This window comes from Triturus cristatus, chromosome 7, assembly GCF_964204655.1.
Source record: "Triturus cristatus chromosome 7, aTriCri1.1, whole genome shotgun sequence".
Lineage (NCBI taxonomy): Eukaryota > Metazoa > Chordata > Amphibia > Caudata > Salamandridae > Triturus > Triturus cristatus.
Window position 1 is genome coordinate 1,011,103,251 of NC_140590.1, and position 288,358 is coordinate 1,011,391,608.

Consider the following 288,358-nt stretch of genomic DNA (forward strand, 5'->3'; position numbering starts at 1 on the left):
AGTTCATAGTAGAGCGAGACCACCGAATACCTGCCCGCAGACCCCCTCCTGGGGTGCGCCCTCGCCCCTTCCTGTTCAGAGTCATGAACTTCAGAGACTCTATTCTGAGGGAACTGGGCAAGCATCCCAGCCCTAAGGTGCAAAACTTATCCATTTCTCTCTTCCCTGATTACACAGCTCCGGTGCAGAGGGGGCGAGCCACCTTCACGGCAGTAAAACAGCTCCGGGACCTGGACCTCAGCTATTCCTTGCTCTTCCCAGCCCGCCTGCGAGTCATCAGAGAGGGCACTATGAAATACTTTGACTCCCCCACTGAGGCATGGGAATGGCTCGAGGAGCAGGGGTTGGCGACGGCACCTAAATCATCTGATGAGTCCCAGCCTTGTGAGCGCCCCACGGAGGTAGGCCTAGAGGGGGATAGGCCAGGAGTGTGAGACATGCAGTGACCATCCCCAGTCCCGACCAAATCAGATTGGAACATAAGGGGGCACTGCGGGCAACGGCGGCCTTCCGGCCCTCCAGATCTCCATCCCCAGCCGACTCTGTTGCCTCTCCGCTTGGGTCGGAGCCCCTGCAACCACGCCGGAATGGTCCTTGGATGCGGATTTTCCCCCGCTCCGGGGTGTCACCCCACAAACCGCAGATGGCATTATCTGATGTTAACTTTATATTCATGTTGGACTATCGCACTGCTTCAGGACTTGTTTGTTTCATTCTAGCGGCTGCGTGATTGCCCCCCCCGTTTTCCCACACGCTCCCTTGGGGCGTTTGGCAGGGGTAGGTCTTACATTGTTTATTTCGTCTTTCAGGCCATCTTTCCCCCCGAGACGCCGGCATTAGTTGTCTTGATCCTTCTATGCATGCTAGAACACCATGGTAACTCAGGACATGTTTCTTCTTGTCCCCCTTTTTTGAGATGCTCTACCTCCTGTTTTATTGGCAATAAATGAAGGGGAAGGTCTATACATTGTCTCCTCTTACTCGCTGGTCTACCTTCCCCCCCACAGTTGTACGATGATGATAGTTCCGTAACCATGTCTTGGAATGATAGTTTGGGCAGTTCCTCACGTTGAGGTTCCGCTCTCTTCCTCTTGCAAGGTTTCACATTACCCCACCTTCTTATTTTTCTTCCCCTGTACAAGTCGCCACCCCTGCAGACCTGCCGCCTTACCGTCCTCCCCGTCCAAGGGAGTCCTTCACACAGAGAGCCCTACAGTGCCCGGGTTGGGCAAATTGACCTTAATAACCCCGATGACCGACCTTAACGTCCTAACTTGGAAGGGCATCCAGACCTTCTAAGCGCTACGCCATTTATGCCTATTTACAGCGTCACAAGACGAGTGTAGCACTTCTACAGGAACCACACCTAACAGCCGCTGAAGCTACACGCTTGTGCTGGCGTGCCCAGATATATAGAGCACCAATTACTCGTCCATGGCTAGAGGGGTGATGATATAGGTTAAGGCTGGGGTCCCGTGGGAAGAAAAGGAAGTTCTGGCAGACCCAATGGGTAGGTACGTCCTGATAAGAGGCAGGCTGAACGGTCAACCGATTCTGCTAGGCTCCTTATACTCCCCCAACGTTGCTCATGGCACCTTTTTGAGTGATCTCTCGGAGTTATTGCTTCAATGGAGGGACGTCCCGTGGCTCCTGGGTGGGGATTTTAATGCAGTACTTGATGTTTCCCTTGACCGTTCCTTCCCCCCCTTACTAGTACTACGGCTTCCTCCAATGCTCACCTTTTAAATATATGGCTAGGACACTGGGCTCTTTCAGATTTTTGGTGGGAACGTCACCCTCGTTCCAGGGTATACTCCTTCTATTCCCCAGTCCATAAGCTACACGTACGCTGCGACCGAATACTCGTATCCGCAGCCCTCTTCTCCTTGATACAAGCGACGGATTATCTTGGTCGGACACACTCCGATCATAAACCCTTGCTGATGCACCTGGCTTTGGAGGCGTCGCCCCCGCCGGTTCCAACCTGGCACCCGCAGACTGCAGACCTGGAGGACCCCCTCTTCCGAAGCTAGCTGGAGGCAGCAATAGCTAACTATTTTACGGTTAATAACGGCTCTGCAGACTCGATGCACACTGAGTGGGAGGCCTCGTCACCAGCCGTCTGGACTACGGTAACGCCCTCTACGCCGGAACCACCGCCAAGCTCCAGAAGAGACTCCAGCGGATCCAGAACGCCTCAGCGAGACTCATCCTCGACATCCCCAGACACAGCCACATCTCCAGACACCTGAGAGACCTGCTCTGGCTCCCGGTCAACAAGAGAATTACCTTCCGGCTCCTCACCCACGCACACAAAGCCCTACACAACCAAGGCCCGAGTTACCTCAACAGCCGCCTCAACTTCTACGCTCCCAAACGCCATCTCCGATCGACCAGTCTCGCCCTCGCCGCCGTCCCCCGCATCCGAAGAGCGACAACAGGAGGAAGGTCCTTCTCCCACCTGGCCGCCAAGACCTGGAACTCCCTCCCTCCCGACCTACGCCTGACCCAAGACCACCTCTCCTTCAGGAAGAAGCTCAAGACCTGGCTGTTCGAGCAGTAGCGGACCCCCGCCCCAAGCGCCTTGAGACCCTCCGGGTGAGTAGTGCGCGTTATAAATGCCTTTGATTGATTGATTGATTGATTTAAGGTGGTGGTTAGGGGCCATTGTCTGGGACAGACTTGGAGTATTTGCAGACAGCTAGACACCTCATTGACCCACATTGAGGGACGGTTGCTCCTACTCGAGTCGCAAGTTGTCACCAACCCGGCAAGGCAGCGACATCTTGATGCTGCTCACGCCGAGCGTGCGGTGCTTCTAGACCGCCTGCGCTGCCATAACTATTTAGCACACTTGTTCCGCTCCCACTCGACCGTGGACAAAGCCAGGAGACTACTGGCCTATTTGATTAGACAGGAACTCCCCCAGTACCCCATACATTTTTTACTTGACGACCTTGGTCGGGAACGTAGCACCCAGGGAGACATTCACGCACTGATGACTGAGCACTACACTCGTCTGTATGACATTCTACTGACAGGTAACGCCCACGACATGGGATCCTTCCTGGATACAGTGGAGTTACCCGCTCTGACGGTGGATTAGTCCCTGGAGCTAGACTCCCCTATAGTGGAAGATGAAGAGCGGGACGCATTACGTGCCTTGTCCTCAAGTAAAACTCCAGGGCCGGATGGTCTTCCAACAGAATTTTTCAAAGCCTACGAGGAGAATCTGGTACCGCAGCTGCTTTCGATGTTTCTGGAGGAAATCTCAGAAGGGACCCTGCCCCCCACCATTCGTACCACTAATGTGGTGTCTTTGTTGAAACCTGGTAAGGACCCCACATCACCTGGTTCATACCGACAGATTGCTTTATTAAATTCGGATTATAAGATCTTGGCAAAGGACCTCGCCAATGGACTGGCTCCGTTAGTCCCTGATCTGGTACACTCTGACCAGAATGGCTTTGTTCCACAGCATAACACGGCCCTGAACCTACGCCGCTACTTTCGGGTGGCAGAATATGCCCCAACCGCCTGGCAGCGATCCGGTTGTATGGTATTAGATCTCGAGAAGGCCTTCGACTCTCTGGCCTGGAACTTTCTATTTGCTGCCCTGGTTCGTTTTGGAGTCGGCCCCTACTTCCTCAGCTTAGTCCAATTGTTATATTGTGAACCGTTGGTTCGGGTTCGGACGGGCCCATATATTTCCTATCCGATTCGAGTACGGCGTGGGACCCGGTAGGGGTGCCGTTATCCCCGCTACTCTTAGCGTTAGCGGTGAAGTCACTGGGGCTCATATCCACACGCATGTTGATATGGGAATAGAACTAGGCAATGGCATTCATACCATTTCGCTCTATGCCGATGACTTGTTAATATACGTCAGGGATCTTCATGATATCCCCCCTTCCCTTGATCGAGCTCTTAGCCACTTTGCGCGAGTATCCGGGCTGAGAGTCAACCTGGCAAAGTCCATACTCTCCCTGTTCCTGGGAGATACACCGGATCCAGGCTATACACTCTGGGGGACTCCAGTGGCCTGGTGCACCGATCCTTTTCGTTACTTAGGTGTTCAGGTTTATCGCGCCAAAGCCGACCTCTTTGACGGAAATGTTGTCCGAGCTACCACGGCGATCCGATCTCGGATGAGTTTCTGGAAGAATCTCCCGTTGACAATCTCTGGTAGAGTCACGCTGTTTAAAATGGTGGTCCTTCCCCACCTCCTTTATTATTTTGCCACACTACACCTCATTATCTCCCCCCCCCCTTCTTTAAGCAGTGGGAAAGAGTAGTATGGGATTTTATATAGGGGGCTTCATGCCATAGAGTGTCCATGGGAAAGCTTTATCTACCTGCCTAGCTGGGCAGACTCGCAGAGCCCAATTTTGAGCATTACAACCTGGCCTCCCAGCTGCAATGGGCCGCCAGGTGGATGTCCTCCCCTTATCTACCAGACACGTCCTCTCTGCGACCCCCGTTACTACTAAAAACCCTACATCAGATTTTCCATCACTGCTCCACATTTAGGCCTCCATTTACCTCCTTCCTGTAGCACACAAATGCTTTCGCAGGTGCATTTTCCTCACTAGAGCCACCTTTCCGTATGCATCTGCCATCCCTCTTTTGGGAACTCCAAGGGAGGACACTGTGAGAAGTTGGCCTGGTATATGCTGTCCACTAATTAAAGTGGGCACCTAGTAGCAGTCCAAACAACCCCTTATGGTGATAGGTTAAAGACGACCTTTATTGAAAGCTATCTTGGTGGTAGCTATGGAGAGCAGCCTTCAGGCTAAGTCTTGAAGGAATGTAAAGCAGCTTGTTTTACCAGTCTATAATCTCTTGAATGACCAAATGAAAGGGCAACCACACCAGGCATATATTCAAAATATATGTATTTAAGATAAAACATACCCCTCTAGTCTCTTTAAGAGGCTAGAGTTCGAAGTACTTAAGTTACAAGTCAGTATTCAACAGTAAAAGCACAAATACACGTTTGAGCCCTAGGGGCGTACCAAACCATATACCAATAAAGTGGTATAAGAACCACGACTGAGCTAGACACAAGGCCTAGAGCCTTTAGAAGTGCTTGGGACCCAAGGAACCACCCAAGGTAGTGGCGTAGGGGACCCACGGGGTACGCATGCAGTGTTAGAACACAGGCGCAAATCACTGTTTACTTCTACGGGCAAAGTCGCGGTTGGAAAATTACAAGTTAAGGACACTTAGAGGATGACTACAAGCAAACCCTTTTGGACTTAGAGGTGTCTAGGGCCAAAACCCACGGTTGTGCTGGAGTACTCATGTTACCTCTCACAGGGAAGCCGGGTGCAAAGGTGTCTTTTGTTGTCGGGTCGCGGCGTCGTTTTCAGTGGAAACTGGCATAGAAGTGCTGCTGCCGTGAAGAGGAGAAGTGTCCGAAGAGATCCAAGCTTGGATTGAAGATGGAAGGAACCTGAAAGCAGAGGGGACAGAATCTGGGTCACTAGCCAGTGACCAGGTGCACAATAGTCCAATGCCCACAGATGTCGGGTGCTTCAGGTGAGTTGACGGGTGTCTTGACGCTCCAGCCATGAGGTCCAGGAGGCGTCGACAATGACCAGGAGCCAGATTCGAGCTGCATCACGAAGTGTGTTGAGTGCTGCGGTGTTGGCGGCCAGAATGGACCCAACAAGCCTTGGCAACGGCAAGTCAAGTGGAAGCAGAAGAAATACGTCGGTGCAGACCAGCAAGGTCTGGGGGACTCACCCAGCAAGGATAAGTCAGGGCACATCTGGAGCAACCAGGGAAGCCCAAGCAAAAAAGGAGTTGCCTTTGTGGGGACCCACTAGCCAACGGGCTAGCGATCGCAAAGGAGCCTCGAGCGGTCGCACTGCAAACTGGCCCACAGGTGGAGGCCAGAGATCTTCGGTGCAGTCGGTGCTCAAGGCAAGGGATACTCGGAGCCCAAAGCACAATTTCGAGGGAGACCAGAAAGATGATGTACCTGCAAAAGTATGCGATGTCCAGGGGTCACGGTTCCACGTCACCCACGATAGCCACGGCCCTCAGCTTTGCTGTGGACTCAGGGTAGCCTCTGGGAAGCCTCTGGGAAGTCTGAAAATCCACCTCTGGTGATGCAAAGACTTCAGCATCCAGCGGGAGCTTCAGAGTTGCAGACCGGACAGTTGTTTCTTTGGTGCCTGCCAAGCAGGGAAGTCACTTCTTGACCCCAAGGGAGATTTCTTCAGTCTTCTAGTCGAAATAGAAAGTCGAAGGTCCAGGATATATGTTGCAGAGTTTCATCCAGGCTCATCTAAAGTCTCAAGGACTGGGTTCCCATACTTATACTAAGTTTGGGGGTTGGACATACTCTAGGGACCCACCTATGGGAGGGTTTGGAAAGAGGGGTGGTTACACCCATTTACTTTGTCCAGTTTCGCGCCAGAGCAGGGGCAGGTAGCCCCTGCAACCGGTTTGAACTGGACTATGCACAGGGACACCAAATGTGCCCCCAGTGCAGGACTTCAAAGCACCAGAGAGTACTCCCGCCCAGCCCCAATACACAGCTGCCTGTCTGGGGAGGTGGTTACACCTCCCTGTGACAGGAAACCTATTGTCCAGGCCTCCCCTGCCGGAGTTTTGGTCAGCAGCAGAAGGCCAGACCCGTGTCTGTGGCAGTGGCATCCATTTTGTGATGCCAGGGCTTTAGAAAGTCTTTACCGGGTAGACCATTGTGAACATGTCTCTCCCTCTAGAACGGTGGAATGCTACCCTTGCTGCCAGAACTGGTGGGGGTAGTATTCCAAGGTGTTTGACACCAAACACGCCATGTTTCTGTGCAGCCAGTCCAAAGTTAGCATTTACCGCGAGGTTATAATGTACTTAAGAGTATATGGTCAGGCTGCACCACAAACAGCATCAGAGTAGGTACTCCGAATGCTGCAGAGGGGCTCTGCTCATGCAGGGGCACCCTCTCACATGAAAACCAAGCCCTCTGCCTTCAGGATTAAGGCCAGCCATAGGAGTGACTTATAGGTTTCTATGTGTGTGCATTGGTAGTGATATAGGTAGCCTATACCACAGTATGGGGTGCATGCACCACCTTACCCAGGCTCCAGTAGCAGACCTGTGGTGTCATTTTGGAGGGCTGCCCAGGGGTGGGATACTACATGCTTCAGCCCCTGGTAGGCCTCTGGGGTACCTTTGCCCTGGGTACATAGTATACCATATACCAGGGACTTATAAGGGCACTCCAGCATCGACTCTGAGATGTATCTAAGGTACATGGAAACCATTTTAAGAAGAAGCAGATAGACTGGGGCCCTGAATAGCAGGATCCCAGTCCAACCAGAAAAACACCAGGAAAAAAGTGGGGGCAACCATATAGTCAGATTCCACCTTCCTACATAATCCTCCCAAACGAAAGGGTATAAGGCTAACCTCGGCCAGTTAAGCCTTTATTGACTAAGCGGCCATATAAGGAAGCACCTGCACTAGCATGGTTGCCCCCTGTTTTATGGTCCACTAAGCTGTCCCACACCCTAAGGGCATGAGAAGGTCTCCACCATGGGGAATTACTACCTGTGGTGTGTTTTGGTAAAGGAAAAGGCTGGTGAGGTGTCTGAATAATAAAGTTGGTCTCAGATCATTGGTCACCATGTATGCCTCTCTTTCCATGACTGAGTTGAACTTTGCTCTAAGGGTCAACCTTTGGCTGCCCACAGCTGGAGGTTGGATCCCTTTGGGTGGAACACTGGATGGACATGGCAGGTTTGGAACCTTTTGGTCCCAGGTTTGCCCTTGCCCAACAAAGTCCTTCTGGGGGAGGTCCTTACACAAAGGTATGGGAGATCCCTCAGTGTGTTGAGGAATTGTCACCTGGCTAGGGCTACTAGACTGGGTGCCCCTAATCTGCTGATGGTGGGGGGGGGGTTCCACTGGACATGGGGCCCTGTGGGGTCCGCTGACCTCTGCAGCCCTGGGCTGACTGAGGCAGGGTAGAGAGAGGCAGGTTACCTGCTCCAGACAGGGTACCACCTTGGAAGGGTCCCCTGCCATCAGAGGTGTTGCCAGGACAGGCCTGACTACCTCTGGGGCAGTTCCTTCACTAGGGGTAGGATCAGTTCCCTGAGGAGGCTGCCCCTTACCTAAAGTCTGGGGGGGATAAAGACTTTTCCTTAACCCCTGTGGTCTCTTGTGGAGGAGAATGGGCCATTCTTTCAGGCTTCACTCCAAAATTTCTCTGGGGTTGGGCTGTGGCCATCAAAGCCCCACTAACTCTTTCAGGGAAGCCCAACAGTCTTAGATGGGTTTGGTGTTCAACTTCAGCCCAGGCTGAAATTTCCAGTTCATTGCCCATCAGGCAATCTACAGGCACGTTTGGGGACACTGCCACTCTCTTTGGGCCTGTGACCCCTCCCTAGCTGAGATTGACTATGGCCATGGGGTGATCTGTTCTGACACCATCTATTTTGGTCACCTGGTATTTAAACTCAGGAGAAAGCTGCTGAGGGGGGACTAGTTTCCCTGTCACCATGGTGACACTAGCCCCTGTGTCCCTGAAGGCCACAGCTTTCTGATCATTAATCAGTGACTCCAATCTGTACCTGCCCAATGCATTGGGACCTATGGTAAAAATGGCCAATCCCATACCACCATCAGAGTCAGAGGAGTCAGGTAAGGAGGCCCTTCTTAAATTGGAGCCTACCTCTGTTCCACTTGCAAAAGCACCTAACTTTTTGGGTGCACTACTCCCAACTGGGGGATTACTACTGGTAGTACCAGGAGCGGAGGTAGTGTTAGTTGGTGGAACATTTTCTTTATTGCCGAGCCCTGGGGCAACTGGGATCTGTTTTCCAGTGTCCAGGCTTTTTACAGATATTTCAATAGGGTTTCTTTTCAGGAGAGGAAGGAGTTTGGGACCCACCCCCAGAAGAGGACTTTTGGGGCCCTGTAGTGGACTTTTTCTTAGATTTATCCCCACCTTTCTCTTGGGACTTGGTAGAATCTTTCTTCTGGTCACCACCCTGGTTCTTAGGCCTTACCCTGGTTCTGACCCATTTGTCTGCCTTCTTTCCCAATTCTTGGGGAGAGGTCTGATCAGAGTCCACCAGGTACTGGTGTAAAAGCTGTTTTTGACAATTATTAAGGATCTGCTCCCTCATAATCAAATTGTACAATCCTTGAAAGTCATGCACTTTGCTGCCATGTATCCAACCTTCCAGAAACTTAGCAGAACAGTCCACAAAGTCCACCTAGTCTTGATTTTGTGATTTTTGGATATCCCTGAACTTTAACCTGTATTGTTCAGTGGTTAGGCCTAACCCATCTATCAGTGCACTTTTCAAGACCTGGTAATCATCAGCATCCTCTTCTCTTACAGTGAGGAGCTTGTCTCTACCTTTGTCTGTAAAGGAGAGCGATAAGATTGCTGCCCACTGCCCTTTGGGGACCCTCTGTACTTTACAGGCCCTCTCCAAGGCAGTTATCCATTTGCGGATGTCATCCCCACTCTGGTAGGGAGGGACAATCTTACTCAGGTTTCTATGGTCATAAGACCTCTCCCTATCTCTAGGGAAGTTGCTGCCACCAAGGGACTCTAGTCCCTTCTTTTTGCTTGCTCTGTAGAGCTCTAGGGCTTCCTTATCTAGGACCAACCACTGCTTTCTGAGGTTAGACTGATCTTGCTCATACTTCAGCAGTCTCTCTTCCCTCCCTCTGTGAGAAGATATAGAGGTCCCTACAGATGAGGTAGAATGGACAGACTCCCTTGAGAGAGACCTATCCCTTCTAACCCTACTTTCAACTCTTCCTGGAGGGACAAAGAAAGGGCCATTGTGCTCCTCTTCCTCATCCTCATCCAGTGGAGCTGGGTTAACCAGATCCTGATCATTGTCATCAGTCTGGTTAGCAGCAGAGGTTGGGTCAGGGGAGTTTCCACTCCTGGGTCCACCCTCTACTGTTGCCCCACCCACTCTGCCTACCTCACCAGACCCACTAGGATCTGAGAGATCATCTAGCCTGAGTATCTCCAAGAGATGCTGGGTGGTTGGGCTTTTGCCTATCTTCAGCTTCCTAATAGAACATAAGGTCCTAAGCTGAGCAAAGGTGAGATCCTCATATTTATAGGGGAGAAGCCCAGTGGCTTCTTGCAGGGACACACTGGTTCCTGGCTGATTAGACATTACTAATGTGGTGTGGTGTATTGCACTACCTACACTAGTGTTACCTACTAAACTCTCTTGAGTTGTAGAAAGGGTGTGCTAGGCCCTTGACACACAACTCTAAGTTCAGTAGAACTTACTGTATACTAAGCTTGTATTATATGCACCTAGGGTACCTTTAGTGGTTTTCAGTTAGTTACACAATTGAGATTATCTGGTAAAACAATAGAAAGCTGGAATCCCACACGCTGCACACCAATGTGAGAAGTTTCAGTTCTTGAGGTGTGGACTACAAGTTAGCCCAAGCACGACTTCAAGAGATGTTGAGAAGTCAATGCACTTGCAGAAATGCACGGTGACCAGGAGTTCCGGTTCCACGCTACTCATGAGGGCTGCAGGTATCCGCTTTGCTGGGGACTCGGGTCGGCCTCTGAGATGTCTTGCAATCCTCTTCCTGGGCTACAAATACTCCGAAGTCCGGGGGGAGCTTCGATGATGCAGACCGGAAAAATGCCTTGTTGGTGCCTGCCAAGCAGGGGGGGTTACTCCTTGACCCCAAGGGAGATTTCTTCAGTCCTCTGGTCCTGAGCAGAGCGTCGAAGGTCCAGTATTCAGTTTCAGAGTTTTGTCCAGGGTAATCTAAAGTCCTAAGGACTGGGGACCCATAATATAACTAAGGTAGGGGGTTGGACATCCTCTGGGGACCCACCTATGGGAGGGTTTGGAAAGAGGGGTGGCTACACCCATTTCCTATGTCCAGTTTCGCACCAGAGCAGGGGCTGGAAGCCCCTGAACCGGTATGAGCTGGACTATGCACAGGGACACCAAATGTTCCCCCAGTGCATGAATTCAAAGCACTCAGAGTGCTCCCACCCAGCCCCAATACACATAATCCTGTCTGGGAGGTGGTTACACCTCCCTGTGACAGGAAACCTATTGTCCAGGCCACCCCTGCCAGAGTTTCGGTCAGCAGCAGGAGGCCAGACCCGTGTCTGTGGCTACAGCATCCATTTTGTGATGCCAGGGCTCTATTAAGTTTCTACCGGGTATACCAGTGCTGTCATGTCTCTCCCTCTAGAAGGGTGGGATCATACTCCCACACCAGTTACTGGTGTGGGGGTATGATTCCAAGGTGTTTCACACCAAACACAACATGTTTCTGTGCAGCCAGTCCAAAGTTAGCATTAACTGTTTAAGATATAATGCACTTAAGAGTATATGGTCAGGCTGCAATACTGACAACCCTGGAGAAGAGATTACGAAGGCTGAAGAGGGGCTCAGCTCATGCCTGGGCACCCCCTCACATATAACCAAGCACCCTGCCTTCAGGATTGATAAGGCCTGCCATAAGGGTGACTGATAGGTTTGTATGTGTAGTATATGGTGAGATATAGTGAACCTATATCTCAGTAAAGGGTGCATGCACCACCTTACCCAGGCTGCAGTAGCAGACCTGTTTTGTCATTTTGGGTCGCTTTCCAGGGATGACATAATACATGCTTCAGCCACTGGTAGGTCTCTGGGGTACCTATGCCCTGGGTATATAGTATACCATATAGTAGGGACTTATAGGGGCACCTCAGATCCAATCTGTAATGTACCTAAAGTACATGGAATCATTTTACAAGAGAAAGCAGATAGGCTGGAACTTGAATAGCAGGTTCACAGCCAAACTAAGTTAAAAACCATCAAAACACCAGGAAAAAAGTTGGGGCGACCATGCAGTCAGATTCCACCTTCCTACAATGGATGCCTTGCTTTCCATGACTGAGTTATAGCTAGCGCTAAGGGTCAACCTTTGGCTGCCTACAGCTGGGGGTTGGGTCCCTTTGGTTGGCACACTGGAGGGTCATGGCAGGTGTGGAACCATTGGGTCCCAGGTTTGCCCTTGCCCAACAGAGTCCTTCTAGGGGAGGTCCCTATACAGTGGTAATGGGGATCCCTCAGTGGGTTGAGGAATTTTCACCTGGCTAGGGCTACTAGACGTGATGCCCCTAATCTGCTGATGGGGCGGGGTTCCTCTGGACAGGGGGCCCTGTGAGGTCCACTGACCTCCCTGACCTCTGCAGCCCTGGGCTGACTGAGACAGTGTAGAGAGGGACAGGTTACCTGCTCCAGATTGGGTACCACCTTGGAAGGGTCCCCTGCCATCAGGGGTGCTGTCATGCCAGGCCTGACTACCTCTGGGGCAGTTCCTTCACAAGGGGTAGGATCAGTTCCCTGAGGAAGCTGACCCTTACCTATAGTCTGGGGGGAAGAAGACTTTTCTTCAACCCTTGTGCTCTCTTGTGGAGGAGAGTGGGCCATTATTTCAGGCTCCACCACTCCAAAAATATTCTGGGGTTGGACTGTGACCATCACAGCCCCACTAACCTTCTCAGGTATGCCCAGCATTCTCAGATGGGCTTGTTGTTCAACTTCAGCCCAGGCTGACATTTCCAAATCATTACCCATTAGACAATCTAAAGACACGTTTGGGGACACTACCACTCTCTTTGGGCATGTGATCCCTCCCCAGCTAAGATTGACTATGGCCATGGGGTGATCTGTGCTGACACCATCTATGTTGGTCACCTGGTAACTAAAATCAGGTAAACGCTGCTGAGGGGGGACTAGTTTCCCTGTCACCAAAGTGACACTAGCCCCTGTGTCCCAATAGGCCACAGCTTTCTGACCATTGATTATGGGCTCCAGCCTGTACCTGCCCGAAGCATTGGGACCTATGGAAAAAGTGGCATATCCTATGCCACCATCACAGACTACAGATCTGTCTAAACTAGGACCCACCTCTGTACCCCATGAGAATGCACCTAACTTTTTGGGTACATTACTACCATCTGGGGGATTACTACTAGTAGTACCAGGAGGAATGGTAGAATTTGTTGGAGGAACATTTTTTTTATTGCCTATCCTGGGGCAACTGGGATCAGTTTTCCAGTGGCCATGCTTTTTACAGACATGGTAATATGATTTCTTTTCAGGAGAGGAAGGAGTTTGGGATCCACCCCCAGAAGAGGACTTTTGGGGCCCTGTAGTGGACTTATCTTTAGATGTGTCCCCACCTTTCTCTTGGGGCTTGGTAGAATGTTTCTTCTGGTCATCTTTCTGAGTCTTAGGCCTTACCCTGGTTCTGACCCATTTGTCTGCCTTCTTTCCCATTTCCTGGGGAGAGGTCAGATCAGAGTCCACCAGGCACTGGTGTAACAGCTGATTGTGACAGTTATAAAGAATCTGTTCCCTCAGTATCAGATTGTACAATTCTTTGAAGTCACACACCTTACTGCCAATTACCAACCTTCCAGAGCCTTAGCAGAACAATCAACAAAGTCCACCCAGTCTTGATTTTGTGCCTTTTAGGTATCTCTGAACTTTATCCTTTATTGTTCAGTTGTTAGGTCAAACCCTTCAATCAATGCACTTTTCAAGACCTGGTAATCATCAGCATCTTCTTCTCTTACAGTGAGGAGCTTATCTATACCTTTGCTGCCCTCTGCTCCTGGGGGACCCTCTGTACTTTACAGGCCCTTTCCAGTGCAGTTATCCATTTGTGGATGTCATCTCCACTCTGGTAGGGAGGAACAATAATATTCAGGTTTCTATGGTCATGAGACCTCTCCCTATCTCTAGGGAAGTGGCTGCCACCATGGGACTCTAGTCCCATCTTTTTTCTAGCTCTGTAGAGCTCTAGGGCTTACTTATCTAGGGCTACCTGTTGCTTTCTGATATGAAGCTGGGCTTGCTCATACTTCAACAGTCTCTCCTTCCTCTCCTGAGAGGTTTCCCTCCCTCTTTGAGAAGAAACAGAGGTCCCTACAGATGAGGTAGAATGGGTAGACTCAGCTGAGTGAGATCTATCCCTTCTAAGCATACCACCAACTCTTCCTGGAGGGACAAAAAGGGGGCCATTATTGTCCCCCTCCTCATCATCCAGTGGAGCTGGGTTGTCCAGGTCCTGATCATTGTCATCAGTCTGGTCAGCAGCAGAGGTTGGGCCAAGGGGAGTTCCATCCATAGGGCCTACCTCAGCTGCTGTCCCACCCACTCTACCTACCCCTTCAGACCCTGTAGGTTCTTGGAGGTCATCCAGCCTGAGTATCTCTATGAGATGCTGGATGGTTGGACTTTTGCCTGTCTTCAGCTTCCTAATAGTACATAAGGCCCTAAGCTCTGCAAAAGGGAGATCCTCGTACTTAAAGGGAAGGAGCCCAGTGGCTTCTGGCAGGGACTCACTGGTTCCTGGCAGAAAAGACATTACTAGTGTGGTGTGGTGTATTGCACTACCTACACTAGTATGGCCTACTAAACTCTATTGAGTTGTAGAAAGGGTGTGCTAAGTCTTTAACACACAACTCTAAGTTCAGTAGAACTTACTGTATACTAAGCTTGTATTTATAGGTACCTAAGGTACCCTTAGTGGTTTTCAGTTGATCAATTCAATTGAGATTATCTGGTAAAACAATAGCAAGCTGGAATCCCACTGCTGCCACCAATGTAAGAAGTTGGCCTGGTATATGCTGTCTAACCCTGGGCGCACAACTACGCTACGCTCGCGTAGTTTGCGCTACTTCGCGCTACGTGAATTGCACGTAGTACAGTGCAAAAGCGTGTAGCGTAGTTGCCATTTTTTGCTCGCACGTGGTCCTCAATGTCAAGTTGGTGACCGCGAGCGAGCAAAATGACTTCCCGGTGAGACTTTTTCCTCGTTCGCGATCAGCAACATCAAGTTGCCGATCGCGAACGTGGAAAATAAACCACCCGGCGAGATTCTCAATGCGGGGAGGTCAGGTTTCTCATTGCGAGGGGTCGCCTATGCTCGCGACCGCTCGCGATGAGAAACTACCAGTCCGCGTTGAGAAAGCTGCCGCTCGAGTAAAAATCTACTCGAGCAGCAGAAAACGACAGCTTGCACTGTGCGAGATGCTGTTTGCAATGATTGCACAGTGCGGACAAGCATCTGGCACTGTGCAATCATTGCGAACAGCGCACTACGCAGTTTGCGTACCGCTACCCGTATCTCGCATAGTGCGAAGTGCACTTCGCGTAGCTACGCATAGCGCTACTACGCAAACGACACCCAGGGTTAAGGCTGTCCACTAATTATAGTGGGCATCCTGTACCAGTCCAAACAATCCCTTATTGATGATAGGTTAACCCCTTCGATGCTCATGACGGAGCGGTTCCGTCATGAGCATCGGTTGGGCTGTGCTTATGACGGAACCGCTCCGTCATGAGCACAGCCCCTGGGGCAAGCGCTGGCGCTCCCCCCCCCCCCCCTGGGGCATCGATCTTGCACCCCCGACCCCCCCCATGCTTCCCCATGACGTCGGCGTGCACAGCGCGCGCTGACGTCATCAGGAAGCGCTGAGACGCCTGGAAGCCATTTGCTTCCAGGCGTCCCAGCGAGGAGCAGGTGAGTTTTCTTCTCCGGTGGGGCCGCGGGGGCATTTTTGCAAGTATTGAGGCATCGGAGGAGAGGAAAGAGTATTTCCTCTCCCCTGATGTCTCAATGCTGGGCATTCCTGCTTCACGATCGCGCACAGCGTCGCGATCGTGGAGCAGGGATGCCCCACTAGACACCAGGGATGTCTTTTTCAGCAGTAAGGAAGCGACCCCTTTGGCAAGGGTCGCTTCCTGGGGGAAAAATAAATGTTAAGACTTTTCTGCCCCCCCTGGGGGCAGATCGGTCATGTTTGTATCTGTTTCTGCTCCCAGGGGGGGGCAGAAAAGCCCACTAGACACCAGGGATGTCGGTTTTAGCATTAGGAAGTGACCCCTTGGGCAAGGGTCGCTTCCTTGGGGGCAAAATTAATGTTAAGACTTTTCTGCCCCCCCTGGGGGCAGATCGGTCGTCTTTGTATCCGTTTCTGCTCCCAGGGGGGCAGAAAAGGCCACTAGACACCAGGGATGTCTGTTTTTTGCATTAAGGAAGCGACCCCTTGGGCAAGGGTCGCTTCCTGGGGGGCAAAATAAATATTAAGACTTTTCTGCCCCCCCTAGGGGCAGATCGGTCGTCTTTGTATCCGTTTCTGCTCGGGGGGGGGCAGAAAAGCCCACTAGACACCAGGGATGTCTGTTTTAGCATTAAGGAAGCGACCCCTTGGGCAAGGGTCGCTTCCTGGGGGCCCACATTTTTATTAAGACTTTTCTGCCCCCCCTGTGGGCAGATCGGTCTTTTGTGTAGCCGTTTCTGGTCCCAGGGGGGGCAGAAAAGCCCACTAGACACCAGGAAATTAGTTTAAATAAAAATGGAAGGGACCCCTTGGGCAAGGGTCGCTTCCAGGGGGCAATTTTTTATAATATGTATTTTGCCCCCCCGCCCCGGGACAGATTAGCCTGTTTTTTTTTTCCTGCTGTTTTTTGCCCCAACTGGCACACAACCCGATTTACCATTTGGGTAGTAACATAGCATGTTATAATGTTTATTGTTATATTTTTTGTGAATTGTAATTGTTTTTTTTTTACTTTTTTGTTCTAGGTGAAGGCTTTTGCTCTTTCCAGTTTGCGGTTTTGTTACTGGTGGTTCTGCTGTTTGTGTAGTTTGGTAAGAGACTTTTTTTTGTACAATGTAAATGTGTTTGATTTCTCTGCATGAATTTTTTTTGCAAATGGTGTAATAATAGCAGTATGTTTGGTTTTTGAGTGTCAAAAACTGTTTGCATTTGTGCTCGATGTGTATTTTGTTGTCTTGTGAGTAATTTGGTTTTTTTTCTTCTTTCTATTTGGATATCGTTGGTTTTTGCTGTGTCACTGCAGAGTAGGTTCTGGTGAGTGTAGCTGTCTCTTGTAATTGAATTCTATAGTTTTTGAGTACATTGATCTTTGTGATAAAGGTACACATTTCTTTACTTACTTGGTTTGCACATTGTTGGTTGTTGTTGACTTGTTTGTGCAGTCTTCTATCTTAGTAAGTATAATGGCTAGCCGCAGGATTACTGCTCAGCAGGTTGTTGGTTTGCTTTTTGAGTCTTCCTCAACCATGGTTCAGAGACTGACTCTGCATCTGAGGCAGAGGACGATTCTGGCAGTGAGTTTTCTCTCCATATGGAGTCATCGGATGATTAAGATACTCTTAGTGCGGATGAAGTGCCTGTGTTAGAGGAGGAGACTGATGTGGCGATAGTGTGGCAAGAGGCATCTGGGCTGCAGCCTGGGGCTGCAAGGTTTCCCGTTGGTGTAGTGCGGCAAGAGGCTTCTGGGCTGCAGCCTGCGGCTGCAAGGCTTCCCGTTGGTGTAGTGCGGCAAGAGGCATCTGGGCTGCAGGCTGGGGCTGCAAGGTTTCCTTTTGAAAGTGATGACCTCTGGGTTGCCCCTGGCATGGTGCAGCCGGCATTGCCAGACTTTACTGGTGTTCCAGGGTGTAGAGTGAATACTGAAATTTTTTTGCCGATACATTTTTTTCAGTTGTTTATGGACGATGTGTTTTTGGCAGAGATTGTTGAGCAGACTAATTTGTATGCCGAACAGTTTTTGAGGGACAACTGTGCCAGTCTTAAGCCACACTCTGGAGCTACCCGGTGGACTCCCTCAAATCTTGAAGAGATGAAGAAGTTCTTGGGTTTAACTTTTTTGATGGGCTTGCTAAGGAAGCCATCAATGTCTTTATATTGGTCTACTAGTCCCTTGATGGCAACTGCTATTTTTCCGGCAGTCATGAGTCGTGACAGGTATTTGCTTCTGCTTCGGATGATGCATTTTGTTGATAATGGTTTAGCGTTGCCACGAGATCACCCTGATTGTTACCGTCTTTTTAAGATTAGGCCCTGTCCTTGATCACTTTGTTGATTGATTTTCTGAGATCTATGCTCCTGGGAAAGAAATTGCAGTGGATGAGTCTTTGGTGTTGTTCAAGGGCCGCTTGGTTTTTAGGCAATACATTCCTAGTAAGAGGGCACGCTATGGAATTAAGCTGTATATGCTGTGTGACAGTAGGACTGGATATGTCTCTAATTTCAGGGTGTACACCGGTAAGGAATCCAGGATTAACCCCCCTGGTTGTCCATCCACTTTTGGAGTGACTGAGAAAATTGTTTGGGAACTTGGTAGAGGATTTTTTAACAAAGGCCACCATTTATATGTAGATAACTTCTACACTGGTGTGCGGTTGTTCAGGGAATTGGCCAAAGTGGACACTGTTGCTTGTGGCACAATCCGCTCTAACCGTAAAGGTTTCCCAAAAGGACTTGTTTGTCAAAAGCTTGTGCGGGGACAGTGCAGTGCGTTGCGTTGCGAGGAGCTTCTTGCTGTGAAGTTTTCAGACAGGAGAGATGTCTACATGCTGACTACCATCCATGATGAAAGCACTGCACCTGTGACTGTTTGGGGTCAGGTCGCTGAAGTGCGCAAACCTGTGTGCATTTTAGACTATAATAGGCACATGGGTGGTGTTGACAGAGTAGATCAGAGGTTGGAACCTTACGCTGCTCTTCGTAAGGCTTACATTTGGTACAAGAATTTGGCTATCCATCTTTTCCACTTGGCAATCTTTATTGCTTTTGTTGTGTTCCAGGATTCTTGCCCTGAGTCAAAGATGACTTTAGCTAAGTTTCAGGAGTCTGTAATAGGCAGCCTTGTTGTAGTGGAACAGGCAAGTGTTCCTAGAGTTGGAGTTGTGGAGGATGTTGCTAGATTGAGAGATCGCCACTTTCCTGATCACATTCCTCCCACACCCTCAAAAGGTTTTCCCAGTAGGAGATGTAGAGTCTGTTGGCGAAGAGGTACGTGGAAGGAGATTCGTATGTACTGCCCCGACTGTCCTTCTAAACCTGGGCTGTGTGTCCCTGCTTGTTTTAGAGCGTACCACACGCAAAATAATTTTTGGGAGCATTCATGAGTGGTAAAGTGAACTGCCTGGTCTGTATTCTTTTGAAAATTTGATTCTGTTTCAAGGTTGGCGTTAGTGCAATGTATTTAGTTGCTGATTTTGTGTTTGTAGATTTGTATCTATTTGCGATTTGTTTGTGTTTTTATTTTTGTCTAAAAAAATCCTAAATGTGATGGCGGTGTGTGTAGGCTGGCGCTTGGCTGTTGGTGTGTGTGGACTGGCACTTGGTTGGCGGTGTGCGTGGAATGGTGCTTGGATGGCGGTGTGTGTGGACTGGTACTTGGCTGGTGGTGTGCGTGGACTGGCGGTGTGCGTGGACTGGAGCTTGGCTGGCGGTGTGCGTGGAATGGGGCTTGGCTGGCGGTGTGCGTGGACTGGTACTTGGCTGGCGGTGTGTGTGGACTGGCGGTGTGCGTGGATTGGCGATTGGCTGCTGGTGTGCCTGGACTGGCGATTGGCTGCCGGTGTGCCTGGACTGGCGATTGGCTGGCGGTGTGCCTGGACTGGCGCTTGGCTAGCGGTGTGCGTGGACTGGTGTTTGGCTAGCGTTGTGCGTGGACTGGCGCTCTGCTAGCGGTGTGTGTGGACTGGCACTCGGCTGGCTGTGTGTGAGTAGTGACTTGCTGCTGGTCACTACACACACTGCTAGCTGAGTGCCACTCCACGCAATCCATCAGCTTGTGTAGTTGCTGTGTCAGGAATGTGGGCGTGTGAAAGTGATGGGCCCTTGAATGGCGCTGTGTGCGGGTGTGAGTTTTGTTATGTGATGGGCCCGCGGCTGGCGGTGTGAATGGTTTTGTATGTCTCACACATATGAAAGGTGTATGAATGGCCTGTAAAGAGGTTGGTGCCTTGTCGTAACTTTACAGCTCACGAGCTGTGAGTCAATGGTTCAGTTTCTTGCCCTTTCAATTATTAACAGTTGCTTTTTATTTTTGTGAAATCACTTGCTAATACAATTGTATATACTGAACCATCACTCACCCTCGTGCCAAATCCAACCAGTATGTGTGTGTGCTTGAGGATTAGATGGCTGTGCAGTAATATTTGTCTTTCTGAAGCAGGGTGTACCTTGTCTTTTTTTGTGAGTTTTGTAATGTGTTGCTTTTGTGCCTGGTGGTGCGAATGGTCTTGTTTGTATCACGTATGAAAGGTGTGTGAATGGCCTGTAAAGTGGTTGTTGCCCTGACGTGGCTTTACAGCTCACGAGCTGCGAGTCATTGGTTAGGTTTTTTGTGAATTTAATTATTGACAGTGCATTTCATTTTTGTGAAATCTCTTGTTAATAAAATGTAATACTCTGAACCATGACTCGCCCTCGTGCCAAATCCAACCAGTATGTGTGTGTGTTTGAGGAATAGATGGTTGTGCAGGAATCTTTGTCTTTAGTTTCTCTGCCAAGGTGTACTTTCTATGTAAGAATAACCCACCAACTGTAGATATTGTCGAAAACCCTTGGGAGTTCATGGTGATGTCTCTCTTGTGAATTCAAAAAGTTTTTTTATCCCCAATGTCCTGCAAACCTCAAAATGTCTGTCACATTTTCAATGCAATATTGTTCCAAAATTCTCACGCTGTAGAAACAAGCCAATAATTATGTCTAAACAAACTGGTTTTGCAAGGGGGGTCACTTGGGTTTTTGGCCCGGTGCTTGGTGGCCATCTAGGGAAACCTACCAAACCCATACATTTCTGAAAACTAGACACCCGGCGGCTTCCAGGGAGGTATGGCTTGCGTGGATCCCCCAACGTTTCCTTACCCAGAATCCTCTGGAAACCTCAATTTTAGCTGAAAAAATCACTTTTTTCACACATTATGGTGTTGGAAAGTTGTGGCATCACCGGGCTCACACAAATTTACCACCACCCAGCGTTCCCCCAGGTCTCCCGGTAAAAATGGTGCCTCACTTGTGTGGGAGGACCAAGTACCCGCGACAGGCAAGGGCCCAAAACGTAGTGAGGCGACATCAAAATGGCCTATCGCAAAACCACCTGGTTTTGCAAGGGGGGTCACTTGGGTTTCTGGCCCGGTGCTCGGCGGCCATCTAGGGAAACCTACCAAACCCATACATTTCTGAAAACTAGACACCCGGCGGCTTCCAGGGAGGTATGGCTTGCGTGGATCCCCCAACGTTTCCTTACCCAGAATCCCCTGCAAACCTCAATTTTTGCTGAAAAATCACTTTTTTCACTCATTTTGGTGTGGGAAAGTTGTGGCATCACCGGGCTCACACAAATTTACCACCACCCAGTGTTCCCCCAGGTCTCCCGGTAAAAATGGTGCCTCACTTGTGTGGGAGGCCCAAGTACCCGACACAGGCAAGGGCCCAAATGTTTTTTTGATAGGCAATGTTGATTTCGCCTCACAACGTTTTGAGCCCTTGTCTGCCGCTGGTACTTGGGCCTCCCACACAAGTGAGGCACCATTTTTACCGGGAGACCTGGGGGAACGCTGGGTGGTGGTAAATTTGTGTGAGCCCGGTGATGCCACAACTTTCCCACACCAAAATGTGTGAAAAAAGTGATTTATTCGGCAGAAATTGAGGTTTGCATTGGATTCTGGGTAAGGAAACGTTGGGGGATCCACACAAGCCATACCTCCCTGGAAGCCGCCGGGTGTCTAGTTTTCAGAAATGTATGGGTTTGGTAGGTTTCCCTAGATCGCCGCCGAGCACCGGGCCAAAAACCCAAGTGACCCCCCTTGCAAAACCAGGTGGTTTTGCGATAGGCCATTTGGATGCCGCCTCACTACGTTTTGGGCCCTTGCCTGCCGCGGGTCCTTGGGCCTCCCACACAAGTGAGGCACCATTTTTACCGGGAGACCTGGGGGAATGCTGGATGGTGGTAAATTTGTGTGAGCCCGGTGATGCCACAACTTTCCCACACCAAAATGTGTGAAAAAGGGATTTTTTCAGCAAAAATGGAGGTTTGCAGGGGATTCTGGGTAAGGAAACGTTGGGGGATCCACGCAAGCCATACCTCCCTGGAAGCCGCCGGGTGTCTAGTTTTCAGAAATGTATGGGTTTGGTGGGTTTCCCTAGATGGCCACCGAGCACCGGGCCAAAAACCCAAGTGGCCCCCCTTGCAAAACCAGGTGGTTTTGCGATAGGCCATTTTGATGTCGCCTCACTACGTTTTGGGCCCTTGCCTGTCGCGGGTACTTGGGCCTCCCACACAAGTGAGGCACCATTTTTACCGGGAGACCTGGGGGAACGCTGGGTGGTGGTAAATTTGTGTGAGCCCGGTGATGCCACAACTTTCCCACACCCAAATGTGTGAAAAAAGTGATTTTTTCAGCAAAAATAGAGGTTTGCAGGGGATTCTGGGTAAGGATACGTTGGGGGATCTACGCAAGCCATACCTCCCTGGAAGCCGCTGGGTGTCTAGTTTTCAGAAATGTATGGGTTTGGTAGGTTTCCTGTTAGAAATGGGTGGCTGGCTAAGGCTTGCGCCAAAGTCAGGCAGAAACCACCACTCTAGTCAGGGCAAGGAAGTTACACGCCAAAGATAACCCCTGCTCACCCCCTTGGTAGCTTGGCACGAGCAGACAGGCTTATCCCTGAGGCGATGTGTAAAGCGTTTGCGCGCGCACCCAGCAACAACACCCAAGGCCCACCACAAAGGAAACTCCACACAAGGTATTCTATAAAAATAGCCTTTGTATTATACACAACACATTAGATAAAAACACACACTCTACAATGTGCCAACAGGCACGGGCAGAATTTACAAGGGATTATATATACAGGGGACAGGGCCACATGGACCACTGTCAGGAATTAGCACTTTGTAGGAATAGCAATTAGAACGTAGGAATAATATTTTAGAACATAGCACATACAATCACTGTAGCACTAAATTACACCTAGCACACAACCAGTCACTACTGGTATCAGGTAAGTACCACCTACGCAACCCTAACCACCTTAGGAAAATATTGCGCAGGGAATCAGGACCTCACTAGCACCACCTGTACTAGGGAGAAAACAACCACCTAAGTATCACAATACCTGTAGGGGTCTAAGCACATAAACACATGATGCATAACATTCAGAGGTGTAAAGCAAAGCACATGACGCATAAACACATTCAGAGGTGCAGGAACGGAACACAATTGCGCAAGAACTCACATAAGCCACCACCTGTGGCAGTCCCTAGGCCAACTGGCCTTGTCGGGGCTAGGACGCCCTGTGTCCAGTAGAGACAGGGCAAGGCTGCGCAAGCTGCGCAAACCAAAACGCAGAGGCCACAACCTAAACGTTGCAGTTGCCCACTAAGTGCTGGGCAACTGGAGAGATGCTGGGGCACCACTGTGCCTTCCTAAACAAATATGGCAGGTGTTGGAGCCTCTCCTGGACTCTAAATACGCAACACTTGTGGCCCCCTGAGCCCCTCTGGGCTCTACAAGAAGGAAGTCTCCCAAAACGTTGGAGCGACCCTCTGCCAGGTGGGGCCGCTCTTCTCACCCAGAGAAATGCCCCCGTACGTTTAAAGCCTCCCTGGGCTCTTATAAAAACAATGTAGGCCTCGTTGGAGCCTCTCTGGACTATTAATCAATGATGCCCTCTACACAAGATGGGGGGGGAGCCTCTCTGGGCTCTTCAGACAACTGCCACCAAGCGTTGGAGCCTCACGGGGCTCCAGAAGACGAATGCCCCCAAACGCTGCCGCTACCCACTGTCAGGCGGGGCAGCGGGAAAATGAGGCTTGGTCCCGGGGGCAGCCCGCTGTCATCTGGGGCCGCTCTCATGCAAAGAATGCCCCCCAGAACGTTGCAGCTGCCCCCCGGGCAGTGCAGCTGAGGACCGACGCTGCCGAACTTAAGCCCCAACTCACCGGTTGCTGGATCCCCGGTGGCTCGTAACTTGCACACTCCGCCCCCTCACTCACCGGGACTCTGGAGGACTCCGTCAGACCTCCTCCGGTCGGGACGAGCTTGGATGCGGAGCCTACGGGCTCAACAGAGCACCTCACTGGGTGAACGCGCGGGTCCCGGGCGACGGCAGTGCACTCCTCAGGGCCCCGGGGCGCAGGGTAGGCTCCTGCCGGCTCCGGGGCTTCACTCCAGCGCGAGTTCTCGGTTGGAGGCGGGGTAGGCTCCCGCCCTCCTACTTCCGGATTCGATTGTCCCGGAAGCCCCGCCCCCGGCCTGCCTGTCTTCCTTCGAGCCCGGCCGCGGCGGTGACTTCTCTCGGCAATAAGAGGGGTAGGCTCCCTCGTTACAGTGGATGTACGGCGGGGTGGGCACCCGCCGTAAAATAAACAAATAAGCGGGGTGGGCACCCGCCAACGAGCACGGCAAGGTCCCTGGCAGGGTGGGCACCTGCCAGGGGATTTCAGGATTGGCACTGCACGGGGGAAATGCCGGGTGGGCACCGGCTTGCAGCAATAAAGCGCTCCTGGCGCTAGGACAAATAAAAGCGCTTCCAAGCGCTAAAGGAGAATAAAAGCGCTTCCAAGCGCTTAGGCCTAACAATCACCACAAAGTCCAGCAAAGTTCTTCCCTGCAGGCAGCAGGGCAGGGGTGAGGGGCAAGGCTGGACCCAGAGCCAGCTCACTGGGCCTCCAGGCAGGGAGGTAGTCCAAGTGGCGGTCCTCTGGTCCAGCAGCAGCAGCAGCCCCCCTCAGGTAAGATCCTGGCAGAGAACAGTTTCTGTGGGGACACAGCCCCATTTTTATACAGGCAAACCCTTTGTTCTGGGTTCAGGGTGAGGGGGAAAACCAGTCGCAGCTGGTTGGGGAGCACCCTTGATGTGCTCAGCCCCTCATTCTATTCACTGGAAGGGCTAGGGTCGTCAGTCGCACCACAGGGGGCGGGGCCAGCATTGTGTTTGGAAAACCCTGTCCTATTCAGGACCCAGGTGGACTCCTCCCACCCATCTAGCTGCTGATCTCCCCATTCACCACTGGGTGACTCATCCTGACTCTGGGGAATCCCTAGCCCGTCACATGACACGACCAGCCAATCACGCGACAGACACACTGCACACAGAAGTGCCCACTTCTAGAAGTGGCACTTCCACACTAGGTACATGCACGCCGCACACATCATCGCGCAGCATTCACTCCCACGAGTCCGCACATACCAAACTCGGGCCTGCACACCCCACGCATCAGGAACTACTAGGGACACATACATTCCCCATGCATTCCTATGGGAGGGCAGGCCTATCTCACCACATGCACTCAGAGCACGCACGCACTTTACCCTGGGACACAGGGAAAGTGCGCAGAGACCAAACAATCACCAATAAAAAGCCAAAAAGTCCAGGGGTGAACCTGCCAGAAGGGCCAAGTCCAACACAACCCCCTTCCAGCCAAAACGCAGGGCAGACCAATCACCACCGTGATGGACTTCCCTGCTTGGGGCGATAGAACACGGACGCGGGCCCGCAACTGCATGGACACCCTCCGGTTCTACGCCACGGTGAACCCATGGAATTCTTTTTAACACCACTGTCTGGACCAACTGGGCTACCCCACTGGTACTCTCAAGCTGTCCGCGGCCAAGACCAGGCCCTAGGCCACCCAGGTGCCACTGGTCTTTGCCTAACCACAGAGTGGGGGGTAGTAACCCCTGGCACATAGCGGCCATTCTCCACTCTTCCTCTCTGAAAGACAGGACTAGACTGCCACTGGTTCTCCAGCCTAGGGTCTACACCCTCAGGCGGACCAGGAGTCTCAGGGAAGGCTCTCCTCCCCCTACCTCTTCTCCTAGGGTTCCTCCTCCTCTGGCGAGGGGTACACCTAGAACGCCATCCCAACCCAGGGTTTAACCCCTCAGGTTGTACCGGGGGCAGAGGTGGGCTCTCCCACCCTCTGCACCCCCTTCCAGAGCCCTGCTCCCTACCAACTGGGGCGGTACCTCTGGAAGAAGAACTGGTCGGGACGCTGGTTACAGACGTCCCACCCTTCAGGTCAGGCTGATCCCGAACCTGGCCTTCCAACCTCCGGCCTAGAACCTTTGGTGGAATAATTGCCTGGCACTCCAGGACTTCTGGGGATTTCCACTCCATCCCCCTGAGGCTATCAAAGGACACATACGTCAAGCGACTGTCTGTCTGGCGCTGATCTCCCGTCCCCTGTCCACCTGACAGTGCGCGGAGATCCCCCAGAACAGAAGTGGTGCCACCCTGGTCACTACACGGGATCCTAGCCCAACTGGGTAGTCCCTGACCCACAGGCTCTTCCACTGGGAAACTCATCCCCCAATCACTCCTCACACTGGACTCCTGTACCCTCCCTACCGGAGCGGTACTGCCAGACTCTAGAACCACCGGAGCCCTGGTTACAGGTGCCCCAGGTCCTCTACTCACCAGGAGATCTCCCTCAAATGGGCTAACAGGACAGCCTAGGTCCCCAACTTGGTGTTCCCTCATGGAACCATCCAAGTCCTGAGGCAGGGTTTCGTACGTCAGGGGACCCTCGGTCACCCTCTCACTCCTGCTCCACTGAGCCAGGCAGTGAGCCCCTACACCCTCCTCGCTATCCTGGGACCTAGCTGGGCTACACTGAGCCTCTTCCACCACGCTGGGCTGGAAGATACCTGACCCACTACTTTTGGAGTCACTCCCTAATGACTCTAGAGAACCTCTAGCCCTTTCCCAGCGCTCTGCTTCCTCCGCCAGGTCAAATGGCTCAGACAATCCACACCCCAACAGGTGTTGGCGCAGCCCCGGCACACAACAACTGAGCAGGTGTTCTTTGAGAACCAGATTACACAGTATATCAAAATCACTTGCTGTGGAAATCCAATCAAACATTGCATCCTCACATCCATCCACAAACTCCTCCCAAGTCTGGTGAGACAGTTTCCTACTGCCCCTGAATTTCAACCTTAACTCCTCCTCCTGGGGAACAGGTACCAGACTGGGGGAACTGGGACTGGGATTTCCTACGCTGGAATCTACATCGCTACTACCACTGGATTCAACCCTCCCTGGGGAGCCCAGAAAATTAAAACTGCGCGCAGGGGATAGTCTACCCTCCAGAGCTACTTTGCCTCTGGTGGAGGCCCTCTCAGCCTCCTCTACCTTCTCCCGCGCCAAGACCCACTCAGTCTCTCGCTGTTGCTTCCTGGCCTCCAGCTGCGCCATAGCCTGAGCATGCTCTAACCTGAGCTTCTCTAACGCCAGCTGGTGCTCCCTTTCTTTCCTCCTATCTTCCCACTCCTCTGGGGACAGGGAAAGGGATGAGGCGCTGCCTCCTACGCTGGACCCAGCAAGGGACGCCCTACCTATGGGGTCCTCACTCTCTACTGGCGTCCAGGTATTGTCATCCTCTACCTCCTCTTCTGACTCTTCCTCTGTACAGTACCTTTCTAACTCCTGCCTCTGGCGCCAAGCTAGCTCATAGGGATCACAAGCAGGCTCCATTCTGGCGGACGTTATGGTAACAATTATACAGGGAACCTAGGGGTCTGAGTTTCAGACAGGAGCACACAATTCACAAAAGGATTCAGCAAGCTTTCTAACCCAGAGAACTCACACTCACTTGCCTAGTGCCACTCATCCACACACACAACCCTCCCCTCGGACTGGTAAGGCAGTTTCTACCACCCCTGATTCCTCAACCTGACCACCACGTGACACAGGTACCAACTCTGGGCGCAGGGCGGGGGACAAATGTACAGGACACTATTACGCTGCCACCACTGGATCCCACCCTCTGGTGAATCCAGAAACACAATGCACTAAGGGGGATGATCTACCCTCCCGAGCTAGGGACACCTAACTCACAGTGCACAAAACCACATTTCCAAAGAAATGACAATTAAAAACAATTTTAAAACAATAATCCCTATACCATGTGATTTATCTAAATGCAGAGTTTTGTAGTGCGGCCCGTTGCCGCTGCGGTACAGCGCAAACGCAAGTCCAAATCCCACCGCTGATCACCAATGTTAGAAATGGGATTTCTGGCTGGCTAAGGCTTGCGCCAAAGTCAGGCAGAAACCACCACTCTAGTCAGGGCAAGGAAGTTACACGCCAAAGATAACCCCTGCTCACCCCCTTGGTAGCTTGGCACGAGCAGACAGGCTTATCCCTGAGGCGATGTGTAAAGCGTTTGCGCGCGCACCCAGCAACAACACCCAAGGCCCACCACAAAGGAAACTCCACACAAGGTATTCTATAAAAATAGCCTTTGTATTATACACAACACATTAGATAAAAACACACACTCTACAATGTGCCAACAGGCACGGGCAGAATTTACAAGGGATTATATATACAGGGGACAGGGCCACATGGACCACTGTCAGGAATTAGCACTTTGTAGGAATAGCAATTAGAACGTAGGAATAATATTTTAGAACATAGCACATACAATCACTGTAGCACTAAATTACACCTAGCACACAACCAGTCACTACTGGTATCAGGTAAGTACCACCTACGCAACCCTAACCACCTTAGGAAAATATTGCGCAGGGAATCAGGACCTCACTAGCACCACCTGTACTAGGGAGAAAACAACCACCTAAGTATCACAATACCTGTAGGGGTCTAAGCACATAAACACATGATGCATAACATTCAGAGGTGTAAAGCAAAGCACATGACGCATAAACACATTCAGAGGTGCAGGAACGGAACACAATTGCGCAAGAACTCACATAAGCCACCACCTGTGGCAGTCCCTAGGCCAACTGGCCTTGTCGGGGCTAGGACGCCCTGTGTCCAGTAGAGACAGGGCAAGGCTGCGCAAGCTGCGCAAACCAAAACGCAGAGGCCACAACCTAAACGTTGCAGTTGCCCACTAAGTGCTGGGCAACTGGAGAGATGCTGGGGCACCACTGTGCCTTCCTAAACAAATATGGCAGGTGTTGGAGCCTCTCCTGGACTCTAAATACGCAACACTTGTGGCCCCCTGAGCCCCTCTGGGCTCTACAAGAAGGAAGTCTCCCAAAACGTTGGAGCGACCCTCTGCCAGGTGGGGCCGCTCTTCTCACCCAGAGAAATGCCCCCGTACGTTTAGAGCCTCCCTGGGCTCTTATAAAAACAATGTAGGCCTCGTTGGAGCCTCTCTGGACTATTAATCAATGATGCCCTCTACACAAGATGGGGGGGAGCCTCTCTGGGCTCTTCAGACAACTGCCACCAAGCGTTGGAGCCTCACGGGGCTCCAGAAGACGAATGCCCCCAAACGCTGCCGCTACCCACTGTCAGGCGGGGCAGCGGGAAAATGAGGCTTGGTCCCGGGGGCGGCCCGCTGTCATCTGGGGCCGCTCTCATGCAAAGAATGCCCCCCAGAACGTTGCAGCTGCCCCCCGGGCAGTGCAGCTGAGGACCGACGCTGCTGAACTTAAGCCCCAACTCACCGGTTGCTGGATCCCCGGTGGCTCGTAACTTGCACACTCCGCCCCCTCACTCACCGGGACTCTGGAGGACTCCGTCAGACCTCCTCCGGTCGGGACGAGCTTGGATGCGGAGCCTACGGGCTCAACAGAGCACCTCACTGGGTGAACGCGCGGGTCCCGGGCGACGGCAGTGCACTCCTCAGGGCCCCGGGGCGCAGGGTAGGCTCCTGCCGGCTCCGGGGCTTCACTCCAGCGCGAGTTCTCGGTTGGAGGCGGGGTAGGCTCCCGCCCTCCTACTTCCGGATTCGATTGTCCCGGAAGCCCCGCCCCCGGCCTGCCTGACTTCCTTCGAGCCCGGCCGCGGCGGTGACTTCTCTCGGCAATAAGAGGGGTAGGCTCCCTCGTTACAGTGGATGTACGGCGGGGTGGGCACCCGCCGTAAAATAAACAAATAAGCGGGGTGGGCACCCGCCAACGAGCACGGCAAGGTCCCTGGCAGGGTGGGCACCTGCCAGGGGATTTCAGGATTGGCACTGCACGGGGGAAATGCCGGGTGGGCACCGGCTTGCAGCAATAAAGCGCTCCTGGCGCTAGGACAAATAAAAGCGCTTCCAAGCGCTAAAGGAGAATAAAAGCGCTTCCAAGCGCTTAGGCCTAACAAGCACCACAAAGTCCAGCAAAGTTCTTCCCTGCAGGCAGCAGGGCAGGGGTGAGGGGCAAGGCTGGACCCAGAGCCAGCTCACTGGGCCTCCAGGCAGGGAGGTAGTCCAAGTGGCGGTCCTCTGGTCCAGCAGCAGCAGCAGCCCCCCTCAGGTAAGATCCTGGCAGAGAACAGTTTCTGTGGGGACACAGCCCCATTTTTATACAGGCAAACCCTTTGTTCTGGGTTCAGGGTGAGGGGGAAAACCAGTCGCAGCTGGTTGGGGAGCACCCTTGATGTGCTCAGCCCCTCATTCTATTCACTGGAAGGGCTAGGGTCGTCAGTCGCACCACAGGGGGCGGGGCCAGCATTGTGTTTGGAAAACCCTGTCCTATTCAGGACCCAGGTGGACTCCTCCCACCCATCTAGCTGCTGATCTCCCCATTCACCACTGGGTGACTCATCCTGACTCTGGGGAATCCCTAGCCCGTCACATGACACGACCAGCCAATCACGCGACAGACACACTGCACACAGAAGTGCCCACTTCTAGAAGTGGCACTTCCACACTAGGTACATGCACGCCGCACACATCATCGCGCAGCATTCACTCCCACGAGTCCGCACATACCAAACTCGGGCCTGCACACCCCACGCATCAGGAACTACTAGGGACACATACATTCCCCATGCATTCCTATGGGAGGGCAGGCCTATCTCACCACATGCACTCAGAGCACGCACGCACTTTACCCTGGGACACAGGGAAAGTGCGCAGAGACCAAACAATCACCAATAAAAAGCCAAAAAGTCCAGGGGTGAACCTGCCAGAAGGGCCAAGTCCAACATTTCCCTAGATGGCCGCCGAGCACCTGGCCAAAAACCCAAGTGACCCCCCTTGCAAAACCAGGTGGTTTTGCGATAGGCCATTTTGATGTCGCCTCACTACGTTTTGGGCCCTTGCCTGTCGCGGGTACTTGGGCCTCCCACACAAGTGAGGCACCATTGTTACCGGGAGACCTGGGGGAACGCTGGGTGGTGGTAAATTTGTGTGAGCCCAGTGATGCCACAACTTTCCCGCACCAAAATGTGTGAAAAAAGTGATTTTTTTCAGCAAAAATAGAGGTTTGCAGGGGATTCTGGGTAAGGATACGTTGGGGGATCCACGCAAGCCATACCTCCCTGGAAGCCTCCGGGTGTCTAGTTTTCAGAAATGTATGGGTTTGGTAGGTTTCCCTAGATGGCCGCCGAGCACCTGGCCAAAAACCCAAGTGACCCCCCTTGCAAAACCAGGTGCTTTTGCGATAGGCCATTTTGATGTTGCCTCACTACGTTTTGGGCCCTTGCCTGCCGCGGGTACTTGGGCCTCCCACACAAGTGAGGCACCATTTTTACCGGGAGACCTGGGGGAACGCTGGGTAGTGGTAAATTTGTGTGAGCCCGGTGATGCCACAACTTTCCCACACCAAAATGTGTGAAAAAAGTGATTTTTTTCAGCAAAAATTGCAGGGTATTCCGGGTAAGGAAACGTTGGGGGATCCACGCAAGCCATACCTCCCTGGAAGCCGCCGGGTGTCTAGTTTTCAGAAATGTATGTGTTTGGTAGGTTTCCCTATGTGCCGGCAGAACTAGGGTTCAAAAACTACAGCTAGTCACTTTGCCAAAAAAGGGTCATTTTTCACTGCAAAATTGAGGTTTGACCACGTTGCGTTTTGTGCCGTTTCCTTTCGCGGGCACTAGGCCGACCCACACAAGTGTGGTACCATTTTTCTCGTAGGACTTTGGGGAACGCGGGGTGGGTGGAAATTTGTGGATCCACGCAGATTCCAGAACTTTCCATCACAGAAATGTGGGGAAAATGTGTTTTTTTTTGTCAATTTTTTACGTTTGCAAGGGATTCTGGGTAACAGACCCTGATGGGAGGCACTCAAGTCACCCCATCCTGGATTCCCCTGTGTCTAGTTTTCAAAGATATATAGGTTTGCTAGGTTTCCCTAGGTGCCGGCAGAGCTAGGGTTCAAAAACTACAGCTAGGCACTTTGCCAAAAAAGGGTCAATTTTCACGGCAAAATTGAGGTGTGACCACGTTGCGTTTTCGCCGTTTCCTGTCACGGGCACTAGGCCGACCCGCACAAGTGAGGTACAATTTTTCTCGTAGGACTTTGGGGAACGCGGGGTGGGTGGAAGTTTTTGGATCCACGCAGATTCCAGAACTTTCCATCACAGAAATGTGGGGAAAATGTGTTTTTTTTGTAAATGTCACCCCATCCTGGATTCCCCTGGGTGTCTAGTTTTCAAAAATATATAGGTTTGCTAGGTTTCCCTAGGTGCCGGCAGGGCTAGGGTTAAAAAACTACAGCGAGGCACTTTGCCAAAAAAGGGGCATTTTTCCCAGCAAAATTGAGGTGTGACCACGTTGCGTTTTGTGCCGTTTCCTGTAGCGGGCACTAGGTCGACCCGCACAAGTGAGGTACCATTTTTCTTGTAGGACTTTGGGGAACGCGGGGTGGGTGGAAATTTGTGGATTCACGCAGATTCCAGAACTTTCCATCACAGAAATGTGGGGAAAATGTGTTTTTTTGTCCATTTTTTACGTTTGCAAGGGATTCTGGGTAACAGACCCTGGTGGGAGGCACTCAAGTCACCCCATCCTGGATTACTCTGGGTGTCTAGTTTTCAAAAATATATAGGTTTGCTAGGTTTCCCTAGGTGCCGGCAGAGCTAGGGTTCAAAAACTATAGCTTGGCACTTTGCCAAAAAAGGTTCAATTTTCACTGCAAAATTCAGGTGTGACCACGTTGCGTTTTGCGCCGTTTCCTGTCGCGGGCACTAGGCCGACCCATACAAGTGAGGTACCATTTTTCTCGTAGGACTTTGGGGAACGCGGGGTGGGTGGAAATTTGTGGATCCACGCAGATTCCAGAACTTTCCATCACAGAAATGTGGGGAAAATGTGGTTTTTTTGTCAATTTTTTACGTTTACAAGGAATTCTGGGTAACAGAACATGGTGGGAGGCACTCAAATCACCCCATCCTGGATTCCCCTGGGTGTCTAGTTTTCAAAAATATATAGGTTTGCTAGGTTTCCCTAGGTGCCGGCAGGGCTAGAATTCAAAAACTACAGCTAGGCACTTTGCCAAAAAAGGGTAATTTTTCACTGCAAAATTGAGGTGTGACCACGTTGCGTTTTGTGCCGGTTCCTGTCGCGGGCACTAGGCCGACCCGCACAAGTGAGGTACCATTTTTCTCGTAGGACTTTGGGGAACGCGGGGTGGGTGGAAAGTTGTGGATCCACGCAAATTCCAGACCTTTCCATCACAGAAATGTGGGGAAAATGTGTTTTTTTGTCAGTTTTTTACGTTTGCAAGGGATTCTGGGTAACAGACCCTGGTGGGAGGCACTCAAGTCACCCCATCCTGGATTCCCCTGGGTGTCTAGTTTTAAAAAATATATAGGTTTGCTAGGTTTCCTTAGGTGCCGGCAGAGCTAGGGTTAAAAAACTACAGCTAGGCACTTTGCCAAAAAAGGGTCATTTTTCACTGCAAAATTCAGGTGTGACCACGTTGCGTTTTGCGCCATTTCCTGTCGCGGGCACTAGGCCGACTCGCACAAGTGAGGTACCATTTTTCTCGTAGGACTTTGGGGAACGCGGGGTGGGTGGAAATTTGTGGATCCACGCAGATTCCAGAACTTTCCATCACAGAAATGTGGGGAAAATGTGTTTTTTTTGTCAATTTTTTTACGTTTGCAAGGGATTCTGGGTAACAGACCATGGTGGGAGGCACTCAAGTCACCCCATCCTGGATTCCCCTGGGTGTCTAGTTTTCAAAAGTATATAGGTTTGCTAGGTTTCCGTAGGTGCCGGCAGGGCTAGGGTTAAAATCTACAGCTAGGCACTTTGCCAAAAAAGGGTCATTTTTCACTGCAAAATTGAGGTGTGACCACATTGCGTTTTTTGCCGTTTCCTGTCGCGGGCACTAGGCCGACCCGCTCAAGTGAGGTACCATTTTTCTCGTAGGACTGTGGGGAACGCGGGGTGGGTGGAAATTTATGGATCCACGCAGATTCCAGAACTTTCCACCACAGAAATGTGGGGAAAAAGTGTTTTTTTGTCAATTTTTAGGTTTGCAAGGGATTCTGGGTAACAGATCATGGTGGGAGGCAGTCAAGTCACCCCATCCTGGATTCCCCTGGGTGTCTAGTTTTCAAAAATGTATAGGTTTGCTAGGTTTCCCTCGGTGCCGGCAGAGCTAGGGTTCAAAAACTAGATCTAGACTCTTCGCAAAAAATGTGTACATTTTCAGTGTGAAAATGTGGTGTGTTCACCATAGGGTTTGAGCCACTTCCTGTTGTGGGCACTATGCCTACCCACACAAGTGAGGTACCATTTTTATCGGGAGACTTAGGGTAGTTCATATTTGTAAAGCAACTGTTATTACCTATTGATTTTTGATGCATTTCTCCCTTCCAAATGAAAGACATTGTGTTAAAAAAAAGTCATTTTGAAAAATGACCAATAATTCTCATGCTAGTATGAGTATTCCCAATTTCGAAAATGTGCAAATATGCACTGTTTCTAAACTCTGTAATTTGTTCCCATTTCAGAAATACATAGGTGTCTTTCATACCAATTTATCCATGTATACATTTTCCCACAATAATTGCTATATACCCAGAACAAAAAAAAAACATTACAAAATGCTGCTTAGTTTTTTACTCTGGGTTCGTTGGGCTCTTGGTGAACCTACAAGTCCTATATATCCCCACAGCCAGGAAGGTCCAGCGGATGTAACGGTACATTGCTTTCAAAGAGATGTCATAATTAGAAGAAGTTACAGGTGAAAACGTTGACACAATAGGCTGCTTTTTTCAACTAATTTTTAATTTTTCCTATATTTAACTGTTAGTTTCTATAAAGAAAGATTGATGGATCTACACAAATGACCCCTTGCTGAATTCAGAATGTTGTCTACATTTCAAAAATGTATAGCTTTCCAGGATCCATTATTGCTTTTGTACCCATTTCTACCAATAACTGGAAGGAGGTTGAAAGCACAAAAAATAGCAAAAATAGGGTATGTCCCAGAAAAATGTCAAAACTGTGTAAAAAATGTTGGATTTCTGACAGAAATCTGTCATTCCCTAAAAGCTGGAGAAATGGTGATTTCAGCCCCACAAACCCTTTTTTGATATCATTTGCAGAGGAAAACCCAGACGCTTTCATTTGCAGCCAGTTTTTCCCATTTTTCACAAAAAAAACAAAATGTTGCTGTATTTTGACTAATTTCTGGGAACCCTCTAGGAGAATCCACAAACCCTGGGTACCTTTAGAATCCCCATGATGTTGGAAGAAAAGGATGCAAATTTGGCGTGGATACCTAATGTGGTCAAAAAGTTACAGGGGCCTAAGCGCGCACTACCCCAAATAGCCCAAAAAATGCTTAGCACAGGAGGGGAAAGGCCTAGCAGCGAAGGGGTTAAATAGAAGCAGCTGCCAGAAAAATTTAAAAAAGAAAGTCCCTCAGCAGAAAGCAATTCTGGTATTTTACTGACCTCTACTGGTCGTTTTCTATCAAGTCAGTTAAATAGAGGCAGCTGAACAGAGAGAAAAGTCCCTAATCGGAAGCAGACATGTCCTAGGGCTGATCTCCAGAGCCCACAAAGTACATACACATAGAAGTATATACTAAAGTATATACAAGAGGTCTCGAATGCTCGACCTAAAAACTTTATGTCTCAAACACCGATCAAAATAAATACAATGAGAGAGGCGCCAACTAGAAGTCTAACTAATTACCAAATGTGAAGAAAGGCCTAGTAACTCATTTGTGCTACAGATGTGGTAGTTATTTGCACATGGGTAATTCAAAGTTTTGTTTTGCTATTGACAAAGAGTGACGCCTTTGCGGAAGATAGGATCATTTTGCATGTGTCTGCAGAGCACCTAACAAAAGAATTTCAGTTCTGGAAGAGGCCTAGGATTGTGTGGATCGTAGAGTTTTGGTAATTGATGAACAAAAACATAGACTGGGAAACAGAAAGGTACGCCCTAAGGCTGATTTCAAAATTAATAATAGAGAAGTTATCTTGATGGTAGACTCAGGGTCCTTGTACACTGCAATTCCTTAACAAATGTTTGATGCAGTTTGGCCTAAGGAAAAGTTGAAGGCTCCTGATGTAATTTTAAAGGGATATCAGGGAGCTGATATTAGTGTGATAGGGTATTTCATTGTAGATATCAGATTTAAACAACGCATTACAAAAGGAAAAGTCTATGTGGCAGCTGATGGTCCTCCAATATTAGGTTGGTCCCACCAGTAGGACCTACACATAATTGTAAACCCTTGTGGTACAGATCATGTGTCTGTAATTGACGATGGAGAATTAGATGGATTGCTCAAAGAAACTTGTAAAGTTTTTGAAGATAGAATAGGAGAAGCAAAAAACTATCAACATAAAATAATCTTAAAATAAGATGCTATGCCAGTGACACGCACCGTAGGAAAAGTACTTTTGACGGCTCATAAGGAAGTGAAACCTATTCTGGATCAAATGATTAAGGATCAGATCATTGAACCAGTGGATCTGATGCAATGCTTGTCCCTGGCTGTGATCACAAAGAAAGCTGACAGTTCTCTTTACTTCTGTGTGGATCTGCACAGTTTAAACAACGCTGGGATTGTGATTGCTTTCCACTACCAAATATCAATGAACTTATTTTTCAATTGTCAAATTGTACGTTTTTTTTTCTAAATTGGATCTTAGAAGCCCATTCCATCAAGTGAAATTGCAACCAGATTCTAAACACTTAAGTTGTGTACATTACCACCGAGGGTAGTTATCAGTTCAATAGTCTACCATTTGGTCTCCCCTCTGAGGCCAGTGTTTTTCAAAGACTAATGACTAACATATTGGCAGATATAAATAATGTGGTTGTCTTCCAAAATGACATTTTAGTTTATAGAGAAAATGTAGAGGATCACAATGAGACACTGCGAAAGTTTTGAATCACATGGCTGAGGGTGGCATGACTTTACGAAAAGACAAGTGCACATTTTCTGTCACGGAAGTGGAGTATAAAGGTCATCTTATCACAGGAGAAGGAATAAAGCCTAAAATGCACAAATTCAGAATAACAAAGAGAAACTGAGTTAATTCATGGGGCTTTTGGAATACTATGCTAAATTCGTTAGAGACTTTGCAAACAAATCAGCTTCACTCAGAGATCTACTAAAGAAAGGAAGAACATTTGAATGGGGAGGAGTCTCAAAAAGAAGCCTTTGAAAATTTAAAAACAGATATTGAGCATGCAGAAATGTTGGTTCCTTTCATATTTGGCTTGAAAAAGATTCTCACAATTGATGCAAGTTCTATTGGAATAGGAGCAGTATTGACACAAATGCATGGAAGAGCGGTAACAACTTTAGCCTTTCTTTCTCACTCATTGTCTGATGCAGAAAATAACTATTCAGTCATTGAGCGAGAGGCATTGGCAGCTGCTTGGGCTACTAACTATTTCCGTGTCTTCATTTGGGGTGGAAGGTTTAATTTAAGAACCAATCATAAGACACTATTGCAAGTTTTAGACCTAAATGGGACAACCAAATGTTCATGTTGATTAGCTAGGTTGGCTATAAAAATTCAGGATTATTAAAAAATTCAGATAATTGAGATAGAATACCTACCCAGCTGGAAAAACAACATAGCAGATTGTTTATCGAGACAAAGCGTCAGATGATTCTATGTTTGATTAAGAAGAAGTGGTAGCTGATGTAGAAGATGAATCTGAAGTTTTGAAAGGCTGTTTGTCTATGGATGAGTGGATGGTTGCGATGAATGAAGATCTCACTTTGGGGGCTGTGAAGAAGATGTTTAGGAGAGAGGGTACTTTCGCTGAGGCCATTAGACAGTTTTATAATGTTCAAGGGGAGTTGTCGTTAGTTAGAAATGGCCTGGTCATGAGAGGAGAGAAGGTTGTACCTCCTGCAATGGTCAGAGAAAAACTCATACAATTAACCCACAAAAGTCATTTAGGGCAAACCCTCACCATCAAAACACTTAAAGAGAAATTCTGGTGGCCAAAATGGATGCACAAATCAAGGAGTGGGTTGAAAAGTGTGAAGTATGCAAGAACTCAGAGAAAAGACTGTGAGTCAGTCTAGGGGTAACAGAAATAATCAAATAATCACTGATGCAGAAACGGTATGGGAGTGCTATGTTTAGATTCAATAGGTCATTTTCTTTGTTGTCCTTAAAAAGAGAGATATGCAGCAGTGTTGGTTGATGTTAAGTCCAGTCCAAAACAACTATAGCTGTATTGGGAGTGAAATTTAGAAGGGAGGGTATACCTTCCAAGTTAATTACGTATAATGGTATTCAGCTTACTTCTTTTAAAATAAAGACATTTTTGTCTGATTTGTGAGTCAACCATGTTTGTACTTCTCTTTACAGCCCTCAGAGTAATGGGCAGGTTCCACGATTGAATCGTATTTTTTGAAGGGCACTATGGAACTGGCGCACAAAGCAGGCTTAGCTGTCCAGAAAGCAATCAAGGATATGTTATGGACACATCAAATTACATTGAATTCAAGTACTGGGAAAACACCTTTTGAATTGATTTGTGGCAGACAGTCAGGAACTAAGGGGCCGATTACAATGGCGGACAGACTGGAGTCTGTCCGTCATCGTGGTGGTGACCGGAACTGTCCGCAATACATGCTGCTGTTCTGCACACCAAATTAGGATGCATCCTGCATTTTAACATAGCAGCAGGTGCTGCTGACAGCAGCACCCACTGCGATGTTAAAAGTGCATGTTGTGCATTTCACTGCACTATGCGGCAGGCCTGCCACTCGGTACAGTGAAATGAAGGGGGGTACCATGGGGACCCCCATTGCACCCACATCTCCCCCAACACAAGGGGGGCCCGCAACGGGCCCCCAAAACCAATCTCCACCAGCCTTTCAATGGTGGTTTACCCGCCACAGAAAGGCTGGCTGTAGCCCGCATTGTAATTTGGCGGACGGTCCCTGCTAGGCACCACCACCAATTTACTCAATGTGGACCGTCCGCTAGGCAATTGGATCAATTGCCTGTGGTGGTTCTGTGGCGGATGGTCTTTGCGACCGCCATGGTCGCGGTCGGATTACCCCTGTCATCCTAATTTGGTGGGGGAAACATCGGGGTCCGATGGTGGTGGGCCGCCACCGCATGGCTGGCAGTGGCGGTCCTTCCGCCATTCTAATCAGCCCCTCAATTAGTTGCTTCTTGGTTGCGTGAAAGTGAGGTGAAATTATTGAAGGACGTTACTGACACTTCAAGAACTAAACAATTAATTGAAGTAGAGGATTGCGTGAGACCTGGTGTTGTGAGTAGTGGTCTTTCCAAATTTTGTGGACCTTATGAAGTCATCAAAGTTGGAGGGAGTTGGGTTAAGTTAGGGAATGGTCAGACATGGAATCTTAGAAGAGTGGTATTATTCCAAAAGAAAGGAAAAGGTGTGGTTAAACCACCTGAAATAAGTAGAGGATGAACAGGGTGCTTGTTGATGAAAGACAGCGAATTCAACAAATCTCAGGAGTATAATCATGGTGATGAGATTTGTGATGTTGCAGCTGGTACAGGTCAGAGCACTGGTTCCCATCCTGCTTGTGTGAGCAGACCAGCAGCATGGTGGGGAGAATATGTATGGGAATAGGTTTCATTGTTTATTGCTGTGTCACTATGTATGAAGATATAACTGCAAAATGTGTTTTTCAACTTAAACATGTGTGTTAGCAGTTAGATGCAATGTATGTAGTTCAGTCTTTGCTAAAGTTTGTTATGAATAATAATTTTTAAGACATTTATATTGATATAATGTTATAATTGCATATGATATTATGATTGCATTACATTCGTTTTTCTATTTCTTATTTCGGTATGTGAAAGGGAGAGGGTATGTTTATTAACTTTTAAAACTTTGATATATCTAAAATGTTGTGATTATTGATGACAGTATGTGTGTATTCCATTCCTTATTTTTCCCTTATTGTTGTTAAGTGAAAGGGAGGGGACGTGTTGTAATATGAACTTGTGCCATATTGTGGGCTTGGGCATTTCAGTTCTCACTTTTTAAAGAACGCTGTGCATGTCATCGATTGGATGTAAGTTCTATAGATGAGATCATCAGCTGTGGGGAGTTAGAATGATGGAGAGTTGACAGTTGCCTGGCGTGACAGACACAGGTATTATGTTCTACTAATAAACACAATTAAGGAGATCTACAAGTGTTGTGTTGCATTAACAACAAAGTTATGTTTTAACCACATTGTTATTGTGCAATAAAATTCTTGTTGTATGATTTTTAATTGCTTTGTTTGTGTTATCATTATAAAGAAGGAAGGTGTGTGGTGTTGGGTTACTTAGCAACGGTGTTAGCAACTTTGCATGCACTGTGAAATACGTTGACTCCACTATTGAACTAGGGGAGACTCCGTGTTGTGATGACCTGCTACTTGCTCTTCCCCTTGTAGTCAGAATAAACATGATTTAACAAACCTTGTCCTTGTTAGTACACACCTGATATCAGACTACTGGGATCTATCCACAGCCCTGCTACTGCAGTCCTACTAGCCGACTTCATTCACCACTTACAATCCTCCTGCTTTTAAGCACTGGGAACACAGCTCTAAAGATGCACTTCCTGGAGTATGAAATTACTCCATGTGACTAGGACTTCCTCTTTGACTCCTAGGCTATGAGGAACCATAACAGTGCACTGGGGAACGTGTATTCATAGTTTTGTTCAAATCAACAAATTATGTATACCACACTAGAAAGCATAGATTCTTAAAACGCAACTCCCCCACTGGAAGCATTGTGTCCTCGTGACTTGGAATCGTATGGTGACTATATGCTCCTCTATCCTAACAACCTGCAACCTTTGCTATTCTATAACTGCTACCTGCTCACGGATGTTTCAACACACCATAAGCCTGATATGTTACACTCCCTTATGTTCCATAATTAGAACATATTTCCTATTATGCAACTTTGTATCAGATGTATACAATTTACATACCTAAAAATCCCGTAAGTGAATATTAAAACCTTATAATACATTACAGCCTGCAATCCCTATATAAAAGTCCTTCTCTAAGAGTCGAGTGTGAGGTAACTGTGCACCGCTAATAAGTTGTTAAACTTGAGTTGTAACAAGGCCTCCTGCCAGATCCAGCAGCCAAGAAAAAGGAAGGACAAACATAAGTTCTTAACCTTATGCTTCCTGTGGACCCCCACTGAATCTTTCCTGGAATCCCGGGACCCCACTAAGTCATTATTGGGAGCTGGGATACTGACCTAAACAAATTTTATGATTTGAACCTCACAGCGATACTCAAAAATACAAAAGTAAGTATACACAATGCAAATTCTCAAATATTGAAATATTTGTTTAATTCACAATTAAATATCGAAAACCTTTTCACATTTTCAATTTGCTTCTTTATTTAAATACACATTATTAAGTTTAATTTATTGATTATAATATTTAATTTTGTAAAACAGTCATAGATCGCCTAAGTAGGTCTGGGCATTAAAAGGATATTCTCGGAGATTCAAGATCTTATAAAAGAACTCATTCCTCTATATGTTTCTGAAATACCTTAGTGACTTGCATTATCTTTATTATGCATGGCAGGAGCCACCTAATCTCAAATATGTTATGGACTAATCAAATTGACTACACCATAGAACTACTACTGTCCATATTACCTCTGTCACCTTCACCTATTCCACCCAGTTCACACTTGTGAAAACAGCTATTTTATGCCACTCAGAAATGAAAGACACAAGGTCCAGGAGTATGCTGCAATTCAAGGTGTGTCCATGTTTTTCTAGCTAGATTATAGGGTACCACACTGAAATATAAGCATAGAACAATGTAGGAATGGAAGTGCAAATGTCGGGGCTACTCATAAAGTTAGAGCTCTCTGGGTGATCTCTTTTAACACGAAATGGCCTTTTTACACTCCTATCCCAGTGATCGATAAAGGGGCATTGGTAACTCTGGGGCAGGTGAGGGGATGCTCCATTCCAAGGGGCAAATTTACAAGCCCCTTATGCCAGATCTGCGCCGCTGTTGCGTCACTTTTGTGACGCAGCGGCGGCGCAAAGCCAGCGCCATGCTGCGGGCCATTTACAACGTGACGCATCTAGGGAGATGTGTCACGCTGTAAAGCCTGCGCCACATGTGGGCGTACCTGCACAGGGGGGGCGTTCCGGTGCAGGAACGCCTCCGAAAAGGGGCTGAGTGAAATCTACAAGATTTCACTCAGTGACTTTTCCGGCCATGCTGCGTCAAAACCCTGCGCCTGCTTGAGGCAGGCGTGAGGATTGACGCAGCATGATGTTAGGGATAGTAGCACCCCGAGCCTTGCTGGAGCTGCGTCGCGCTTGCGACGCAACTCCAGCAATGCGCCACCTTTCCGACCGGGGATGCGTCACGCATCTGCCCATCTGAGCGCCACAGTGCGCCGCATTGTAAATGCGGCGCATCAGTGGTGGCGCACGGGTGGGCAGATGCGTCGCAACTCTTCTGGCGCATCTCTGCTGATTAGCAGAGATGCGCCAGAAGTCGTAAATCTGCCCTCAAGTTTTTGAGTAATAACATGCAGGAATCGTTTTTTCTGCACTGAGATTCACATCTGATTACATATTTTAAAAGCATGGAGAGTGTCTTTGAATGCAGCAGGTGCAGTTTCTGAGTGAAACACTCCAGAGTTAAGCAATCACCATGGACTTCATAATCCCGAAGGGGCTGGGAACTATTGCCTCGGGCTGTAGTTTCAAATACAACTCTAGTAAAATCTGCTCGCTTTTCAGGTTTTTCCACACTTGTATGTTGATATTTACACAGTAAAAATGTGCAGACCCCACCTTTGTGAATCCTGATCAGATTTTATGTGGATCATTTTTTACTTTTCCAAAAATTGGCGCTGAGGATTTTTTTTCAACTGAACTCAATTATAAAGCTCAGTTTGATTAGTTATGGGAGGAGCCACTGGAAGAATGCAGCTGGGAAGGACCAAATTATGCAGTAGAGGTAACTAAATTATGTGGAAAGAAAAAGCAAATTATGCGACGTAGTGCAAGACCTTTTGTGATAGTATTAATTCATAATTTTGTAATTTTTCCACGTTTACGCTGTTTGGGCGAAGGTTTCACCTCATTAGTACCACTTTAACACACAAATTCAGCAATAAACAAATGAAAAGTGACTAGTTAATCTCTGCATATGACCTTCCACTGCGCACCAACATTTGCCACCTCAATTTTAGTAACTTTTGATAGTTTTGAACTAGAAACAATCTTTTTCTTACAATCTGCAGACAATGCAGCAGATGATGGATTATGTGGCAAAGCGTTAAATGAATAATTATGTGGAAATCACCATGGCCGTCATCTTCCATAATTCCAGTGACACTGGTTATATGGGTAAAATAGTAATTGGATCGGAAACTTACATTCCTGCATCCTTCAGATGTCGGTTTCTTCTGAATCTTCTCCACAAGTTTTCTGACCCATTGCAAGCCGATGGGTGGGGATACCCCCTTTCGGTAACCTTCCCCCTTTCCTGGTTTTGGCCTTAATCTGTCTAGAGTGGACAAAGGCAGGCATGCCCTGGCATGAGCTGCATTTGCCAGTGATAGGACAGGCATCCTGGAAAGTCAGGAAGGGGCAGTGAAATAAGATGGAATAATTGGAAGTAGCCGAGGTGTAGCATATGAATAATGCTTTATTGATCAGATGATAAGTATCAAGGGGGACCCCACCAGGAGAAGCCCACTTGCTGCTCAGCCCGTCCTCAACTGCCTCTCCCACTCAGGCATTCCAACACTGCATTCTAACCATGCACCATCATTCCGCTCTGGCTGAGCAGCAAGACCTACAATACTAGTCTACTACAGGCAGGCACAGCCTTCAGGCTGCCCTTTGAAGCCCAGAAAGGGCTGAGTACAAACCCCCTGGTCATACTGCTCAGGAAAGGAACACCCAGGCGAACACTCAAGGCCCTTGTCCCCATGTTTGCAAGGAATGCACATCACACCACAGGAGAGACATTCACAAGCTGTGACTCTGGATATAAGTACAAAGGCACATTTGGTTTAGGCACAAAAATGGCAACTTTATAATAGTGTTATTTTCAGAATTGTAACTTAGTAGGCACCATTAAAGATTTCAAATTACAATTCAAATGAGTGGAAGAAGTATTTCTCTATCTGCTCTCAAACTGAAGTTATCACTTATTATGGGTACTAAAGTAACCCAGTGTTAGTCTATAAAAGAGTTAGCCTTGCTACAGTAAAATATTACCATAATAAACTCAAGTCTTACTGAACGGACGTTTTCCTAGAAGGCAACCATCATGCAAAGAGCTCTAAAATTACAAATGTATACAAAGTTACAGTTAGCAAACCAAAATACTATTTCTCCTAAGAGGGCTCAACAACGATTCTCACAGTGCAAATCTTCTATACCCATCGTTTGTTAGAAGGGGTAACTAACACCAAAATCCTTGTCTGCTATGGTAATCTGTAACATTCCATGTAACAATATACACATCTGTAGTCTTTTATACAGAGTAATAACGATCCAGCCTTTCAGAACTTTTCATACTAAACAGATCAGGCCGATAGCCTTGATTTCTGGTTTGCCCCATAACAGTGATGGCTGGTAATTTGAGTAGGTGGTAAACACGCACACACTCCCATTCACAGCACTTTATATATACATACACGCTTACACCAAACATGAAATTAAAACACTTCCCAGGCTGCAGCTGTGATCTCGGGTGGTGGGAAGGAAGTCTATGAGCTTCTTGGAGGGTTGGGACCGCTGCCTCCTCTCATTGGCTGGCCCTTGATCATCCAGTGAGAGGAGGTGGCAATCCTTTACTTGTCACAGTGTGGAATGTGGTCAGTGCGCCTTGCTGACACCACCTCATTCTGTTTTGAACGTCATTGATGGACAGTCAGCCTAGGACACTTCAGGTTTAAAACAGATGCTCCCAGTTCTGAGTCTATCTGTGACGTGACCCCTCACTCTGAAAGTGGTTTGCTAGACTGAGGAGGTCACGCCAAGAGGGCTGTAAAATCCTCAGCCTGGCAAAGTCCAGTTCAGACAGCCAGACTCCTGCACATTTAGCTTATGTATACTGCCTAGTTGCCTGACCTGAACACTTGCTCAGCCTGACAGACACTCTTTGTGTTTTCAAAAAGGTGGTGGGGCAGGGCTTCTCCGTCCTTAATGATGGGTGTGCCTTCACCATAATGAACTCAGTCCCTCTGTACTGACTATAAGCTTTACCACAAGCTAAGAAGTGCAATATATGGAATATTTGCACTCTTTTAGGTGGAAGCACACAACTTCGGCTCAATCAAATCTTTTACTCCGGGAAACCAACATCTGTGTGGAGTAAAAGCCTCTCACACACTCTAACAGTTCTATTTTGTTGATCACATAAAATCTGGTGACAGCTGAACTGTCAAGGCAGACCTAAAAATGCCTATGGATTACTGTAGCCCAGAGCCGATCATACTGCTCTGAAACCCACAACTGCAGTCCGAAGTCTAAAGTTTAAGATAAAATGGAAAGAGGATCTACTACTAGAGATAAACGACACTGCAAATTAACTATTTACCGAAGACACTTTAAGTGTGTCACATGCATACCCCTGAAAGTTCGAGCTCCATCCCATTGTAAATTTGATGGGAAATAGTCGGAGCACCGCGGTCTGAACCACGCATGTTCTGACTACGCAAGTTCTTCCATGCATGCCTTTGTGGTAAATAATTTAATTACCGGGACTTAATTTGATACAGAAAAATAATAAAAATAGCTCAGTAAAATAAGAGGCAAAATCCGTGATATTAGAGGTTCGGAATGGGCTTTATTCCAATGGACGATTCGAATCGTGGACTCCAAGTTCCATCACCACGGAGGTTCAGGAAGTGAAGTACATACTTTATTGATAAGTAATCACTTTTATACAATAGGCATTACAGTGAAGCAAATGCAGGAGGCGTAACAATTGATAGTAAAGATAAAACATACATGCGTAGCAAAAGTGGGCGTAACCGGGTGTAACTAAAGAACGTCATCAGGTATGATGTCATAATAGGGTGGTTCCATGAAAGAATTTTGCAATGTCAGCAGAAGTACTTGGCAGAAATGCGCGCGCAGCAGTATGACGTATGATTGACGTGCGACTAGGGGGTGAAGGGGATTTGACATTTAACTCTACATGTGGCGACAGATGTCTGGAGGGTCAAGTCAACCTAATCCCAAATCATATCTAACATCCTATGTTTAAAGAACTATGTTATCCAAAAGAGAGGTCTCTTAGAGTAGAATCTTATTCTATACTGACTATACTGACTGTTAGTGCGTGTACAAGCGTCTAAGTGTCTACACTAGATGCGAGGGCAGAAGTCTTCCATAATAATAGGGCTATGAATTACTTGCATAAAGACAGAGAAGCCGGGTCTTTGCTCGGTAGCTGGAAGAATGTTTACTTAAACTACTAGACAGGAATGCATTGGGCAGGGAGCGGAGCAGATAATTTCGAAGGTGAAATACAGTTTTTGGCAGGCAACAAGCTGATGTCAGGCACCGTTAGCTGCGCAGAGAATGAGGACAAAGTTCATGGATACAGATGCAGGCTCAGACTGGAGCTTTCAGAGGCAGAAGGCAGGAAAAGCTTGATGGCAGAATCAGGGCCTACTCGCCTGGACTGAAGAATGGGATAAATGAACCATATAAAGCCGGTGGCCTTTCATACTTAGAAATAGAATATCCGGCCCATTCATGGCGGATCTGAAAGAGGACATGTTGACGGTGGACGCACAAGTGTTTGCGTCTTCATAACTGGAACTGGAGGGAACATACATGTACTTGTGATTTATACATGAAACCGTTGGGGTCCAAGATAGGGGACATAACTGATCATAAAAATCCATATTTCCACATTCCCTCCTTGTCCCCTACTTGCCCGTTAAGAGATATCAATCTTCATCAATCCGTTGATCTGTTCATATAACATCATTTGTTCTTCTTTTTTCTTCTGGGATGAATGAAATCTTGGTGGTGGAATACACGATGTGGCACACAGACCACAGATCGCTGGTCCACATTGTAGACATAGACAGCAACTGAATAGTATGAGAAAGCCAATACCTAGGAAGGATAGGACCTTCCATCCAAAGGTAGATAATACACTCCAAAACCAACCGACCAAGTCCAGGTGCCTGGATTCTGATGTATCTGGCTTACAATCTTATGAAGGCGAGTTATGGCTTTATATACAGATGGCGAATTTTCTGGTATGAAAATGCAACAACTTGATCCGATGACCCTACAAGCTCCGCCCCTATCGGCCAGGATGACGTCAAGGACAAGACGATTTTGAAGCACAACAATCCGCATAGCAGACTGCTCTTCTGTTAAATACCCTAAGGCGGAAATAGTTTCGTTCACTACTGCTTCAAGGGTTCTAGTTAATCTACGTATCAGCTTACTATTAGTAACGGTACCTATATAGGGAAAGAGACCTTTATTGAAATCTGTGTATTTTTCCCATGCTGTTTCAGTGTAATCGACTATTGGGAGATCTCTCCTTTCTCTATTGTGTACTAAATGAGTATTTCTGTGATAATCAGGAGGAGCTAGGAAAACAGGTGGCAAAAGGAATCCGATGTAGCAGGTACCATCCCAATCTAGAGGCAGACGTATATATGCCGTCTGACCACATATAAAATAGGAATGGCGGGAAGCTCTAAATGTCGACTTGCCTTGATCACTAAATTCTATTACAGTGGTGCATCCACTATGGCCCATATGTATGGAACCATTCTTTCTTACACATAATTCACCTTCTACTGGAAATATTGACATAGCGGGCAAAATTGGAGTAGCTTCGGATTCGACATTTAGGATCATAAGATTAAGCGTAAAATTACCTAAACCATACACTTCGTTTTCTAGATCAGTTCCTGTTCTTTTGGGAAGTCCCTCCTTGTTAGGGTAGCAGACTTTAAGTAAAACTAAGTTCAAATTTCCCCATACCCAGTTGTCTTGATAAACTGCAGAATTCGAATCTAGGGAATTGATTAAACTAAACCATGCTCCACAGGAGCCGTTGTGTGTGAACGGGTATGGAAAGAGAGGTAGAATTCCTTTATAATTCTGATAGGGAGGGAGTCGGCCACATATCCAACAATTTGTAGCATTGCTAACCTGATGGGAATGATGTAACATACTAATAAACGTGTTATTGCGCAGCGCGAATCTATAGGACAACTCATGCAGAGGTAATTCACTAAAAGAATGTTCAGCAGTAACCTTATAAACATGTCTAGAAATAGGATAATATATGTGCAACAATATACTTGCAGTAATTATTAAAAGGCTTAAGAAAAACAGAATTAATAACGTCACTGTGCAATGACTACGCAGTGATTTACAGTACGCATGTCGTTTCAGCTTTATCCTTTTGTTTCTTTTTCTGTACAGGTCTAAGGGATACATGTCAGAGACAAATTCGACCGCTTCACCTTGGAGAGGACTTAAACAATCAAATTGCCTGACTGGTTAGACCTGAGTTTTAGTTTATATAGTTCACGACTATTCAATTCAACCAAAGGAAGTTTAGAGTCACTCGGGGAAGACACGCAAGGTGTGTCGTTTACATCTGATGGTAGTCCATGAAATTTCTTGATATGACTTGAATGTATCCAGCCTTTTCGACCCTCGATCTTCACGGCTGTCCTCGTTGTTAACAATACGAGCTGAGGTGACCTCCACCTAGAATCCAGCTGAGACTTCCGATCAAAGTTCCTCACTAAGACCAAATCTCCTGGAATTACGTCATGGGGTTTCACCTCAGTGTTGTCGGGAAAAGCTGCAGCTACCTGTGAACGACAAGATTGTAGTGCAGACATCAAGGAAGCCAAGTAATCTGTCAGCATATTACAGTCAATATCAGTTATTTTGCGTGGTATAGGCGTCCCCCACATATTTGGTGGTCTGCCAAAGATCACCTCATACGGGGATAGCCCTGTTCGAGAGTGTGCTACCATTCTCATGTAAAAGAGTGCAACTGGTAACGCTACTACCCAGTCGACACCTTTCTCTCTGCATATTTTGGACAATCTAATTTTCAGGGTCTGATTATGTCTTTCCACGAGACCTGCTGCCTCGGGGTGTCGGACACAGTGAAATTTCCACTGATAGCCTAACAAAAGTGAAACGTGTTTCATTAGTTCGGATGAAAACGGCTGGCCGTTATCTGAGTAGACAACACGTGGTAAACCGTACCGTGGGAAGAATTCTCGAACTAACTGTTTGGCAGTAGTCGGGGCAGTGTAATCTGAAACCGGGTATGCCTCTGTCCAACGGGAAAGAGCACAGACAACTACGAGAACATATTTGAATCCTCGACATCGTTCCATCTGGATATAATCCATCTGGAGGACTTCAAAAGGGTGATCAGGAGGCTGAAATCCACCCTGTTCTACGGGAATGCTTTTTCCTGGGTTAAACTGACAACAGATCATACAGGTACGGACTTTTTGTTTAGCTGCTGCTCGTAAATGTTTGTTGAACCAAATGTGTTGGATGCTGTCTAGCATAGCTTTTTCTCCTAGATGTGCTGGACTATGTACAGTGTTAATAACGACTTGGACCATTGAATCAGGAAGGAACCACACAGATTTTTCCTTCGTCATCCATCCTTGATCCGTTTGGATCCCTCCTAATTCAGTCCATTTCTTTATTTCATCTGGAGTAGCATGTGTCTGTATGTCAATTACGTCAAGAGCGGGATCCTTAACCATCATGCAATGTGTTGGTGTCGGGACTATTGTCTTTGTCATGTCGGATGTTTGAGTTTGAGCAGTCTGTTTAGCTGTTCTGTCAGCTAGATCATTGCCTTGAGAAATGATATCAGTAACTTTCGTATGAGCTTTACATTTCATAATTGATATTGCAGTGGGTAGATGTATTGCATCTAATAAGGCATGAATGAGGGGTCCGTGCTGAATGTGGGCACCGTGAGAAGTTAAATAACCTCTCTCTCGCCACAGCACGCCGAAGTCATGTACAACTCCGAATGCATAACGTGAATCAGTGTATATGTTGACTTTTTTATTTGTGGCTTGAATACAGGCTTGTGTCAGAGCGATGAGCTCTGCTGCTTGAGCGGACAAGGTATTTATACAATTTGTTTCAATGATTTCAGCGTCTGTTGTGACTGCATAAGCGGCCACTAACTCTCCTGTACCTGTTCTCATACATGAACCATCTACATACAACGTCAGGTCTGGGTCTGACAATGGAACGTCTGTCAAATCTTGTCTGGGTTTCGTCGTGATAGTGATAACTTCAGTACAATCATGTGCAAGTGGGTCTGTTCCATTTACAGGTAACAGTGTGGCAGGATTCAATGTACTACAACGTCTGATTTCTATATGTGGCTGAAACAATGTTAATTCGTAACCAGTGAGTCGTGCTATAGTCAAGTGTTGTGTTTGTGTGCGGTTCAAGAGAACCTCTACTGCATGTGGTACTTGTACTGTCAATGGATGTCCTAATACTATGGCATCGCTTTGTCTGATTGCTAAAGCTGTTGCTGCCACTGATTTTAGGCATGCAGGCAAAGCCTGAGCTACGGGATCTAATGTACTAGAAAAATAAGCACATGGTTTGTGTGATCCTGCTTGTTCCTGTGTGAGTACTGACAAGGCAGTACCTTCGCGTTCTGTAACAAAGAGTGTAAACTGTTTATTGTAACATGGTGTTGCTAAAACAGGTGCTTGGCATAAGGCTTTCTTTAGGCCTTCAAAAGCTTGTGCATGTTCCTGAGTCCAAGGGAGAACAGTCGATGTGGCTGCCTCCTGTGTTGTCAATTGAATGAGTGGTTTTGCTAGAAATGCATACTGAGGGATCCACTGCCTACAATATGAAGTGAGGCCTATGAAAGCCCGCACCTCCTTTTGTGTCTTGGGTATTGGCATGTTTGCAATTAGCTGGATGCGATCTGGTGTAAGCTGCCTTCCCTCCTTGGACAGCGAGTGACCAAGGTAAACAACTCGCTGGACACAGAATTGCAGCTTAGAAGGGGACACCTTGTGCCCCTTTTCGGCCAAAAATTGTAATACCGTCAGTGATGCTTTCTCACATTCAGGTTCGTTTCTAGCGGTGATCAGCAGATCATCGACATATTGAAGCAGGGCAGTGTTGACTGGCATGTGGATACTGTCGAGTTCTCGTTTCAGTGCTTGGCTATAGATGCTGGGGCTTTCTGTAAATCCTTGAGGTGCGCGTGTGAATTTAAAGCTACGTCCATTTAAACTAAATCCGAACAAGTATTGGCTTTCCGGATCTATTGGGACGCTGAAAAAGGCATTCTTGAGATCAATTACAGTAAAGAATGTTGCTTTGGAATCAATAGCTGTCAGTAATGACGAGATATCTGGGACCACAGGGAATTGTGGCACAATGCATTTGTTCAATTCGCGCAGATCAATAACCAATCGATATACTGGCGGGGCCTTTGGATCTGTTCGTTTAAGAATCGGAATTATCGGGGAATTACATACATTGGAGTCTGTTTCCACAACCACTCCTTGGACAATGAGCTCGTCAATAATTTGCAGTAAAGCCACTACAGCATCTGGTGGTAACTTGTATTGTCGCATTCGTGGTAGTACCACTCCTGCCTTTAGTGTAACTCGATATGGTGTAATATTCATGCAACCCACATCAGTAGGGCCTTGTGCCCATAAATGTGTAGGTAAAGTCTGCAGTCGGGGATCCATGTCTCGAGACACATAGTGACCTTTGAAATCACGTAAAAACAATCTTACTCCTTCCGGAGAACAACATATTATAGCTCCTAGAGCTTTCAGTGTTTTTATACCTAACAAGTTTTCTGGACATGATTTAGTAAGCAATAAATCTGTAGTTCGGGTCAAGGGTCCTATCGTAAGTGGAAGAGGCTGTGATACTTCATTAACAATAGGTTTTCCTGAAAAACCAAGGGAAATATTCTGTGAGCCTGAGAGGGGTGCCCCTGGAACTTCACTACGTTTTATAGTTGTTCGACTTGCCCCTGTATCAAGTAAAAATTTTCTATCTTGGCCTAATAGTTCACTATGTACATAAGGTCCTTCTTGGTCTACAGGGACCTCGATAAGGGGTAAGTCAACTTCCCTCTCTAGGCTGGTTCATGCGTATCGTTGATAATCAGGATAGTCATACTGTGCGGTCTGGTACAGCTGTCGTGTCGTGGTTTGTGTGGCAGCAACAGGCAGCGCTGGTGCAGCTGGCACAAACTGTATAGACTGTTGTGGAGCTGGCATGGACTGGGCATGCTGCGGTGCTCCTTGTTCATTCTGATCCTGTCTAGGTGGCCGTGGTCTTTCTTGTGTTTTACCTGTGGCGATATTACGCTTCAAGACTGGGCAATCATGTATGTAATGACCTGGTTGTTTACAATAGTTGCATGTCCCTTTTACAGGTCCTGCTGAATCACCGGACTGTGTCGTACCCTTTTTATGACCTTCAGCTGGAACTGTCTGGGAGACTAGCATTTTCATTTTTGTGTCTTTCATGCGTCTCTGTTCATGTTCTTGTTCCTCTCTAATTCTATTGTAATGGTACTGTAACATTTGTAACATTTGTGATGGGGTATTACCTTGCCAGGTACTCTCGAATTTTAATACTCTATTCTTCACCTGGGGCAAGGAATTTTCAACTAATTTTGTCACAAACAGATGTGGGTATGACTCGCTACTTGCTTTTATACCACTATTTATACCAAAACATTTTTCGAATCGGGCATAGAAATCACTAGTGTCTTCATCTTGCTTTTGTTTACAGGCTGAGATTGCACCCCAGTCTTCCTTTTTCGTGGTTAATAAACGTGGCAGTAACTGTACTAGTAAACCTGGTAGTGCTTTAGTTTTATCCCCAAGCCCTGCTCCTGCAGTTCGGGCCTTTTCTTCTGCTTCTAATGCTGTCCATTCTATCTTTTGGTCTCCCACCTCCCACTCTTTTTCCTTAAGTTTTTCATAAATGCCAGCAGGCATTAATACCTTTAATATTGTCATAATGTCGGGATAGGTATACTCTCCCATGAGTAACATGTCTTTAATTTCTCGGTGAAAACCCGCTGGGTCTTTGTCATGACTGGGTACCACTTTCTTCATTTCTAACAATTCTATTTTCGATATGGGCGTATATACATATACACGTTTAAACTGATTGTCCTCGCCCTTTATTGGGTGTACTTCTCGTAAGGGATTCTGTCTGTCCATGTAATACGTCGTTCTTTCCTTGATGGGCAGTGAGACATGTTCTGGGCATACAAAAAGAATGTACTGCTTTCTTGATTCTAGTATTTCTCTAATTAACTTAGTACCTGAACCTCTCCATCTATTCGTGAGTAATTCAGTCAATATATCAGGTAAAGGACCAGGATCGGAATGTTGGCTTTTATAAAGTATAAGAAGTTGTTGAATCATATAAATCCCAGCTAAACGCTGTTCATCTGGGGTGAGGTTCAAACATGTGTGTGCTACTGTATCATCACCATATTTTCCGGGACTGTCAACCCAATGAACGGCTGACCTGGCTAATTCTTGTTCATCCATAGAATCGAGTAAATGATAACCCCTTCGTTCTCGGAGTAATTTGTCAGCGGCTTGGAACGAATGCTCGGGGGACCTTATATTTATTATAGGTGTTTGGAAATTCCTGTTATTATCTGGACATATCGGACGTATCGGGTCAGTGAAACATCTAGTACTATTACAAGATCTTCCTCTACCTACATAGGCTATGGTTTCTGACTGTCCTGTGGGCAGTCCTGATCCTTCCTCCTCCTCATTTTGTTCAAACTGGTCTACCGCTAATCTCTCTTCGTGTAGGCGTTCTATTTCTTTACGGATCTTTCGGCACATGGCTATTATACATTTTTGCCTATCATGTCTCCCTTCTGATATATTCTGGCTCCATCTGGTAAGGGTTTGCATTATTTCCGGATCTACCCCCGGTCGGTCTTGATTTCTGATTACACAATTTATGAGGAAACGTAACAGTTCCCCCTGTATCTCCACTTTCTGGTATTCCATAGCTCTGTTAATACATTCAGAATCTCGCCCTGTTTGGACAAAATGATATATATTGTCTAGATGCATAGTCATTCCTGGTAGCTTTCCTAAATACACCGCAGCTCGTCTGATACGTAATGATGCCAGGATCATTTCGTCCTCTTTTCCGGGCACCGGGTCATATCTACAATCTACAAGAAGTTCCTTAAGCGTGCGGGAATTTATGAGTTTGGGGGTACGTGGATGTGCTGATTCTTGAAAAGTAAGTTTATTTATTCTGGGTGGCGTAGAAAAAATGTTGGTAGCACCTCCGGTAGCCCCGTCTGGGGTGTCGGGCGTGAAAGGATTCGTTGAACGCGATACAGCAACTATAGGTGTGGACACAGCTGTAGAAGCAGCTGTAGGAACAGATGTGGAAACAGATGTGCTTGCCGGAACTTGTGTCAGGATTTGATGCTGTAGGGATACAGATACAGGATCTTGGCGTTGAACCTCCCCGGCAGACGGTCTATGTGGGGCGGGGTTAGCATACTCGGGAGCTGCGTCATCTAAATATGAGGAAAGAAAAACATCTTCTGCTGTTCTAGGATGCCCCTTAGGATGCATTTTTATTGGGAACAATGGGGGTGGCAAGTCTTTTGGTATCTCCGGAGTAGCCTTAGGTAATCCCTCGGCCAGAAGGGGATACATACCATTCATAAGGGCATTTCTTTGTCTGTCTACTTGTTCTGATTTCACTCGTGTACCTTCTTCAATTAATAGATTTTCTCGGACTTTATTTGAATTTTCCTTACTCCTCTCTTCCTGTCTACGTGCTTTTTCTGTACGTCTATACGATTCTTTACGCCATAATTCAATGGCGTCTTTCTGTGATTGTCTAGCTTTCCTTTTCCATAATTCTTCCTCTACTTTCACGATGCAATCTGCATCCCAGGTCCCAGCTGCGGGCCACCTCTGACTTTCTGGTAATTCCTTAGTGTAGTCTACCCATAGATCAAGAAATAATATGGCGTCTAGGCCATGTTTATGATACATGAAGTACCCTGGAGTGTCCCTAGGAGGAATAGGAACAGCTTCTTCGAGTACCCCTTTTCTAGTTGTGATCTGTCTTAGTTTCGAAAAGAGCGGCATATTGAGAACTGATCTGATACTTGGTCTTGAACAAACTTAATACAATAAACACAATAATGAACAGTCATTCACACCACAATATGCAGGACGTATTAACACATTTAACATTTAACGTTTAAATGAGCAACAATGATGATGACGATCTAAGAAAACTTAATCACAAAACATAATCCTCGGCATTAACTGAATTATTCTGAATTTATATACTTGATATACTAGATATACTGCTAAACAGTACAGATACACTGCTAAAACAGTGCAGACCGGATTTGTGTACCCAAACCCGTCTGGACCGGCACAACTTATGTGCACGCCAGAACGCCTCCCCAGTAATGGTACTCACCGGGTAGCTCGGAACGGAAGGCCTCGGAACGGAACTGAACTGAACTGGACTGGACTCGACTCGAAAACTTCGGAAACTTCGGAACATCGGAAACCTCGGAACTTCGGAACTTCGGAACTTGGTGGGCCTCTGTATACCTCGGATCTTGCTCTCTCAGCTAGGCTCTGGTCGGGATACTTCGCACTTCTCACCGCCTCGTCTGGGTGTTGATCGCAGCCTCAGTCGCCCCCGCTTGACCGGAGGGAGATACAGGAAATCCTGCTGGTACGCGTTGTTGTCCGTCCAGCTGTGGCAGGAGACCGGGCCTGCAACGCACCGCCGGCGCGTGAGATGAGAAAGTGTCCCTGTTCGGGCGCCATTCATGTGGTAAATAATTTAATTACCGGGACTTAATTTGATACAGAAAAATAATAAAAATAGCTCAGTAAAATAAGAGGCAAAATCCGTGATATTAGAGGTTCGGAATGGGCTTTATTCCAATGGACGATTCGAATCGTGGACTCCAAGTTCCATCACCACGGAGGTTCAGGAAGTGAAGTACATACTTTATTGATAAGTAATCACTTTTATACAATAGGCATTACAGTGAAGCAAATGCAGGAGGCGTAACAATTGATAGTAAAGATAAAACATACATGCGTAGCAAAAGTGGGCGTAACCGGGTGTAACTAAAGAACGTCATCAGGTATGATGTCATAATAGGGTGGTTCCATGAAAGAATTTTGCAATGTCAGCAGAAGTACTTGGCAGAAATGCGCGCGCAGCAGTATGACGTATGATTGACGTGCGACTAGGGGGTGAAGGGGATTTGACATTTAACTCTACATGTGGCGACAGATGTCTGGAGGGTCAAGTCAACCTAATCCCAAATCATATCTAACATCCTATGTTTAAAGAACTATGTTATCCAAAAGAGAGGTCTCTTAGAGTAGAATCTTATTCTATACTGACTGTACTGACTGTTAGTGCGTGTACAAGCGTCTAAGTGTCTACACTAGATGCGAGGGCAGAAGTCTTCCATAATAATAGGGCTATGAATTACTTGCATAAAGACAGAGAAGCCGGGTCTTTGCTCGGTAGCTGGAAGAATGTTTACTTAAACTACTAGACAGGAATGCATTGGGCAGGGAGCGGAGCAGATAATTTCGAAGGTGAAATACAGTTTTTGGCAGGCAACAAGCTGATGTCAGGCACCGTTAGCTGCGCAGAGAATGAGGACAAAGTTCATGGATACAGATGCAGGCTCAGACTGGAGCTTTCAGAGGCAGAAGGCAGGAAAAGCTTGATGGCAGAATCAGGGCCTACTCGCCTGGACTGAAGAATGGGATAAATGAACCATATAAAGCCGGTGGCCTTTCATACTTAGAAATAGAATATCCGGCCCATTCATGGCGGATCTGAAAGAGGACATGTTGACGGTGGACGCACAAGTGTTTGCGTCTTCATAACTGGAACTGGAGGGAACATACATGTACTTGTGATTTATACATGAAACCGTTGGGGTCCAAGATAGGGGACATAACTGATCATAAAAATCCATATTTCCACACCTTAACCACGCATATGCCTTAACCACCATATGCCTGGTTATGGCAGTGTACGGTCTAGCTGCAGGAAGACAGAAGCAGGAAGACGGCACAGTGAGGTGAGTGGTGCTGGTTTTTTTTAAGGGCTGGGAGGGGTTTGGGTAGGTTTTAGGGCAGTGGAAGGATTTGGGGTGGTTTAAAGGACAGCGCAGGGGGGCTGGGTAATGTAAATTAGGGTGCAGGGTTTTAGGCCGTAGGGCAGAAGGAGAGGAATGGGTAGTTGGGTTAGTTTTTAGGGCAGGGGTCGGGGTAGGTTTTCAGGCAGTGGAAGAGGGTAGGGTAGTTTAAGGGACAGTGCAGGGCAGGGGTGCAGGGTAGTGTAGGGTTTTAGTCCTTAGGGCAGTGGGAGGGGAATAGGTAGTTGGAGTCGTTTTTAGGGCTGGGAGGGGGTCGTGGGTTTTAGGGCAGCGGAAGGGGTTGGGGCTGTTTAAGGGACAGAGAGGGGTGGGGGTTCGGGTAGTGTAAGTTAGGGTGCAAGGTTTTAAGCCTTATGGCAATAGCAGGGGAATAGGTTGTTGGGTTCGTTTTTAGGGCGGGGGTCAGGGTAGGTTATAGGGCTGTGGAATGGGTTGGGGTAGTTTAAAGGATGGCACAGTGCGGGGTAGTGTAGAGTTTTAGGCCTTAGGGCAGTGGGAGGGGAATGGGTATTTGTGTTTGGTTTTAGGGTCAGGGTAGGTTTTAGGAAAGCAGAAGGGGTTCGAGTAGTTTAAGGGACAGCGCAAGGGAGGCGGTCAGGGTAGTGAAACTTAGGGTGCAGGATTTTAGCCCTTAGGGCAGTGGGAGGTGAATGGGTAGTCGGGTTAGTTTTTAGGGCGAGGTAGGTTTTAGGGCAGTGGAAGGGGTTGGGGTAGTTTCAGGGATGGCAGGAGGGGGTAGGGGGGTTGGGGTAGTGTAGGGTTTTAGGCCTTAGGGCAGTGGAGGGGAATTGGTAGTTGGGGTAGTTTTTAGAGTTGGGGGTTGGGGTAGGTTTTAGGGCAGTGGAAGGGGTTAGGATAGTTAAAGGGACATCACAGGGCAGGGGTGGTGGGTGGTTGGGGAAGGCAAGGTAGTGGCAGCCTTAGCCACACATACCCCTTATTTTTCATGCATATTCCAAGACATTTCGTGGTATAGGCATGCGTGGTAAAGAAATCCGTGGTTAAGATGCATTCGTGGTTGGCTTCATGGTAGAGGCACGCGTGGTAAAACCATTCGTGTTTCTATCATACAACCAAATTTGATACTTTATGCTTGTTAGTTAGCCTTCTCTAAGTTGTCATACCACTGCTAGCTCAGGCAGGTGGCTAAACAAACAAAATAATCACTGCAGCGATATTCGGACGAAATATCAAGTAAAAATATTAAGATGCAGAAATATTGAGTTTTTAATATTGTGATCCACAAATATTATGATGCAGGAATATCGTTGACAGGAATATCGATTTTCTAAGGTAATTAATGTCGATGTCAAAAATATCTATCTTGTTAATATCATTTACAAATCTATCTATGTTGTTAATATCATTTACAAAAATATTGTTGTTATAATGTCATTTTTTATATATTTTTATGCATTTTAATATATATGCTTTACTTGCATATGTAATAAATTGCTTGCATAGTTATGGTTAACGTTTTTTAATATAGTTTGTAAATGTTTTGTGATTTTTTAAATTTAATTTAATTGTTTATTGACATTTTTTGCATTGTAGTGGGTTGTGGGTTTTGTAGGGGTATATGGTGGGAGGTAATTTAATTATAATTAATTCAACATTTTAAATTTTTAATTTTTTACTTGATAATTATGTAATACATTTTTTTTAGTTATGTTATAAGTGCGGCTTGTTGGATTTATAGAGATACACGGTGGGAAATACATTAATTATAGTTAATTAATAATTAAATTAATTTATTATTATTAATTATTTAATTGTTCATTTATTATGTAAATTGTATAATTAAGACTTTTTAAAGTTATATGTGAGGTGTGAGTTGTTTTGTTTTTAAGGATTACAGGGTGGGATGTTCATTTTAGAAATAACTTATTGATAATTAATGATTACTTTGTTAATTATTTAATTGATAATTATGTTAATTGTGAACTAATCATATTTATTAAGTTATATTTTAGGTGTGTGTTGTTTAGTTTGCAGAGGAATGGGGGACGTTATTTAAGTAATGACAAATAAAAAAAACATTCCTTTATTTAAAATACATTTGTTATTATCTAATATGTTAATTTTGTTATACTTGTTTATTTTTATTACATTTTAATTGTTGGCTGTTATGTTTATGGGATATAGTGTTTTTTATTATTTTACTAATATTTGTGTTAATTGCTTATAATTTTTAAATATTTTTATATCTGTTATTTTTTTAATTTTTGTCAAAACTAAGATATTAATTTTTCTATTTAGAATTTTATAGTTTTGGATATCTAATAGAGTTTTTAAAATATGGTATTTGTTTGAAATGAAGTGCTTTTTCTGTACTGTGCCAGTGAATGAAGTGGTAATAGTAAATTTTACCCCTTCTGAGCCTAATGCTTTCCTTACTGTTGCACCAACTGAAGTGGGAATACTACATTTTACCCATCCTGAGTCCAACACTTTCCCTACTGTTGCACTGTTGCACTGACTGGTGTGGGAATAGTTAATTTAACCTTTCCTGAGTCCAACGCTATCCCTACTGTTAATTTAATTTGAGTTTTGTAGAGCACAACATCTGCCCTGGGGCATCTTAGCCCTGCCTTTCCCAGGGAGACAATGAGTAACCAAAGAGGAAGAGTGACGAGCCAGGTCTTTAGTGATTTCCTGAAAGTGAGATGATTGGCTCGGTTCCTCAGATTCCAAGGCATGTGGTTCCATAACTTAGAGGTGTTATAAACCAGGTTTCTGCCCCCCAAGCACATTTTCCTGGTAGGTGGGACCCCTACCTTATTAGCCAAAGATGACCGCAATGCTTTATTTGGTGTGTACCAAGACATTTCCATTTTGAGAAGCTCCAATCTCTGATGATAGAGGGCTCTGTGTGTAAGATTGAGGGCTTTAAAAGCCAACCATTTTTAACAGCGAGACAGTGCATATTTTGCCTGGCTTTAGAGAGTAGATCAGACTTTTCAGTCTTAGTAAGAGCATGGACTGCGGCATTCTGCTGTCTCATTGGGACAACTTGCTGAGCTCCCACATACAGGGTGTTGCAATAGTTATCCTTGATAAGACCATTGCAACGACCACAGATATTTTTAGGGAGAACGTTCTTAAGAATTTTCAGGACCAGAAAACAGGATGATGTAAGGTGATTAGTCTGGTCCCTAAAATTAAGGGTGGTGTCAAAGTAGACACCAAAGTTCCTAACTTTTGGGACCGGGCATGGCAGGGGTCCTAAGGAATGCTTTCACCTGGACGAATTCCAGAAAGAGGAGTATCGCCAGAATAGAGCAGTAGTATGAGATAAGGTTCAATGTAATCTCCTATTTCTTGGAAAATTCTAGCAGGGCAGGGGCACCTGATTTGGTGCGACTCAGGAGACCAACCAAGCTATCTTTGGAGATCCTTGGGAATTCCTCAAGAACAGGGTGATCCACATCACAAGGAACTGGTTGTGGTGCCAAAGGGTAATTGTGTCTTATGTGAGTGGTGTCCTGGTAGATTGACTTCTTTGTTCCTGAAAATGTAGGCAAGGCATTCACACATCTCCTGGGTTGGAGAGATTGATAGTGGGGTTGGGGGAGGAACATTATGAACAGTTTGGAACAACTCTCTAGATGAATTAAGTGTGGCCCTGTTCTTGTCTGTACAGTATCTGGTCTTTTCTGCGGTTATTAGGGATTTATACTCCATCATCAGATCTTTATACTTCCTTTTCTCAGCTGGGTTGTATTCCGACCTCCAAATTGCACCCAATGGAGTAGGGATAGTAAATGTATCCCCTCCTGAGTCCATCCCTTTCCCTACTGTTGCAAACACTGGAGTGGGAATAGTAAAGTTTACCCATCCTGAGTCCAATGGTTTCTCTACTTTTGCACACAGTGGAGTGGTAATAGTAGATTTTACCCCTTTGGTGTCCAATGCTTTCACTACTTTTGTACATACTGGAGTGGCAATAGTAAACCTTACCCCTTCGATGTCCTACTGTTGCACATAGAGGAGTGGGAACAGTATATTTATTATTCTTGGAGTTCAATAGTTTTTTTTAGCTTTGTTTACATCTGTATCATTATTATGTGTTTATGTATTTAATTTGATATTTTTATACATATAAATATATGTAAATCTTAACATAGTTTTAATAAAAATATTTCATATATTGTTTACTATTTTCTGTCTAGTTAGACATATTTTACATTTTTTGCAGTTTTTTTACATTTATTATTTTTTATGAGTATGTAAACTTATATACATACATATATATTTGTTATATCAGTATAAAAAACACAAGAAAATTAAAATATAGATTACATTACTTGTTTAATTTAGTTTTGTATTATATGTGTATATAAAAATTCACACAAATATATGTGGGTGTTTGTTTAAATAGCTTTGTATTTATATTTGTTTAAATATTACTTAAACATATTTAATTTATATTATATACATTTTATGTTAAAATATTTAATATTTACAGTTTCTAACTAGATATCTAACTATCTATATAAATATATTCACTGAAAAAACCATAGGTTTCAGGCACATTATAGTTAGACATTAGCATTTAAAAAACCCTAGAACTTCACTGAAAGAACCATAGGTTTAAGGGGCGTTATAGTTAGTTGGACCTTTCACTCGTACAAAACCATTGAAATTCCCCCGTTATAGTTAGTTCAGCTAACTATAACTCGCGCGCCTGCAATGCACTGCTGATGATGTCATATATTACATCACTCATGACATGGTCAGTGACATCACTGATGACATCACTGATGACATCACTGATGACATCATCCTTGTGATAGAGTGGCAGACCTCCTCTCACCCTAATATAATCTCAGGATTGAAGGTGAATTATTTCCCCAACTTAAAACGCGCCACAGGGCGTGTTGGCACATGTCACCTCAGGCCCCGTCCCCTCCCTTCACCACTGTGTAAACATGCCCTGTGGCCGTTTTTAGTTGGGAGATTAAGTTCATTTGAATCCTGAGGGTCCCTAGAATTCAACTAGCCCACTAGGTACCTCCAGTAAGCGCCACAGAGCTGCGTTGCAGAGAGGTGTAAAAAGTGTCACAGCCTGGACCACCTCTCTGCAACGCAGCGCAGTGGTGCTTACTGGAAGCACCTGGTGGTCTAGTTAGCTCCCAGGGGCCCTCAGGATTGAAGGTGAATTATTTCCCAAACTTAAAACGTGCCATAGGGCGTGTTTGCACACGTCACCTCAGGCCCCGTCCCCTCCCTTCCCAACTGTGTACACACGCCCTGTGGCCGTTTTAAGTTGGGAGATTAAGTCCCCTTGAATCCTGAGGGTCCCCAGGGGCAAAATAGCCCACTAGGTATGTCCAGTAAGCACCATTGCAGAGAAGTGTAAAAAGGGGCGCGACCTGCACCACCTCTCTGCAACGCAGCGCAGTGGCTCTAACTGTAAGCACCTGGTGGGCTAGTTGGCCCCCAGGGTCCCTCAGGATTGAAAGGGAATTATTTCCCCAACTTAAAACGCGCCACAGGGCGTGTTTGCACATGTCACCTCAGGCCCCATCCCCTCCCTTCACCACTGTATAATCACGCCCTGTGGCCGTTCTAAGTTGAGAGATTAAGTCCCCTTGAATCCTAAGGGTTCCTAGGGTCAAACTAGCCCACTAGGTACCTCCAGTAAGCACCACAGAGCTGCCTTGCAGAGTGGTGTAAAAAGGGGCGTGGCCTCAGAACACCTGTCTGCAATGCAGCTCCCTGGCGCATACTGGAGATACATGTTGGGCTAGTTGACCCTCAGGGACCCTAGTATTGAAGGGGAATTAATTCCCCAACTTACAACTCGCCAGGGGGCACGTTTGCAGAGTGCTGCAAGGAGGGGGTGTGGCCTCCGGCGCGATGCCGGTCTTTTATTTATTTATTTTTTTAAGAAGGGGGGCTGTGTGGCCCCCATTCTTTTTCTAATTTATTGGCCCTGGGGACCCCATCCCCCAGGGCCTGCCCCCTAATTTTTTTTTAGAAAAATAAAATTTGGAGGGGGGTCGCGTGGCCCCCCTCCCGAGGTCTTAATCAGCCCCGGGGACCCCAACCCCCGGGGCATGGCCTTTTATTTTTTTTATTCTTTAGGAAGGGGGCTGCGCTGCCCCCCCCTCAGGCCACTTATGGCCCCGTGGACCCCATCCCCCGGGGCCGGACTTTGTTTTTTATTATTTAAAAAAATATATATATTTATAGAAACATCTAGGACATGCGTACCTATCACCATGACGATTTGCGTGATATTCATTAAAAGGCGACTATGCATACAATGAATCCACGTGGAATGTATTTACACCGCTAGTGAAGCTCTGACGTGTCTGACGCCCTACCGTGCCTAATCCCGGCGCCCCCGCCGTTGAATACTCTCCAACTAGACACCCTTGTCATTTATTTATTCAAACATGGGTACCTATTGACTGGCACATTTAATACACACACACACACACACACACCAAGGCATTCAAAGGGGATTCGACAAAAATTCGACCAAACTATGCAAGAAACCCCTCTCACGGTTAATAAAACACACATCCACCACCGGATGTGTAATACTTTATATTTTACTCTCTGAAAAGGAGACAAACTTCACTTGAGAGTCACAGCGTGCTCCTGGCTGAGCCCAATGCTGTGTTACACCCACCAGTGCCCGCCGAGTGCCACACACCTCTGTGTTGTATTCCACCAGCTAGAGCGTATGCTATGACACTCTCTAGCCCATGTGCACTGTAACACCACCCCGTGAATATGTCATGCCACACTTGCCTTCCCACGAGTTATATTGCCCCATCTAACGTGCCTTCCTTGATGCCTATGTTATACCGCACAGCGTATGCCATATATATTACAATCTGGGATCCATATCTTTGTCACAGTGCATATGTAATGTTACACTCAACAGCACATATTTTATATTACAACTTTAGAGACTAGTTAGGTTACACAACACTGCCCTGTGCATATTACACTCCAAGGTGCATATTGCATAGCACGCGCTAGTACCTGTGCTATCTCGCGCTCTCCAATGAATCTGTCATTGCGCACAATGTATTGTATATTATATTTCACGCCCCGGTTCATCTTATATCACACTTTTTGGTGCATAGTTTATACCATACACTATATCTAGTTTTCATTTTCAATCGTGCTCTCAGGACTATATTCTATATAACACTGCGTTCACATACCCTTTTCACGGGCATTACATTTTGCGATGGGGGGTGGAGGGTCAGGGGGTGTTTCTGCCAAGTGAGCCCGGAGTCACAGTCACAAACGTCCTCTTCTTCCTGAATAAAAGTGAGATTATGCTGCATACTTGTTCATATTTTAAGTAGATCGCACAGACACACATTTTAAAAACAATAAAGTTCCTAATACCCGCCTTCTCTGAACAGTTAGCTTGCTGCCCCATCCACCTAGGAATAGGAATTTCTACAACAGACTAAAATCAGTTGATGTTTGGTCTTTTTACTAGTATTGACACTCTGTAACCAGTTTTTTAACATTTTTAATCATACTTTGGCTCTCTGTACTCCCTACAGAGCGGGGCCTCAATATCCTGAGCCGTTGCCAGGCGAGGTGAGGTGCCTTCCTCAAAACACACGGGTAAGGCTGAATCTGTTATTACAGTTTATAGATGATAATGTTTATTTCACTATATAATTTAAAAGATTGTAAGGGTTTTTCTAGATATGTGACAGAAGATTATTTTTCTGTATTCACTTATGTCTTACAGATAGCAACAGTATTCGTGACACAGTTGATGATTCAATTACCTACAAATTCAGGTTTAAGGTTGAGTCTGTTCCATCTGTGTTTCAGATGTTTTTGATTGTATTATATACTTTTTTGCACCACACTTAGGGCACTTTTTTCGCAGTAGTATTTTATACAGTGTACGGTCCTGAAGAAAGCCGTGGACATACATAGTCCTGTAGGCAGAAGCATGTCGACCTTTAGACACAGACAGTTACTCTGTTAAAACTGTCACTGCACCATTTTTAACCTGACCCTCTAGGGATACTAAGTAAAACTTTTCTCCCGCAGGGGCCATTTTATATTTTCACTTTCACTAGTTCACACACTGCGCCGATCACTCCCTTAATATATAGACTCCTTCACATCTAGTGGATCAGATTACTCCTATGAAAACATCCATGTGCTCCCCCTCATAGCTGAGGGGTTGTAGCCCTTGGCGTCACTAGAGTGGCGCTAGGAGGAGACCCAGATGATGAAGCATGTTACTATTAGGTATGCCCGGACAACTGTTCTGGTCATCGGACATTTTGTGCTGTATATCTCGGTAAACCTTATTATTTTACAGACCCAAGGATATTGTTGTTGTTTAGATTATTTCTGGGGGAAAATATCCATGCTCGGTCTCTAAATGTTCCCTTAGACCCTTTTCTCCTCTCTGTTTGTATTCTTGTTCTGTTGAGCTGCCACTCCCCTCCCACCTGCCTAGCATTGTCAGATGACTGAAACCAGTCCCTGCCACCTCCACCCTGCCTGTCCACATTCCATGCCCCTATCCCCTTCCTCCTGTCCTCCATGCTCCATTTTACTGCCACACCCTTCTGCCCTCCCTGGTCTGTTGTGCTGCAACTGCTCCTCCTGCCTGCCCCACGTGGTCTGTTGTGAGGCCCCTTCCCCTGAACTCTCTTGTCTGTGCCCAGGTCCTGACCCTCCCTTCTATCCTCCATTGTCCTTTGTGCTTGCCCCTGCACCCTCCTTCTTGCCCATCATAGCCATTGTGCTGCCACTAACCCTCCCGCTTGCCATGCATGGTTTTCTGTGCTGCCATGGCCCCTCCCACCTTCCCAGTGTGGTCAGCTAGCTGCCCCTGACCCCTTCCCACCTTCCCTCCATGGTCTGTGTGTATGCCATCATAGTCTCACTGTTGCTCTCCCTGGTGTATCTTGCTTCTAGTGCCCATCCTGCCTGACCTCCATGGTCATCTTGCTGCTCCTGCCCTGCCCCCTTTCCCCCAGCCCTCTGTTTCCATGTGCGGACCCCTATTCCCTCCCTCCTGGCATGTCTGTTCCATTGTAATGCCCCTGATCCGTCCCTCCTGCCCTTTATGGTCTGTTATGCTGCAGCTTTCTCTCCTGTCTGTCCATTATGGTCAGCTAGCTACCATTGCCTCTTTCCCCTCTGTTCTCTGATGTCCATGTGCATGGTCCTGTCCCCTCCCTATTGCTGTCTATGGATTGTTGTGCTACACTCTCGTCCCGCATGCCCTGTGTGGTGTATTGTGCTGCTGCAAACCCTGATGCCCGAGTCCATGTCCCTACCCCTATTCCTCCTGCCTTCCATGATCCAATGTACCATACTTGCGAACATTTTGAACTTGGTAAGAGGGAGATTTTGAAACAAAACGGGGGTATTGATTTTCCCCTTTGAGTTACATTGAAAAAGAGGAGATTGTAGACAGGAGACAGATCAAATAAAACCCATTTGAGCTTAAAAACATTGGACGTTTCCTGGCTGGATCGGGTCTGTTGGCATGTATGGTTGTACTACCACTGCCTCCTCCTTCTGCCCACAATGGTCTATTAAATTGCCACAGCCTCTCTTGCCAGTCCTGTATTGTTGGTTTGTTGCCCCTTGCCCCCCTTTCCACTGCCCTCCATAGTCTGTTGTGCTGCCACTGCCCTTCCTGCCGTCCCAGTGTGGTCAAATTGTTGCCTCTGCACCCTCCTACCTGCCTTCAATTTTCAGAGTCCATGCCCCTGGCCTCTGCCTCTCAACAGTATCCCAATGAACAACTAGATTGCTAACATTCTATATTTATTACAAAAGTGTGGAATGCCTGACGTCATCTTGATGTAATCAAAACTGTAATACCTAGAGCATTTCCTTTAGAAATCACATATATGAGAGGGTCTTATTTGCATCAAAATTATGGTTAGTGCTCTAAAAAACTAAAATGAGGACATATTTTCTGAGTTTTCGAATAGCGACAAAGCACTTTTAAATTATTTGTTATCTGTATGTTTTTTATCCAGTTGACCACTTGATTAAATGTTGCACTTAGGGGAGAGGATGTGGTGTTACTTCCAGAGCTGCAGACTTTGCAACTGGGGAACCAGGTTGGAGTTTCTGCTTCAGCTCGACATTCTGTGATTCTGGTCAAATCACTTAATCTCCCCACGTCTACAACCAAAATGAATTTGTTCTTTTGTGATGTAACCAATGCTCATGTAAAGCACTCCAGTACCTGACAAGTCTGCACTATATAAAACTGCAAAAACACAAACAATAAAAAGTGTTTTGTACACTTTTGTCATTGGGCCACATGTGGGCTACATCTGGGTGATATTTGTGGTGCATTTGGGCTCTTTTGTCTCCGGTTGCCATCTTGGGAGATTTATTTGTTATGAAGTTTCCTAATTTCCTCATTTACTGCATTCTCCTCAGTAGGAAATACTTTCAGTTTTTTACTTTGGTTCCATCAATAAGGCATTCAGATGTGTCACACATTTGCCATCAATTCATATTTTAGCACTCTAGTTGCTCAATAGATCACTGTAGTAAAGCTACTGCTCACCAGGGAAGTCTGATGCTGGTATTCAAAGTGCATGTTTCAGTCTGCATGTCAGAATATTTTAATGAAATAGAAGAGGATTTGAGAAGTCAAAATGTGCCCTAATTTTTCTTTCTGCAGCACTAATCACACTTTCTATGGCAAAATGAACCCCCTCATTTTGTTCCTTCGCAAATTAAATGTTTTAAGAGGTACCACTTTATTCCAATCAAGAGGGCTTCAGGTGTGCAATACGTTTGTCATAAGTAGGACTGTTAGTGCTCTAGTTGTTCTTTAGAACACTCTGGAAAGCTGCAGTAGATCACAAAGGAATCAACTGACAGTCTCTGCCCTTGTTGGATGTATATGTTTTACTGAGAATGTCAGACTTCATTCCCAGAAAGATAATGTGAATTTACAGAAAATATGCTCTCAGTTTAGCTTATAGATCACTTTCCAAACCTCTGTGGGAAAAGCATGAGAAAATAGTTTTCTCTCAAACATGATTCATGATATCCCAGTAGAAGGCTTTTTCACATGGTAAAATCACCTTAGAACACACCACAATTCCTAAAATGAGTATGGTACCATCAACAAATAATTTATAATGTAACTAAAGTCTTAAAACCTTCTATTAACTGCAATGCTTTTCAATGAGGTGCTATCATGTATATTGGTCCCAAGATGGGTGCCAACACTTCTTGGATGAAGTTCTGACAGCCAATAAGATCTCACGATGAGATGTGTGGTTAGGCTCCGCCCAGATAAATATGTGATTTTACTTTTGATTTTCTCAAGAACTACTGAACGGATTTACACCATTTAACCAAAAGGCACGACTCTGAACCAAGGGCTACCGTTTTGCCAAATTTGGTGTAATTCCGTTCAGCAGTTCGGGCTGTAGCTGCGATTATAGGTTCATATGGAAAATTGCATGGGGAAAACACGTTTTGGGACCCCCCTTTTTTCTCAGCCCCTGCTTGACGAATCACCCCAAGACTTTTAGGATAGGAGCGGACCGGAGCGCCCCACCAGTTTTGAAAATTTAGCGAAGATTCATCAACCGGCGCCAAAGTTATTCCAAATAGAATGTTGCGGATTTCCTATGTATAATAGGTCCTAACTATAACTACCTACTGGCAACCGCCAATATGTAATATCTATATACATATATTAAAACACACAATTATTTTATATATTTTTTCAATATTAGTGTAAAACAATATTTATTTTTGCTATTTTTGTCCTTACTAATAAAAGTATAGAAAAACTACATTTTTTTTACTGATATTTGTAACATATTTCTGTATCACAATAATTTTTGTTTAGATACTGTGTCAGTGATCCTGTGCAGCATATTACATAGGTAGTATTTTATATTGGTGTGTGTGGAACAAAGAATTCCTAAGAGTAGTGTGTTTTCAACACGGTTACTAGTTTAGTATAAGTGTGTAAAACTTTTATTTTGTATTCATTATGTATTATAATTATTTATCTTGCATCATTATTATTTTATTGTTCATATAATGTCATTATTAATAAAGTTTATTGTAAACACTTCGGGCCTGATTACGATGGTGGGAAGACTTCCATCGACAGGCTGTCGGTGGCGGTCTCCCAGCCATCATAACCAAGTTTATCGCCTGCCACATTTGGATGGCGGGCGGCTCTGTGGTGGTCGTAAAGACTGACCACTACAAATCCACCATTGGAGGCAGGGTAATGCCCACAATGGTGTTGGTGCCTACCAGACACCTGCTGTAGGCATTACAATGTTCCTTTCCGCCAGCCCTTTCATGGCGGTGAACCTGCCATGAAAAGGCTGGAGGAAAGGGACATTGGGGGCCCCTAGAGATCCCCCCTTTCACCCTGTCACCCAGATACGGGTCCTGGAGGGCACCTATGGTGCCCCCCTACATATCCCTGCACAATGTGGCAGGCACCGCGTGGTGCCTCACATGTAGTGCAGGAATATGTGCAGTGTCCTTTTTTTGCATTGCGGCGGGTGCTGCAGCCAGCAGCACCCACCGCAATGCAAAATATAGGCATTGCAACCACCGTAGTGGCAGTCACATCAACATACCTACTGCGGTACTGCTGTCAGCTTGTCAGGTGGTCCCAATCCCCGATAGGGTCCACCCGCCATTGTAATCGGGCCCTTCATTATTATTTTATATTTATTGGTCGGGGCCGATTCTGATTCCGTACGCAAATCGTACTGACCAACACGGACCCGAAACGGATACCGGCCGACACGGATAGGCGCCGTACGACCTGTGCAGTACGATGCAACGCGTGGGAATTACAACCGACACGTACGGAATACAAGCCGTACGACCGAGCCGTAGGGAAAACAGTGATTTGCCCAGAAAACCGACGCGAGTTGCACCGACCGACACGTACCCGGAATGAACCCGACCGACACGTACCCGCGATGTCCGATCCGCGCAGTATGATGCAATGCATGTAAACCCAAACCGACTCGCATGGAGCCCAAGCCGCATGACCGAAACGCACAGAAAACAGGGATCCCAAGCAATAGAGATCTCCTCGCTCGACGCGTATGAAACACAGAAGAAAGTCACTGAGAAGCCCGCACGAGCCAACATCAGCGTCCGTCTCGGTCAGAAGAACGTCTCCTTCATGCCTAGAAAACCCAAAGGAAACAATACAAAAAAAGGACCAAACAAGCAATGACAAAGCCAATAAATATTTTTTTTAAAACCTGTAACAAAGACACACCCACAACTCCACCTATATAAACGACATCAATCACTACCATGATCCTTTGCAAATAGGACACAACAGTCAGCAGCCAACACAGACACACACAACTCACCCATCACACAACTCTTACACCATTAGCACCTCACCAAAAAGCACATACACATACAGCTAGCAAAACCAACACTAACCCACCCTTACATGCACCCTCACACACACATCACTCACCACCAACACCCATCACCATGCCCCCAAAGAAGAATCCAAAGTTCACAGATGATGAGTTAGAAGTGCTGGTAGACGAGATCATCAGAGTAGAGCCACATTTGTTTGGTACATTGGTCCAAAGGACCCCCATGGCACAGAAAACAAAGATGTGGGCGAGGATTGTGGACAAGGTGAACACACAAGCACCAACGTTGCGCAAAAAGGTCGATATCCAGAACAGGTGGTATGACGTGCGCAGGAGGTTCAAGAAACTCATCGAGAAAGATCACGTCTTGAGTCAGCGCATTGGCGGTGGCCCTTCTGCCAAACCAGTCTACTTCAGGACCTGGGAGGAGAAGGTGCGGGACATCCTATCACCAGAGAGCGTCCATGGTCTAGCAGACATACCAGAGCCTGGTGAGTACACAAACAACATACTCAATATTGTGTGGCAAGGGGACAGTGAAACCATGCACCGTCAGCAAAGCCACAGTAACCAATAGATAATCATCCCACGATGTGTATGCTAGTCAGATAAACACAATACCTGCCATCTCATAGTGACTTGGAACTGTGTCATGACATGTACCAACCTACCAACAAATAGAGCAAGGCAGTGGCACAAAGCCAAATAAACACTGTCAGACAGTTTGCCACCACAAACACACTACTTCACAGTGCAGCTGACTGACAGGAAGGAATAGTGGGTATGCAGATGAAGTGAGTGTAGCCAAAAGCATGATGGGGTTTGTAGTCACAGATAATGCTCCCCCTCAAAATTGGGCCATCAAGACCTCTCTGAACCATGCCCACATCACAGGGAGTGGAAAATGACTGACGAGATGGCTGACACTGGCTTCTGCTGTGGGGAGCACAAGGCCCTGGTAGGGCTTGTGCGCCAATCAGAAGCAGGACACCACTGACTGACATCCTGAAAGACAACTTGCACGCCCTCCAATGGAAGCACGTTTCATGGTGGGATGTTTGGCTGGGTGGGAAGGAGGACTGACAGCTCTGACCATACTTACCAGCATGTGGAGACACCCCCCCCCCCTCAACACAAACTCCACACAACTCACCGGGTAGAATGCATTGACTCACACCTCAGTAAAATATCAGCAAAAGATACACTATACTGGGTGCTGCTGTGTGAAGCACAGGGGCTCTCTTTGGACATGTAGCCAAACAAACACAAGGACTTCACAGTCAGCCATCTTGCCATTGCTGTCACGCCCCCTCACAGGGAAGCATGCTGGGAAGGGGATGTAGCCAAGAGCCTGATGGGAGTTGCAGTCACAGACAATCCCCAACCACCCACATGGCCCAGCAAGCTCACACTGAACCATGCTCTCCTCACAGGGAGTGGGAATGGACTGACAAGATGTCTGACACTGGGCCTGAGAAATGATGTGGCTGACAATCACACATATGCACTGGCCAAACAAAACCCGGTCGCACACACAGCCATTGCAACCATATGTTCAAAATCATTGTCTGGGGATGCAGTGTCCAGGGGTGCCCCCTGGTCAGGCTGGGGAGGTGTGTCTTGCTGATGACACGTGTGGAGAGCTATATATGGAACATTGCACAAAACACACAGGAACTCACATATACATCATTGACAGGGGACATCTGACAGTGAATGGAATGGACACACCAATATAGCCGACACCATAGCATGTTCGCATTCACACTCTGTGCTGTTGTGAGCTGCATTCCACTCCTACATTGTGCAGAAACATATGCATCCTTCACACAACACACCACTCACTGACATAAACACTGTAGACACAAGGTCTAACCTGGACTGCATTGGAGGAGACATGCTACTCACAGCAGCCAAACTGCATTACACACACCACCGGCCTTCACTGTCATGAGCATTGAAAAGCCAGAGTGCTACCTTGTCACCATGGAGAACATTGACAAGTCAAATCACATATGCACGTACAAAACTCAGCACCAGACTCATTAACGATGGTGACATCATCACTTGTATGAAATGAGATGAGAACTAGGAACACTGTTAAAAAACACTTCCTCCAAAGAGATCACAGGCATACCGGACTGTGACCATGTCATACCACTACACCACTGTGGCACACAAAGACTAGCAAACTCTGCTACCACACATGCCCCAATAGTACAACATATCCTCAGTGTAATATCACGTATGTCCTTGTTAAAGCTCACGTGTACAGGGATGACACACCTGTGTCAGCAACGTGATGATAGTAATGGTCATGTACAGACAAATCTATCCATGAGCTGGGCATGCACACACTTCGACATGCACATTGAAATGTTTCATTTTGGCTGGGCAATGTGCAACAACAATATCAATCTCTGTCCGTGACAGCCCTGGACAAAGCAGTGTACAGGCAGGCATCCGTTCGTACAGTAGAAAATGTCATGTTTGTGAACCATTGATGCCTGTAGAAACCTAACTTACATTGTGTATCTCTTCTAAACACAGGTGGTGCTGGGGACACAGCACCAAATGAAGAGGAGTCCCAGGCCCAGACTCTGGTGGACCCTCAGCTCTCTGGTTTGAATCTGTCTCTGTCCTCTTCGGATGACAACGAACAACCTGGCACCTCCGGTGTGAGTCATCATGCAGCACCAGCAGCACCAACATCTGCACCCCCTGTACCCACGCCTCCAGGATCTGGAAACAGACAGGGCACCCCCGCCAACACGGACAGACCAAGGCCACAGAACACCGACAGCACAGGGACACAGGACCCCCCGGAAGCTACAGACAACACCACCAGCAACACCACCCAAGAGGTCCCAGTGTCACCTGTGCATGCCGCCGCTGGTCCTACCCGTGTGGATAGGGGTGCTGGGAGGGATGGGAGGCAGAGGGCACGCCTTGCAGAGGCGTCTGGACTGCATGATGACCCCCAACTAGCACGCATCATAGATGCGTACCAGAATAGCACCGGAGGATTTGGAAAGGTAGTGGGGATCGTCAAGGACATACAACAGGAGCAGGCTGCCCACCATGCCCGCATGGAGGGAAAGTGGGATGCACTTACTGAGGTGCATCGGGACATACTCCAATGTCTCCGCCAGATCAGCACAAACATGTCCACACCTCCCTGTGTGGCCACAACATCTGTTACCACACCATCTGCCAGTGCCACAGGGAGGGAGGAGGACTTTTGCGGAGAGTCCCCTGCACCGCAGAGGCCTGCACCTGAGGATCCCCCACCCAAGAAGAAGAGAGATCGTCCGAAGAAGGACATGTGAGATGCAGATGTCCCTGCACATCCCCCAGGGCCTCTAAACCTGTTCTGGACAATGTTCTTTGTGTACAACCCGTTCACCTTGTCGTATCTGACACAACTCGCCTACATGACATGGAGGGTTCATGTTGGTCCAATGTAGCAGATGACTGTGGACTTTACTCTGGACATTTCATCTACCAACACTTCCAACTCTACTGTGAACTTTGGATTCAAAACCCAATGTACAGCACCCACCATCCTGTACACTATCCTCACACATGTTCGTAAATAAACTCTCCAGTACACCATACTTGCCTCTGTTGTGATTCCAACTTGTCATGTGTCATGGAGATGTTGATCTGCTAAACAACACAGTGCATGCCAAATACTACAACAATGTGACCACCGTTATGTGAGTCATGGTGATGTGACACATGTGAGGGAGACACCACAACACATACTCACCATGTCCATGTAACTCATCGCACACAATGATGTTGACCTGAAACACATTGGTATGCGCAGACACAACAACTATCCACAGTCAGTGGTAACAAGTCCACAGGTGAGGTAAGCAAATGTCAGTCAGATGTGGGAAGACAGACAACACACCTAACAAAGCATAGCACAGGTTCATTACACATCAGCAACATGTGTATTCCAAAATAGTTGCAAGGTAATTGTACGTTACAGTGGACACACGGTCACAAAGTGTCTGAGAATTGAAGTCCAGGGGTGTGTGACACATCACTTGTTGGATTCTGGGTGTTGGGGGGTCAGTGTTGACCAAACAACAGGCAAAGTACCCTGGGAAGGACAGACACAAGACACAGACAAAAGCACAGCAGAACAGGAGAGAAATGCAATACACATGCACAAAACATGTCACAAGAAACCTACACAGAAACAAGTTAGCAGTACTACACTATTGTGGAGTACAGACCACCTGCATAGACACATCACTGCACACATCCAGTCAAGTGTCACACAGACACACTCAGACAGCAACAGAGCAGCCACAACACATTTCAGGCTAACTCCATACATTGACATAACAACCCTGTAAACTTACATTCAGGTGAAGAAGTTGTTGATGAGTTGTGTGCGGACGTCACCCTCATCATCATCATCACTGGCATTGTGTCCCAGGCCTGAATTCTCCACAGGTGGCGGAGGTCGGTCATCGTCATCCTGGATGAGAGGCAACTTCTTCCACACTACCATGTTGTGTAGCATGCAGCATACAAGGATAATTTTGCACACCTTTGCAGGGTCTTGTCCATGCAGCAGAAGCAGCTTTTCAGGAGACCAAATGTCCGCTCAATCACCCTCCTGCTCTGATCATGTGCCTCATTGTAGCGCATCTCGGCTGGTGTCACAGGGTTCCGGAGGGGTGTCAGCAACCACGGCATGTTGGGGTATCCGGAGTCACCTACACACAAACAATTGCACAATTAGTAGAGTTTTGAAGGAGGGTGGAATACAACATTGCCAAACATACACAATGGTAAACAGTCAGTACACACCGACAAGCCAGGCACACTGGTCTGGCATCTATGACATCAGTGTTGCAATGCGAATACTCCTCATGATGTAGGTATCGTGCGCAGAACCGGGGAAATGTGCACATACATGTGTGATACACATGTCTGAAAGACATACCACCAGAGCATTGATGGAGTGGAAATATTTCCTGTTCCAGTATGCCTGCTCATGTGCCTGTGGTGGTATCAGGGCCGCATGTGTACCATCAATAGATCCAATGACGTTCGTCATCCTCACCAGTGTATAAAAGGCATCCTTTATTTCAGGGAGTTGACCTGGGCTAGGGAACTTAATGTACAGGTCAAGGAAATGCAACATCCCCTCCAAGACATCGTGTAGCACACGACTAAACATAGTTTGCGACATACCACCAGCAGTAGCCACAGTGTACAGGAAGATACCAGTAGCAAAGAAGTGCAGGGCTGCCATCACCTTCACCTCTGGGGTCAGTGCTGTAGGGTACGTCCGGCCAGGTAGCAGATGTGGCGCCAACTACTCCGACAACTCCTCAATCAGTGGCCTGGTGAAGCGGTACCATCGGATGCAGTTGTGTTCCTGCATGGTTTCAAGGTCTGGGAACGGTCTATGGACAGCTGGTGCCCTGCAGAACAGAGATGCACAAAGGACGATTGTCGGTTCATCCACCCATGTGGCTATGACCAAGCAAAATTTTAGATGATACATCATGACAATGCACAATGTACTGAGATGTGTGCTGTTGGGCATGGACACATATGTCACCTACATGGCCATCACCTCACATCTCAAGTCCACATGTCCACATAAGTCCTATGTAGTGCAATGGCCAATCATTGGGCTGTGTCACCCTACCTATGTACTGCTGTGACGTTACAAACACACACCACAGTGACAAGTGAGGCCTGATGTCTCCCAGGCATCACAGATCTTTGCCATGCAGAACGCCAGGGTCCCTGTATTGCAACATTGACACTAGCATGACATGGCGTATCATGTACACGCCACAAGGCAACCGTGAGTCCCACAGGTAGTGGCCACTGTTGTCTCTGCAGGCCCTACATTTACATCTCGTAGACACACACACAGGACTACTTTCATTTTGGTGCCCAGACATTTTTCCTGTCTCAATCCGGCCATGTTCAGGTATATTTATATACCTCTTTGTGGTTTCACTAATCGGGAGTTCGATTTTTCAGGCCCATTCACAAAGGCGTGCTATAACACATAAAAGAGTACTTATCTAGTACTGCTTCCCTTACTCATAAATTCTTTTTTGCAACTATAATTCAAATCCTCATGCTATTGGAGGTACACTGCAATGAGGCCAAATATGGTATTGGAGAATAGGAAGCAGTACTGATTGCCCTTGGTTGGTGACTGATAGTGTCTGAGATGAAGAGCTTGATGAGCTGCAGGATGTGTCTGGTTACCTGAGGAGTCTGTATTGATCATTGCTCTTCCCAATAACACTAATGTTGCCAGGCTAAAATTGGTTTGTTGTGCTGTTTGCTGGTTTAGTTAGATAGATGGCCATGCTATTTTCCTTTCCTTTGATGCAAATGCTTTGTTGTTTGCCTTTTATGTCTGTGTATAATTCTGCTGGGCTGTGTCCCACCTTAGATCTAGAAGTGCACAATGACTACACCTGGTGATGGTAGGTGTCAAACACATGCAGCATTTGAAGGCTATGGTCGAGGTTTGTAAACTCAGCTCTAGAAAGTACCCAGGACTCAACCCTTTGCTCTCAAGAAGCAGAGAGCCACCCCTAAATTAAGCTCTCTCAACACAACTTGTCATTAACTTCTTTATACCTTCATGCCCCCTTCCTTGTCCGGGCCAGAGTCCGAAGTGGGGGGAATCGGAAGGGCAGGATGTGCCCATACTTTTTAAATTTGAGGAAAACAGTTCCCCTACTTTCTGTGAAAAGATAATTGTCCTGGGACAGTTAATTCAGAGTATCCAAATGCTTCAGCTGCAGTGTAAGGGAGGGAGTTTCCTGTGCTGTGAAACCGAAGGCAGACAGACAGCTAAACAAGCCTTCTCACCAGCATGCCTGCTTGCCTGAATGAAATGTAAATCTGTACAACGGGTCAATCTGCAAATGTAAAGGGAGTTCGGAAGTCGGTGTGGGCTTTGACTTATGGAATCACTTGACACTTCCTGATGACACAGATGTATTTTTTGTCCTATTGGAAAGGAGTTACCAGTTCAGCTGTGCAGTGTGTTCTTTTTAAAGGAGTGTAACATAGTCCCATGTGCTTTGCAGGAACTGCAGGGGCCTCTGTTAGTCCCTAAGTAATGTCTCAAATTAGGTTGAATCCTGGGTAATTGGATCTGATGGAAAAAATGACAGACAATAGGAGTTTAGAGAGAACAATGGTGAGTTTTGGGATCATATAACTGACGGCCAAAATCGTATATGGAAATCAGTGAAAAGAAAATCTGAACGCTTGTTAAATAGTCAGCCTAGCCATACGTGCCTGAATGGGCTAAGTTTGCACGTGTAGATGACCAGGAAGGTCAACACCACGCAGCAAATCTGCTCAAGATACACACCGACATTACAGTATCTCATGTTAAAAATATCGCCACATTACTATCTATTGACGAGGATAATGACTCGACAATTAACGGTATACTAGCAGACTTAAACATCAGACAAGACTACTCATGTGACAGTGGTTTACACATTCGTAGTAAATTCACCCCACAGGGCACCCATCTCAACAGTATTGAGGTATTTCATGATTTAGTATCCCAAGACCTTTACTGCCTGGAAGACAAGTTGCTAATGCGTCCAAAAATACACAGAATTGATAATCTTACCAAGGAAGAAAGAATAGCGCTGCACAACCTTAGCGTTAATGACTCTATCATCATCAGGGAGGCGGACAAAGGGGGAAACGTAGTGTTTATGAACAGAGAAGACTATGAGGGAGAAGTACTTAGACAACTCACTGACACTACACATTACACTAGACTCTCTGCTAATCCATGTCCCCTAGCAACCACACGAATCAATGACCAGTTGCAACACTGGAAAGAGATTGGACTTCTATCTGACACTGAACACAAATTCCTCACTATCCAAAATCCCAGATACTCCTGTATATACCTACTACCAAAGGTACATAAAAAACAACCATTCCCTCCTGGTTGCCCTATAATCTCGGGCATTGGCTCCTATGACTGAAGCTATGGCCAAGTTTGTGGACACTTTCCTGCAGCCCCTGGTCATTAACTTACCATTCTACGTAAGAGATAGCACTGACATTCTCAACAAATTGGAAGACCTAGAGTGGGAGGATGGTATGTGGTTTGCCACATTGGACGTGATATCACTTTACACGTGCATTAAAAAAGATCTGGGCATAATGGCTGTTGACTTCTTTCCTGGAAAGAGGCTGTCAACCCTATTAGAACACAACACCATGCTCCTGTCCATGATTGACCTCATCCTGGACAACAACTTTTTTCTATTCAACCACACTTGGTACAAACAGGAGCAAGGTACTGCGATGGGTTCTAAATTTGCGCCTTCGTATGCGAACCTGTTCATGGGATGGGTAGAACATATACACGCCTGGTCACGAGCGGCTTCAGAATGGACTGGACACATTCAGTTCTGGGGTCATTATATAGATGATATCACCATCATATGGACAGGCACAGGACCACAGTTAAAAGAATATTTTAACTTTCTGAATCAGAACACATTCAACGTGGCCTTCACCTTAGAGATGTCTTTGATGTCTATACACTTCCTGGACCTTGAACTATATGTTCACAACAATAGAATACACAGTACGCTCCATAGGAAGGACACGGCAGTCAACAGTATCCTACACTACACCAGCTCTCACCCAGCATCTACCAAGAAGGCTATACCATATGGAAAAATGATATGCATTCGGAGAAATTGTAGTGAGGACGGCAATTTTGAAAACCATACCACACTTACCATGGACAGGCTACAAACGAGAGTATACGAAAACAACATTTTACAGCTGGCTAGAAATAGGGCCAAGAAGCTCAGAAGGGAAGATATACTCAAAAACACTAACAAGGATAGCCACAGATGCAAATAGACTTTCATTTACCACGACACACTCTACTCTCAATCATGAAGTGTTTAAGATACTAGACAGACACTGGTCAATCTTAAAGGGAGCACCTGGGGTTAACAGCATCATCTCACAAAAACCATCAATGACCTTCAGAAAAAGTAGAACTATTAGGGACAACCTATGCCCTAGCTATACGATACCTCAACCTCCCAAACAAGGTTGGTTACAAAAACCTTTAGGATTCTACACTTGTAGCTCCTGCAATATCTGCCACTTAGGATGTAACAAAACCACTAAGTTCAGGTATAACTCAGGCAAACAACACAAGATACACCACTTTATCAACTGCCTCACTAGCTGTGTGGTCTATGTCCTGATATGTGGGTGCAGCAAAATCTATGTAGGCAGTACCGTGAGACAACTTAAAACACGCATACAAGAACATCGCAGAGCAGCGGTACATGGCGATGCTACATATGCCATAGTCTCGCATACCTGCATAGAAGGTGTAGATAGATCTAAGTTTCGCTTCCACGGCATTGATGCAGTAATGCCTGCGAAAAGAGGTGGTAATAGAGAACTCACCCTGAGACAACTGGAGGCCAAATGGATCTGCACACTACGATCAGTTACACTGGGATTTAATAGCGATAATGAGATGCATCATTTCCTTTAATCATGTACACACATCTATGCTAGCATCATATGCTTCGCATTCCCAGATCACTGTAACCTTTCATCTGGGACTGTTTTTATGAAAATAAATTTACTTGTACTCATTCTCTCCAGAACATTGCATATTGACACTTGACGCCAATAACTGTGTATGTCACACTTATTCTGTAACTTGTACACAGTAATGGCAGTGTAACACACTATGTGCCATTTTCAATTGTACTATATGGTCCGTCTGCATCTTGTCTAAATCCTGCCAGGAATTACTGTTCAAACTCACCTTCTTGGACTATGCGCTACGAAATATGTTTTATACAATGTGACACTTTTAACGGGTCTAGCCTAAATGGCTGTTGCTTTCAGTCTTGTTCATAAATGTCTTTAATAGTTCGGACTGTTACTTTCAGTCTTGTCCTTAAAATGTCTCTAATACGTCATCCTATGTTAGCAGCATATTCAGCCAGTCATTCAAAACTTAATCCGCCTCAATGTCATAAATAATTATGCAACACTCTTTTTTTCTAAAGCTATAACAAATCTTTTGTTTCCAATACACATTTGGGTTATCTTTATCTCTGCTGTCCCCTTCTCTAGGTCTATTCAATTACAATTAGCTACTCATACCCAGGACACACCTGAATACTTTCATCATTCGCACACTATTGTGCGCACTGCTCCAGTTACACACGGAAGGATCGATTAACCCTTTTTCGCTCTCTTCCTCACACTTGGATGGAGTCTGAGTCGTATACTTTTTTCTTATCATTTTTAATATATACTTTTTCAATCCCTTCCATTTCTGAACACAGGTGCTTTTTTTCATCTTCTTTGACACTTTTGTACACATCACGTTAACTTCGTCTGGCCATATGTTTTTTTCTCTATGTAGGGCTTTTGAAAATTTACAGAACATAGTGGGTTTATTTGTTGCTGCATTTTAGTTTCTCGCCACACGCGACCCGGAAATAGTAAATTCACCCAGACACCGGAACTACTCCAATATGGAGTATTCACGGTGCCGTTGTGCTCTAGTATCCACGCTTGTTCACTTTCCCTGAAACAACCGGAAACCCAATACCGGCACGAACGTACATAAACGCGTGTATTCTGCTCACCCGTGCACCCGATCCACTACGACGGATACCACGGTACAGCAGGCTCCCCACGGAAGGACCTCGTATACGATACTCTAAGTAAATTCTAGATCGGCAGACTCAGGGATATTGTCTTAGTTCCCAATTCTATAGATTGTTTTAATTAATTTCAATTTCTTTTTCATTACTGTTTCCCCTGATTAGGGACCACCATGTGCCCTTCATAGCAACTTATTCAAACTTTTAGCCTTAATTAGGCCTGGGCGAAGCACTACGCTACGCTCGCGTAGTTTGCGAAGTTCGCGCTACTTCGCGCTACGCGAACTGCACGTAGCACAGTGCGAACACGCGTAGCGTAGTGTTGCGTAGTGCTGCGGTCATTTTTTGCTTGCTCGCGGTCCTCAACGTCAAGTTGGCGACCGCGAGCAAGCAAAATGACATCCTGGCGAGACTTTTTCCTTGTTCGCGATCGCGAGCATGGAAAATAAACCTCCCGGCGAGATTCCCAACGCGAGAAGGTCAGGTTTCTCATTGCGAGGGGTCGCGTATGCTCGCGACCGCTCGCGATGAGAAACTACCAGTTCGCGTTGAGAAAGCTGCAGCTCGAGTAAAAATCTACTCGAGCAGCAGAAAACTACAGCTCGCACTGTGCAAGATGCCATTTTCAATGATTGCACAGTGCCGGTTGCTTGTCCGCACTGTGCAATCATTGAAAACAACATCTTGCACAGTGCGAACAAGTTACTTCGCAGTTCGCGAAGTGCTACGCGTAGCTCGCGTAGTGCGAACTTCACTTTGCGTAGCTTCGCGAAGTGCTACTTCGCGAACTACGCCCACCCTTAGCCTTAATGTACTTGGAACGCTACACTAGCGCCAGCATTTGGATTTGACTCTCAACTGCTGCTTACAATGTTATTCCGTTTAAACACTTACAGACATAACATTACGTTCAGCCAACAACTGTAGACTTACCTGGAACGCTACATTAGCGCTCCATTGTTTTTACTTTATTGCTCTAACGTTATAACTTTTACCGCCACAACATACCTTACTGGCATCACACACCCTACACCTAACCTGACTCCGCGTTTATTTACAGAAGTCGCCATGAACCTTTCAGGGACTTCTTCACTTCGTCATTGCTTACCGCTCTCACTTTCTAGTTTTTGGTGTTACACACTCTGCGCCTAACCTTACACCGCGTTCCTTTACAGTAGTCACCACTTACCTTGCAGGGACTTCTTCACTTCCCCGTTTCTTACCACTTTTACTCTCTAGTACTTCCTCTTATCTTTACCCGCCTTCCTGGTCATCTACACGTGCAAACTTAGCCCATTCAGGCACGCATGGCTAGGCTGACTATTTAACCAGCGTTCAGATTTTCTTTTCACTGATTTCCATATACGATTTTGGCCGTCAGTTATACGATCCCAATACTCACCATTTTTCTCTCTAAACTCCTATTGTCTGTCATTTTTTCCATCAGATACAATTACCCAGGATTCAACCTAATTTGAGACATTACTAAGTGCCTGCAACCGCCCTCATTTTACTACAGTGCAATTGCACGGCGAGGTCAGTTGGGATCGCAGCTTTACATCAATAAAGTTATGCCTTGGCGCCAACTCCATCCTAGACGAGATTATTTACCGCCACCTCTTACTCTTCTTAGGTGTACTTTGCGTACAAGATACCCTTCAATAATATTCAGCGAAAATCCTCTGCGCTTCATTGGCTGACACTATTTGGTAAGCCACTTTATTCGCTATGCTCATCCCTCTTTTTCCTATGGGATCCTTTTCTTCATCATCACTGCCCCACTGAAACTTTGCTTTTCACAATGGATAGTTACTCAACTAGAACCCTTGATCTCCCCTTATGGACACTCTTTCCTAGCACTTTCCATGTCACTACTCCCAACTCTTGACCCCTAACACGTCTACAAGTAGGTCCTCAGTTAGTTTACATTCCGGCACATGTGCACCTTGATTCTCTCACTACTTCACTGAACACATTACCTTTTCTTTAATCACCTTCCTCATCCTTTTTCTTTAAAATACTGTTACTCATTTGTTTAAATCATAAATGCTACAACCATTACCCTTTGTATGATTACAAACAGCCCTGAAGAAGCCCAAACAGGATTCAATTCCTTTGCTCTCTAGTTATACACAAAGACCTCTGCAGTGCATTAACTAATAGAGGTTTCATGATGTACAATAGTGCATTTCTCACTGATTAACTTAACTTGCATTTATTTTACATTCAAGCTGTGTATTCGTGTTCAAAAAAGTTTTATTGGAATTCATTCAAGCTGTGTATTAACTATTATGCACATACCTGAAGATGAAAGACCTAAATAAGTTATTGAATATTTTTTTTTTTTTAGTCACGCCTGTGAGCCTAGCCCTATGCTTACTCGCCGGCCCCCATTGTGCACAGCATCACAGTTCCCTTACTTTTTTTAAATGCACTTCAACCGCTGGCCCTGGCACATACTTCCGTCTAGATGAGGACTTGTCTGCCTTCCCACTAGGAAATCTGGTGATAACGGCAGTCCAATTGCTGCTTTACCTACCCACTTCTGTTCACACTGTGACCCACCCTTGCCCATGATTCCAGCATACGGGAAAGATGCATGAGGCGTGCGCTCACCATGTTGGGAAGTTTTCAAAGACAGACATAGGTTTAGAACAAATATGACTGCTGGACTCCCTAATATCAAGGGCAAATTGGTAGCCACTGTGGACTACTGAATATTTCTCTTTTTTCAGCAAAAACAGCAGATGAACAGTGGAACTCAGATGTGCGTTTACATTTTCTTTTGCACAGGTTTTCAAATTACAAATGCCAATTGTCAGGCACACTTATGATCTATCCATACTTCCTACCACCACTGTTTGCACCATAAAAGCATGATCATCAGGAGGTCAGGAATGCCGACAGTGGGTTTACGGCAAGGGTCCTGGTCCCAAGAAACAAGTGCTGACATTTACCACTGGCACAAATTCAGCACTGAGGATGGGGATCAGCCCCTCGGCTCTATGAAGTGAAATTAATGTAGCTTGTACTTAATTGTGTCTGACTATCCACAAGGACCAAACCTATGTTTAAGAATATCTCACGCTCTCTCGTCTGGCACTTCAAAATTCAAGAGAATTCTTAGCCTCCTCTTTGAAGTCATTTATTAAATTGACCACCTTTAGGAGGCTTTAAAGCCGCTCTATTGAGGGTTTCCCTTAAAATATAGTTTTTTCCATACTCCTTTCCCACATTGCAAATTTGTCTTTATCCTCTCTCCCTTGCCTACTTCAACCAAAGTACTCTGTCTACCCTGTCCATAGCACTGTGAACCTGTGGTTCCATGGCAGGTAAAAGTGTACAAGTGTTAATGTTAATGTTACTGGGTACTTATAGAGCGAACGGCTTCTCCCAGGAGTGTCCCGGCGCTAGAAAAAAGGAACCAGTGACAGAACCGAAACAGGAAGCCCCGAAGCCGTGGAGCTATTATGCAAACAGCCAAGTTTTTAAACTGCGTCTGAAACTGAGAAGATCCTGCGCCTGACGCAGAACTAGAGGCAGGCTACTCCAGAGCCGAGAGGCCACCACCTGGAATGATCGTCCACCCAAGCAAGAGCGGGAGAACCTTGGGATCTGTGAGAGTAGCTGATTAGAGGACCTCAAACTTCTAGATGGAACATAGTGCTGACACCTATTTCTCAAATACAAGGCCCCAGTGTTATGGATGGCCTTGTAAGCCAGCACCAAGACCTTAAAGTTTACCCTCTTGCATACTGAAAGCCAGTGCAAGGACTTCAGGTGAAAAGTCATATGAGTCCTGAGGTCAACCCTAAGTATGGCTCTGGCCGCAGCATTTTGTACCACCTGAAGGCGGCCAATAAAATAATCCGGACGGCCGAGATAAAGAACGTTTACATAGTCAAGACGTGACAGGATCAGTGCTTGAACTACTATCTTCCTATGAGATACTGGGAGTAACGGAAGAAAATTACGCAGCATTTTCAGTAAGCCGAAACATGTACCTGCCGCAGCCTGAACCTGGGATTTCATGGACATATCCGTGTCCAATTTTACCCCAAGATTCTTGACCGTTGTGGCTGAGGTAGCGGGAGGAGACAAGTTCTGCGGCCACCATTCGCGCCACTCATCCCCAGGGTTGTGACCGAAGAAAATCATTTCTGATTTCTCCGAATTACATAGTAGTTGATTCTGTTTAAACCACTCAAATATTGCTGACAAGCAAAGATTTATCTCATTCCCATTGAGGGCCTCCTCCTTACCACACATGAACAACAGTTGTGTATCATCGGCGTAGGAGATGATTTTGGCGCCATAGTGTTCAGCCAATGGCGCCAATGGGGCCATAAACACATTAAACAGAGTGGGGCTTAAAATATATCCCTGAGGGACACCTACATTCAGAGGCGAGATGGGTGCCGCAAAAGGTGACCAAACTGTTTGCTGGCGATTCTCAAAGTAAGACCACTGCAGGACCATGCTCCCGATACCACATCCTTGGAGTCTACCCAAAAGGAGTTCATGGGGTACGGTATCGAAAGCTGCGGACAGGTCCAGCAGTATCAGAACTGCCTTCCCTCCTCTATCAAGTGTGGCCTTAATGGATTCAGATATTTCTAAGAGGGCTGTTTCTGTGCTAAAATTAGCTCGGAAGCCAGATTGACTTGGATGTAAAACACAGTTGGTTTCAACAAACTCCACAACAACCTTATTTACAAATTTCTCCAAGGCCTTGGAGAAAAAAGGCAGCAACGAAATTGGCCTATAGCTGCTGGCTACAGAAGGGTCGGCGGAGGATTTTCCCGCGCTTCCAACTATCGGGCATCACTCCTTCAACCAGAGAAAGGTTCAGAACCTTATTAACGGCCGGGTTTATCACCTCTGCAACAGATGCGAGAATTTTCGCTGGGCAGGGGTCTGAGGGCGAGCCCGATTTCAGCGAGCGCAATATCTTTAATGAGTCTTCCCAACGTGATTAAAGGAAAATGCAAAAGAAATCCACTGGCATAGGGTAAGACATGAGGGGTGATATCAAAATTGCCTACTGTGGCTGCGGATACTACCCCCAATGAAGCTTGTATGGTAGTGATTTTTGTATAAAAATAGTGTGCAATGCTAGCCGTTGTTAGAATCCGACAAGCAGGGACCCTTTCCTCTAAGTCAGGGCAAAGGATTACTCGTGAAAAATAACCCCTGCTCACCCTCTAGGTAACGTGGCGCGAGCAGTCAGGCTAGATTCCAGAGGGCATGAGGTTAAGCATTTAGGGTATCCCACAATAACCACCAACCTACCACACAGAGACACCAGACTGTATTTTATCAAAATAAAGCTCTTTATAGGTAGACTCTTCAAGCAGGCTTCAAAATACAGTGTTTCACTTGTCAAGAGGGTTCCAGTTACTTGTACTCAATGTTCTATGAGGCCACAGTTCTTAAAAAGGCAATTTTAGGCAATTTCCTCTGTTTTGGGGTCCGTGCGCACCGTAGCGCTGTTTGTACGCTTCGTACCGGCGTCGGTACGCGTCGTACACCACCTGTACGATTCCTCCTTTCTCTCACGCTTCCCGCGTGAGCAAGCGTATGGATGTTCAACCCGTACGGGCCGTACAGTCGCAAGTACGCGCCGTCCGGGCTTGGGACGAGTCTCGCTGAGCCTCACGCTTCCCGCGTGAGCAGCGTACCGGGACGGTAGCGCAGTACGGACCATACCAAGGAGAGTACGCGTCGTACCGGCTGGGGACGAGTCTCGTTAAGCCTCACACTTCCCCCGTGAGCAGCGTACCGGGACGGTAGCGCAGTACGGACCGTACCAAGGAGTGTACACGTCGTACAGGGGCGCTTGGAGAGCACGGTACCTTATTCTTTGGGGGAGAGTTCACGGCGGCCTCAGCAGTCCTCAGAAGGGTGTCCCGCGTCGCGTTGCAGTCCCACTTGGTCAGAGTATGGCGATGCTTCGTGGGGCGCCTCAGGATGTCACGGCACGCCTCTGGGTGGAAGGAGGGGCGACTCGGGGGTGATTTCAGCGGCGCAGCGCTGTCGGCTTCGTCCAGACGTGGCGAACTTGCGTGGCGTCGATCCTCACGGTGATCTCTATGGCTCAGGCCACAGAGGCTCGGGGCTTGGAATTCAACAGTCTCTCTTTGCGTTGCGCGCTCCGGCTCGAGGGGGCAGCAGTTCACGTTGCTTAGGCCAGGCGGGGCAGGCCGTCACGGTGCTCACAGCAGCACAGTCTGGCAGAGGTCACGTTGCTCGGCGAGATGGGGGCACACAGGTTCTCGGCGGTCAGCGTTAGCAAATCACCAGCAGCAGCTTCCTTTCTTCCAGGGAGGGGTAGCGCCCACTGTTCCTGGGGCGCATTTCAGGGGGCAAGTTCACCAGCAAGCCCTTGGAGATTGTTCACAAAGCACAAGTTGATGCAAAGTCTTTCTTAGTCTTTTCCTCTCCTTCTTGCAGCAAGGCACCCACCACAGGCCAGTCTCTCAGGCTTAGAGACAGTAGTCCTCCATGTAGCTTTCCCAGGTCCTCCTCTTCAGGCAGAGTTTCTTCTTGTCGCCAGGGGGCCTGTGCCTGGCTCAGTCTGGTTTTGGAGCACTTTGTTGTGGTGACTCTGCTCTTTCCTTTCAGTGCACAGGGCAGAGACATCAGCCGCTCCACAGGGGGCGGAGCCAGCATTGTGGTGGCAGAGCACAGGTCTATTCAGAGTCAAGGTGTGCTCCTCCCACCCATCCTGGTGTAATCTCTCTACCCACCACCTGGCAGCCAGCCTGTCTCCTGGAATTCCCCAGCCCTGCCCCTCACTGAAGCTAGGCAGCACACACACACAAGCAGAGGCGGACTGAAATGGCTAAGCAAGTAAATACTAACTTTCTAAAAGTAGTATTTACAAACACAGGATATTAAAATAAACTTTACTAAAAGAAGTATTTTATTATTCTGGGTTCAGGCATACTAAACTTGACTTTCTACCATGCTCTCTGAGTCCACTGGGATTATAGAGTGTAATAATTCCAGCAGCCCATTCTGGCCTATGGAGAGCAGGTAGCCTTCAATAGTGAAAAACGAAAATGGCTGTAATTCACTATTAGGACATGCCAAACACATCAGGGCATGTCCTACCTTATGCCTACAATGCACCCTGCCCTTGGGCCTACCATAGGGGTGACTAATATGCAGTTAAGGGAAGGTTTAGGGACTGGCAAGTAGGTGAACTTGCGCAGTCAGCATGACAGTACCAGACTGCACGCAGGTTCTGCAATGGCAGACCTTAGACACATTTTACTAGGCCGCTTCTGTGGGTGGCACAACCAGTGCTGCAAGCCCACCAGCCACCATCAGCATTTGTATTTACAAGCCCTGGCACTCCTGGTGCACTTTACTAGGGGCTGATAGTAAACCAAATAAGCCAAACATGGAAACCAATCAATGTCAACATTTTACCATAGGGAGAGCATATGCACCTTAGCACTGATCAGCAGTGGTAAGGTGCCCAGAGTCATAAAACAGCCAACAACAGGTCAGAAAAATACAGGAGGAAGGCAAAAAGTTTAGGGATGCCCCTGCAAAAAGGGCCAAGTCCAACACAACCCCCTTCCAGCCAAAACGCAGGGTAGACCAATCACCACCGTGGTGGTCTTCCCTGCTTGGGGCGATAGAACAAGGACCTGGCCCGCAACTGCAGGGGCAGACTCCAGTTCTACGCCAATCTGAACCTATTGGAATCCCTCTGTCCATACTCTCAGGACCCACCAAGCCAATCCATGGGGAACCCTTCTCCTCACCTGTGGACACCACCTGTGCAGCACCTAACCTTAACTGGCCCACAGGTGTGTCCCAACAGACAGACAGCAAAATGTTACAGTGGGCACTGACAGTAGTCGGGGATGAGACCCAGGCCGTATGCCTCTCAGGGCTCTCAGACCTCTGTGGCGCCAGGGAGCAGGGGGCAGTAGCCCCAGGTGCTTGGCACCCTTTGTCCATTCTTCCTCCTGTCAGGTCAGGTATGACATCCTGGCACTGACCCACCAGCCCCAGGCCTGTATCCGGCGGCTGGACCAAAGACTGGGGTGGCCTCTCCCACACCCGGTCCTCCTCCTTGGGGCTCTGTACCCTCCCACTTGGAGTGGTACCCCCTTCCAGAATTGCCAGGGCACCTGGGACAGGTGTCCTGCGCAATTCGCCCACCAATTCTGGGGTTCTATCCTGCAACTGGGCATCCAGGTCATGGGGGACACCCTGAACCTGGCCCTCCAACCTAGGGTCTAAACCCTTCAGTTGAGCCGGGGTCAGAGGCGAGGACTCCCTCCCTTTGCACCCCCTTCCAGATGGCTGTACCCTCCCACCTGGAGTGGTACACCAAGAAGCAACCTGGGTCAGGACACTGATTACAGTTGTCCCATCCTCCAGGTCAGACAACACATGACCCTGGCTTCCCAACCCTGGGACCAACCCATGCTGTTGAACGCTCGCCTGGCGCACCAGGTCTTCCCAGGGAGCACGCATGCCCCCCCTGAGGGTGACACATAACTCATGTGTTGTGTGACAGTCTGCCTGGTGCTGATCTCCCGACCCCTGTCCATCTGACAGTGCATGAAGATCCCCCAGGACAGAAGTGGTGTCACCATGGTCATTCACTGGTGAAGCAGCCCTTCTGGCTGGCCCCTGACCCACTGGTTTTTCCACTGGGGACTCTTTCCTCCTCTCACCCCTCAATCTGGACCTCTGCACCCTCCCAACTGGAGCGGTACTGCCAGACACCAGAACTGAGGGAGGCTTGCCTACAGACACTCCCCGTTCACCAGACACTAGGGGATCCCGCACAACAGGCAGCCCCTCAGGACAGACTAGGCTCCCCACCTGGTGTTCCCTTAAAGAACCATCCAAGCTCTGAGACTGAGGTTGGGCACTACCGGGACATAACCCATCCTCACTCCTTCCCCTTAAAGACAGGACGTGAGGCCCTACACCCCTCTCACTACTACAGGACCTTGTTGGGCTACTCTGAGCCACTTCCACCACACTGGGTTGGAAGATACATGAACCCCTCCTCTTGGGATCACTCCCCAATGCCTTTCCAGACCCTCTGGACTCCACCAAAAGGTCTGCCTCCAATGTGAGCTCCCTGCGGTCAGAGAACTCACTCTCCCACAGGTGTTGGCATAGCTCTGGAAAAGAGGGACTTACAATATGCTTTCCCACAATTGGATCACACAGCCCCCTAGCAGGGTTAACCAAACTATCCTTCACCTCACCATCCAGTGCCTCACACACGTACTCCACACCACTCTCCTGAGACTGGCAAGACAGTATCTGACTGTCTCTGTCACACAACCCACACTCTTCTGGGTGGTCTTCACACTCACATACCAGGACTTCAATTTTGGGGGAACCCCTCTCCCTGCACCTCTCATCTAGAGTCAGTAGAGTGTCTCTCCCACCACTAGGTCCATGAACCCCTGCGCCAGTTACCCTATTCCCTTCAGGGATACTGCGCACTACTGGAGCTACCTCATGTCCTTGAACCTCCTGGTGTATGTTAACCCCCTCCTTCAAGTCAGGCACCATATCTCTGGGTGTGCGTACTACTCTCTCAGCACTAGAAAATTCAATATTGCTGCCACCATCTGAGCTGGATTCCTCCTCCCACTCAGCAAAGCTCAATCTCTGAGCTACGCACATTTCTTGTTGCTGGGCTGAGACACTCATGGCCTCAAGCCTCTCGAGCCGCATATCATATTTCCTCATTATCAAGTCATGCTCCATTTACATTTTCTTTTCTTCCAGAGCCAGCTTTTTGCTTTCTACCTCCAATTGGCTTTTTACTTCCAGCTCTGCCAACTTCATTTCATGATCCCTGGTGGCCTGTCTGTCTGCCAGCTCCTCTGGCGACAGGCCTCTGCCAAAACTACGAACGCTCTCTGCTGGTTTCAATGGTGTAACTTTCTCAGTTGCACCCCTTGATTCAATCCAGGCTTTCAGCGCCTTGTAGAGATCTGATTTGTTCTTGCATCCTGCATGTGGAACCTTTAGCTTCCTGCAGAAGTGCTTGAGTTCAGTTTTCTTGTAGCTATCCAGTTTTGACTCATCCCATTCCATCTCTCCTACTTCAGAGGTTTCAGAGGTCGTTTTCTCAATGCTTTTTGGGCCAGGCATGACTCCAAACACAAGGGATCTTCTTTTTTGGCAAGCAAAATTAAATTAAAAGTTCTGTGGCTTAAGCTACTGGACTGTCCTCACTGTGCAATGGCTAGTAATCACTGCGCAGACACCAAAAATGAAAATCGGTAGATCCTCACCGCTGCCACCAATGTTAGAATCCGGGGTCTCTGGTTGGCGCAGGTATGCACTTGTGACAAGCAGGGACCCTTTCCTCTAAGTCAGGGCAAAGGATTACTTTTGAAAAATAACCCCTGCTCACCCTCTAGGTAACGTGGCGCGAGCAGTCAGGCTAGATTCCAGAGGGCATGAGGTTAAGCATTTAGGATATCCCACAATAACCACCAACCCACCACGCAGAGACACCAGACTGTATTTTATCAAAATAAAGCTCTTTATAGGTAGACTCTTCAAGCAGGCTTCAAAATACAGTGTTTCACTTTTCAAGAGGGTTCCAGTTACTTGTACTCAATGTTCTATGAGGCCACAGTTCTTAAAATGCAATTTTAGGCAATTTCCTCTGTTTTGGGGTCCGTGCGCACCGTAGCGCTGTTTGTACGCTTCGTACCGGCGTCGGTACGCATCGTCACCACCCGTACGATTCCTCCTTTCTCTCACGCTTCCAGCGTGAGCAAGCGTATGGCTGTTCAACCTGTACGGGCCATACAGTCGCAAGTACGCGCCGTCCAGGCTTGGGACGAGTCTCGCTGAGCCTCACGCTTCCCGCGTGAGCAGCGTACCAGGACGGTAGCGCAGTACGGACCGTACCAAGGATTGTACGCGTCATATAGGGGCGCTTGGAGAGCACAGTACCTTATTCTTTGGGGGAGAGTTCGCGGCGGCCTCGGCAGTCCTCAGAAGGGTGTCCCGCGTCGCGTTGCAGTCCCACTTGGTCAGAGGACGGCGATGCTTCGTGGGGCGCCTCAGGATGTCACGGCACGCCTCGAGGTGGAAGGAGGGGCGACACGGGGGTGATTTCAGCGGCGCAGCGCTGTCGGCTTCGTCCAAATGTGGCGAACTTGCGTGGCGTCGATCCTCACGGTGATCTCTACGGCTCGGGGCCACAGAGGCTCGGGGCTTGGAATTCAACAGTCTCTCTTTGCGTTGCGCGCTCCGCCTCGAGGGGGCAGCAGTTCACGTTGCTCGGCGAGATGGGGGGGCACACAGGTTTTCTGGGGTCAGCGTTAGCAAATCACCAGCAGCAGCTTCCTTTCTTCCAGGGAGGGGTAGCGCCCACTGTTCCTGGGGCGCAGTTCAGGGGGCAAGTTCACCAGCAAGCCCTTGGAGATTGTTCACAAAGCACAAGTTGATGCAAAGTCTTTCTTAGTCTTTTCCTCTCCTTCTTGCAGCAAGGCACCCACCACAGGCCAGTCTCTCAGGCTTAGAGACAGTAGTCCTCCATGAAGCTTTCCCAGGTCCTCCTCTTCAGGCAGAGTTTCTTCTTGGCGTAAACAGGATCTGATTTCTTAGGAGCAGGGCTCCTTCTGTTATACACAGTTTTTTTGTTCTTTGTCGCCAGGGGGCCTGTGCCTGGCTCAGTCTGGTTTTGGAGCACTTTGTTGTGGTGACTCTGCTCTTTCCTTTCAGTGCACAGGGCAGAGACATCAGCCGCTCCACAGGGGGCGGAGCCAGCATTGTGGTGGCAGAGCACAGGTCTATTCAGAGTCAAGGTGTGCTCCTCCCACCCATCCTGGTGTAATCTCTCTACCCACCACCTGGCAGCCAGCCTGTCTCCTGGAATTCCCCAGCCCTGCCCCTCACTGAAGCTAGGCAGCACACACACACAAGCAGAGGCGGACTGAAATGGCTAAGCAAGTAAATACTAACTTTCTAAAAGTAGTATTTACAAACACAGGATATTAAAATAAACTTTACTAAAAGAAGTATTTTATTATTCTGGGTTCAGGCATACTAAACTTGACTTTCTACCATGCTCTCTGAGTCCACTGGGATTATAGAGTGTAATAATTTCAGCAGCCCATTCTGGCCTATGGAGAGCAGGTAGCCTTCAATAGTGAAAAACGAAAATGGCTGTAATTCACTATTAGGACATGCCACACACATCAGGGCATGTCCTACCTTATGCTTACAATGCACCCTGCCCTTGGGCCTACCATAGGGGTGACTAATATGCAGTTAAGGGAAGGTTTAGGGACTGGCAAGTAGGTGAACTTGCGCAGTCAGCATGACAGTACCAGACTGCACGCAGGTTCTGCAATGGCAGACCTTAGACACATTTTACTAGGCCGCTTCTGTGGGTGGCACAACCAGTGCTACAAGCCCACCAGCAGCATTTGTATTTACAAGCCCTGGCACTCCTGGTGCACTTTACTAGGGGCTGATAGTAAACCAAATAAGCCAAACATGGAAACCAATCAATGTCAACATTTTACCATAGGGAGAGCATATGCACCTTAGCACTGATCAGCAGTGGTAAGGTGCCCAGAGTCATGAAACAGCCAACAACAAGTCAGAAAAAATACAGGAAGAAGGCAAAAAGTTTAGGGATGACCCTGCAAAAAGGGCCAAGTCCCACAGCCGTCCATTCATCAGTGGGAGTAAAAAGATTTTTTGTTGCACAAGGGGCAGAGAAATTTTTGACAATTTTAAAAGGTTCCTTGCTTTTATTGCCTGCTTTCTCTACTTTTAAGGTCAGGAAGTTCTTTTTTTCCAACCGAACTTTGGCGTAATGTGTTCTTAATGCCACTTTATAAGTTAACTCCTCCATGTTCTTTCCAAACGTTTGCAGAGACTTCTACTTTTCCTAAGAATCTCAGTAAACCAGGGGCTGAGGCCTCTGCCATCATTGGCAGCACGGAGCTTACGAGGAGCAAGCTCATTTGCACGAGATTCCAGCCAACTCTCTAAAGAAAGTACATCGTGCATTAGATTGTCCCTAAAACAGATAGGATGAGTTTTTAGTGCATTACCTAGTGCAGCCATAGTCATTTGATTAAAAGGTCTAAAACTTCTGGAGCGCTCCGTGCATTGTGTATGAGACTGAACCAATTTTTTATTAATTCTAAAAGTGAGTAGGCAATGGTCTGACCAAACAATAGGGTGGGGTGGGTCCATTACAATCTTGTCCGTTGAAAAAACCTGCTCGAGGATATGTCCCCTTTCATGCGTAGGGGTGGAGACATACGGAGTAAGATTTAATATACTAAAATATTCATATAGTTTCAAAGACTCAGGGTCCATACCATGGTCCATATGAATATTAAAATCCCCAAGTACCAGACATTGTTTGTATTTTGCAATTATAGGAGCAATAGCGTTGCCTAGCGACTCCAGAAAACATGTCGCCTGACCTGGAGGCCGGTATATTAAAGTACCTGCAATTGACTGGTGGGCAGATACCACTAATAAAAAACCAAGACTCTCGGCATCATCTAACTCGAGAGTAGGTAATGCAGTACAGCCAAGCTAACTTTTATAAATGATAGCAACTCCCCCACCTCAACCACCCCGTCGATCTTTCCTCATTATTAGGTAGCCCGGGGGGATAGCGTTCGCAATAGTCGGATTGGAGACTTCGTGAAGCCAGGTCTCCGTCAAAAACATAACATCAGGTTTAAGCTCAGAGAGCATATCAAAGATTTGAAACTCATGGTGCTTCAGAGAGCGTGTATTTAGAAGCATCATTATCAAATCATTGTTATCCCCCGAGTTCCACAACACCGAGGGACAAGGGAACTGCTTTCCAGGCTTTGCTCTGTTTCCTACAACAGGGGGGGGAAGAGGCACCCAGTTGCAGACACTACAATTAAGACCCTTCATGTTGACAACCGAAAAGGATTGTTGGCGGCAACTCGCACACTTACCAATTGCCAGAAGACTTTTCCCACTGTAGCATATGCGATTGACCCTTGAGCACCGGTCACTTGGCACCAGAGAACCAGCACAACCGCCTCCCGACGCCTCCGGGACGCTGACGGGCGCAGACAGGCTTGCCTTAGGCGCGCCTCCGGCGTCCCATTTTGAAGGCTCCGGGTGCATAAACAACTAGAGAGCGCCTGGGTTAAAATGGCGGGTCGTTGCAATTTCCCCACTTCCTTTTGGTCAGGGTTCGATTCCCACCGCCCACCACACGTCAAAAATTACCCAGAACAAAGTCAAGTGCAAATTAGGTATTAAAATTCAATCTAAAAGCACACAACAGCTTAAAAAATAGCAGCTTTCACAATTTCGGCGATGTGCAAAGAACAAAAGTCATCAGCAGCGAGGCAGTGCCAATAAATGAATAAATAAATAATAAAAAGCTTGAGGCAACTATGAAATATTCCCAACCACGAGGACGACCAGCTAGAGCTTGGCTAAACTGCGAAAGTGTTCTTTAAATCTTTTGTGTTATCTTCTCTGAATTTTGAATTTTATCTTTTCTAGACTTTTGCTTCACATTTTTAGATTTTTAGTTTTTGGCTTTATAATATTTATTATTGGGACTTGTCCTGGGTTTGTGTTTTTGAAATATTTATATTCTATCCCTCCCTTAAGTATGTCTGGGCTTTACCTATGAAAGTTAGAATGCTCATAGAAAACTAGCCTTAACAGGCAGACACAAGTTTGGTCTAGCACGAAAAAGCGGGATGAGGTTATAGTCTAAAAGCCCAGTATGCTTCGGACATCAAAGGATCCCATCTCAAACTCCTGACTCCCTTTATGATAACAAAGGCTTAAAGAATTCCCCTCCAACTTTTTAGTTCTATTTAAAATCTATTAGCGAAAAAAATCAAAACAATGAAAAGATCCAGTGAAGGGAACCAGAGATATGAACTTTCAAAGAATTAAATTGAGAAAGTACCAAGACAGATCAGGCACCCAGTGAAAGTTAATGGTCACAGTAGACATGGACCAAGGTGCAATTTCAGGCTGACAGTGATAGAGCCTGGGTTAGATACACCAAGTGGATTAGTCCTGGTGAAAGTCTTGAAGTGAATACGTTTACTTCAGAAAAGGACTTTGTCACTTTATTGAAGGGCAATGTTGACATTTCTTCTAATTTCTAATGTAGAACAAAACTTAGTCACATTTAGTCAGAATCATCCCCACACAGCACATTATGGAAACTGTAACTGCCGCCTTCAACTAAAGGATGGATACCTGAAGCAGGTTGGTCCGACTAGTTCTCTGGACCTTTTGAGGTTTCTTGGTGAAAATGTTCTAAGTTCTAACTCAGAATGCAGCTTTGTTGCGATGTTGAAATCACTGCGCAGGACAAAGCTAAAATCCGATATGACATTGTAGATTTGCTCGCCAGATACTTTATCCAGCAAACGCCATTGAAGTTGTGGTACTTTGGAGGAATAATTTTCAAAAGTTTCCAAACTTTCTCTTGTGCCCAAACAACCACAGGAGTACACTTCGAGGCCCCCTATGACAACAGAGGAAGGCCCTTGGATTTACTGAGGGTGCCAATCAGAGGCTAACCTTGAAGTCATGTCACTAGAATTCTTCACAGAAATGTCTTATTCAGCTTTTGTATGGTCCTGGAGCCACCCATGGTGTCAGTCTTTAATCCTTGGAGGTATTCTGCCTTCAGATTTGAAGTTGAAGGGGGCTCAACCTCCTTAGCTTCTCTACCAGGTCACAAGTGCCTCAGCTGCAATACCCCTGGCACCAAGCTGTTAATAGCAAGGTAATAACATTTGTCATAAATCCCCCAATGCTTCATGATTTATCATTCAAGAGCTTTAAGTATAGAATGGGAATAGTCGGGTTTTGAAAATACACACATTTTTATCTTAAATACTCACTTTTCAATTTTTAGCATCTAGTTTAGTAGGCTGGTGTCAGGTTAAGTATTTCTTTTCTTTGATTGCACAGGACCGGAGTGACGACCTTTCCCATCTCCCCTCCACGAGCCCACTGCCCTAGAGGAGGTTAACCCCTGCGCAGCTGTGCTCAAAGGGGGGAAAGGGGATGGGGATAGACAGAAGAGACTGCCCAAATCAGTGGTTCGCCTTGAAGGGTTCTTCTGTGCTTCCGGAATATGATTTCACTTGTCTCCTCCCTTCACTTATTTGGCGCTGCAAGAGAATGTTAAACATCTATTACCCTCCCTCAACCACTACACATATAATTTGCATTAGTATTTAATCTAGCTTTATTTACATACCCCCACTGCATCAGACCTTAGCTCGCCTACTATAATAATCACTGATGTTTTTTCTTCAAGCATAAGTGGAATGATTCTATTGCATAACAACATTTTTATTGCAATTAAATACGCTTAATGCTTTTCTTTATTCTTTAGAGCGGTACTTGCGTGAAGGGTGACAGTGTCATGTGTAGCAAGTGCAGTTGTGTTCTGAGAATGGATGGGTGAAGGTCCAGCTTTACAGGGTTCAAAAGCCTGTGGGCAAGGTACACCCTAAGACACTCTCATTTCCTTTTTAACTAGTGGAGTAAATGTTCCCAGGACTGCATACCTTTTTCAGTAGTTCCTGTTTCCCTACTGGAAGCAGGCCCAAAATGCAATATTTCAGAACAAACCCGAGATGCCAGTCATCAGCCACACTATTCTTTTTGGCCGTGAGTGCTAGGAGTATATAGGGGAGTTTAATATTGAAATTACTAGAGTCCTCCCACATCTAACCCAAAAATCCAGTTTGAAGCAGTTCCTGAATCCACAGCATAAAATGAGACTGACATCTAGTAAAACCAGTAACCAAACCGGGAATAAACAAGAATTGTGATCGGAGCCTAGTTGATCCCTTTCAAAGGAGCAAACCTTTTACATGTTCCTAGGGCAGGCCTGTCATACATGATTTGACACTGTTGAGCCAACAGGAGGGGCATCCACCCCTACAGCCCCAAACATTCAATTAGACCTGTCAATCAAACTGGTATATTGTGCAGCCCCTGGAAGGAATTTCATTACTGGGAGGGAAGAGCTAACCAGCAGCTGCAAACTAAGTCAAATTATCCCACAGTGACTCAGGCAAATAAGTCAAACTTTTTTTATTGTACTTTTTCCTAAATAGTTAGAAATGATCAGACTTTACCAATTAGTTGGATTTTTAAAGAAGCAAGACACGTTCTTGAACTTTTTCTGGAGCTCTTTCCTACTGGATCATGCAAAAGTAGTGATTACATTGGCTTTACTATGGAAACATCTAAACCAGGGGTCTCTGACCTATCCAGTAGTAAGAGCTACCTCTTTTCAAGGAAATCATCCAGATCTGGTAATATTATTAGTGCCATACATATATGAAAAGGTTATATTAGTGGCCACCATATGCAAGGTTACCAGTGGAGATCACCTTAGTGCAGGATTAGTATCAGTAATTTAAAAAAGGGTTTTTCAATTTTGAATGCCACTGCAAGGGTAATACATACCAGCTACAGCTGCAATACCCCTGACACCAAGCTGATAAAAGCAAGGTAATAACATTTGTCATAAATCCCCCAATTCTTCATGATTTATCATTCAAGAGCTTTAAATATAGAATGGGAATAGTCGGGTTTTGAAAATACACACATTTTCATCTTAAATACTCACTTTTCAATTTTTAGCATCTAGTTTAATAGGCTGGTGTCAGGTTAAGTATTTCTTTTCTTTGATTGCACAGGACCGGAGTGACGACGTTTCCCAATTCCCCTCCACGAGCCCACTGCCCTAGAGGAGGTTAACCCCTACGCAGCTGTGCTCAAAGGGGGGAAAGGGGATGGAGATAGACCGAAGAGACTGCCCAAATCAGTGGTTCACCTGGAAGGGATCTTCTGTGCTTCCGGAATATGATTTCACTTGTCTCCTCCCTTCACTTATTTGGCGCTGCAAGAGAATGTTAAACATGTATTACCCTTCCTCAACCACTACACATATAATTTGCCAGTCAGTCAAAGTATGCTTTATTCGAATGATATTCATAAAAGCAAGGTACAATATACAGTAACAATTCATTAAATACATTAAAAAACTATTAAATTCAATACATTTCGATACTACATACTTTTGACAAATTCTGATTAAGTTACATCCATAAGGGAGACATTATTTCATTTGGCAGCGGTGTTGTTTGAATCACATGCGGATAGACATAATTGAAGTCCTGGGTTGAGCATTCCGCGATAATAACAGTGGATACTTATTATTAAAACAAAGACATTTAAATAATTAAAAAATTTAAAACAGATTACATACGATAAAATGCTAAAAGTTAGCATGGGGGAGAATAGTAAAAAGACTAGCAGTCTCCCCCAATTCAAGAGAATAGTCAAGTGACTAGCAGTCTCAATCTAATCATCCACGCCCATCCTAGATACTTTGCAGTGGCAATTGAAATCCAAGGCAATGTGCTGGTGCATATAATGCGTAGAGCAACAGTGCCACTAGTAGTTCCTAAATTTTTGCACATTGGAGTAAGCCATATACGCCGTGGAGCAGCATAGATTTTACAAGAAAACAAAAGATGACCAATAGTTTCCTTTTTTGTACCACAGGCAGGGCAGACAGCACTAGTTCCCACTTCCCATTTTGCTGTAAAAGATCTAAGGGGAAGTGCTCCAGCTCTTAGTTGGAAGAGAAGCTTCCTATCTCTTGGCTTGGTTATGATATCCCAATAAGGCTCAAGATGGGGGTACATCTTGGCCTCTAGGAACTCTCTAGTCATATTGCCGGCACTGGAGCTACACCAATTCCGCTGGGCAACCCTCTCCCAATAAATGGTCTTGAGCATACTTTTAGAAGTGAAGGTTGCACCTGCAGGATCTTCCCAGAGTGTGCTCAAACCAAGCTCAAGCAAGGATGCCCTAAGCGCTTTTAGCCAACCTATTTTATGGTGAAGGTCAGTTCTTATGATGTCTAGAAAGCCCCCTGCATAGTGAGAAAGCGCAGGCGTTGTCCATAACCTGCGCCAGTACAATATTGGGCGGAGCCGTGCCATATCTAAGATGGCTCTTCTACCCAAGTCATACTTAAGGGGCAGGAGCGGGGTACTTTTGGGGACGCCTGTAATGGCCCTAAAAAATATATTCTCTGCGAGTTGAAGAGCCGGCATTTTTTCAAACCCCCACAGCTCAGCACCATAAAGTACAGAACCCAGAGCTTTAGCTTCATAAACCTGTAAAACAGGTTCCACAGGTTTAGTGAAGGATTTTCTGTGCTCTGAGCTGATTGCGCCTGCCAATTGCCTATGTTTGATTGCTGCAATTTCAATATGGTGCCGCCAGGCCTTCGCATTGGATATATGCATACCCAAATAAGTGAAGTTGTTCACTACCTCCAGCGGACGATTGTTTAAGGTAATTTTTGTCTTAAAACTGCGATGGGGATTAAAAGTCATCAGCTTAGTTTTAGTAATGTTTACTTCAAGGCCATACTCTTTGCAAAATTGGTCAAAGATTGACAGAGCACACTGCAATCCACTTGGCGTTTTAGCTAGGATGAGCGTGTCATCCGCGAACATTAAAATAGGAATTTTAATACCATCTAAAGAAGGAGCATCCACTTGGGCGGAAGTCATACGTGCTACAACATCATTGATATAAAGTGTAAAAAGGACTGGGGCCATCGAACATCCCTGTCTAACGCCCCTCTCTACTGGGAAGTCTGAGGTAACCGAGCCTAAGCCACCCCACTGTATTCTTGCATAATTTGATTCATGGAGTCTCATTATCATGGATAACAAATCGTTTGGGATGCCCTGCTTCTGTAAAACCGACCATAACTTTAGTCGAGGGACCAGATCAAAAGCAGCCCGTAGATCGACAAAGGCCGCATACAAGCTTCCTTTGCCGAGCACCACCGTCCTCCATTGAATCATGGTGAAACGAAAGACCTGATCCACCGTACTTGTAGATCGTCGAAAGCCAGCCTGGAAGGATGAAAGGGCATTGGTCTCTTCCGCCCAGTCCAGGAGCCTATTGACGATCACACGCCCCACTACCTTTTGGATGGTATCTATAAGGCTTATAGGGCGGTAATTACCTGGCAATGATCGATCTCCTTTTTTGAAAATGGGGATAATTACTGCACCCTGCCAGGATTTTGGTACTGATGCGCCCAAGGCAATGGCATTAATAAGATGGTGGATATATGAGCACCAGCGCTCTTTGTCGTTAACAAATAGATCCGCTGGCACACCATCAAGGCCAGGGGCTCGTCCGCAGGCAACTGCATCCAGAGCCATCATGATTTCACTAGGACAAAAAAGGTTTTCTTTTGGGAGGTCTACACGGATTGTCTCATGCCGTTCGGTGGTGTTAAAAACAGCATATTGGTTTTTAAAAAACTTTACCCATTCAGTTTCAGGGACATTGTTTTGAGGGGATTCAGGACCACCTGATTTTCCCCACCTGACAATGTGCCAGAACTGTCGAGAATCCCTACTGTCGCTAGCTGCCTTTAGCTCAATCCAGTGTTGGTCATCCCAAGCTTGTTTAGCCTTCACAATACTAGTTTTGTAATTTTTCCTGGCAGCTTGGATTAGAGCTGTTTGCCCTCCCTTGATAGCATTACCCAGTGCAAGTCTGCACTCCCTACATTCATCGTTGTACCATTTAGCTGGCTTTGGCACTATAATTTGCATTAGTATTTAATCTAGCTTTATTTACATACCCCCACTGCATCAGGCCTTAGCTCGCCTACTATAATAATCACTGATGTTTTTTCTTCAAGCATAAGCGGAATGATTATATTGCATAACTCAACATTTTTATTGCAATTAAATACGCTTAATGCTTTTCTTTATTCTTTAGAGCGGTACTTGTGTAAAGGGTGACTCTACCACGACGCTGGATCGAAGGATTAGGGGAGTTGCCTTAATTATATTTTCCTTGCTCCTTAATAAATGTCTTTTGTCAAGGATTTACAGGATAGAAATCTCTTCACGAAATCTTCTGTAGACTTATCACAGTGAGAAAGAAAGACAGAGTGCTATCCTTGTAGTTCAGAAATTAGCGCAGCACTAAGTAACGTTATCTTTTGCCGAATATTAAAGTCACTGCTCACTATCGGAATTAGTTTGAGAGCGGACTCGTCAAGACACTATACACTGCCTCGATTCAATAATGGGGATTCAAATGTATCAGCCCAGCCAACGCGTTTCGTCCAACATGGACTTCATCAGGGTTGGAATTGTCTTTTTGGAGATCACCAAGATGTTTCTCGATTATAACTTATAACCACAGTAGCGTCTGTTAGATAAAGACTTTGAAGAAATGAATGCCTTCGATTCATATTGAGATTATCGTATTGATGATCACCAAGAAGCTTAATTTATTGCCAGATGTAATGTCAATGCGCTGGTGATCACTGTTGCGTCCGTTCAACAAAATCTTAAAAAGATAATTGCCTTAGATCATTGCTAGCATGTTATCCGCTCGGGTAGTGAAGCCGTTTGTCTATCCGTTACAGTAGAGAAATCTCTTCACGAAATCTTCTGTAGACTTATCGCAATGAGAAAGAAAGAGATAGTTTTATCCTCGTAGTTCAGAAATTAGCGTAACACTAAGTAACATTATCTTCTGCCAAATATGAAAGTCACTGCTCACTATCGGAATTAGTTTGAGGGCGGATTCGTCGAGACATAATACACTGCCCCAATTCAGCAATTAGGAGACAATGTTTAAGAATCTGACTGAACGCTACTCCAAGAGGAGGAGCTGCCAGAGGTCGTAATCTCAGAAATAGTTTTTGAGATGAGGAAATACTTTGACTTCTTGTCGGAACACTGCTTCCAAGAATTGGTGAGATTACTAAGAACTCGCTTACCAGAAGCGAAGAAAACTAGACGACGAACAGACGCCCACTACCTTATCTAACTAGCGTGACGGAAAACTCCAAGAACGTTGCTTCTCCCTCAAGCCTGTCAGTTGAAGTGTGCATTCGTAAAGGCGTTTAACATTCTATTCTTGTTTTCTGGCTAAAATAAACTAGAGTGCTACAGGGAGAATTGAGCTGGCGGACATTTTGGAGTTCTACCGCTACCAGCTCAATCTCCAATTGTTCATCTTAATTGAGTGTGGTTGTCTTTTTATAATTTTACCCATATAGGTACTAGCCACAGAAGGGCTATTAGCAGGAATCCTCCTTAGGACCCTGACAACTGGGCGGCACACAGGAGAGCTACTCACAGGGAGCTGGAGGGCTACCAGTAGCTCACAAGCTATTTGTTGGAGAAGTGTGAGCTAAATACAATACAATGACATTGGCTTTTGGGGAATTATTCACTGTAGGTACATGTTAACTTTAATATAGGCATGTTTCATTTTTAGGCACTATGAACCATACCTTATGGTCAATAAGGTAATTTTAGGGGGTCTTATTTTGCTCTTTGAATCAGGTTTTTAGACCTGCAAAGGAGTTTTATTTTACAAGTCTGTCTGCAGATATGCCAGCTTGGCGACTGTAGGGGACTAGGGATGATTGGAGGCCTGTGTCATGTTTTCAAGTCATAATGTTGGTGGCACAATATAATCCTTCAGTCCACATGTGATATTTAAGTGTACATGCCATATGAGTCGTTTTTACAACACATACAATGGATTTATGGTAAAAATTAAATATGTCAAATGTGATTTTAAGCCAATCTCAACTTTGTTTTAAGGGGCAGAGCACATACATTGGGAACTTGATAGAAGTGTCCCACTCTTAGAGTTCAAAGTTACCAGCAAGTCAGTATCAAGAAACAAAAAACTAGGGGTGATCTCCCAAAAAGGAGTCATGTTGCAACAATAACATAATATGACTTTTAGATTGCACACATTCACCGAGAATAATATGTATGACTGCTGTATGTTTACTCAACTCAATGGAACTCTTTTTATTGACCTCAGAAAAATGAAAGGTTCAGTTGCCCCACCAGCATTTGAACTTGGCCCAGGAGGACAAACACAGATTCCTGCAGTGAATGCATTATTCCTCTGTGCAACAATACCTGTTTGGTGTACGGGAGAGAGAACACTTCACTTGTTGGGGATGAGATCAAGAATAGGGTCTAGGATGCCTGCAGGAAGAGCATGTGTCACGTGTATCCTAGAGAAATTCCCCTTCACCTGCCTTCTCTTGTCTTGCCACTTTATTTTGAGGTCCCCATCGTGTGGTTCTCAACCATCAATGCATTAATGTATCTGGTCAACTCCTGCCATGTGGCTACCTTCTCTTTTCCAGTGAGGGAGAATTTAGGCAGACCATGCAGTTCCTTGCAGTGATCAGGAACAAAGGGTCCTGATGGAAAAACTATTTGCCATTAGTAAATTCCAAGTCACAGTTACTCTGTCCACAAATGTGGCCCTCGTGTCAAAAGTAGGTCTACATGTACTAAAACTTTGCGCAGGTGATCTCGTGATTCAAGGTGACGCAAATGCTAGTACTCGGTAATAGTGACATAAAAAAGTTCTGCTCTACCTTTCACTCTCCTCCAGCCTCGAGGTTTCTTTCTTCCAGAGACAAGACCTCTGCAAGGAGCATGCTTTTGTGTATGCACAAATTGGATGTCAAGAACAACAATTGAAGTGACATATTGGGGATAATGGAAACATTGGCTGATGGCTCCATCACCAACATGAGATAATGAGTTTTGTGACAGCTAGTAAAGACTCACATGTCATTTAAGTCTAAAGACTTCATCACGTAATCCAAGCCTCTTTATTTGTATACTTATCAAGTGATACTCGATGTGCTGTCTGCACCATGCCCACATTTCAGCTGTTCTTACTGTGCATCACAAGATAATGTCAGTGCTGACATGTGATACAATGGCTACATGAGAAATATCACTGCCATATAAGTCACACCATCAGCCATAATATAGCATTTAAGGGGTTCACATGGAATCAATTGACAGAAGAGCAAGGTATGTTTTATGTTTAAGTGATTTTAAGATAACAGCAGCAGGGCACTGGTAGACTTAGGTACTGATGTTAATATATGTGCTGGACATACAAATGCTAAACCCGTGAAGGCACTTGTTGCATGGTGGATCAGAAGAGCTTCTCTGTGAATATATTGATATTTGCTTTAAGGGAAACATTGCACATCACTTGCTGTTTTTCCTTCACCTCATTAAAGATCTAAGTAGCAGCAATTGAAACTGCCGGCTAGGAAGACATAATTGCACTGTGCAAGAATACTCTTGAGAGATATGTGGTGGAGTTGTAGGTCATTATTATAAAAAACAAAGATGGTGTGCAAAAGCGAAGTAGCAGCAAGAACATTCATGTTTTGGTCACTTCTCTCCTCACTCTGTTTCAGGTTGAGGAATACGTCTTAATGTGCCAGTTATTTTAACTGGAATATCCCTATGGCACACAAATAGTCTTAAATTCCTGCAGATGAATCCACATCCATCTGAAAAATAGGTAGGGGAACAATCAACCAAAACAACTCCAGACCTTTGCTGGTCTCAGTCTTGAGCTGTGCTACTTTGATACACTGATGAGTGTATCGACACCCCAATGACCCACGTAAGCACAATCCTACTAGGTGCTGTAAATAATTATTTGGTACCATATTATACCAGCTGTACTCTCCTGCCAGGGCGACAACACGGCCTTGATGGGCCATGCTACCCTTTGCCCAGCAGAAAGGAATGCCTTCGAGTAACCATGCTGCAGCACGATGCCCAGCAGAGAAAAATAATCCACCATGACCCAGTAGATAGTTTTTCCAGTAAAGAGATTCCCAAATCTGGAGATGATGTTGAAACTTGACCTCGCAGAGCAAGGCTTATTCTTCACAGTTGAGTTATGTGAACCAATTTTCCCTAGTTTAGTAATACATGAGAAACTCTTGGACACGAACATTTTCACACTCAACACAAGAAAGCTACATGTAGAATGTTTCAAGTCTTCCCCGCAGAGAATAGCCACATTTTTATATTCATCAGCTCCCAATTGTGTCCCTCGCTCTCAAATTCCTTAAGAATCTTGTTTCCTATACAGCCCAGTCAAATGAAAACCATAACAGCTTACCATGCTCTCTGAGGTTTTAACATTTGTTGGCTTAGCGTGTTAAATATACAGAATGCAATCAAAGCTCTCTCCATTACCATTGGACTTGACTTCCTTAGTGTGGTATTTCCCTTCAACCCTCCTGTTTTGCAGAGCTCGTTTTTGTTGGCTTTAGGACTCTGTGCACTTTGCCACTGCCACCCAGTGTAGAAGTGCTTGTGCTCGTTCCCTCAAACATGGTAAAAGTGTCCCATATCTAATTTTCTCCTTAAATTTACTTTTAAGTCCCTAGTAAATGGTACTACATGTACCCAGGACCTGTAAATTAAATGCTACTAGTGGGCCTGCAGCACTTATTGTGCTCGTCACTAAAGTAGCCTTTTAAAGCATGTCCCGGGCCTGCCACTGCAGCCTGTAGTGCAGTTTTAAATTGCTATTTCAACCTGACAAAATAAACATTTTGCCAAGACTAAATGTGCCATCTTAGTACCTATAAGTTACCCCTCAGAAGGCCCTAAAGTATCTTTGAACAGGTTGCATTGTATTTAAAAAAAAGTAGGATATGTGTGTTTTGGTTTTACATGTCCTGGCATCGAAAAACTCCTCAAAGTGTTTTTCACAGATGTAAGGCCTATCTCTTCCGTTGACTAACATTGGGGTACCTTATTACACTTAATAAGTGCTAACTTTAAATTAGGGGCAGATCGAAATTGACTGTTTACACTCATATGAATTGCAATTTAAAATCATCTTAACTGGTGAAGTTGGATCTTAAGTCACAATTCTGCAAATGTCGCTATTAGAAAGTTTGCGTTTTCTTGTCCCAACCATTTGTGCTTTCTGCCAGTGTCCTGTGCCCTCCGCACAAAGGCTGGGACCATGTATAAATATTAGAACTCCAGAGTTGCTCATCAGAACACTCCTGAACCTACGGAAGTTACAGAAGAAGGACTGCCCTGTTGCCTGAAGAACTGATTTGCTGTCTGTGCAGGAAGACTGGACCTTCTTACCTTCATCCTAGGCTAACTAGAGTGACTCCAAGAGTTAGTTTGCAGACCTCATATGTGAACTACAGGAACACAACAACCTTCAAAGGCCTCCCTGCAACTGCCCAACTGACCTACTGCAACTAGACCTGCCTGGGCCTGCAACTGGACCTGCCTAAGCCCTTCTGGCCTCTGCTGGAGAGAGCCCCAGTTCTCCAAGAGGTGTTCCTCAGGTCCTGGACCCTTGACTGGTATGAGAGTGTACTCCTCCTAAAGAAAAGTCGAAAATCCTGAAGTTTGGGCTTCTTGCAAATGTGTATGTGCCTGTTCGCACCAAGACTCTGTCGCCCAGATCGACCAGCAATGCGAGGGTCTGGTGAGACCTGTTCTTCACGCCAACAGCAGCCACCAGCAACGAGCGCAAACCCGAGAGCAACACTTCTCGCGACACCAAAACCAGCCCTGACAACCGCCAATGTGAAGGTGCAGTAAATGTGTCAGTGCGACTTGCTGGACTCTTCACAATATATCGACGACCATTCAGGACTCCTAGCCTACTCGTCCTGCTCCACTGACAACCAACTGCACCGCTTAACCTCCTCCTCGAGGCACCCTCCAAAGCAACCAGAACTGTTTGTGATGGACTCAGAAAGTAACTTTTCCGCTGGACTAACCTGGTCCCTGTATCTGACCAGCACTCCATCAGGGTCTCCTCGTCTGGCGTGACCAGATGACCGCAAGTGGCACTTTGTATTTTCAAGCATCATTTTCACCATTTCTTTTTAAATGGAATACCTCCGGTTCTACTGACTGTGTTTTTATCATTGTGGTATCATTGTATGTATTAAAATTTACTCTATTAATCTAAATTGGTTCGGTATTGTATAGTGTTGTGTTTTCACTTTATTACTGTTTGTGGGCGGCATGAATACTTTTGACAGTGTCTCTATGTTACGCCTGACTGCTTTTGTGTCAAGCCAGCAGAGGGTGGGGCTCAGGTTAATTTGCAAACTAAAATTGAAGAGACCCTGTTACTTTCCTGGAGTTGATGGTTGACAAGACATGGTTGCTACTCCTTCGTCCTCCGTATTCTCTCCCCCAGTTGGTCATCACTCCACAGGCAGGACCCATCATTTCCACTGACCCCGACATGTTCCCCAGACCACTGCCCTGATAAAGTTGTACAGTATTCCTGCACCGTCTTACCCTTGGGTGGGATCTGGCAGTACAAATGGGTGTGGACCAATCTGTGCACAGGGCTCTCACCGAGCCACACATTGGTGACTCAAAGGTGCTTTCACACCTGAAACGAGTTTGGGAGGAGCCAGTTGATACTAGCTCTCTAGGTGGTTCTTTACAATAACCATTCCCCAAATGCAATCACCTCCTACTTCACTTTTTTCATTTTCATAAATGTCTTGCATTCTCTGCAGATAACCTGGTAGCCTCAGATAAAGACATATCATTAGCCACTCAAGGGTAACTGCCTGCAAACTGGTCAAGGATGTAGCTTGCAGTGGGGAATTGCACCTCCCTCAACAGGACTTGAGGGCCTCCTGTGCCCATCTTGCTCTCTTATAATCTGTACCTACATCCTCGCCTTCCTCCTTGATCCACCCTTGCCTACATATATGAAGTGTTACTCCCATATTATTACACCATACATCTACTAATTAGTGAAAGCTGGATGGAGGTTTTGCTAATGTGCACTAGGTCAAGACCACCTATAAAAGACTCATTGCACCCTGTGGCCACTGGAACGGACAGTACCCATTTGAGTCCTCCTTTCAGTCCCTAAGCTTGTCGGGTAAAGGAAGGTCCTTATCGAGCGACAGGACGCCGTAAGAGTCATCCACGATCTAGAGCCCTCCGCGAAACGGGAATAGAGTGATTCGATACAAATCTGGGTGATGTCTTACACGATCTGAAGGATTGATTTTCCAGATCTAGAGGAAAAGCAATCTCAATGAAGTCAAATATCACCTGGCGGCGAGGGCAGCAGAGACCAGGAGCTGGTGGAAACTGGTGATCGCAGGACTGGGCTGCAAAGCAGCTTGCGCTGTTCCCATCTCTAAAGTGTTCAGTGTAGCTATCTATGGCCTCCTGTCTGAAATCTGCCCTGCAGTGCGAAGTGTTCAGACCCAAACAGGAGAAGCTGCTGCACGTCCTGCAATTAATACCTAACCTTGCAAAGAAAACGAAGACTTCTGCGTCTGTGTGTCAGGTGAGTGAGATGCCTTGCGTAGCCGAAAATTGACAAAAAAGGAAATTATTAAGTGGCTGATGTCAAAGTTGCCAGCATTTATGTTAGAATGTAGAAAATGTAAAATATAAAGAAACAATGACAGCCTCATTTTATATAACAGCTATATTAAACTCGATAACCACTAGCGACAGAATAAAATGTGCATTTAAATGTTTGCGTTTTGGAATATTAAATCCAAACTGCATTTTAGAAATGATTTAAATTTATTGAGCCGTCACTTTTACTGAGCCTTCGAAGGCTGTGTGCTATTATTTTTACAGTCCATATTATACAGAAATAGCCGTTAAAGTGAGAGGTATGGAGTGTTGTGGCTTGGCTTGAGCACTAATTAATTAATTACTCTTATGACAGATTTCTTAGTGTGAAAACACAAAATTATCCTATTGAAAACACTGCTAACATATGTATGGCTTGTAAAATCTCTCTTGGAATCTGTGCTGTTAAATAATTGATTAAAATAGCAATAGAGTGGAAGTCTGTCGCCTTACCGGGGAGGGGGTTAGGGGACTAATTGTTTTCACAAGTTGGTGTGTGTTAGGCGCCATAGGTCGCTGAAATCGATAGAGCAATCAGATAGCAGAAGTTATCGACTTTTCGGACGCTTATTTCATCGACTCACGACTATTATGTGTTTGTAAAACCTCTTCATGTTCATGCAGAGTGTGTTTTAGGGTGCTGTTTTATAAATTATTCACACAAATCAAAATGGCAGTAGGATGATTTACTCAGTAATATCCGACAAAGGCGGACAGTGTTCTAATTCGTCATGCGCGCGTGTCATGTACGCGCTGTGACGCTCTGACGCTGTGGAGGGGCTCGCGCCATGGAAACGAAATAACGACATTTCACGTTAAAGGAAAGCAAACTGAGGAGCTTGTTTTTCAAGTTGAAAATACCGCTATGGGTGTTCCCTGTTAGACCATCAAAATACACAGATGATCCTGGCTATAAAAGGCTCCAGTAATTTGAGAAATGCTCATATCAGAGCGCCCTGGCCCCTTTCAGAGGGCTGTGATGTATTTGTATGTCAGGTAATCTGACACAGCAAGGAAATTATATAATTAGTATGTTGTTTGCGGAAGATATTTAAATGAAATGTGACAAATACATAAATGAACATCGGTGCTTGCTTGCCTAATACCATTCCATTTCCATGAACTAGAAAAGGCGTTTGTATGTATGGCTGTCATTGGGTAGTTATGTAGTGCAATTGAATGCAATAAATCAAATCTAAAAAAAAAATCTGAATTTAAGCCTATTGGTGATTTGCCCCAGCCTTTTCTGAAGGGATGTATGTGCCCTGGGTGCCATACAATCTGCTTCAGTCTCTTACTACAGGCTTTATGACAAAAACTCATGATGAGCTCTTCTACCAGTCATTTGATTCTGAGCGGCTTCTCTTGATAGTGGCGGGCAAGGAATAAAATATTTCACGGATCTTGTAGGAGTCTGGACAAACCAAGTTCACCAAACTCTCGGTTACTCTGGCTCCATTTTAATTACGAAGGAGTAATCAGATTAGTTATGGGAAATTTGCGTTACTCTTTTTACGCAAAATTACTGAAATTAGGTAATTATGCCTGTTCTCGTAATTGTGAGTAATTTGGCAGAAAAATCTGAAAAAAGCAGAAGCTGAGGAACAACAAACAGTGAGCACGAGCTGCTGCTGCTCTTTCTGTTCAGTTGCTATTTTCTTAGTGCAAAACACATCATCGGGTCCATTTTGGATGCAAGCATTTTGCGCCAAGAAACTAGCTTTAAATGCTGAGTTACTCTCCTCACATTATTCTGCCTAATCGCGGGTTAGTTTGCCATAATTAAATGTAAATATGCTACGGCAAATGACACCATTTACTCTCGCATCTACTTTCTATCTCCATACTTTTTAGATCTCTCCCAGGCAGCGCGCATGCGTTGCCCTAGGAGGGCCTTTAGCCATCGGTCTGCACTTTTCAAGCACGGCACTCGTGCTTGTGGCGGCATCCACCATGCGGGAGCGAGCAGCGACGCGCCACAAGCACGAGTGCAGTGCTTTAAAAGTGAAGACTGCGCGCGCACACACGCACCACTCCCGGGCTTTGTTGGTTCAAGTAGTTTGTTTACGTAAAGCACATACTGGGGTAGTTCAAGACTAAATTAAGCATTATCTCTTGTTATTATCCCGCCAGAGGAGCAGACCTCTGAGCTTCAAAGTTGGCTGCTCTCATGGTTTCCTTCTAGTGTCTTGCCCGTCTCTGCTCGCAGTTCCATTAATCACATAATCTTCCTGGTAACGTCCCCACACCACCACCTCCCATCGTCACTGGTTGTGTTAACTTTTTTTTTTTTAAACTTGAGGTGCAGCTAAGTAGAGCTTCCGTCTTGCTCTGCTTTGGGGGCCGACTAGTAGTGGGCTTGGTCCACTTGAAAAGCAGCACAGGGTTGCCTCACTGTCGCCGTGCTGCATGTTTGAGAGCTGGACAAGCTGTCCTCTGTGCCCTTCGTGAACGTGATCCTGTTTTGCAAGATTTGCCCGTTGGATGGCTGCAGCTTCAATGTGGAGTCCTCCAGGTAGGTACTCGTTGTGTTTACTTTTTTTTAAACCTTGGAGTAGTGGCCATGTAGAGCTTCTGTCATGCTCTGCTTTGGGGGCAGACTAGTAGAGGGCTTGGTCTGCTTGAAAAGCAGCACGGTGCCACCTGACTGCCGCCGCGCTTTATGTTCGAGACCTGAACAAGCTGTTCTCAGTGCCCTTCGTGAACGTGATCCTGTCTTGCAAGATTTGCCTGTTGGACGGCAGCAGCTTCAAAGTGCAGTCGTCCAGGTAGATACTCGGCAGTGGCGCCCCTGTACTAAGGAGTCTCCTCCATGTGCCCCGTGTCCAAAACCCTGCCTGAGACTTTAGGGTGATTACCGTCCTCCCCTGCCAGTGCTCCTGGCTGAGCAACCTGCTTACATGAAAACCTGACTCCTGCCTAGCTTAATAACATACCAAATTTGCCTGAACCCCAAGGTCATGCTTTCTCGTCTCCTGCCTTTTGAGCTGTGCTTCTTGCATATCCTTTGCCCTGTGCCTTGGTTCCATGCCCGTGACTGTAATTTTTTGTGATGTGGCTTGCCTATACCCAAGCTCGAACATCAAATGCTTGTTCATTAACTTTGTCATCTGCCTGTTAAATCCCATTATCGGGGCCCCCACCTCCTCTAAGGAGGATGTTTGTCGCTAGCAACACTTGCCCATCCCTCTGCGTGTGCCAGTTTCTGATATCTCTAAGAATGTGATCTCTGTCAGCCTTCCCCCATCTACTTTCTTGTGCTTGGTCCAGCAGCATGTGCCTTCCTTTAGCTAATAACCTACAAGTGCCGCCCCTAATCAAAGGGGAGGCTTTCGGCGTTCTCATTCTTCAGCTTGCCTACCAACTACCCACATATGTGCCAACTGTTTGTGTTCACTCCTGCCCACACACTCGCTGTTCCTAACACCTGCCCCACCCAAGGATCAGAGGAAGGTGTCCTGCTGCTGTCTGTTAGTGTACTTGATGGCGAGATGGGGCCATTGTTGTGCAACTTTGAGGGCTCTCATCTGTCCATCTGTCACACTTAATGTATTCATTTTCCTTTTTCTAAAATCCGACTCATTTCCTTTAACATATAGTTTTTGAAATCTAATATGTGGACTGTTTAGTCTGCCTTAACAACCGTCCACTTTAGGGACTTGTATTTCGAGGATGTTATCAGATTTTGTAGCTGCCAACATATGGCATTAAATGCATTGGTAGAGTTCAAGTGGACTTTTCTGAGATTATTTTACGCAATGTTAGCACGTTTTACTGTCTCACAGTTAGTGCTTTGGAGTGATACAAGTGTCACTTTCCGTGATCAGATGCCATGAGTGAGACTTTCTGTAATTTATTTAATCTATGTTAGGGAAACAAAGTTAAGCCTTTTCACGATGCCTTGGGATGCTTACATGACATTTTCCGAAATTAGATGTTGAGGATGTTATCAATGCCCATTTCTAACATTGGATAGTTCTGGTTGTTAGCTGTTCCTCTGTGTTAGGGTGTTGTTACGTGGCACTTTCTAAAAATGAATTTCTTGTGATGTTATATTTTGCACTGACTGGCGTTGTTTCTTGAAATGTTACAATCGCAAACCTCTGGCTTTTAGTATCACAATATTACAAATGCCATTTTCAGATAGTTGGGCAACCTGGGATATCACAAGTGCCTGTTTCAGACAGCAAATGCCATGTGAAATTACATGTACCTGTTTCTGGCAGTGGAGGATGTGGGGTGTTATGTTTTCAACTTACCAACAATGAGTATCTGGGTGTATTACAAATGGTTCTATTGAACTCTGAATGCTTTGGGGTGTTCGAAGTTCTATTGGCTGGCAATGAGTGTCTGGGGATACTACATGAGCTACTTACTGATAGTGGAGGTTATGTTTGCCAGTTCCTTGACAGTGGTAGTCTTGCGATTATATAATTGCCACTTTCTGACATTGTGTGTCTGAGGATGCACAAGTACCACTGTCTGTCAGTGTGTCTTGGGACGTTACAAATGCCACTTTTCTGTAAATGGTGGCATAAGGTGTTAAAAATGTCACTTTTTTGTGCAACACTCTTTATTGGTATTTTATAACCCTCTACAGTATAGTAATAATAATATCTGATCAAGTACGGTTTCCGGTAAACAATTTAGAATAAGATCTCATAAATTAACGTTTTGCATATATCACTCTATTATAACACATAATTTAGAGTAAATATACCCTGACCTACTATCGTTCCTCACACCAGCTCTCCAGATTATAATGGCATCACTTTTTATTTACCAATGGTTTTCTGCATTGAATGTAAAAAAAAGTATGTAATGACTTTCCCTACTTCTAGTTGTTTCCTCAGTTCTAGGGATGGACTTGTCGAATATCTTTTCTGGAGAGTGCAAGCATTGTTGTTCCGCAAAGGTCTCTTTGCATTTAATGACTGAGTCCCGCATCGGTGTTCCCCTTTGATGTGGCCTTGCCAGCAGCCCAGAGTTTGGAGAGATATGTTTGAGGTGACATTTTTACATTTGTATATGGTTATGTGAGATGGGATTTTCTTGTCCTTGAGGGCCTTGTAAATCTGTTTTGAACAGGCAGGAAGAAGTTGCCAGCCTTGCAAGGACAGAAAAAAACTAGAAGACATATTTTATGTTAAGGGTTGTTCATTAGAACATAGTGTCTTCTTGGTTATATAAAGGGTAGCAAAAATTCTTATAAAACCTTTTTATTGTAACTTTTAAATATGCTGCCCAGCAGCCACAATGCTCTACAATATAGCTTAAAAACATTGGCAAAGCAAATAGCTCTGGCTAAACACTTATAACGTCCCAAAGGCGAGACCTATTGGCTATCCCAATGCTTGTTTGGAGGTTCTTGCAGACATGTCTTTTCAGAGATCCACATGCAGCTTACATCTGACTCCTACAAATGATTGTATTTAGGTTCTGTATCAGGGAAAGAAAATCTTTACAGCTTGCACAATGTGCATACCTTCTCCTTCTAAAATTCTGGAAATATATTAATATAGTGCAGCTGTGAAGCTTTGGGATATAGAGGCCAACGTCTTGATGTTAGCTGTGACTACGACCCTGTGCAGCAAAAACATTACTCATAAAGTTAAACCACGGTTCCCTACAGGTGTTGTAAGCTTACCTTTGATGTCTTTGCCTAAGCAACAGGCCCCGACATTCAAAAAAATGTGTGTGAGGGCTGTGGTGTAGCAAAGCAATCAACCAAAAGTACAACTAAGGAAATAAACAACTTATTGGCCAACATCAAGCACAACAAAGAGAGCACAAATGGCACAAACAGTTAAAACAATTGTTTAGGGGTTGAAAAGTAATTAAAAAAACGAAGCATAATATAAGAAACATGTAGAAAGTAAATTTTTTTTTATAACCAATTTTATTGCCTTTTTAATTGCAACCAAGAACACAGCACCATGTAGAAGTACACTTTGGAAAACAAGACCAGGATACAAGCCCATCACAATGGTACAGAAAATTTGATGCACCAACAGCTAATATCAATAAGTCCACTTCCAACTAGAGATCATATCAGTCCAAGTCAGTCTTCTATGATTCCGACCCACTTGCCCCAGATACGACGAAACTTCCTAGGACAGCCCCTGGCCACATAAAGAGGCCGTTCCTGCGCGGCACACCAGTCTACTCCCCTGCGCCAGCACGCCAACGTAGGTGCGGTATTCTTCAGCCAGTGAGCTGCAATGTCCCTCTTAGCTACTGCTAGCGCTGTACTTAGGAAGAGCTTCTCAGCCCTGGAGCCGTCCAGGCCCCTTCGTGATACCCAGGAGAACATGAGTGGGGTCAACGGGAACCTCCCAGCCCAAGACCTCCAAGAGCTCTCCCACTACTGACTCCCAGTACCCCTGTATCGCAGGACAAAGCCACACCAGGTGATAGAAATCAGCCTGGGAGTGGGAACAGCAGGGGCAGAGGGCATCAGGTCGCAGCCCCGCGCGGTGGAGACGCAGCGGTGTGAGATAGGCAGCATGCAAGAAGTATACTTGGACTAGCCGCAGCCTCGCCGAGACCGCGATGATTTTAGGGGCCATCAGGGCGTCCCTCAAGTCAGCATCATCCAGAGTCCCCAGCCACCCCTCCCATTTGTCCCGGAGCTGGGGGAGAGAGTTGGGAGTGTTGTTAGTGAGTGAGCGGTAGATACGGGATATCCCTCCCTGACCCAGGTTGCCCGTCATGACTTGAGCCTCAAGGGGGCTATATTCGGGGAGCGCAGTGCCTTCGGAGAGATAGGAGCGGAGGGCATGGCGCAGCTGCAAGTATCGGAAGAACTGCGACGAATGGAGGGAGTGTCTGACCTGCAAATCCTGGAAGGAGCGCAAGTGGGTCCCGCTCCGGACATCGCCTAGCAGGGAAATCCCGATAAGGTCCTAGGGTTAGAAAGTAATTTTAATCAGTCACTGGAGAGATATAATCCCATCATGAAACTTCATATATATCTAATGACAAGTGAAGCTGAGTTTATATATGTTTGTATCGACTGTAAGGTTTGGGTTGATCAAACATTTTTAGGTATGGCTACAGACAGCTCTCGCTGTCTGCAGGACATCATAACATCACTTTGTTTAAAAAGTATAATGAATACTATATATAGAGAGAAAGTTGGCTTTGGGTCAGCCCCTTCAGCCATTGACTTTCATGTGCTTGTCGTGGGTTGCTAATCCCTGAGTGGGCTGCCAGTCTATGACCTAGAGTTTGGAGGATGTTTACATCTTTCCAAGATGTATAGTTTGTATTATCATATAAGGAAAACTTGGGGGCATATCAGCAACAACCGGCGATAATTATCGCTAAGCGCACTTAGAACTAGGATAATTATCGCCGGCTAACGTGGATTTTCATCGCTGAGATAGCGTGCTATTAGCAACGCTTATCTCATCAGCGATAAAAATCCTAGCGCTAACTGCCTAACGTGAGATTATCGCTGGAAACCCAGCGATAATCTCACAAAGTGTGGCGTTAGCTTGTTGATAGGGCCTCACCAACTTAGCCATGATATCCACCTTCCATAGGATATCAGTCCTGAAGCAGGCGTAAGGAAAGTAGCGATAATAGGGGTTAGTGCTACTTTTCCTGCCTCTATGCTTCATAGCGTGGTGCTTGATGATAGGAGAAATGTCGCTTAGCGACATTTCTCCTGTCATGTCAGGTCAGGAACGCCCACTTTGCATCTCATTAGAGATGCAAAGATGGGCGTTAAGAATTTGTGCGCTAATGCAAGGTTTCACGCGTTAGCGTGACCTTGCTAATTAGGCGATAAAATTATCGCTGCTTTTCGGCCGAAAACGGCCGCAAAAGCGGCGATAATTTTCTATCGCCACTTGATGATATGCCCCATAGTGTGCTTCCTTTGATGTATTTACTTTGCAGACACAATACTTTTTTCATTGTTTATTTAATTTCTTTGTCTGTTTACGAAGTACCATCTTTTTGAATGCATTACCCTATCATATAGGTATAGTGCTATTCATTAATTGTCCTTGTTCATTCATTTGCTTTATTCTGGTGTCATGATAACAGTTGTTAGATTTCCTCCTTGGGTTGTTTTCAAAGCCGTCACACACTATACATAAGCAACAATAGGATGGCCCTTTCTCAAAAGTACCTAACATTCAATGTTTTGTTGTGTTTGCATTTTAATTCACCAATTACAATGCCGACTTCCTCTTCTGACTCATTTTCATACCACTCTTCTTTGAGGTGACAGCCTAACTCTGTTTATGACATATATTCAGCCAAGGGGCCCTTCCCTCAGCTTCCATATTGTCGTAGTCAAAGATGCTTTGTACATTATGGGGATTCCTTTCAAGGATAGCTGGGAACAATGCACACAATGTTGCCTGAATGTTTCAGTACGCTTCAAATGACAAAATGAAACACCAATATTTTTAACAGTTCAACTTACAATGCGGCATCGAGCAAAAGCCTTTTCAGTGGCTTGAATTAGGAAATGGTATTTTGTGTATTGCTTATTTATTCACACAGTACGTTGTGCAATAAAACCTTGTGTTTTATCCATCTTGTGCCTCAGAGTGGTGTATTAAATTAGTTATGCAGCCATATGTCTTTTGTGCAATTGCCTTGCAGCATTTACTCAACACATATCCTGCTGAGGAAACAGCGTTTACAACGCTGTTGTTACCACGCAGGTAGGTAACAACGCGGCCGTTACAACGACTGCGTTGTTACCACTCGTGGCTTTACAACGCAAATCGTTTCTATGATTTACGCAAGGTGGCGTGCAACACCAGGGAATATGTTCGATATTAAATCCAACACATTCCCTGCTGTTGCACTAACTGGAGTAGGAATAGTAATTTATACTATTCCTAAGTCGAGTGCACCATCTAGCGCAAGTCGTAGAAACGACTTGCGATGTAAAGCCATGCGTGGTAACAACGCGGTCGTTGTAACGACCGCGTTGTAACCTACTGCGAGGTAATAGATGGCGTAGTAACGTCATACATTCATCCTGCTGCACTTGCTCTGTCAATCTTTTATTGTGTTGTATTAATACCACCTCCTCTATTATCATTACTTTCTGCAAACATTGCATTACCCTTTGCCCTTCCCCCTATACCTGCCTCTGAATCTGGCTTTTCATCAATGTACATGTAATGTGCTAGCTTCAAGTGCTTGCTCCCTCTGGAGTAACAGGAATAGCTCTCAATGTCGAACAATGTGTGCATAAAATCATTGCTAATATTTCATTAGCAGTCAGATATAATTGGCTGCCACTGTTCAGAGTTTATTTTTCATATCCCACCTTTGCTTCGGAAATGTATATCTTAATGTAAAAACCTATAATAAATGTTGATATTGATAGTGAAATATTTAAACATACTCTCCACCGGCTCACCTTTGATTTTGATTGTAATGGTTTTAAAAAGGCGCACAGAATTGAATAGGAAAATACTCTGATTAGGTGACTGTGATATTTTCATTGGCAACTGGAAACATGCTTGGAAACAATGGATTTAACCCAGATCTGTGACAGGGGGTGAATGTAAGATTGATTCAGCATTTAGTCCATCATCTGTTCTTTTGGCATTTGTCACCCTAAGTGGGAAGGGAATGCCCAGACGTGGGTCCCTTGCTCGCTACAGCACCAGGTTCAACCTATCCTGCAGGATGAGGGGTGAAACCCAGAAACCAGTCCTAGGATGCTTGTTTCTGGTCCAGGGAAGATCTGGCCAAGCAGTTCAGACTGGACTGTTCCAATGGGGAACAGGGTCAAGACTGATTTGCATATGGCTGGGTCTAAACTGGAATGGCGTGGCATGCAAAAAAAAGATGGATTTAACCCAGATCTGTGACTGGGGGTGACTGTTAGATTGATACAGCATCCCGTCCATCATCTGTTCTTTTTGCATTTGTCACCCATAGTGGGAAGGGTATGCCCAGATGTGGGTCCCGTACTCGCTATGCCACGAGATTCAAGCTATCATGGCTGATGAGGGGTGAAAATCATGGCACAGCTTCGTCAACCATATACCCTTCCGCAATCAATACATTCAGTACTATTAATTTGCATTTAGTAATAGCAGACGTGAGGGAGGATGCGCTAAATAAACTCTTTTATTATTACCAAACTAATTTTTGATAAAGTGCCTTAACCTAAGCAGAGATATGTCAACTCTGAATGCCACAGGTAAAATTGCACATTGTGATTTTTTTTTTATTGTGCTGCGCTATTTGATCTCTGGAACTGGCGCAGTTGTGCCGTGCCCATGCATCCATCCATTTGCAGAAGGACTGAATGTCACCAAGGAGCCTTTAGAATCCTATAAGACTTGCAGACTGTAGTGGCCATCCTGAATGCTTTGAGTAAATGTCCCTCAAGGAACAAAGCTTCCCTGTTAACCAATTGTGATGCATAGCTGCTGTGGCTGGAAACTGCTTTCTAGAAGTTATCCTTGCCGAAAGACAATGTTCAACCAGAAAAGTATGCTCGCAACACATTTTTAAAACTAATAGACCAATAGACTTGTACTTGTTAATCTTTCTAGGAATCTGCATTCGGATAATAAACTTGTATTATGCAATTTGCTACCTTTGACATGAAGTCTACCATCAGGGTTATGGACTTGATCTGGACTTGATCAGAAAAGGCATATGATTATTGAAGTGTGTAAGCGAAACACATGATGTGAATAATTTCTTGTCATAGCACAGTTATCAACCGTTAAGTTAAATATAATTAGAACTTTGGAAGGCTATTGCAAACATTAAGGGTAGCTTTATAGGCAAGCAATATATAACATTTCAGAGCATATCAATGTTAATTATAATGGAACTCAGGCAGGGCCGGACTGGGAACTGAAAGCAGCCCTGGCAGAATTTGGCAGACCAGCCCCCGTCCGGCGCGTAGCGAGCGAGCGCGCTCGACTGCTACTAGGGGGGTTTGGGGGGGTTTTCCCCCCAAGAACATTTTGGAAAACAACCAACCAAAATGGTGAATTTTACAGCACATTTTTCATTGCATATTCAATTGTATCAACTTTCAAACCACAGTAAATAGTAGATGATGATTGTCGCCGCCTCCCTGAGTGTGTCTGTTTATGTGCGCCAGGGTCAGGAGGGAGAGTGTTGTTTGGCACATGGCTGCCAAGTGCCAACTCGCTAGCCAAGCGGAACTGATTGGGGCCGTTTCTGTTTCCTCACACAGCAAAAGAGCAGGCCCTAGCAGCAGGAGGCGACTTTCAAAAGAGACACTAGCACTGAACACACAAGTGTGCATTTTACCAGCGCAAACTCCTTTCTTGTGAAATCCGTCCTGAAATCCGGAAAATAAAAAAATATATAGGTCATGATTCATGAACCAACTGAACCAGCGCATGGGGAACGCACCATGGGGCGACCTTCAACAGATGGAACTGATACAAAGGTACAAAGACCCATTAGAGGTCAAAAGTTACACTGAAGAAGATGGTAGCAGCGCTAAGCCCTTTACTCTATAACCTGCACCATAAGATGTTAAATTACAATCCTATATCAGAATCGCGATTGATCCTGGAGCCCATAAGGCACTTTTTGTAGGCTAGCTTCAAATTCTGTTTGCATTAGTTGGTGAAAACTTTATTAATAAGAACGTGCACGAGAGGCACATTTTGGAGTGCTTTAATAAAATGCTGCTCTCCCGAGAGATGTGATTTGTCTAGTACTATTTTTATTTAATATATCCCCATAATGGTAGCGAGAGGAGAATGTTGCTGCAAGGGTGTGGCCCTAAAATAAACCCTATCTTAAAAGAAAAGCAGCTGCCACTTTCGACTTGCCTATGTCTGTGTTTCAATGCAATGCCCTCTGTGACGCCCTCTTCTATGTTGAGGTCACTCGCCGATATTGTCGATGCGATGCTGAAATTACTGAGATAAGTAAAGGCATGTAAATATTGTGCGCTGTGAGCCTTGAATACGAAGCACACTTCCTACAGCGAATACAAAATCAGGCACCATGTTAGCAGCCGGTTAAGGGCGCTGTCTCTCAGCACACTACATCGGTTATTTAGCGTGAATACTGACTGCACAATCACAATGACATCTAGATACAAGAAAAATCCATGTGCACCACACAATAATTTGACACCGAATTGAAACATCTAACCTAATTCAGGAAACAATGCGGACTACACTACAACAACAACAATCACCTTGATGTAAGGACTGAACGCGGCGTCGACCAGGCTGACTGCCATGTATTGTTGGCAGTATGTTCTGTTAAACTCGGTAATCCACATGGCTCGGACTCCGTCCCAAAAAACAGACTTCACTTTCATGTTCAGGACAAAGCCTTTGTCCTGAACATGAGCTTAAAAAGACCCCCCACGTTAGCCTAAGCGGCGCAAGTGCCAGAGCCCAGTGGCAACATCAGGCAGTGGCCAGTGGAAAACAAAACAAAAGGACTCGGTTGTGTAAAAAAAACATACAAAAAAAAAAAAAACACACACACACACACACACACACTAGAAAGCCCTGTTGTCTGCTTCAAATATATTTTTCAGCACAATCCCCAAGTTGGGGCTTGTGCTGAAAAATATATTTTAAGCAGACTTGCGGACCCCAACCTTCGCCCCAGTTACAGCCCCCCAAGAGTCAAGCAGCACAACAGTGCCGCCAAAGGGAGCACAGTCACACTTATCCACAGTGCTGCACTAGCATAGCCAGACTCTCGCAGGCACAGGCAGGGAAGAGGAGGTTTCAAAGGTGGGAGTATCTAGCAAGTGACTCTACTCTGGCTCCCTCTGTGCGAGCCTTCAGGGAGAAATCCTCTTCATTACTACCTCCTCCTGACCCCTGACTCTGCAGCGCTCTCCCTTACAGACTTGATTATCCACTTTTCTACCACCCCTCTCCATTACACCTTATCTCACAGCTGACCTTGGGACCCAGCCCCATATTAGCCACCATTCAGTTCCACTTTCATTATTCACAGTAAAAAACAATAGTAAAATCACCTTCAAACTTGAAACATTGAATATAGCAGTAAATGTAATCAGCATGCATGTTAAAGTATGCTCCACAGTTGTCCTAATCACCTGACTCTTAATTAAATAAACAAAAACAGAAAGGCCATGACAGGGCCGGCTGTAGTGCTGGTGCAAAAGTCTTTTTGACCTATTTTTTGACCTCTTTCTCTGTAGATACCTTAACAACCACCCTCCAACAGTGCTCTTTATCTCTCCGTAGCCACTCCCCCCATGGCCTCCTCCTCAGACTCCCTAACTACCACCCTCCGCCAGTGCCCCTCATCTCTCCGTAGCTCCCCCACACCCTATGACCTCCTCCTCAGACTCCCTCACTGCCACCCTCCACCAGCGTCCCTCATCTCTCTGTAGTTCCCCCCACCCCATGACCTCATCGGGTTCCCTCACTGCCATCCTCCACTAGTGCCCCTCATTTCTCTGTAGTTCCCCCACCCCATGACCTCCTCCTCGGATTTCCTCACTGCCACCCTCCACCAGTGCCCCTCATCTCTCTGTAGTTTCCCCCCATCCTGTGACCTCCTCCTCGGATTCCCTCACTGCCACCCTCCACTAGTGCCCCTCAGCTCTCTGTATTCCCCCCACCCCGTGACCTCCTCCTCTGACTCCCTCACTGCCACCCGCACCAGCACCCTTCATCTATCCGTAGCAACCCCCCACCCCATGACCTCTTCCTGGGATTCCCTCACTGCCACCCTCCACTAGTGCCCCTCATCTCTCCGTTGCCCGTCTCTCATATCCATTCCATTCGTTGTATTGCGCTACTCATATGAGTGTAGGGTGTCACAGTACTTTACATGATAACAGCACACATTATACAGAGACAATAAATCAGTTTACGCGGAATGTCACATAAGCCAATGAGGATTACAAGGTGTAGAAATCACTTCATCCATACTGGTGGGCAATATATTTTACGGGGGTTTGGTTGGGAGAAGCACAAACTAAGGATTTAAAGAGTACTGCAGTGGTTGAGGGTTGGCTTTACTGATAAAATGTATAACTGCCCAAACTCTTTTTAGTAACATTAGATTAATGAAAGAATGGATAAGTTCTAATTATATCACAACACAAAAAAGCAAAGTTTGTTAGTAACTTCCGAACTGCAATTAACACAAGGATATCTGTGACAGGTGGGGTAGTAACCCACTGAGCTATTCCCATAAAATTCAGTTTATCTGCATGCATTCAAGAACTACCAACAGACAAATGGTTGCTCTGCAGCAGGATCGTAAATCACAAGTTATCTGAATAGTTGTTGTACATCGGTGGCAGAATGACTCACTGTGAGTGCAAAGGCTCATGTTTGGGCGGGCTTGGCCCACCCGGCCTTCCCTCTAGAACCGGGCCTGGTAGGTAGTGGTACTGCTAGCATAGCCGGAATCTTGCTCACAGGCAGCCACCACCTCACTCCGGCACCCCTGGCCTCCTCAGTGCTCTAAATGCCTGACTAGACTAAATCCACAAATCCAGAGTGACTCAGGGGCGCGCTAGTAGCGCGCTGCGCAGCGCTCTCGCTGTGCTGCCTGCACAGAACTGGCCCGGGCCTGGGATCAAACAAAAAGGTATAGGCCTCGGCGATAGGCATTACGTAGGCCATTACTTAGCTTAGGCCAAGGCCCTGGGCCGGGGGAAGGCCTATACCCTTTGTTTAATCCTGGCCCGGCTAGTGCCAAACAAATGCCACTGCCCAATGCCACCCATGTTGTCGAATTTATCATGTTTCCATCCTGATGATAATTTCAAAGACTCACTTCTGCGGGTGGCGGGCGACGACGGACAGTCGGTAAGGTACTAGTGAGGGAGGGACAGGCAGCAGGCAGAGGCTAAAATTAGAAATACATTATGGGGTGCCCGTGCCTCGATCCCTCAGTCTCTGACTGTCTTCTTAGGGGGCAGTGGCTGGCTTTGTTCTGGAATGCTCCTCGGCCGTGGACAGGATCACAACTCACGCGCACTATTCATTGTTGGAACCCCAATGCGCATGTCACCAGTACCACACGGTTGCCCCACCCTAAGGTTAAGTAGGTGAACTGGAGCCGGCAGAAACATCTGCAAATGCGCGCTGTGCGCGAGCGCGACGACGCAACCCAACGACCTACCCCTATTATGATTAATTATCATTCATACATACATATACATGATGATATTTATTTATAAAATTGTGATTTTTTTTGTCCCCGCACGGAGCGAGGAGAGAGACAGAGAGAGTAGTGAGTTCTTACCTGATTTATTTTCTTACTAACGCGGTAGTCGGACCAAAAAACCGCCCCCCCAGCAACGAAACCGGCCCCCTGCCAAAAAACCGGCCCCCACCCCAGGCAGCCTACCGGGGGATTGCCCGACATTGCCAGTCCGGGCCTGAACTCAGGAGCAGTATTGAGTTAGGGCATGTATAATAGCAGATGTTTGCTGCCCATGTCATTATGTCGTGTATTTCCTAATAATACATATGATCTGCACGTTTAGACAACATAAACTAAGGGATTGGTGTCCAGACTGATTCCAGACCCTCCAAAGGATATGTCTTTAGACCAGCTAGCTCACAGTGCCATTATAAGCTCCCTCGCCTTACCTAGGAGATAATAGTTTCTGGCAACTATCGAACATGACAACCCTTGATCCTTCAGGGATCGTGGAAACAGTGCAGAACTTTTTTCTCAGTTACTCGTGCTCATGGGGTCTTAGAGAAATACACGGAATAAATGATGAGGGCGTTTTCAATAAGCATTTATTGAATTAGCGTCATTCTAGTGTAAAATACGTGTGTTGCGACAACCATCAGACAGAAACAGATATATATGATTACAAGCACCAACAGAGTAAATAAAATGTAGAATTCTACCATGATGCTAAAACAGTGAATATATGCAGGCATATAGATACATGTCAGTAATCATGCGTACTCCTGAGATGCTAACCCTATCTAAGCATACCTTAATGTACCAAGCATGTATGTAGGTGTAGAGCCAAGAATCTCCTAGGAGAGAGCAAACCTCATTACCTGATGGGAGAGAACAAAGGACCCCATCTTGGTCTTGAGTAGGACACCCCGCGAGGGATGTCAGATCACTGCGTGCTGGAGTGTCTAGATGAAGGAATCTCAGCGTCTCGTGTCAGCATGGAAGCTTCTCCTCTGGTTGTCCAGTGAAGATGTGTGTCTTATATACCCAAAAGGTAACAATTAGAGGTTCTACCTAGATGTTTATTGGTACTGTGGGCCTATTCTCCAAGAATGACAATAGCAATGACTTTTGTACAGAGTTAATATACAGAAGATGGTATCCCTGCTGTGCATGTCCTAGGCAGGGGATTAATATATGATATTAAGAATCTTCATGCATAATTAATTAGGCTTTTGGTTAAAACTACACGGCATTCATTCAGCACGTAACTAGACAAAAGGTCTGCAACAAAGCCTTAATTTCGAGCAAGGTAGGACAAATGTAGGTAAAAGGTTGTGCAGCTACCTAGGCCTATATTGGGATACACTGGGGCTCATAACTATTACTATAGACCTAACTAAAGTTCTTCTCTTGTCTTTAGCTATCAATGCTCCTACAATACAGAGGAATCCCAGATGTGCCAAGCAGTGTGATATCTAATGTCTTTGCTACTTTAGCTTCTCCCATTCCCCTTTCCCTGAATCTACTTCTAACTTACATGTTGTTTGTGTATGGTTCGCTGTGGGTGTGGAGAATTGTGGAAGTTTACATCACTCACCTTGGATTGCAAGGTTAGTGTATCTTGACGCATTGTCTCCTATGTGACCACCCCACACAGTTTTTACAAGTGCTTCACTAGTTAGCCTTGGCCCGATGCTTCATCTTCAGGCATTCTGTACTGCTTACAGGGTGATGTATGGCAAGCGCTCAACCTTCATCAAAGAATAAACATCCCCACAGGTGACACCCCTCTAACCGTCTCATCCCCTATGGATTAGACCCAGAACTTAAAGCTTCTCTTTCACCTTTAAGTTCCTAGACCCAGTAAAGAAAGAGTCAAGTGACCACTGCCTGCGGCCACTGCCTAAAAACCTCAGACCCTTTAGTCTAACCTGAGACAGTTTTCATTATCAAGTCTACACACACTCCCTCAACACTCCTTACCAAAAAGGAATGCCTGATGCAACAGAACCCAACAACTACTGGCCGTACATGGATTTTCAAAATCATAGAAAAAAAATCATCGCCTAAATTCAAAACCACCTAGAAACTAACAACATCCTGGATGGAAACCAGTCTGACATCTGGTCCAACTACGTTACAAAAAAGGCCAAGGTGAAGGTATAGGATGACATCCTGAACATCAAAATTATCCAGGTATACTAATGCTCCTAGGCCTCTCAGCTGCCTTCAACATACTGGACCACAAGATCAGACTATACCATTTTGAGTCAGTGGCACAATTACGAATCAGTGTCTACCTCCCTTCTGATCAGCATTTCTTTAGAAGTCCAGTAGGGCCTGCTAAGAACCTGACAATTCCACGTTCCTACATTTACATGCAAGTGTCAGGAAACAAAATCAATTCACAACAAGAACAAAATCCCTTGAATCGATTGTGTCTTGGATGGTTCTAAACAGATCTAACCTAAGCAGCTCCACAACAGAAATCTTTGGCATGGTCTTCATCACCTGCCAAAGAAAGTATCTTCATTCAGCCCGACCCATATTACATGAAGAAATAGACGAAGTACCAATACAAACAAGGGTCTGGCAGCAGGAGTGTGCCTACAATTTCTAATAGGATAAGTAGTCAAATCCACATTCCATCAAATAAAGCTATCAAAAAGATCCTACCATTCACCACTGCAGAAAATCCCCCAACATTGGATAGCACACTAGCCGACTCTTGCTTCAACTATGGAAACACACTTTACTATCACATTCCTGCATCCTAAATCAATAAACTTCAAAGGGCACAAAATGCTAGTGGGTGTCTGATTTTTTGACCTAAAAAAAACAAACAAAAATACCGCCTCACAGTGTGGAAGCCTATACTGGCTCTCAGTCATTTCCTGATTCCCATTCAATACCTCATACCTCATCTATAAATGTCTAGCAAGCTCAGTATCACTGGCGGCCCTCGCGGGGGGCAGCACCTGCAGCCTGTGCACACTTGTTCAAGCTGGGCGTTTTACGTTCCTGGCCGCGGGTGTGTTCAGGAATAGTGGAGACAGGACATTATTTTCCTTTTTCAGTGTCCCTTGAGACTTTTAACTGTTGTTTCTCGTTTGATAAATGACACCTTCTGCAGGTTTTCAAAGGAGTATTAATGTTAGCCTATTAGCATTGAGATTCTCACAATTGCAGCTGAAAGATGGCCTTTGCTCTCTCACCCTTCCGACTGTTTAAGTGCTTGTCTGCAAGAAAAAAAAAAAGAAATTCTGGAACAAAATTTTTGTGTTGTAATTTCTCATTGACATTTTGAGAAAATGTCATCATATCTACAGTAAAGTTAATAACAACTTACAATTTGAATGAAATGAGTAAATATACTGAATATATGTAAAAGAAAAAGAGAAAAATGTATATATAATAAATATTATGCACCAATAAATAACACTTATAACTGTAAAGATAAGTAGTAAGATATACAATAGAATAAATATAGTGTGAAAAATATTAAATATTAATATTAAATATTATATATTTAAATAATTCAAGCAACAAATATAGAAAATATAAAAGTCTTGAAGAATCAATCATAGAATAACTCAATAGATATATAGATTGAGTATATAGATTAAATATTATATATATCTATAAATATAGAAAATAGTAATATGACAAATCTCCTCAGCTCTCGAGAAGTAATTCATTTGTAAAGTTGAATATTGTAAAATATATCAGGAAAGGAATAGTGAATAGAATATAGAAAAATAGTTAATATAAGAATTAACAAAGCATATTAATAGAAATTATATGAAGAGAGATGAGAAATGAAATGCCAGTAAGATGTAGTAAGAATAGAAGAACAGGAGAAAATTAGAAAAGAGAGAATAATAAGATAATAGAATATTGAAATAGTAATACAACAAAATTATAAGTTAATATTATATTAGGAAAGCATGAGAACCAGGGGTGGAAGGAAGAAAAAAGGGGGGGAATAAAAAGAAAGAAAATATATTGTCAAATGCCAGTTCAAGGGGTATTAGTATTTACTCTTGGAGGTTTATCATCAATATCCGTGCCACTATTCAGATTCAGGAAAGGTGACCAAACACGAAGAAATATGTCAGTTTGATTTTGAAGATAATAAATTATTCTCTCATGTGATGCTGTTTGGAACATAGTTGTCAACCATTCTTCTTGCGAAGGAGTGGATGATGATTTCCAATGTCGTAGAATACAACTTTTTGCAGTGGCCATTGCGGTGTGAAAAAGACAACATTGGGGTTTGGTGTGTTTTAGAGATAACTGAAGATCATGAAGGATAATAACAGCAGGAGTAAACGAAAGATGTATAGGCATAGTAGAAGATAAGGTTTTTCCCACATATTCCCAGAAAGGTTGGATCAACGGACAGTCACATATAATGTGTGTTGAATCACACTTGGTGTTATCACATCTCCAGCAGTTGGCATGGGAAATTAAACCAGCTTTCTTTAATCTTGCAGGGGACCAATGCCAATCGTGAAGAATCTTAAATAGCCAAATTTAAGCCTAGCTTCACAAGTTCCTTTGTTTAGATTCTCCATTATTGTCTTCCATGCATTAATAGTGTAAGAAATTGAAAGTCAGGACTGCCATTTAAATTGTAATGTCTGTGTTAGAGGTTGAGAAAAAAGATGTGCTGTGAAAACTCCGTATGAACCAGATATCACTCCTTTATGTTTGCCCCAGGTATTTAGGTATGAGACTATCTGTGAATTTGAAAGCACCGGAGAAGGTGAACCTAATTGTTTTTCCAAACATTGCCTGAGCTGAACTTATTTTAGGGATTGATGTGATGGGAGACCAAATTCCTCTTGTATTTGTGTGAATGTTTTAATGTCACCATTATAGAAAATGTGATCTAATGTGTGAATATCTGCTGCTTCCCATAATGGCCATAATAATACCCTCTTATTAATACGAGCGCCGAAATTATTCCATATGGGTGCTTTTTCATGTATATGGGAGTTTAAAACTAATAAATGGTGTGCGCTTTGCCATGATTTGGACATGGCTGATAAAATTGGGTTTGTGGGTTTTTGACGTGCAATTTTAGTGCCATAAAGTACAGAAATGTCAGAGCCCGAAGATAAAAGATGGCATTCTAAATGGACCCATTGCGGGGCATCAGAGACTCCCGTTAACATACATGATAGTTGAGAAAGCTGTAATGCTAAGTTATAATGTTCAATGGATGGAAGACTCATACCTCCAGAAGAATGGTGAGCCTTTAATTTTGTCACGGCCAAACGAGGTTTCGATGAGCCCCATATAAAAGTTTTTATTTTGAAATCTATAAGTCTCAAAGTGGATAAGGGAATATGGAGAGGAAGCACAACTAAGGTATATAAAAAACGAGGAAGTGTAACCATTTTAACAGCTTGAACTCTACCCCACATGGAAAGATTAAAACATTTTCACTTATCAAAGTCACGTTGCATTTAAACAATCAGTGGGTTCAGGTTATCTATAATCATACCTTCCATACCCGTATTCACTAGTATACCCAAATATTTAAGACGTGAGTATTGCCAATGAAAGGGGAAGTTGTGGATAGCCGCATTAGTGGTTCCATCAGAAATAGGTAAGGTTTCACTATTGTCCCAATTTATTTTATAACATGAGAATGAAGAGAAAGTGTCTATAATTTGATGCAAAGATGGTAATGAATTTGGAAGATTTGTTAAGGTGAGTAATATATCATCTGTATATAAATAAAGTTTTGATTCACTTATAGGGAGTGGTATGCCTCTGACTGCTTCTTATTGACAAATCGTGGCTGCTAAAGGCTCCGTTGCTAAAAGAAAAAGAAGTGGGAATAAAGAACATGCCTGACGTGTTCCTCTTCGGATTGGAAATGATTCTGATAGGAAGCCTCCACAATTGACTTGTGCGGAAGGATTATCATATAATAGTCGTACTTTCTGAATAAACTGATTTCCAAGTCCAAAACGTTCGAGCACTTTGAAAAGGAAGTCCCACTCTATGCGGTCAAAGGCCGTTTCTGCATCTAATGATGAGGCTAATGCATCTTGTGGGAGGTTTTTAGCATAACATAAGGGTATGCATCAGTGTACGAAAATGATTCCTAGAGGAACGTCCTGGAACGAATCCTACTTGAGTTGAGTGAATTAAGGAAGGTAATACCGTTTTAAGACGAGAAGCCAGAATACTAGCAAATATTTTGATATTGCAATTCAAGAGTGTTAGAAAAGGGGTCTCTAGTTGGCAATGGCTGGCCACTGTCCAAGTAGGGACCCTTCTTCCTAAGTCAGAGTAAGCGGGCTACACCCTTTGATAACCCCTGCTCAACCCTTTGGTAACGTAGCACGAGCACCTAGGCTTATCTCAGAGGCAGTGTGTGAAGCATTTATGACCATACACTGTAACACAGTGAAGAACACTACAAAGGGACGCCATACAAGTAGTTATAAAAAATAAGTATCTTTATATATAGACTTAACACAAGACCAATAACATTAAAAATCCACAATACTAGGAAAATAGGGTTACTCTTAAGATGCTGCAAAAATAGTTCAAAGTGTGCAAAGAGGAGTTCAGTTCAAGGCAGTGGTCTCTGCGACCCTTTTACTCACAAAATACCTGGATTCTGTAGCAAAGCAACCAAAATGTCGCTAAGGAGTTGTAGCGATGAGTTTCCTCACGCTTGACCAGCGATGCGTTGAATCCTTGCTGCAAGGAAGGATGATGCGCTGATCTGTGTGCAAGACAAAGCGACAAACTTCTCCACGCTAAGGCGGCGATGCGTTGAAATCATTGCTGCGAAGGGAGGATGAAGCGCCGAGCCTGTGGCGTGTGCGATCTCGTTGCGATGAAATGAAATGGCGCTCCGCGAGGGAGCGACGATCCTGATGCAATGCGATGAAAATGGCGGTTGCTCGGCGTCCGCGCTGCGATGTCGTGAAACGATGAACTCGATGCGATGATCTCTGGTTAACAGGCCTTTGTCTTCCCGCAAACAGGTGATGCGATAATCTTGAGGTCAGCGAGCCTTTGGCAGCCCGCAAACAGGTGATGTGATGATCTCTGGTTAGTGAGCCTTTGGCAGCCCGCAACCGGGCGATGCGATGATCTCTGGTTAGTGAGCCTGTTTGGGCAGCAGCCCGCAAACAGGTGATGCGATGATTCCCGGTAGGGAGCACTCAGCGGCAGCAGCGCGACAATTTTCCTTATGCTCTTCAGCTGCGGCGCCGCTAACGGGCGTTAGCGAAAATTTTCAGCACTCTCTTCTCCACAGTAGAGCTAGAGGCCCTGGAACTCACAGGAGCCTCACCTGCAGATAGAAATCCTCGCTGGGAGGAAACAGGAGGCTGGTGGTGGAGTCTGATGTGCCTGAGACTCCTGCAGGAGGCTAGCTCTCTTCTAGCCCTTGGGTGATTGCTGTAGCAAAAATAAAAGTTCCTTCAAAGTCCTTTTCCTCTTCTTCCAAGTCCAGTAGTAACCACTGCAGGTCAGTCCAAGAAACAACACACAAGCACAAGGACAGTCCTCTCCTGCAGATTCCTTCAGTTACACGGACAGAGGTTCTTCTTGTTGTCCAGGAGCAATACAAATTGTAGGGGTTTCAGCACAGGTATTTATACCCCAAAAGTCTTTGTTCTCAGAAGCTACAAGTCACTGAACCCAGCCAGAACCAGTTCTGCCCAGCCCTGGAGCACTTTGTTTACCAGGCTGCATCCTTACTTTCGGAAAGAGGGGGTCTGCCATCAGACGCACAGTGGGAGGTGGAGCCAGCATTCACCTTGCCAGGCACAGCCCTATTCAGGTCCAGGAGCCACCCCTCCCCATACTCCAATGCAGATCTCTCTATACAACCCAGGTCTGACTCAGCCTGCCCTGTCCCTCCAAAACCAGACAGACAATACACATAACAGCAGAGCACACTGGAAGGCTTAGGCAAGAAAATACCTACTTTCTAAAAGTGGTATTTTCAAACACAGAATATAAAAATAAACTTCACTAAAAGATGTATTTTAATATTCTGAGCTCAGGCATACTAAATTCGTTTTTCTACCATGTTCTGTGGGTCAGTTAGGACTATAGAATGTAATAGCCAAACCTCCCATTCTGGCCTATGGAGAACAGGTAGACTTACAGTAGTGAAAAACGAAATTGGGTGTAATTCACTACCAGGACATGCGACACACATCAGAGCATGTCCTACCTTACACACACACTGCACCCTACCATAGGGGTGGCTTACATGATGCCAAGGGAAGGTTCAGGGGCTGAGAAGTGGGTGCACTTCACAGCCAAGATGGCAGTTCTAGACTGCACACAGACACTGCAGGGGCAGGTCTGAGACACACTTTACAAGCTGCTTCTGTGGGTGGCGCAAACCAGCGCTGCAGGCCCACCAGCAGCATTTGGTTTACCAGCCCTGGGCACACACAGGCCACGCTACTAGGGACTAACAGGTAAACCAAATAAGCCAATCATGGATATACCAATTCACATGTCATATTTACACAGGGAGCATTCGCGCTGTGGCACTGAATGGCAGTGGCACAGCGCCCAGAGCATCTATTACCAGCAAAAACAGAGGAGACAACAGCGGAAAAATGGAAGGGAGACCCACGCCAATGGTGCCAGGTCTAACAAAGAGTGAAATGGTAACTGAAGCAAAGTAATGGGTCCTTTCCAGGTTTAGGGAACACCGCGATTATTGCCTTGTTAAAAAGAGGATTTAAGGAGTTATCTTGTTCTGCTTCATATAGGGAATCAATTATATTATGTCGGACTGTTTAACGTGATTGTCTGCAAGAAAAAAAGAGAAATCCTGGATTTAATTTTAGTTTACATTTCACAACTCTGCGCTTTGGCACTATGACATAGGATACCATAGTCTAGTTTTCTTTTTTCTCCAACCAATGGCATGTTGCATTGTGGGTCTTATAGGTTGTGTTTGTTAAACAGTTTTGCCATGGGCTCAAAATGCCAGCATACAAAGTGCTGTTGGCTAAAATATCAGAATTTGCCACTTGTGCGCTATGTTTTAAAATTTTACAAAGTCGCCTTGGCAACCCGTTCAACATTTTGCAAAGTAGACTATTTCAATTTTAAAAATGCTGGTTGGCTAAAAAGTCAGAATTGACCACTTGTGCGCTATGTTTTAAAATTTTACAAAGTTGTCATGTGAGCTGTTTGAAATGTTTACAAAATCTTCTTGTCAGCTGTTTTAACATTTTGCAAAGTAGTCTATTTTAAAAAGGCTGATTTCACAAGTAAATACAAAAATAAACTTTGCTCATATATTTTCTGAGCATTCACTCTTTCACGCTCATCATGCATTAAAACAATCATTGGCAATGTGAATCCTTTTTTCATGAGTGTAGTGGAAAGATTTATACCTAGCTTCATAACACAATAAAAGTACAACATGAATAACAGCAGCGCAACGTTCTCTAACTCAAATAACTTAAGGATAGATGCCAGTAGCAGAAGGAACATAACACAAATCTCTCAAACATACAGGACAGGTACAACACAGGTAGCCAATACACCAAAGAGTGAGTGGGAGGTGGTAAATGACTATTGTTTGATTTCCATAAGTATACCAAAGGCACAAAACTCCTGGAAGAAACAGTAAAACCTTTAGAATTAACATACATGTATGTACTCGTATAGGATGATGAATGCTCAAAAACCTAGTATGCTATGCTTTATGAGTGGGTTCCATATCTTATATTGGGAAGCATTCAAGGGTAGTACTGGCAACTGGTTGTATAGGTGAAATGAATAGGTAGATGAGTGAGTTAATATGCAAGTTGCTACAACATTCTCGCATAGGTGGTATTCAAAGTCAGCATCCTGAAAGTACTGCTGCTGTCAGTTGTGTTTCATGGACTAAGAAGTAGACATCACGTAATAGGTCATTGCTATTTGGAACAGCTTTCCTACAGTATAACTAACTATGCTCTAAACAGGCAAACGAGTGGCAACCTCTTTGAAAATGTTCAAATGCATGTGCACCAGTCACTGGTTAAGGTCAAGGTAAAAAATGTTGTACAGTTTATTAAAACCATAATAAATGAACATCTCATTAGTACTTATCGGAAAAAAAGTTAACATCGGAAACATTATAAAAGCAGGCAGTAAAAAATAAAGTGGCATTTGCAAAGCATCATTTTTGTTACATGACAAAATATATCAAAGTCGTTATTGTGCCAGAGTAAAGTGCAAGGTGCAAAAAGGCAACAACGAACCATCCCAAGGTTACTTCAGATGCCATCCCCTGGCTTTCAGCAAAAGTTTGGGTTTCTACAACAGCTGTCACTGACAGTAGCTGCCAGCATTGCTTGTGGGTGGGGGGGAGGGCGCAAGGGGTTACACATGGGTGTCACGGTGGGGGAATCGCGGGTGTTGTCACTGGGAAATAAAAAAATAAAACAAATAAAATTAAACGTACCTTTCAGCTGGGTCACTCGTTTTCTCTGCTCCTGCTCTCTTGCCTCCAACAGGAAGCAGGCAGCCAGGCTCCCTCCCCAAAGCAATGGCAGCGTTGTGATTGGTCGGGACGGCGCCCAGCCAGGGGCTGGTGGGGTGGGCAGGTTCTCCATGCAGGCTGTGATGCAACCTGCATGAAGAAGGGCAGAGTGCGCATAACTGGTTTGGGTGGCTGGGGAGGGCCGACCAAACAGTCTTTGCACACTCAGGAGTGGGAAAACCACTTGTTCCCTTCCCTGCTCAAAGAGCATGGCAGCCTCGCCCACCCGCCCGCAATGCACAAAGCAAACATAAAATGGCAATAACTAGAAGTTATTACCATTTTATATTTTGGCTTTCCCGCACTGCGCGAGGAGTGGAGGAGCCGCCCCTGGTCACTGAGCATTCCATGGGAGTATGTTATTAGAGTCTACAAACAAAGACCTAGTGCAAGCGATATATAACTGGTATGACAAGAAGTTAGTTTGTTTGTTAATATAACTCGGTTAGTTAACCCTTTGCAGCGCTAAAACGTTATGAAACATTAAACATTTCAGTTCAGTTGCAAAGCACCTTAAAATAGTTACCAGGTTAGAGCTGACAGATGTAATAAGAGGGGAGAAAAATTAGCTAAAAAACCCAGCCGAGAGTTAAAAACGCATTTTAAGACTAGAGATGACAATTTGCAACCCATTTACAGGCTTAAATTCAACAAGTGAATTGTAGGGGATACAATCAAGGAAAGTAGCACCACAAGTCCATTAAACAGTTGGCAACTTTAATTTTAAAAACAGAGCAAGTGTATAAAAGAGTTGTTTATCATTTTAGGGTGCATGTTAAAAGACCAATGTCCAGGACGTCTATAACAGTTACCATCCAAGAGGGAGATCCTTGTGGAGTCTTAAGGTACAGTCCAGGCCATCTGCTTGTTCTGAACTGACCTTTACAAGGATGGCATTTGTTTGTGTTATGTCACATTGTTGAGGGTCCGTCACTTGCTTCATCAGATTTAAAACTAGCCACCTTGGATTTATGACGGACCAGCCTAGACTTTAAAAGGTGCTTGATTTAAACAGGATACCTTGACGGACGTCGGAATGATCTCAGGTGAGGAGGAAACAAAAGTAGAACAAAAGTCAGTTTTAAGGCTGCAAAACGTCTCAGGCATCCAGCATTTTTGCCGCAAGCTTAAGCTACAATTCAGAATGGGGTCTGTTGCTTTAAGACATACAATCACAGCCTGCCTGCAGGCTTGGATGCCTCGTTGACTAAAAGGAGCTCTCAATAGTGCCCATCTTACTCTTAGTGGTACAGGGCACATGCATGTTATGTGAATTATATTTCCTTACCCATAATTACACAATCTGCAACAAGCCTTTTCAAAGACCGGGTTCCATGGCACCCTGCGGGCGGGCCTAGCCTGGAATAGGGCCAAAGAGATATCTCATAAAGTGAACTTTTAGATTCCTGGACCACCCGGCATCTAGGTAGGACTGGGCTTAAGAATTGTATTCTCATTTAAGATCATCCAGGCATGTGATCTGGTGAATAATGTCTCTTTATATTTGAGCACCGAGATTATTTTCGTCACGCCATTAATCATTTTTTTAAAGGAAGCTGGAGATGGGGAATTTTTACTTATCGGCGGAACACCCAGATCATCAATTGCCAGGTCTAATTACTAGCAAGAGGGAGCATCTTCATTTGTTTGTACTTCCTGCCAGAGCATTTGGTACAGTTGGTTTGCTGGGGAGGACTTTATTCTGTTCCATGTTTTTATGTAGACCCCTTTTCTTTCTATTAATTGGTTTAGAAGGCCAAGCTCCCGCCTTGTCAGGGCCGGTGAAGTAATTGGAGGGAGACGAAAAAGTGCTCTCAATATTTTTGAGGCGATTGAGTTTAGGAGAGCATTTTTCCAAAAGAGGTACTCAGTATAAGTTTTGTTGCTATTATCTTCAGCAGTGGCAGGTAGTTTGGACCATCCAATGGTCGTAAGGTGCGGAAGGCAAGGTACACAGCATTGACTTTCCGAAGTAGATCCATCCTGTGTTGATTGAGGGTGTGCCTGCCATCGAATAAAACTCCTGTGTTTCTGTACCTTTTTACCGACTCTAGTTGTTGGGCTTGCAAAGACCATTTGCATCTTTTCTGAATCCTGCAGCTCACTTTCATGACCCTGGTTTTCTTCAAGTTTATTATCATGCCATTGACTGTAGAGCATTGAAATTGCTTGTCAAAGAGACGCTGTAAACTCATGTTTGTCTGACTAAGGAGAATCACGTTATCGGCGTAGAGAACCTACGAAATGTGTACATCTCCTAGTTTTGGTATATGAGCATTTACAACATCCAAGGCAGGAGTCAGGTCGGCCAAAAACAGGCTAAACAGGTACAGTGCCAGGACACAGCCTTGCTTTAGGCCCTGGAATGTTTCTATTTTCTTAGACAGAAAAGAGCCATCCCAAATTCTCAGGTGCCCATATATAGCAGCTGTATTTAAAAAAAAAAAGGTATGTAGGGATACCTTAAAGTGCCAGCTTTTGCCAAAGGAGGCAACGCTGCACGCAGTTGAATGCGGTCTTAATGTCTACACAGCAGAGTTAGACCAGTTGTTTTTTAGACTTAAATGTTTCCATTATTACTGATAGAGACAAGATGTTGGTTACTGTGCCGGCCCATTGAGTGAACACTGCTTGGTTAAGGGGGACAATGTGGTTACCGTTCGCTCAAAGTTTCTTCTTTCTGATAAGTGTTCTTCCACAAGACTTTGTACACACTTGTACGTGTGCAAGAGAACAACCTTGGATGATGTGGCAGAGCAGAGGCAAAACGCACGTGATTAAGTTCTTCTGAACAGCCTCAGCCCTGCCGGGTTGCCTGGTGCCCTACCCCCTTGCCTGTCCCATTCCCAGTAGTGCTGAGAGATCACAAGTACTTTGAAGATAATGCCTCTTTTGTTTAAACAACATATAATGTTAACTAGACAAGCACATATTTCAGCCTCTTGAGTTGCATGGGGTAGAGTGTGGTGCTATTGGTGCGTCACACTACAGTGAAGTCACTGCACCAGCTAGAATTCCCTATAAGTTGCTTCAGGAAGCTGTCGGGTGGGGGGACGGCTCTGATGGGAACCGAAGCTAAGGTTGGAGGAAGTGGGCGTGCGCCTTTCTTTTATGAACACAGCGCCCACTTCACAGCTTTATGAAACGGCTTCATGAAACAAAGCGCAGTAGTCGGAAAGAACCCGGCTGTGATGATAAAAGAAAACACATGCACTTGTGACACACAGGAGAGCTCCCCGGTTGCAGCAAGCAGCGATGGAGGATAGAGGGGCTGGAGGGGAGGGGTGAGGATAGGCTGAAATCAAGCTGCAAGCGGTTGGGTTTTCAGATGATCCTCGTTAGTTTAAAGCAATTAACAAGGATCAGCTCAAAACACAAACGCTAATTAAATAAACACACACATTTTACAGCCTTCTACAGTTATAATAATGGGGACTGATTTCCTCACCTGAGCCACTGGGATGATCACAGTGGCGGATCCTTCCTTTTCCTCCTCTAAGGCTGGGCTACTAGGTGATAGAGGTGAAGGCAGCTGCCGGGGAAAGCAGCGGGGGATGGCGTAATGGAGGATGAGGGTTGGCCCGATACAGGGGAAAACAAGCAGTGACAAGCGCAACGGCGAAAGCCAGCAGGAATTACTGCAAATAATTAGTGCTGTGGCCCAAGTAATGGGGAGGCACATTTGGGCTACATGGAACGGGGCCTGTGTTGTCAATTTCAATAAAAAAAACAATGTTTGCGTGCCAAGGGCACATCAAAAGAAAGGCGCGGGTGCGCTGTATTAAAGCCAAAGCACCTTGTGTAAGAAATTTTTTAAATGTTTTACTTACACTGCATCCGTCAGCCGCTTGAATGCTTCCATATATTCATCAATGTAAAAATGCACTTCTAATAAAGCGCAGCAGGAGGAGGCTGTGGGCATGTTGATTCTATGGCCATAGTATTATAAAATCAGGCGCCCAGGGCCGGAGGGTGCTGGGGGGTTGACATTGAAATGAACCCATGAGGAGCGCCGTGTTGATTATGTATGAATAACAGCGCGGTGCTCATGACAAGCTCCATGCTAATTATGTATGCAAGTGAGTGTGTCATGCTGCAAATCAGCATGCTGGGCTGAAAATTTCAAAAAAGAAAGTTCCCCTCGGAGACACATGAACCACGAGAGCGGACGAAAACCACGGAAAGCACGCACACTAGGGGTTAGGTGAACACATCTTGCGCCACTGAAACCTCGCATGCTAGGGTTACGGTGAACACACCTTGCGCCACTGAAAGCACGCACGCTAGGGTTAGGTCAGTGCTTTAAATGGAAAAAAATAAGTGCAGGTACTCACCAAAAGGTGCCGTGGGCGGAATTTAGGGCGGGCACAAGGGCGGTGCTAAGGTGGAACAAGGAGGCTTGGTTAGCTTTTTAGGTCTCGGCTAGCGAAGGCTGCGCTTGCGCAGTCTCGCTCGTTAGGTCTCGGCTAGCGAAGGCTGCGCTTGCGCAGTCTCGCTCACGAGATTTAATGACTTGGAGTAGGGGGCTTTAACCCGCCCCTCTTCTCTCCTCTTCTCCATTGGCTGGCCTCTGAAATGCTGGTCAGCCATTGGAGAAGAGGTTTGTCTCTCCAAACAAGCCCCGTCCTTTTGCGATTCGGGGCGTGTTTTTTCAAATCTTTCTCACCCGTGGAATGTAAACATTCCAGCCAATGGCAAGAGGAGAGAAAGGAAAACACGCCCCCGAATCCGAAAACGCCGCTGCGTTTCTCCGAGGCATTTCTGCTTGACCTTGGAGAAAGGCGGCGGTGTTAATGGCGTCCTCTCCCCCTGCTGTCGGCTCCCGTGTTCGGCTGCTGCTCTGGTCTCTGGTTGCTGCTCCGCGCGCAGCGTGTTTTCTAGATTACCGGACAACTCCAGTTACTACAGAAGGACACATTCATATATGTTTGATACATGGGTACTGAAAATAAGATTGGTAAGCAAGAAACTTCGGTCCTGACCAATAATTTCCATTTCCGTGTAGCTTTTAGTAATATATATTTCTCAAACTGTTTGAAGATGGCGGTCTATTTTCGAAGACGATGTTTTGTCCTTATTATGTGTCCTTCCTCTGTTTCTTTTGGCAGTTGCAACCAGATTGTCTCTTTATTTACCCTCAGTAGAGTCGAAAGCGGGAGCCTTCGCGGGTAGTCTTTCTTCTACTCACAATGTGATTGGCCGCACAGTCACGAATCGAGTAGTCTGTTCATCTTGTCCCTCATTTCGACACACACACGGACAACATTCCCAAACAGCAGCCGGAAGCCCGATGGCGTGTTGTCATAGCAACCTGGAGAAACGATGCCGCCCGTGGCGCCCAGACTGTTGTGGGGCTGGGGAAAGCTGAGGCCCGGTGGCGAAGGGACGCTTGTTATTGGGATCCGGTGATGCCGAGGTCCAAGCCTCACCAAAAGATAGCAACCGAACCGTGAGTATAGTGCGGAGAAGCAGAGTGTCCTGTTTGGGCCACCGTACTTGGTGCGTAGCACTTCTACTGCTCTTCTCCGTGAACTTAGCTGTCAAATGGAACTGTGTGTTCCCGCTGCTCCCGAGTGACAAGGGGCCACGGCTGTTTCAAATCACCCTTTCTTTTCAATTGCACTTCACTGTTACACTTTTTAAAAGATGTATATAGATTTTTAAGGCATCGTTTGAGCTTGGTTGAGCATTCCCAATACGAATTATGACTGTCTTATAATCTGTTTGGAAAATGTCTCTAAAAATCATACTAGCAATTGTTTAAAGGAATGCATTAAATAACTATTAACTTTTTAAAAACATTTATGACTACTGTACGATGCAAATTGAATTTCCTCAATTGCTTTAATATTTAGGGTTTATTGTTGCCAGATTGAGTGGTACTTGTGTTATCAGCCTCAGAAGGAGTCTGCTGACACGCAGTTTAATCGTGTAAATAGCAGATGTCCGAGCTAGTGCTAAAGATTACTGAGCTACCTCATCTGTACTGATAGTCTCACAAATTCAAAAATATCGTTAATGTTTTCTTTTACATAACTAGCATATTTTAAAAACAGCGTTGCACATTTTTGAATAACTGGAGATTTGCCGTTTGCATTTGCTTTTTTTAACAAAGGCTTGTGCATATATATATTATTTTATTTACAGCAATATTAAAAAAAAAATTGTTTTAACATCAGTGCATTTTCTACCGAGAATACTCGTATTTTAAAAGCATCACATTTTGTATGCAGTTCAAATATGGTCAATTATTAATTGAATATGAGCTACATTTGCTTAAATTCAGATCATATGGATAGTAGTATAATTTTTAGGTCTCGGCTAGCTGCACAAAAAGATAAGGGCTTAAAAAGGAGTTAGAACCAGGGTTAGGATTGCGATTTGGGTTTAGGGTTTGCATCACGGTGACAGGAGAATAGGGTTAGCGGTTTAACCCCGTCCCGTTTATTGGACCATATATACACTTCTTAAAGTGCATAAGAATGCAGCACATGTCCGTTCTAAGAGCAGCTCAAGAATGTACATATGTTTATAGAGATGGAAAGTAGAGGGCACCCTGTGAAGTGACACTGCTTGTGAGATGTAGATTAAAACAGGGAGCGCGTGCTTCAAGCTCCTCAGCGGAAGCTTTGGGGTAAATCAGTAAATTAATTAAAAATATTTAACAAAAGCATTGTCAAAGGTAGGTAAAGCTGGAGACCAGAAAGGCTTGACACACTAGCCGGAGAGTGAATCCCCCTGGTGTGCCAGGAAACTAAATTTCCGTACCTGCTGCAAAAACAGCTCGGTGCCGTGCTGGACCAAGGGCCACAAGGAGACACCTCCTTAAAGGTCATTAGCTAAAGCCCGCCAGAGACTGTCTAATCACCACACACTTTATCAAATACATCAGGCTTGTAGGCTATGCACAAAGCTCTTGCACTTTTCTTGTTTAATAAACAGAACTTGATGCTTTATTGTAATAGATGTCAAATTAACTTGTTCAGTTGTTTTTACAGTATGCTTTTTAATGATATTTCATATTGTAATGGTTGTAATTAATCATCAATAAACAAATACTAGTGCTGGGCACTGGCACCAAAGTTGGAGGTGTCTAGCATAAGTCCAGGACTCCTGCAATAGGTCTCGCATTTGAGGGTGATTAAGCTATTGACATTGTAAATAACAATGCCGTTTCTTTAAATGTTTTAAAAACATAAACAAAAAAAATGTCATGAGCAATGCCAATAGCTTTAACTTTAACAATGCCGAGACCATTGCATTGTAAATGCTTGTTGTCCGTGCCAAGGTTGTATGCACAAAATCTGCATGCATTGTTAGAATGTGGGATGTATCTGTCCATTAGTTATCTCACAAATAACTATATATATATGGCACTTACTATAAGTGTTTATTACTATCAAAAGTAACCTTTTTTTTAGCAACTTTAAAATAAGAAAAGATTGAGAAAAAAACAGCAAGTTCTAAATATATGCCTCTTGTTTGCAGTCAGGTCCTTGCTGCAGGTTCATAACTCACTAAGCTGTGTTAACTTTTGACCTGCAGGTAACACAAGGCTCTATGCAACAAAAACAGTTATCAATTAAGCTATCTTCATAAACAACTAATCTGTGATTTACATGTTACATGCTGTGCTTTCCAGCAGATACATTGATCCTCTACGCAATATTATGGTGAGTTAAACCTTTGATTAGAATGTACACAGATCTTTCAAGCAAGTGCATTACCTCCAGATTTATCCACTTTATTCTTACTTATGATGGCCCGAGCTCACCTACTTATGGGAAGTGCCTCAGATTTCTGGTTTTCATGATTGGTGAAGGCCCAACTGCAAAATGTGCGGAATTATTCAGGCACTCTTTTCATTCACGCCACTAGTCTGTGTTTCTGGCAAACCTGGAAACCAGAGTTGTTTTCGAAGAGACATAGTTTGTATAACTTTAGTGAGCAGCATATTCTCTCTCTGCCATTGGATGAGAAAAGTTGATACACAGACAATAGCGATATTGCTGTTGGTGGCTCAGCCTTTCAACATTCCGTTTTATGTGGTTGAAAGGAGTAGTGGAAGGAGTAAACACGCTGCAGATGCAATATCAGAAAGCATAAAGTATCTACTGGGATGATGTGGCTACACTATGGTCCTTACCTTAAGGGTGTCAAATGCAGTGAGGGCTTCCACTTCAGCAGATTCTGTCTCTACAATCTATGGTAAAAAAAAGTGTTTAATTACAATTGGCAATTTTCAAAACGTTACTTAACAAAATCATTAACCGAGTTCTGCAAGATAGAACAAGCATTTCAATGCAATCGGTCTGCTTAAGTTTAAAACTGAGCGCGGCGCCGCTTCACGGACACAGCGCTCGTTTTTTAAATATATTTCTTAACTTCAACACTGAGCGCGGTGTCCTTGAAGTGGGCCTTGCACTCAGTGCTAAAGTTAGGAAATATATCAATATACCGAGCGCGGTGTCCGTGAAGCGGCGCCGCGCTCAGTTTAAAGTAAAAAAAAAAAGACCCGCAGAGCGTTTCCCTTGCGGGAGCGAGCAGGGGCACCATATGTTTGCAAGTTAATTACAAACATATGATGTCAAGTTCGCTCCCGCAAGGGAATCGCCAAACGTGCACGCGTTGCCATTGAAAGCAATGCAACACATGCACGTTTTTAGGGCAAAAGGCGAGTTGATTTCAAAAGGTCTTTTTTCTAAGCAGTGCATGCACGCTGCGTAGGCAAGACCTAAAAATGCCACTTTATGCGGAGGGCGCCCCCCCCCCCTTTATTCTACACAAAAAGGGAGATCCGGCTTCCTTGTGGAAAATAGTCCCCTTAGGATGCAGAAAGGAACTGGATGTGATAATCACGAGACGTGGTTTAACTTTAAACGTCTGGAGTTTGAGTTCGAATCCCAGCTGCTACTACCCGACCAAAGTCAAATCTAGGGCAAATCGGTAAAGACACCCCATCTGTACAAAACTAACGGATGCGCTTTTGGCAGAATGAGTTGTACAGACCAAAGGAATCGTCTATTTAAGCCACCTTAAACATTAAATAGTACTGACAGTGGAGGGGACATACAGTTGTGCCATAGTCTGAAATGCTTATCAGGGGAGCAGAGGGGTCAGTCACCGATGCAGCGCAATTCGCACAGCCATCAGCCTGGCAGCATTAAGCTTCATGGGTGGAGGCGGCGGCGGGGGTATGTGCGGGGTGGGGTTATGCAGATCCAGAACGCATTAAGCAGCAGAGACTAAAGCTCTTTGTGTTCCGGATCTGTGAGTATGTAGGTCGTGGCTTGTGTTCATGCACATCATAAATCCCCTAAAAACGCCAATACTGTGCTGGACATGAAGGGTTTTACACCAAAACATGCAAGTACTGCTTTTCAAGATGAGGGTCTACGGCACTCTTGTAGACCAGGCAAGATGGCACGGCAGGAGCTGGCATGGGCAGCCATCTGGGCATTGCTGTCGAGCCCCAAGCTCCTTGAGGCGCCCTATAGACTCAGGTAGGCGCAATAAAACTGCCAGTCCCCCAATCACATGCTCTCCAACAATTCTAAATGGTGAAAGGAGGGTGGGCGGTGATGGATAGGAAGGGGGCAGTTTGGCTTTTTTCCGAGATTACATTTTCAAGTAGGGGCAACACAGTTAAGTTTCTCGGGCCAAAAATGCCACAACAAATACTGAAGAGACTAAACAAAATAAAATCCCAGAGGAATGCACATGTGACGCTTATAGGGAAGTCTTTCCAGGAGGGGTGGTAACAATCTCAAACTCCCAGCGGTCACGAAAGGCAAAAAAAAAACAAGCGCGCACGCCTCGCGCTACAAGTGGGAGGGTTGAGGGGAGTGCGACCGAGAGCACACAAAGCGTTTCCCTTGCAGGAGAGATCCAGGGGCACCATGTGTTTGCAAGTTAATTACAAACATATGGTGCAAAGCTCGCTCCCGCAAGGGAATTGCCAAACGTGCACGGGTTGCCATTAATAGCAATGCAACGCATGCACGTTTTTGGAACACAAACTGAATCGATGGCTAAAGGTCTTTTTCCTATGCAGCGCATGTGCGCTGCGTAGGCAAGACCTAAAAACGGCTGTTGGATGGAGTTCAGCCAGTTGTTCTCCCAGGCCAATCACAATGTGCCTTCCTGACACATAGCTGTGGCAGGAAAACCTTCACACCTGAGTTGGCGGATTGAAATGGATATAAGGTAGAAAACTACCTTGTTTCTTTTTAGGTCTCGCCTAGCTGCGCACATGCGTTGCGTAGGAAAAAGACCTTTTGTAGTCGATTCACTTGTTGCCCTAAAAACCGTGCACGCGTTGCATTGCTTTGAATGGCAATGCGTGCACGTTGGCGATTCCCTTGCGGTAGCGAGCAGCGCCATGTGTTAGCAATTATTGCTCCTGCAAGGGAAACGCTGACTGCTTCTCGGCCGCACTCCCCCACCCCTTACTTGCGCGAGCGTTTGTCTTTAGCTTTTTTTATCTTACTCTTGCTCGCTCTTTTTTCATCTCTACTGTTTCCCTTTTTCAGAGATTTCCTTTCTCTTCATCCTTCTTTCTGGCTTTCTCACTCTTTCTCTGCATCATGTTAAAAAATAAGTCCCAGTTGTAAAACCGATTACCTGTGACCACCGCCTACACACATGAAGCCCCGCTGCAGGTATGTGGACCTACCCAGCTCAGCGCACACCTTCCCCGTCACCCCCGAAGGCCTCTTCTGAGAGGGCGGCTTGCGCGAGCCGTGCCAGGGGTGCCTGCCGCAAGACCAATCAGTGTACTGCGCCCGCACGCCGGGCTCCAAAACAATGCAGCTGCTGAGAGATGAGTGAGGAGCTGCAGTTGCTCACGCGAGCCCCCGTCGCAGGCCTGGGCGCAGCTCCGCCGTGAGTGACAAGTGAAAGGTCGAATCACGGGGGAATGGGCGATGAGTTATTAATGGTGACAGGTACACTACCTGGGAGACAGGCTGACGGGGAAGGAGATTATTTATATGTGAATAGTTAACAGCTGTACCCACTGCTAAGCATTACACGCATGCCACGAACTGCAGCCGTCCGAGCTCGGCTCATCCAAACACGAACAACTGCCTGTCACCCGAATGCAAAGCATCGCAGCAGATTAGGGCGGGAGAGGGCTGAGCAGCGTGAACGCTGCCTGGCTCGAAGATGGCACTGTCAGGCCGCAGCTCGAGGAGTGGAGATGAAAAGATATCCCGGTTCTGAGAAGTCTGTTAATGATCACCGGGAAGTTGGAAAGCGGCAGATTCTTGTTTTGTGTGTTTTTTTCTTCGCAGGCCCGGGGGAGGCTCAAAGGAGAACAGATGCGCAATGTGTGGTTTGCGGACGGAGAGTCCCGGAGGGAAAGGCAGTGGCGAGAGTCAGCAAAAGATATTCTAATTTTTATGAGGAGTGTGCTGGACCACACTACCGGCAACTGAACTGAACGGAGCACTGAACAAGTGTGCTGCATTTTGAGGCATTTACTGGGGCTGGCAGGCATTTTATCGCAATAAACAATGCTTAATTTATAAAACAATTATATATATAATTACAAATGCAAGGGTTAAAAGTTTTTCTTAGGCACTTCCTGCGTAGTCGGCGTCACCAAGACAATAAGAAACGGCAGTTGCATCAGGAAGGTAGCATCCACATCAAGGGGTTCCCAAATAGGTTCCAATAGGGACGGGATACTGACCCAGCTCCTCTACTTATGGACTTATCCGATTGCTAATTGTAGCGTTACTTGTCATGTAAGTGGGCGTTAACCATTAATGTCATATTTCTATATTAAAGGGGAGATGGCCTATGAGGAAACATTCCCATTGGGCTGAAGGCTCACTTTTACGTGACTTCCTACTTAATCATGCTTCACCATAGCCAATAGGTCTCGCCTTTGGGACCTTATAAGTGTTTAGCCATGCAACACTTGATGTTGTTGCACCAAGGATATTGTGCTGGATAACTAAACACCTATAATGTCCCAAAGGCGAGACCTATTGGCTATGCCAATGCTTGTTTACACTTTCTTTTCCATCATGGACCCGATCATGCAAGTCCTGCCTTTGCTGCTGCTATTTGACCACAGAGCAAATCAACCCCATCGTCACCAGAATCGAAGGTAAGCTTTATTTTACTTGTTACCTTTCTCTGGATTCGTGCATTTTTAAATCTCTCTTACAAGCAATAACATACTAATGTGTGATGCATATGTGTGTAATGTTTTCGTTCAAGAAAGGTAAAGAAACACACCTGCATAATGTTATTGTACTTTTAAATTTGGTGCAAGCTGCCTTCATGATAATAGATACTAACCCAAGGATTGACATCAATCAAGATATCAAAAAGTGACCATACTGGTGTGTTTAATTATTTTTCATAAGCTATACAATCATAATCTTCTGCATTACACATCATTGGGATAAATGAAATGTAATATGATGTAGAAAATGAACTAGACAAGGTGTAACCTTTTTTTTCCCAAAGGTAACCCCCTGAGAAAGGGGCATCTATTGGGCACAGAGCAGGCACCTCAAGGATCTCTCTTGGGAGGGTTGGTGTAGGAAGGTGGAATCTGACTATATGGTTGCCCCCACTTTTTTCCTGGTGTTTTTCTGGTTTATGACTTAGTTGGACTGGGATCCTGCTATTCAGGGCCCCAGTCTATCTGCTTTCTCTCTAAAATGGTTTCCATGTACAATAGGTACATCTCTAATTGGATTCTGGAGTGCCTTATACGTCCCTAGTATATGGTATACCATGTACCCAGGGCATAGGTACCCCAGAGGCCTACCAGGGGCTGCAGCATGTATTATGCCACCCCTGGGAAGCCCTCCAAAATGACACCACAGGTCTGCTACCGCAGTCTGGGTAAGGTGGTGCATGCACCCCATACTGTGGTATAGGCTACCTATATCACAAACAATGCACACACATATAAACCTATAAGTCACTCCTATGGCAGGCCTTAACAATCCTGAAGGCAGAGTGCTTGGTTCTTATGTGAGAGGGTGCCCCTGCATGAGCAGAGCCCCAAGCACCATTCGGAGTATCTCCTCTGATGCTGTTTGTGGTGCAGCCTGACCATATACTCTTAAGTGCATTATAACCTCGCGGTAAATGCTAACTTTGGACTGGCTGCACGGAAACATGTTGTGTTTGGTGTCAAACACTTTGGAATACTACCCCCCACCACCAGTTCTGGTGGTGGGGGTAGCATTCCATCCTTCTAGAGGGAGAGACATGTTCACACTGGTCTACCTGGTAAAGACTTTCTAAAGCCCTGGCATCACAAAATGGATGCCGCTGCTACAGACACGGGTCTGGCCTCCTGCTGCTGACCGAAACTCCGACAGGGGAGGCCTGAACAATAAGTTTCCTGTCACAGGGAGGTGTAATCACCTCCCCAGACAGGCAGATGTGTACTGGGGCTGGGCGGGAGCACTCTCTGGTACTTTGAAGTCCTTCACTGGGGGCACATTTGGTGTCCCTGTGCATTGTCCAGATCCAACCGGTTGCAGGGGCCACCTGCCCCTGATCTGGTGATAAAATGGACAAAGGAAATGGGTGTAACCACCCCTCTTTCAAAACCCTCCCATAGGTGGGTCCCTAGAGTATGTCCAATCCACAAACTTAGTATAAGTATGGGAACCCAGTCCTTGAGACTTTAGATTACCCTGGACGAAACTCTGCAACATATATTCTGGACCTTCAACTTTCTATTTCGACTAGAAGACTGAAGAAATCTCCCTTGGGGTCAAGGAGTCACTCCCCTGCTTGGCAGGCACCAAAGAAGCAACTGACCGGTCTGCATCACTGAAGCTCCCGCTGGACGCCGAAGTCTTTGCATCACCAGAGGTGGATTTCCAGACTTCCCGTAGGCTAACCTGAGTCCACAGCAAAGCTGAGGCCCGTGACTATTGTGGGTGATGTGGAACCGTGACCCCTGGACACCGTGTACTATTGCAGGTACATCAACTTCCTGGTATTCCTTGAAGTTGTGCTTTGGGCTCCGAGTAGCCTCAGCCTTGAGCACCAACTGCACCAAAGATCTCTGGCCTCTACTCCATAAGTGACCTGTGGACCAGTTTCCAGTGCGCCTGCTTGAGGCTCCTTCGCGATCACTAGCCCATTGGCTAGTGGGTCCCCACGAAGGCATCTCCTTTTCTGCTTGGGCTTTCCTGGTTGCTCCAGATGTGCCCTGACTTACCCTTGCTGGGTGAGTCCCCCAGACCTTGCTGGTCTGCACCGCCGTCAAATCTCTGTTTCCAAGTGACTTGCTGTTGCCAAGGCTTGTTGGGTCCAATCTGGTCACCAGCACCGCAGCACTCGACATACTTTGTGGGGCAGCTCGAATCCAGCTCCTGGTTGTTGTCAATGCCTCCTGGACCTCGTGGCTAAAGAGTCAAGACACCCATCAACTCACCTGAAGCACCCAACATCTGTGGGCATTGGACTATTGTGCCCTTGGTCCCTGGCTAGTGACCCAGACTCTGTCCCCTCTGCTTTCAGGTTCCTTCCATCTTCGATCCAGGCTTGGATCTCTTCGGACACTTCTCCACTTCACGGCAGCAGCACTTCTTTGCCAGCTCCCATTGAAAATGACTCCGCGACCCGACACCAAAAGACACCTATGCACCCGGCTTCCCTGGGTGAGGTAACAAGAGTACTCTGGTGCTCCCGTGGGTGTTGGCCCTAGACACCTCTAAGTCCAAAAGGGTTTGCTTATAGTCGTCCTCTAAGTGTCCTTAAACTCTTAATTTCCAACCGCGACTTTCTCCATAGAAGTAAACAGTGATTCGCGCCTGTGTTCTAACACTGCACGCGTCCCCCATGGGTCCCCTGTGTCACTACCTTGGGTGGTTCCTTGGGGTCCAAACACATCTAGAGGCTTTAGGCCTTGTGTCTAGTTCAGTCGTGGTTCTTATACCACTTTATACCACTGTATTTGTGCTTTTACTGTTGATACTTGTAACTTAAGTACTTCGAACTCTAGCCTCATAAAGAGAAGTGTGTATTATCTTAAATACATATATTCTGAATATATACCTGGTGTGGTCTCTTTTCATTTGGTCATTCAAGAGATTATAGACTGGTAAAACAAGCTGCTTTACATTCCTTCAAGACTTAGCCTGAAGGCTGCTCTCCATAGCTACCACTAGGATAGCTTTCAATAAAGGTTATCTTTCACCTATCACCATAAGGGGTTGTTTGGACAGGTACAAGGTGCCCAGTTTAATTAGTGGACAGCATATACCAGGCCAACCTCTCACAATTGGTGCAGAAAGCAGCAAGAGAGATGAAGAAAGAAGCAACAGAGGTGCAGAAAAAGGCAAGAGAGCTGCAGAAACAGGAAGAAAAGAGCAGAAAACATAATGAGAGGAGCAGAAAGAATAGAGTGAGGTTATAGAAGAAGGCAAGAGAGGTACAAAAAGTGGCAAGAGCGGTGCAGAAAGTAGCAACAGCGATGCAGAAAGAAGCAACAGAGGTGCAGTTGAGGCAAGAGAGGTGCAGAAACAGGCAAGAGAGGTGCAGAAAGAGAGAACAGGGGTGCATAAAGAAGCAAGAGAAGTACAGAGAGAGGCAGCGGAAGTGCAGAGAGAAGCAAGAGAAGTACAGAAAGAAGAGAGTGAGGTACAGCAACAGGCAAGTGAGGTGCAGAAAGAGACAAAAGGTACAGAAAGAGGCAAGAGAAGTGCACAGAGAGGCAAGTGAGGTGCAGAAAGAAGAGTGAGGTGCAGAACGAAGAGTGACTTGCAGAAAGAGGAAAGTGAGGTACAGGATATAGCAAGAGAAGTGCAGCAGGAAGCAAGAGCAGCACAGTAAAAGGAAAGAGAAGTGCAGGAATAAGGAAGAGAAGTGCAGAAAGAAGGAGGTAAGAAAGAGACGAGAGAAGTGCAGAGTCAAGAAAAGTGCAGAAAGACGCAAGAGAAGTACAGAAAGAAGCAACAGAAATATAGAAAGAGGCAAGAGAATTACAGAAAGAAACAACAGAGGTGTGGAAAGAGACAAGAGAAGTGCAGAAAGAGGCAAGAGAGGTACAGAAACTGGAAAGAGATGTGCAGAAAAAGAAAACAGCGGTGCATAAAGAGGCAAGAGATGTGTAGAAAGAGCGACTGTGTAATACTAGAGGTGGGACCCTCTGTCGCAGGTGGAGAGCGGGCTGGGGGCCATCACACCTATCCTTCCTTACTGACTATTGACCGGGGTATCACCAGACAGACGTATCTACTCTTCCCAGGACTGATCTGGGAGTTCCTCGGCTGAGACCACTGTGAGGTAGGCCCTAATTGTCTGGACGAAGCTTGGGCCTACTGGCCGCGCATTGTTGTCTAAGGTGAAGCTATGCTGTGGAGGGTCCGATCCTAGTCGCGGAGGGAGCCTCAGAGTTGGAGAAGTCACGGAACCTTGCCAGCCCAGCCTTGCTGCCTATGAAGTGCGCTCAGCAGATTGTCATGGGCTGCATGCGCAACAACCCCTCTCACGATGCGCTGTGGAAATTTAGCTTGCAAACTGAACATTATCTGCGCCATCTTGCCTCTCCCCAGCGCCACGCACAGCGAATGCACGGCCGCCATTTTAGGCACCCCACTCTCTCCCCGCTCATTCTCGATCACCAGCGCTTCCCCCTGGCGCTGCGAACATCCCCCCGCGCGCCGGCCACCCCCGCTCTCTCATACACGGGTCATAAACCCTCTCCTTCAGCGCGACCCTGCTACGGAACCACATCCAACCGACATCCCATACATGGTCATGCCGCACCTTTGATAACCCCCTTCCTCTGCGCCCCATTGTCCGAACTGGTCCCAGGCCATCACCTAGCCCTGCGGATGCAGTTTATTGCCCCTACTGTAAGGGAAACACCCCACATCAAAGGGATTACAGTGGATCAAAGCCCCTACCCCCTGAGACCCGGCCGGCCGCACACACCCCCGGGAATTGGCGGAATTCCCTGCTGCGCGATAGCCATCTCCCACTGCGGGTAGGGTGGGAACCTCTACTGTAACTATGTGTGGGATCGGATCTGAGCCGGGGCTTCAGGGGATGTTCTTTCATGCATCAAGAGAATCTCAAGAATGTACTATGTGTAATAAAGCAATAAACCGGTGTATAAGAGACCAGGTCTCAGAGATGCGGTTAGAGCACCTCGTGACGATACCTTGCTGTCTGATCTGATGTGTTCTGCTCCGACGGAATAAAACTTTGTTTCCTGCCTTCCAGTCTCCGGCGCCTGCCTCTTTCATTGGTAAATTATCGAGTGGTATGAGAGGCGATTAGCGCCGGGCAATACTTGAAAGGTTATCGACTGAAACTGCCGCTACCATTTAACAATTGGCGTCCCAAACGTGGGGCCCATCAGCGACACGTGGATCCAGTGGGAGAGGTCCCGACGACAGAGTGAACGACTGCAACGATCGGGAGAGCTCCTGCCCAATAGACCCTCGTCTGGCAGCCGATCATCCGAACTTCACTGGTTCCGAGCAGACCTCTCTCGAGTGATCTACGGTCCTGACTGGGAACCATCAGGAGTGCCGCGGCAATAACGGAGAGTAGAGGACGATCGGGCGCTGGAGGCGGAAGACGAGAAACTGTCCACGCGGTCCGGGGAGGTCGTGATACACGACAAATTGCGAAATAATTGATTGATTGTCCGAAACTTTTTGAATACTAGTATTGCTCATTGATTGTGCTCATTGATTGTTCTCTTTGAGATATTCGCTGTCTACAAACGGGGAGGAGTAGAAATACTCTCTCTCTCTCCCTTTGCAGATAGTGAAGGGTAGGTAACGCAGACTTTTGTCCCCGTTGAAACCCGTCGTGCCTATCTTTATCTCCCCACTGATTGATTGTCCGAACATTGATTGTTTTGAAGAATAGTGCTCTTTGAGATATTCTCTGTTTGCAAATAACGTAGAATAGAAATATTCTGTCTAGTCTTTGCAAATAGTGAAGGGTAGGTAATGCTGACTTTTGTCCCCGTTGAAACCCGTCATGCCTATCTTTATCTCCCATTGATTGATTGATTGATTGATTGTCCGAACACTAGTTGTTCGATATTGGTTCTTTGGAGGTATTCTCTGCTTACAAATAACGAAGAATAGAGATATTCTGTCTAGTCTTTGCAAGCAGTGAAAAGATAGGTAGTGCTGACTTTTGTCCCCGTTGAAACCCGTCATGCCTATCTTCTCCCCACTGATTGGTAGTTGGTTCTGCCCGGACCGCTTATTAGAGGTGAACCATCCGGCTCCACTGGAGGGCACCCCTAATAAGGACATGTTCACTAAATATGGACTAGTCGCCGTAGCTTATACCAAGCTATGGCATAAATATACAAAGAAGGACCCCGAGAGTCAGTGGCCACTGATGGGATCCTTCGACGACCATAAGATAGAAGTGCTAGAAATAGCCCTGCGTAGCAATAAGACCACGCCTACTATGCTTGACAGTATTGGCATGTGGCGCAAAGAAGCAACGCAACGGAAAAAGAGGGAAGAAGTAAAAGCAGAAAAGGAATTACGAAAGGCAGCTCACCTTGCCGCTAGAAAGTTAGAAGAAGAAATAAAGGAGAGAAGGGAAACTAAACTAAGACAGGAGCCCGAAACATCAGGACAGTACGCTGTTAGGACCCCTTCTTTGCTCTACCCTGAGTTGTCCTCCAAGCAGCGAACGAATGACGAATTACTGTTAGGTCCCCCGATCATTTACATGCCCCCTCCATATGCACCCTCCCAGTCAGTAGTGCAACATCCAAAACCCCCGAACACGAGCGAAAACAGCACAGGGGCCTCGGTCCTCACGGCCCCCGCGCCGGCCGAGCCTCCTGTGCTGAACACAACATCGGCAATAACGCTAGATGACCATGAGATGGGAAAGAAAGATTCCACCAGAATGAATCGATTAACGAAGGATGAACGAACAGGAATCGACAAAATAGTAAAGGCACTGGTGGGATCCTTTTTGGCCTTACAAAAACTAAAGTAACGCTAGGAGTTAGCCCTTTGTGGGACATATGAAACCACGGGAAGGAGTCAAGCTCACGGTCGAGACGGCCACGAGGTAGCCCGACTCCATTACTCTCGCTACCTAAACCTGTCTGCCCTACTGCCCACCCCGCCCAATAAGCATGACAAAATCCCGCACAAACGGAAGCCTGCTGACACCCACCATCGACGTCACCAAACTAGGGCTAGATCGCGCGCAATTGGTCTATGTTATTTTTCCGATTGCACAGTAACCTCCTTGTGCTCGTCATCAAATTGCAAATAGGTACAAACACTCCAACGAAGTAGTATAGTTATAACATTTTAATAACTTATAAGATATAACGAACACACCAACAGGGTAACCAGGTTAAAACACGTTTTAAAACAACTATTTACATGACAGTCTGCTGCAACCTCCATCCCAAAGCCTTAACGTCCACGTGACACCGTCCTCGCCTCTCCTTCCTCGAAATTGCAACATTGGCCTGTTTTGGGCGGTTCTTTTAGTCGGCTTTGGGCTATAAAAGCCATGCAAAAATCCATTGACATCAGTGGTGGACGACTGTGCGAATAGGCCGGAGGCTATACGAAGCGCCGAAGTTCTGGCAACCCCAAGGCGGAGCCCGCCACGCTGTGCGGGCCTTTCCGTTTTCTCTTCTTCTTTCTTTAATGAGGGCTGATGCCCTGACGAGGGGGAGGCGACGCAGACGGGCCTCCCCCACCTCCCCAGGTGGAGGCTCACCAGCAGATGAGGACGCCCCAACCATCTTTTTCATCGGCCTGCTGAATTTCACCCTGGCACGCTGTGCGGATCTTCCCGCTTTCTTTCTTCTTTCTTCAATAAGGGCTGATGCCCTGGCGGGGGGAAGCGACGCGGACGGGCCTCCCCCGCCTCCCTAGGTGGAGGCTCGCCAGCAGATGAGGGCACCCCAACCGCATCTTTCACACGTCAGCCAGCTGAGTTGCGCCCTGCCACTTCATTCGCCGTTCGGCTGAGCCGGCGCCCCTGCACGCGGCCGCCAGGCAACCACCCAAGCACAGGGTTCACCAGGACTGCCGCTAGCACCCGACGCGAGGAGTGGGCCCCCGCAGCCAGGTAATCGGGGACCCACCCCGGTGGTGATACCATCCAAACTGCTGTCGTCGCTGCTACTGGAATCACCCCGGTGGCAGTACCATCCGAACTGCCGTTGTTACTGCTGTTGGCTCCTCTCCGGTGGCTGTACCGAAGAGCTGCTGCTACTGCTGCCCTTGAACTCCGGCGGTCGGCTCCTCCGGATCCAGGCCTAAAGCCCACCGTGAGACAATTCTGGACTCGAAAGCTTGTCTGCTTGGGCATGGGCCCCACCCTTGACAAGATGCTCCCCTCAGCCTTGCAGAATCGGCTGGAGTCATTTGACACTCGACTCCCGCGGACTTCCGGTAAGGACAAACCGCTGCCACTGCTCTTTGCCCCGGACAGCAGCCACCTTGCCTCCGCTTGGTGCAGTGAGAAAGTAAAGCGTCGGTGGAGGAACCCGCCTGCCGCCCCGCCCCAAGAACGAACCATGGCATTGCTACAAGGTTGCAGTGACGCCATGCTGACGCAAAGTTGACGCTAACGAAAGTTCTCGAACTACCGAAAGGAATTCTGGTTCAACAGCTAATTCATGGAAAGACTTAGACTGTACACTGGCCCGACCCCACCCCAAAATAGCGCCGACGAAGGAAAGGCCTACCACTCCTTGTGGCGTTCCAGTCACGTGACATTTGTGTTAAAAAGAAATATACATATATATATATGCGATGCTTGCACACATGATGGGGGGGGGGGGGAACCAATTTTTATGTTAATATAGTGTTGCTCATGTTGCTCGACGCCTCTCACACCGTGGCCGGCCTATAGCGGCTGTAGGCCCGTATTTCTACACTGACATTGTTTTAAATAAAGGGCTTCTTAAAAAGGAATTACGGAATCAGTGTCATGACTAATCATCTAGGTTGTTGAAAGTTTTTCTTTTTAAATGATTGTTGCTCCCAAGCGAAAGAATACAGATATTACAGACTCAATTTGCCTAAGATCTTTTTGTTTAACGGAATTTGTACCCATCACGCCTGTCCTTTTTCCAAGAATTGTCAAATTAATACTAAACTATAACTTAAGGTATATGCCGCACGCAAGGTATGGTATCTTGCACCATAATACACGACCGATTGAAAAATGTATGTACGACCAGGGAACCCGAATTTAGGAGATGAATGAACTAGAACATCTTTGCCTCGAACAAAAAGAATAATAGGTCTGTGGTATTACCCACTCCTGCGGCTAGCCTGGTACATGGTAGGTAGAACGTTTTCGTGTCTGCACGCGCTAGGGTATTTTGAATACTGCACCTCCCCTCCCCTCTTTTTCCCCATTATAGGTCACAACGAAGTTCCGACTGAAGAGTGGAATGGACATGGACCGCACCGAGTTCAATATCAGGGAAAACATAGACAAACGTTGTGAGATAGTGCGTAAAATTACAGACCACCATTGGGAACATGAAAAACTGTATGATATGATTGTGCGTGTGTACTACGATTATACGGCATGAATGTGTATGCATTTCATGTTTGGGTCACTTGAAGAGAGCGTCACTGTATGATTGAAGTGCTCGTCCACCGATCAAAGGGAGGAGAATAAAGGGTCAGACACCCCCTAAGATAAACTACAAAATACTAAAGGTACGCAGCATGCATAGGAATAGAGGACAGGAAAGGAGAGGTCCCCATGCTCAACGCAGCCCTGAGTCTCCGTCTTAAGTCTCCGTCTTGATGCATGTACTGTCACACCCTATCCGGCATTTGTGTTCACGTGATCACCGAATTTATGTCTTTTCCCCGCTTGGGTTTTTTTTTACATAGAACAGACCCATGCTACTCCATGTTGTGTGTGCACCAAGTGGCCTATTATCTTACCCATGTCTCTCTCTCTCGTTTTGTGTCGTATATACGCCAAATAGCCTACTTGATGCACACATCTCTCTCTCTCTCTCTCTCTCTCTCTCTCTCTCTCTCTCTCTCTCTCTCTCTCTCTCTCTCTCTCTCTCTCTCTCACACTCTCCCCCCCCTCCCTCACAAAAGGCTCTTTCTTGCCCTCTTTTCTGTTTGAATAAATTAACGACACCTACCTCCTCGGTAAGTGTATAATTGGCCTGGAGCACGGTGGTGTTCGAACAAATTGACTGAAACAAAACGACCGTACTTTGCCACGTTACTACCTCTCCTTTCTACAAATCTTGGGCTTAATTGGCTGAGAAAAGAAGGGACAGGTAAGACGACTGATGTCTCCCAATTTGGCCCTCATCACGGGGACTATATGTCAGTGGTTTCCGTTTTCTCAGAGCTTTAACAACGCCATCCCCACCGCCCAGAATTACCCCCGCCCAATTATCCCGGAATAGAATGTCTAAAACACCCCGTTCTCCCAAGATAACCCCAGCCCTATACTAGCCGCCTCAGAGTATTTCGTACGAAACAGCTGATGACCTAATTCACTAATAATACTTCGCCTAAACTGATAAAGGGCTATCTATTGTCGCCAGCAAAATTAATGCTTAGCTTATGTTCCTCCCCGAAATAGATACTCGTGAACACGTGACAGTAGCACCTCGCACTTTCTTTTTATAAACTTAGCAGTCCTCGGAAGGAAATATGTAATAACAAAACTTGTGTTGAGATGAACGAGCCTCTGCCGGAGAAGCCGGTTCGAATTTTTAATAGACTAAAAGGTTGACAGATGTCAGGCTTCCTGCAACCAGTATCGGGCACAGGAATCGGCACCTAGGGGGCCAGACGATGGACAGGGACACCCACAGAAACTTGCACAACAACAATAATTAATAGATTAGTAACGCACACACTAACATCAGAGTTAAAAGACACCAATCATGCAGCAACCGATAAAAACATGTCCGCAACTACTCGGTGGTTGGGAGAGAGGATGAAGTATGTAAATGCCTTCCCTGCCAACTCTCTAAGACTTTTGTTTCTTGTACCCATTTAAAGATAACGTGCTGCCATCGGAAGGGAGGGGTCGGACGTGACGCACAGCCTGGCTGCAGACCACGGAACATCTATGACATCGACCAAGGGGGAGGCTACGAAGCAAAAAGGGCGTGAGACGAGACACCATTTTCAGGATGATAAGCGCGAAGGGCTACATCGAGGCCCCCTGCTCACCGACCAGCGTGCCTGAAGTCTCAACCCGTCGGGCCCGATTGATGGGCCCAGTGCTGGAAGATTCTGCTCCCCTTGGTCCACATTTTTTTTATCTGATCCCACTCCACCCCCTCTTCCCTCGGCGTCCCGAAGCACGTCACACCCTTCTCTCTCTCACCATCTTTTATATGGATTATGAATCTGACCTACCCACAGAAGAACAAAAAGCAGGTACCCTGTCTCAAAGTACCTATGGTGAACTGTGTTAAGGAACAGGGCTGTGATCGGAGAACAGTGAATGATCCCACCCTGCAACGTGAGAAATTGTATTTGAGCTGGACCTTAGCTCCACCGCCGGTGCTCAACAGTGCCAACGAAAGAAGAACAACAATGAGAGCTTACCAGTGATGGCTCTTTATAAAAAAGGACACTGGAAAGAAGAACCCATGTCAAAGTTGAAAATCCTCTCCCAACCACCTTTTTATATTAGCTATCTTCTTATCAAGTTTTCATGATGTTGCATCAATCACTTCCGACTGTACACTGAGAAGTTAAGAAAATGTAACTTTGTATAGTAACATCCATACAACACCGGCCATGTACACGACTATACTGTAACTCTGTATGTACTACCTCCTCGCCTACTTTATCACCTGTAAGTAACTATAAGCAAATGTGTCAGATTACTCCTGCATGCCCTAAAAACTCTGTATCTTTAAGGAATGTACGAAAGACATTAACGATATTATAGCTGAAGGTTAACGAAGATAAATGACGGCCAGGCAAGCTGGCGAGATATGTTAAAAGGGAGGACTGTGGAAATTTAGCTTGCAAACTGAACATTATCTGCGCCATCTTGCCTCTCCCCAGCGCCACGCACAGCGAATGCACGGCCGCCATTTTAGGCACCCCACTCTCTCCCCGCTCATTCTCGATCACCAGCGCTTCCCCCTGGCGCTGCGAACATCCCCCCGCGCGCCGGCCACCCCCGCTCTCTCATACACGGGTCATAAACCCTCTCCTTCAGCGCGACCCTGCTACGGAACCACATCCAACCGACATCCCATACATGGTCATGCCGCACCTTTGATAACCCCCTTCCTCTGCGCCCCATTGTCCGAACTGGTCCCAGGCCATCACCTAGCCCTGCGGATGCAGTTTATTGCCCCTACTGTAAGGGAAACACCCCACATCAAAGGGATTACAGTGGATCAAAGCCCCTACCCCCTGAGACCCGGCCGGCCGCACACACCCCCGGGAATTGGCGGAATTCCCTGCTGCGCGATAGCCATCTCCCACTGCGGGTAGGGTGGGAACCTCTACTGTAACTATGTGTGGGATCGGATCTGAGCCGGGGCTTCAGGGGATGTTCTTTCATGCATCAAGAGAATCTCAAGAATGTACTATGTGTAATAAAGCAATAAACCGGTGTATAAGAGACCAGGTCTCAGAGATGCGGTTAGAGCACCTCGTGACGATACCTTGCTGTCTGATCTGATGTGTTCTGCTCCGACGGAATAAAACTTTGTTTCCTGCCTTCCAGTCTCCGGCGCCTGCCTCTTTCATTGGTAAATTATCGAGTGGTATGAGAGGCGATTACCGCCGGGCAATACTTGAAAGGTTATCGACTGAAACTGCCGCTACCATTTAACAGCGCCTCCTGGGGGCCAGGCTGGGGCATTGTTCATGGCCCCCTGGGGCAATGGCAGAGATGAACCCGCCTGTCATTGCCACCAAACTAGACTCTGTACTGGCAGCAGTGGAGCGTATCGGCAACGCCCTGGACCTGACCCACACATCCTTGGAGGGCCGCATGGACACTATTACCTCAGACTTTACACTACTCCGGGCCGACCAACACAAACTCTCAGAACGAGTACGTGATGCGGAGGCCACACTGGCAGACCTCCGACCCAGATCCCAGAATTGCTCCTCCGCGGTTCAAGATCTGCTGGATCGGGTTTGCACCCTGGAGGACAAGGTGGACGATGCGGAGGGTCGATCACGCCAAAATAATGTGCGCGTAGTCAATCCTTCTGAGGGAGCGGAGGGGCTGGACCCGGAGACCTTCACGGAGGCCAGGATGAAGGAGTTCATGCCCTCCAGATCGTTCTCCCCTTAGTTCATAGTAGAGCGAGACCACCGAATACCTGCCCGCAGACCCCCTCCTGGGGTGCGCCCTCGCCCTTTCCTGTTCAGAGTCATGAACTTCAGAGACTCTATTCTGAGGGAACTGGGCAAGCATCCCAGCCCTAAGGTGCAAAACGTATCCATTTCTCTTTTCCCTGATTACACAGCTCAGGTGCAGAGGGGGCGAGCCACATTCACGGCAGTAAAACAACAGCTCCGGGACCTGGACCTCAGCTATTCCTTGCTCTTCCCAGCCCGCCTGCGAGTCATCAGAGAGGGCACTATGAAATACTTTGACTCCCCCACTGAGGCATGGGAATGGCTCGAGGAGCAGGGGTTGGCGACGGCACCTAAATCATCTGATGAGTCCCGGCCTTGTGAGCGCCCCACGGAGGTAGGCACAGAGGGTGATAGGCCAGGAGTGTGAGACATGCAGTGACCATCCCCAGTCCCGACCAAATCAGATTGGAACATAAGGGGGCCCTGCGGGCAACGGCGGCCTTCCGGCCCTCCAGATCTCCATCCCCAGCCGACTCTGTTGCCTCTCCGCTTGGGTCCGGAACCCCTGCAACCACACCGGAATGGTCCTTGGATGCGGATTTTCCCCCGCTCCGGGGTGTCACCCCACAAACCGCAGATGGCATTATCTGATGTTAACTTTATATTCATGTTGGACTATCGCACTGCTTCAGGACTTGTTTGTTTCATTCTAGCGGCTGCGTGATTGCCCCCCCCCTTTTCCCACACGCTCCCTTGGGGCGTTTGGCAGGGGTAGGTCTTACATTGTTTATTTCGTCTTTCAGGCCATCTTACCCCCCGAGACGCCGGCATTAGTTGTCTTGAGCCTTCTATGCATGCTAGAACACCATGGTAACTCAGGACATGTTTCTTCTTGTCCCCCTTTTTTGAGATGCTCTACCTCCTGTTTTATTGGCAATAAATGAAGGGGAAGGTCTATACATTGTCTCCTCTTACTCGCTGGTCTACCTTCCCCCCACAGTTGTACGATGATGATAGTTCCATAGCCATGTCTTGGAATGATAGTTTGGGCAGTTCCTCACGTTGAGGTTCCGCTCTCTTCCTCTTGCAAGGTTTCACATTACCCCACCTTCTTATTTTTCTTCCCCTGTACAAGTCGCCACCCCTGCAGACCTGCCGCCTTACCGTCCTCCCCGTCCAAGGGAGTCCTTCACACAGAGAGCCCTACAGTGCCCGGGTTGGGCAAATTGACCTTAATAACCCCGATGACCGACCTTAACGTCCTAACTTGGAAGGGCATCCAGACCTTCTAAGCGCTACGCCATTTATGCCTATTTACAGCGTCACAAGACGAGTGTAGCACTTCTACAGGAACCACACCTAACAGCCGCTGAAGCCACACGCTTGCGCTGGCGTGCCCAGATATATAGAGCACCAATTACTCGTCCATGGCTAGAGGGGTGATGATATGGGTTAAGGCTGGGGTCCCGTGGGAAGAAAAGGAAGTTCTGGCAGACCCAATGGGTAGGTACGTCCTGATAAGAGGCAGGCTGAACGGTCAACCGATTCTGCTAGGCTCCTTATACTCCCCCAACGTTGCTCATGGCACCTTTTTGAGTGATCTCTCGGAGTTATTGCTTCAATGGAGGGACGTCCCGTGGCTCCTGGGTGGGGATTTTAATGCAGTACTTGATGTTTCCCTTGACCGTTCCTTCCCCCCCTTACTAGTACTACGGCTTCCTCCAATGCTCACCTTTTAAATATATGGCTAGGACACTGGGCTCTTTCAGATTTTTGGTGGGAACGTCACCCTCGTTCCAGGGTATACTCCTTCTATTCCCCAGTCCATAAGCTACACGTACGCTGCGACCGAACACTCGTATCCGCAGCCCTCTTCCCCTTGATACAAGCGACGGATTATCTTGGTCGGACACACTCCGATCATAAACCCTTGCTGATGCACCTGGCTTTGGAGGCGTCGCCCCCGCCGGTTCCAACCTGGCACCTGCAGACTGCAGCCCTGGAGGACCCCCCCCTTCCGAAGCTAGCTGGAGGCAGCAATAGCTAACTATTTTACGGTTAATAACGGCTCTGCAGACTCGATGCACACTGAGTGGGAGGCCTCGTCACCAGCCGTCTGGACTACGGCAACGCCCTCTACGCCGGAACCACCGCCAAGCTCCAGAAAAGACTCCAGCGGATCCAGAACGCCTCAGCGAGACTCATCCTCGACATCCCCAGACACAGCCACATCTCCAGACACCTGAGAGACCTGCACTGGCTCCCGGTCAACAAGAGAATTACCTTCCGGCTCCTCACCCACGCACACAAAGCCCTACACAACCAAGGCCCGAGTTACCTCAACAGCCGCCTCAACTTCTACGCTCCCAAACGCCATCTCCGATCGACCAGTCTCGCCCTCGCCGCCGTCCCCCGCATCCGAAGAGCGACAACAGGAGGAAGGTCCTTCTCCCACCTGGCCGCCAAGACCTGGAACTCCCTCCCTCCCGACCTACGCCTGACCCAAGACCACCTCTCCTTCAGGAAGAAGCTCAAGACCTGGCTGTTCGAGCAGTAGCGGACCCCCCGCCCCAAGCGCCTTGAGACCCTCCGGGTGAGTAGTGCGCGTTATAAATGCCTTTGATTGATTGATTGATTGATTTAAGGTGGTGGTTAGGGGCCATTGTCTGGGACAGACTTGGAGTATTTGCAGACAGCTAGACACCTCATTGACCCACATTGAGGGACGGTTACTCCTACTCGAGTCGCAAGTTGTCACCAACCCGGCAAGGCAGCGACATCTTGATGCTGCTCACGCCGAGCGTGCGGTCGTGCGGTGCAGCCTGCGCTGCCATAACTATTTAGCACACTTGTTCCGCTCCCACTCGACCGTGGACAAAGCCAGGAGACTACTGGCCTATTTGATTAGACAGGAACTCCCCCAGTACCACATACATTTTTTACTTGACGACCTTGGTCGGGAACGTAGCACCCAGGGAGACATTCACGCACTGATGACTGAGCACTACACTCGTCTGTATGACATTCTACTGACAGGTAACGCCCACGACATGGGATCCTTCCTGGATACAGTGGAGTTACCCGCTCTGACGGTGGATTAGTCCCTGGAGCTAGACTCCCCTATAGTGGAAGATGAAGAGCGGGACGCATTACGTGCCTTGTCCTCAAGTAAAACTCCAGGGCCGGATGGTCTTCCAACAGAATTTTTCAAAGCCTACGAGGAGAATCTGGTACCGCAGCTGCTTTCGATGTTTCTGGAGGAAATCTCAGAAGGGACCCTGCCCCCCACCATTCGTACCACTAATGTGGTGTCTTTGTTGAAACCTGGTAAGGACCCCACATCACCTGGTTCATACCGACAGATTGCTTTATTAAATTCGGATTATAAGATCTTGGCAAAGGACCTCGCCAATGGACTGGCTCCGTTAGTCCCTGATCTGGTACACTCTGACCAGAATGGCTTTGTTCCACAGCATAACACGGCCCTGAACCTACGCCGCTACTTTCGGGTGGCGGAATATGCCCCAACCGCCTGGCAGCGATCCGGTTGTATGGTATTAGATCTCGAGAAGGCCTTCGACTCTCTGGCCTGGAACTTTCTATTTGCTGCCCTGGTTCGTTTTGGAGTCGGCCCCTACTTCCTCAGCTTAGTCCAATTGTTATATTGTGAACCGTTGGTTCGGGTTCGGACGGGCCCATATATTTCCTATCCGATTCGAGTACGGCGTGGGACCCGGTAGGGGTGCCGTTATCCCCGCTACTCTTAGCGTTAGCGGTGAAGTCACTGGCGGCTCATATCCACACGCATGTTGATATGGGAATAGAACTAGGCAATGGCATTCATACCATTTCGCTCTATGCCGATGACTTGTTAATATACGCCAGGGATCTTCATGATATCCCCCCTTCCCTTGATCGAGCTCTTAGCCACTTTGCGCGAGTATCCGGGCTGAGAGTCAACCCGGCAAAGTCCGTACTCTCCCCGTTCCTGGGAGATACACCGGATCCAGGCTATACACTCTGGGGGACTCCAGTGGCCTGGTGCACCGATCCTTTTCGTTACTTAGGTGTTCAGGTTTATCGCGCCAAAGCCGACCTCTTTGACGGAAATGTTGTCTGAGCTACCACGGCGATCCGATCTCGGATGAGTTTCTGGAAGAATCTCCCGTTGGCAATCTCTGGTAGAGTCACGCTGTTTAAAATGGTGGTCCTTCCCCACCTCCTTTATTATTTTGCCACACTACACCTCATTATCTCCCCCCCCCCCTTCTTTAAGCAGTGGGAAAGAGTAGTATGGGATTTTATATGGGGGGCTTCACGCCATAGAGTGTCCATGGGAAAGCTTTATCTACCTGCCTAGCTGGGCAGACTCGCAGAGCCCAATTTTGAGCATTACAACCTGGCCTCCCAGCTGCAATGGGCCGCCAGGTGGATGTCCTCCCCTTATCTACCAGACACGTCCTCTCTGCGACCCCCGTTACTACTAAAAACCCTACATCAGATTTTCCATCCCTGCTCCACATTTAGGCCTCCATTTACCTCCTTCCTGTAGCACACAAATGCTTTCGCAGGTGCATTTTCCTCACTAGAGCCACCTTTCCGTATGCATCTGCCATCCCTCTTTTGGGAACTCCAAGGGAGGACACTGTGAGAAGTTGGCCTGGTATATGCTGTCCACTAATTAAAGTGGGCACCTAGTACCAGTCCAAACAACCCCTTATGGTGATAGGTTAAAGACGACCTTTATTGAAAGCTATCTTGATGGTAGCTATGGAGAGCAGCCTTCAGGCTAAGTCTTGAAGGAATGTAAAGCAGCTTGTTTTACCAGTCTATAATCTCTTGAATGACCAAATGAAAGGGCAACCACACCAGGCATATATTCAAAATATATGTATTTAAGATAAAACATACCCCTCTAGTCTCTTTAAGAGGCTAGAGTTCGAAGTACTTAAGTTACAAGTCAGTATTCAACAGTAAAAGCACAAATACACGTTTGAGCCCTAGGGGCGTACCAAACCATATACCAATAAAGTGGTATAAAAACCACGACTGAGCTAGACACAAGGCCTAGAGCCTTTAGAAGTGCTTGGGACCCAAGGAACCACCCAAGGTAGTGGCGTAGGGGAGGGTACGCATGCAGTGTTAGAACACAGGCGCAAATCACTGTTTACTTCTACGGGCAAAGTCGCGGTTGGAAAATTACAAGTTAAGGACACTTAGAGGATGACTACAAGCAAACCCTTTTGGACTTAGAGGTGTCTAGGGCCAAAACCCACGGTTGTGCTGGAGTACTCATGTTACCTCTCACAGGGAAGCCGGGTGCAAAGGTGTCTTTTGTTGTCGGGTCGCGGCGTCGTTTTCAGTGGAAACTGGCATGTAAGTGCTGTTGCCGTGAAGAGGAGAAGTGTCCGAAGAGATCCAAGCCTGGATTGAAGATGGAAGGAACCTGAAAGCAGAGGGGACAGAATCTGGGTCACTAGCCAGTGACCAGGTGCACAATAGTCCAATGCCCACAGATGTCGGGTGCTTCAGGTGAGTTGACGGGTGTCTTGACGCTTCAGCCATGAGGTCCAGGAGGCGTCGACAATGACCAGGAGCCAGATTCGAGCTGCATCACGAAGTGTGTTGAGGGCTGCGGTGTTGGCGACCAGAATGGACCCAACAAGCCTTGGCAACGGCAAGTCAAGTGGAAGCAGAAGAAATACGTCGGTGCAGACCAGCAAGGTCTGGGGGACTCACCCAGCAAGGATAAGTCAGGGCACATCTGGAGCAACCAGGGAAGCCCAAGCAAAAAAGGAGTTGCCTTTGTGGGGACCCACTAGCCAACGGGCTAGCGATCGCGAAGGAGCCTCGAGCGGTCGCACTGCAAACTGGCCCACGGGTGGAGGCCAGAGATCTTCGGTACAGTCGGTGCTCAAGGCAAGGGATACTCGGAGCCCAAAGCACAATTTCGAGGGAGACCAGAAAGATGATGTACCTGCAAAAGTATGCGATGTCCAGGGGTCACGGTTCCACGTCACCCACGATAGCCACGGCCCTCAGCTTTGCTGTGGACTCAGGGTAGCCTCTGGGAAGTCTGAAAATCCACCTCTGGTGATGCAAAGACTTCAGCATCCAGCGGGAGCTTCAGAGTTGCAGACTGGACAGTTGTTTCTTTGGTGCCTGCCAAGCAGGGAAGTCACTTCTTGACCCCAAGGGAGATTTCTTCAGTCTTCTAGTCGAAATAGAAAGTCGAAGGTCCAGGATATATGTTGCAGAGTTTCGTCCAGGCTCATCTAAAGTCTCAAGGACTGGGTTCCCATACTTATACTAAGTTTGGGGGTTGGACATACTCTAGGGACCCACCTATGGGAGGGTTTGGAAAGAGGGGTGGTTACACCCATTTACTTTGTCCAGTTTCGCGCCAGAGCAGGGGCAGGTAGCCCCTGCAACCGGTTTGAACTGGACTATGCACAGGGACACCAAATGTGTCCCCAGTGCAGGACTTCAAAGCACCAGAGAGTGCTCCCGCCCAGCCCCAATACACAGCTGTCTGTCTGGGGAGGTGGTTACACCTCCCTGTGACAGGAAACCTATTGTCCAGGCCTCCCCTGCCGGAGTTTTGGTCAGCAGCAGAAGGCCAGACCCGTGTCTGTGGCAGTGGCATCCATTTTGTGATGCCAGGGCTTTAGAAAGTCTTTACCGGGTAGACCATTGTGAACATGTCTCTCCCTCTAGAAGGGTGGAATGCTACCCTTGCTGCCAGAACTGGTGGGGGTAGTATTCCAAGGTGTTTGACACCAAACACGCCATGTTTCTGTGCAGCCAGTCCAAAGTTAGCATTTACCACGAGGTTATAATGCACTTAAGAGTATATGGTCAGGCTGCACCACAAACAGCATCAGAGTAGGTACTCCGAATGCTGCAGAGGGGCTCTGCTCATGCAGGGGCACCCTCTCACATGAAAACCAAGCCCTCTGCCTTCAGGATTAAGGCCAGCCATAGGAGTGACTTATAGGTTTCTATGTGTGTGCATTGGTAGTGATATAGGTAGCCTACACCACAGTATGGGGTGCATGCACCACCTTACCCAGGCTCCAGTAGCAGACCTGTGGTATCATTTTGGAGGGCTTCCCAGGGGTGGGATACTACATGCTTCAGCCCCTGGTAGGCCTCTGGGGTACCTTTGCCCTGGGTACATAGTATACCAAATACCAGGGACTTATAAGAGCACTCCAGCATCGAATCTGAGATGTATCTAAGGTACATGGAAACCATTTTAAAGAGGAAGCAGATAGACTGGGGCCCTGAATAGCAGGATCCCAGTCCAACTAAGTCATAAACCAGAAAAACACCAGGAAAAAAGTGGGGGCAACCATATAGTCAGATTCCACCTTCCTACATAATCCTCCCAAACGAAAGGGTATAAGGCTAACCTCGGCCAGTTAAGCCTTTATTGACTAAGCGGCCATATAAGGAAGCACCTGCACTAGCATGGTTGCCCCCTGTTTTATGGTCCACTAAGCTGTCCCACACCCTAAGGGCATGAGAAGGTCTCCACCATGGGGAATTACTACCTGTGGTGTGTTTTGGTAAAGGAAAAGGCTGGTGAGGTGTCTGAATAATAAAGTTGGTCTCAGATCATTGGTAACCATGTATGCCTCTCTTTCCATGACTGAGTTGAACTTTGCTCTAAGGGTCAACCTTTGGCTGCCCACAGCTGGAGGTTGGATCCCTTTGGGTGGAACACTGGATGGACATGGCAGGTTTGGAACCTTTTGGTCCCAGGTTTGCCCTTGCCCAACAAAGTCCTTCTGGGGGAGGTCCTTACACAAAGGTATGGGAGATCCATCAGTGTGTTGAGGAATTTTCACCTGGCTAGGGCTACTAGACTGGGTGCCCCTAATCTGCTGATGGGGGGGGGGGTTCCACTGGACAGGGGGCCCTGTGGGGTCCACTGACCTCGCTGACCTCTGCAGCCCTGGGCTGACTGAGGCAGGGTAGAGAGAGGCAGGTTACCTGCTCCAGACAGGGTACCACCTTGGAAGGGTCCCCTGCCATCAGAGGTGTTGCCAGGACAGGCCTGGCTACCTCTGGGGCAGTTCCTTCACTAGGGGTAGGATCAGTTCCCTGAGGAGGCTGACCCTTACCTAAAGTCTGGGGGGATAAAGACTTTTCCTTAACCCCTGTGGTCTCTTGTGGAGGAGAATGGGCCATTCTTTCAGGCTTCACTCCAACATTTCTCTGGGGTTGGGCTGTGGCCATCAAAGCCCCACTAACTCTTTCAGGGAAGCCGAACAGTCTTAGATGGGTTTGGTGTTCAACTTCAGCCCAGGCTGAAATTTCCAGTTCATTGCCCATCAGGCAATCTACAGGCACGTTTGGGGACACTGCCACTCTCTTTGGGCCTGTGACCCCTCCCCAGCTGAGATTGACTATGGCCATGGGGTGATCTGTTCTGACACCATCTATTTTGGTCACCTGGTATTTAAACTCAGGAGAAAGCTGCTGAGGGGGGACTAGTTTCCCTGTCACCATGGTGACACTAGCCCCTGTGTCCCTGAAAGCCACAGCTTTCTGATCATTAATCAGTGACTCCAATCTGTACCTGCCCAATGCATTGGGACCTATGGTAAAAATGGCCAATCCCATACCACCATCAGAGTCAGAGGAGTCAGGTAAGGAGGCCCTTCTTAAATTGGAGCCTACCTCTGTTCCACTTGCAAAAGCACCTAACTTTTTGGGTGCACTACTCCCAACTGGGGGATTACTACTGGTAGTACCAGGAGCGGAGGTAGTGTTAGTTGGTGGAACATTTTCTTTATTGCCGAGCCCTGGGGCAACTGGGATCTGTTTTCCAGTGTCCAGGCTTTTTACAGATATTTCAATAGGGTTTCTTTTCAGGAGAGAAAGGAGTTTGGGACCCACCCCCAGAAGAGGACTTTTGGGGCCCTGTAGTGGACCTTTTCTTAGATTTATCCCCACCTTTCTCTTGGGACTTGGTAGAATCTTTCTTCTGGTCACCACCCTGGTTCTTAGGCCTTACACTGGTTCTGACCCATTTGTCTGCCTTCTTTCCCAATTCTTGGGGAGAGGTCCGATCAGAGTCCACCAGGTACTGGTGTAAAAGCTGTTTTTGACAATTATTAAGGATCTGCTCTCTCATAATCAAATTGTACAATCCTTGAAAGTCATGCACTTTGCTGCCATGTATCCAACCTTCCAGAAACTTAGCAGAACAGTCCACAAAGTCCACCTAGTCTTGATTTTGTGATTTTTTGGGTATCCCTGAACTTTAACCTGTATTGTTCAGTGGTTAGGCCTAACCCATCTATCAGTGCACTTTTCAAGACCTGGTAATCATCATTGCTGCCCACTGCCCTTTGGGGACCCTCTGTACTTTACAGGCCCTCTCCAAGGCAGTTATCCATTTGCGGATGTCATCCCCACTCTGGTAGGGAGGGACAATCTTACTCAGGTTTCTATGGTCATAAGACCTCTCCCTATCTCTAGGGAAGTTGCTGCCACCAAGGGACTCTAGTCCCTTCTTTTTGCTTGCTCTGTAGAGCTCTAGGGCTTCCTTATCTAGGACCAACCGCTGCTTTCTGAGGTTAAACTGATCTTGCTCATACTTCAGCAGTCTCTCTTCCCTCCCTCTGTGAGAAGATATAGAGGTCCCTACAGATGAGGTAGAATGGACAGACTCCCTTGAGAGAGACCTATCCCTTCTAACCCTACTTTCAACTCTTCCTGGAGGGACAAAGAAAGGGCCATTGCGCTCCTCTTCCTCATCCTCATCCAGTGGAGCTGGGTTAACCAGATCCTGATCATTGTCATCAGTCTGGTTAGCAGCAGAGGTTGGGTCAGGGGAGTTTCCACTCCTGGGTCCACCCTCTACTGTTGCCCCACCCACTCTGCCTACCTCACCAGACCAACTAGGATCTGAGAGATCATCTAGCCTGAGTATCTCCAAGAGATGCTGGGTGGTTGGGCTTTTGCCTATCTTCAGCTTCCTAATAGAACATAAGGTCCTAAGATGAGCAAAGGTGAGATCCTCATATTTATAGGGGAGAAGCCCAGTGGCTTCTTGCAGGGACACACTGGTTCCTGGCTGATTAGACATTACTAATGTGGTGTGGTGTATTGCACTACCTACACTAGTGTTACCTACTAAACTCTCTTGAGTTGTAGAAAGGGTGTGCTAGGCCCTTGACACACAACTCTAAGTTCAGTAGAACTTACTGTATACTAAGCTTGTATTATATGCACCTAGGGTACCTTTAGTGGTTTTCAGTTAGTTACACAATTGAGATTATCTGGTAAAACAATAGAAAGCTGGAATCCCACACGCTGCACACCAATGTGAGAAGTTTCAGTTCTTGAGGTGTGGACTACAAGTTAGCCCAAGCACGACTTCAAGAGATGTTGAGAAGTCAATGCACTTGCAGAAATGCACGGTGACCAGGAGTTCCGGTTCCACGCTACTCATGAGGGCTGCAGGTATCCGCTTTGCTGGGGACTCGGGTCGGCCTCTGAGATGTCTTGCAATCCTCTTCCTGGGCTACAAATACTCCGGAGTCCGGGGGGAGCTTCGATGATGCAGACCGGAAAAATGCCTTGTTGGTGCCTGCCAAGCAGGGGGGGTTACTCCTTGACCCCAAGGGAGATTTCTTCAGTCCTCTGGTCCTGAGCAGAGCGTCGAAGGTCCAGGATTCAGTTTCAGAGTTTTGTCCAGGGTAATCTAAAGTCCTAAGGACTGGGGACCCATAATATAACTAAGGTAGGGGGTTGGACATCCTCTGGGGACCCACCTATGGGAGGGTTTGGAAAGAGGGGTGGCTACACCCATTTCCTATGTCCAGTTTCGCACCAGAGCAGGGGCTGGAAGCCCCTGAACCGGTATGAGCTGGACTATGCACAGGGACACCAAATGTTCCCCCAGTGCATGAATTCAAAGCACTCAGAGAGTGCTCCCACCCAGCCCCAATACACATAATCCTGTCTGGGAGGTGGTTACACCTCCCTGTGACAGGAAACCTATTGTCCAGGCCACCCCTGCCAGAGTTTCGGTCAGCAGCAGGAGGCCAGACCTGTGTCTGTGGCTACAGCATCCATTTTGTGATGCCAGGGCTCTATTAAGTTTCTACCGGGTATACCAGTGCTGTCATGTCTCTCCCTCTAGAAGGGTGGGATCATACTCCCACACCAGTTACTGGTGTGGGGGTATGATTCCAAGGTGTTTGACACCAAACACAACATGTTTCTGTGCAGCCAGTCCAAAGTTAGCATTAACTGTTTAAGATATAATGCACTTAAGAGTATATGGTCAGGCTGCAATACTGACAACCCTGGAGAAGAGATTACGAAGGCTGAAGAGGGGCTCAGCTCATGCCTGGGCACCCCCTCACATATAACCAAGCACCCTGCCTTCAGGATTGATAAGGCCTGCCATAAGGGTGACTGATAGGTTTGTATGTGTAGTATATGGTGAGATATAGTGAACCTATATCTCAGTAAAGGGTGCATGCACCACCTTACCCAGGCTGCAGTAGCAGACCTGTTTTGTCATTTTGGGTCGCTTTCCAGGGATGACATAATACATGCTTCAGCCACTGGTAGGTCTCTGGGGTACCTATGCCCTGGGTATATAGTATACCATATAGTAGGGACTTATAAGGGCACCTCAGATCCAATCTGTAATGTACCTAAAGTACATGGAATCATTTTACAAGAGAAAGCAGATAGGCTGGAACTTGAATAGCAGGTTCACAGCCAAACTAAGTTAAAAACCATCAAAACACCAGGAAAAAAGTTGGGGCAACCATGCAGTCAGATTCCACCTTCCTACAATGGATGCCTTGCTTTCCATGACTGAGTTATAGCTAGCGCTAAGGGTCAACCTTTGGCTGCCTACAGCTGGGGGTTGGGTCCCTTTGGTTGGCACACTGGAGGGTCATGGCAGGTGTGGAACCATTGGGTCCCAGGTTTGCCCTTGCCCAACAGAGTCCTTCTAGGGGAGGTCCCTATACAGTGGTAATGGGGATCCCTCAGTGGGTTGAGAAATTTTCACCTGGCTAGGGCTACTAGATGTGATGCCCCTAATCTGCTGATGGGGGGGGGGGGTTCCTCTGGACAGGGGGCCCTGTGAGGTCCACTGACCTCCCTGACCTCTGCAGCCCTGGGCTGACTGAGACAGTGTAGAGAGGGACAGGTTACGTGCTCCAGATTGGGTACCACCTTGGAAGGGTCCCCTGCCATCAGGGGTGCTGTCAGGCCAGGCCTGACTACCTCTGGGGCAGTTCCTTCACAAGGGGTAGGATCAGTTCCCTGAGGAAGCTGACCCTTACCTATAGTCTGGGGGGAAGAAGACTTTTCTTCAACCCTTGTGCTCTCTTGTGGAGGAGAGTGGGCCATTATTTCAGGCTCCACCACTCCAAAAATATTCTGGGGTTGGACTGTGACCATCACAGCCCCACTAACCTTCTCAGGTATGCCCAGCATTCTCAGATGGGCTTGTTGTTCAACTTCAGCCCAGGCTGACATTTCCAAATCATTACCCATTAGACAATCTAAAGACACGTTTGGGGACACTACCACTCTCTTTGGGCATGTGATCCCTCCCCAGCTAAGATTGACTATGGCCATGGGGTGATCTGTGCTGACACCATCTATGTTGGTCACCTGGTAACTAAAATCAGGTAAACGCTGCTGAGGGGGGACTAGTTTCCCTGTCACCAAAGTGACACTAGCCCCTGTGTCCCAATAGGCGACAGCTTTCTGACCATTGATTATGGGCTCCAGCCTGTACCTGCCCGAAGCATTGGGACCTATGGAAAAAGTGGCATATCCTATGCCACCATCACAGACTACAGATCTGTCTAAACTAGGACCCACCTCTGTACCCCATGAGAATGCACCTAACTTTTTGGGTACATTACTACCATCTGGGGGATTACTACTAGTAGTACCAGGAGGAATGGTAGAATTTGTTGGAGGAACATTTTTTTTATTGCCTATCCTGGGGCAACTGGGATCAGTTTTCCAGTGGCCATGCTTTTTACAGACATGGTAATATGATTTCTTTTCAGGAGAGGAAGGAGTTTGGGATCCACCCCCAGAAGAGGACTTTTGGGGCCCTGTAGTGGACTTATCTTTAGATGTGTCCCCACCTTTCTCTTGGGGCTTGGTAGAATGTTTCTTCTGGTCATCTTTCTGAGTCTTAGGCCTTACCCTGGTTCTGACTCATTTGTCTGCCTTCTTTCCCATTTCCTGGGGAGAGGTCAGATCAGAGTCCACCAGGTACCGGTGTAACAGCTGATTGTGACAGTTATAAAGAATCTGTTCCCTCATTATCAGATTGTACAATCCTTTGAAGTCACACACCTTACTGCCAATTACCAACCTTCCAGAGCCTTAGAAGAACAATCAACAAAGTCCACCCAGTCTTGATTTTGTGCCTTTTCGGTATCTCTGAACTTTATCCTTTATTGTTCAGTTGTTAGGTCAAACCCTTCAATCAATGCACTTTTCAAGACCTGGTAATCATCAGCATCTTCTTCTCTTACAGTGAGGAGCTTATCTATACCTTTGCTGCCCTCTGCTCCTGGGGGACCCTCTGTACTTTACAGGCCCTTTCCAGTGCAGTTATCCATTTGTGGATGTCATCTCCACTCTGGTAGGGAGGAACAATAATATTCAGGTTTCTATGGTCAGGAGACCTCTCCCTATCTCTAGGGAAGTGGCTGCCACCATGGGACTCTAGTCCCATCTTTTTTCTAGCTCTGTAGAGCTCTAGGGCTTCCTTATCTAGGGCTACCTGTTGCTTTCTGATATGAAGCTGGGCTTGCTCATACTTCAACAGTCTCTCCTTCCTCTCCTGAGAGGTTTCCCTCCCTCTTTGAGAAGAAACAGAGGTCCCTACAGATGAGGTAGAATGGGTAGACTCAGCTGAGTGAGATCTATCCCTTCTAAGCATACCACCAACTCTTCCTGGAGGGACAAAAAGGGGGCCATTATTGTCCCCCTCCTCATCATCCAGTGGAGCTGGGTTGTCCAGGTCCTGATCATTGTCATCAGTCTGGTCAGCAGCAGAGGTTGGGCCAGGGGGAGTTCCATCCATAGGGCCTACCTCAGCTGCTGTCCCACCCACTCTACCTACCCCTTCAGACCCTGTAGGTTCTTGGAGGTCATCCAGCCTGAGTATCTCTATGAGATGCTGGATGGTTGGACTTTTGCCTGTCTTCAGCTTCCTAATAGTACATAAGGCCCTAAGCTGTGCAAAAGGGAGATCCTCGTACTTAAAGGGAAGAAGCCCAGTGGCTTCTGGCAGGGACTCACTGGTTCCTGGCAGAAAAGACATTACTAGTGTGGTGTGGTGTATTGCACTACCTACACTAGTGTGGCCTACTAAACTCTATTGAGTTGTAGAAAGGGTGTGCTAAGCCCTTAACACACAACTCTAAGTTCAGTAGAACTTACTGTATACTAAGCTTGTATTTATAGGTACCTAAGGTACCCTTAGTGGTTTTCAGTTGATCAATTCAATTGAGATTATCTGGTAAAACAATAGCAAGCTGGAATCCCACTGCTGCCACCAATGTAAGAAGTTGGCCTGGTATATGCTGTCTAACCCTGGGCGCACAACTACGCTACGCTCGCGTAGTTTGCGCTACTTCGCGCTACGTGAATTGCACGTAGTACAGTGCAAAAGCGTGTAGCGTAGTTGCCATTTTTTGCTCGCACGTGGTCCTCAATGTCAAGTTGGTGACCGCGAGCGAGCAAAATGACTTCCCGGTGAGACTTTTTCCTCGTTCGCGATCAGCAACATCAAGTTGCCGATCGCGAGCGTGGAAAATAAACCACCCGGCGAGATTCTCAATGCGGGGAGGTCAGGTTTCTCATTGCGAGGGGTCGCCTATGCTCGCGACCGCTCGCGATGAGAAACTACCAGTCTGCGTTGAGAAAGCTGCAGCTCGAGTAAAAATCTACTCGAGCAGCAGAAAACGACAGCTTGCACTGTGCGAGATGCTGTTTGCAATGATTGCACAGTGCGGACAAGCATCTGGCACTGTGCAATCATTGCGAACAGCGCACTACGCAGTTTGCGTACCGCTACCCGTATCTCGCATAGTGCGAAGTGCACTTCGCGTAGCTATGCATAGCGCTACTACGCAAACGACACCCAGGGTTAAGGCTGTCCACTAATAATAGTGGGCATCCTGTACCAGTCCAAACAACCCCTTATTGATGATAGGTTAACCCCTTCGATGCTCATGACGGAGCGGTTCCGTCATGAGCATCGGTTGGGCTGTGCTTATGACGGAACTGCTCCGTCATGAGCACAGCCCCTGGGGCAAGCGCTGGCGCTCCCCCCCCTGGGGCATCGATCTTGCACCCCCGAGCCCCCCCATGCTTCCCCATGACGTCAGCGTGCACAGCGCGCGCTGACGTCATCAGGAAGCGCTGAGACGCCTGGAAGCCATTTGCTTCCGGCGTCCCAGCGAGGAGCAGGTGAGTTTTCTTCTCCGGTGGGGCCGCGGGGGCATTTTTGCAAGTATTGAGGCATCGGAGGAGAGGAAAGAGTATTTCCTCTCCCCTGATGTCTCAATGCTGGGCATTCCTGCTTCACGATCGCGCACAGCGTCGCGATCGTGGAGCAGGGATGCCCCACTAGACACCAGGGATGTCTTTTTCAGCAGTAAGGAAGCGACCCCTTTGGCAAGGGTCGCTTCCTGGGGGAAAAATAAATGTTAAGACTTTTTTGCCCCCCCTGGGGGCAGATCGGTCGTGTTTGTATCCGTTTCTGCTCCCAGGGGGGGGGGGGGCAGAAAAGCCCACTAGACACCAGGGATGTCGGTTTTAGCATTAGGAAGTGACCCCTTGGGCAAGGGTTGCTTCCTTGGGGGCAAAATTAATGTTAAGACTTTTCTGCCCCCCTGGGGGCAGATCGGTCGTCTTTGTATCCGTTTCTGCTCCCAGGTGGGGCAGAAAAGCCCACTAGACACCAGGGATGTCTGTTTTAGCATTAAGGAAGCGACCCCTTGGGCAAAAGTCGCTTCCTTGGGGGCAAAATTAATGTTAAGACTTTTCTGCCCCCCCCTGGGGGCAGATCGGTCGTCTTTGTATCCGTTTCTGCTCCCAGGGGGGCAGAAAAGGCCACTAGACACCAGGGATGTCTGTTTTTTGCATTAAGGAAGCGACCCCTTGGGCAAGGGTCGCTTCCTGGGGGGCAAAATAAATATTAAGACTTTTCTGCCCCCCCTGGGGGCAGATCGGTCGTCTTTGTATCCGTTTCTGCTCGGGGGGGGGGGGGCAGAAAAGCCCACTAGACACCAGGGATGTCTGTTTTAGCATTAAGGAAGCGACCCCTTGGGCAAGGGTCGCTTCCTGGGGGCCCACATTTTTATTAAGACTTTTCTGCCCCCCCTGGGGACAGATCGGTCTTTTGTGTAGCCGTTTCTGGTCCCAGGGGAGGCAGAAAAGCCCACTAGACACCAGGAAATTAGTTTAAATAAAAATGGAAGGGACCCCTTGGGCAAGGGTCGCTTCCAGGGGGCAATTTTTTATAATATGTATTTTGCCCCCCCCGCCCCGGGACAGATTAGCCTGTTTTTTTTTCCTGCTGTTTTCTGCCCCAACTGGCACACAACCCGATTTACCATTTGGGTAGTAACATAGCATGTTATAATGTTTATTGTTATATTTTTTGTGAATTGCAATTGTAATTGTTTTTTTTTTACTTTTTTGTTCTAGGTGAAGGCTTTTGCTCTTTCCAGTTTGCGGTTTTGTTACTGGTGGTTCTGCTGTTTGTGTAGTTTGGTAAGAGACTTTTTTTTGTACAATGTAAATGTGTTTGATTTCTCTGCATGAATTTTTTTTTGCAAATGGTGTAATAATAGCAGTATGTTTGGTTTTTGAGTGTCAAAAACTGTTTGCATTTGTGCTCGATGTGTATTTTGTTGTCTTGTGAGTAATTTGTTTTTTTTTCTTCTTTCTAGTTGGATATCGTTGGTTTTTGCTGTGTCACTGCAGAGTAGGTTCTGGTGAGTGTAGCTGTCTCTTGTAATTGAATTCTATAGTTTTTGAGTACATTGATCTTTGTGATAAAGGTACACATTTCTTTACTTACTTGGTTTGCACATTGTTGGTTGTTGTTGACTTGTTTGTGCAGTCTTCTATCTTAGCAAGTATAATGGCTAGCCGCAGGATTACTGCTCAGCAGGTTGTTGGTTTGCTTTTTGAGTCTTCCCCTGACCATGGTTCAGAGACTGACTCTGCATCTGAGGCAGAGGACGATTCTGGCAGTGAGTTTTCTCTCCATATGGAGTCATCGGATGATTAAGATACTCTTAGTGCGGATGAAGTGCCTGTGTTAGAGGAGGAGACTGATGTGGCGATAGTGCGGCAAGAGGCACCTGGGCTGCAGCCTGGGGCTGCAAGGTTTCCCGTTGGTGTAGTGCGGCAAGAGGCTTCTGGGCTGCAGCCTGCGGCTGCAAGGCTTCCCGTTGGTGTAGTGCGGCAAGAGGCATCTGGGCTGCAGGCTGGGGCTGCAAGGTTTCCTTTTGAAAGTGATGACCTCTGGGTTGCCCCTGGCATGGTGCAGCCGGCATTGCCAGACTTTACTGGTGTTCCAGGGTGTAGAGTGACTACTGAAAATGTTTTGCCGATAAATTTTTTTCAGTTGTTTATGGACGATGTGTTTTTGGCAGAGATTGTTGAGCAGACTGATTTGTATGCCGAACAGTTTTTGAGGGACAACTGTGCCAGTCTTAAGCCACACTCTAGAGCTACCCGGTGGACTCCCTCAAATCTTGAAGAGATGAAGAAGTTCTTGGGTTTAACTTTTTTGATGGGCTTGCTAAGGAAGCCATCAATGTCTTTATATTGGTCTACTAGTCCCTTGATGGCAACTGCTATTTTTCCGGCAGTCATGAGTCGTGACAGGTATTTGCTTCTGCTTCGGATGATGCATTTTGTTGATAATGGTTTAGCGTTGCCACGAGATCACCCTGATTGTTACCGTCTTTTTAAGATTAGGCCCTGTCCTTGATCACTTTGTTGATTGATTTTCTGAGATCTATGCTCCTGGGAAAGAAATTGCAGTGGATGAGTCTTTGGTGTTGTTCAAGGGCCGCTTGGTTTTTAGGCAATACATTCCTAGTAAGAGGGCACGCTATGGAATTAAGCAGTATATGCTGTGTGACAGTAGGACTGGATATGTCTCTAATTTCAGGGTGTACACTGGTAAGGAATCCAGGATTAACCCCCCTGGTTGTCCATCCACTTTTGGAGTGACTGAGAAAATTGTTTGGGAACTTGGTAGAGGATTTTTTAACAAAGGCCACCATTTATATGTAGATAACTTCTACACTGGTGTGCGGTTGTTCAGGGAATTGGCCAAAGTGGACACTGTTGCTTGTGGCACAATCCGCTCTAACCGTAAAGGTTTCCCAAAAGGACTTGTTTGTCAAAAGCTTGTGCGGGGACAGTGCAGTGCGTTGCGTTGCGAGGAGCTTCTTGCTGTGAAGTTTACAGACAGGAGAGATGTCTACATGCTGACTACCATCCATGATGAAAGCACTGCACCTGTGACTGTTTGGGGTCAGGTCGCTGAAGTGCGCAAACCTGTGTGCATTTTAGACTATAATAGGCACATGGGTGGTGTTGACAGAGTAGATCAGAGGTTGGAACCTTACGCTGCTCTTCGTAAGGCTTACATTTGGTACAAGAATTTGGCTATCCATCTTTTCCACTTGGCAATATTTAATGCTTTTGTTGTGTTCCAGGATTCTTGCACTGAGTCAAAGATGACTTTAGCTAAGTTTCAGGAGTCTGTAATAGGCAGCCTTGTTGTAGTGGAACAGGCAAGTGTTCCTAGAGTTGGAGTGGTGGAGGATGTTGCTAGATTGAGAGATCGCCACTTTCCTGATCACATTACTCCCACACCCTCAAAAGGTTTTCCCAGTAGGAGATGTAGAGTCTGTTGGCGAAGAGGTACGCGGAAGGAGATTCGTATGTACTGCCCCGACTGTCCTTCTAAACCTGGGCTGTGTGTCCCTGCTTGTTTTAGAGCGTACCACACGCAAAAGAATTTTTGGGAGCATTCATGAGTGGTAAAGTGAACTTCCTGGTCTGTATTCTTTTGAAAATTTGATTCTGTTTCAAGGTTGGCGTTAGTGCAATATATTTAGTTGCTGATTTTGTGTTTGTAGATTTGTATCTATTTGCGATTTGTTTGTGTTTTTATTTTTGTCTAAAAAAATCCTAAATGTGATGGCGGTGTGTGTAGGCTGGCGCTTGGCTGTTGGTATGTGTGGACTGGCACTTGGTTGGCGGTGTGCGTGGAATGGTGCTTGGCTGGTGGTATGCGTGGACTGGTACTTGGCTGGTGGTGTGCGTGGACTGGCGGTGTGCGTGGACTGGTGCTTGGCTGGTGGTGTGCGTGGACTGGAGCTTGGCTGGCGGTGTGCGTGGAATGGGGCTTGGCTGGCGGTGTGCGTGGACTGGTACTTGGCTGGCGGTGTGTGTGGACTGGCGGTGTGCGTGGATTGGCGATTGGCTGCTGGTGTGCCTGGACTGGCGATTGGCTGCCGGTGTGCCTGAACTGGCGATTGGCTGGCGGTGTGCCTGGACTGGCGCTTGGCTAGCGGTGTGCGTGGACTGGTGTTTGGCTAGCGTTGTGCGTGGACTGGCGCTCTGCTAGCGGTGTGTGTGGACTGGCACTTGGCTGGCTGTGTGTGAGTAGTGACTTGCTGCTGGTCACTACACACACTGCTAGCTGAGTGCCACTCCACGCAATCCATCAGCTTGTGTAGTTGCTGTGTCAGGAATGTGGGCGTGTGAAAGTGATGGGCCCTTGAATGGCGCTGTGTGCGGGTGTGAGTTTTGTTATGTGATGGGCCCGCGGCTGGCGGTGTGAATGGTTTTGTATGTCTCACACATATGAAAGGTGTATGAATGGCCTGTAAAGAGGTTGGTGCCTTGTCGTGGCTTTACAGCTCACGAGCTGTGAGTCAATGGTTCAGTTTCTCGCCCTTTCAATTATTAACAGTTGCTTTTTATTTTTGTGAAATCACTTGCTAATACAATTGTATATACTGAACCATCACTCACCCTCGTGCCAAATCCAACCAGTATGTGTGTGTGCTTGAGGATTAGATGGCTGTGCAGTAATATTTGTCTTTCTGAAGCAGGGTGTACCTTGTCTTTTTTTGTGAGTTTTGTAATGTGTTGCTTTTGTGCCTGGTGGTGCGAATGGTCTTGTTTGTATCACGTATGAAAGGTGTGTGAATGGCCTGTAAAGTGGTTGGTGCCTTGACGTGGCTTTACAGCTCACGAGCTGCGAGTCATTGGTTAGGTTTTTTGTGAATTTAATTATTGACAGTGCATTTCATTTTTGTGAAATCTCTTGTTAATAAAATTTAATACTCTGAACCATGACTCGCCCTCGTGCCAAATCCAACCAGTATGTGTGTGTGTTTGAGGAATAGATGGTTGTGCAGGAATCTTTGTCTTTAGTTTCTCTGCCAAGGTGTACTTTCTATGTAAGAATAACCCACCAACTGTAGATATTGTCGAAAACCCTTGGGAGTTCATGGTGATGTCTCTCTTGTGAATTCAAAAAGTTTTTTTATCCCCAATGTCCTGCAAACCTCAAAATGTCTGTCACATTTTCAATGCAATATTGTTCCAAAATTCTCACGCTGTAGAAACAAGCCAATAATTATGTCTAAACAAACTGGTTTTGCAAGGGGGGTCACTTGGGTTTTTGGCCCGGTGCTTGGTGGCCATCTAGGGAAACCTACCAAACCCATACATTTCTGAAAACTAGACACCCGGCGGCTTCCAGGGAGGTATGGCTTGCGTGGATCCCCCAACGTTTCCTTACCCAGAATCCCCTGGAAACCTCAACTTTAGCTGAAAAAATCACTTTTTTCACACATTATGGTGTTGGAAAGTTGTGGCATCACCGGGCTCACACAAATTTACCACCACCCAGCGTTCCCCCAGGTCTCCCGGTAAAAATGGAGCCTCACTTGTGTGGGAGGCCCAAGTAACCGCGGCAGGCAAGGGCCCAAAACGTAGTGAGGCGACATCAAAATGGCCTATCGCAAAACCACCTGGTTTTGCAAGGGGGGTCACTTGGGTTTCTGGCCCGGTGCTCGGCGGCCATCTAGAGAAACCTACCAAACCCATACATTTCTGAAAACTAGACACCCGGCGGCTTCCAGGGAGGTATGGCTTGCGTGGATCCCCCACGTTTCCTTACCCAGAATCCCCTGCAAACCTCAATTGTTGCTGAAAAAATCACTTTTTTCACACATTTTGGTGTGGCAAAGTTGTGGCATCACCGGGCTCACACAAATTTACCACCACCCAGCGTTACCCCAGGTCTCCCGGTAAAAATGGTGCCTCACTTGTGTGGGAGGACCAAGTACCCGCGACAGGCAAGGGCCCAAAACGTAGTGAGGCGACATCAAAATGGCCTATCGCAAAACCACCTGGTTTTGCAAGGGGGGTCACTTGGGTTTTTGGCCCGGTGCTCGGCGGCCATCTAGGGAAACCTACCAAACCCATACATTTCTGAAAACTAGACACCCGGAGGCTTCCAGGGAGGTATGGCTTGCGTGGATCCCCCAACGTTTCCTTACCCAGAATCCCCTGCAAACCTCAATTTTTGCTGAAAAAATCACTTTTTTCACTCATTTTGGTGTGGGAAAGTTGTGGCATCACCGGGCTCACACAAATTTACCACCACCCAGCGTTCCCCCAGGTCTCCCGGTAAAAATGGTGCCTCACTTGTGTGGGAGGCCCAAGTACCCGACACAGGCAAGGGCCCAAATGTTTTTTTGATAGGCAATGTTGATTTCGCCTCACAACGTTTTGAGCCCTTGTCTGCCGCTGGTACTTGGGCCTCCCACACAAGTGAGGCACCATTTTTACCGGGAGACCTGGGGGAACGCTGGGTGGTGGTAAATTTGTGTGAGCCCGGTGATGCCACAACTTTCCCACACCAAAATGTGTGAAAAAAGTCATTTATTCGGCAGAAATTGAGGTTTGCAGGGGATTCTGGGTAAGGAAACGTTGGGGGATCCACGCAAGCCATACCTCCCTGGAAGCCGCCGGGTGTCTAGTTTTCAGAAATGTATGGGTTTGGTAGGTTTCCCTAGATCGCCGCCGAGCACCGGGCCAAAAACCCAAGTGACCCCCTTGCAAAACAAGGTGGTTTTGCGATAGGCCATTTGGATGCCGCCTCACTACGTTTTGGGCCCTTGCCTGCCGCGGGTCCTTGGGCCTCCCACACAAGTGAGGCACCATTTTTACCGGGAGACCTGGGGGAATGCTGGATGGTGGTAAATTTGTGTGAGCTCGGTGATGCCACAACTTTCCCACACCAAAATGTGTGAAAAAGGGATTTTTTCAGCAAAAATGGAGGTTTGCATTGGATTCTGGGTAAGGAAACGTTGGGGGATCCACGCAAGTCATACCTCCCTGGAAGCCGCCGGGTGTCTAGTTTTCAGAAATGTATGGGTTTGGTGGGTTTCCCTAGATGGCCACCGAGCACCGGGCCAAAAACCCAAGTGGCCCCCCTTGCAAAACCAGGTGGTTTTGCGATAGGCCATTTTGATGTCGCCTCACTACGTTTTGGGCCCTTGCCTGTCGCGGGTACTTGGGCCTCCCACACAAGTGAGGCACCATTTTTACCGGGAGACCTGGGGGAACGCTGGGTGGTGGTAAATTTGTGTGAGCCCAGTGATGCCACAACTTTCCCACACCAAAATGTGTGAAAAAAGTGATTTTTTTCAGCAAAAATTGAGGTTTGCAGGGGATTCTGGGTAAGGAAACGTTGGGGGATCCACACAAGCCATACCTCCCTGGAAGCCGCCGGGTGTCTAGCTTTCAGAAAGTTATGGGTGTGGTAGGTTTCCCTAGATGGCCGCCGAGCACCGGGCCAAAAACCCAAGTGACCCCCCTTGCAAAACCAGGTGGTTTTGCGATAGGCCATTTTGATGTCGCCTCACTACGTTTTGGGCCCTTGCCTGCCGCGGGTACTTGGGCCTCCCACACAAGTGAGGCACCATTTTTACCGGGAGACCTGGGGGAACGCTGGGTGGTGGTAAATTTGTGTGAGCCCGGTGATGCCACAACTTTCCCACACCAAAATGTGTGAAAAAAGTGATTTTTTTCAGCAAAAATTGAGGTTTGCAGGGGATTCCGGGTAAGGAAACGTTGGGGGATCCACGCAAGCCATACCTCCCTGGAAGCCGCCGGGTGTCTAGTTTTCAGAAATGTATGTGTTTGGTAGGTTTCCCTATGTGCCGGCAGAACTAGGGTTAAAAAACTACAGCTAGTCACTTTGCCAAAAAAGGGTCATTTTTCACTGAAAAATTGAGGTTTGACCACGTTGCGTTTTGTGCCGTTTCCTTTCGCGGGCACTAGGCCGACCCACACAAGTGAGGTACCATTTTTCTCGTAGGACTTTGGGGAACGCGGGGTGGGTGGAAATTTGTGGATCCACGCAGATTCCAGAACTTTCCATCACAGAAATGTGGGGAAAATGTGTTTTTTTTTGTCAATTTTTTACGTTTGCAAGGGATTCTGGGTAACAGACCCTGATGGGAGGCACTCAAGTCACCCCATCCTGGATTCCCCTGTGTCTAGTTTTCAAAGATATATAGGTTTGCTAGGTTTCCCTAGGTGCCGGCAGAGCTAGGGTTCAAAAACTACAGCTAGGCACTTTGCCAAAAAAGGGTCAATTTTCACTGCAAAATTGAGGTGTGACCACGTTGCGTTTTCGCCGTTTCCTGTCGCGGGCACTAGGCCGACCCGCACAAGTGAGGTACAATTTTTCTCGTAGGACTTTGGGGAACGCGGGGTGGGTGGAAGTTTTTGGATCCACGCAGATTCCAGAACTTTCCAGCACAGAAATGTGGGGAAAATGTGTTTTTTTGGTAAATGTCACCCCATCCTGGATTCCCCTGGGTGTCTAGTTTTCAAAAATATATAGGTTTGCTAGGTTTCCCTAGGTGCCGGCAGGGCTAGGGTTAAAAAACTACAGCTAGGCACTTTGCCAAAAAAGGGGCATTTTTCCCAGCAAAATTGAGGTGTGACCACGTTGCGTTTTGTGCCGTTTCCTGTAGCGGGCACTAGGTCGACCCGCACAAGTGAGGTACCATTTTTCTTGTAGGACTTTGGGGAACGCGGGGTGGGTGGAAATTTGTGGATTCACGCAGATTCCAGAACTTTCCATCACAGAAATGTGGGGAAAATGTGTTTTTTTGTCCATTTTTTACGTTTGCAAGGGATTCTGGGTAACAGACCCTGGTGGGAGGCACTCAAGTCACCCCATCCTGGATTACTCTGGGTGTCTAGTTTTCAAAAATATATAGGTTTGCTAGGTTTCCCTAGGTGCCGGCAGAGCTAGGGTTCAAAAACTATAGCTTGGCACTTTGCCAAAAAAGGGTCAATTTTCACTGCAAAATTCAGGTGTGACCACGTTGCGTTTTGCGCCGTTTCCTGTCGCGGGCACTAGGCCGACCCATACAAGTGAGGTACCATTTTTCTTGTAGGACTTTGGGGAACGCGGGGTGGGTGGAAATTTGTGGATCCACGCAGATTCCAGAACTTTCCATCACAGAAATGTGGGGAAAATGTGTTTTTTTTGTCAATTTTTTACGTTTACAAGGGATTCTGGGTAACAGAACATGGTGGGAGGCACTCAAGTCACCCCATCCTGGATTCCCCTGGGTGTCTAGTTTTCAAAAATATATAGGTTTGCTAGGTTTCCCTAGGTGCCGGCAGGGCTAGAATTCAAAAAGTACAGCTAGGCACTTTGCCAAAAAAGGGTAATTTTTCACTGCAAAATTGAGGTGTGACCACGTTGCGTTTTGTGCCGGTTCCTGTCGCGGGCACTAGGCCGACCCGCACAAGTGAGGTACCATTTTTCTCGTAGGACTTTGGGGAACGCGGGGTGGGTGGAAATTTGTGGATCCACGCAAATTCCAGACCTTTCCATCACAGAAATGTGGGGAAAATGTGTTTTTTTTGTCAGTTTTTTACGTTTGCAAGGGATTCTGGGTAACAGACCCTGGTGGGAGGCACTCAAGTCACCCCACCCTGGATTTCCCTGGGTGTCTAGTTTTCAAAAATATATAGGTTTGCTAGGTTTCCTTAGGTGCCGGCAGAGCTAGGGTTAAAAAACTACAGCTAGGCACTTTGCCAAAAAAGGGTCATTTTTCACTGCAAAATTCAGGTGTGACCACGTTGCGTTTTGCGCCATTTCCTGTCGCGGGCACTAGGCCGACTCGCACAAGTGAGGTACCATTTTTCTCGTAGGACTTTGGGGAACGCGGGGTGGGTGGAAATTTGTGGATCCACGCAGATTCCAGAACTTTCCATCACAGAAATGTAGGGAAAATGTGTTTTTTTTGTCAATTTTTTTACGTTTGCAAGGGATTCTGGGTAACAGACCATGGTGGGAGGCACTCAAGTCACCCCATCCTGGATTCCCCTGGGTGTCTAGTTTTCAAAAATATATAGGTTTGCTAGGTTTCCGTAGGTGCCGGCAGGGCTAGGGTTAAAATCTACAGCTAGGCACTTTGCCAAAAAAGGGTCATTTTTCACTGCAAAATTGAGGTGTGACCACATTGCGTTTTTTGCCGTTTCCTGTCGCGGGCACTAGGCCGACCCGCTCAAGTGAGGTACCATTTTTCTCGTAGGACTGTGGGGAACGCGGGGTGGGTGGAAATTTATGGATCCACGCAGATTCCAGAACTTTCCACCACAGAAATGTGGGGAAAAAGTGTTTTTTTGTCAATGTTTAGGTTTGCAAGGGATTCTGGGTAACAGATCATGGTGGGAGGCAGTCAAGTCACCCCATCCTGGATTCCCCTGGGTGTCTAGTTTTCAAAAATGTATAGGTTTGCTAGGTTTCCCTTGGTGCCGGCAGAGCTAGGGTTCAAAAACTAGATCTAGACTCTTCGCAAAAAATGTGTACATTTTCAGTGTGAAAATGTGGTGTGTTCACCATAGGTTTTGAGCCACTTCCTGTTGTGGGCACTATGCCTACCCACACAAGTGAGGTACCATTTTTATCGGGAGACTTAGGGTGGTTCATATTTGTAAAGCAACTGTTATTACCTATTGATTTTTGATGCATTTCTCCCTTCCAAATGAAAGACATTGTGTTAAAAAAAAAGTCATTTTGAAAAATGACCAATAATTCTCATGCTAGTATGAGTATTCCCAATTTCGAAAATGTGCAAATATGCACTGTTTCTAAACTCTGTAATTTGTTCCCATTTCAGAAATACATAGGTGTCTTTCATACCAATTTATCCATGTATACATTTTCCCACAATAATTGCTATATACCCAGAACAAAAAAAAAACATTACAAAATGCTGCTTAGTTTTTTACTCTGGGTTCGTTGGGCTCTTGGTGAACCTACAAGTCCTATATATCCCCACAGCCAGGAAGGTCCAGCGGATGTAACGGTACATTGCTTTCAAAGAGATGTCATAATTAGAAGAAGTTACAGGTGAAAACGTTGACACAATAGGCTGCTTTTTTCAACTAATTTTTTATTTTTCCTATATTTAACTGTTAGTTTCTATAAAGAAACCTTGATGGATCTACACAAATGACCCCTTGCTGAATTCAGAATGTTGTCTACATTTCAAAAATGTATAGCTTTCTAGGATCCATTATTGCTTTTGTACCCATTTCTACCAATAACTGGAAGGAGGTTGAAAGCACAAAAAATAGCAAAAATAGGGTATGTCCCAGAAAAATGTCAAAACTGTGTAAAAAATGTTGGATTTCAGACAGAAATCTGTCATTCCCTAAAAGCTGGAGAAATGGTGATTTCAGCCCCACAAACCCTTTTTTGATATCATTTGCAGAGGAAAACCCAGACGCTTTCATTTGCAGCCAGTTTTTCCCATTTTTCACAAAAAAAACAAAATGTTGCTGTATTTTGACTAATTTCTGGGAACCCTCTAGGAGAATCCACAAACCCTGGGTACCTTTAGAATCCCCATGATGTTGGAAGAAAAGGATGCAAATTTGGCGTGGATACCTAATGTGGTCAAAAAGTTACAGGGGCCTAAGCGCGCACTACCCCAAATAGTCCAAAAAAGGCTTAGCACAGGAGGGGAAAGGCCTAGCAGCGAAGGGGTTAAATAGAAGCAGCTGCCAGAAAAATTTAAAAAAGAAAGTCCCTCAGCAGAAAGCAATTCTGGTATTTTACTGACCTCTACTGGTCGTTTTCTATCAAGTCAGTTAAATAGAGGCAGCTGAACAGAGAGAAAAGTCCCTAAGCGGAAGCAGACATGTCCTAGGGCTGATCTCCAGAGCCCACAAAGTACATACACATAGAAGTATATACTAAAGTATATACAAGAGGTCTCGAATGCTCGACCTAAAAACTTTATGTCTCAAACACCAATCAAAATAAATACAATGAGAGAGGCGCCAACTAGAAGTCTAACTAATTACCAAATGTGAAGAAAGGCCTAGTAACTCATTTGTGCTACAGATGTGGTAGTTATTTGCACATGGGTAATTCAAAGTTTTGTTTTGCTATTGACAAAGAGTGTCGCCTTTGCGGAAGATAGGATCATTTTGCATGTGTCTGCAGAGCACCTAACAAAAGAATTTCAGTTCTGGAAGAGGCCTAGGATTGTGTGGATCGTAGAGTTTTGGTAATTGATGAACAAAAACATAGACAGGGAAACAGAAAGGTACGCCCTAAGGCTGATTTCAAAATTAATAATAGAGAAGTTATCTTGATGGTAGACTCAGGGTCCTTGTACACTGCAATTCCTTAACAAATGTTTGATGCAGTTTGGCCTAAGGAAAAGTTGAAGGCTCCTGATGTAATTTTAAAGGGATATCAGGGAGCTGATATTAGTGTGATAGGGTATTTCATTGTAGATATCAGATTTAAACAACGCATTACAAAAGGAAAAGTCTATGTGGCAGCTGATGGTCCTCCAATATTAGGTTGGTCCCACCAGTAGGACCTACACATAATTGTAAACCCTTGTGGTACAGATCATGTGTCTGTAATTGACGATGGAGAATTAGATGGATTGCTCAAAGAAACTTGTAAAGTTTTTGAAGATAGAATAGGAGAAGCAAAAAACTATCAACATAAAATAATCTTAAAATAAGATGCTATGCCAGTGACACGCACAGTAGGAAAAGTACTTTTGACGGCTCATAAGGAAGTGAAACCTATTCTGGATCAAATGATTAAGGATCAGATCATTGAACCAGTGGATCTGATGCAATGCTTGTCCCTGGCTGTGATCACAAAGAAAGCTGACAGTTCTCTTTACTTCTGTGTGGATCTGCACAGTTTAAACAACGCTGGGATTGTGATTGCTTTCCACTACCAAATATCAATGAACTTATTTTTCAATTGTCAAATTGTACGTTTTTTTTTCTAAATTGGATCTTAGAAGCCCATTCCATCAAGTGAAATTGCAACCAGATTCTAAACACTTAAGTTGTGTACATTACCACCGAGGGTAGTTATCAGTTCAATAGTCTACCATTTGGTCTCCCCTCTGAGGCCAGTGTTTTTCAAAGACTAATGACTAACATATTGGCAGATATAAATAATGTGGTTGTCTTCCAAAATGACATTTTAGTTTATAGAGAAAATGTAGAGGATCACAATGAGACACTGCGAAAGTTTTGAATCACATGGCTGAGGGTGGCATGACTTTACGAAAAGACAAGTGCACATTTTCTGTCACGGAAGTGGAGTATAAAGGTCATCTTATCACAGGAGAAGGAATAAAGCCTAAAATGCACAAATTCAGAATAACAAAGAGAAACTGAGTTAATTCATGGGGCTTTTGGAATACTATGCTAAATTCGTTAGAGACTTTGCAAACAAATCAGCTTCACTCAGAGATCTACTAAAGAAAGGAAGAAAATTTGAATGGGGAGGAGTCTCAAAAAGAAGCCTTTGAAAATTTAAAAACAGATATTGAGCATGCAGAAATGTTGGTTCCTTTCATATTTGGCTTGAAACAGATTCTCACAATTGATGCAAGTTCTATTGGAATAGGAGCAGTATTGACACAAATGCATGGAAGAGCGGTAACAACTTTAGCCTTTCTTTCTCACTCATTGTCTGATGCAGAAAATAACTATTCAGTCATTGAGCGAGAGGCATTGGCAGCTGCTTGGGCTACTAACTATTTCCGTGTCTTCATTTGGGGTGGAAGGTTTAATTTAAGAACCAACCATAAGACACTATTGCAAGTTTTAGACCTAAATGGGACAACCAAATGTTCATGTTGATTAGCTAGGTTGGCTATAAAAATTCAGGATTATTAAAAAATTCAGATAATTGAGATAGAATACCTACCCAGCTGGAAAAACAACATAGCAGATTGTTTATCGAGACAAAGCGTCAGATGATTCTATGTTTGATTAAGAAGAAGTGGTAGCTGATGTAGAAGATGAATCTGAAGTTTTGAAAGGCTGTTTGTCTATGGATGAGTGGATGGTTGCGATGAATGAAGATCTTACTTTGGGGGCTGTGAAGAAGATGTTTAGGAGAGAGGGTACTTTCGCTGAGGCCATTAGACAGTTTTATAATGTTCAAGGGGAGTTGTCATTAGTTAGAAATGGCCTGGTCATGAGAGGAGAGAAGGTTGTACCTCCTGCAATGGTCAGAGAAAAACTCATACAATTAACCCACAAAAGTCATTTAGGGCAAACCATCACCATCAAAACACTTAAAGAGAAATTCTGGTGGCCAAAATGGATGCACAAATCAAGGAGTGGGTTAAAAAGTGTGAAGTATGCAAGAACTCAGAGAAAAGACTGTGAGTCAGTCTAGGGGTAACAGAAATAATCAAATAATCACTGATGCAGAAACGGTATGGGAGTGCTATGTTTAGATTCAATAGGTCATTTTCTTTGTTGTCCTTAAAAAGAGAGATATGCAGCAGTGTTGGTTGATGTTAAGTCCAGTCCAAAACAACTATAGCTGTATTGGGAGTGAAATTTAGAAGGGAGGGTATACCTTCCAAGTTAATTACGTATAATGGTATTACTTCTTTTAAAATAAAGACATTTTTGTCTGATTTGTGAGTCAACCATGTTTGTACTTCTCTTTACAGCCCTCAGAGTAATGGGCAGGTTCCACGATTGAATCGTATTTTTTGAAGGGCACTATGGAACTGGCGCACAAAGCAGGCTTAGCTGTCCAGAAAGCAATCAAGGATATGTTATGGACACATCAAACTACATTGAATTCAAGTACTGGGAAAACACCTTTTGAATTGATTTGTGGCAGACAGTCAGGAACTAAGGGGCCGATTACAATGGCGGACAGACTGGAGTCTGTCCGTCATCGTGGTGGTGACCGGAACTGTCCGCAATACATGCTGCTGTTCTGCACACCAAATTAGGATGCATCCTGCATTTTAATATAGCAGCGGGTGCTGCTGACAGCAGCACCCGCTGCGATGTTAAAAGTGCATGTTGTGCATTTCACTGCACTATGCGGCAGGCCTGCCACTCGGTACAGTGAAATGAAGGGGGTTACCATGGGGACCCCCATTGCACCCACATCTCCCCCAACAGAAGGGGGGCCCGCAACGGGCCCCCAAAACCAATCTCCACCAGCCTTTCAATGGTGGTTTACCCGCCACAGAAAGGCTGGCTGTAGCCCGCATTGTAATTTGGCGGACGGTCCCTGCTAGGCACCACCACCAATTTACTCAATGTGGACCGTCCGCTAGGCAATTGGATCAATTGCCTGTGGTGGTTCTGTGGCGGATGGTCTTTGCGACCGCCACGGTCGCGGTCGGATTACCCCTGTCATCCTAATTTGGTGGGGGAAACATCGTGGTCCGATGGTGGTGGGCCGCCACCGCATGGCTGGCAGTGGCGGTCCTTCCGCCATTCTAATCAGCCCCTCAATTAGTTGCTTCTTGGTTGCGTGAAAGTGATGTGAAATTATTGAAGGACGTTACTGACACTTCAAGAACTAAACAATTAATTGAAGTAGAGGATTGCGTGAAAGTGAGACCTGGTGTTGTGAGTAGTGGTCTTTCCAAATTTTGTGGACCTTATGAAGTCATCAAAGTTGGAGGGAGTTGGGTTAAGTTAGGGAATGGTCAGACATGGAATCTTAGAAGAGTGGTATTATTCCAAAAGAAAGGAAAAGGTGTGGTTAAACCACCTGAAATAAGTAGAGGATGAACAGGGTGCTTGTTGATGAAAGACAGCGAATTCAACAAATCTCAGGAGTATAATCATGGTGATGAGATTTGTGATGTTGCAGCTGGTACAGGTCAGAGCACTGGTTCCCGTCCTGCTTGTGTGAGCAGACCAGCAGCATGGTGGGGAGAATATGTATGGGAATAGGTTTCATTGTTTATTGCTGTGTCACTATGTATGAAGATATAACTGCAAAATGTGTTTTTCAACTTAAACATGTGTGTTAGCAGTTAGATGCAATGTATGTAGTTGGAGCTGCGTCGCGCTTGCGACGCAACTCCAGCAATGCGCCACCTTTCCGACCGGGGATGCGTCACGCATCTGCCCATCTGAGCGCCACAGTGCGCCGCATTGTAAATGCGGCGCATCAGTGGTGGCGCACGGGTGGGCAGATGCGTCGCAACTCTTCTGGCGCATCTCTGCTGATTAGCAGAGATGCGCCAGAAGTCGTAAATCTGCCCTCAAGTTTTTGAGTAATAACATGCAGGAATCGTTTTTTCTGCACTGAGATTCACATCTGATTACATATTTTAAAAGCATGGAGAGTGTCTTTGAATGCAGCAGGTGCAGTTTCTGAGTGAAACACTCCAGAGTTAAGCAATCACCATGGACTTCATAATCCCGAAGGGGCTGGGAACTATTGCCTCGGGCTGTAGTTTCAAATACAACTGTAGTAAAATCTGCTCGCTTTTCAGGTTTTTCCACACTTGTATGTTGATATTTACACAGTAAAAATGTGCAGACCCCACCTTTGTGAATCCTGATCAGATTTTATGTGGATCATTTTTTACTTTTCCAAAAATTGGCGCTGAGGATTTTTTTTCAACTGAACTCAATTATAAAGCTCAGTTTGATTAGTTATGGGAGGAGCCACTGGAAGCATGCAGCTGGGAAGGACCAAATTATGCAGTAGAGGTAACTAAATTATGTGGAAAGAAAAAGCAAATTATGCGACGTAGTGCAAGACCTTTTGTGATAGTATTAATTCATAATTTTGTAATTTTTCCACGTTTACGCTGTTTGGGCGAAGGTTTCACCTCATTAGTACCACTTTAACACACAAATTCAGCAATAAACAAATGAAAAGTGACTAGTTAATCTCTGCATATGACCTTCCACTGTGCACCAACATTTGCCACCTCAATTTTAGTAACTTTTGATAGTTTTGAACTAGAAACAATCTTTTTCTTACAATCTGCAGACAATGCAGCAGATGATGGATTATGTGGCAAAGCGTTAAATGAATTATTATGTGGAAATCACCATGGCCGTCATCTTCCATAATTCCAGTGACACTGGTTATATGGGTAAAATAGTAATTGGATCGGAAACTTACATTCCTGCATCCTTCAGATGTCGGTTTCTTCTGAATCTTCTCCACAAGTTTTCTGACCCATTGCAAGCCGATGGGTGGGGATACCCCCTTTCGGTAACCTTCCCCCTTTCCTGGTTTTGGCCTTAATCTGTCTAGAGTGGACAAAGGCAGGCATGCCCTGGCATGAGCTGCATTTGCCAGTGATAGGACAGGCATCCTGGAAAGTCAGGAAGGGGCAGTGAAATAAGATGGAATAATTGGAAGTAGCCGAGGTGTAGCATATGAATAATGCTTTATTGATCAGATGATAAGTATCAAGGGGGACCCCACCAGGAGAAGCCCACTTGCTGCTCAGCCCGTCCTCAACTGCCTCTCCCACTCAGGCATTCCAACACTGCATTCTAACCATGCACCATCATTCCACTCTGGCTGAGCAGCAAGACCTACAATACTAGTCTACTACAGGCAGGCACAGCCTTCAGGCTGCCCTTTGAAGCCCAAAAAGGGCTGAGTACAAACCCCCTGGTCATACTGCTCAGGAGAGGAACACCCAGGCGAACACTCAAGGCCCTTGTCCCCATGTTTGCAAGGAATGCACATCACACCACAGGAGAGACATTCACAAGCTGTGACTCTGGATATAAGTACAAAGGCACATTTGGTTTAGGCACAAAAATGGCAACTTTATAATAGTGTTATTTTCAATTCAAATGAGTGGAAGAAGTATTTCTCTATCTGCTCTCAAACTGAAGTTATCACTTATTATGGGTACTAAAGTAACCCAGTGTTAGTCTATAAAAGAGTTAGCCTTGCTACAGTAAAATATCACCATAATAAACTCAAGTCTTACTGAACGGACGTTTTCCTAGAAGGCAACCATCATGCAAAGAGCTCTAAAATTACAAATGTATACAAAGTTACAGTTAGCAAACCAAAATACTATTTCTCCTAAGAGGGCTCAACAACGATTCTCACAGTGCAAATCTTCTATACCCATGGTTTGTTAGAAGGGGTAACTAACACCAAAATCCTTGTCTGCTATGGTAATCTGTAACATTCCATGTAACAATATACACATCTGTAGTCTTTTATACAGAGTAATAACGATCCAGCCTTTCAGAACTTTTCATACTAAACAGATCAGGCCGATAGCCTTGATTTCTGGTTTGCCCCATAACAGTGATGGCTGGTAATTTGAGTAGGTGGTAAACACGCACACACTCCCATTCACAGCACTTTATATATACATACACGCTTACACCAAACATGAAATTAAAACACTTCCCAGGCTGCAGCTGTGATCTCGGGTGGTGGGAAGGAAGTCTATGAGCTTCTTGGAGGGTTGGGACCGCTGCCTCCTCTCATTGGCTGGCCCTTGATCATCCAGTGAGAGGAGGTGGCAATCCTTTACTTGTCACAGTGTGGAATGTGGTCAGTGCGCCTTGCTGACACCACCTCATTCTGTTTTGAACGTCATTGATGGACAGTCAGCCTAGGACACTTCAGGTTTAAAACAGATGCTCCCAGTTCTGAGTCTATCTGTGACGTGACCCCTCACTCTGAAAGTGGTTTGCCAGACTGAGGAGGTCACGCCAAGAGGGCTGTAAAATCCTCAGCCTGGCAAAGTCCAGTTCAGACAGCCAGACTCCTGCACATTTAGCTTATGTATACTGCCTAGTTGCCTGACCTGAACACTTGCTCAGCCTGACAGACACTCTTTGTGTTTTCAAAAAGGTGGTGGGGCAGGGCTTCTCCGTCCTTAATGATGGGTGTGCCTTCACCATAATGAACTCAGTCCCTCTGTACTGACTATAAGCTTTGCCACAAGCTAAGAAGTGCAATATATGGAATATTTGCACTCTTTTAGGTGGAAGCACACAACTTCGGCTCAATCAAATCTTTTACTCCGGGAAACCAACATCTGTGTGGAGTAAAAGCCTCTCACACACTCTAACAGTTCTATTTTGTTGATCACATAAAATCTGGTGACAGCTGAACTGTCAAGGCAGACCTAAAAATGCCTATGGATTACTGTAGCCCAGAGCCGATCATACTGCTCTGAAACCCACAACTGCACTCCGAAGTCTAAAGTTTAAGATAAAATGGAAAGAGGATCTACTACTAGAGATAAAAGACACTGCAAATTAACTATTTACCGAAGACACTTTAAGTGTGTCACATGCATACCCCTGAAAGTTCGAGCTCCATCCCATTGTAAATTTGATGGGAAATAGTCGGAGCACCGCGGTCTGAACCACGCATGTTCTGACTACGCAAGTTCTTCCATGCATGCCTTAACCACGCATATGCCTTAACCACCATATGCCTGGTTATGGCAGTGTACGGTCTAGCTGCAGGAAGACAGAAGCAGGAAGACGGCACAGTGAGGTGAGTGGTGCTGGGTTTTTTTAAGGGCTGGGAGGGGTTTGGGTAGGTTTTAGGGCAGTGGAAGGATTTGGGGTGGTTTAAAGGACAGCGCAGGGGGGCTGGGTAATGTAAATTAGGGTGCAGGGTTTTAGGCCGTAGGGCAGAAGGAGAGGAATGGGTAGTTGGGTTAGTTTTTAGGGCAGGGGTCGGGGTAGGTTTTCAGGCAGTGGAAGAGGGTAGGGTAGTTTAAGGGACAGTGCAGGGCAGGGGTGCAGGGTAGTGTAGGGTTTTAGTCCTTAGGGCAGTGGGAGGGGAATAGGTAGTTGGAGTCGTTTTTAGGGCTGGGAGGGGGTCGTGGGTTTTAGGGCAGCGGAAGGGGTTGGGGCTGTTTAAGGGACAGAGAGGGGTGGGGGTTCGGGTAGTGTAAGTTAGGGTGCAAGGTTTTAAGCCTTATGGCAATAGCAGGGGAATAGGTTGTTGGGTTCGTTTTTAGGGCGGGGGTCAGGGTAGGTTATAGGGCTGTGGAATGGGTTGGGGTAGTTTAAAGGATGGCACAGTGCGGGGTAGTGTAGAGTTTTAGGCCTTAGGGCAGTGGGAGGGGAATGGGTATTTGTGTTTGGTTTTAGGGTCAGGGTAGGTTTTAGGAAAGCAGAAGGGGTTCGAGTAGTTTAAGGGACAGCGCAAGGGAGGCGGTCAGGGTAGTGAAACTTAGGGTGCAGGATTTTAGCCCTTAGGGCAGTGGGAGGTGAATGGGTAGTCGGGTTAGTTTTTAGGGCGAGGTAGGTTTTAGGGCAGTGGAAGGGGTTGGGGTAGTTTCAGGGATGGCAGGAGGGGGTAGGGGGGTTGGGGTAGTGTAGGGTTTTAGGCCTTAGGGCAGTGGAGGGGAATTGGTAGTTGGGGTAGTTTTTAGAGTTGGGGGTTGGGGTAGGTTTTAGGGCAGTGGAAGGGGTTAGGATAGTTAAAGGGACATCACAGGGCAGGGGTGGTGGGTGGTTGGGGAAAGCAAGGTAGTGGCAGCCTTAGCCACACATACCCCTTATTTTTCATGCATATTCCAAGACATTTCGTGGTATAGGCATGCGTGGTAAAGAAATCCGTGGTTAAGATGCATTCGTGGTTGGCTTCATGGTAGAGGCACGCGTGGTAAAACCATTCGTGTTTCTATCATACAACCAAATTTGATACTTTATGCTTGTTAGTTAGCCTTCTCTAAGTTGTCATACCACTGCTAGCTCAGGCAGGTGGCTAAACAAACAAAATAATCACTGCAGCGATATTCGGACGAAATATCAAGTAAAAATATTAAGATGCAGAAATATTGAGTTTTTAATATTGTGATCCACAAATATTATGATGCAGGAATATCGTTGACAGGAATATCGATTTTCTAAGGTAATTAATGTCGATGTCAAAAATATCTATCTTGTTAATATCATTTACAAATCTATCTATGTTGTTAATATCATTTACAAAAATATTGTTGTTAATAATGTCATTTTTTATATATTTTTATGCATTTTAATATATATGCTTTACTTGCATATGTAATAAATTGCTTGCATAGTTATGGTTAACGTTTTTTAATATAGTTTGTAAATGTTTTGTGATTTTTTAAATTCAATTTAATTGTTTATTGACATTTTTTGCATTGTAGTGGGTTGTGGGTTTTGTAGGGGTATATGGTGGGAGGTAATTTAATTATAATTAATTCATCATTTTAAATTTTGAATTTTTTACTTGATAATTATGTAATACATTTTTTTTAGTTATGTTATAAGTGCGGCTTGTTGGATTTATAGAGATACACGGTGGGAAATACATTAATTATAGTTAATTAATAATTAAATTAATTTATTATTATTAATTATTTAATTGTTCATTTATTATGTAAATTGTATAACTAAGACTTTTTAAAGTTATATGTGAGGTGTGAGTTGTTTTGTTTTTAAGGATTACAGGGTGGGATGTTCATTTTAGAAATAACTTATTGATAATTAATGATTACTTTGTTAATTATTTAATTGATAATTATGTTAATTGTAAACTAATCATATTTATTAAGTTATATTTTAGTTGTGTGTTGTTTATTTTGCAGAGGAATGGGGGACGTTATTTAAGTAATGATAAATAAAAAAAACATTCCTTTATTTAAAATACATTTGTTATTATCTAATATGTTAATTTTGTTATACTTGTTTATTTTTATTACATTTTAATTGTTGGCTGTTATGTTTATGGGATATAGTGTTTTTTATTATTTTACTAATATTTGTGTTAATTGCTTATAATTTTTAAATATTTTTATATCTGTTATTTTTTTAATTTTTGTCAAAAATAAGATATTAATTTTTCTATTTAGAATTTTATAGTTTTGGATATCTAATAGAGTTTTTAAAATATGGTATTTGTTTGAAATGAAGTGCTTTTTCTGTACTGTGCCAGTGAATGAAGTGGTAATAGTAAATTTTACCCCTTCTGAGCCTAATGCTTTCCTTACTGTTGCACCAAATGGAAGTGGGAATACTACATTTTACCCATCCTGAGTCCAACACTTTCCCTACTGTTGCACTGTTGCACTGACTGGTGTGGGAATAGTTAATTTAACCTTTCCTGAGTCCAACGCTATCCCTACTGTTCATTTCATTTGAGTTTTGTAGAGCACAACATCTGCCCTGGGGCATCTTAGCCCTGCCTTTCCCAGGGAGACAATGAGTAACCAAAGAGGAAGAGTGACGAGCCAGGTCTTTAGTGATTTCCTGAAAGTGAGATGATTGGCTCGGTTCCTCAGATTCCAAGGCATGTGGTTCCATAACTTAGAGGTGTTATAAACCAGGTTTCTGCCCCCCAAGCACATTTTCCTGGTAGGTGGGACCCCTACCTTATTAGCCAAAGATGACCGCAATGCTTTATTTGGTGTGTACCAAGACATTTCCATTTTGAGAAGCTCCAATCTCTGATGATAGAGGGCTCTGTGTGTAAGATTGAGGGCTTTAAAAGCCAACCATTTTTAACAGCGAGACAGTGCATATTTTGCCTGGCTTTAGAGAGTAGATCAGACTTTTCAGTCTTAGTAAGAGCATGGACTGCGGCATTCTGCTGTCTCATTGGGACAACTTGCTGAGCTCCCACATACAGGGTGTTGCAATAGTTATCCTTGATAAGACCATTGCAACGACCACAGATATTTTTAGGGAGAACGTTCTTAAGAATTTTCAGGACCAGAAAACAGGATGATGTAAGGTGATTAGTCTGGTCCCTAAAATTAAGGGTGGTGTCAAAGTAGACACCAAAGTTCCTAACTTTTGGGACCGGGCATGGCAAGGGTCCTAAGGAATGCTTTCACCTGGACGAATTCCAGAAAGAGGAGTATCGCCAGAATAGAGCAGTAGTATGAGATAAGGTTCAATGTAATCTCCTATTTCTTGGAAAATTCTAGCAGGGCAGGGGCACCTGATTTGGTGCGACTCAGGAGACTAACCAAGCTATCTTTGGAGATCCTTGGGAATTCCTCAAGAACAGGGTGATCCACATCACAAGGAACTGGTTGTGGTGCCAAAGGGTAATTGTGTCTTATGTGAGTGGTGTCCTGGTAGATTGACTTCTTTGTTCCTGAAAATGTAGGCAAGGCATTCACACATCTCCTGGGTTGGAGAGATTGATAGTGGGGTTGGGGGAGGAACATTATGAACAGTTTGGAACAACTCTCTAGATGAATTAAGTGTGGCCCTGTTCTTGTCTGTACAGTATCTGGTCATTTCTGCGGTTATTAGGGATTTATACTCCATCATCAGATCCTTATACTTCCTTTTCTCAGCTGGGTTGTATTCCGACCTCCAAATTGCACCCAATGGAGTAGGGATAGTAAATGTATCCCCTCCTGAGTCCATCCCTTTCCCTACTGTTGCAAACACTGGAGTGGGAATAGTAAAGTTTACCCATCCTGAGTCCAATGGTTTCTCTACTTTTGCACACAGTGGAGTGGTAATAGTAGATTTTACCCCTTTGGTGTCCAATGCTTTCACTACTTTTGTACATACTGGAGTGGCAATAGTAAACCTTACCCCTTCGATGTCCTACTGTTGCACATAGAGGAGTGGGAACAGTATATTTATTATTCTTGGAGTTCAATAGTTTTTTTTAGCTTTGTTCACATCTGTATCATTATTATGTGTTTATGTATTTAATTTGATATTTTTATACATATAAATATATGTAAATCTTAACATAGTTTTAATAAAAATATTTCATATATTGTTTACTATTTTCTGTCTAATTAGACATATTTTACATTTTTTGCAGTTTTTTTACATTTATTATTTTTTATGAGTATGTAAACTTATATACATACATATATATTTGTTATATCAGTATAAAAAACACAAGAAAATTAAAATATAGATTACATTACTTGTTTAATTTAGTTTTGTATTATATGTGTATATAAAAATTCACACAAATATATGTGGGTGTTTGTTTAAATAGCTTTGTATTTATATTTGTTTAAATATTACTTAAACATATTTAATTTATATTATATACATTTTATGTTAAAATATTTAATATTTACAGTTTCTAACTAGATATCTAACTATCTATATAAATATATTCACTGAAAAAACCATAGGTTTCAGGCACATTATAGTTAGACATTAGCATTTAAAAAACCCTAGAAATTCACTGAAAGAACCATAGGTTTAAGGGGCGTTATAGTTAGTTGGACCTTTCACTCGTACAAAACCATTGAAATTCCCCCGTTATAGTTAGTTCAGCTAACTATAACTCGCGCGCCTGCAATGCACTGCTGATGATGTCACATATTACATCACTCATGACATGGTCAGTGACATCACTGATGACATCACTGATGACATCACTGATGACATCATCCTTGTGATAGAGTGGCAGATCTCCTCTCACCCTAATATAATCTCAGGATTCAAGGTGAATTATTTCCCCAACTTAAAACGCGCCACAGGGCGTGTTGGGACATGTCACCTCAGGCCCCGTCCCCTCCCTTCACCACTGTGTAAACATGCCCTGTGGCCGTTTTTAGTTGGGAGATTAAGTTCATTTGAATCCTGAGGGTCCCTAGAATTCAACTAGCCCACTAGGTACCTCCAGTAAGCGCCACAGAGCTGCGTTGCAGAGAGGTGTAAAAAGTGTCACAGCCTGGACCACCTCTCTGCAACGCAGCGCAGTGGTGCTTACTGGAAGCACCTGGTGGTCTAGTTAGCTCCCAGGGGCCCTCAGGATTGAAGGTGAATTATTTCCCAAACTTAAAACGTGCCATAGGGCGTGTTTGCACACGTCACCTCAGGCCCCGTCCCCTGCCTTCCCAACTGTGTACACACGCCCTGTGGCCGTTTTAAGTTGGGAGATTAAGTCCCCTTGAATCCTGAGGGTCCCCAGGGGCAAAATAGCCCACTAGGTATGTCCAGTAAGCACCATTGCAGAGAAGTGTAAAAAGGGGCGCGACCTGCACCACCTCTCTGCAACGCAGCGCAGTGGCTCTAACTGTAAGTACCTGGTGGGCTAGTTGGCCCCCAGGGTCCCTCAGGATTGAAAGGGAATTATTTCCCCAACTTAAAACGCGCTACAGGGCGTGTTTGCACATGTCACCTCAGGCCCCATCCCCTCCCTTCACCACTGTATAATCACGCCCTGTGGCCGTTCTAAGTTGAGAGATTAAGTCCCCTTGAATCCTAAGGGTTCCTAGGGTCAAACTAGCCCACTAGGTACCTCCAGTAAGCACCACAGAGCTGCCTTGCAGAGTGGTGTAAAAAGGGGCGTGGCCTCAGAACACCTGTCTGCAATGCAGCTCCCTGGCGCATACTGGAGATACATGTTGGGCTAGTTGACCCTCAGGGACCCTAGTATTGAAGGGGAATTAATTCCCCAACTTACAACTCGCCAGGGGGCACGTTTGCAGAGTGCTGCAAGGAGGGGGCGTGGCCTCCGGCGCGATGCCGGTCTTTTATTTATTTATTTTTTTAAGAAGGAGGGCTGTGTGGCCCCCATTCTTTTTCTAATTTATTGGCCCTGGGGACCCCATCCCCCAGGGCCTGCCCCCTAATTTTTTTTTAGAAAAATAAAATTTGGAGGGGGGTCTCGTGGCCCCCCTCCCGAGGTCTTAATCGGCCCCGGGGACCCCAACCCCCGGGGCATGGCCTTTTTTTTTTTTATTCTTTAGGAAGGGGGCTGCGCTGCCCCCCCCCTCAGGCCACTTATGGCCCCGTGGACCCCATCCCCCGGGGCCGGCCTTTGTTTTTTATAATTTAAAAAAATATATATATTTATAGAAACATCTAGGACATGCGTACCTATCACCATGACGATTTGCGTGATATTCATTAAAAGGCGACTATGCATACAATGAATCCACGTGGAATGTATTTACACCGCTAGTGAAGCTCTGACGTGTCTGACGCCCTACCGTGCCTAATCCCGGCGCCCCCGCCGTTGAATACTCTCCAACTAGACACCCTTGTCATTTATTTATTCAAACATGGGTACCTATTGACTGGCACATTTAATACACACACACACACACACACACCAAGGCATTCAAAGGGGATTCGACAAAAATTCGACCAAACTATGCAAGAAACCCCTCTCACGGTTAATAAAACACACATCCACCACCGGATGTGTAATACTTTATATTTTACTCTCTGAAAAGGAGACAAACTTCACTTGAGAGTCACAGCGTGCTCCTGGCTGAGCCCAATGCTGTGTTACACCCACCAGTGCCCGCCGAGTGCCACACACCTCTGTGTTGTATTCCACCAGCTAGAGCGTATGCTATGACACTCTCTAGCCCATGTGCACTGTAACACCACCCCGTGAATATGTCATGCCACACTTGCCTTCCCACGAGTTATATTGCCCCATCTAACGTGCCTTCCTCGATGCCTATGTTATACCGCACAGCGTATGCCATATATATTACAATCTGGGATCCATATCTTTGTCACAGTGCATATGCAATGTTACACTCCCCAGCACATATTTTATATTACAACTTTAGAGACTAGTTAGGTTACACAACACTGCCCTGTGCATATTACACTCCAAGGTGCATATTGCATAGCACGCGCTAGTACCTGTGCTATCTCGCGCTCTCCAATGAATCTGTCATTGCGCACAATGTATTGTATATTATATTTCACGCCCCGGTTCATCTTATATCACACTTTTTGGTGCATAGTTTATACCATACACTATATCTAGTTTTCATTTTCAATCGTGCTCTCAGGACTATATTCTATATAACACTGCGTTCACATACCCTTTTCACGGGCATTACATTTTGCGATGGGGGGTGGAGGGTCAGGGGGTGTTTCTGCCAAGTGAGCCCGGAGTCACAGTCACAAACGTCCTCTTCTTCCTGAATAAAAGTGAGATTATGCTGCATACTTGTTCATATTTTAAGTAGATCGCACAGACACACATTTTAAAAACAATAAAGTTCCTAATACCCGCCTTCTCTGAACAGTTAGCTTGTTGCCCCATCCACCTAGGAATAGGAATTTCTACAACAGACTAAAATCAGTTGATGTTTGGTCTTTTTACTAGTATTGACACTCTGTAACCAGTTTTTAAACATTTTTAATCATACTTTGGCTCTCTGTACTCCCTACAGAGCGGGGCCTCAATATCCTGAGCCGTTGCCAGGCGAGGTGAGGTGCCTTCCTCAAAACACACGGGTAAGGCTGAATCTGTTATTACAGTTTATAGATGATAATGTTTATTTCACTATATAATTTAAAAGATTGTAAGGGTTTTTCTAGATATGTGACAGAAGATTATTTTTCTGTATTCACTTATGTCTTACAGATAGCAACAGTATTCGTGACACAGTTGATGATTCAATTACCTACAAATTCAGGTTTAAGGTTGAGTCTGTTCCATCTGTGTTTCAGATGTTTTTGATTGTATTATATACTTTTTTGCACCACACTTAGGGCACTTTTTTCGCAGTAGTATTTTATACAGTGTACGGTCCTGAAGAAAGCCGTGGACATACATAGTCCTGTAGGCAGAAGCATGTCGACCTTTAGACACAGACAGTTACTCTGTTAAAACTAGGCCTGGGCGGTAAATTCCGTTCCGTTCGCGGAATTTGCGGAATTTGGGTAATTTCGCGTTCCGCGGAGATCGCGAAATTGCCCAAAAATCTGCGTTCCGCGACTTCGCGAAATTTTTTGCTTGTTCGCGTTCTCAATATGCGTGTTCGCGAGATATTTCACCCCGAGCACGCAAACAGCGATCGCGAACAGGAAAAAAGTATCGCGAACAAGCAATTCCGCGTGTTCGCGGAATTTCTGCGTGTTCGCGGAGATTTTTTACCGTTTCGCGGAGATTTGCGTAACGCGATTACGCAAATTCCGCCCACCCCTAGTTAAAACTGTCACTGCACCATTTTTAACCTGACCCTCTAGGGATACTAAATAAAACTTTTCTCCCGCGGGGGCCATTTTATATTTTCACTTTCACTAGTTCACACACTGCGCCGATCACTCCCTTAATATATAGACTCCTTCACATCTAGTGGATCAGATTACTCCTATGAAAACATCCATGTGCTCCCCCTCATAGCTGAGGGGTTGTAGCCCTTGGCGTCACTAGAGTGGCGCTAGGAGGAGACCCAGATGATGAAGCATGTTACTATTAGGTATGCCCGGACAACTGTTCTGGTCATCGGACATTTTGTGCTGTATATCTCGGTAAACCTTATTATTTTACAGACCCATGGATATTGTTGTTGTTTAGATTATTTCTGGGGGAAAATATCCATGCTCGGTCTCTAAATGTTCCCTTAGACCCTTTTCTCCTCTCTGTTTGTATTCTTGTTCTGTTGAGCTGCCACTCCCCTCCCACCTGCCTAGCATTGTCAGATGACTGAAACCAGTCCCTGCCACCTCCACCCTGCCTGTCCACATTCCATGCCCCTATCCCCTTCCTCCTGTCCTCCATGCTCCATTTTACTGCCACACCCTTCTGCCCTCCCTGGTCTGTTGTGCTGCAACTGCTCCTCCTGCCTGCCCCACGTGGTCTGTTGTGAGGCCCCTTCCCCTGAACTCTCTTGTCTGTGCCCAGGTCCTGACCCTCCCTTCTATCCTCCATTGTCCTTTGTGCTTGCCCCTGCACCCTCCTTCTTGCCCATCATAGCCATTGTGCTGCCACTAACCCTCCCGCTTGCCATGCATGGTTTTCTGTGCTGCCATGGCCCCTCCCACCTTCCCAGTGTGGTCAGCTAGCTGCCCCTGACCCCTTCCCACCTTCCCTCCACGGTCTGTGTGTATGCCATCATAGTCTCACTGTTGCTCTCCCTGGTGTATCTTGCTTCTAGTGCCCATCCTGCCTGACCTCCATGGTCATCTTGCTGCTCCTGCCCTGCCCCCTTTCCCCCAGCTCTCTGTTTCCATGTGCGGACCCCTATTCCCTCCCTCCTGGCTTGTCTGTTCCATTGTAATGCCCCTGATCCGTCCCTCCTGCCCTTTATGGTCTGTTATGCTGCAGCTTTCTCTCCTGTCTGTCCATTATGGTCAGCTAGCTACCATTGCCTCTTTCCCCTCTGTTCTCTGATGTCCATGTGCATGGTCCTGTCCCCTCCCTATTGCTGTCTATGGATTGTTGTGCTACACTCTCGTCCCGCATGCCCTGTGTGGTGTATTGTGCTGCTGCAAACCCTGATGCCCGAGTCCATGTCCCTACCCCTATTCCTCCTGCCTTCCATGATCCAATGTACCATACTTGCGAACATTTTGAACTTGGTAAGAGGGAGATTTTGAAACAAAACGGGGGTATTGATTTTCCCCTTTGAGTTACATTGAAAAAGAGGAGATTGTAGACAGGAGACAGATCAAATAAAACCCATTTGAGCTTACAAACATTGGACGTTTCCTGGCTGGATCGGGTCTGTTGGCATGTATGGTTGTACTACCACTGCCTCCTCCTTCTGCCCACAATGGTCTATTAAATTGCCACAGCCTCTCTTGCCAGTCCTGTATTGTTGGTTTGTTGCCCCTTGCCCCCCTTTCCACTGCCCTCCATAGTCTGTTGTGCTGCCACTGCCCTTTCTGCCGTCCCAGTGTGGTCAAATTGTTGCCTCTGCACCCTCCTACCTGCCTTCAATTTTCAGAGTCCATGCCCCTGGCCTCTGCCTCTCAACAGTATCCCAATGAACAACTAGATTGCTAACATTCTATATTTATTACAAAAGTGTGGAATGCCTGACGTCATCTTGATGTAATCAAAACTGTAATACCTAGAGCATTTCCTTTAGAAATCGCATATATGAGAGGGTCTTATTTGCATCAAAATTATGGTTAGTGCTCTAAAAAACTAAAATGAGGACATATTTTCTGAGTTTTCGAATAGCGACAAAGCACTTTTAAATAATTTGTTATCTGTATGTTTTTTATCCAGTTGACCACTTGATTAAATGTTGCACTTAGGGGAGAGGATGTGGTGTTACTTCCAGAGCTGCAGACTTTGCAACTGGGGAACCAGGTTGGAGTTTCTGCTTCAGCTCGACATTCTGTGATTCTGGTCAAATCACTTAATCTCCCCACATCTACAACCAAAATGAATTTGTTCTTTTGTGATGTAACCAATGCTCATGTAAAGCACTCCAGTACCTGACAAGTCTGCACTATATAAAACTGCAAAAACACAAACAATAAAAAGTGTTTTGTACACTTTTGTCATTGGGCCACATGTGGGCTACATCTGGGTGATATTTGTGGTGCATTTGGGCTCTTTTGTCTCCGGTTGCCATCTTGGGAGATTTATTTGTTATGAAGTTTCCTAATTTCCTCATTTACTGCATTCTCTTCAGTAGGAAATACTTTCAGTTTTTTACTTTGGTTCCATCAAGAAGGCATTCAGATGTGTCACACATTTGCCATCAATTCATATTTTAGCACTCTAGTTGCTCAATAGATCACTGTAGTAAAGCTACTGCTCACCAGGGAAGTCTGATGCTGGTATTCAAAGTGCATGTTTCAGTCTGCATGTCAGAATATTTTAATGAAATAGAAGAGGATTTGAGAAGTCAAAATGTGCCCTAATTTTTCTTTCTGCAGCACTAATCACACTTTCTATGGCAAAATGAACCCCCTCATTTTGTTCCTTCGCAAATTAAATGTTTTAAGAGTTACCACTTTATTCCAATCAAGAGGGCTTCAGGTGTGCAATACGTTTGTCATAAGTAGGACTGTTAGCGCTCTAGTTGTTCTTTAGAACACTGTGGAAAGCTGCAGTAGATCACAAAGGAATCAACTGACAGTCTCTGCCCTTGTTGGATGTATATGTTTTACTGAGAATGTCAGACTTCATTCCCAGAAAGATAATGTGAATTTACAGAAAATATGCTCTCAGTTTAGCTTATAGATCACTTTCCAAACCTCTGTGGGAAAAGCATGAGAAAATAGTTTTCTCTCAAACATGATTCATGATATCCCAGTAGAAGGCTTTTTCACATGGTAAAATCACCTTAGAACACACCACAATTCCTAAAATGAGTATGGTACCATCAACAAATAATTTATAATGTAACTAAAGTCTTAAAACCTTCTATTAACTGCAATGCTTTTCAATGAGGTGCTATCATGTATATTGGTCCCAAGATGGGTGCCAACACTTCTTGGATGAAGTTCTGACAGCCAATAAGATCTCACGATGAGATGTGTGGTTAGGCTCCGCCCAGATAAATATGTGATTTTACTTTTGATTTTCTCAGGAACTACTGAACGGATTTACACCATTTAACCAAAAGGCACGACTCTGAACCAAGGGCTACCGTTTTGCCAAATTTGGTGTAATTCCGTTCAGCAGTTCGGGCTGTAGCTGCGATTATAGGTTCATATGGAAAATTGCATGGGGATAACACGTTTTGGGACCCCCCTTTTTTCTCAGCCCCTGCTTGACGAATCACCCCAAGACTTTTAGGATAGGAGCGGACCGGAGCGCCCCACCAGTTTTGAAAATTTAGCGAAGATTCATCAACCGGCGCCAAAGTTATTCCAAATAGAATGTTGCGGATTTCCTATGTATAATAGGTCCTAACTATAACTACCTACTGGCAACCGCCAATATGTAATATCTATATACATATATTAAAACACACAATTATTTTATATATTTTTTCAATATTAGTGTAAAACAATATTTATTTTTGCTATTTTTGTCCTTACCAATAAAAGTATAGAAAAACGACATTTTTTTTACTGATATTTGTAACATATTTCTGTATCACAATAATTTTTGTTTAGATACTGTGTCAGTGATCCTGTGCAGCATATTACATAGGTAGTATTTTATATTGGTGTGTGTAGAACAAAGAATTCCTAAGAGTAGTGTGTTTTCAACACGGTTACTAGTTTAGTATAAGTGTGTAAAACTTTTATTTTGTATTCATTATGTATTATAATTATTTATCTTGCATCATTATTATTTTATTGTTCATATAATGTCATTATTAATAAAGTTTATTGTAAACACTTCGGGCCTGATTACGATGGTGGGAAGACTTCCATCGACAGGCTGTCGGTGGCGGTCTCCCAGCCATCATAACCAAGTTTATCGCCTGCCACATTTGGATGGCGGGCGGCTCTGTGGTGGTCGTAAAGACTGACCACTACAAATCCACCATTGGAGGCAGGGTAATGCCCACAATGGTGTTGGTGCCTACCAGACACCTGCTGTAGGCATTACAATGTTCCTTTCCGCCAGCCCTTTCATGGCGGTGAACCTGCCATGAAAAGGCTGGAGGAAAGGGACATTGGGGGCCCCTAGAGATCCCCCCTTTCACCCTGTCACCCAGATACGGGTCCTGGAGGGCACCTATGGTGCCCCCCTACATATCCCTGCACAATGTGGCAGGCACCGCGTGGTGCCTGCCATGTAGTGCAGGAATATGTGCAGTGTCCTTTTTTTGCATTGCGGCGGGTGCTGCAGCCAGCAGCACCCACCGCAATGCAAAATATAGGCATTGCAACCACCGTAGTGGCAGTCACATCAAAATACCTACTGCGGTACAGCTGTCAGCTTGTCAGGTGGTCCCAATCCCCGATAGGGTCCACCCGCCATTGTAATCGGGCCCTTCATTATTATTTTATATTTATTGGTCGGGGCCGATTCCGATTCCGGACGCAAATCGTACTGACCGACACGGACCCGAAACGGATACCGGCCGACACGGATAGGCGCCGTACCTGTGCAGTACGATGCAACGCATGGGAATTACAACCGACACGTACGGAATACAAGCCGTACGACCGAGCCGTAGGGAAAACAGTGATTTGCCCAGAAAACCAACGCGAGTTGCACCGACCGACACGTACCCGGAATTAACCCGACCGACACGTACCCGCGATGTCCGATCCGCGCAGTATGATGCAATGCATGTAAACCCAAACCGACTCGCATGGAGCCCAAGCCGCATGACCGAAACGCACAGAAAACAGGGATCCCAAGCAATAGAGATCTCCTCGCTCGACGCGTATGAAACACAGAAGAAAGTCACCGAGAAGCCCGCACGAGCCAACATCAGCGTCCGTCTCGGTCAGAAGAACGTCTCCTTCATGCCTAGAAAACCCAAAGGAAACAATACAAAAAAAGGACCAAACAAGCAATGACAAAGCCAATAAATATTTTTTTTAAAACCTGGAACAAAGACACACCCACAACTCCACCTATATAAATGACATCAATCACTACCATGATCCTTTGCAAATAGGACACAACAGTCAGCAGCCAACACAGACACACACAACTCACCCATCACACAACTCTTACACCATTAGCACCTCACCAAAAAGCACATACACATACAGCTAGCAAAACCAACACTAACCCACCCTTACATGCACCCTCACACACACATCACTCACCACCAACACCCATCACCATGCCCCCAAAGAAGAATCCAAAGTTCACAGATGATGAGTTAGAAGTGCTGGTAGACGAGATCATCAGAGTAGAGCCACATTTGTTTGGTACATTGGTCCAAAGGACCCCCATGGCACAGAAAACAAAGATGTGGGCGAGGATTGTGGACAAGGTGAACACACAAGCACCAACGTTGCGCAAAAAGGTCGATATCCAGAACAGGTGGCATGACGTGCGCAGGAGGTTCAAGAAACTCATCGAGAAAGATCACGCCTTGAGTCAGCGCATTGGCGGTGGCCCTTCTGCCAAACCAGTCTACTTCAGGACTTGGGAGGAGAAGGTGCGGGACATCCTATCACCAGAGAGCGTCCATGGTCTAGCAGACATACCAGAGCCTGGTGAGTACACAAACAACATACTCAATATTGTGTGGCAAGGGGACAGTGAAACCATGCACCGTTAGCAAAGCCACAGTAACCAATAGATAATCATCCCACGATGTGTATGCTAGTCAGATAAACACAATACCTGCCATCTCATAGTGACTTGGAACTGTGTCATGACATGTACCAACCTACCAACAAATAGAGCAAGGCAGTGGCACAAAGCCAAATAAACACTGTCAGACAGTTTGCCACCACAAACACACTACTTCACAGTGCAGCTGACTGACAGGAAGGAATAGTGGGTATGCAGATGAAGTGAGTGTAGCCAAAAGCATGATGGGGTTTGTAGTCACAGATAATGCTCCCCCTCAAAATTGGGCCATCAAGACCTCTCTGAACCATGCCCACATCACAGGGAGTGGAAAATGACTGACGAGATGGCTGACACTGGCTTCTGCTGTGGGGAGCACAAGGCCCTGGTAGGGCTTGTGCGCCAATCAGAAGCAGGACACCACTGACTGACATCCTGAAAGACAACTTGCACGCCCTCCAATGGAAGCACGTTTCATGGTGGGATGTTTGGCTGGGTGGGAAGGAGGACTGACAGCTCTGACCATACTTACCAGCATGTGGAGACACCCCCCCCCCCTCAACACAAACTCCACACAACTCACCGGGTAGAATGCATTGACTCACACCTCAGTAAAATATCAGCAAAAGATACACTATACTGGGTGCTGCTGTGTGAAGCACAGGGGCTCTCTTTGGACATGTAGCCAAACAAACACATGGACTTCACAGTCAGCCATCTTGCCATTGCTGTCACGCCCCCTCACAGGGAAGCATGCTGGGAAGGGGATGTAGCCAAGAGCCTGATGGGATTTGCAGTCACAGACAATCCCCAACCACCCACATGGCCCAGCAAGCTCACACTGAACCATGCTCTCCTCACAGGGAGTGGGAATGGACTGACAAGATGTCTGACACTGGGCCTGAGAAATGATGTGGCTGACAATCACACATATGCACTGGCCAAACAAAACCCGGTCGCACACACAGCCATTGCAACCATATGTTCAAAATCATTGTCTGGGGATGCAGTGTCCAGGGGTGCCCCCTGGTCAGGCTGGGGAGGTGTGTCTTGCTGATGACACGTGTGGAGAGCTATATATGGAACATTGCACAAAACACACAGGAACTCACATATACATCATTGACAGGGGACATCTGACAGTGAATGGAATGGACACACCAATATAGCCGACACCATAGCATGTTCGCATTCACACTCTGTGCTGTTGTGAGCTGCATTCCACTCCTACATTGTGCAGAAACATATGCATCCTTCACACAACACACCACTCACTGACATAAACACTGTAGACACAAGGTCTAACCTGGACTGCATTGGAGGAGACATGCTACTCACAGCATCCAAACTGCATTACACACACCACCGGCCTTCACTGTCATGAGCATTGAAAAGCCAGAGTGCTACCTTGTCACCATGGAGAACATTGACAAGTCAAATCACATATACACGTACAAAAAGCACCAGACTCATTAACGATGGTGACATCATCACTTGTATGAAATGAGATGGGAACTAGGAACACTGTTAAAAAACACTTCCTCCAAAGAGATCACAGGCATACCGGACTGTGACCATGTCATACCACTACACCAATGTGGCACACAAAGACTAGCAAACTCTGCTACCACACATGCCCCAATAGTACAACATATCCTCAGTGTAATATCACGTATGTCCTTGTTAAAGCTCACATGTGTACAGGGATGACACACCTGTGTCAGCAACGTGATGATAGTAATGGTCATGTACAGACAAATCTATCCATGAGCTGGGCATGCACACACTTCGACATGCACATTGAAATGTTTCATTTTGGCTGGGCAATGTGCAACAACAATATCAATCTCTGTCCGTGACAGCCCTGGACAAAGCAGTGTACAGGCAGGCATCCGTTCGTACAGTAGAAAATGTCATGTTTGTGAACCATTGATGCCTGTAGAAACCTAACTTACATTGTGTATCTCTTCTAAACACAGGTGGTGCTGGGGACACAGCACCAAATGAAGAGGAGTCCCAGGCCCAGACTCTGGTGGACCCTCAGCTCTCTGGTTTGAATCTGTCTCTGTCCTCTTCGGATGACAACGAACAACCTGGCACCTCCGGTGTGAGTCATCATGCAGCACCAGCAGCACCAACATCTGCACCCCCTGTACCCACGCCTCCAGGATCTGGAAACAGACAGGGCACCCCCGCCAACACGGACAGACCAAGGCCACAGAACACCGACAGCACAGGGACACAGGACCCCCCGGAAGCTACAGACAACACCACCAGCAACACCACCCAAGAGGTCCCAGTGTCACCTGTGCATGCCGCCGCTGGTCCTACCCGTGTGGATAGGGGTGCTGGGAGGGATGGGAGGCAGAGGGCACGCCTTGCAGAGGCGTCTGGACTGCATGATGACCCCCAACTGGCACGCATCATAGATGCGTACCAGGATAGCACCGGAGGACTTGGAAAGGTAGTGGGGATCCTCAAGGACATACAACAGGAGCAGGCTGCCCACCATGCCCGCATGGAGGGAAAGTGGGATGCACTTACTGAGGTGCATCGGGACATACTCCAATGTCTCCGCCAGATCAGCACAAACATGTCCACACCTCCCTGTGTGGCCACAACATCTGTTACCACACCATCTGCCAGTGCCACAGGGAGGGAGGAGGACTTTTGCGGAGAGTCCCCTGCACCGCAGAGGCCTGCACCTGAGGATCCCCCACCCAAGAAGAAGAGAGATCGTCCGAAGAAGGACATGTGAGATGCAGATGTCCCTGCACATCCCCCAGGGCCTCTAAACCTGTTCTGGACAATGTTCTTTGTGTACAACCCGTTCACCTTGTCGTATCTGACACAACTCGCCTACATGACATGGAGGGTTCATGTTGGTCCAATGTAGCAGATGACTGTGGACTTTACTCTGGACATTTCATCTACCAACACTTCCAACTCTACTGTGAACTTTGGATTCAAAACCCAATGTACAGCACCCACCATCCTGTACACTATCCTCACACATGTTCGTAAATAAACTCTCCAGTACACCATACTTGCCTCTGTTGTGATTCCAACTTGTCATGTGTCATGGAGATGTTGATCTGCTAAACAACACAGTGCATGCCAAATACTACAACAATGTGACCACCGTTATGTGAGTCATGGTGATGTGACACATGTGAGGGAGACACCACAACACATACTCACCATGTCCATGTAACTCATCGCACACAATGATGTTGACCTGAAACACATTGGTATGCGCAGACACAACAACTATCCACAGTCAGTGGTAACAAGTCCACAGGTGAGGTAAGCAAATGTCAGTCAGATGTGGGAAGACAGACAACACACCTAACAAAGCATAGCACAGGTTCATTACACATCAGCAACATGTGTATTCCAAAATAGTTGCAAGGTAATTGTACGTTACAGTGGACACACGGTCACAAAGTGTCTGAGAATTGAAGTCCAGGGGTGTGTGACACATCACTTGTTGGATTCTGGGTGTTGGGGGGTCAGTGTTGACCAAACAACAGGCAAAGTACCCTGGGAAGGACAGACACAAGACACAGACAAAAGCACAGCAGAACAGGAGAGAAATGCAATACACATGGACAAAACATGTCACAAGAAACCTACACAGAAACAAGTTAGCAGTACTACACTATTGTGGAGTACAGACCACCTGAATAGACACATCACTGCACACATCCAGTCAAGTGTCACACAGACACACTCAGACAGCAACAGAGCAGCCACAACACATTTCAGGCTAACTCCATACATTGACATAACAACCCTGTAAACTTACATTCAGGTGAAGAAGTTGTTGATGAGTTGTGTGCGGACGTCACCCTCATCATCATCATCACTGGCATTGTGTCCCAGGCCTGAATTCTCCACAGGTGGCGGAGGTCGGTCATCGTCATCCTGGATGAGAGGCAACTTCTTCCGCACTACCATGTTGTGTAGCATGCAGCATACAAGGATAATTTTGCACACCTTTGCAGGGTCTTGTCCATGCAGCAGAAGCAGCTTTTCAGGAGACCAAATGTCCGCTCAATCACCCTCCTGCTCTGATCATGTGCCTCATTGTAGCGCATCTCGGCTGGTGTCACAGGGTTCCGGAGGGGTGTCAGCAACCACGGCATGTTGGGGTATCCGGAGTCACCTACACACAAACAATTGAACAATTAGTAGAGTTTTGAAGGAGGGTGGAATACAACATAGCCAAACATACACAATGGTAAACAGTCAGTACACACCGACAAGCCAGGCACACTGGTCTGGCATCTATGACATCAGCGTTGCAATGCGAATACTCCTCTTGATGTAGGTATCGTACGCAGAACCGGGGAAATGTGCACATACATGTGTGATACACATGTCTGAAAGACATACCACCAGAGCATTGATGGAGTGGAAATATTTCCTGTTCCAGTATGCCTGCTCATGTGCCTGTGGTGGTATCAGGGCCGCATGTGTACCATCAATAGATACAATGACGTTCGTCATCCTCACCAGTGTATAAAAGGCATCCTTTATTTCAGGGAGTTGACCTGGGCTAGGGAACTTAATGTACAGGTCAAGGAAATGCAACATCCCCTCCAAGACATCGTGTGGCACACGACTAAACATAGTTTGCGACATACCACCAGCAGTAGCCACAGTGTACAGGAAGATACCAGTAGCAAAGAAGTGCAGAGCTGCCATCACCTTCACCTCTGGGGTCAGTGCTGTAGGGTATGTCCGGCCAGGTAGCAGATGTGGCGCCAACTACTCTGACAACTCCTCAATCAGTGGCCTGGTGAAGCGGTACCATCGGATGCAGTTGTGTTCCTGCATGGTTTCAAGGTCTGGGAACGGTCTATGGACAGCTGGTGCCCTGCAGAACAGAGATGCACAAAGGACGATTGTCGGTTCATCCACCCATGTGGCTATGACCAAGCAAAATTTTAGATGATACATCATGACAATGCACAATGTACTGAGGTGTGTGCTGTTGGGCATGGACACATATGTCACCTACATGGCCATCACCTCACATCTCAAGTCCACATGTCCACATAAGTCCTATGTAGTGCAATGGCCAATCATTGGGCTGTGTCACCCTACCTATGTACTGCTGTGACGTTACAAACACACACCACAGTGACAAGTGAGGCCTGATGTCTCCCAGGCATCACAGATCTTTGCCATGCAGAACGCCAGGGTCCCTGTATTGCAACATTGACACTAGCATGACATGGCGTATCATGTACACGCCACAAGGCAACCGTGAGTCCCACAGGTAGTGGCCACTGTTGTCTCTGCAGGCCCTACATTTACATCTCGTAGACACACACACAGGACTACTTTCATTTTGGTGCCCAGACATTTTTCCTGTCTCAATCCGGCCATGTTCAGGTATATTTATATACCTCTTTGTGGTTTCACTAATCGGGAGTTCGATTTTTCAGGCCCATTCACAAAGGCGTGCTATAACACATAAAAGAGTACTTATCTAGTACTGCTTCCCTTACTCATAAATTCTTTTTTGCAACTTTAATTCAAATCCTCATGCTATTGGAGGTACACTGCAATGAGGCCAAATATGGTATTGGAGAATAGGAAGCAGTACTGATTGCCCTTGGTTGGTGACTGATAGTGTCTGAGATGAAGAGCTTGATGAGCTGCAGGATGTGTCTGGTTACCTGAGGAGTCTGTATTGATCATTGCTCTTCCCAATAACACTAATGTTGCCAGGCTAAAATTGGTTTGTTGTGCTGTTTGCTGGTTTAGTTAGATAGATGGCCATGCTATTTTCCTTTCCTTTGATGCAAATGCTTTGTTGTTTGCCTTTTATGTATGTGTATAATTCTGCTGGGCTGTGTCCCACCTTAGATCTAGAAGTGCACAATGACTACACCTGGTGATGGTAGGTGTCAAACACATGCAGCATTTGAAGGCTATGGTCGAGGTTTGTAAACTCAGCTCTAGAAAGTACCCAGGACTCAACCCTTTGCTCTCAAGAAGCAGAGAGCCACCCCTAAATTAAGCTCTCTCAACACAACTTGTCATTAACTTCTTTATACCTTCATGCCCCCTTCCTTGTCCGGGCCAGAGTCCGAAGTGGGGGGAATCGGAAGGGCAGGATGTGCCCATACTTTTTAAATTTGAGGAAAACAGTTCCCCTACTTTCTGTGAAAAGATAATTGTCCTGGGACAGTTAATTCAGAGTATCCAAATGCTTCAGCTGCAGTGTAAGGGAGGGAGTTTCCTGTGCTGTGAAACCGAAGGTAGACAGACAGCTAAACAAGCCTTCTCACCAGCATGCCTGCTTGCCTGAATGAAATGTAAATGTGTACAACGGGTCAATCTGCAAATGTAAAGGGAGTTCGGAAGTCGGTGTGGGCTTTGACTTATGGAATCACTTGACACTTCCTGATGACACAGATGTATTTTTTGTCCTATTGGAAAGGAGTTACCAGTTCAGCTGTGCAGTGTGTTCTTTTTAAAGGAGTGTAACATAGGCCCATGTGCTTTGCAAGAACTGCAGGGGCCTCTGTTAGTCCCTAAGTAATGTCTCAAATTAGGTTGAATCCTGGGTAATTGGATCTGATGGAAAAAATGACAGACAATAGGAGTTTAGAGAGAACAATGGTGAGTTTTGGGATCATATAACTGACGGCCAAAATCGTATATGGAAATCAGTGAAAAGAAAATCTGAACGCTTGTTAAATAGTCAGCCTAGCCAAACGTGCCTGAATGGGCTAAGTTTGCACGTGTAGATGACCAGGAAGGTCAACACCACGCAGCAAATCTGCTCAAGATACACACCGACATTACAGTATCTCATGTTAAAAATGTCGCCACATTACTATCTATTGACGAGGATAATGACTCGACAATTAACGGTATACTAGCAGACTTAAACATTAGACAAGACTACTCATGTGACAGTGGTTTACACATTCGTAGTAAATTCACCCCACAGGGCACCCATCTCAACAGTATTGAGGTATTTCATGATTTAGTATCCCAAGACCTTTACTGCCTGGAAGACAAGTTGCTAATGCGTCCAAAAATACACAGAATTGATAATCTTACCAAGGAAGAAAGAATAGCGCTGCACAACCTTAGCGTTAATGACTCTATCATCATCAGGGAGGCGGACAAAGGGGGAAACGTAGTGTTTATGAACAGAGAAGACTATGAGGGAGAAGTACTTAGACAACTCACTGACACTACGCATTACACTAGACTCTCTGCTAATCCATGTCCCCTAGCAACCACACAAATCAATGACCAGTTGCAACACTGGAAAGAGATTGGACTTCTATCTGACACTGAACACAAATTCCTCACTATCCAAAATCCAAGATACTCCTGTATATACCTACTACCAAAGGTACATAAAAAACAACCATTCCCTCCTGGTTGCCCTATAATCTCGGGCATTGGCTCCTATGACTGAAGCTATGGCCAAGTTTGTGGACACTTTCCTGCAGCCCCTGGTCATTAACTTACCATTATACGTAAGAGATAGCACTGACATTCTCAACAAATTGGAAGACCTAGAGTGGGAGGATGGTATGTGGTTTGCCACATTGGACGTGATATCACTTTACACGTGCATTAAAGAAGATCTGGGCATAATGGCTGTTGACTTCTTTCCTGGAAAGAGGCTGGCAACCCTATTAGAACACAACACCATGCTCCTGTCCATGATTGACCTCATCCTGGAAACAACTTTTTTCTATTCAACCACACTTGGTACAAACAGGAGCAAGGTACTGCGATGGGTTCTAAATTTGCGCCTTCGTATGCGAACCTGTTCATGGGATGGGTAGAACATATACACGCCTGGTCACGAGCGGCTTCAGAATGGACTGGACACATTCAGTTCTGGGGTCATTATATAGATGATATCATCATCATATGGACAGGCACAGGACCACAGTTAAAAGAATATTTTAACTTTCTGAATCAGAACACATTCAACGTGGCCTTCACCTTAGAGATGTCTTTGATGTCTATACACTTCCTGGACCTTGAACTATATGTTCACGACAATAGAATACACAGTACGCTGCATAGGAAGTAAGGGTGGGCGTAGTTCGCGAAGTAGCACTTCGCGAAGCTACGCAAAGTGAAGTTCGCACTACGCGAGCTACGCGTAGCACTTCGCGAACTGCGAAGTAACTTGTTCGCACTGTGCAAGATGTTGTTTTCAATGATTGCACAGTGCGGACAAGCAACCGGCACTGTGCAATCATTGAAAATGGCATCTTGCACAGTGCGAGCTGTAGTTTTCTGCTGCTCGAGTAGATTTTTACTCGAGCTGCAGCTTTCTCAACGCGAACTGGTAGTTTCTCATCGCGAGCGGTCGCGAGCATACGCGACCCCTCGCAATGAGAAACCTGACCTTCTCGCGTTGGGAATCTCGCCGGGAGGTTTATTTTCCATGCTCGCGATCGCGAACAAGGAAAAAGTCTCGCCAGGATGTCATTTTGCTTGCTCGCGGTCGCCAACTTGACGTTGAGGACCGCGAGCAAGCAAAAAATGACCGCAGCACTACGCAACACTACGCTACGCGTGTTCGCACTGTGCTACGTGCAGTTCGCGTAGCGCGAAGTAGCGCGAACTTCGCAAACTACGCGAGCGTAGCGTAGTGCTTCGCCCAGGCCTAATAGGAAGGACACGGCAGTCAACAGTATCCTACACTACACCAGCTCTCACCCAGCATCTACCAAGAAGGCTATACCATATGGAAAAATGATATGCATTCGGAGAAATTGTAGTGAGGACGGCAATTTTGAAAACCATACCACACTTACCATGGACAGGCTACAAAAGAGAGTATACGAAAACAACATTTTACAGCTGGCTAGAAATAGGGCCAAGAAGCTCAGAAGGGAAGATATACTCAAAAACACTAACAAGGATAGCCACAGATGCAAATAGAGACTTTCATTTACCACGACACACTCTACTCTCAATCATGAAGTGTTTAAGATACTAGACAGACACTGGTCAATCTTAAAGGGAGCACCTGGGGTTAACAGCATCATCTCACAAAAACCATCAATGACCTTCAGAAAAAGTAGAACTATTAGGGACAACCTATGCCCTAGCTATACGATACCTCAACCTCCCAAACAAGGTTGGTTACAAAAACCTTTAGGATTCTACACTTGTAGCTCCTGCAATATCCGCCACTTAGGATGTAACAAAACCACTAAGTTCAGGTATAACTCAGGCAAACAACACAAGATACACCACTTTATCAACTGCCTCACTAGCTGTGTGGTCTATGTCCTGATATGTGGGTGCAGCAAAATCTATGTAGGCAGTACCGCGAGACAACTTAAAACACGCACACAAGAACATTGCAGAGCAGCGGTACATGGCGATGCTACATATGCCATAGTCTCGCATACCTGCATAGAAGGTGTAGATAGATCTAAGTTTCGCTTCCACGGCATTGATGCAGTAATGCCTGCGAAAAGAGGTGGTAATAGAGAACTCACCCTGAGACAACTGGAGGCCAAATGGATCTGCACACTACGATCAGTTACACTGGGATTTAATAGCGATAATGAGATGCATCATTTCCTTTAATCATGTACACACATCTATGCTAGCATCATATGCTTCGCATTCTCAGATCACTGTAACCTTTCATCTGGGACTGTTTTTATGAAAATAAATTTACTTGTACTCATTCTCTCCAGAACATTGCATATTGACACTTGACGCCAATAACTGTGTATGTCACACTTATTCTGTAACTTGTACACAGTAATGGCAGTGTAACACACTATGTGCCATTTTCAATTGTACTATATGGTCCGTCTGCATCTTGTCTAAATCCTGCCAGGAATTACTGTTCAAACTCACCTTCTTGGACTATGCGCTACGAAATATGTTTTATACAATGTGACACTTTTAACGGGTCTAGCCTAAATGGCTGTTGCTTTCAGTCTTGTTCATAAATGTCTTTAATAGTTCGGACTGTTACTTTCAGTCTTGTCCTTAAAATGTCTCTAATACGTCATCCTATGTTAGCAGCATATTCAGCCAGTCATTCAAAACTTAATCCGCCTCAATGTCATAAATAATTATGCAACACTCTTTTTTTCTAAAGCTATAACAAATCTTTTGTTTCCAATACACATTTGGGTTATCTTTATCTCTGCTGTCCCCTTCTCTAGGTCTATTCAATTACAATTAGCTACTCATACCCAGGACACACCTGAATACTTTCATCATTCGCACACTATTGTGCGCACTGCTCCAGTTACACACGGAAGGATCGATTAACCCTTTTTCGCTCTCTTCCTCACACTTGGATGGAGTCTGAGTCGTATACTTTTTTCTTATCATTTTTAATATATACTTTTTCAATCCCTTCCATTTCTGAACACAGGTGCTTTTTTTCATCTTCTTTGACACTTTTGTACACATCACGTTAACTTCGTCTGACCATATGTCTTTTTCTCTATGTAGGGCTTTTGAAAATTTACAGAACATAGTGGGTTTATTTGTTGCTGCATTTTAGTTTCTCGCCACACGCGACCCGGAAATAGTAAATTCACCCAGACACCGGAACTACTCCAATATGGAGTATTCACGGTGCCGTTGTGCTCTAGTATCCACGCTTGTTCACTTTCCCTGAAACAACCGGAAACCCAATACCGGCACGAACGTACATAAACGCGTGTATTCTGCTCACCCGTGCACCCGATCCACTACGACGGATACCACGGTACAGCAGGCTCCCCACGGAAGGACCTCGTATACGATACTCTAAGTAAATTCTAGATCGGCAGACTCAGGGATATTGTCTTAGTTCCCAATTCTATAGATTGTTTTAATTCATTTCAATTTCTTTTTCATTACTGTTTCCCCTGATTAGGGACCACCATGTGCCCTTCATAGCAACTTATTCAAACTTTTAGCCTTAATGTACTTGGAACGCTACACTAGCGCCAGCATTTGGATTTGACTCTCAACTGCTGCTTACAATGTTATTCCGTTTAAACACTTACAGACATAACATTACGTTCAGCCAACAACTGTAGACTTACCTGGAACGCTACATTAGCGCTCCATTGTTTTTACTTTATTGCTCTAACGTTATAACTTTTACCGCCACAACATACCTTACTGGCATCACACACCCTACACCTAACCTGACTCCGCGTTTATTTACAGAAGTCGCCATGAACCTTTCAGGGACTTCTTCACTTCGTCATTGCTTACCGCTCTCACTTTCTAGTTTTTGGTGTTACACACTCTGCGCCTAACCTTACACCGCGTTCCTTTACAGTAGTCACCACTTACCTTGCAGGGACTTCTTCACTTCCCCGTTTCTTACCACTTTTACTCTCTAGTACTTCCTCTTATCTTTACCCTCCTTCCTGGTCATCTACACGTGCAAACTTAGCCCATTCAGGCACACATGGCTAGGCTGACTATTTAACCAGCGTTCAGATTTTCTTTTCACTGATTTCCATATACGATTTTGGCCGTCAGTTATACGATCCCAATACTCACCATTTTTCTCTCTAAACTCCTATTGTCTGTCATTTTTTCCATCAGATACAATTACCCAGGATTCAACCTAATTTGAGACATTAGTAAGTGCCTGCAACCGCCCTCATTTTACTACAGTGCAATTGCACGGCGAGGTCAGTTGGGATCGCAGCTTTACATCAATAAAGTTATGCCTTGGCGCCAACTCCATCCTAGACGAGATTATTTACCGCCACCTCTTACTCTTCTTAGGTGTACTTTGCGTACAAGATACCCTTCAATAATATTCAGCGAAAATCCTCTGCGCTTCATTGGCTGACACTATTTGGTAAGCCACTTTATTCGCTATGCTCATCCCTCTTTTTCCTATGGGATCCTTTTCTTCATCATCACTGCCCCACTGAAACTTTGCTTTTCACAATGGATAGTTACTCAACTAGAACCCTTGATCTCCCCTTATGGACACTCTTTCCTAGCACTTTCCATGTCACTACTCCCAACTCTTGACCCCTAACACGTCTACAAGTAGGTCCTCAGTTAGTTTACATTCCGGCACATGTGCACCTTGATTCTCTCACTACTTCACTGAACACATTACCTTTTCTTTAATCACCTTCCTCATCCTTTTTCTTTAAAATACTGTTACTCATTTGTTTAAATCATAAATGCTACAACCATTACCCTTTGTATGATTACAAACAGCCCTGAAGAAGCCCAAACAGGATTCAATTCCTTTGCTCTCTAGTTACACACAAAGACCTCTGCAGTGCATTAACTAATAGAGGTTTCATGATGTACAATAGTGCATTTCCCACTGATTAACTTAACTTGCATTTATTTTACATTCAAGCTGTGTATTCGTGTTCAAAAAAGTTTTAGTGGAATTCATTCAAGCTGTGTATTAACTATTATGCACATACCTGAAGATGAAAGACCTAAATAAGTTATTGAATATTTTGTTTTTTTTAGTCACGCCTGTGAGCCTAGCCTCATGCTTACTCGCCGGCCCCCATTGTGCACAGCATCACAGTTCCCTTACTTTTTTTAAATGCACTTCAACCGCTGGCCCTGGCACATACTTCCGTCTAGATGAGGACTTGTCTGCCTTCCCACTAGGAAATCTGGTGATAACGGCAGTCCAATTGCTGCTTTACCTACCCACTTCTGTTCACACTATGACCCACCCTTGCCCATGATTCCAGCATACGGGAAAGATGCATGAGGCGTGCGCTCACCATGTTGGGAAGTTTTCAAAGACAGACATAGGTTTAGAACAAATATGACTGCTGGACTCCCTAATATCAAGGGCAAATTGGTAGCCACTGTGGACTACTGAATATTTCTCTTTTTTCAGCAAAAACAGCAGATGAACAGTGGAACTCAGATGTGCGTTTACATTTTCTTTTGCACAGGTTTTCAAATTACAAATACCAATTGTCAGGCACACTTATGATCTATCCATACTTCCTACCACCACTGTTTGCACCATAAAAGCATGATCATCAGGGGGTCAGGAATGCCGACAGTGGGTTTACGGCAAGGGTCCTGGTCCCAAGAAACAAGTGCTGACATTTACCACTGGCACACATTCAGCACTGAGGATGGGGATCAGCCACTCGGCTCTATGAAGTGAAATGAATGTAGCTTGTACTTAATTGTGTCTGACTATCCACAAGGACCAAACCTATGTTTAAGAATATCTCACGCTCTCTCGTCTGCCACTTCAAAATTCAAGAGAATTGTTAGCCTCCTCTTTGAAGTCATTTATTAAATTGACCACCTTTAGGAGGCTTTAAAGCCGCTCTATTGAGGGTTTCCCTTAAAATATAGTTTTTTCCATACTCCTTTCCCACATTGCAAATTTGTCTTTATCCTCTCTCCCTTGCCTACTTCAACCAAAGTACTCTGTCTACCCTGTCCATAGCACTGTGAACCTGTGGTTCCATGGCAGGTAAAAGTGTACAAGTGTTAATGTTAATGTTACTGGGTACTTATAGAGCGAATGGCTTCTCCCAGGAGTGTCCCGGCGCTAGAAAAAAGGAACCAGTGACAGAACCGAAACAGGAAGCCCCGAAGCCGCGGAGCTATTATGCAAACAGCCAAGTTTTTAAACTGCGTCTGAAACTGAGAAGATCCTGCGCCTGATGCAGAACTAGAGGCAGGCTACTCCAGAGCCGAGAGGCCACCACCTGGAATGATCGTCCACCCAAGCAAGAGCGGGAGAACCTTGGGATCTGCGAGAGTAGCTGATTAGAGGACCTCAAACTTCTAGATGGAACATAGTGCTGACACCTATTTCTCATATACAAGGCCCCAGTGTTATCGATGGCCTTGTAAGCCAGCACCAAGACCTTAAAGTTTACCCTCTTGCATACTGAAAGCCAGTGCAAGGACTTCAGGTGAAAAGTCATATGAGTCCTGAGGTCAACCCTAAGTGTGGCTCTGGCCGCAGCATTTTGTACCACCTGAAGGCGGCCAATAAAATAATCCGGACGGCCGAGATAAAGAACGTTTACATAGTCAAGACGTGACAGGATCAGTGCTTGAACTACTATCTTCCTATGAGATACTGGGAGTAACGGAAGAAAATTACGCAGCATTTTCAGTAAGCCGAAACATGTACCTGCCGCAGCCTGAACCTGGGATTTCATGGACATATCCGTGTCCAATTTTACCCCAAGATTCTTGACCGTTGTGGCTGAGGTAGCGGGAGGAGACAAGTTCTGCGGCCACCATTCGCGCCACTCATCCCCAGGGTTGTGACCGAAGAAAATCATTTCTGATTTCTCCGAATTACATAGTAGTTGATTCTGTTTAAACCACTCAAATATTGCTGACAAGCAAAGATTTATCTCATTCCCATTGAGGGCCTCATCCTTACCACACATGAACAACAGTTGTGTATCATCGGCGTAGGAGATGATTTTGGCGCCATAGTGTTCAGCCAATGGCGCCAATGGGGCCATAAACACATTAAACAGAGTGGGGCTTAAAATATATCCCTGAGGGACACCTACATTCAGAGGCGAGATGGGTGCCGCAAAAGGTGACCAAACTGTTTGCTGGCGATTCTCAAAGTAAGACCACTGCAGGACCATGCTCCCGATACCACATCCTTGGAGTCTACCCAAAAGGAGTTCATGGGGTACGGTATCGAAAGCTGCGGACAGGTCCAGCAGTATCAGAACTGCCTTCCCTCCTCTATCAAGTGTGGCCTTAATGGATTCAGATATTTCTAAGAGGGCTGTTTCTGTGCTAAAATTAGCTCGGAAGCCAGATTGACTTGGATGTAAAACACAGTTGGTTTCAACAAACTCCACAACAACCTTATTTACAAATTTCTCCAAGGCCTTGGAGAAAAAAGGCAGCAACGAAATTGGCCTATAGCTGCTGGCTACAGAAGGGTCGGCGGAGGATTTTCCCGCGCTTCCAACTATCGGGCATCACTCCTTCAACCAGAGAAAGGTTCAGAACCTTATTAACGGCCGGGTTTATCACCTCTGCAACAGATGCGAGAATTTTCGCAGGGCAGGGGTCTGAGGGCGAGCCCGATTTCAGCGAGCGCAATATCTTTAATGAGTCTTCCCAACGTGATTAAAGGAAAATGCAAAAGAAATCCACTGGCATAGGGTAAGACATGAGGGGTGATATCAAAATTGCCTACTGTGGCTGCGGATACTACCCCCAATGAAGCTTGTATGGTAGTCATTTTTGTATAAAAATAGTGTGCAATGGTATGGAAGAGGGGCGCCCCCAGATCCTTTGATTATTTCCAAAAGGAGTATCGCATGCACAGTGCTCAACACTTCCATTATCTGCGCCTCATGCATGCCCTGGGTTCCTACCTGCGACGAGGCTCCTTGCTCCCTGAGTATTCTCCCCTGGAGGATAGGCTCTTGCTTGACCCCATACCGGGGAAGCTAACGGCCACCATTTACCGTAAGCTCATTAATAACATGCCTGACCCCCTCGTCTCCTTGCGGGCTAAGTGGGAGGGAGATATAGGCAGCATGGATGACGAGGACTGGCAGGAGGCCCTGCAGGGCCCTCGCGAAATTGCCATCCGGATGCGGTTTCGCCTCATCCAATTCAAAATCCTGCATAGGGTTTACTATCCACGGACCAACCTATTTTCATGGGGCAGGGCGCTGTCGCCTCTGTGTGTGAGGGGCTGCCGGGAGGAGGGCACGTTCTTCCACATCTTGTGGGAATGTCCGAACATAGTACCTTTTTGGACCCGGGTGACGGACACTATGGCGAAGGTGGTGGGTGTGCCGGTCCCATTGGAGCCCAGGTGGCTGCTACTGCTGATCAAGGGAGACACGGAATGGTCCAGGTATCACGAGATCTGGCTGGCTACAGCGGCTGGGGTGGCAAAACGGAACATTGCGAGCGCCTGGGGGGCGGTTGCGCCTCCACAATGGGACCAGTGGCTCAGGGACCTGGACTGGTGTCAGAGGGCGGAGGAAACAGTCTAGAAATCCAGGGGCTGTGTGAAGAAATGGAGGAGGGTGTGGGGCCCATGGTGCAGATTCCGAACCTTCAGAGGCGGTGGGGGGCAGCTGTAGCGGGACCTTTGGGTAACTCTCCCGATCCTCAACTCTGTAATGTACCACTGTTGGTTTATGTGCCTTTTGCTCACTGCTTTGTCATGCATATGATCTTGAGCTATGTTAATAAAAAAAGATGTTTATAAAAATAGTGTGCAATGCTAGCCGTTGTTAGAATCCGACAAGCAGGGACCCTTTCCTCTAAGTCAGGGCAAAGGATTACTCGTGAAAAATAACCCCTGCTCACCCTCTAGGTAACGTGGCGCGAGCAGTCAGGCTAGATTCCAGAGGGCATGAGGTTAAGCATTTAGGGTATCCCACAATAACCACCAACCTACCACACAGAGACACCAGACTGTATTTTATCAAAATAAAGCTCTTTATAGGTAGACTCTTCAAGCAGGCTTCAAAATACAGTGTTTCACTTGTCAAGAGGGTTCCAGTTACTTGTACTCAATGTTCTATGAGGCCACAGTTCTTAAAAAGGCAATTTTAGGCAATTTCCTCTGTTTTGGGGTCCGTGCGCACCGTAACGCTGTTTGTACGCTTCGTACCGGCGTCGGTACGCGTCGTACACCACCTGTACGATTCCTCCTTTCTCTCACGCTTCCCGCGTGAGCAAGCGTATGGATGTTCAACCCGTACGGGCTGTACAGTCGCAAGTACGCGCCGTCCGGGCTTGGGACGAGTCTCGCTGAGCCTCACGCTTCCCGCGTGAGCAGCGTACCGGGACGGTAGCGCAGTACGGATCATACCAAGGAGAGTACGCGTCGTACCGGCTGGGGACGAGTCTCGTTAAGCCTCACACTTCCCGCGTGAGCAGCGTACCGGGACGGTAGCGCAGTACGGACCGTACCAAGGAGTGTACACGTCGTACAGGGGCGCTTGGAGAGCACGGTACCTTATTCTTTGGGGGAGAGTTCACGGCGGCCTCAGCAGTCCTCAGAAGGGTGTCCCGCGTCGCGTTGCAGTCCCACTTGGTCAGAGTATGGCGATGCTTCGTGGGGTGCCTCAGGATGTCACGGCACGCCTCTGGGTGGAAGGAGGGGCGACTCGGGGGTGATTTCAGCGGCGCAGCGCTGTCGGCTTCGTCCAGACGTGGCGAACTTGCGTGGCGTCGATCCTCACGGTGATCTCTATGGCTCAGGCCACAGAGGCTCGGGGCTTGGAATTCAACAGTCTCTCTTTGCGTTGCGCGCTCCGGCTCGAGGGGGCAGCAGTTCACGTTGCTTAGGCCAGGCGGGGCAGGCCGTCACGGTGCTCACAGCAGCACAGTCTGGCAGAGGTCACGTTGCTCGGCGAGATGGGGGCACACAGGTTCTCGGCGGTCAGCGTTAGCAAATCACCAGCAGCAGCTTCCTTTCTTCCAGGGAGGGGTAGCGCCCACTGTTCCTGGGGCGCAGTTCAGGGGGCAAGTTCACCAGCAAGCCCTTGGAGATTGTTCACAAAGCACAAGTTGATGCAAAGTCTTTCTTAGTCTTTTCCTCTCCTTCTTGCAGCAAGGCACCCACCACAGGCCAGTCTCTCAGGCTTAGAGACAGTAGTCCTCCATGTAGCTTTCCCATTTCCTCCTCTTCAGGCAGAGTTTCTTCTTGTCGCCAGGGGGCCTGTGCCTGGCTCAGTCTGGTTTTGGAGCACTTTGTTGTGGTGACTCTGCTCTTTCCTTTCAGTGCACAGGGCAGAGACATCAGCCGCTCCACAGGGGGCGGAGCCAGCATTGTGGTGGCAGAGCACAGGTCTATTCAGAGTCAAGGTGTGCTCCTCCCACCCATCTGGGGTAATCTCTCTACCCACCACCTGGCAGCCAGCCTGTCTCCTGGAATTCCCCAGCCCTGCCCCTCACTGAAGCTAGGCAGCACACACACACAAGCAGAGGCGGACTGAAATGGCTAAGCAAGTAAATACTAACTTTCTAAAAGTAGTATTTACAAACACAGGATATTAAAATAAACTTTACTAAAAGAAGTATTTTATTATTCTGGGTTCAAGCATACTAAACTTGACTTTCTACCATGCTCTCTGAGTCCACTGGGATTATAGAGTGTAATAATTCCAGCAGCCCATTCTGGCCTATGGAGAGCAGGTAGCCTTCAATAGTGAAAAACGAAAATGGCTGTAATTCACTATTAGGACATGCCAAACACATCAGGGCATGTCCTACCTTATGCCTACAATGCACCCTGCCCTTGGGCCTACCATAGGGGTGACTAATATGCAGTTAAGGGAAGGTTTAGGGACTGGCAAGTAGGTGAACTTGCGCAGTCAGCATGACAGTACCAGACTGCACGCAGGTTCTGCAATGGCAGACCTTAGACACATTTTACTAGGCCGCTTCTGTGGGTGGCACAACTAGTGCTGCAAGCCCACCAGCCACCAGCAGCATTTGTATTTACAAGCCCTGGCACTCCTGGTGCACTTTACTAGGGGCTGATAGTAAACCAAATAAGCCAAACATGGAAACCAATCAATGTCAACATTTTACCATAGGGAGAGCATATGCACCTTAGCACTGATCAGCAGTGGTAAGGTGCCCAGAGTCATAAAACAGCCAACAACAGGTCAGAAAAATACAGGAGGAAGGCAAAAAGTTTAGGGATGCCCCTGCAAAAAGGGCCAAGTCCAACACAACCCCCTTCCAGCCAAAACGCAGGGTAGACCAATCACCACCGTGATGGTCTTCCCTGCTTGGGGCGATAGAACAAGGACCTGGCCCGCAACTGCAGGGGCAGACTCCAGTTCTACGCCAATCTGAACCTATTGGAATCCCTCTGTCCATACTCTCAGGACCCACCAAGCCAATCCATGGGGAACCCTTCTCCTCACCTGTGGACACCACCTGTGCAGCACCTAACCTTAACTGGCCCACAGGTGTGTCCCAACAGACAGACAGCAAAATGTTACAGTGGGCACTGACAGTAGTCGGGGATGAGACCCAGGCCGTATGCCTCTCAGGGCTCTCAGACCTCTGTGGCGCCAGGGAGCGGGGGGCAGTAGCCCCAGGTGCTTGGCACCCTTTGTCCATTCTCCCTCCTGTCAGGTCAGGTATGACATCCTGGCACTGACCCACCAGCCCCAGGCCTGTATCCGGCGGCTGGACCAAAGACTGGGGTGGCCTCTCCCACACCCGGTCCTCCTCCTTGGGGCTCTGTACCCTCCCACTTGGAGTGGTACCCCCTTCCAGAATTGCCAGGGCACCTGGGACAGGTGTCCTGCGCAATTCGCCCACCAGTTCTGGGGTTCTATCCTGCAACTGGGCATCCAGGTCATGGGGGACACCCTGAACCTGGCCCTCCAACCTAGGGTCTAAACCCTTCAGTTGAGCCGGGGTCAGAGGCGAGGACTCCCTCCCTTTGCACCCCCTTCCAGATGGCTGTACCCTCCCACCTGGAGTGGTACACCAAGAAGCAACCTGGGTCAGGACACTGATTACAGTTGTCCCACCCTCCAGGTCAGACAACACATGACCCTGGCTTCCCAACCCTGGGACCAACCCATGCTGTTGAACGCTCGCCTGGCGCACCAGGTCTTCCCAGGGAGCACGCATGCCCCCCCTGAGGGTGACACATAACTCATGTGTCGTGTGACAGTCTGCCTGGTGCTGATCTCCCGACCCCTGTCCATCTGACAGTGCATGAAGATCCCCCAGGACAGAAGTGGTGTCACCATGGTCATTCACTGGTGAAGCAGCCCTTCTGGCTGGCCCCTGACCCACTGGTTTTTCCACTGGGGACTCTTTCCCCCTCTCACCCCTCAATCTGGACCTCTGCACCCTCCCAACTGGAGCGGTACTGCCAGACACCAGAACTGAGGGAGGCTTGCCTACAGACACTCCCCGTTCACCAGACACTAGGGGATCCCGCACAACAGGCAGCCCCTCAGGACAGACTAGGCTCCCCACCTGGTGTTCCCTTAAAGAACCATCCAAGCTCTGAGACTGAGGTTGGGCACTACCGGGACATAACCCATTCTCACTCCTTCCCCTTAAAGACAGGACGTGAGGCCCTACACCCCTCTCACTACTACAGGACCTTGTTGGGCTACTCTGAGCCACTTCCACCACACTGGGTTGGAAGATACATGAACCCCTCCTCTTGGGATCACTCCCCAATGCCTTTCCAGACCCTCTGGACTCCACCAAAAGGTCTGCCACCAATGTGAGCTCCCTGCGGTCAGAGAACTCACTCTCCCACAGGTGGTGGCATAGCTCTGGAAAAGAGGGACTTACAATATGCTCTCCCACAATTGGATCACACAGCCCCCTAGCAGGGTTAACCAAACTATCCTTCACCTCACCATCCAGTGCCTCACACACGTACTCCACACCACTCTCCTGAGACTGGCAAGACAGTATCTGACTGTCTCTGTCACACAACCCACACTCTTCTGGGTGGTCTTCACACTCACATACCAGGACTTCAATTTTGGGGGAACCCCTCTCCCTGCACCTCTCATCTAGAGTCAGTAGAGTGTCTCTCCCACCACTAGGTCCATGAACCCCTGCGCCAGTTACCCTATTCCCTTCAGGGATACTGCGCACTACTGGAGCTACCTCATGTCCTTGAACCTCCTGGTGTATGTTAACCCCCTCCTTCAAGTCAGGCACCATATCTCTGGGTGTGCGTACTACTCTCTCAGCACTAGAAAATTCAATATTGCTGCCACCATCTGAGCTGGATTCCTCCTCCCACTCAGCAAAGCTCAATCTCTGAGCTACGCACATTTCTTGTTGCTGGGCTGAGACACTCATGGCCTCAAGCCTCTCGAGCTCCATATCATATTTCCTCATTATCAAGTCATGCTCCATTTACATTTTCTTTTCTTCCAGAGCCAGCTTTTTGCTTTCTACCTCCAATTGGCTTTTTACTTCCAGCTCTGCCAACTTCATTTCATGATCCCTGGTGGCCTGTCTGTCTGCCAGCTCCTCTGGCGACAGGCCTCTGCCAAAACTACGAACGCTCTCTGCTGGTTTCAATGGTGTAACTTTCTCAGTTGCACCCCTTGATTCAATCCAGGCTTTCAGCGCCTTGTAGAGATCTGATTTGTTCTTGCATCCTGCATGTGGAACCTTTAGCTTCCTGCAGAAATGCTTGAGTTCAGTTTTCTTGTAGCTATCCAGTTTTGGCTCATCCCATTCCATCTCTCCTACTTCAGAGGTTTCAGAGGTCGTTTTCTCAATGCTTTTTGGGCCAGGCATGACTCCAAACACAAGGGATCTTCTTTCTTGGCAAGCAAAATTAAATTAAAAGTTCTGTGGCTTAAGCTACTGGACTGTCCTCACTGTGCAATGGCTAGTAATCACTGCGCAGACACCAAAAATGAAAATCGGTAGATCCTCACCGCTGCCACCAATGTTAGAATCCGGGGTCTCTGGTCGGCGCAGGTATGCACTTGTGACAAGCAGGGACCCTTTCCTCTAAGTCAGGGCAAAGGATTACTTTTGAAAAATAACCCCTGCTCACCCTCTAGGTAACGTGGCGCGAGCAGTCAGGCTAGATTCCAGAGGGCATGAGGTTAAGCATTTAGGGTATCCCACAATAACCACCAACCCACCACGCAGAGACACCAGACTGTATTTTATCAAAATAAAGCTCTTTATAGGTAGACTCTTCAAGCAGGCTTCAAAATACAGTGTTTCACTTTTCAAGAGGGTTCCAGTTACTTGTACTCAATGTTCTATGAGGCCACAGTTCTTAAAATGCAATTTTAGGCAATTTCCTCTGTTTTGGGGTCCGTGCGCACCGTAGCGCTGTTTGTACGCTTCGTACCGGCGTCGGTACGCATCGTCACCACCCGTACGATTCCTCCTTTCTCTCACGCTTCCAGCGTGAGCAAGCGTATGGCTGTTCAACCTGTACGGGCCGTACAGTCGCAAGTACGCGCCGTCCGGGCTTGGGACGAGTCTCGCTGAGCCTCACGCTTCCCACGTGAGCGGCATACCGGGACGGTAGCGCAGTACGGACCGTACCAAGGAGAGTACGCGTCGTACCGGCTGGGGACGAGTCTCGTTAAGCCTCACGCTTCCCGCGTGAGCAGCGTACCAGGACGGTAGCGCAGTACGGACCGTACCAAGGATTGTACGCGTCATATAGGGGCGCTTGGAGAGCACAGTACCTTATTCTTTGGGGGAGAGTTCGCGGCGGCCTCGGCAGTCCTCAGAAGGGTGTCCCGCGTCGCGTTGCAGTCCCACTTGGTCAGAGGACGGCGATGCTTCGTGGGGCGCCTCAGGATGTCACGGCACGCCTCGAGGTGGAAGGAGGGGCGACACGGGGGTGATTTCAGCGGCGCAGCGCTGTCGGCTTCGTCCAAATGTGGCGAACTTGCGTGGCGTCGATCCTCACGGTGATCTCTACGGCTCGGGGCCACAGAGGCTCGGGGCTTGGAATTCAACAGTCTCTCTTTGCGTTGCGCGCTCCGCCTCGAGGGGGCAGCAGTTCACGTTGCTCGGCGAGATGGGGGGGCACACAGGTTTTCTGGGGTCAGCGTTAGCAAATCACCAGCAGCAGCTTCCTTTCTTCCAGGGAGGGGTAGCGCCCACTGTTCCTGGGGCGCAGTTCAGGGGGCAAGTTCACCAGCAAGCCCTTGGAGATTGTTCACAAAGCACAAGTTGATGCAAAGTCTTTCTTAGTCTTTTCCTCTCCTTCTTGCAGCAAGGCACCCACCACAGGCCAGTCTCTCAGGCTTAGAGACAGTAGTCCTCCATGTAGCTTTCCCAGGTCCTCCTCTTCAGGCAGAGTTTCTTCTTGGCGTAAACAGGATCTGATTTCTTAGGAGCAGGGCTCCTTCTGTTATATCTTACATAAGACAGATCCAAGTCATTATGTGTATAGTCGCTTTATTCTGTAAAACCCAGCAGAAGTGAGGAGGACAGTGTGGACACTCCTCTTCCAACGTCGGTCGGCCAGCAAGTGATCTCACAGGATTCCATAGCTACAGAATGTGCTAGTTGGAACCCAATGAGGTCATCTTGCTTCAAGCACAAACACAACACTTCCCCTTTCTTATACAAATTTCAAAACATGTATAACAATAAAGCTTGAATGAAACTTTGTAAATAAATTTGTATGTGATAACATGCTCATTCACGAAGAACAAATATGTGTAATGTAATCCTTTAAATACAGCGGTTTTACACAAACCCGACCAGCTCTGGTAACATCATAATTAGGAATGGTACACTCTTCAGACTCTTCAGACAGGACGTTTGATAAGGCATTTGTGTCATCAACAACACTCTCTTCCCCTTCCATAGCAGAAGAAGACTGTTCAGGATTACATGAATGTACATTGTGGGTGATAATTTCAGTAGTGCAAGAAGATGAATCAATTTCAGAGGGACAATCCTCAATCCAATCATATTCAATGGGCCGAGTATTAGTCTCATCTATGAAAGAATCATCTACATCACCCCTGAATTTGGCAATCTTGCTAGCATGCCACACCTTTCCGTCGCTTAACAATGCAGCATTGCATAACACTTTAATTACCCTTAAAGGAGTTGAAAATTTGCTTTCTCCTTTACGCACCAACCTTCCTTTTTTTACTTTAACAATGTCATTCACACAAAGTTGTACTTTTTTAACATTATGCATGTGATCAAAGTAATTTTTTTGTTTCTGTTGATTATCTACTAAAGTTTTCCTTACCACCTCAGGAGACCAGGCTACAGATCTGGTATTTCTTAACCAACCCATGTTATCTTTTGTGCGTGGTAATCTACCTCTCATTAATTCAAACGGGGCATAACCTGAAGACTCACAACGAGTTACTCTATATGCATTTACAGTTTTCCGTAGTTCATCTACCCAGTCTAAATGATTACTACCCGAGAGTTCGATAATACCTTTGATTACTCTATTAAAGCGTTCCACGCAACCATTTCCCTCTGGATGGTACAGTGAGGTGGTTCTATGGTTGATACCTGCTTCTTTAACAAATTTTTTAAATGATTCGCTGACAAATTGTCCACCATTGTCGGAAATAATATCCTTGGGAAGACCTTCACGACCAAATATGTCAGCTAGGAATAACAATATAGCTTCAGTGTCAGCTTTGTCTACAATCTTATATTCAGGCCATTTTGAAAAATGATCGACAATGACGATAATGTATTTCGCAAAATTATGGTTATGTTGAACCGGGCCAAAAATATCGATGCCAATTCTTTCCCATGACATATGGGGAACAACAATGGGATGTAAAGGAGTTTTGTGAGTAACTAAACTCTTGTCCGAATTAGAACATTGGACACAATTTCTTATCTCCCTCTCAATATCCTTATCTAGACCAGGCCACCAATATGACTGTTTTACCCTGGCCTTGCACTTTACGATTCCTAAATGACCTTCATGACAAAGGTTAATGATTTTGTTGCGAAAGTCTAAGGGAGGAATTAATCTTCCACTTCTAAGTAATAAGTCTTCTTCCACTGAAAGGTCATTCCTAACCTCCCAAAAAGCAACTAGACTATTGTGTATAAGTGCCTTTGCTGGTCATCCTTTTTGAACATACTCAACTACTAATGTCAAGTTTGAATCCTTTCTCAAGCTTTGTGTCCACTCAGAATAGGAAATACTTTGTAACTCATTACCAAACACAGAGGCAACCATCCACTCGTCACTTTCATTCTTATCCTCATTAATATTGTGAAGTGGACATCTGCTTAAAAAATCAGCAATTCTATTCTTTACACCTGGGACAGACACTACATTGTAGACGTAATCTAATAGTTGAATTGACATTCGTGAAATTCTGGGTGACACATTGCTCAAACCTTTTGAAGTAAGGACTTTAGTTAAAGGTTTGTGATCTGTCCTAAGCGTTACACACGTACCCCAAATATACTGTCTGAAATTCTTTAAAGCCCAAATACAGCCTAAAGCCTCTCTTTCAATCACTGAGTATTTTTCTTCTGTCTCAGTGAGAGCTCTAGAAGCAAATGTGACAACAGACTCACTCCCATTATCCTGGATCTGTGACAACACTGCGCCTAAACCTTTCCCACTGGCGTCTGTGGTGATTATACTCTCTAAATCTGGGGAGAAGCCTTTGAGCGCTGGTGCAGAGCATATATCCTTTTTTATGCTCTCAAAACTTTTCTGACATTCGGGGGACCAAAAGAATGTACACCCTTTCTTCATTAGTCGTCTAATACTGTACATTTTTCCTGAGAAGTTTTGTACAAATTTAGAATAAAATTCGGCTAAACCTAAAAAAGATCTAACTTCATCTTTGTTCTGGGGAACTGGAGCATTTATAATAGCATTCACTAGTTCCGATTTCGGGAAAATTCCTTTACTACTTATTTCATGCCCTAAGTAGGTAACATTACTTCTTGCTAGTTTACATTTAGACTCTTCAGCAGTTAATCCTTTGAGCTCCAGAACTTCAAGAACTTTGATCAAAGTATTATCATGCTCAGTTTTGTTCGAACCCATGACCAAAATGTCATCCTGAAAGAAAACAATGTTTTCCAAATCTTTGAAAATTCTATACATCAGCCGCTGAAACATGGCTGCAGCTGATGCCAAACCAAAAGGTACTCGTTTAAATTGAAAAAGGCCAATAGGAGTAATGAACGCTGTTAGGTGTCTGCTTTCTTTATGAAGTGGGACCTGATGGTATGCAGAGGTTAGGTCAATGGTGGAAAATAATTGTTTGTTTCTGGTGGCAGAAAGTAATTCTGAAATTCTTGGTAGTGGAAACATATCAACAAAAATATTCTTATTGAGTTCTCTCAAATCCACACAGAGGCGGACGCGGCCGTTGGCCTTGCGTGCAACTACCAAGGGGGCGACCCAATCTGATGATTCAATATGTTCAATTAAACCATTCTGCACCAATTTATCTAATTCTTTGATAACCTCATCTTTGACACTCATTGGAATGTTCCTGACCTTATGAATACACGGGCGGGCATCACTCTTCAGAATAATCTTATGAGAAAATCCTTTTAGTTCTCCTACTTCCCCTGAAAAAACTTTGGGAAATTTTGCCGTGATTGTGTCATACTGTTTCTTGTTGAAATCAACAATACTTAGCACTGGGTCTGCGCTATTAGGATCCAATAATATTCTTAATTCACCCTGGTCCCACCATCCTAGGACACAAGGTCCTGACTTTGAAACGTAAAGCTTGCACTCAACATTCCTGCCTTTATATTCGAACGGTAGTTTCTTAAATCCTATAAGGTCAATGGGTTCGCCTGTATAACTTACAGGATGCACATCAGGAACCTCAAATTTGTTACCCAATTTTTCTCTAAAAGTTTCGTTCCATGTATTACGATTAATAATCGTGTATGGTGACCCAGAATCAGCCATAAGTGAGACTGAGATATCTTTGATGAGAATATTACAAACTGGTTTCTTCCGGACAGTTTTTCCCAAAACCTCAGGTTCTTGAATGATACAAATAACATCATCAGTGTCTGAACATTCACCCTCACCTGCGTATTCATCAACTATGCATTTTACAGATCTTGATCTTTTTTGACACACTTTTGAAAAATGACCTAAGACTTTGCAATTAGTACATCTTTGTCCCAATGCAGGACATTTTCTGTCATGAGCAAGGTGGGATGTGCTCCCACACCTATAACATTTTCCTCTTAGGTCACTTATTCGTTCATTCTGGTGACTTTTGAAACTTTTTTTTTCTCTAATTGTAACATCTTTATCATTTTTTTTTTTTGTTTGTTCATCTGAACGAATACGAGTCCTAACATTTTTTATGACTTCATCACTTTGTGTACTATTGCTCGATGCAATTACTGTTTTTGCACATCTGGAAGTGAGTTCAGCCTTGGAAATAATAGTAGTTATTTCTCTTAGGCTGGAATCACCATTCATCCATAACTTATCCTGTAAATGCGTATTGTTGCAATGCATCACCAATTGATCTCGGATCAATTCTTCTTCTATTGTTCCAAATTTAGCTGGTAACGCCAAGTTTTTTAATGCTGCAATATAGTCTCCCACTTTTTCATTAGACCCTTGTTTGCGCTGATAGAAATTATAGCGATGTACTGCTTTGCAGACTGTGGGAGCAAAATAAGAATCCAGATCGGCTAATGCGTGTGAAAAGACGTCTCCTTCATCTCCACTCCTAGTCTTTTTATCCATCCTTTTGTAGATACTTAATCCACCAGAACCTAAACAGTGCAAAAGTATTTTTTTTTCCTTTGTGGTGATAACTCTTCATTGTCAAAAGCTTCCAAATAATTTATAAAATGATCTTTCCATACTTCCCACTCCAAACTAGTCACTTCACATTCTTTAACCATAAAAGATTGGGGGGCTGGTAAGTTCATTGTTGTTGTCATAGTGTCTCCTATGCTCCTTTCTCCTGTGCTAATGAATGGCAGTTTTTAAATGCACAAGACTAATGGGAAGGTACAAGGAATAAAAGAAAGACAAGAAAAAAAAAAAATCTTTAACTTGATACACGGTGTGTGTATCACCGTAGAAATACGACCTTTTGTTTAGGTTTTTCCTGTGAATTACTGTGGCAGAACGCGTGTTAAACGCGAGATTGTTCTCCGTGTATCTGTTGCTAAGATACGCTCTGATGCTCCCTAACTCTGTAGCGTGATGACGATTGCCCGTGTACAGGCGTCGTGTTGCCAGGATACAGCGCGTGAACAGCGTTAGACTCAGTAATCTGCGTTTGACGTGTGAATCGTTACGCACGTCGCAGCGCAAGGAAACTGAAAATGGCAGCGCGGACCTTGCAGATTCAAATGACGCTTAACGGAGGTTTCCAACGATGCTGTATACACAGCGTTACACTGACCTTGCCGATTCGCCACCTGATGAACTTCACTGGTGAGGATGCAAAACACTTCCGCATAAAAGTAACGATGCGTTTAAAGTCCGATTTTTATCTTTTAGAAGAACGAAGCGTTTCTATTCTTTTTTTCCTTTGATGTGGGTCCGTTGTTGCTGGGTTTAGTTGCTCTAGCTCGTCGCCATTCTTACATAAGACAGATCCAAGTCATTATGTGTATAGTCGCTTTATTCTGTAAAACCCAGCAGAAGTGAGGAGGACAGTGTGGACACTCCTCTTCCAACGTCGGTCGGCCAGCAAGTGATCTCACAGGATTCCATAGCTACAGAATGTGCTAGTTGGAACCCAATGAGGTCATCTTGCTTCAAGCACAAACACAACATTATACACAGTTTCTTTTGTTCTTTGTCGCCAGGGGGCCTGTGCCTGGCTCAGTCTGGTTTTGGAGCACTTTGTTGTGGTGACTCTGCTCTTTCCTTTCAGTGCACAGGGCAGAGACATCAGCCGCTCCACAGGGGGCGGAGCCAGCATTGTGGTGGCAGAGCACAGGTCTATTCAGAGTCAAGGTGTGCTCCTCCCACCCATCCTGGTGTAATCTCTCTACCCACCACCTGGCAGCCAGCCTGTCTCCTGGAATTCCCCAGCCCTGCCCCTCACTGAAGCTAGGCAGCACACACACACAAGCAGAGGCGGACTGAAATGGCTAAGCAAGTAAATACTAACTTTCTAAAAGTAGTATTTACAAACACAGGATATTAAAATAAACTTTACTAAAAGAAGTATTTTATTATTCTGGGTTCAGGCATACTAAACTTGACTTTCTACCATGCTCTCTGAGTCCACTGGGATTATAGAGTGTAATAATTTCAGCAGCCCATTCTGGCCTATGGAGAGCAGGTAGCCTTCAATAGTGAAAAACGAAAATGGCTGTAATTCACTATTAGGACATGCCACACACATCAGGGCATGTCCTACCTTATGCTTACAATGCACCCTGCCCTTGGGCCTACCATAGGGGTGACTAATATGCAGTTAAGGGAAGGTTTAGGGACTGGCAAGTAGGTGAACTTGCGCAGTCAGCATGACAGTACCAGACTGCACGCAGGTTCTGCAATGGCAGACCTTAGACACATTTTACTAGGCCGCTTCTGTGGGTGGCACAACCAGTGCTACAAGCCCACCAGCAGCATTTGTATTTACAAGCCCTGGCACTCCTGGTGCACTTTACTAGGGGCTGATAGTAAACCAAATAAGCCAAACATGGAAACCAATCAATGTCAACATTTTACCATAGGGAGAGCATATGCACCTTAGCACTGATCAGCAGTGGTAAGGTGCCCAGGGTCATAAAACAGCCAACAACAAGTCAGAAAAAATACAGGAAGAAGGCAAAATGTTTAGGGATGACCCTGCAAAAAGGGCCAAGTCCCACAGCCGTCCATTCATCAGTGGGAGTAAAAAGATTTTTTGTTGCACAAGGGGCAGAGAAATTTTTGACAATTTTAAAAGGTTCCTTGCTTTTATTGCCTGCTTTCTCTACTTTTAAGGTCAGGAAGTTCTTTTTTTCCAACCGAACTTTGGCGTAATGTGTTCTTAGTGCCACTTTATAAGTTAACTCCTCCATGTTCTCTCCAAACGTTTGCAGAGACTTCTACTTTTCCTAAGAATCTCAGTAAACCAGGGGCTGAGGCCTCTGCCATCATTGGCAGCACGGAGCTGAGGAGGAGCAAGCTCATTTGCACGAGATTCCAGCCAACTCTCTAAAGAAAGTACATCGTGCATTAGATTGTCCCTAAAACAGATAGGATGAGTTTTTAGTGCATTACCTAGTGCAGCCATAGTCATTTGATTAAAAGGTCTAAAACTTCTGGAGCGCTCCGTGCATTGTGTATGAGACTGAACCAATTTTTTATTAATTCTAAAAGTGAGTAGGCAATGGTCTGACCAAACAATAGGGTGGGGTGGGTCCATTACAATCTTGTCCGTTGAAAAAACCTGCTCGAGGATATGTCCCCTTTCATGCGTAGGGGTGGAGACATACGGAGTAAGATTTAATATACTAAAATATTCATATAGTTTCAAAGACTCAGGGTCCATACCATGGTCCATATGAATATTAAAATCCCCAAGTACCAGACATTGTTTGTATTTTGCAATTATAGGAGCAATAGCGTTGCCTAGCGACTCCAGAAAACATGTCGCCTGACCTGGAGGCCGGTATATTAAAGTACCTGCAATTGACTGGTGGGCAGATACCACTAATAAAAAACCAAGACTCTCGGCATCATCTAACTCGAGAGTAGGTAATGCAGTACAGGCAAGCTAACTTTTATAAATGATAGCAACTCCCCCACCTCGACCACCCCGTCGATCTTTCCTCATTATTAGGTAGCCCGGGGGGATAGCGTTCGCAATAGTCGGATTGGAGACTTCGTGAAGCCAGGTCTCCGTCAAAAACATAACATCAGGTTTAAGCTCAGAGAGCATATCAAAGATTTGAAACTCATGGTGCTTCAGAGAGCGTGTATTTAGAAGCATCATTATCAAATCATTGTTATCCCCCGAGTTCCACAACACCGAGGGACAAGGGAACTGCTTTCCAGGCTTTGCTCTGTTTCCTACAACAGGGGGGGGAAGAGGCACCCAGTTGCAGACACTACAATTAAGACCCTTCATGTTGACAACCGAAAAGGATTGTTGGCGGCAACTCGCACACTTACCAATTGCCAGAAGACTTTTCCCACTGTAGCATATGCGATTGACCCTTGAGCACCGGTCACTTGGCACCAGAGAACCAGCACAACCGCCTCCCGACGCCTCCGGGACGCTGACGGGCGCAGACAGGCTTGCCTTAGGCGCGCCTCCGGCGTCCCATTTTGAAGGCTCCGGGTGCATAAACAACTAGACAGCGCCTGGGTTAAAATGGCGGGTCGTTGCAATTTCCCCACTTCCTTTTGGTCAGGGTTCGATTCCCACCGCCCACCACACGTCAAAAATTCCCCAGAACAAAGTCAAGTGCAAATTAGGTATTAAAATTCAATCTAAAAGCACACAACAGCTTAAAAAATAGCAGCTTTCACAATTTCGGCGATGTGCAAAGAACAAAAGTCATCAGCAGCGAGGCAGTGCCAATAAATGAATAAATGAATAATAAAAAGCTTGAGGCAACTATGAAAGATTCCCAACCACGAGGACGACCAGCTAGAGCTTGGCTAAACTGCGAAAGTGTTCTTTAAATCTTTTGTGTTATCTTCTCTGAATTTTGAATTTTATCTTTTCTAGACTTTTGCTTCACATTTTTAGATTTTTAGTTTTTGGCTTTATAATATTTATTATTGGGACTTGTCCTGGGTTTGTGTTTTTGAAATATTTATATTCTATCCCTCCCTTAAGTATGTCTGGGCTTTACCTATGAAAGTTAGAATGCTCATAGAAAACTAGCCTTAACAGGCAGACACAAGTTTGGTCTAGCACGAAAAAGCGGGATGAGGTTATAGTCTAAAAGCCCAGTATGCTTCGGACATCAAAGGATCCCATCTCAAACTCCTGACTCCCTTTATGATGACAAAGGCTTAAAGAATTCCCCTCCAACTTTTTAGTTCTATTTAAAATCTATTAGCGAAAAAAATCAAAACAATGAAAAGATCCAGTGAAGGGAACCAGAGATATGAACTTTCAAAGAATTAAATTGAGAAAGTACCAAGACAGATCAGGCACCCAGTGAAAGTTAATGGTCACAGTAGACATGGACCAAGGTGCAATTTCAGGCTGACAGTGATAGAGCCTGGGTTAGATACACCAAGTGGATTAGTCCTGGTGAAAGTCTTGAAGTGAATACGTTTACTTCAGAAAAGGACTTTGTCACTTTATTGAAGGGCAATGTTGACATTTCTTCTAATTTCTAATGTAGAACAAAACTTAGTCACATTTAGTCAGAATCATCCCCACACAGCACATTATGGAAACTGTAACTGCCGCCTTCAACTAAAGGATGGATACCTGAAGCATAGTTGGTCCGACTAGTTCTCTGGACCTTTTGAGGTTTCTTGGTGAAAATGTTCTAAGTTCTAACTCAGAATGCAGCTTTGTTGCGATGTTGAAATCACTGCGCAGGACAAAGCTAAAATCCGATATGACATTGTAGATTTGCTCGCCAGATACTTTATCCAGCAAACGCCATTGAAGTTGTGGTACTTTGGAGGAATAATTTTCAAAAGTTTCCAAACTTTCTCTTGTGCCCAAACAACCACAGGAGTACACTTCGAGGCCCCCTATGACAACAGAGGAAGGCCCTTGGATTTACTGAGGGTGCCAATCAGAGGCTAACCTTGAAGTCATGTCCCAGTCCAGCTGCCTATGGTTTACTAGAATTCTTCACAGAAATGTCTTATTCAGCTTTTGTATGGTCCTGGAGCCACCCATGGTGTCAGTCTTTAATCCTTGGAGGTATTCTGCCTTCAGATTTGAAGTTGAAGGGGGCTCAACCTCCTTAGCTTCTCTACCAGGTCACAAGTGCCTCAGCTGCAATACCCCTGGCACCAAGCTGTGAATAGCAAGGTAATAACATTTGTCATAAATCCCCCACTGCTTCATGATTTATCATTCAAGAGCTTTAAGTATAGAATGGGAATAGTCGGGTTTTGAAAATACACACATTTTTATCTTAAATACTCACTTTTCAATTTTTAGCATCTAGTTTAGTAGGCTGGTGTCAGGTTAAGTATTTCTTTTCTTTGATTGCACAGGACCGGAGTGACGACCTTTCCCATCTCCCCTCCACGAGCCCACTGCCCTAGAGGAGGTTAACCCCTGCGCAGCTGTGCTCAAAGGGGGGAAAGGGGATGGGGATAGACAGAAGAGACTGCCCAAATCAGTGGTTCGCCTGGAAGGGTTCTTCTGTGCTTCCGGAATATGATTTCACTTGTCTCCTCCCTTCACTTATTTGGCGCTGCAAGAGAATGTTAAACATCTATTACCCTCCCTCAACCACTACACATATAATTTGCATTAGTATTTAATCTAGCTTTATTTACATACCCCCACTGCATCAGGCCTTAGCTCGCCTACTATAATAATCACTGATGTTTTTTCTTCAAGCATAAGTGGAATGATTCTATTGCATAACAACATTTTTATTGCAATTAAATACGCTTAATGCTTTTCTTTATTCTTTAGAGCGGTACTTGCGTGAAGGGTGACAGTGTCATGTGTAGCAAGTGCAGTTGTGTTCTGAGAATGGATGGGTGAAGGTCCAGCTTTACAGGGTTCAAAAGCCTGTGGGCAAGGTACACCCTAAGACACTCTCATTTCCTTTTTAACTAGTGGAGTAAATGTTCCCAGGACTGCATACCTTTTTCAGTAGTTCCTGTTTCCCTACTGGAAGCAGGCCCAAAATGCAATATTTCAAAACAAACCCGAGATGCCAGTCATCAGCCACACTATTCTTTTTGGCCGTGAGTGCTAGGAGTATATAGGGGAGTTTACTATTGAAATTACTAGAGTCCTCCCACATCTAACCCAAAAATCCAGTTTGAAGCAGTTCCTGAATCCACAGCATAAAATTAGACTGACATCTAGTAAAACAAAACTGAGTCCTTCAGTAACCAAACCGGGGATAAACAAGAATTGTGATCGGAGCCTAGTTGATCCCTTTCAAAGGAGCAAACCTTTTACATGTTCCTAGGGCAGGCCTGTCATACATGATTTGACACTGTTGAGCCAACAGGAGGGGCATCCACCCCTACAGCCCCAAACATTCAATTAGACCTGTCAATCAAACTGGTATATTGTGCAGCCCCTGGAAGGAATTAACTTACTGGGAGGGAAGAGCTAACCAGCGGCTGCAAACTAAGCCAAATTATCCCACAGTGACTCAGGCAAATAAGTCAAACTTTTTTTTATTGTACTTTTTCCTAAATAGTTAGAAATGATCAGACTTTACCAATTAGTTGGATTTTTAAAGAAGCAAGACACGTTCTTGAACTTTTTCTGGAGCTCTTTCCTACTGGATCATGCAAAAGTAGTGATTACATTGGCTTTACTATGGAAACATCTAAACCAGGGGTCTCTGACCTATCCAGTAGTAAGAGCTACCTCTTTTCAAGGAAATCATCCAGATCTGGTAATATTATTAGTGCCATACATATAGGAAAAGGTTATATTAGTGGCCACCATATGCAAGGTTACCAGTGGAGATCACCTTAGTGCAGGATTAGTATCAGTAATTTAAAAAAGGGTTTTTCAATTTTGAATGCCACTGCAAGGGTAATACATACCAGCTACAGCTGCAATACCCCTGGCACCAAGCTGATAAAAGCAAGGTAATAACATTTGTCATAAATCCCCCAATTCTTCATGATTTATCATTCAAGAGCTTTAAATATAGAATGGGAATAGTCGGGTTTTGAAAATACACACATTTTCATCTTAAATACTCACTTTTCAATTTTTAGCATCTAGTTTAATAGGCTGGTGTCAGGTTAAGTATTTCTTTTCTTTGATTGCACAGGACCGGAGTGACGACGTTTCCCAATTCCCCTCCACGAGCCCACTGCCCTAGAGGAGGTTAACCCCTACGCAGCTGTGCTTAAAGGGGGGAAAGGGGATGGAGATAGACAGAAGAGACTGCCCAAATCAGTGGTTCACCTGGAAGAGATCTTCTGTGCTTCCGGAATATGATTTCACTTGTCTCCTCCCTTCACTTATTTGGCGCTGCAAGAGAATGTTAAACATGTATTACCCTTCCTCAACCACTACACATATAATTTGCATTAGTATTTAATCTAGCTTTATTTACATACCCCCACTGCATCAGGCCTTAGCTCGCCTACTATAATAATCACTGATGTTTTTTCTTCAAGCATAAGCGGAATGATTATATTGCATAACTCAACATTTTTATTGCAATTAAATACGCTTAATGCTTTTCTTTATTCTTTAGAGCGGTACTTGTGTAAAGGGTGACTCTACCACAACGCTGGATCGAAGGATTAGGGGAGTTGCCTTAATTATATTTTCCTTGCTCCTTAATAAATGTCTTTTGTCAAGGATTTACAGGATAGAAATCTCTTCACGAAATCTTCTGTAGACTTATCACAGTGAGAAAGAAAGACAGAGTGCTATCCTTGTAGTTCAGAAATTAGCGCAGCACTAAGTAACGTTATCTTTTGCCGAATATTAAAGTCACTGCTCACTATCGGAATTAGTTTGAGAGCGGACTCGTCAAGACACTATACACTGCCTCGATTCAATAATGGGGATTCAAATGTATCAGCCCAGCCAACGCGTTTCGTCCAACATGGACTTCATCAGGGTTGGAATTGTCTTTTTGGAGATCACCAAGATGTTTCTCGATTATAACTTATAACCACAGTAGCGTCTGCTAGATAAAGACTTTGAAGAAATGAATGCCTTCGATTCATATTGAGATTATCGTATTGATGATCACCAAGAAGCTTAATTTATTGCCAGATGTAATGTCAATGCGCTGGTGATCACTGTTGCGTCCGTTCAACAAAATCTTAAAAAGATAATTGCCTTAGATCATTGCTAGCATGTTATCCGCTCGGGTAGTGAAGCCGTTTGTCTATCCGTTACAGTAGAGAAATCTCTTCACGAAATCCTCTGTAGACTTATCGCAATGAGAAAGAAAGAAAAGAGATAGTTTTATCCTCGTAGTTCAGAAATTAGCGTAACACTAAGTAACATTATCTTCTGCCAAATATGAAAGTCACTGCTCACTATCGGAATTAGTTTGAGGGCGGATTCGTCGAGACATAATACACTGCCCCAATTCAGCAATTAGGAGACAATGTTTAAGAATCTGACTGAACGCTACTCCAAGAGGAGGAGCTGCCAGAGGTCGTGAACTCAGAAATAGTTTTTGAGATGAGGAAATACTTTGACTTCTTGTCGGAACACTACTTCCAAGAATTGGTGAGATTACTAAGAACTCGCTTACCAGAAGCGGAGAAAACTAGACGACGAACAGACGCCCACTACCTTATCTAACTAGCGTGACGGAAAACTCCAAGAACGTTGCTTCTCCCTCAAGCCTGTCAGTTGAAGTGTGCATTCGTAAAGGCGTTTAACATTCTATTCTTGTTTTCTGGCTAAAATAAACTAGAGTGCTACAGGGAGAATTGAGCTGGCGGACATTTTGGAATTCTACCGCTACCAGCTCAATCTCCAATTGTTCATCTTAATTGAGTGTGGTTGTCTTTTTATAATTTTACCCATATAGGTACTAGCCACAGAAGGGCTATTAGCAGGAATCCTCCTTAGGACCCTGACAACTGGGCGGCACACAGGAGAGCTACTCACAGGGAGCTGGAGGGCTACCAGTAGCTCACAAGCTATTTGTTGGAGAAGTGTGAGCTAAATACAATACAATGACATTGGCTTTTGGGGAATTATTCACTGTAGGTACATGTTAACTTTAATATAGGCATGTTTCATTTTTAGGCACTATGAACCATACCTTATGGTCAATAAGGTAATTTTAGGGGGGCTTATTTTGCTCTTTGAATCAGGTTTTTAGACCTGCAAAGGAGTTTTATTTTACAAGTCTGTCTGCAGATATGCCAGCTTGGCGACTGTAGGGGACTAGGGATGATTGGAGGCCTGTGTCATGTTTTCAAGTCAAAATGTTGGTGGCACAATATAATGCTTCAGTCCACATGTGATATTTAAGTGTACATGCCATATGAGTCGTTTTTACAACACATACAATGGATTTATGGTAAAAATTAAATATGTCAAATGTGATTTTAAGCCAATCTCAATTTTGTTTTAAGGGGCAGAGCACATACATTGGGAACTTGATAGAAGTGTCCCACTCTTAGAGTTCAAAGTTACCAGCAAGTCAGTCTCAAGAAACAAAAAACTAGGGGTGATCTCCCAAAAAGGAGTCATGTTGCAACAATAACATAATATGACTTTTAGATTGCACACATTCACCGAGAATAATATGTATGACTGCTGTATGTTTACTCAACTCAATGGAACTCTTTTTATTGACCTCAGAAAAATGAAAGGTTCAGTTGCCCCACCAGCATTTGAACTTGGCCCAGGAGGACAAACACAGATTCCTGCAGTGAATGCATTATTCCTCTGTGCAACAATACCTGTTTGGTGTACGGGAGAGAGAACACTTCACTTGTTGGGGATGAGATCAAGAATAGGGTCTAGGATGCCTGCAGGAAGAGCATGTGTCACGTGTATCCTAGAGAAATTCCCCTTCACCTGCCTTCTCTTGTCTTGCCACTTTATTTTGAGGTCCCCATCGTGTGGTTCTCAACCATCAATGCATTAATGTATCTGGTCAACTCCTGCCATGTGGCTACCTTCTCTTTTCCAGTGAGGGAGAATTTAGGCAGACCATGCAGTTCCTTGCAGTGATCAGGAACAAAGGGTCCTGATGGAAAAACTATTTGCCATTAGTAAATTCCAAGTCACAGTTACTCTGTCCATAAATGTGGCCCTCGTGTCAAAAGTAGGTCTACATGTACTAAAACTTTGCGCAGGTGATCTCGTGATTCAAGGTGACGCAAATGCTAGTACTCGGTAATAGTGACATAAAAAAGTTCTGCTCTACCTTTCACTCTCCTCCAGCCTCGAGGTTTCTTTCTTCCAGAGACAAGACCTCTGCAAGGAGCATGCTTTTGTGTATGCACAAATTGGATGTCAAGAACAACAATTGAAGTGACATATTGGGGATAATGGAAACATTGGCTGATGGCTCCATCACCAACATGAGAGAATGAGTTTTGTGACAGCTAGTAAAGACTCACATGTCATTTAAGTCTAAAGACTTCATCACGTAATCCAAGCCTCTTTATTTGTATACTTATCAAGTGATACTCGATGTGCTGTCTGCACCATGCCCACATTTCAGCTGTTCTTACTGTGCATCACAAGATAATGTCAGTGCTGACATGTGATACAATGGCTACATGAGAAATATCACTGCCATATAAGTCACACCATCAGCCATAATATAGCATTTAAGGGGTTCACATGGAATCAATTGACAGAAGAGCAAGGTATGTTTTATGTTTAAGTGATTTTAAGATAACGGCACCCATGTATGACAGGGCACTGGTAGACTTAGGTACTGATGTTAATATATGTGCTGGACATACAAATGCTAAACCCGTGAAGGCACTTGTTGCATGGTGGATCAGAAGAGCTTCTCTGTGAATATATTGATATTTGCTTCAAGGGAAACATTGCACATCACTTGCTGTTTTTCCATCACCTCATTAAAGATCTAAGTAGCAGCAATTGAAACTGCCGGTGAGGAGGGGAGCTAGGAATACATAATTGCACTGTGCAAGAATACTCTTGAGAGATATGTGGTGGAGTTGTAGGTCATTATTATAAAAAACAAAGATGGTGTGCAAAAGCGAAGTAGCAGCAAGAACATTCATGTTTTGGTCACTTCTCTCCTCACTCTGTTTCAGGTTGAGGAATACGTCTTAATGTGCCAGTTATTTTAACTGGAATATCCCTATGGCACACAAATAGTCTTAAATTCCTGCAGATGAATCCACATCCATGTGAAAAATAGGTAGGGGAACAATCAACCAAAACAACTCCAGACCTTTGCTGGTCTCAGTCTTGAGCTGTGCTACTTTGATACACTGATGAGTGTATCGACACCCCAATGACCCACGTAAGCACAATCCTACTAGGTGCTGTAAATAATTATTTGGTACCATATTGTACCAGCTGTACTCTCCTGCCAGGGCGACAACACGGCCTTAATGGGCCATGCTACCCTTTGCCCAGCAGAAAGGAATGCCTTCGAGTAACCATGCTGCAGCACGATGCCCAGCAGAAAAAAATAATCCACCATGACCCAGTAGATAGTTTTTCCAGTAAAGAGATTCCCAAATCTGGAGATGATGTTGAAACTTGACCTCGCAGAGCAAGGCTTATTCTTCACAGTTGAGTTATGTGAACCAATTTTCCCTAGTTTAGTAATACATGAGAAACTCTTGGACACGAACATTTTCACACTCAACACAAGAAAGCTACATGTAGAATGTTTCAAGTCTTCCCCGCAGAGAATAGCCACATTTTTATATTCATCAGCTCCCAATTGTGTCCCTCGCTCTCAAATTCCTTAAGAATCTTGTTTCCTATACAGCCCAGTCAAATGAAAACCATAACAGCTTACCATGCTCTCTGAGGTTTTTTTTTTTTTTTTTTTTTTTTTTTGGAAAAAGGTTTTATTGAACAATAATTCGGTTACAAGTATGGGCCTACAACCACCCGGGCCGGCCGCTAGGTACATAAGGAAATATACACATATCAAGGCTGCAATCCGTTCCCAGGGCACTGCCCCGCAGTGGCTCAAGATAGTCCTCGAGAACAGCAAGCGTCAGTCCAACAATAACAGAAACAAAAAGAAAAACAATAAAAACAAAAGGCGAGTTACGAGGGATACCAGTGCGGTTCAGGCTCCCCCCGGGAAACTCCAGTCAGAACATTTGAGCAATCCGCTAAAGAGAGGAGTACCGGGAGGCCGGGAACGGAGGGGGGGGGGGAAGGGGGTCAAGGGAGATGAACGTCCATATGTGGTTGTTACAAAAAGCGCTAGGAGCCGTCAAGGGTCAGGGGGACATGGCGATATCAGTGTCTACCAGGGGGGGCGTACAGATGCCTCCGCGATACGCATTCCATTGACCCCAAATTCTACCCCATGCCCCCGGCTTGCCACGGGCCACATACACTGTCTTCTCCCGAAACATACACCAGTCCATATTCTCCTTCCATACTGACACGGTGGGCGGCCGTTGAGCGCCCCAAAGTTGCGCTATATCCCTCTTGGCAATCATGTTCCCTAGGGCCGCCCATCGAGTCTGAGCCGCGTTGTAGTCATTGGGCTCCCACACATTCAGGACACAGCGACGCACCTCCGGCAGCAGCACAACCCCGGTGACCTGTCCCATAACCGTGTGGACCCGGCGCCAGTAGTCCGCCACCTCGCGACACTCCCAAAGGATATGAAGAAAGGTGGCGCTGAGCCCGCAGCCTCGTTTACAGAGTCCGTCGTCGGAGAATCCCATCGCGACCAAGCGCGGACCCGTGACATACACCCGGTGGAGAATCTTGAGCTGTACCAACCGGAGACGAGCCGGAATGGCAACCTCCTTGGGGGACGACAGTGCAGACTGCCAGTCTTCGTCGTCCAATTCAACCCCATCCCCAGTCCAAGCCCCCCGAAGGCGCACCAGGAGATCCGCCCGGTGATTAATCAATTTTTTATAAATTAAAGAAATAGTACTATCAGGGACATGTCCGTCAAGTACGCGGTCCTCGAGGGGCGAGGAAACAGGGATCTTGGTCCCCTCCCCGAAGACCGAGAGCAGGGCGTGTCGAACCTGGGCGTAGCGGAAGAACTCCCTGTCGGTCAGCTCGTATTCGGCCTGGAGCACCGCGAAAGTCTTGACCGCGCCCTTGTGCCACAGGTCTCCCACTTTGCTGATACCAATCGTGTCCCACTGGTCAAACCCCTTGGTGGTCCACAAGCTGCCCAGGCGGTCGGAGGCAAACAAGGGAGTAGCACATGTCATTCGCTCACTCCAGCCCGTGGCCGCAGTGGCAGCCCTCCAGGTCCGCACAGCAATCTTAGTAGGACCCGTAAGGGTCCGGTCAGCCAGGCGGGAATAAAGTGCCCTGTTGTAGTTCCCGCCGGGAAGCAGGAACTTGTCCATCTCATACGCCGGATTCAAGCCGGGCGCATACGTGGCGTGGTTAATGGCGGATAGCTGCGAGGCCCAATAGTACCTGCGAATGTCAGGAAGCGCGATGCCCCCGTCATACCAGGGGAGAGTGAGCTTGGCAAGAGCAATACGCGCCCGGCCGTTCCACACCAGTCTCCTCTGCAGGCTCTCCACCTCCCGAAAGTAGGCCACTGGGATAACGTCAAAGGAGTTCTGGAGTGCATAGAGGAACCTGGGAAGGGACATCATTTTAAACAGCGCGGCCCGACCCAGCGGGGACAGGGGCAGCCTGCACCACCGGGCCGTGTCCTCCCGCAGCCGCCGAAGTGGACGCAGAAGATTCTGCTCGTAGCGAGCCACCGGGTCCAGCGAAACGTATATCCCCAGGTACTTAAAGCCGCTCAGAGATATTTGAATCGGGAGCCGAGGCGGCAGGAGAGGAGGACCACCAGCGATGGGATAAACGCAGGATTTAGACCAATTGATCGTGAGACCCGAATTGTTCCCAAAGGAGGTCAGAACGTCAAAGAGGACGTTGAGTGACTGCCGCGGTGAGGTGAGGTACAGGAGAATGTCGTCCGCATACAGCGAGACCCGATCTTCAAAGCCCGGGCCCCACCGGATCCCTCTAAGCGAGGGCTCCCAACGGAGCCAGGCAGCGAGTGGCTCCAGGGCGAGAGCAAAAAGCAACGGGGACAACGGGCACCCCTGCCTCGTGCCCCTGCCAAGGGCAAAGGGCCGAGAGACCCGCCCATTCACCACCACTTGAGCCATGGGTCCCGTGTAAAGGAGCCTCACCCAGCCAATAAATCCCTCTCCAAAGCCGAATTTATCCAAGACGGCCCAGAGGAATGGCCACTCAATAGTGTCAAATGCCATCGTGGCATCCAAAGAAACCAGCACGGCCGGTTCGGGGAGGAACTCCGCCCTGGCGAGGACCCCGTGCAGACGCCGCAAGTTAAGAGCGGTGTTGCGGTGCGGGATAAAGCCGCATTGGTCCGGATGAATAAGGTCGCACACTACACTCAACAATCGATTGGCCAGGACTTTCGCCAGGATTTTAGGCTCCGCATTGAGCAGTGAAATAGGCCGGTAAGAGGTACAGCGGTCACGAGGCTTGCCCTCCTTGGGAATAACGACTATAGTGGCCAAGCGCTGGTCGGCAGGAAGGGAACCCGCCGCAAGAGAGTCGCGGAACATGCGGCCGAGGAAGGGCGCAAGCTTATCAGGACGCAATTTGTATAGTTCAATGGGCAGACCGTTAGGACCCATAGCCTTGCCCGAGCGAAGGGAACGAATCGCGGTCGCTATTTCATCCGACGATAAGGGGGCGTCCAGCCGCTCCCGGTCCTCAACGGACAGGCCGGGCAGAGCAATATCTCTCAGTAGGAGGCGAGAGTCATCCTCGTCCCTGTCAGTCACCGGGGAGTACACCGCCCGGAGGTGATCAGCGAAGCATTCCACAATCTCATCCGGCTCAGTCACACACACACCATCCGCAGCACGCAACTCGGGGACCACACGATTCACTCTCTCTTTTTTGTCCAGCCACGCAATCAACTTACCCGCCTTGTCCCCCGCGTCATACAGTCGGCCCTGCCGCTCCCTATACATAGTTTTGGCCGCGTCAGTGACCAGGGACCTATATTCGAACTGTTTCAGGCTAAGGGCATGTAGTCCGTCCGGAGTAACATTCGCCTCCAGGGCCGACTCCAGCCCCGAGATGTCAGTCTCCAGCTTTACCACCGCCTCGCTCCTAACCTTCTTGGCCACCACTATCTGGGCGAGGGCGTGTCCGCGTAGCACAGTTTTAAAGGCTTCCCAAAGGGACAACGCAGACGACACCGACCCCTCGTTTTCACTGAAGTATTGGTCCATGGCCTTAACCAGGCTGTCACGAGTCACAGGGTCCCGCAGGTACCAGGGGTTAATGGGAGCTATCCGACCTGCGGACCGCGACCCGGTGTCAAAGAGAAGCCACAGCGGAGAATGGTCGGAGATACCACGCGCCAGGTGTCTGACCTCTCGAATCCGACCAGTCTGCGCCGCAGGCATAAGAAAGTAGTCTAACCTGGAGAGACTCCCATGCGCCCCCGAATGAAAGGTGAACTGACACTGGGTCGGATGCAATAGTCTCCAACTATCCACCAAGCCGAAGGTCTCCAACATCCCACCCAGCCATGACTGGGCAGCGGGGAGGGTCCTTGGTGGGTGACGATCCAGTTCACCCGAAACCACAGAATTAAAGTCCCCGCCCATGAGCAGGAGGCCGTCCGGAAGGTCAAGCAGCATTCGACCCAAGTCAGTGAAGGTGGAGTTCTGGAGGCCCGGGGGGACGTAGACTGAAACCAGGGTAAGGGGCTGCCCCTCCCACCTCCCAGTCAAACACACATAGCGCCCCCTGTCATCCGAGACTATCCTCGTGATCTCCACCGGAAGGGAGGTTCGCAGGAGAATGCCCACCCCCCTGGAGCCAGTTGTGAAACCAGAATGGGCTACGAGGCGGTATCCCCCCCTGTTCATCGCATGGCAGACATTGCCGACCAAATGCGTCTCCTGGAGAAACACCACATCAGGAGTCAAACGACGCAAATATTGCAGTACAACACCCCGCTTAATACGGTCCCCCAACCCATTGACGTTCCATGACATAAGCCTCAACCCGTCTCCCCCCATCCCATCCAATAGCTCAAGAGGCCCCCAGCCCGCAGCACCGCTCCCAAATATGGATAAAAATCAATACCTCGCCTTGTAAACAAAAAACACACAACTAAACAACCCCTCTTCCCCCCCAACCCCACCCCAAGTCCAACGCCCCCCACCCTGCACCCCTGCGGGCCAAAGACCCCCCCCAACTTGCAGTGTGCCTGTCGCCCCATTAACCCCATTCTACAAAAAGACCCCGGAGGAGGAAAGGGACCCGTACCCGCCCGCACCCCTCACGGGTCCTGGTAAAGCACAGTATGCAAAAGAAGTAAGACCCAACTGTACAGTGCCAAGCCGCAAAAAGTAAGGACCAAAGGTCAGTCTAAGGGGACCCGTCACCTGCGGTGCCCCCAGAGGGCCCGGGCCGGCCACCCCCGTCCGGCAGCGAGTCCAGCCAGTCACTTGCGGCCACAGGAGAGTCAAAAAAGGCTGTCCGCTCTCCATGCTCCACTCGAAGTTTCGCCGGGTAGATCATTGAGTACTTCAGGCCTAGCTCGCGGAGACGGCGCTTCACCCCTTGGAATCCCATCCGCTGTTTCTGGACCAGTTGCGTGAAGTCCGGATAAAAATTGATGGTCGAGTTCTCGTAGCGGACCGGGCCACGGGTCCGTGAAGCCTGCAGAATAGCATCGCGGTCCCTGTAGTGGAACAGTTTAGCCACGATAGGCCTCGGGGGGGCCCCCGGCCGCGGCCGGCCGCCCGGAACTCGATGGGCCCGCTCCACAGCGAAGAATTTGCTTAGGCCAACCGGGGACAGCTGTTGCAGGATAAGTTCCTCGACCACGAGGTCCACCGGGCGGCTGTCGGAGGACTCCGGTACCCCAATGATGCGGATATTGTTGCGTCGGGCCCGTCCCTCGAAGTCCTCAAGCCGCCGGGCCATATGGTCGTTGACCACTCTAATGTCCCCAAGCGCGGCCCGCAGATCCGACACCTCCGCACCCAGGGTGGAGGTCCGTGCATCAAGGGCCTGGACCTTCTCGTTGGTTTTAGAGAGGTCGGCCCGAATCAGGGTGACGTCGATCGCGACAGTGTCGATCTTACGGGCCAGGGCCTCATATTGCGTCGCGATAGTTTCCCTGATGCCCTCGATGGCGCCCATAATGTCCTGCAGGGAAGGTTCCGCAGCGACGGTCGTGCCTCCCCCTGCAGCATCCGGGGAGAGGCCAGCAGCGCCAGGGGACCTCCTGCCCTGGGTATAGCGGTCCATGTTGTTGCTCTGGACCGCTCCCCCGCGCAGTGAAGCCTTGGTCTTGCGCCCCTCCGGACCCCCTTTGCCCGCCATGTGAGCGCAGTCACTCAATGGGACCTCCGATCAAGGGGTGCGCGGGTGCCAGCAAAAGGACCACAAACCGTCGGTGTAGGGGCCGGAGGCGTCAGACCCGCCAGTAGCAGATGAAAGCAAACCTCGGGCAGAGGCCCGGGAGGCACCTCGCCACCTTGAGCACGCACGCCAGCTGATCTCCTGAAGGCCAAAACCGAAACCGAAAGTGCTGAATCGGTAACTGGCACCGCGCTGAGGCCGCTGTTGTTCAATTGCAGCCCGGCCCCACGGGTCACCTTCACCCCGGCCACCTCCGTCGGGTGGGTCCCAAAAGTTCCGGCGACGATAACTCAGGATTCCCAGGTCCGATTAGAGTTTTGAAAAGAGATATATGATCAGCTGGTCTTCATCTCCCAGATTCCATACACCAAATCAGGATAGTCTCAGGATATATTCCGAGGAGCAGAAAGGGTCCGGGGAGCCCTGTGCTCACGCGACCATCTTGGATGCGCGCTAGGCTCCTCCTCCGCTCTCTGAGGTTTTAACATTTGTTGGCTTAGCGTGTTAAATATACAGAATGCAATCAAAGCTCTCTCCATTACCATTGGACTTGACTTCCTTAGTGTGGTATTTCCCTTCAACCCTCCTGTTTTGCAGAGCTCGTTTTTGTTGGCTTTAGGACTCTGTGCACTTTGCCACTGCCACCCAGTGTAGAAGTGCTTGTGCTCGTTCCCTCAAACATGGTAAAAGTGTCCCATATCTAATTTACTCCTTAAATTTACTTTTAAGTCCCTAGTAAATGGTACTACATGTACCCAGGACCTGTAAATTAAATGCTACTAGTGGGCCTGCAGCACTTATTGTGCTCGTCACTAAAGTAGCCTTTTAAAGCATATCCCGGGCCTGCCACTGCAGCCTGTAGTGCAGTTTTAAATTGCTATTTCAACCTGACAAAATAAACATTTTGCCAAGACTAAATGTGCCATCTTAGTACCTATAAGTTACCCCTCAGAAGGCCCTAAAGTATCTTTGAACAGGTTGCATTGTATTTAAAAAAAAGTAGGATATGTGTGTTTTGGTTTTACATGTCCTGGCATCGAAAAACTCCTCAAAGTGTTTTTCACAGATGTAAGGCCTATCTCTTCCGTTGACTAACATTGGGGTACCTTATTACACTTAATAAGTGCTAACTTTAAATTAGGGGCAGATCGAAATTGACTGTTTACACTCATATGAATTGCAATTTAAAATCATCTTAACTGGTGAAGTTGGATCTTAAGTCACAATTCTGCAAATGTCGCTATTAGAAAGTTTGCGTTTTCTTGTCCCAACCATTTGTGCTTTCTGCCAGTGTCCTGTGCCCTCCGCACAAAGGCTGGGACCATGTATAAATATTAGAACTCCAGAGTTGCTCATCAGAACACTCCTGAACCTACGGAAGTTACAGAAGAAGGACTGCCCTGTTGCTTGAAGAACTGATTTGCTGTCTGTGCAGGAAGACTGGACCTTCTTACCTTCATCCTAGGCTAACTAGAGTGACTCCAAGAGTTAGTTTGCAGACCTCATATGTGAACTACAGGAACACAACAACCTTCAAAGGCCTCCCTGCAACTGCCCAACTGACCTACTGCAACTAGACCTGCCTGGGCCTGCAACTGGACCTGCCTAAGCCCTTCTGGCCTCTGCTGGAGAGAGCCCCAGTTCTCCAAGAGGTGTTCCTCAGGTCCTGGACCCTTGACTGGTATGAGAGTGTACTCCTCCTAAAGAAAAGTCGAAAATCCTGAAGTTTGGGCTTCTTGCAAATGTGTATGTGCCTGTTCGCACCAAGACTCTGTCGCCCAGAACGACCAGCAATGCGAGGGTCTGGTGAGACCTGTTCTTCACGCCAACAGCAGCCACCAGCAACGAGCGCAAACCCGAGAGCAACACTTCTCGCGACACCAAAACCAGCCCTGACAACCGCCAATGTGAAGGTGCAGTAAATGTGTCAGTGCGACTTGCTGGACTCTTCACAATATATCGACGACCATTCAGGACTCCTAGCCTACTCGTCCTGCTCCACTGACAACCAACTGCACCGCTTAACCTCCTCCTCGAGGCATCCTCCAAAGCAACCAGAACTGTTTGTGATGGACTCAGAAAGTAACTTTTCAGCTGGACTAACCTGGTCCCTGTATCTGACCAGTACTCCATCAGGGTCTCCTCGTCTGGCGTGACCAGATGACCGCAAGTGGCACTTTGTATTTTCAAGCATCATTTTCACCATTTCTTTTTAAATGGAATACCTCCGGTTCTACTGACTGTATTTTTATCATTCTGATATCATTGTATGTATTAAAATTTACTCTATTAATCTAAATTGGTTCGGTATTGTATAGTGTTGTGTTTTCACTTTATTACTGTTTGTGGGCGGCATGAATACTTTTGACAGTGTCTCTATGTTACGCCTGACTGCTTTTGTGTCAAGCCAGCAGAGGGTGGGGCTCAGGTTAATTTAGTGACTTTTGTTGTTCACCCTGACAAGGATTGTAATTGTTGCCTGAGTAGGGCTTCCACCTCCCTTAACCAATAACCCAATTTCTTACAATTTGCAAACTAAAATTGAAGAGACCCTGTTACTTTCCTGGAGTTGATGGTTGACAAGACATGGTTGCTACTCCTTCGTCCTCCGTATTCTCTCCCCCAGTTGGTCATCACTCCACAGGCAGGACCCATCATTTCCACTGACCCCGACATGTTCCCCAGACCACTGCCCTGATAAAGTTGTACAGTATTCCTGCACCGTCTTACCCTTGGGTGGGATCTGGCAGTACAAATGGGTGTGGACCAATCTGTGCACAGGGCTCTCACCGAGCCACACATTGGTGACTCAAAGGTGCTTTCACACCTGAAACGAGTTTGGGAGGAGCCAGTTGATACTAGCTCTCTAGGTGGTTCTTTACAATAACCATTCCCCAAATGCAATCACCTCCTACTTCACTTTTTTCATTTTCATAAATGTCTTGCATTCTCTGCAGATAACCTGGTAGCCTCAGATAAAGACATATCATTAGCCACTCAAGGGTAACTGCCTGCAAACTGGTCAAGGATGTAGCTTGCAGTGGGGAATTGCACCTCCCTCACCAGGACTTGAGGGCCTCCTGTGCCCATCTTGCTCTCTTATAATCTGTACCTACATCCTCGCCTTCCTCCTTGATCCACCCTTGCCTACATATATGAAGTGTTACTCCCATATTATTACACCATACATCTACTAATTAGTGCAAGCTGGATGGAGGTTTTGCTAATGTGCACTAGGTCAAGACCACCTATAAAAGACTCATTGCACCCTGTGGCCACTGGAACGGACAGTACCCATTTGAGTCCTCCTTTCAGTCCCTAAGCTTGTCGGGTAAAGGAAGGTCCTTATCGAGCGACAGGACGCCGTGAGAGTCATCCACGATCTAGATCCCTCCGCGAAACGGGAATAGAGTGATTCGATACAAATCTGGGTGATGTCTTAGACGATCTGAAGGATTGATTTTCCAGATCTAGAGGAAAAGCAATCTCAATGAAGTCAAATATCACCTGGCGGCGAGGGCAGCAGAGACCAGGAGCTGGTGGAAACTGGTGATCGCAGGACTGGGCTGCAAAGCAGCTTGCGCTGTTCCCATCTCTAAAGTGTTCAGTGTAGCTATCTATGGCCTCCTGTCTGAAATCTGCCCTGCAGTGCGAAGTGTTCAGACCCAAACAGGAGAAGCTGCTGCACGTCCTGCAATTAATACCTAACCTTGCAAAGAAAACGAAGACTTCTGCGTCTGTGTGTCAGGTGAGTGAGATGCCTTGCTTAGCCGAAAATTGACAAAAAAGGAAATTATTAAGTGGCTGATGTCAAAGTTGCCAGCATTTATGTTAGAATGTAGAAAATGTAAAATATAAAGAAACAATGACAGCCTCATTTTATATAACAGCTATATTAAACTCGATAACCACTAGCGACAGAATAAAATGTGCATTGAAATGTTTGCGTTTTGGAATATTAAATCCAAACTGCATTTTAGAAATGATTTAAATTTATTGAGCCGTCACTTTTACTGAGCCTTCGAAGGCTGTGCGCTATTATTTTTACAGTCCATATTATACAGAAATAGCCGTTAAAGTGAGAGGTATGGAGTGTTGTGGCTTGGCTTGAGCACTAATTAATTAATTACTCTTATGACAGATTTCTTAGTGTGAAAACACAAAATTATCCTATTGAAAACACTGCTAACATATGTATGGCTTGTAAAATCTCTCTTGGAATCTGTGCTGTTAAATAATTGATTAAAATAGCAATAGAGTGGAAGTCTGTCGCCTTACCGGGGAGGGGGTTGGGGGACTAATTGTTTTCACAAGTTGGTGTGTGTTAGGCGCCATAGGTCGCTGAAATCGATAGAGCAATCAGATAGCAGAAGTTATCGACTTTTCGGACGCTTATTTCATCGACTCACGACTATTATGTGTTTGTAAAACCTCTTCATGTTCACGCAGAGTGTGTTTTAGGGTGCTGTTTTATAAATTATTCACACAAATCAAAATGGCAGCAGGATGATTTACTCAGTAATATCCGACAAAGGCGGACAGTGTTCTAATTCGTCATGCGCGCGTGTCATGTACGCGCTGTGACGCTCTGACGCTGTGGAGGGGCTCGCGCCATGGAAACGAAATAACGACATTTCACGTTAAAGGAAAGCAAACTGAGGAGCTTGTTTTTCAAGTTGAAAATACCGCTATGGTCGTTCCCTGTTAGACCATCAAAATACACAGATGATCCTGGCTATAAAAGGCTCCAGTAATTTGAGAAATGCTCATATCAGAGCGCCCTGGCCCCTTTCAGAGGGCTGTGATGTATTTGTATGTCAGGTAATCTGACACAGCAAGGAAATTATATAATTACTAGTATGTTGTTTGCGGAAGATATTTAAATGAAATGTGACAAATACATAAATGAACATCGGTGCTTGCTTGCCTAATACCATTCCATTTCCATGAACTAGAAAAGGCGTTTGTATGTATGGCTGTCATTGGGTAGTTATGTAGTGCAATTGAATGCAATAAATCAAATCTAAAAAAAAAATCTGAATTTAAGCCTATTGGTGATTTGCCCCAGCCTTTTCTGAAGGGATGTATGTGCCCTGGGTGCCATACAATCTGCTTCAGTCACTTACTACAGGCTTTATGACAAGAACTCATGATGAGCTCTTCTACCAGTCATTTGATTCTGAGCGGCTTCTCTTGATAGTGTGGGCAAGGAATAAAATATTTCACGGATCTTGTAGGAGTCTGGACAAACCAAGTTCACCAAACTCTCGGTTACTCTGGCTCCATTTTAATTACGAAGGAGTAATCAGATTAGTTATGGGAAATTTGCGTTACTCTTTTTACGCAAAATTACTGAAATTAGGTAATTATGCCTGTTCTCGTAATTGTGAGTAATTTGGCAGAAAAATCTGAAAAAAGCAGAAGCTGAGGAACAACAAACAGTGAGCACGAGCTGCTGCTGCTCTTTCTGTTCAGTTGCTATTTTCTTAGTGCAAAACACATCATCGGGTCCATTTTGGATGCAAGCATTTTGCGCTAAGAAACTAGCTTTAAATGCTGAGTTACTCTCCTCACATTATTCTGCCTAATCGCGGGTTAGTTTGCCATAATTAAATGTAAATCTGCTACGGCAAATGACACCATTTACTCTCGCATCTACTTTCTATCTCCATACTTTTTAGATCTCGCCCAGGCAGCGCGCATGCGTTGCCCTAGGAGGGCCTTTAGCCATCGGTCTGCACTTTTCAAGCACGGCACTCGTGCTTGTGGCGGCATCCACCATGCGGGAGCGAGCAGCGACGCGCCACAAGCACGAGTGCAGTGCTTTAAAAGTGAAGACTGCGCGCGCACACACGCACCACTCCCGGGCTTTGTTGGTTCAAGTAGTTTGTTTACGTAAAGCACATACTGGGGTAGTGCAAGACTAAATTAAGCATTATCTCTTGTTATTATCCCGCCAGAGGAGCAGACCTCTGAGCTTCAAAGTTGGCTGCTCTCATGGTTTCCTTCTAGTATCTTGCCCGTCTCTGCTCGCAGTTCCATTAATCACATAATCTTCCTGGTAACGTCCCCACACCACCACCTCCCATCGTCACTGGTTGTGTTAACTTTTTTTTTTTAACACTTGAGGTGCAGCTAAGTAGAGCTTCCGTCTTGCTCTGCTTTGGGGGCCGACTAGTAGTGGGCTTGGTCCACTTGAAAAGCAGCACAGGGTTGCCTCACTGTCGCCGTGCTGCATGTTTGAGAGCTGGACAAGCTGTCCTCTGTGCCCTTCGTGAACGTGATCCTGTTTTGCAAGATTTGCCTGTTGGATGGCGGCAGCTTCAATGTGGAGTCCTCCAGGTAGGTACTCGTTGTGTTTACTTTTTTTTAAACCTTGGAGTAGTGGCCATGTAGAGCTTCTGTCATGCTCTGCTTTGGGGGCAGACTAGTAGAGGGCTTGGTCTGCTTGAAAAGCAGCACGGTGCCACCTGACTGCCGCCACGCTTTATGTTCGAGACCTGAACAAGCTGTTCTCAGTGCCCTTCGTGAACGTGATCCTGTCTTGCAAGATTTGCCTGTTGGACGGCAGCAGCTTCAAAGTGCAGTCGTCCAGGTAGATACTCGGCAGTGGCGCCCCTGTACTAAGGAGTCTCCTCCATGTGCCCCTTGTCCAAAACCCTGTCTGAGACTTTAGGGTGATTACCGTCCTCCCCTGCCAGTGCTCCTGGCTGAGCAACCTGCTTACATGAAAACCTGACTCCTGCCTAGCTTAATAACATACCAAATTTGCCTGAACCCCAAGGTCATGCTTTCTCGTCTCCTGCCTTTTGTGCTGTGCTTCTTGCATATCCTTTGCCCTGTGCCTTGGTTCCATGCCCGTGACTGTAATTTTTTGTGATGTGGCTTGCCTATACCCAAGCTCGAACATCAAATGCTTGTTCATTAACTTTGTCATCTGCCTGTTAAATCCCATTATCGGGGCCCCCACCTCCTCTAAGGAGGTTGTTTGTCGCTAGCAACACTTGCCCATCCCTCTGCGTGTGCCAGTTTCTGATATCACTAAGAATGTGATCTCTGTCAGCCTTCCCCCATCTACTTTCTTGTGCTTGGTCCAGCAGCATGTGCCTTCCTTTAGCTAATAACCTACAAGTGCCGCCCCTAATCAAAGGGGAGGCTTTCGGCGTTCTCATTCTTAAGCTTGCCTACCAACTACCCACATATGTGCCAACTGTTTGTGTTCACTCCTGCCCACACACTCGCTGTTCCTAACACCTGCCCCACCCAAGGATCAGAGGAAGGTGTCCTGCTGCTGTCTGTTAGTGTACTTGATGGCGAGATGGGGCCATTGTTGTGCAACTTTGAGGGCTCTCATCTGTCCATCTGTCACACTTAATGTATTCATTTTCCTTTTTCTAAAATCCGACTCATTTCCTTTAACATATAGTTTTTGAAATCTAATATGTGGACTGTTTAGTCTGCCTTAACAACCGTCCACTTTAGGGACTTGTATTTCGAGGATGTTATCAGATTTTGTAGCTGCCAACATATGGCATTAAATGCATTGGTAGAGTTCAAGTGGACTTTTCTGAGATTATTTTACGCAATGTTAGCACGTTTTACTGTCTCACAGTTAGTGCTTTGGAGTGATACAAGTGTCGCTTTCCGTGATCAGATGCCATGAGTGAGACTTTCTGTAATTTATTTAATCTATGTTAGGGAAACAAAGTTAAGCCTTTTCACGATGCCTTGGGATGCTTACTTGACATTTTCCGAAATTAGATGTTGAGGATGTTATCAATGCCCATTTCTAACATTGGATAGTTCTGGTTGTTAGCTGTTCCTCTGTGTTAGGGTGTTGTTACGTGGCACTTTCTAAAAATGAATTTCTTGTGATGTTATATTTTGCACTGACTGGCGTTGTTTCTTGAAATGTTACAATCGCAAACCTCTGGCTTTTAGTATCACAATATTACAAATGCCATTTTCAGATAGTTGGGCAACCTGGGATATCACAAGTGCCTGTTTCAGACAGCAAATGCCATGTGAAATTACATGTACCTGTTTCTGGCAGTGGAGGATGTGGGGTGTTATGTTTTCAACTTACCAACAATGAGTATCTGGGTGTATTACAAATGGTTCTATTGAACTCTGAATGCTTTGGGGTGTTCGAAGTTCTATTGGCTGGCAATGAGTGTCTGGGGATACTACATGAGCTACTTACTGATAGTGGAGGTTATGTTTGCCAGTTCCTTGACAGTGGTAGTCTTGCGATTATATAATTGCCACTTTCTGACATTGTGTGTCTGAGGATGCACAAGTACCACTGTCTGTCAGTGTGTCTTGGGACGTTACAAATGCCACTTTTCTGTAAATGGTGGCATAAGGTGTTAAAAATGTCACTTTTTTGTGCAACACTCTTTATTGGTATTTTATAACCCTCTACAGTATAGTAATAATAATATCTGATCAAGTACGGTTTCCGGTAAACAATTTAGAATAAGATCTCATAAATTAACGTTTTGCATATATCACTCTATTATAACACATAATTTAGAGTAAATATACCCTGACCTACTATCGTTCCTCACACCAGCTCTCCAGATTATAATGGCATCACTTTTTATTTACCAATGGTTTTCTGCATTGAATGTAAAAAAAAGTATGTAATGACTTTCCCTACTTCTAGTTGTTTCCTCAGTTCTAGGGATGGACTTGTCGAATATCTTTTCTGGAGAGTGCAAGCATTGTTGTTCCGCAAAGGTCTCTTTGCATTTAATGACTGAGTCCCGCATCGGTGTTCCCCTTTGATGTGGCCTTGCCAGCAGCCCAGAGTTTGGAGAGATATGTTTGAGGTGACATTTTTACATTTGTATATGGTTATGTGAGATGGGATTTTCTTGTCCTTGAGGGCCTTGTAAATCTGTTTTGAACAGGCAGGAAGAAGTTGCCAGCCTTGCAAGGACAGAAAAAAACTAGAAGACATATTTTATGTTAAGGGTTGTTCATTAGAACATAGTGTCTTCTTGGTTATATAAAGGGTAGCAAAAATTCTTATAAAACATTTTTATTGTAACTTTTGAATATGCTGCCCAGCAGCCACAATGCTCTACAATATAGCTTAAAAACATTGGCAAAGCAAATAGCTCTGGCTAAACACTTATAACGTCCCAAAGGCGAGACCTATTGGCTATGCCAATGCTTGTTTGGAGGTTCTTGCAGACATGTCTTTTCAGAGATCCACATGCAGCTTACATCTGACTCCTACAAATGATTGTATTTAGGTTCTGTATCAGGGAAAGAAAATCTTTACAGCTTGGAGAATGTGCATACCTTCTCCTTCTAAAATTCTGGAAATATATTAATATAGTGCAGCTGTGAAGCTTTGGGATATAGAGGCCAACGTCTTGATGTTAGCTGTGACTACGACCCTGTGCAGCAAAAACATTACTCATAAAGTTAAACCACGGTTCCCTACAGGTGTTGTAAGCTTACCTTTGATGTCTTTGCCTAAGCAACAGGCCCCGACATTCAAAAAAATGTGTGTGAGGGCTGTGGTGTAGCAAAGCAATCAACCAAAAGTACAACTAAGGAAATAAACAACTTATTGGCCAACATCAAGCACAACAAAGAGAGCACAAATGGCACAAACAGTTAAAACAATTGTTTAGGGGTTGAAAAGTAATTAAAAAAACTAAGCATAATATAAGAAACATGTAGAAAGTAAAAAAATTTTTATAACCAATTTTATTGCCTTTTTAATTGCAACCAAGAACACAGCACCATGTAGAAGTACACTTTGGAAAACAAGACCAGGATACAAGCCCATCACAATGGTACAGAAAATTTGATGCACCAACAGCTAATATCAATAAGTCCACTTCCAACTAGAGATCATATCAGTCCAAGTCAGTCTTCTATGATTCCGACCCACTTGCCCCAGATACGACGAAACTTCCTAGGACAGCCCCTGGCCACATAAAGAGGCCGTTCCTGCGCGGCACACCAGTCTACTCCCCTGCGCCAGCACGCCAACGTAGGTGCGGTATTCTTCAGCCAGTGAGCTGCAATGTCCCTCTTAGCTACTGCTAGCGCTGTACTTAGGAAGAGCTTCTCAGCCCTGGTGCCGTCCAGGCCCCTTCGTGATACCCAGGAGAACATGAGTGGGGTCAACGGGAACCTCCCAGCCCAAGACCTCCGAGAGCTCTCCCACTACTGACTCCCAGTACCCCTGTATCGCAGGACAAAGCCACACCATGTGATAGAAATCAGCCTGGGAGTGGGAACAGCAGGGGCAGAGGGCATCAGGTCGCAGCCCCGCGCGGTGGAGACGCAGCGGTGTGAGATAGGCAGCATGCAAGAAGTATACTTGGACTAGCCGCAGCCTCGCCGAGACCGCGATGATTGTAGGGGCCATCAGGGCGTCCCTCAAGTCAGCATCATCCAGAGTCCCCAGCCACCCCTCCCATTTGTCCCGGAGCTGGGGGAGAGAGTTGGGAGTGTTGTTAGTGAGTGAGCGGTAGATACGGGATATCCCTCCCTGACCCAGGTTGCCCGTCATGACTTGAGCCTCAAGGGGGCTATATTCGGGGAGCGCAGTGCCTTCGGAGAGATAGGAGCGGAGGGCATGGCGCAGCTGCAAGTATCGGAAGAACTGCGACGAATGGAGGGAGTGTCTGACCTGCAAATCCTCGAAGGAGCGCAAGTGGGTCCCGCTCCGGACATCGCCTAGCAGGGAAATCCCGATAAGGTCCTAGGGTTAGAAAGTAATTTTAATCAGTCACTGGAGAGATATAATCCCATCATGAAACTTCAGATATATCTAATGACAAGTGAAGCTGAGTTTATATATGTTCGTATCGACTGTAAGGTTTGGGTTGATCAAGCTGTCTGCAGGACATCATAACATCACTTTGTTTAAAAAGTATAATGAATACTATATATAGAGAGAAAGTTGGCTTTGGGTCAGCCCCTTCAGCCATTGACTTTCATGTGCTTGTCGTGGGTTGCTAATCCCTGAGTGGGCTGCCAGTCTATGACCTAGAGTTTGGAGGATGTTTACATCTTTCCAAGATGTATAGTTTGTATTATCATATAAGGAAAACTTGGGGGCATATCAGCAACAACCGGCGATAATTATCGCTAAGCGCACTTAGAACTAGGATAATTATCGCCGGCTAACGTGGATTTTCATCGCTGAGATAGCGTGCTATTAGCAACGCTTATCTCATCAGCGATAAAAATCCTAGCGCTAACTGCCTAACGTGAGATTATCGCTGGAAACCCAGCGATAATCTGACAAAGTGTGGCGTTAGCTTGTTGATAGGGCCTCACCAACTTAGCCATGATATCCACCTTCCATAGGATATCAGTCCTGAAGCAGGCGTAAGGAAAGTAGCGATAATAGGGGTTAGTGCTACTTTTCCTGCCTCTATGCTTCATAGCGTGGTGCTTGATGATAGGAGAAATGTCGCTTAGCGACATTTCTCCTGTCATGTCAGGTCAGGAACGCCCACTTTGTATCTCATTAGAGATGCAAAGATGGGCGTTAAGAATTTGTGCGCTAATGCAAGGTTTCACGCGTTAGCGTGACCTTGCTAATTAGGCGATAAAATTATCGCTGCTTTTCGGCCGAAAACGGCCGCAAAAGCGGCGATAATTTTCTATCGCCACTTGATGATATGCCCCATAGTGTGCTTCCTTTGATGTATTTACTTTGCAGACACAATACTTTTTTCATTGTTTATTTAATTTCTTTGTCTGTTTACGAAGTACCATCTTTTTGAATGCATTACCCTATCATATAGGTATAGTGCTATTCATTAATTGTCCTTGTTCATTCATTTGCTTTATTCTGGTGTCATGATAACAGTTGTTAGATTTCCTCCTTGGGTTGTTTTCAAAGCCGTCACACACTATACATAAGCAACAATAGGATGGCCCTTTCTCAAAAGTACCTAACATTCAATGTTTTGTTGTGTATGCATTTTAATTCACCAATTACAATGCCGACTTCCTCTTCTGACTCATTTTCATACCACTCTTCTTTGAGGTGACAGCCTAACTCTGTTTATGACATATGTGTAGCCAAGGGGCCCTTCCCTCAGCTTCCATATTGTCGTAGTCAAAGATGCTTTGTACATTATGGGGATTCCTTTCAAGGATAGCTGGGAACAATGCACACAATGTTGCCTGAATGTTTCAGTACGCTTCAAATGACAAAATGAAACACCAATATTTTTAACAGTTCAACTTACAATGCGGCATCGAGCAAAAGCCTTTTCAGTGGCTTGAATTAGGAAATGGTATTTTGTGTATTGCTTATTTATTCACACAGTACGTTGTGCAATAAAACCTTGCGTTTTATCCATCTTGTGCCTCAGAGTGGTGTATTAAATTAGTTATGCAGCCATATGTCTTTTGTGCAATTGCCTTGCAGCATTTACTCAACACATATCCTGCTGAGGAAACAGCGTTTACAACGCTGTTGTTACCACGCAGGTAGGTAACAACGCGGCCGTTACAACGACTGCGTTGTTACCACTCGTGGCTTTACAACGCAAATCGTTTCTATGATTTACGCAAGGTGGCGTGCAACACCAGGGAATATGTTCGATATTAAATCCAACACATTCCCTGCTGTTGCACTAACTGGAGTAGGAATAGTAATTTATACTATTCCTAAGTCGAGTGCACCATCTAGCGCAAGTCGTAGAAACGACTTGCGATGTAAAGCCATGCGTGGTAACAACGCGGTCGTTGTAACGACCGCGTTGTAACCTACTGCGAGGTAATAGATGGCGTAGTAACGTCATACATTCATCCTGCTGCACTTGCTCTGTCAATCTTTTATTGTGTTGTATTAATACCACCTCCTCTATTATCATTACTTTCTGCAAACATTGCATTACCCTTTGCCCTTCACCCTATACCTGCCTCTGAATCTGGCTTTTCATCAATGTACATGTAATGTGCTAGCTTCATGTGCTTGCTCCCTCTGGAGTAACAGGAATAGCTCTCAATGTCGAACAATGTGTGCATAAAATCATTGCTAATATTTCATTAGCAGTCAGATATAATTGGCTGCCACTTTTCAGAGTTTATTTTTCATATCCCACCTTTGCTTCGGAAATGTATATCTTAATGTAAAAACCTATAATTAATGTTGATATTGATAGTAAAATATTTAAACATACTCTCCACCGGCTCACCTTTGATTTTGATTGTAATGGTTTTAAAAAGGCGCACAGAATTGAATAGGAAAATACTCTGATTAGGTGACTGTGATATTTTCATTGGCAACTGGAAACATGCTTGGAAACAATGGATTTAACCCAGATCTGTGACAGGGGGTGAATGTAAGATTGATTCAGCATTTAGTCCATCATCTGTTCTTTTGGCATTTGTCACCCTAAGTGGGAAGGGAATGCCCAGACGTGGGTCCCTTGCTCGCTACAGCACCAGGTTCAACCTATCCTGCAGGATGAGGGGTGAAACCCAGAAACCAGTCCTAGGATGCTTGTTTCTGGTCCAGGGAAGATCTGGCCAAGCAGTTCAGACTGGACTGTTCCAATGGGGAACAGGGTCAAGACTGATTTGCATATGGCTGGGTCTAAACTGGAATGGCGTGGCATGCAAAAAAAAGATGGATTTAACCCAGATCTGTGACTGGGGGTGACTGTTAGATTGATACAGCATCCCGTCCATCATCTGTTCTTTTTGCATTTGTCACCCATAGTGGGAAGGGTATGCCCAGATGTGGGTCCCGTACTCGCTATGCCACGAGATTCAAGCTATCATGGCTGATGAGGGGTGAAAATCATGGCACAGCTTCGTCAACCATATACCCTTCCGCAATCAATACATTCAGTACTATTAATTTGCATTTAGTAATAGCAGACGTGAGGGAGGATGCGCTAAATAAACTCTTTTATTATTACCAAACTAATTTTTGATAAAGTGCCTTAACCTAAGCAGAGATATGTTAACTCTGAATGCCACAGGTAAAATTGCACATTGTGATTTTTTTTTTATTGTGCTGCGCTATTTGATCTCTGGAACTGGCGCAGTTGTGCCGTGCCCATGCATCCATCCATTTGCAGAAGGACTGAATGTCACCAAGGAGCCTTTAGAATCCTATAAGACTTGCAGACTGTAGTGGCCATCCTGAATGCTTTGAGTAAATGTCCCTCAAGGAACAAAGCTTCCCTGTTAACCAATTGTGATGCATAGCTGCTGTGGCTGGAAACTGCTTTCTAGAAGTTATCCTTGACGAAAGACAATGTTCAACCAGAAAAGTATGCTCGCAACACATTTTTAAAACTAATAGACCAATAGACTTGTACTTGTTAATCTTTCTAGGAATCTGCATTCGGATAATAAACTTGTATTATGCAATTTGCTACCTTTGACATGAAGTCTACCATCAGGGTTATGGACTTGATCTGGACTTGATCAGAAAAGGCATATGATTATTGAAGTGTGTAAGCGAAACACATGATGTGAATAATTTCTTTTCATAGCACAGTTATCAACCGTTAAGTTAAATATAATTAGAACTTTGGAAGGCTATTGCAAACATTAAGGGTAGCTTTATAGGCAAGCAATATATAACATTTCAGAGCATATCAATGTTAATTATAATGGAACTCAGGCAGGGCCGGACTGGGAACTGAAAGCAGCCCTGGCAGAATTTGGCAGACCAGCCCCCGTCCGGCGCGTAGTGAGCGAGCACGCTCGACTGCTACTAGGGGGGTTTGGGGGGGTTTTCCCCCCAAGAACATTTTGGAAAACAACCAACCAAAATGGTGAATTTTACAGCACATTTTTCATTGCATATTGAATTGTATCAACTTTCAAACCACAGTAAATAGTAGATGATGATTGTCGCCGCCTCCCTGAGTGTGTCTGTTTATGTGCGCCAGGGTCAGGAGGGAGAGTGTTGTTTGGCACATGGCTGCCAAGTGCCAACTCGCTAGCCAAGCGGAACTGATTGGGGCCGTTTCTGTTTCCTCACACAGCAAAAGAGCAGGCCCTAGCAGCAGGAGGCGACTTTCAAAAGAGACACTAGCACTGAACACACAAGTGTGCATTTTACCAGCGCAAACTCCTTTCTTGTGAAATCCGTCCTGAAATCCGGAAAATAAAAAAATATATAGGTCATGATTCATGAACCAACTGAACCAGCGCATGGGGAACGCACCATGGGGCGACCTTCAACAGATGGAACTGATACAAAGGTACAAAGACCCATTAGAGGTCAAAAGTTACACTGAAGAAGATGGTAGCAGCGCTAAGCCCTTTACTCTATAACCTGCACCATAAGATGTTAAATTACAATCCTATATCAGAATCGCGAATGATCCTGGAGCCCATAAGGCACTTTTTGTAGGCTAGCTTCAAATTCTGTTTGCATTAGTTGGTGAAAACTTTATTAATAAGAACGTGCACGAGAGGCACATTTTGGAGTGCTTTAATAAAATGCTGCTCTCCCGAGAGATGTGATTTGTCTAGTACTATTTTTATTTAATATATCCCCATAATGGTAGCGAGAGGAGAATGTTGCTGCAAGGGTGTGGCCCTAAAATAAACCCTATCTTAAAAGAAAAGCAGCTGCCACTTTCGACTTGCCTATGTCTGTGTTTCAATGCAATGCCCTCTGTGACGCCCTCTTCTATGTTGAGGTCACTCGCCGATATTGTCGATGCGATGCTGAAATTACTGAGATAAGTAAAGGCATGTAAATATTGTGCGCTGTGATGCTTGAATACGAAGCACACTTCCTACAGCGAATACAAAATCAGGCACCATGTTAGCAGCCGGTTAAGGGCGCTGTCTCTCAGCACACTACATCGGTTATTTAGCGTGAATACTGACTGCACAATCACAATGACATCTAGATACAAGAAAAATCCATGTGCACCACACAATAATTTGACACCGAATTGAAACATCTAACCTAATTCAGGAAACAATGCGGACTACACTACAACAACAACAATCACCTTGATGTAAGGACTGAACGCGGCGTCGACCAGGCTGACTGCCATGTATTGTTGGCAGTATGTTCTGTTAAACTCGGTAATCCACATGGCTCGGACTCCGTCCCAAAAAACAGACTTCACTTTCATGTTCAGGACAAAGCCTTTGTCCTGAACATGAGCTTAAAAAGGCCCCCCACGTTAGCCTAAGCGGCGCAAGTGCCAGAGCCCAGTGGCAACATCAGGCAGTGGCCAGTGGAAAACAAAACAAAAGGACTCGGTTGTGTAAAAAAAACATACAAAAAAAAAAAACACACACACACACACACACACACTAGAAAGCCCTGTTGTCTGCTTCAAATATATTTTTCAGCACAATCCCCAAGTTGGGGCTTGTGCTGAAAAATATATTTTAAGCAGACTTGCGGACCCCAACCTTCGCCCCAGTTACAGCCCCCCAAGAGTCAAGCAGCACAACAGTGCCGCCAAAGGGAGCACAGTCACACTTATCCACAGTGCTGCACTAGCATAGCCAGACTCTCGCAGGCACAGGCAGGGAAGAGGAGGTTTCAAAGGTGGGAGTATCTAGCAATTGACTCTACTCTGGCTCCCTCTGTGCGAGCCTTCAGGGAGAAATCCTCTTCATTACTACCTCCACCTGACCCCTGACTCTGCAGCGCTCTCCCTTACAGACTTGATTATCCACTTTTCTACCACCCCTCTCCATTACACCTTATCTCACAGCTGACCTTGGGACCCAGCCCCATATTAGCCACCATTCAGTTCCACTTTCATTATTCACAGTAAAAAACAATAGTAAAATCACCTTCAAACTTGAAACATTGAATATAGCAGTAAATGTAATCAGCATGCATGTTAAAGTATGCTCCACAGTTGTCCTAATCACCTGACTCTTAATTAAATAAACAAAAACAGAAAGGCCATGACAGGGCCGGCTGTAGTGCTGGTGCAAAAGTCTTTTTGACCTATTTTTTGACCTCTTTCTCTGTAGATAACTTAACAACCACCCTCCAACAGTGCTCTTTATCTCTCCGTAGCCACTCCCCCCATGGCCTCCTCCTCAGACTCCCTAACTACCACCCTCCGCCAGTGCCCCTCATCTCTCCGTAGCTCCCCCACACCCTATGACCTCCTCCTCAGACTCCCTCACTGCCACCCTCCACCAGCGTCCCTCATCTCTCTGTAGTTCCCCCCCACCCCATGACCTCATCGGGTTCCCTCACTGCCATCCTCCACTAGTGCCCCTCATTTCTCTGTAGTTCCCCCACCCCATGACCTCCTCCTCGGATTTCCTCACTGCCACCCTCCACCAGTGCCCCTCATCTCTCTGTAGTTTCCCCCCATCCTGTGACCTCCTCCTCGGATTCCCTCACTGCCACCCTCCACTAGTGCCCCTCAGCTCTCTGTATTCCCCCCACCCCGTGACCTCCTCCTCTGACTCCCTCACTGCCACCCGCACCAGCACCCTTCATCTCTCCGTAGCAACCCCCCACCCCATGACCTCTTCCTGGGATTCCCTCACTGCCACCCTCCACTAGTGCCCCTCATCTCTCCGTTGCCCGTCTCTCATATCCATTCCATTCGTTGTATTGTGCTACTCATATGAGTGTAGGGTGTCACAGTACTTTACATGATAACAGCACACATTATACAGAGACAATAAATCAGTTTACGGGGATTTGTCACATAAGCCAATGAGGATTACAAGGTGTAGAAATCACTTCATCCATACTGGTGGGCAATATATTTTACGGGGGTTTGGTTGGGAGAAGCACAAACTAAGGATTTAAAGAGTACTGCAGTGGTTGAGGGTTGGCTTTACTGATAAAATGTATAACTGCCCAAACTCTTTTTAGTAACATTAGATTAATGAAAGAATGGATAAGTTCTAATTATATCACAACACAAAAAAGCAAAGTTTGTTAGTAACTTCCGAACTGCAATTAACACAAGGATATCTGTGACAGGTGGGGTAGTAACCCACTGAGCTATTCCCATAAAATTCAGTTTATCTGCATGCATTTAAGAACTACCAACAGACAAATGGTTGCTCTGCAGCAGGATCGTAAATCACAAGTTATCTGAATAGTTGTTGTACATCGGTGGCAGAATGACTCACTGTGAGTGCAAAGGCTCATGTTTGGGTGGGCTTGGCCCACCCGGCCTTCCCTCTAGAACCGGGCCTGGTAGGTAGTGGTACTGCTAGCATAGCCGGAATCTTGCTCACAGGCAGCCACCACCTCACTCCGGCACCCCTGGCCTCCTCAGTGCTCTAAATGCCTGACTAGACTAAATCCACAAATCCAGAGTGACTCAGGGGCGCGCTAGTAGCGCGCTGCGCAGCGCTCTCGCTGTGCTGCCTGCACAGAACTGGCCCGGGCCGGGGATCAAACAAAAAGGTATAGGCCTCGGCGATAGGCATTACGTAGGCCATTACTTAGCTTAGGCCAAGGCCCTGGGCCGGGGGAAGGCCTATACCCTTTGTTTAATCCTGGCCCGGCTAGTGCCAAACAAATGCCACTGCCCAATGCCACCCATGTTGTCGAATTTATCATGTTTCCATCCTGATGATAATTTCAAAGACTCACCTCTGCGGGTGGCGGGCGACGACGGACAGTCGGTAAGGTACTAGTGAGGGAGGGACAGGCAGCAGGCAGAGGCTAAAATTAGAAATACATTATGGGGTGCCCGTGCCTCGATCCCTCAGTCTCTGACTGTCTTCTTAGGGGGCAGTGGCTGGCTTTGTTCTGGAATGCTCCTCGGCCGTGGACAGGATCACAACTCACGCGCACTATTCATTGTTGGAACCCCAATGCGCATGTCACCAGTACCACACGGTTGCCCCACCCTAAGGTTAAGTAGGTGAACTGGAGCCGGCAGAAACATCTGCAAATGCGCGCTGTGCGCGAGCGCGACGACGCAACCCAACGACCCACCCCTATTATGATTAATTATCATTCATACATACATATACATGATGATATTTATTTATAAAATTGTGATTTTTTTTTGTCCCCGCACGGAGCGAGGAGAGAGACAGAGAGAGTAGTGAGTGCTTACCTGATTTATTTTCTTACTAACGCGGTAGTCGGACCAAAAAACCGGCCCCCCAGCAACGAAACCGGCCCCCTGCCAAAAAACCGGCCCCCACCCCAGGCAGCCTACCGGGGGATTGCCCGACATTGCCAGTCCGGGCCTGAACTCAGGAGCAGTATTGAGTTAGGGCATGTATAATAGCAGATGTTTGCTGCCCATGTCATTATGTCGTGTATTTCCTAATAATACATATGATCTGCACGTTTAGACAACATAAACTAAGGGATTGGTGTCCAGACTGATTCCAGACCCTCCAAAGGATATGTCTTTAGACCAGCTAGCTCACAGTGCCATTATAAGCTCCCTCGCCTTACCTAGGAGATAATAGTTTCTGGCAACTATCGAACATGACAACCCTTGATCCTTCAGGGATCGTGGAAACAGTGCAGAACTTTTTTCTCAGTTACTCGTGCTCATGTGGTCTTAGAGAAATACACGGAATAAATGATGAGGGCGTTTTCAATAAGCATTTATTGAATTAGCGTCATTCTAGTGTAAAATACGTGTGTTGCGACAACCATCAGACAGAAACAGATATATATGATTACAAGCACCAACAGAGTAAATAAAATGTAGAATTCTACCATGATGCTAAAACAGTGAATATATGCAGGCATATAGATACATGTCAGTAATCATGCGTACTCCTGAGATGCTAACCCTATCTAAGCATACCTTAATGTACCAAGCATGTATGTAGGTGTAGAGCCAAGAATCTCCTAGGAGAGAGCAAACCTCATTACCTGATGGGAGAGAACAAAGGACCCCATCTTGGTCTTGAGTAGGACACCCCGCGAGGGATGTCAGATCACTGCGTGCTGGAGTGTCTAGATGAAGGAATCTCAGCGTCTCGTGTCAGCATGGAAGCTTCTCCTCTGGTTGTCCAGTGAAGATGTGTGTCTTATATACCCAAAAGGTAACAATTAGAGGTTCTACCTAGATGTTTATTGGTACTGTGGGCCTATTCTCCAAGAATGACAATAGCAATGACTTTTGTACAGAGTTAATATACAGAAGATGGTATCCCTGCTGTGCATGTCCTAGGCAGGGGATTAATATATGATATTAAGAATCTTCATGCATAATTAATTAGGCTTTTGGTTAAAACTACACGGCATTCATTCAGCACGTAACTAGACAAAAGGTCTGCAACAAAGCCTTAATTTCGAGCAAGGTAGGACAAATGTAGGTAAAAGGTTGTGCAGCTACCTAGGCTTATATTGGGATACACTGGGGCTCATAACTATTACTATAGACCTAACTAAAGTTCTTCTCTTGTCTTTAGCTATCAATGCTCCTACAATACAGAGGAATCCCAGATGTGCCAAGCAGTGTGATATCTAATGTCTTTGCTACTTTAGCTTCTCCCATTCCCCTTTCCCTGAATCTACTTCTAACTTACATGTTGTTTGTGTATGGTTCGCTGTGGGTGTGGAGAATTGTGGAAGTTTACATCACTCACCTTGGATTGCAAGGTTAGTGTATCTTGACGCATTGTCTCCTATGTGACCACCCCACACAGTTTTTACAAGTGCTTCACTAGTTAGCCTTGGCCCGATGCTTCATCTTCAGGCATTCTGTACTGCTTACAGGGTGATGTATGGCAAGCGCTCAACCTTATTCAAAGAATAAACATCCCCACAGGTGACACCCCTCTAACCGTCTCATCCCCTATGGATTAGACCCAGAACTTAAAGCTTCTCTTTCACCTTTAAGTTCCTAGACCCAGTAAAGAAAGAGTCAAGTGACCACTGCCTGCGGCCACTGCCTAAAAACCTCAGACCCTTTAGTCTAACCTGAGACAGTTTTCATTATCAAGTCTACACACACTCCCTCAACACTCCTTACCAAAAAGGAATGCCTGATGCAACAGAACCCAACAACTACTGGCCGTACATGGATTTTCAAAATCATAGAAAAAAAATCATCGCCTAAATTCAAAACCACCTAGAAACTAACAACATCCTGGATGGAAACCAGTCTGACATCTGGTCCAACTACGTTACAAAAAAGGCCAAGGTGAAGGTATAGGATGACATCCTGAACATCAAAATTATCCAGGTATACTAATGCTCCTAGGCCTCTCAGCTGCCTTCAACATACTGGACCACAAGATCAGACTATACCATTTTGAGTCAGTGGCACAATTACGAATCAGTCTCTACCTCCCTTCTGATCAGCATTTCTTTAGAAGTCCAGTAGGGCCTGCTAAGAACCTGACAATTCCACGTTCCTACATTTACATGCGAGTGTCAGGAAACAAAATCAATTCACAACAAGAACAAAATCCCTTGAATCGATTGTGTCTTGGATGGTTCTAAACAGATCTAACCTAAGCAGCTCCACAACAGAAATCTTTGGCATGGTCTTCATCACCTGCCAAAGAAAGTATCTTCATTCAGCCCGACCCATATTACATGAAGAAATAGACGAAGTACCAATACAAACAAGGGTCTGGCAGCAGGAGTGGGCCTACAATTTCTAATAGGATAAGTAGTCAAATCCACATTCCATCAAATAAAGCTATCAAAAAGATCCTACCATTCACCACTGCAGAAAATCCCCCAACATTGGATAGCACACTAGCCGACTCTTGCTTCAACTATGGAAACACACTTTACTATCACATTCCTGCATCCTAAATCAATAAACTTCAAAGGGCACAAAATGCTAGTGGGTGTCTGATTTTTTGACCTAAAAAAAACAAACAAAAATACCGCCTCACAGTGTGGAAGCCTATACTGGCTCTCAGTCATTTCCTGATTCCCATTCAATACCTCATACCTCATCTATAAATGTCTAGCAAGCTCAGTATCACTGGCGGCCCTCGACGGGGAGCAGCACCTGCAGCCTGTGCTGCACTTGTTCAAGCTGGGCGCTTTACGTTCCTGGCCGCGGGTGTGTTCAGGAATAGTGGCGACAGGACATTATTTTCCTTTTTCAGTGTCCCTTGAGACTTTTAACTGTTGTTTCTCGTTTGATAAATGACACCTTCTGCAGGTTTTCAAAGGAGTATTAATGTTAGCCTATTAGCATTGAGATTCTCACAATTGCAGCTGAAAGATGGCCTTTGCTCTCTCACCCTTCCGACTGTTTAAGTGCTTGTCTGCAAGAAAAAAAAAAAGAAATTCTGGAACAAAATTTTTGTGTTGTAATTTCTCATTGACATTTTGAGAAAATGTCATCATATGTACAGTAAAGTTAATAACAACTTACAATTTGAATGAAATGAGTAAATATACTGAATATATGTAAAAGAAAAAGAGAAAAATGTATATATAATAAATATTATGCACCAATAAATAACACTTATAACTGTAAAGATAAGTAGTAAGATATACAATAGAATAAATATAGTGTGAAAAATATTAAATATTAATATTAAATATTATATATTTAAATAATTCAAGCAACAAATATAGAAAATATAAAAGTCTTGAAGAATCAATCATAGAATAACTCAATAGATATATAGATTGAGTATATAGATTAAATATTATATATATCTATAAATATAGAAAATAGTAATATGACAAATCTCCTCAGCTCTCGAGAAGTAATTCATTTGTAAAGTTGAATATTGTAAAATATATCAGGAAAGGAATAGTGAATAGAATATAGAAAAATAGTTAATATAAGAATTAACAAAGCATATTAATAGAAATTATATGAAGAGAGATGAGAAATGAAATGCCAGTAAGATGTAGTAAGAATAGAAGAACAGGAGAAAATTAGAAAAGAGAGAATAATAAGATAATAGAATATTGAAATAGTAATACAACAAAATTATAAGTTAATATTATATTAGGAAAGCATGAGAACCAGGGGTGGAAGGAAGAAAAAAGGGGGGGAATAAAAAGAAAGAAAATATATTGTCAAATGCCAGTTCAAGGGGTATTAGTATTTACTCTTGGAGGTTTATCATCAATATCCGTGCCACTATTCAGATTCAGGAAAGGTGACCAAACACGAAGAAATATGTCAGTTTGATTTTGAAGATAATAAATTATTCTCTCATGTGATGCTGTTTGGAACATAGTTGTCAACCATTCTTCTTGCGAAGGAGTGGATGATGATTTCCAATGTCGTAGAATACAACTTTTTGCAGTGGCCATTGCGGTGTGAAAAAGACAACATTGGGGTTTGGTGTGTTTTAGAGATAACTGAAGATCATGAAGGATAATAACAGCAGGAGTAAACGAAAGATGTATAGGCATAGTAGAAGATAAGGTTTTTCCCACATATTCCCAGAAAGGTTGGATCAACGGACAGTCACATATAATGTGTGTTGAATCACACTTGGTGTTATCACATCTCCAGCAGTTGGCATGGGAAATTAAACCAGCTTTCTTTAATCTTGCAGGGGACCAATGCCAATCGTGAAGAATCTTAAATAGCCAAATTTAAGCCTAGCTTCACAAGTTCCTTTGTTTAGATTCTCCATTATTGTCTTCCATGCATTAATAGTGTAAGAAATTGAAAGTCAGGACTGCCATTTAAATTGTAATGTCTGTGTTAGAGGTTGAGAAAAAAGATGTGCTGTGAAAACTCCGTATGAACCAGATATCACTCCTTTATGTTTGCCCCAGGTATTTAGGTATGAGACTATCTGTGAATTTGAAAGCACCGGAGAAGGTGAACCTAATTGTTTTTCCAAACATTGCCTGAGCTGAACTTATTTTAGGGATTGATGTGATGGGAGACCAAATTCCTCTTGTATTTGTGTGAATGTTTTAATGTCACCATTATAGAAAATGTGATCTAATGTGTGAATATCTGCTGCTTCCCATAATGGCCATAATAATACCCTCTTATTAATACGAGCGCCGAAATTATTCCATATGGGTGCTTTTTCATGTATATGGGAGTTTAAAACTAATAAATGGTGTGCGCTTTGCCATGATTTGGACATGGCTGACAAAATTGGGTTTGTGGGTTTTTGACGTGCAATTTTAGTGCCATAAAGTACAGAAATGTCAGAGCCCGAAGATAAAAGATGGCATTCTAAATGGACCCATTGCGGGGCATCAGAGACTCCCGTTAACATACATGATAGTTGAGAAAGCTGTAATGCTGTTATAATGTTCAATGGATGGAAGACTCATACCTCCAGAAGAATGGTGAGCCTTTAATTTTGTCACGGCCAAAAGAGGTTTCGATGAGCCCCATATAAAAGTTTTTATTTTGAAATCTATAAGTCTCAAAGTGGATAAGGGAATATGGAGAGGAAGCACAACTAAGGTATATAAAAAACGAGGAAGTGTAACCATTTTAACAGCTTGAACTCTACCCCACATGGAAAGATTAAAAAAATTTCACTTATCAAAGTCACGTTGCATTTAAACAATCAGTGGGTTCAGGTTATCTATAATCATACCTTCCATACCCGTATTCACTAGTATACCCAAATATTTAAGACGTGAGTATTGCCAATGAAAGGGGAAGTTGTGGATAGCCGCATTAGTGGTTCCATCAGAAATAGGTAAGGTTTCACTATTGTCCCAATTTATTTTATAACATGAGAATGAAGAGAAAGTGTCTATAATTTGAAGCAAAGATGGTAATGAATTAGGAAGATTTGTTAAGGTGAGTAATATATCATCTGTATATAAATAAAGTTTTGATTCACTTATAGGGAGTGGTATGCCTCTGACTGCTTCTTATTGACAAATCGTGGCTGCTAAAGGCTCCGTTGCTAAAAGAAAAAGAAGTGGGAATAAAGAACATGCCTGACGTGTTCCTCTTCGGATTGGAAATGATTCTGATAGGAAGCCTCCACAATTGACTTGTGCGGAAGGATTATCATATAATAGTCGTACTTTCTGAATAAACTGATTTCCAAGTCCAAAACGTTCGAGCACTTTGAAAAGGAAGTCCCACTCTATGCGGTCAAAGGCCGTTTCTGCATCTAATGATGAGGCTAATGCATCTTGTGGGAGGTTTTTAGCATAACATAGGGTATGCATCAGTGTACGAAAATGATTCCTAGAGGAACGTCCTGGAACGAATCCTACTTGAGTTGAGTGAATTAAGGAAGGTAATACCGTTTTAAGACGAGAAGCCAGAATACTAGCAAATATTTTGATATTGCAATTCAAGAGTGTTAGAAAAGGGGTCTCTAGTTTGCAATGGCTGGCCACTGTCCAAGTAGGGACCCTTCTTCCTAAGTCAGAGTAAGCGGGCTACACCCTTTGATAACCCCTGCTCAACCCTTTGGTAACGTAGCACGAGCACCTAGGCTTATCTCAGAGGCAGTGTGTGAAGCATTTATGACCATACACTGTAACACAGTGAAGAACACTACAAAGGGACGCCATACAAGTAGTTATAAAAAATAAGTATCTTTATATATAGACTTAACACAAGACCAATAACATTAAAAATCCACAATACTAGGAAAATAGGGTTACTCTTAAGATGCTGCAAAAATAGTTCAAAGTGTGCAAAGAGGAGTTCAGTTCAAGGCAGTGGTCTCTGCGACCCTTTTACTCACAAAATACCTGGATTCTGTAGCAAAGCAACCAAAATGTCGCTAAGGAGTTGTAGCGATGAGTTTCCTCACGCTTGACCAGCGATGCGTTGAATCCTTGCTGCAAGGGAGGATGATGCGCTGATCTGTGTGCAAGACAAAGCGACAAACTTCTCCACGCTAAGGCGGCGATGCTTTGAAATCCTTGCCGCGAAGGGAGGATGAAGCGCCGAGCCTGTGGCGTGTGCGATCTCGTTGCGATGAAAAGAAATGGCGCTCCGCGAGGGAGCGACGATCCTGATGCAATGCGATGAAAATGGCGGTTGCTCGGCATCCGCGCTGCGATGTCGTGAAACGATGAACTCGATGCGATGATCTCTGGTTAACAGGCCTTTGTCTTCCCGCAAACAGGTGATGCGATAATCTTGAGGTCAGCGAGCCTTTGGCAGCCCGCAAACAGGCGATGTGATGATCTCTGGTTAGTGAGCCTTTGGCAGCCCGCAACCAGGCGATGCGATGATCTCTGGTTAGTGAGCCTGTTTGGGCAGCAGCCCGCAAACAGGTGATGTGATGATCCCCGGTAGGGAGCACTCAGCGGCAGCAGCGCGACAATTTTCCTTATGCTCTTCAGCTGCGGCGCCGCTAACGGGCGTTAGCGAAAATTTTCAGCACTCTCTTCTCCACAGTAGAGCTAGAGGCCCTGGAACTCACAGGAGCCTCACCTGCAGATAGAAATCCTCGCTGGGAGGAAACAGGAGGCTGGTGGTGGAGTCTGATGTGCCTGAGACTCCTGCAGGAGGCTAGCTCTCTTCTAGCCCTTGGGTGATTGCTGTAGCAAAAATAAAAGTTCCTTCAAAGTCCTTTTCCTCTTCTTCCAAGTCCAGTAGTAACCACTGCAGGTCAGTCCAAGAAACAACACACAAGCACAAGGACAGTCCTCTCCTGCAGATTCCTTCAGTTACACGGACAGAGGTTCTTCTTGTTGTCCAGGAGCAATACAAATTGTAGGGGTTTCAGCACAGGTATTTATACCCCAAAAGTCTTTGTTCTCAGAAGCTACAAGTCACTGAACCCAGCCAGAACCAGTTCTGCCCAGCCCTGGAGCACTTTGTTTACCAGGCTGCATCCTTACTTTCGGAAAGAGGGGGTCTGCCATCAGACGCACAGTGGGAGGTGGAGCCAGCATTCACCTTGCCAGGCACAGCCCTATTCAGGTCCAGGAGCCACCCCTCCCCATACTCCAATGCAGATCTCTCTATACAACCCAGGTCTGACTCAGCCTGCCCTGTCCCTCCAAAACCAGACAGACAATACACATAACAGCAGAGCACACTGGAAGGCTTAGGCAAGAAAATACCTACTTTCTAAAAGTGGTATTTTCAAACACAGAATATAAAAATAAACTTCACTAAAAGATGTATTTTAATATTCTGAGGTCAGGCATACTAAATTCGTTTTTCTACCATGTTCTGTGGGTCAGTATGGACTATAGAATGTAATAGCCAAACCTCCCATTCTGGCCTATGGAGAACAGGTAGCCTTACAGTACTGAAAAACGAAATTGGGTGTAATTCACTACCAGGACATGCTACACACATCAGAGCATGTCCTACCTTACACACACAATGCACCCTACCATAGGGGTGGCTTACATGATGCCAAGGGAAGGTTCAGGGGCTGAGAAGTGGGTGCACTTCACAGCCAAGATGGCAGTTCTAGACTGCACACAGACACTGCAGGGGCAGGTCTGAGACACACTTTACAAGCTGCTTCTGTGGGTGGCGCAAACCAGCGCTGCAGGCCCACCAGCAGCATTTGGTTTACCAGCCCTGGGCACACACAGGCCACGCTACTAGGGACTAACAGGTAAACCAAATAAGCCAATCATGGATATACCAATTCACATGTCATATTTACACAGGGAGCATTCGCGCTGTGGCACTGAATGGCAGTGGCACAGCGCCCAGAGCATCTATTACCAGCAAAAACAGAGGAGACAACAGCGGAAAAATGGAAGGGAGACCCACGCCAATGGTGCCAGGTCTAACAAAGAGTGAAATGGTAACTGAAGCAAAGTAATGGGTCCTTTCCAGGTTTAGGGAACACCGCGATTATTGCCTTGTTAAAAAGAGGATTTAAGGAGTTATCTTGTTCTGCTTCATATAGGGAATCAATTATATTATGTCGGACTGTTTAACGTGATTGTCTGCAAGAAAAAAAGAGAAATCCTGGATTTAATTTTAGTTTACATTTCACAACTCTGCGCTTTGGCACTATGACATAGGATACCATAGTCTAGTTTTCTTTTTTCTCCAACCAATGGCATGTTGCATTGTGGGTCTTATAGGTTGTGTTTGTTAAACAGTTTTGCCATGGGCTCAAAATGCCAGCATACAAAGTGCTGTTGGCTAAAATATCAGAATTTGCCACTTGTGCGCTATGTTTTAAAATTTTACAAAGTCGCCTTGGCAACCCGTTCAACATTTTGCAAAGTAGACTATTTCAATTTTTGAAAAATGCTGGTTGGCTAAAAAGTCAGAATTGACCACTTGTGCTCTATGTTTTAAAATTTTACAAAGTTGTCATGTGAGCTGTTTGAAATGTTTACAAAATCTTCTTGTCAGCTGTTTTAACATTTTGCAAAGTAGTCTATTTTAAAAAGGCTGATTTCACAAGTAAATACAAAAATAAACTTTGCTCATATATTTTCTGAGCATTCACTCTTTCACGCTCATCATGCATTAAAACAATCATTGGCAATGTGAATCCTTTTTTCATGAGTGTAGTGGAAAGATTTATACCTAGCTTCATAACACAATAAAAGTACAACATGAATAACAGCAGCGCAACGTTCTCTAACTCAAATAACTTAAGGATAGATGCCAGTAGCAGAAGGAACATAACACAAATCTCTCAAACATACAGGACAGGTACAACACAGGTAGCCAATACACCAAAGAGTGAGTGGGAGGTGGTAAATGACTATTGTTTGATTTCCATAAGTATACCAAAGGCACAAAACTCCTGGAAGAAACAGTAAAACCTTTAGAATTAACATACATGTATGTACTCGTATAGGATGATGAATGCTCAAAAACCTAGTATGCTATGCTTTATGAGTGGGTTCCATATCTTATATTGGGAAGCATTCAAGGGTAGTACTGGCAACTGGTTGTATAGGTGAAATGAATAGGTAGATGAGTGAGTTAATATGCAAGTTGCTACAACATTCTCGCATAGGTGGTATTCAAAGTCAGCATCCTGAAAGTACTGCTGCTGTCAGTTGTGTTTCATGGACTAAGAAGTAGACATCACGTAATAGGTCATTGCTATTTGGAACAGCTTTCCTACAGTATAACTAACTATGCTCTAAACAGGCAAACGAGTGGCAACCTCTTTGAAAATGTTCAAATGCATGTGCACCAGTCACTGGTTAAGGTCAAGGTAAAAAATGTTGTACAGTTTATTAAAACCATAATAAATGAACATCCCATTAGTACTTATCGGAAAAAAAGTTAACATCGGAAATATTATAAAAGCAGGCAGTAAAAAATAAAGTGGCATTTGCAAAGCATCATTTTTGTTACATGACAAAATATATCAAAGTCGTTATTGTGCCAGAGTAAAGTGCAAGGTGCAAAAAGGCAACAACGAACCATCCCAAGGTTACTTCAGATGCCATCCCCTGGCTTTCAGCAAAAGTTTGGGTTTCTACAACAGCTGTCACTGACAGTAGCTGCCAGCATTGCTTGTGGGTGGGGGGGAGGGCGCAAGGGGTCACATGGGTGTCACGGTGGGGGAATCGCGGGGGTTGTCACTGGGAAATAAAAAAATAAAACAAATAAAATTAAACGTACCTTTCAGCTGGGTCACTCGTTTTCTCTGCTCCTGCTCTCTTGCCTCCAACAGGAATAGGAAGCAGGCAGCCAGGCTCCCTCCCCAAAGCCAATCACAACGCTGCAATGGCAGCGTTGTGATTGGTCGGGACGGCGCCCAGCCAGGGGCTGGTAGAGTGGGCAGGTCCTCCATGCAGGCTGTGATGCAACCTGCATGAAGAAGGGCAGAGTGCGCATGACTGGTTTGGGTGGCTGGGGAGGGCCGACCAAACAGTCTTTGCACACTCAGGAGTGGGAAAACCACTTGTTCCCTTCCCTGCTCAAAGAGCATGGCAGCCTCGCCCACCCGCCCGCAATGCACAAAGCAAACATAAAATGGCAATAACTAGAAGTTATTACCATTTTATATTTTGGCTTTCCCGCACTGCGCGAGGAGTGGAGGAGCCGCCCCTGGTCACTGAGCATTCCATGAGAGTATGTTATTAGAGTCTACAAACAAAGACCTAGTGCAAGCGATATATAACTGGTATGACAAGAAGTTAGTTTGTTTGTTAATATAACTCGGTTAGTTAACCCTTTGCAGTGCTAAAACGTTATGAAACATTAAACATTTCAGTTCAGTTGCAAAGCACCTTAAAATAGTTACCAGGTTAGAGCTGACAGATGTAATAAGAAGGGAGAAAAATTAGCTAAAAAACCCAGCCGAGAGTTAAAAACGCATTTTAAGACTAGAGATGACAATTTGCAACCCATTTACAGGCTTAAATTCAACAAGTGAATTGTAGGGGATACAATCAAGGAAAGTAGCACCACAAGTCCATTAAACAGTTGGCAACTTTAATTTTAAAAACAGAGCAAGTGTATAAAAGAGTCGTTTATCATTTTAGGGTGCATGTTAAAAGACCAATGTCCAGGACGTCTATAACAGTTACCATCCAAGAGGGAGATCCTTGTGGAGTCTTAAGGTACAGTCCAGGCCATCTGCTTGTTCTGAACTGACCTTTACAAGGATGGCATTTGTTTGTGTTATGTCACATTGTTGAGGGTCCGTCACTTGCTTCATCAGATTTAAAACTAGCCACCTTGGATTTATGACGGACCAGCCTAGACTTTAAAAGGTGCTTGATTTAAACAGGATACCTTGACGGACGTCGGAATGATCTCAGGTGAGGAGGAAACAAAAGTAGAACAAAAGTCAGTTTTAAGGCTGCAAAACGTCTCAGGCATCCAGCATTTTTGCCACAAGCTTAAGCTACAATTCAGAATGGGGTCTGTTGCTTTAAGACATACAATCACAGCTTGCCTGCAGGCTTGGATGCCTCGTTGACTAAAAGGAGCTCTCAATAGTGCCCATCTTACTCTTAGTGGTACAGGGCACATGCATGTTATGTGAATTATATTTCCTTACCCATAATTACACAATCTGCAACAAGCCTTTTCAAAGACCGGGTTCCATGGCACCCTGCGGGCGGGCCTAGCCTGGAATAGGGCCAAAGAGATATCTCATAAAGTGAACTTTTAGATTCCTGGACCACCCGGCATCTAGGTAGGACTGGGCTTAAGAATTGTATTCTCATTTAAGATCATCCAGGCATGTGATCTGGTGAATAATGTCTCTTTATATTTGAGCACCGAGATTATTTTCGTCACGCCATTAATCATTTTTTTAAAGGAAGCTGGAGATGGGGAATTTTTACTTATCGGCGGAACACCCAGATCATCAATTGCCAGGTCTAATTACTAGCAAGAGGGAGCATCTTCATTTGTTTGTACTTCCTGCTAGAGCATTTGGTACAGTTGGTTTGCTGGGGAGGACTTTATTCTGTTCCATGTTTTTATGTAGACCCCTTTTCTTTCTATTAATTGGTTTGGAAGGCCAAGCTCCCGCCTTGTCAGGGCCGGTGAAGTAATTGGAGGGAGACGAAAAAGTGCTCTCAATATTTTTGAGGCGATTGAGTTTAGGAGAGCATTTTTCCAAAAGAGGTACTCAGTATAAGTTTTGTTGCTATTATCTTCAGCAGTGGCAGGTAGTTTGGACCATCCAATGGTCGTAAGGTGCGGAAGGCAAGGTACACAGCATTGACTTTCCGAAGTAGATCCATCCTGTGTTGATTGAGGGTGTGCCTGCCATCGAATAAAACTCCTGTGTTTCTGTACCTTTTTACCGACTTTAGTTGTTGGGCTTGCAAAGACCATTTGCATCTTTTCTGAATCCTGCAGCTCACTTTCATGACCCTGGTTTTCTTCAAGTTTATTATCATGCCATTGACTGTAGAGCATTGAAATTGCTTGTCAAAGAGACGCTGTAAACTCATGTTTGTCTGACTAAGGAGAATCACGTTATCGGCGTAGAGAACATACGAAATGTGTACATCTCCTAGTTTTGGTATATGAGCATTTACAACATCCAAGGCAGGAGTCAGGTCGGCCAAAAACAGGCTAAACAGGTACAGTGCCAGGACACAGCCTTGCTTTAGGCCCTGGAATGTTTCTATTTTCTTAGACAGAAAAGAGCCATCCCAAATTCTCAGGTGCCCATATATAGCAGCTGTATTTTAAAAAAAAAGGTATGTAGGGATACCTTAAAGTGCCAGCTTTTGCCAAAGGAGGCAACGCTGCACGCAGTTGAATGCGGTCTTAATGTCTACACAGCAGAGTTAGACCAGTTGTTTTTTAGACTTAAATGTTTCCATTATTACTGATAGAGACAAGATGTTGGTTGCTGTGCCGGCCCATTGAGTGAACACTGCTTGGTTAAGGGGGACAATGTGGTTACCGTTCGCTCAAAGTTTCTTCTTTCTGATAAGTGTTCTTCCACAAGACTTTGTACACACTTGTACGTGTGCAAGAGAACAACCTTGGATGATGTGGCAGAGCAGAGGCAAAACGCACGTGATTAAGTTCTTCTGAACAGCCTCAGCCCTGCCGGGTTGCCTGGTGCCCTACCCCCTTGCCTGTCCCATTCCCAGTAGTGCTGAGAGATCACAAGTACTTTGAAGATAATGCCTCTTTTGTTTAAACAACATATAATGTTAACTAGACAAGCACATATTTCAGCCTCTTGAGTTGCATGGGGTAGAGTGTGGTGCTATTGGTGCGTCACACTACAGTGAAGTCACTGCACCAGCTAGAATTCCCTATAAGGTGCTTCAGGAAGCTGTCGAGTGGGGGGACGGCTCTGATGGGAACCGAAGCTAAGGTTGGAGGAAGTGGGCGTGCGCCTTTCTTTTATGAACACAGCGCCCACTTCACAGCTTTATGAAACGGCTTCATGAAACAAAGCGCAGTAGTCGGAAAGAACCCGGCTGTGATGATAAAAGAAAACACATGCACTAGTGACACACAGGAGAGCTCCCCGGTTGCAGCAAGCAGCGATGGAGGATAGAGGGGCTGGAGGGGAGGGGTGAGGATAGGCTGAAATCAAGCTGCAAGCGGTTGGGTTTTCAGATGATCCTCGTTAGTTTAAAGCAATTAACAAGGATCAGCTCAAAACACAAACGCTAATTAAATAAACACACACATTTTACAGCCTTCTACAGTTATAATAATGGGGACTGATTTCCTCACCTGAGCCACTGGGATGATCACAGTGGCGGATCCTTCCTTTTCCTCCTCTAAGGCTGGGCTACTAGGTGATAGAGGTGAAGGCAGCTGCCGGGGAAAGCAGCGGGGGATGGCGTAATGGAGGATGAGGGTTGGCCCGATACAGGGGAAAACAAGCAGTGACAAGCGCAACGGCGAAAGCCAGCAGGAATTACTGCAAATAATTAGTGCTGTGGCCCAAGTAATGGGGAGGCACATTTGGGCTACATGGAACGGGGCCTGTGTTGTCAATTTCAATAAAAAAAACAATGTTTGCGTGCCAAGGGCACATCAAAAGAAAGGCGCGGGTGCGCTGTATTAAAGCCAAAGCACCTTGTGTAAGAAATTTTTTAAATGTTTTACTTACACTGCATCCGTCAGCCGCTTGAATGCTTCCATATATTCATCAATGTAAAAATGCACTTCTAATAAAGCGCAGCAGGAGGAGGCTGTGGGCGTGTTGATTCTATGGCCATAGTATTATAAAATCAGACGCCCAGGGCCGGAGGGTGCTGGGGGGTTGACATTGAAATGAACCCATGAGGAGCGCCGTGTTGATTATGTATGAATAACAGCGCGGTGTTCATGACAAGCTCCATGCTAATTATGTATGCAAGTGAGTGTGTCATGCTGCAAATCAGCATGCTGGGCTGGAAATTTCAAAAAAGAAAGTTCCCCTCGGAGACACATGAACCACGAGAGCGGACGAAAACCACGGAAAGCACGCACACTAGGGGTTAGGTGAACACATCTTGCGCCACTGAAACCTCGCATGCTAGGGTTACGGTGAACACACCTTGCGCCACTGAAAGCACGCACGCTAGGGTTAGGTCAGTGCTTTAAATG